Source organism: Protopterus annectens, chromosome 10.part0, assembly GCF_019279795.1.
Source record: "Protopterus annectens isolate FY-2018-M chromosome 10.part0, PAN1.0, whole genome shotgun sequence".
NCBI lineage: Eukaryota > Metazoa > Chordata > Ceratodontiformes > Protopteridae > Protopterus > Protopterus annectens.
The window spans coordinates 1,194,564,156-1,194,852,513 of NC_056744.1; the positions used below are offsets into that span (position 1 = coordinate 1,194,564,156).

General features: G+C 39.0%; 1 protein-coding gene across 2 annotated transcripts; it reads left to right on the top strand.

The window, feature by feature from the left end:
• Nucleotides 1–15,460: 15,460 nt before the first annotated feature.
• Nucleotides 15,461–182,623, top strand: TSPAN1 (tetraspanin 1). Of its 2 annotated transcripts, none has more exons than XM_044085944.1 (8): nt 15,461–15,603; nt 16,165–16,234; nt 73,942–74,148; nt 78,039–78,113; nt 98,196–98,294; nt 113,096–113,239; nt 165,239–165,322; nt 181,934–182,623. In XM_044085944.1, the coding sequence occupies exons 2-8, from the start codon at nt 16,178–16,180 to the stop codon at nt 181,985–181,987; spliced, it is 720 nt and encodes a 239-aa protein (XP_043941879.1). In that variant the 5' UTR covers nt 15,461–15,603; nt 16,165–16,177; the 3' UTR covers nt 181,988–182,623. The 2 variants fall into 2 exon arrangements, with proteins under 2 accessions (XP_043941879.1, XP_043941880.1); XM_044085945.1 differs by having other exon boundaries at nt 15,471–15,603; nt 16,169–16,234.
• Nucleotides 182,624–288,358: the final 105,735 nt, after the last annotated feature.

The window sequence follows — 288,358 nt, forward strand, 5'->3', positions numbered from 1 at the left end:
TACCTTTTTGGCTGGGCTTGTATAGGCCCTAGGGCTGATAGCCTAGTACCTACCTATGAACCTATGAACACTCTGTTGTACTAGTGTGAGCTGCCTCTTTCAGGGTTGGTATATTCTTCCACTAAAGCACATTTGTCAGACATTTCTGCCTGCCTTCCTTTTTATCCACTACAGTCTTCACGTTTTGCAACAGAATATTTTTTTAAAAGACATCCTTCACTTAAGACCCTCTGAAAAGTCTCTCTTCCATGAATCAACAAACATCCAGCCTTCTTCCTTGGGAACTGAATTATGCCTAAGAAAATGTGCCCCCCCACGTTCTCAGCCTGGCTCCACTGTTTCTCTAAAGCTTTCTACCAGGAATTTAGCCCTGCTAATGACCCTTACTTCTGTCAGATATGATTCTGAATTGCAAACTCTCATGGCCTTTACTCCCTTTTTGGATTTCCATAAACAAAAGATTACATTAAAGACTAACCTTTCTTGTATGCCTAAGGTGGTCGATGAGCTGTCTTTGGGATAGACTATTAATCTCCCTACAGTTTTTCCCTCTACTCAAAACAAGAGAAAAAACATTCTGCACTCTTTAAATTGTCATTAACAACCAAGGTTTTACCATGACGAAACCAAGTCTATGAGGAAGTCAGACCAGCATTTCCTTTCCTTTCTGGTTACAAAGTCGGGTGTCCTTGTTTCTAAGCAAACTGCTTTCAAATTCTTCTGCCTTTTCCTTTTGTTACTCTTTTCATGATAATGAGCTTCTGGGTTTAGTCAAAGTGCATTCTACTAGAGCTGTTGCTTCTTCTGTTTCTTTTTCAATGACTTTAATCCTAGATCTATTTTAGAAGACCGTTCTTTGTTCTTTTTACATACCTTTACCAAGCATTATAAGACTGATGCCATTTTTAAGGCTAGAGCTGGATTTGCTTGGTCCATCTACCAAAGAATCTTAGGTTCCAGTTCTATTCCTTATTTCTCCTCCCCCTTGGACACTTAGAAAGCTTTGGGATTCTTCCCAATAGTAAATAATACTGCAACAGGCATCATAGGAAGGACATAGTATAGTCGTGTAAGAACTTACCATAACAGTAGATGTCCTACTGATAGATGCTGCAGTATCTTTCCACTATGTTGCTCTATTTTTCTGTTTTGGCTACCATGGTATCATGCCATTCTACCTTCTTTTGGTTGAAATGTTTTTTTTGGTGATCTCTTGTGTTTGCTGACTTCCTGGATTTCAGGTCTGGGCAAGAAAATCCTGAGGTACTTCACTCCCTTATGCCCCTTACATACCACATAACCTTGGCACGTACTGATCACGTCAGATATATGGCATGAGAAGATATCTAGGCTTTGGTATCCTGGCTAAACATGTGAATATCCCTGGTGGGATATCTCAGTGGTTAGTAATATTGCAGCAATGATTACTCAGACATATACTGCTATAAGTACTTAGCTGTATTTTATCACTTTTTATGACAGACAGAAAATAAACTGTTGTGCAAAACTGCAAGAATTTTCAGCAAACAAGACTTTGATGATAAAACAAGATGAAAAAGGAAAACAATTATTCCACTGATGCAGTTATCCTGGCAAAAAAACTGAAGATCTATTTGGTATGCCCTACCTTTTGTTCAAGGTGTTACTCCCACAGAGTGTTAAGCAATTTGGAAGCCTATAGAAGTGCTTAAGGCATAGGAGGAGTGGTCAGATTTATAGCAGAGCATGGGAATGGCACCACACAGACTTCTTTCAACTAACCAAGATGGCACCCAAGAAAGCAAAGTCTTGAGCCCTTCACCCTTTTGTAAAGGCAACTGAAATAGAAAATATGGTGCTTAAGAATGTGGAAAAGTAACACAGCTGAAGACTTTTTTGAATTGGTAAAGACTCATTTTACTGGGGTGGTGATGTGAAGGTACATTGTTATGTTTGTTTAAACTGGCCAGACTCCTTAATATGAAGGGAGATTACCTTTTGGGAAGCTGGCACAAAGACACTAGAACATAGATGTGATGAAATACCTTTTATTGAACCAACATAGGTTTTCAAAATACTTGAACTTTTGAGCTGGCATGAGCTCCTTATCAGGAGTTATTATGTTACAGATGTTACATACATTGCTTAAATATTCACTTGTGCATAGAAATGGAAGTACATGATTTATTTCCAATTAGCTAAGTAAAGAAAACTTGAAAAATGCTACTGTGGAAAAAAATGTGCAGTTTGAACTACACCTCAGAGATAGACACACACAGAGACAGACAGATGGACAAAATTGTAGAGCACTGGGTCATGTCCTAGTATAAAAATCAAGGTTTTCCATTTTATATTACAATTGGTATTCATTTGTCATATAAGGTAACACTCAGAGAGACTGCCCTGACATTAATTTGACAATAAATCACAGTACAATAGATGTGTAGGGAAATTAGATAAATTCAGAAAAGGAAAATAGGCGATAATTTGTAAGTTGATAGTCTGTGTAAACAAGCAATCTTTGTGTGACAGATATTTTGGTTAATATAAAATATGAATTAGCAATAAAGTCCAGTTCACAATGAGAAATATTAATGAAAACAAACCATATTGGCATATTTTCAGTTGCAAACACTATAATAGTCATTGTCAGTCAAACATCATATACCTCATTCAACTCCTACCTTCTTTTAAACTTCATAAATGCTATTCTACATGTATTGTTACACAATTTATGGATAAACTAGCTGAGAGAGAAAAAGTGAGGAAAAAATAAGAAAGTAGAAGAGAAGATGACATTTGGAACCTAGAACTGAAAGTTTAACTGAGGTCTGGCTATTACCGTGTTTTTTCTGGAAGGCTTGAGAGATGGGATCAATCCTTTTAGTAATCAGCTCTGCTAATACCTGCTAATATATAATAATTTTTTTTCACTGCCAATTAGAGCTGGGACTATTCTGCATTACACTCATCTCAGACTTTGAAAGTGGGTAATCAGTGGCTGAAATTTATGAAGAAATGTTATTATTTTGTGGTTGTACAGTGGTTGTTCCACATGTGTTTATGTAGAGGGGATCTGTTGAAGTAAAATGTTTAAGATTTGTTGAAGTGTGCTATTTTTAGTTATTTTTTTTTAATTATTATATTATTGAGTAAAGATTTATGGACTAGATTTAAAAGGGCTGAACAGGTTCATAAGATTAAAATGTAGAATATTGTGACTTTTGATACATTTGACAGCAAGTCAAATGTCCTCAAAATACTTAGACCTTTTACTGATGGTAATTTAATTTTTCATGGGGCTCTACCAAACTTGTTTGATACATTTGAGAATAAACTTAACTTTGTTTTACGATGCTGAAATGTTTGAGGTGGGATGTTAATAGATCAGTTAAACCTATAAAAGGGGAGTGAGTGTTTTCTTTTATCAGAAAACATATACAATAACAAGTAGATATCCAGGAAACTCATACTTCTATACTTCTAAGGTGAAAATATGTGAATTATGGAAATGTGGGTAATAAATGGGGTGACCCCTGTGAAGGGAAGAGGAGGAGGAGGGCAATCATGCTTGTTTCTGAGGCCTTGTGATTAATGATACAGACCTGTTGAAACTGATGATGGGTAGCATTTAGTAGTAAAAGGCCTTGACAAGAGTTTACTAATGATTTTGTCTGCATATGTTCCTCTAGGAACATGTTGGATAGATTTAAAGCAAATTTTTCTAGAGATGTTGCCCTTCCAGGATGGTATAACTTTATTAATGGGGGACTGGAATTTAAGGACAGATGTGAGGGAAATTCAAAGGGCGTTGAAAGACTTATAAAGTCCCTCTTTTAAGAATTCATCTTAACACTTTCTGTTTGACTGTGGGTTGTTACAATTGAGGGGATGTTGGTTCTCATGTTATTTTCCAGTGTACAGCACAAAGCCCCTGAAGAACAAAATTCCTGATGTAAAAATACCCTTTAAAACAACTTCAAGATTATTCTGTTAAATGCTAGGAGCCTAAACCAGAAACTGCACTCACTGGAAGCAGTCCTCAACTTGGAAAATTATGACACTTGTGCAGTCACTGAGACCTGGTTTGAGGCTGCGGAGAGCACCCCAGTTATACTAGGTTACATTTCCTTCCACATGTTCAGACCACAAACTGAAGGCATGAGAGCTAAAGGAGGTGGTGTATCAATATTCATTAAAGATACATATACCTGTTGATTGGTTAAACACTATGATTCCCTCGAATTACTTCAGGTACAAATGACTGCAGGTAAGACCCCTCTTCAGGTCTTTGCCAGCTATAGGACTCCTTCCATGAATCAGGACATCTACTCAGCCTACTTGGATCTACTTGAGTCAATCAAGATGCAACCAAACACCCTGGTTGTGGGTGACTTTAATTACCCATCCATGAACTGAGTAAATTATATGTGTTCTAACTCATTTCCACAAAGGTTCCTGGACTTTTTTAACTCCTATGCCCTGGACCAGCTGGTTGACACACCCATAAGGGGCTCAAACATCTTGGATCTGGTACTTACCAACATGGGGGACCGCTGCACCACCCCCAGTGTGTGGCCATCCCTGGTGAGATCTGACCACAAATCAGTCTTGCTAGAAGTAACTATAGCACAAGCCCCCGCCTTAGCAACAGCTAGACTAAAATCTTCTCCAAGGCCAATAAAAACCTCTTATCTGGCCACATAAATAACTTCATATAGGTTCATAGGTTCAAAGGTAGGTACTAGGCTATTGGCCTTAGGGTTCTATATAAGCCTAGCCAAAAGGTACCCTGGCTTTCGCCACCCAAGAAATTTATTTTCCTGTGCCACTGTCGAGTAGAGCCACAGAAGTGATCCCCGGGGTGAATTTCCTATCTCCCATCCAATCATCAAGATTTTTCTTGAAGAGTGAAATTTAGAAGGAGCCATTACTGGGCACATTGTGGGTGCTGCAAAGAGCACTTTTGGCTGACATCAAAGATTGAAACATTACTAATTTCATGAACTTTAATCATACTTTGACTTAGGAATGGAGTCTATTCCCGTCATGGCATTAGAAACCTAAAATACTTGGAGAAATAAAAAAAAATAGAAAGACCTTATTAACAAAGATATAGGAAATCTCCAAATTTTCAACCCCACCCAGTTTGGATTTGTCAAGGGGAGATCATGCCTGTTACACTTAGTGGCCTTTTTCAAGACAGTCACCAAAACCCTAGATGAGGGCAAATCTGTGCATACAGCCTTAGCCTAAGCCTTTGACACAATCCCCCACTCAGCCATCATTGATAAACTCACCCAGCTGGGTATCATTCCATATAGTGTCAGGTGGGTTGCAAACTGGCTTACTGATAGAACTCATACAGGCAAAATAGGAGATTGCATCTCCTCCAGCAGACCCGTAACCAGTGGTGTTCCACAGGGACTGGTTCTGGGACCCCTAATGTTTGGTATCCACTTCTCCAAAGTATAGACTAAAACTAAAGGACTGTGGCTGCCAAAGTCTGTTGACGACTGCAAACTGGGAGCGACCATTGAAAACCCTAGCAATGTCAACATCCTGCAAGAAGGTTTACACAGACTAATGACTGGTGCCAATGTCATGGTCTTAACCTTAATGCAAAAAAATGCATTAGTATCCCCTTTGGCAAGGGTGATCTTCTTGCAAACTACCACATCAATAGCAATACCCTAAGCACACAGTCAGTGGTGAGAGATCTTCGCACACAGGTCGACAGCAACCTTAATTTCAATCACCATGTCTCCACAGTGGTAAGAAGAGAATTTTATATTGTTCATTTCAGTAAGAGCATTGTCGCCAGAAAAAAAGAGGTTATAACCCCCCTGTACTCTTCCCTCACAATAATAGAATACAATGCTGCCTTTGACATATTCCATTCCAAACACCTGCAGCAGTTGGGGAGACCACAAAGGTTCCTTACATAGAAAATTCAGCGTCTTCAAGATCTGAATTATGTGGACAGACTGAAATCATTGTCACTTAGTCTGTGTCATACAAACTGCTCAGAGGCAACCTGTGCCTTGTGTATAGAGCAATCTCTGACCCAGCTTTAATAGAAATGATGCACATTTACAAGTCAAAGTCCACATGGGTCACTCACTCAAAGGACCTTAACCTGATATGTGACATCAACAGAACTTGCTGAAGAGACAGATTTGCCTCACAGAGATTACCCCACGTTTTGAACAAGCTTCCTGTTCGTGTTAAACAAAGCCCCTCATTGGCCCTATTTAAGTTTAATTTGGACAACTGGATGGGTAACTGGAAATTCACCCCAGAGGTTCCAACTGTGTCCCTCTTGGACAGGAACAACACATGCTGATTTTAGTTTCAGCATTGAACCAGACACCATTGGGAACATGGGTTGTACTTGGCTAGGCTTGTAAGGGCCCTGGGGCCATTAGCCAAGTAAACTCCTATGATCCTATGAGATATTCAAGAATGGACAAAATGTTATTGACTCAAATGCATTAATGTATATGGCACATATGGTAGATGTAATATCCTATTACAATATCAGGTTATGCTGCTACTGTCTTAATGCTGAAAGTATAAGTCTAAAGCACTGGGAGTGTAACACTTTGTTCTGTATTTACTTTTGGAGATAGTTTAACTGCCAGTAACAAAAAAATGGGAAGAAGTTGTGTTCAGAAGAGCTGGGTATACTTTGAATTGTTGAGAAGTTTTTAAAGAGTAATTAAAGTGAGATTTGCAGAAATATTGAAACAAGACTTGTATGCTGAGGGTGATGAAGAGCCAATGGGGGAAACAGAACTGAGAAAAAAGAGCTTTTAAAAATAATTGAAGCAGAGTTAGATTATATATCTCATTTTGATTTTGAGGGGTTGATATGGGCAATGACTAGTCAGGTGGTTTAAAATCTGTTGGAAATTTTGAGTTCAGGGAATATTACCAATATTTATTCACCTCTAGCACTTTGACAAATGCCTTCAAGGAGTATACACAAGTTACAAAGTCAAAATCAGTATTCAATCCATTAGGGCTCAGAGTTGCACAAGGAAGCTTTAGTTATGCTAAAGTATGCTACTCTGAGTCCTAATGGATTAAATACTGATTTTAATTGGAAATATTTAATTAACTATTTTTTGTTAATTGTTTTATTGATGGGTGTGTGTGGGGTTGTGTGTATATATATATATATATATATATATATATATATATATATATATATATAGGATCACTACTAAATCCCAAATACCAAAGACTAGAATCCCAAGACCAGATACCCAAAACACGAGAAGACCGGAAGATCAGAAGCGCGAATTTCAAAACCGTGAAGTACGGAGATCTCAGGAGGTTAGGTAAGTATCTATGTTTGGTTGTATTGGTTAGGGGTTTTAGTGTCTGTGTTGTGACTGTGATGTGTGTGCGGGGAGTGTAGGTGTGTGGTGGTGTTTTCGTGTGTTTGTCTGTATAGTGTGGCCTTGGAGTTAGAATATTTAAGTGGGGGGGGGTGTGGGGTGCAGGGGGCTTGCCCCCTTCTTTTATGTAGTGTAGGTTTGTGTGTTTGTATTTTGGGTGAAGGTGTGTGTATGTGTGTGGTGTATGTTTAGGGTAGTGTTCGGTATTTTAAAGTTTGCGTTTCTGGTCTTCCGGTCTTCTCGTCTTTCGGTTATCTGGTCTCGGGATTCTGGTCTTCGGTATTGTAAGTATTCGGGATTTAGTAGTAGTGATATATATGTATATATATATATATATATATATATATATATATATATATATATATATATATATATGGTTTCACTTTATATTACTGAAATGCTGAAATATCAGATTTCAGCATAGCGAAAGTATAAAGCTGAAACCATTAAAACACTGATACCTCACAACCACAAAATCACAACATCAAATATATTGCATACAGCACACAACACACAAACCATAACACCCACACCACAAAACACTGAAATACAACACAACACCACACAGACACACACCTACACTACACATATGCAGGGGGCAAGTTCCCCTGTGCCCCCCACACCCCCTACTTATATATACTAACTCAGAGATCGCACAAACACTAAAAAAAAAAAATAATCACACACAACCAACACACACACTCATACCCCCACCTCCCTACCCTGACCCACTCATACAAGTTACAAAAACACTCACACACACTCACTCACCTTAAACTGCATACACCATCCCAGCTGAACACTTCCGTACAATAACAAAAATGCATAAACGCGAATTCAACATAGTCCTATTCACGATTCTGCACTTTTGTTATTTAGAGGTTTTGGCTTCATGGACAAGAATTGCTGAAATTCGATATTTCAGCAATACATGCTTATGAAGTGAAGCTGTATATATATATATATATATATATATATATATATATATATATATATATATATATATATATATGGGTCCACTTTGTAATTTCGAAATACTGAAATCTCAAATTTCAGTATTCTGAAATCACAAAGCCGAATACTCACATTTACGAAACCAGCAGAAGCACGAAATTCAAAATACCGAAGCTCGGTTATTTAGAATTTCTGCTTCCGGTGGTACGGAATGTGGATGTTTGGGCTTAATTTTGGTAAGGATGTGTGTGTAAGTAGGTTGGTTAGGGGTTTAGTGTGTGTTGTGACTGCTATGTGTACATTTGAGAGACTGTAAGATGTGTGTGTGAGTTTCGTTTGTGTTACTGTTGGTACGATCTCAGAATATTTAAGTGTGGGGATGTGGGGGTTTGTGTATGTTTATACATGTACTGTATGTGTAGCATGGGTACAGGATTTTGAATTTTGTGGTTGTGAGTTTTCAAGTCTGTGAGTTGTGGTTGGGTTTTCGGCTTTGTGATTTTGGAATACTGAAATTCGAGATTTCAGTATTTTGAAATTACAAAGTGGACCCATATATATATATATATATATATATATATATGTGTGTGTGTGTGTGTGTGTGTGTGTGTGTGTGTGTGTGTGTGTTTGTTTTGTAACTTGTATATACTCCTTGAAGGCATTTGCCGAGGCGCTAGAGGTGAATAAAATATCTTTTACTGTATCTGTAGCTGTTTTTGTGGTTCATCTTTTTGATGCTTCTTTTGCCTTATGGTTCTGCAATATTACCAATATTACCAAAGATTATATTTGGTTCAGGTGTTGACCAGGACCTTTTATGAAGACATATGTTACTTTTGGAGGGACTGGATCTTCTTCAGTTGGAGCCAGATGAGGTAAGGGGATTGTTGGCCTATATTTTGGAAAAAGGACCAGCAGCACCAGTGAGCATTTTTTTTTTTTTACAAAACAAAGTCACAATGGACAGATAAACTCTGGTCTGAATTATACCAGCTGGGGGAGAGCAGGTTCTTCTGAATAAAGTTTTAAATGGTGTCTTAGAGTGTTTTCTTAGAGATGAAAAAAGGTGCCTTATTCATGCCATAAGGAAATAATATATCTGACTTTGAAAGACAATAAAAATCCTACACTAGCAGCCATATGATTATACTGAAGTTAAATCAAGATTATTAGATTTTTGTGAGGGTTTTGGCATCAAGATTATCACAGTATATGCCTAGGTTAATTTATATGGTGCATTGTGATTTTATCCTGGTTCGTCAAACACATAATAACATTTTCAACACTGAAATGATTACAGAGGAGATTGTAAATCGTAAAAGGCTGTTGAAGGTAATTTCTGATGGTAATCAGTTTGGATGCAGAAAAAGCCTTTTGCAAAGTGAGTTAGAATTATCTATGGTTCTACTACAGGGACTCAAGTCTCAAGTGCTCAAAGACCACAGACTCGAGTTTCTTGTAGCTTATACAGGCTAATATTCATACTCCAACTTGAATATAAGCAGCTGCAGTACTTCATCTGAACACATTATTCAATGTCAGGCAAAGTATGCACAGCAGCCCCAGGGATGGAGTGGAAGAGGGCTGGGAGTGCAGATAAGAGTAGTGATCAGGGGGAGGGTTAGGTTTAGGGAACAAAAGGGAGTTTTATGGTTAGCGAATGGGAAGGGAATTTTAGAGTTAGGGATCAGAAGAAGAGCTTTAGAGTTAGGGAGCAGGAGGGGAATTTAGGGTTAGGGAGCAGGAAAAGAGTTTTAGGTTTAGGGAACTGGAAATGAATTTAGAGTTAAGGAGCCATTATGGAATTCTGGCTTAGGGAGGAGGTTAGAGTTTTAGGTTTGGGATTAATTGGCTACTTTATGGTTAGGGATGGGGAGTAGAGGTTTACGTTTAAGGGGTGATTGCAGATTTTTGGTTTGTGGTAGGGGAGTGAAACTTTAGGATTAAGAAATGAGAACTCTGATTAAGAACTGGGTGGGAGTTTTAGGGTTGGAGTTAAGGCTCTGGTAGGGTTAATACAGTTTAACAGGGTTGGGGGCTAAGTAGTTAAGTAAGATCAGGCTAGTGGGAGTTGAAATTCTCTTTTTGTGAAAGTGGTAATGAACAAGTGTATCAAGAACTGCTAGAACATAAACACAGGTAGCAGACCCTTATTTATGATGGACTTTGAAATGTTTTCAGAGGAGCTTCTTGATCTTATTTGAAATAATTAAGAAGCATCATTGGTTCAGGGGAATATGGCAGCTGCTGTAAGAGTGCTGGCATTGAATAAATTTCTTGGGGGAATAATGGAGGTTAAGTTAATGCATTTTATGGATGATTTTAGGTGCATTTAATATAAATAGAGAAGGGGATGGTTTCTTTATTTGATTTGTTGGGAAAGTTTGAAAATTTAGCTGGTTATGAAGTCAGTATAACTAAAACTCAAGCCTTAAGTTGGATTTTTCAGCCATTAGAAGGATTAAAGAGGAACTTCCCTTTTTTATGAAACTACACAGCTTCATTATTTGAGAGTATGACTCAGATGATGACAGCACAAGCTATAGTCTCATACACATATGGGTAAGCTTTGGCCAAGAGTCAGGAGTTTTTTTTTAATAAATGGGAAGTGTCAGTGGGGGAACAGGTAGCACATTCACATTTAGCGCAGAAGGCTAGGGATTGTATTCCAACAGCAGTTAGATTGAGTGCTCCCACTGCAGCACAGCATAAGAGGAAATCTACACCCCTGAGTGTGTCATCCTTTGGACAAGACTTTCTGCTTGAGCTGCTGGTAGCTCAGGTTAATGTAAAATATCCCAAAGCACTTATCTAAAACAGTACAGAAAATTCCCCAATGCCCGACCAAATTCCCAATCTCCCTTAGTAGTATAAATACTACTTTAGGTCTCCCCTGAAAAAAAATGGTTATTAGCATAGTGGGGCTAACCTGGTCAGCAAAGCATAAATAAAAATGGAAAGTTTTGCCTCAAGATTTTGGGGACAGAGTATCAGCCCAACATTTTACTGCTGGTGTTAAATGATTCCAGGTAATCATTGTTGTAGTAATTTAAGGAGAATGCCCCCCCCCCATTTTTTTCTGGAAGAAAATTTATGGAGGTTTGATATCCTTGTTTTTTTTTTTTTTTTTTTTTTTTTTGTCAAGCTGTATTGCTAACAATATTCAGCTTGTGTGTCTTCCCTTGATACATGTTTTCCTGGAAATAGTTAATATATTGCATTATCTTGACATAGAAGATTGATTGCTGACACTTTTTACTGATGTTTTAAATGGCCTGAATTGGTAAATGGATGGACTGGAAATGGGCCTTGAGTAACTTTTTAGACCTTACCAAATGATATTTGATATGAGTTTCAGAACATTATTATTTATTTTATTGGCACAAAGATAAATTTTGTCAGCATCTAGAACAAAGAGAAAAAGTTGCTTCACAACAACAAAACCAGGATTCCCTGGGATTTTCATGTCATCTCCTTATGAGTTATGGGGAGTAATGTGGATGGAAATTAAAGGTGATACCCACAAGGGTCTCAGCCCCTGAAATAGTTTAATATTTCCTAACAAGGTCATATAGTGAATACATAATTTTGTAGAATTGCCAGACCAGAAAGAGCTCTCCTGTATCAAACATGAGGGCAGAATGGACTATGATAAGATTCTTCCAAACTAAATCCAGTCCTGGAAGGTTGAGTATAAGTCCCCAAGTCATGCAGCAAGCCAAGATAATGTCATATTTTTGAGTGAATATATCCTCAGTGTAACATTTACACATCTAGGAAATTATTTGCAATATTTACAGGTGTCTCCTGGGAGTGCTGGAGATATTGGAATGTGGATATGGGGTCCTATGTACATATTCTTGGGTCCTGTTCTATTTAAAAGGGAATTGTGAGCGTTAATATTAGAATTCTGCCTTAAAATAGTCTGCATATTCATGAAGGTTTATTTCCTGGATATTTCTCCTCCCACAAAATAGAATAAATGTGCACTACTTGTCTAATCTTGTTACTTTTGAAAAAAAGGCTCATACTAAGCAGTGGAAAACACAGGCATCTCCAGCAATAAAAGAGTTGCATTAATTGTTATAAGAAGTGGCAAGAAAGGGAGCCATATAGCATTATTGAATCCCCCTGGATATGTTTCATGAGGAAATGTGTACTACAAGCACTTGAGTCTCAGGCAGTTAAATACCACTATATCGCAGCCAGAAACTAGGATGTGTTATAGCTCACAGCGTTGGCCACTCATGCTCAAACTTGACTACATGTTCAGGACAGGTGACCTGTGGCAACCCCAGGGAGAGAATAAAGCTGCCATGCCTAGCCCAAACACAATAGGTGAGTTCAGGCAAGATTAGTGCAGCAGCCTTCAGGAGGGACTGGGAGTGTAGGTTAGAGTTTTAGGGAGATACCAGGAGAGGAGTTTAGGTTTAGGAGGCACCTTTAGGTTTAGGGAGCGGGAAGGAAGTTTAGGGTTAGAGAGAGATCAGAAACTTTAGGTTTAAGGAGCAGGAGGGGAGTCGAGAGATAGGGAGTGGGATCAGAGTTTTAGGTTTAGGGAGAAATCAGGGACATTAGGCTTAGGGAGGGGAGTGCGATGATAAAGATTAGGGACAGCGTGGGAATTTTAGAGTTAAGGGTTAAGGTTCTGGGAGGGCTATGTAGCTGGGTAGGGTCAGATGATGGGAGGTCTCATACCTCACAATCTCTTAGCACAAGAAATTTGGACAACGCCTAAAATATTTTGGGGACAAAGGCCCAAAAATAGGGTGAAATTTTCAATATTGCTCTTAAACTTGGAAAGAATCTAGAATAACAGAAAGTGTGTTAAACATTTTCTGAAGGATTTGAAGTCTGAAACTCAGATGTGTGTCATTATTTACTGACTCCAATCCTCTGATTTGCCAGGAAACCACAAATTTTATGAAGAACAGACTAAAAATATGAGGCAAAAAATCTGGTCATTCTGCAAAAAAAAAAAAAATGGACAAGTGAGAGGTGTGACTAGTGGGAATTAGGACAATTGACATTAGAACAATTGGCCTCGATAAAGTGTGTTGCAAGCAGGTAAGCACGTATAGTAAATCGGTACCCATTTGCTAACTAACGACTTTCTGTTTGTGCACCCTTTCAAGTCACCATGTTCGGACTCACCAAACAATCGGAAAGAGAAAGAGTCACTAGAGGGCACTAGAGTCGCATTCTGTGTACTTTCTGTGCTCGGGTATCATCTGATGGAGTACTAGTATGTTCTTCTAGCAGAGTTCACTTTCAAGTACTAATCATGAACATACCTTTCTTATTTCTCAGCTGTACAGATCTTCGCAGACTATCCCTGATTTTGGATTTGATTTTAGTTTTGTACCTTTTAATCCGTCCTAAAATTGGTTTACTTTTGGAGAAAAAGTGGTGAATTATACAGTACTTAAAAATAATGGCAGTAATTACAGGTACAGACTTGTTTTATTTCAGAAAATGTATAGCAATTCACATTCTCTTATTCTGCCAATGTCTCGGGGTAATAGTACTAATGTTTTCAAAGTCTCTCCGATTGTCCTTAATTATTTCTGGATGTGCTCCTTATTCTGTTGAGAATTGTCCCTGATTTTTTCCTTTTCTTTTTTTAAGGACTCAGACAAACTTCTCAGCTGAGATTAATTTTACTGGTTCATCGTTTAGATTCTGAAAAATGCCCTTCTTCCGCTGTGATGAGGGTTTATCACATATTTGGTGTTAAGATCTGAACTGTTTCATTACCAACATCACTTATGTGTGTGTAAACAGCACATTTAACCATACTGTGAATTCCCTTGTTAATACAGATAATTTCTGTGGTGTATGTTCACCATTTTGAGTAGCACTGTTTCACAACTGAGACATGCATCAGAAGTGCTACCTCACAACATCTTCATCTGTTACGTATTACAAAGCGTACACCTCTGTTAAAGTTTGTGCTTTTAATGAGCGAATCCACGTTTGAAAATAAATGTCCAAGAATGTTTTACTAAATGCGGATGAACATTAAATATTAAAAGAAAAGAATAATACAAAACATTTTTTTCAACACGCGTCTATTTTTCTTTTCGCCTTCCTGGAATGCATTACATAACCTACCAGCACCTTCGTTCTGTTTCCTTATTAATGGAACATAGCCAGTTCTTAATGCACACCCTGATTCCTTTTCTGGATAATTTATTGCTGTATTTACATAAAGGAATAGCGTTGAGAAATACGTCTCAAGTATATATTGTCTTTTAACTTCATCTTTTGTCTAACATTGTACCAGGCACCATTTTTTTTTTCATTTTGTTTTCAGAATAGCATGGAAATTAAATTAAACAACTTTTTTTCAAATGCTAATCTTGACGTCCCAGTTATCTTTGCATAAATTTAGTTCTGTTCTTAAAAAATAAGAGTTATTTATTTATATATAAAGTTTAAACAGACCACCATCGTGTGTGTGTGTGTGTGTGTGTCACACACATACACACCACCTGTTGCTCCTGTTTGTCAGATATAGTATTTTATATACAGAATAACGGTAACCCTAGTCAGATACAGTCCCTCTTTGGGAGGTTGTGTCCAACTCCTGCGAAAAAAATGGCAAATATTTTAGGACAAGTATATTTCCTGCGTTTTCTTTAATAGTTGCATAAGACAGTTATTTAACACCTTTTATTTCGCAAAAGTGCACGTTCTGTTTATATGAAATCTAGCACATAGTACTGTCCAAAAAAAGAACGCTAGTCTGAGGATACTTTTCTACACTACTGATCGTTTCTAACGAGTATGCTGTGAGTCTTAATGATGACAGGTTGGAGTATGTTTCTTTCTCCACACCTTCTCCAACTTGCTAAACATCCACAGCCACACTTGACCTGAGTTTAACATTCCCGATCCTACAGACGTGGTGATGTCAGCAACTCATAATCCCGTCCAAAGTGTACATATTATTATTATTATTCACCTGCTTTTTTTAAACCTTTCTAAAAATTCTAGTTACCACACCCATATATACCCGGAGTACCTAAGGACTCCTGAATGGCTGGAGAGATCACGCTGGCTTTTCATTGGCTGCAGGATGGGTTGGCGTCTAGGTTGGCGGAACTGATTTCCTATTAGAGATACTTCAATAAACTTTTGAGTTTAGCATCCAGAGGGCAGCTAGCTAAGCAGAGCAACGACAGTACTTTTCAAAAAGGATTTATTAATTTCCTTACACACTGTGTACCTTAACGCAACTTTTTTACTTAGATAGTTAACGGTAAGTGATTGTATTATGATCTTTCCGATCATCTCTCCGTTGCTTGTTTATTTTTGTATTACATTGTATTGCTTGGCAGCGCAGACAGAATGCAGTCTAGAGAATGCATATATCCAGCTTTGATAATGTTTCTTATTTGTGTTATATGACTGTTCTTCTGTGTATTCCTCAATAAAAAAAGTTTGCTTACTAGGTGCAAGGGAAGAACTATAGAACACTGTGATTCTCTCAGCTGTGTCACTGCTGCAAACATGAACTTTTCCCGACATTTTTAATGTTTAATTTAGAAACTTGCTAGTAAAAAAGAAGCTAAAAGCACAAATGACACTGTAATAGTTTAACTAGTCACCCTGTTACTAGGGAGGTAGACTAGGAGAAAATGACACCCTGTCTGCTTACATCATGTTTGCTTTTTCAGAAAATATACCCTTCCTCTAGTGAAGTAATGAAACTAAATACCGACACTAATCACACAGCTTGTATCCTTTCTGAATCTTATACAGCTGAAAAGTTGGGCTAACATTTGAAAACATTTTGATCTCATGATTTTGTTTTTTTCAGGTAGACACAGAAAATGGGGTGCTTCACGTTTATTAAAGTGCTTATGATTTTATTCAACGCCATCATCTTTGTAAGTATCAGTTTTTCATTGAATACCACCTTCCTATACTACCTGACAACTGCCATTAATTTTTATAGAAAACCGCATTTCCTTATAAGTTTTACCTGTCACCTTTTTCAAGATGCAACCAAACAATGGCAACTGTACCTTTGCTACATTGTCGGACATTATGCTATAAATTGTATTTTTCTATAGAAAAAAAGTCTAGCTTATTTATTAAAGAATATCTGATGCCGTTTCTTAATTCAGTAATATAATTGTTTAAAACGTTTCCTGGTAATGTTTTGGATTGAGCTATGATGACCGATGCCAGAGGTATACGGGTATGAGCCCCATCTATTTCTCTATTTATACGCGTGTTTGTATTAAAAACTGGCATTAATAAAGAGGAGCTGCACTTTTGCCAGAATTTAGGCGCAAACTGTGCATGCTCTTTGGTTGTGAAATATGTTTTGTTGTGCTTTGTAATCATCAAATCCTACTGTACCCAAGACCTTTGTTTGATAAAGGAATGAATGTGCCCTGCAACTTTTCACAATCATTACTGTCCAAACCAGCCGAACCTTCATTAGCTCTTCTTGGTTTACTTTTATTACGGTAAGCGTTTGGTCGTTGTTTAACGGTAAAATCCCAAATAAACCGCTGTTATGTATAGCAACGTCAGGAGTGCGTACATCAGTGTATTTCGCTTATTACAAATACTGTGAGAAATGTAGTGTTTCCTTTACTTAGCTTTTCTATGTACTAAGGGCAGGAAATGCGCACTTCATAAAACCATAATAACAATAGTGTAATTGTGTGTTTCCTCATAATAAACCTTCTGTGAAACTTCACGTATGGTATAGGATTCTAACTATGTACAAATATACACAGCCCATCTATAGGATTCTTGACACTTGTTTGAGATTGACTGTCATTCTTGCTTTGCTATAACTTAAAAAAATATAAAATTAGACAACTTAAAGAATTATTTAAAATGCCTATCCAAATTAAGAATTATGTGTTAAAATCATTTGCTTTTCAGTTTTGATTCAAACCTAGGTGTGTCTTGTATTAGTTTATACTTATTCAGGGACACAGTAAGGGCACCGTTTAAATCCAGGCTGAAAATAGTTTAGCTTATGTACGGTAAATAGGTATAACAGGCAAAGCTGCTTTAGCTGGAATCAGCCATGCTTGTTTTCTGGTGGCAGTCCAACTCAGAATAAGATTAAGCAGTCAGTCAGTGAAGAGTGCTTTTAGCACCTACGATGTGGTGTCTTAGAAAGGTAACATTCATCCTTTCCCAGGCCTGCTTTATATTTGAACAAGCATAAACATTTCATTGCCTTAATTACATTGTGCCTAGCAATTTCTTAATGCTCTCACTGTTGTTCTAATCATCACATATTTGTAACAACAGTCTCCAGGCTGGGAACTACAAATTGACCCACTGAAGCAGCATCAATACTTGGCACTTCACTTTTTTAAGTGTGGGTCCCTTATTTTCCTCATTTTCTTAGAGGACTAGCAGCTCACACACTGCAGAAGCAATACAATTGTTGCCAGGTATATAATTTTTCACATTGAATCCCACTTGATTTGTCCACTGCACTGCCCTGATGCAGACTGTTGCTGTGTCTGTCATTCAAGATGTTATGCACCACAAGGTCTTTCCCTAAGATCCCTCCCCCCCAAAAATAAGCATGCTGATATTGACTGCTGACACCGTCTCCACAGAAGTCTCTTCTAGCGACTTGAACTGCAATCAAACCTTGTTCATGTGGGGTCCAGCTTGAGTGTTATCCTTGTCTGTGCTAGATATCTAAAAGTAGACAATCTCTGTGTATGATTCAGTGATAGAGAGCTAACACAGATATATCCCAGAAGGCTAGTCAAGGTGTATCCCAGAAATTTTACCATGGATGAAATGAAGAAGCAGGCAGTGTGTGTGTGTGTGTGTGTGTGTGTGTGTGTGTGTGTGTGTGTGTGTGTGTGTGTGTGTGTGTGTGAGTGAGCCTATTCAAGTGGGTGGATGTGTTTAAGATTATGGAAGGACTATAACATATTTATAAAAATGTATTCTTAAAAGATAAATTAATATTGTTGGTCAAGTACATGAATAACAGGAAAAGGAACTGCAGTATATTTTTATTCAATTAGTTGCACAATGTATTCCATTATGTCACATCCTCTTTGCAAGATAGTCATGCTGTAGATGTAGGTTGGAATTATTGCTGCACTGTTCTTTGTAGGCTGTCCCTTAGTTATTACATTTAATTTGCTGTTTAAGATCCTCAGAACAGAGTAGTTTATATGGCTGATCCAGGGAACAGGTTACTTAATAAATATGCCCGGATAATTATAAGATGGGCAAAGCATAAGAATAACATTTTCTGAAAGTCATCCAATCAGAATTACAAGTAACAGTATAAAAGCATCATAATGAAAAAATAAGGAGGTTAATAATTTAAAGAGGCAACTTTTTTTTCTGTCATTGTTGAATACTACTGTTAGATTAAATCCTCTCATCATCTATGTGTACCCCAACAGATGGAACAGTGACCAAACATCTGCTGGTTGATGGCAGGAGACGAGGATGTGGGTAGCATTCTCAAACGTGTTTCCTGTATCAGCAGTCATTACACACAAAAAGGAGAGGATTATAGAGTGCAATGGAATATAATGACTGGACATGATAATGAACAAAGGATAGAGGCTTAGAAGTGGAAGGTTGAATAGAGGAGCCAGAGCAACAGCTATCTGCAAAGGACATGCTCCTTCTTATCCTGGAAGGGGCAGCTGTGCCTAGTGGTGGACTAGAAAGGTACCTCTCAACGACTGTACTTTTAAACAAAGCTGAAGGGAGAAAAGGAAGGATAACAGAAGCAGAACAGAAGGGTGGCTATTTATGCAGTACACAGGAGGTAGTAAAGATGTAAGACATAGCGGAAGAACAAACACAGGTGACTTAGAGCATGGCTTACTAGTCCAACTGTGAAGTGTAGGGAATATAGGCTGGACGATGGGGGAAATGCAAGCAGTAATGCAGGAGAGGAGCATGGGCATTGTTGGGATCACTAAAATATAGGTAAGTTATATGAGGGGGTGGGACATTTCAGGTTTGTAGGTATAGGATAACCAGACATGATAGTCTAGGGACATGATGGAGGAAAAGTAGGCATCTGCATAAAGGAGGAGATCAGATATGAGGACAGGGAGAAAGAAGAAGAATACCAAAGAGGGAATGTGGCAAGGGTACATCCAGGGTTAAAAGCTAGCTTAAGTACCCTGACAGTTAGTATAGAGACTGGGGAAGAGCTGGTAGAAAATATAGCATATAATCTACCAGACAGGACAATATAGGAGAATGGTACACTGGGAAAAAGAATAAAAGAACATGGTAGGATGTCCTGGAGGATTTGAATCTGCCAGGAACAGACTGGAAAAGTCAGGATAGAGAGACTCTGTGATTTGACTATGATCTTTGACAATGCATGGTTCAACCAGCTGGTGCAGGATTGTAAAAAAGGATAGAATTCTGGACATTGTCCTTACCAGTCCAAATAATATTATTCGTGTTCATGTTAAGGCACTATTAGCCAACAACAATCACACTATTGTGTGGTTTAGAATAGGGGGGAGGGCAAATTAGAGAGTGAAAAGAAGGGGTGGAGAGGTAGAGGAGGCATGACACAAGGAGGCTAGCAAAAATGCAATAAAAATGGGAAAGACAACAAAGGCTACAGCTAAAAGAAAGTATGAAAAAGGCAATAAGGAAAAAGAGACTTTTGAATACATAGCAGAAAGAAGAAAAGGAGCGACAGTACTGGCCAAGTTGAGCAAAGATAGAGATTTATTAGGCCCATATCTGATGCACCAGTGTAAACTACAGTCTGGCAAAATCTAGAAACTGAACTCTGTTTAGTGTCCTCTTTACTTTAAGAAGCATCTTCCCTTTTGTCAAATATGTCAGAATGTATGCTATTGCCGAAAGATGGCGTACAGATTTTCAGTAATACCAGCTAACCAGCTAACTACAAGAATCCTTTCAACTGCTTCTTTTTTCTGAGAATAAGCCAATTTCTCAATTCTTCTAATATTTCATTCAGGATCCTAATAATTCCCCTACTTTCTGGGTCCTAACAGTTCCGTAACTTGTTACATACCCTGCCTTGTTTAACTTGCTTCTGGAGGCATTAACAGTTAACCTGTTATCTCAAGGAGTCAAGTGCCTCATGTACCCTAGCTGGATGCATGTCTAAGTCCTCAGAATGTATTATGGCAACATCTAGGTTAGCAGCAGCATATATGACATGGGGGTTTAAGACTCTATCCATTAATCTTTCAAAGTTACAGAGCACCATGTAGGTCAAAAGGAAGGGCAGTATACTGGAATAGGCCCTATGATGTAGAAAAGGCTGTTTTTTCATAGTTTCACATATTAGGGGAATTTGCCAGTATCTATTTGTCTGACTGAAGGTGGTCAATAATTTTTCCTTACCCGGCCTTTTTTTTTGCATTTACTTTTCCTAGGCAAAGGGTAGCTATCACATTTGGAAATATGTATTTGAAATACTGTTCAGCTTCCTCATATAAATTCTGAAGCTGATTATTTCATTGGTATTAGAAATAACACAGTAGGGCTGTTCCATTCACTTTTTGACTCCTGTATAAATCCCATCTTAAGCATTTTTTACTTCTCCTTTCATATTCTTTATGTCTGACTCTGGTATTCTGTAAGGTTTTAAGTTATCCTGTTCTTTTTAAATGGTCTCAATATGGTGTTGAGTCAGCTTTTATCTACCAGGTAGCTATAAAAACATTTCCTTGTTTCTTAACAGAAACTCCATTATCTCATATCTGTTGCATACATAGTGTGCCATCTACTAACACTGCAAGGCCCAGAGTTCAATTTGCTTTCTTCAATATAATTATCAGTTTTCTGTTATTACATTAACTACAGAGACCTACATCCCTTTCTGTGGTTTTGGAATGTTGTTATGGTATATCTGTTCCTGCCTTTTCTTACCAGTCTGTCTAACAATAGTTTGCAACATTTACTTTTTCTAATATTTTAGGTGGACTCTATCACTTAACTAAATAATTGTTTTCTATTGAGATGGCCAAAACTAATAACAGGTCTCCAGCTTTGAATTCCCTGGTCCATGCAGTTCTTTTTTTTTGCCCAGTGTTGGGTGGTCTGGACTCTTTTCCATGTGTGCCTATCTGATGGGCAGCCATCATCACTTTCAGCTTATTCTTAATCAGTATAGTGCTCTATGGTATTTTTAAATAGTGTTTTCTCTTCTTCTCAAGTTTTCCTGGCAATATCTATTAGTCAGTGAGGGTGACTGCTATATAAAAACTCAAAAGGGCTGAAACCTGTTGAGGCTTGAGTTACTTCTCTAATGGCAAACTGGAGGCGTAGCATTAACTGGTGCTAGTTTTGACCATCTTTCTCAATTACATTTCCAGCGTGGATTTTAATGCTCAATTAAAATGTTCCACTAATCCAACTGTATGTGGATGGTACACTGATTTTTTTTGCTTGATCTTAAAGCAATGACACAGTTGGTGCATTTTTCTGCTAAAAATGGGTCCTCTTGTAGGTGAGTATTTCCTTTGTATCTCTATTCTGTAAAATAATAAGTCTAGCTTATTTTAGCTATAACATTAACATTAACCTAACATTGAGGATTAGCCTCAGGTTACTTAGTTGAATAGTAGAACCAAAAAATGAACCAGCACAAGGGGAAAAGTGCTAAAACATATTTTATTCATGGCAAAGTTTATTCCATATAATCCTTGTGTTGCAAACCGGTTTCTGCTATCTTTTAGCCTTCTTCAGTGCAAAAAGAGAAAATAGTGATTTAACAGTACATCCTGGTCAATCCTTATATACCAAATCATTTAAAGGTGTATATACACCAAAAACTTATCACATTTGTTGGGAATAAGTCATAGATCTCTGAGCTTGTTTTGCTCTTCAAAAATGTTACCATCAATCTTGACTTAAATATAATTATAATACTATTATAATAATGTAATATAAACATGTATTGCAAAAGATGCATGAAACAATAAGCTGACAAAGATTACTCCATTTCATTTAGACCAGGTTTAAACTAAGCCCCTAACATGGTAATCCATGAGGATTCCATATAATTTAATTTGTCATGCCAGCCTGCTTTAGGGTTTCTATGCAAACCAATTTTGTCAACAATCACAAATTTAAATTGCGCCGTTTGGTGAGTTAGGGTATGTTTGTATAGGGCATTGGAAATTTTTCCATTTCTAATGGCACTGAGATGTTCATTTATCCTGTGTCCCAGTGGTCTTGATGTTTGACCCACATAGAAGAAGAACATGTACAAGTGGCCAGATAGACCACCCAGTCAGTACTGCAGTTGCCAAAAATTCTGATCTGGTATATCTTAGGGGTATTACTACTAGAAAATTCTTTGGTCTTAGAAATGTGTCTGCATGCGCTGCAGTGATTGCAGGGAAAACATCCTACCAGAGGATCACCAAATAAAGTAGTTTGAATGGATGTAGATGGTTTGTATCTTTTGTAGAAATAAGATTGGATGGTTCTGCCCCTACGATATGAAAAAGCACATTTGTCAGGTAGTATTTCATTTAAGTGTTCATGGGCCTTCAAAATGTCCCAGTGATTGTTAATGATGACTCTGAAAGAAGGTGTATTGCTGCCAAATGTGGTAACAAATCTGATGGGCTGAGATCCAATAGATTGGTTGTCATCTTGTGAATGTTTGTATTGTAATAGTGTAGATCTGGGTACATCTTTGATCTGGTTAATGGTTTGATTAATATGGTGTGTCTTATATCCTCGACTTATGAGACTGCTGGACAAATCCCTTACACATTCAGAGTTGTTTTCTTCAGAGGAACAAATCCGTTTCATCCGTAAGAACTGGGATTTAGGAATGTTGTTGATGATGTGGCGGGGGTGATAGCTGGATGCATGTAAAAGTGTATTGTATTGGGGAAAATTTTCTGTGTACCTTAGTTGCCAAAGTGTGATCAGCTTGGTGAGAAATTGTCACATCCAAGAATACAATTTCTTCATGTTGTTGATTTAAAGTAAACTGAATGTCCCATGGATTGTTATTCAGATATTTAACAAAATCCTGTACCTGTATATTATCACCCCGCCACACCATCCATCAATCATCCAAGTACCGTCTCCAAATGTCTAAGTGTTCCATGTAGTGATTGTTACAAGAGTCATATATAAAATGCTGTTCAAAGAATCCCATAAATAAGTCTGCATATATGGGAGCAAAGGATGCTCCCATAGCAGTACCCCTGACTTGCCAATAAACCTGTCCCTCAAAATAGAAAATGTTCTTGGTTAACACATATTCTGTTAGTTTGATGAGGAAATTATTAAAACCAGTGGTGTACAATTGAGATCTGTCTAACCAATAGGAAATGGCTGATATGCCTGCATCATGTGGGATGCTAGTGTAGAGTGAAGAGACATCCAATGTGCATAGCCACCAGTCTGATTCCAGTTGTGTATCCTGAATTATGTTTAAAAATTCTGTGGTATCTTGTAATCTTGATCTTATCATGGGTAATAGAGGTTTAAGATAATATGTAAGGAATGCCGATAGTGGTTCAGTGAGTGACCCTCTCCCAGAAACAATCGGCCTGCCAGGGGGATTAGTAGGATATTTGTGAATTTTGGGAATTAAGTATAGATATTGAGGAATTGGTTCAGCAACTTTTAGTTGTTTGCATGTTTGTTTATCAATGATCCCCTCCTCAGTAGCTAGATCCAGAAAAGAATCAATATGTGTTTTGAAATTAGATGTTGGATCAAGGACCATATTGATGTAAAATCGGGCATCAGACAGTTGTTTGTGGGCTTCAGCTTGGTACATGGAGTAATCCGTAATAACAATGCCCCCTCCCTTATCTGCTGGTGTAATCACTATATCATGATTGGAACGAAGTTCCTGTAGTGCTTGTTGTTCCTCCAAGGTTAAATTATGTTTGGCAGGTTGGTAGCCTAGACTGAAATGTAGATCTTTGATGACACATTGTTTAAATATGGCTACATGTTTGTCCATTGGTGGTTGGAAATCAGATTTACCAAATTTAAACCCAGTGGATCTTTGAGAGTTGTCACCATCTGAAAAAAATATTTTAAGGTTAATCAACCTGCAAAAATCATTAATATCATTAAGCAATGTATGTTCAGGAACAAAGGAAATCTGTACAAAGTTTAGACCCTTGTTTAACAATTTATTGTGAACAGATGACAATCCAAAAGATGATATATTGTACACATTATTTGTTAGCTCACAATTTTATGTAGTAGCATTTGTAAACTCTGTGTACCTGTGTTTGTGTTTTCTACCACCTCTATGTGTCCTGGGTCTAAAGGGTCTGATGGTCTTCTCTTAATAGGTTCATACTAAGCTAACTGCCCTTGCGAGCCATTTTAAGCCTAGCCAATTATCCCTTGTGAGACTCAAACCCTGCACCTTGTGTTTATAAGGCAAACACCTTAACCATTAGGCCACCCTCCCTTAGCCATTGGGGATGCCTGGTTAGAAGGGCCATCATAATCTGTGGCTGAAGATGTGTCATCTTCAGAAGTGCCACTTGTAGTATGGTTATTCTTTCTTAGAATAGACCTAGGTCTTTTTCTCCTACTACTAGTTTTATTGTTGGGGTCAAAAAACCTAACATTTTTCTGTGTGACAAATGGTTTTCCCTTTTCGTAATCAGTAATATCACGCTGGAATTTATATGTTTTCTTTTTGATTAATTGTTGTTCAAGTGTTGCTAGATCTTTAGCCAAGTTTGTTAGATAACCTTTGTAAAACTCTTCTGACTCAAAGATATTAGCTTCAAGGCAGTTGCTGTGGATCTCACCAATCTGTGATTCAATTGTACGCTCAAAATAAGAAATCAAAGCATCAACAAATAGCATTGAAGCTTGGTGTTGGGCATCTGCCCAATCTTTGGATAGTTAGGAATCAATCAGACTCACTAGGGGTTGGATACAAATCCTTAGTCCCCGGGGTGTGATATTTTTTAATTTATATGCCTTAAATAGCTTTAAATGCCAGATGTTGGCTCTTAGTGTTTTCATATTTCTGGTTATCTTTTGAAAAAGTATACCACAGCAATGTTTAGCATCTCCATTGTTTATATGAGAATCACTAGGACCAACTAAATTGAGGTCAAAAGCTTCCAAATTGTCTTTATCTGCTGATAAACCTTGTAAGATGCCTTTTAAATCAACAACACTGTTCATTTCTGCAAGTAAGTATGGCACAAAATGGACAAAAATGTATGTATATATGTATAACAGATGTTATTGTATATGTGGCTTGCCACCTATTAAAAAGTCAACTGTCATGAAAGACCAAGCCACATATGTTAACAGGTTGTAACCTGTACTTCCTATTCAATTTATGAAGTATAACAAAAAAGGTCCACCTATCTGTGATTATGCTCAGAACCAGGATTGAAAAAACAAAATGGTACATTTTTATTTTAACAATGTTGTATTATAAGTAGTCGACCTTCATCTCAACTACTATACTTTAGATTTATTTCTATATATATCATTAGATGTCCCTTATATAATGCTATTTGTCAGACCTTCGTCTCAACCAACCTTTGTGAAAAGATACCTGGCCAACATACGTTTCAACCAGTATCTTATAACTTAAAAAATATATGTCTGATTAAAACTTGTTTAGTTTTGTTATTTTTCAATTGTATCAATCCTGATAGTATTTAAATCAGATGACTTTTTGTGACTAAAACCAAGAATCTTTTTTTATAAGCAATAAGTGGGCCCTGTTGTACACATTGTGGTCAAATTACAGATCTTATAAACCAAGATATAGAATCTAGAAAAAGTTTTACATATGTGATTTGGTCAAGAATAGTTGAGTAATTTGTTAAATTAAAATATATGCATACAAAAATATCTAGATTGTGCTGGAAGTCCTGCCCAAAATGAACACACTGATTGTTTGTATGGTTCAAATTAAAGCATATAGCAACTATATGTATGACTGGTCCAAGTGTCCCTTTAAGAAAAATACAAGGATGCTAAAATATTGAAGCCTTGATTAAATCTAATATGTTGTTTTATACCCTAGATCAAACTCTCTTTTGATAAAGAAACAATCCACAATTCAATGGCAAAACCAAACCTGTGTGGTTAGTGTGAGCTTATGTTACATATATTTTTTTTTGAGTTCCAAAACATATATAATATAACATATAACATATATAACTCATTATTTTTCCACCATAACTCATAACTGCATTATTATATCAAAATGTCATGTTAAATATTATGAAAAAACAGTTAAGCAACAGTCCCAAGAAGTCATATATCCACACCATCGAGATAGCAATATTTCCACCAGGGTGAACCATAAGCCAGAACGAAAAGTTCTTAGTTCAGTTCAATCTTGTAATGGCGCCCCAAAGCTGTATTTCTTGTTTAACCAAAACGAAAGTTCTTAGTTTGGTTTAACTTTCTAAATGGTGCCCAAAATGGTAGACCAAATGCGACTGCTTCCCAAATAGTTAAATGTTGAAGAAAAAAGTATGTTTTGAGGATCCCCAAAGCGGCGTTATTATAACAAGCACCATTATATGTTGATCATCACAGTTAGTGTATCCTAACCATAATATTACTCAGTTGAATACTTAGTTGAATAGCCCAAAACCAAGATATATTGAAACCCATCACTGGATTTTACCAGTGACCCAGTGTCCCAGCAATGTCCTTAGCAATATTTCAAAAGGTAATTCTATGACAGGCAATAACATCAAATGATGTTTGTAGCCTGAGTTAGGTGCTGTCATCTCACATTCAGGGAATCTAAACAAGATGTTCTCAGCTTCTTTTTTATTCTTGGCCAGTAAAGTCTTGCTGGGGTCCATATTTTAGTCTTATCCATTTCTTGCATCCTACTAAATGACTATGTGATAAGCTCATCACTAGGTTTATGAAAGGCCTGGGCACTAATAGTAGACATTATATGCCATTTCTGATTTTACCTACTATGTACAATAAATTATTCAGTAACTCAAATTATGTATAAGAAGTAGAAACATTTTATTCAGCTTATTTTCCTACAAAACTTGTATTTTCCTTAGTCTGCTCAAAGTGCATTCTACCCTTTGTGCCTTTTTAAGCTTTGTTTGGCACACCTAAAGGTCAACCTGGTCTGGAGCTTTCTCAGGGTCTGTCAATCAGGAGGAAGAAGGCACTGCCTTACAGGCACTGGAGTCTAAATGTCTAACTCCCCACGTAAGAAATGCAGTCATACCAATATTCTTTAGTGTTAGTTACTATTTCAAACTAGTCCATTTTTTTCTCTTTTTCCTTTTCTTTATGAACCTTGGCTAAAGAAAAATATTATTAGAGCTCTGTTTAAACTTTATCTTGCTTCCCAGTATACACTATTCCAGTCTTTTCATATTCATATTCCTTTATGTTGTTCTCTTCTGTCTCATTGTGAGTGAACACTACTTTTTTCAGTTTATTTTTATTTCCTAGGTTGCTCTGCCTTTGTAAAGATTGTATGTTCAGTTGTACCTCTTTATCACGCTTAAAGATACTGGTTGCTTAGATTTTTCCCTTACCTGCATTTTCTGACTTACACTGACATACAATAAATCATTCAGTAACTCAAATTATGTACATGTCTTCTAATTAATTATACTAGTGAAGTTTTTTTTATTGTTAAGCATTTCCTTCTCAACACTCACCTGCTTTTTAGAGTCCTCATTCTTTAAGTCTTTCTGTTTTAGCTTGACAAAACGTTTAGAATTCTGCACAGGATTTGCATTTTCATTATTCTTAACTTCATACCCTGTGAATTCACTCTTTTGGTAAGTGATCCCTTCCTTTCAGTTCTGATAGTCATTTTTAATTCCTGTTCAACTGCACTTTCAGACAATTTTTTTACTGTGCAGCTCCTTTCCTTTCCTTCTACTGTTTGTGTTCCCACAGGCTGTTCTGACGTAAGTATGCTGACATCTCTTTAAATGGATTTTGGGAATATGCAGGTTCTTCTTCCCTTTGTATCCTTTTATATCATTAACATAGTGTTTGATCTTTCTTGTACTCATATCATGAGTGCTTTATCTCCCATTTTCATGCAGGGCAGAAGTGTATCATGTCATGTTAAACTAGGAACCACAAAAACAGGATTTTCTACTTTATAATCAGTTTGTCTTATTAGTAAGGTAATGAAATACTGTTTCCTGTTTTAATGATTACATACTACCTCAACTACTTTTAAAGAAGGGTCTTTGAGTCACACACATACTGTGCTTTACAGGTTCATATGTGAATAGATTCATAGGTGAATACTAGGCTAACTGCCCTGAATGACCATTTTAAGCCAAGTCAGTAACCCTAAATCAGAATCAAACCTTGTATCTTGTGCCTGTGAAGTGAAGACCTTAACCATTATGCCAAACCCTTTCCTTTATAAGTATGAAGATACTATCTGAAACTAGTAGTCGATACTGCTTGCTCCCTTCCATCAAAGACTCATTTTACTTAATTAACATTGACATAGCACAATAGCAGAAGTCTGTCTCATCTAATCTTACTGATAATTTATTATTGTACATGCATTCATTTTCATTACTAAAATGTTTTTGCAGTTTTCACAGGTATATCAGTGTTATCTTCACTACTACAACATCTAGCCCTTTTCCCATACTTGAAATAGTGTGTCTACAGTTAATAGTTTCAGTTAACAAACGTTGGCACATGCTTTGCTACAGACCTAGATTGTTCTGTTTTAAACACATCTTCACTGCATAACCATATATCTACCAACAGAACAGAATTTTCAGCATCCTTAGATTCAATTTTCAGCACACACTTTCATAAAGAATCAGTCAGAGCTCTCTTAAATTTATAAATGGCTAAAATTTTTATCATTTACTTTTATCATATAGTCCCTTATACTCTAGTCATAATTGGTGTTCACATTTTAAATCACATAACTAAGATCCTCTCATTTTGTTAAGAGAATAAGTCAAGCTATGAAACCTGTAAACTTTGAATGATGTATCTCTTTGACCCTAAAGATTAAGTACCTTACTTTCTGACTTGTATTCAAACCATAAACTTTCAGCATAAAACTCAGACGTCTCTTGTTAGTTGATTAATAGTATTCATTTATAAAACAAACTGTAAGTCAAGAATGTTAGCAAGTAATTTTTAATATGATGGATATAATGTAGATATGTGCATAAACAAAGCCATCTGTGAACTAAAATTATCAGGCATGCTGAATAAATGTGTTCCTGTCTGTATTGTTCTATATGAAAATGAAATCTGAAACTTCTTATAGTCTACTGCATAGCTTGCATGAAGCACATGTTTCAAAAGCTTAAACAAATACACACTAACATAAAAGTTTGTTTTGGATCATTATTATTTTTGAACCAATACCAGTTTCTTTATTTTCATTTTTTATGGAAAATAAGCAAGAAGCTAATTATTTTATGGGGTAATAGGGATTGGTTGGTGCCTGTTTATTTGGAGCAACTCGTATCAAAAACATCTAGCAACATCTGTGCCATGAGGATTGTGTTCACTTTTATGGTGTTCTGTGAGAACATCTTAAACATTGTCAGAAAGAGCACTTTCATTCATAGCTAGTGAGCTTTCTGAAATAATTCTGTGTGTTGTGAAACACGGATGAAAAATACAAAATTAGACTAGTCCAAATCCTTTAAGGTAACTACTGAAAAATGTTAAAAAAACATGCCAATTCCTTTTCGCTGAGTCCAGCATGTCCCTGTATTCAGCTGGTTGATGCTTAGAGGTGGCTATTCTAAACTGGAATTATGAGAAGCTAGAAAGGTATATGTCATGGCTTGTTGGAAACCATACATATTGTTTCCTTGGAAGCTGTGGTCACTTCCCTTCATTCATGTCGGTGTGCTTCCACGGTCTCCTTCTTCTTGTTGAGCAAGGGTTATAAGCTGAGAAAAAGGTTGTGGTTGATTTTCTTAAGTTGCAACATGCTCTTGATGGAGCAGCATGGATTAAGTCCTGGTTTCATGGAGGCATTTATGTGAATTTGCCATTCAAGCTCTCTTTTGTTTCTAACAATACATCTTTATTATCATCAAGTTCAGTTTTGTCTGTGTTGGATAAAACATGAAAATTAAGGTTGTTGTGGACTGGATTATCTTGATTATATTTTGCAAGAGGAGTCCTAGTGACATTGTGATGAATATCAGACAACTGCTGGGAAATTCTTATCTTAATCTTATTGATAATCTTACCCACATAGAAGGCTTGGCATTTCAAACATTTTGAGTAGTACACAACTATTTCTGAATTGCAGTCATATCTCTTTTTACTTTGAAATTTCTTCCTTGTGCAAGAACAAGTAATGTGATCTGTTCCACTCGAATATCTGCAAAAGCAGCAGTTTTGGGATCCACAGTAAAAAGTATCAGTCTGCAATAGAGCCATTCTATCTATGTTTGTCTCAAGAGATGCTCTAATGCTCTTGCTTATTTGAAAATGAATGTTGGGCCAGGTTCCAGCATCTTACTGTTCTGCTTATTGCTTTCAGTGATAATCCAATTTGATTATGTGATTTTCCTGATGGCTATGTGGTTCTGAGCAAATGTGATAGCCATACCATGTTTGCAGTTTTCGTTGTTTGGGTCAGTGTGTAGCCCTCTGAAATTAAGGTCTAGTGCGTTCAATGATTTCATACAAACCCCTTTTTCCCATTTTTGCACATGGGGTTAGATTGTCACTTCACCAGTGACAATCATCTAGAGCCAAGGTTTACACTGCCAAGTGCTAGCCCTGCCACTGTAGTTGTTCCACAACACACACACTCACATGCAGAGTCACACCTTTGGCCAATTTAGAGTGTCTAATCCACCTACTGCATGTCTTTGGAATGTGTAAAGAAACAGGAGCACCCAGTGGAGGATATGCCGACTCTGCACAGAAGGCACCCCAGCTGAGAATCGAACCAGGGAACCTCTTCCAGGATAAAATATATGCATACATGCACACATATGTATACACATACATATAGATATTTTTATAGATAAATACAGCATGTATGCACATTATGTGTATATATAGCTAAGTAGTTAGAGGTACACATATACACCTACATTATTTTTCCAAGTAAATGGCTGAGGCTTTTGACAGTGTTGCACATACATATGATGAGGAACCAGCGTTCAACTGATTATACCTCTTTGTCTTAAACCAACAATGGGATATTAATCTAAACCAGTTTGTCATACCCCTTCTACTGCACTGGCTATTAATGAATCACATTCAGCTCTTGCTCATCATGTATCTAGGCCAATAGCACTTAGTATTTTGAAGTAATGTAGTAACTGCCTTGTGATTACCAAAAACCCTTTATTGCTACCCTGTTATGATTCAGTATATGAGAGATGCAAGCATTTATTGAACTTGAATGGTACTCTCTCATCTCAAAACACCCACACACATGTACACAAGCACTTCCACACTGTCTTTTAAGTTGCACTTGCCATTATACAACTGACTATTTAGTGAAACTTTCTCTATCAAATGCTTCCATTTTCTCTTTACTGTATTATTATAACAAATCAGGATTTATCATGCAGAGTCGCAAATAATAAGCTAAACATATCAGCACAGACAGGAAAACTTAGAAGATGCACAGATAAATATAAAAAAGTACAAAATAAGCAATTTATTGATGACCCAAAAAGTTTTATAGAGAATTGGGAAACAATGTAAAAGGAATTGAAAGATCACAAAAAAAGAAGAAATAGATACATTTTGGAGAAGTAATTATGAAGATCATGTGGAACATAACAAAGATGCTAACTGGATAAAAGAACTAAAAGAAAGACTAAGAAGTTCAAAGGTGCAGGATATGAAATGGGATGAAGTAACAGCCAGAGAGATTGAAACAAAGTTAAGAAAAGCCTCTGACTGGAAAACCCCAGGCCCAGATGAAGATTTCTGGCCAAAAGTATTAACATCTTTGCATGAAAATTTAGCCATGAGTAAGAACTATTTATATGCACACCCTGAAATGATACCAACCTGGCTAATAACAGGAAAAAAATGCTCTTACTTAAGAGTGAACCTGCAAGCTACCCAATAAATTATAGACCAATAACTTGCCTTCCAACAACATATAAACTATACACTGGAATTGATGCTGACAGAGTTTATAGTCATTTAGAAGAAAACACAATTATGGCAATAGAATAAAAGAGCAATAAAAAAGTCATATGTAACAAATGATCATTTGTTGTTAAATAAAGTCATAGTGGAGAACTGCAAAAAGGGGAAGAATCTAAGTATGGCATGGATTTACTACAAAAAGCATTTGACAGTATCCCATGTTCATGAATAAAAGTGTACTTAAGATACATCCTACACTGATAAAGTACATCACAGCAACCATGAAAGAACGGCAAACCACTTTGTAGTTAAGCCATGATAAATGGCAAATTATTACTCCAGGAATAAAAATCCAAAGGGGTATATTCAAGGATGACTCTGTCACTGTTGTTCTTTTGTCTTGCCCTTAACCCATTAAGCTGTCTGCTTAACAGATTAGGTTACGGCTATAATTTGTCTCCCAGAAAGCAACAAAGTGTAAATACTTCTCATCTTCTCTTTCTTGTTGATTTAAAACTGTATAGCTCATCAGATGAGAAACTGAAAGCACAACTGCAAGTAGTCAGAACTTTTCAGATGATATAAGAATGTAATTTGGTCTTGATAAATGTGCAAAAGCAACCTTTAAAGCAGGAAAGCTACAGCACCAAGAAAACATCAGTTTGGGACAAGAATGTGATATAAAGGAACTTGAGCAAGAGGGAGTGTACTGCGGTGGTGGTGCTGCGGTAGCGTTGTCACCTCATAGCAAGACGTCCCATTCGATTCTCAGCTAGAGCGTCTTCTGTGTGGAGGCACATGTGAATGGGGCATGCCTTCGTTGAAGGTTGTACGTCAGGGCTGGTAACCCGGTACGTAAAAATTCACTACCATTCATTAGCGGACCGGAATTCCACTGTGGCAACCCCTAACCGGGAAAAGTCGAAAGACACAAACAAGCAAGAGGGAGTGTATAAATATTTGGGAATTGATAAAGGATCAACAATAAAACATGGATAAATGCAAATAAAACTTAGTAAAGAATATTTTAGAAGACTTAAATTAATCCTGAAAGCAATGTTGACATCTAGGAACAAAATTCAAGCTATAAACCAATTTGCTCTTCCTGTCCTAACTTACAGTTTTGGAGTGATTGATTGGCCCCAAAAGGTGTTGGATAGATTAGATAGGAAAACAAGAATGATGCTTCATGCTAATCAAATCATTTATAAAAATCAGTGCATGCCAAGATTATATATTCCCTGTTCTGAAGGAGGTGTGGGCCTCCCTGAAACTGATTACATGTGTAGATCTGCAATCATGGGACTGCATACATATCTGCTGACCTTACAAGTCCCAAACATAGTGAAGGTTTTGAAACATGAGGAGGATAAATCTAAGATGACTTCACTTCTTAGTCTAGCAGAAGTATATCGGCATCAAGCGGGAATGGAAATCAAACCAGAAGTAGATAAAATCAGGCAGAAACTGAATGTGCCAGAAAAACAAATGAAGAAATATAAGGAGAAGGACCAGATGAGAAGGCAAGAAATGTGGACAATGAATATAGTTGCAAGTATGGAAAACTCCTGGAAGAATGTCATGTTGATCAGGATCAAATGCAGGAATAGTTAAGGAGAGGCAAATTCAAACCAAAAGATGAAAGGTTAATATTGGAGGCCCAAGACAGTGGGCTATGTACACATTGGTTTACAAAGTGCATTGAACATGTGGGAGAAACAGACAAATGTAGGTTTTGTAAAACAGAATAGGAAACAGTTGCACACCTTGTTGCTGTATGTGACATACTAATGGCAGAAGGACTGTATATTGAAAAGCATAATAATGTGGCAAGACTGTTGCACTGGGGATTGTGCAAACATTATAATATTGAAGTAGCTGAAAAACACTGGAAACATGAGCCACAAAGCATCATAGAAAATGATGGTCTACATCATGTGGGATCATCCATTGCCAACAGTTCAAAAGACAGATGGAAGAAAACCAGATATAGTGGTCCATGAAAAGAAGATAAAAGTAGCATTGATCATTGAAATTGCTACACCCAGTAACTTCAGTGTCTTGCTTACAGAGAGACACAAAATCATAAAATATCAGGATTTGCAGGCAGAAACAAGAGTGGAAGAGCAATGTGGAAGAAAGATACCCAGACAGCTCCAAAAGTAGTGAGAGCAACGACTCATAAAAAAAGAATCTACAATCTTATTTAGATACATTACCAATACATGTAACTCCATACGAACTACAGAAGGAGTCATTACTGGGCACAGAGCAGTTAGTCTAGTAATAATCTATGAATTGCTTTACAACTCTATGAACTATGCTTCAAAGAGCACTTCTGGCTGACATCAAAGATTGAAACAATACTATTTTCATGAACTTTAATCATACTTTGACTAAGGAATGGGGTCCGTGCCTGTCATGGTATTAGAAACCCAAAAGATTTGGAGAAATTATAAAAAAGATTCTATAGGAATAAGAAGTGTACCAATTGTTTCTCTGAGAAAGCAGCTGATGCATGGACTAGACTACCAAATTACATTAAAGCAAGCTCTAGTTTAGATATTTTAAGAACAACCTGGACACTTATGTGAACAACTGTTTTGGTATATTTCCAGGCTAGAAGGGGATTAATGCCTGGGCTTGAAATATTTATATGTATGTATGTCTGTATTTGTCCTGCTTCTGATTCTGGATTTTCCCAGTTAGGGCTCGCCACAGTGGATCACCTGTCCGCTCATGATTGGCAGTGGAGTTTTATGGTGTCAAGTTGCCAGCCCAGCGCCCAACTTTCCACAGAAGGCACACACATGCACACACTCACACCTAGGGCCAATTTAGAGTGTCCAATCCACCTACATGTCTTTGGGATGTGGGAGGAAACCAAAGCGCCCAGAGGAAACCTACGCGACCACAGGGAGGACATGCAGACTCCACATAGAAGGCACCCCAGCCGAGGATTGAACCAGAGAACCTCTTGCTGTGAGGTGGCAATGCTAACCGCTGCACCACCGTGGCCGCCCTCTGTATTTGTCCTGCTAATATGCAGTAAATCCATCGGTATTGAGTCAGAGCATGCCTAGTATACCTGACACAAGTCACTTCTTTGCAGTCTGTAGGATACCACTATATTTTCATTCTCATCATGATGTATGTATGCCTGTCCTTTTATTTCACTTTTCATAGTATGACACTGCTTTTTTTTCTGTTCACCCGTCTAGTCCATTTGCCTCCTAACAGGTTTTACCTTCTACGGCTTCATTGCAATTCCCTGAGTTTTCTCAGGAAGCCTGCAGCATATTACATTGCATGTTAACTTAATTTGTTAAATAAAACTCTGGGTTGTGTTTTGTAAGACGTGGCCTCTAAATCTGGTGAAGTATCCTAGGTAGGCAATAACAGGAACTGGTGTACACGTATTAGTTCCTAAAAAGGCAAAGTACTACTGTACAGTCTGTAACCCTCAGTCTTTTGGAAATCATAACATCTGATGCAGCTAGACTTTGAAGCACACTATACTCTTCCACTGTATGCTTTTCTGCTCATTTTAAGAGCTCTGATGTCATACATCCATTGTCATTTTGATGAACATTTTTTTTGCCTTTCCCTTTTCAGCTTGGAAGCTAAATTATTAGTTTTAAGATTATTCTCTGGCTTTCACAACATCCATGTATGCTTTCAAAGTTTTGTCTGGAGTATGCACATTGCTGCATATCTGAAATCGTTTAAATAATAGCACACCATTTCTTTATTTTCCTCTCTATGTCTCCCATACGCTGAATAAGACTGGTCTATTCCTAAACCACACACAATTTCTACAAACTTTAAATGCCATTTTACTTCTTTTGTTGATTTATTGTATTCACCATAGTTTTACTCTGATGTAACCAGCACTAGACGAATATATCATTTTGGCCAGAAATGGCATTTACCTCCTGTCTAAGGACTGCCTTCTATTTTGAAAGAATCCTTTTCTGGACAAAACTACCCCACACACATCCTCATCTCTGTACCTCTCCCAAACATCCAGTGCCTTGATTGGCAAGTCTATTTTTTACAGCCTTGAGCTGGGCTGGCTTTTTTTTTCACTTATTCTGTGTTGTAGAGGCCATGGAAAAAGCAGATATGTGGTACATATGTGAGCACTGGAGTGAGTGGCACCAGTACCTTTTGCATGTCCATGGTCATTTTTCTGGAGTAAGGTTCTCTTTAGATTTGATGCATCAGAATTTTTAAATCTAAATCATAGCATCTCAATAAATTGCATTTTGTATTTGTGTATACTGTATATGTATGAAAAAAAGATAGTGAAATATATTTCATTGAATATAATTTAACTTTTAAAAATCTAAAAATAACTAAATTTTTAGAAGTTACAGGAGCCGTCTGTCACTTACCTGTCAGCTGTTGTAGTTAGTGGTTTTGTTACCTTTGAATTAGTAACAAGACTTCAGAGGGAACAAAAATTGCATTTCTTCCACATCAAAAGGGGAGCTTTACTTAATGAAAACAGTTCTTAAAATGGCAAAAAGATTATTGTTACCTAAGTTATTTTTATTTTCTTAAATCTACTGATTACATTTCATAAAAATGATGTCAAATGCTGCGTGGCTGGTATTTTATTATATTTTATTTTATTTATTGACCAGTGTGTAGAATGCTGACTGACATGTCAACCTTTTTATGGTTCAGTGTTGAATTACAAAGTGAAAAAAACAATTAATAAGCAAATAGTCATGATGGCTTTACAAAGATAGCCAAAGTAATGTGCAGTGTTATTTATACTGGATGCTAACAATATGGCAGGAAGGCTAGAAAACATACAGGTGAATTTGCTGTTTACATTATGTACAATTAATTAGTGAACTATGTAATAGTTTGGTACGAAGTGAGAAAGAAATAAGTAGATAAGCCCGTGGGTAATGTTGTTGTGCCTTTTGGCTTTTCCCGGGTAGGGGTCACCACAGTGGAACTCCGGTCCGCTAATGATTGGTAGTTGATGTTTACGTGCCGAATTACCAACCCTGATGCACAACCTTCAACGAAGGTACGCCCATTCACACATGTCTCCATGCAGAAGACGCTGTAGCTGAAAATCGAACCGGACAGCATCTTACTGTGAGGCCACAACGCTACCGCAGCACCACCACCATGCATATAAGCCCATGGGTAATGGAGAAGAGAAATGGTATGACAGGGAGTGAGAGAAAGAATAGAGGAAAGGTGGATGAAATAAGGTTAGGGAGCAGGAAGACAAAAGAGAGAGAATAAAACCAGGAGTTTGAAATGGAAAAGGAGGTGTTGAGTCCTGATGCACAATTTATTTAGGGTCTAGGTGATTCCTCTGTGTTGGGAAGCTTGTACAGCAACTGCTTGAATGTAAACATTTTTAATTCTGAATGCAACTTCTTTCATTGGACACTTTTTTTCATTAGAAATGCACCTGTGGTCTTATCACATTGTGTAACAACAGTACCTATACAAATGCCCCTCATCACCATGGACAACACACACACACACACACACACACACACACACACACACACACACACACACACACACACACACACACACACACACACACACACACCACCCATTGCACACTTCATTAGAGTATGAGTTGTAAAATGTAAAGCACTGGAGAATGAGCTGGCCGTAACTAAATCATTTAGATAGCTTGAACCATGTTCTACCAGCTAATTTCTCAGTTCAGAACATGCCTCATATCTGACAGTTGCTCAATGTTACATAACTAAGTAACATCATCAAGGAAGCAATGAAAGCAACCAGGAGGAAATGCACTTTAGTGAGGTAGCAAATGTTACCACATAAACAAACCTCTGGGGTGAAGTTTAACTTGCTAACACAATTACAGACTCACAAACTCACACATACCATATCCCCCCAAATGCTTCTGCCAGTAGAAGTAGCTGAAACAGCAGATCCCTTTGTGATATATTCATGCAGATGGCACATGGCACTCACGAATGGCCAAAGAATCTGACATGTTTATGAATCACTGTTGGCCAGCTATACTCACCATCAAGGTCTATGGCAGCTCTTCTACAGTGGAGTGTCACTACTCCCCTTTGTATGTGTATCTAACAGGCAAACTAGTTCTGCTTTGTAATTCATGCAGTAAAGCAGGGTTTACAAAACTAGCACACAAATGGAGCTCTGTAACCCTTTTAGTAATAATAACTCATCTACGCCATCCCTCTTGGTTAATGTAGCACATCAATTTCAGTAGCATGCTGACCACACTGTTTGCTGTGCCCATCACAAAAGAGCTGGGAATCTCTGTGACAGAACAGCACATCTCAACATAAAGGTCTGTAAGGTGATTTGTCTGGGGGACCACTAGACATATCATAATCCTTGGCTGTGGGGATGGGATATAGAGTAACCAAGGATGGGATACAGATTAATTAGCTGAGCTGTAGGCAGTCAGTTATTTATGCATACATTATGTGCACATAATATACCACTATGTACAGTGTGTCTACCTGTGCTCAACTTAGATATTATTTATATTTCTCTGGTTGCCACTTGTCATTACCATGATCCATGTTAACCAGTCATAGTAATTGCAGGTTAGCATAATAAACAGCATGCATTATTCATTTAGAAATGTGTATCTGTTTATGAATCTGGAAGACCCTTCAGTTTTATAATATTATGACCTATTCTGCTTCATTTCTTAATTTACTTTTGAAATTAATTTATGCCTTAATTTTTGATTATTGTGCTATGCAGACTCTCTTTTACTGACTTTATTAAGTACTTGTTTTATCAGCATTTCCTTTACACTGCTATGATTATTGTTTTTATTGAATTAAACTTTATTGAATACACAGTAGTGCAACCATTGACACTGCCACCTCATAGTACTTTGTTCTCTTGTTTGTTTTTTGGCCGAGATTGCTATTGCACAGAGTCTGCATGTTCTCCCTTTTTCTGTATGGGTTTCTGCCAGGTAACAGATGAGCCCTTTAAATTGGCTGTAAGTGGTGTGTGTGTGTGTGTGTGTGTGTGTGTGTGTGTGTGTGTGTGTGTGTGTGTGTGTGTGTGTGTGTGTGTGTGTGTGTGTGTGTGTGTGTGTGTGTGTGTGTGTGTGTGTGTGTGTGTGTTTGTGAGTTGGGGGGGTGATGGAATGCAATCCCATCTAGAAGTCATTCTGTGCCATTTACCAACTTCATGTTTGGAGAGAGTCTAATTCTCCATGACGTTGTAAAGTCTAAAGTAGGTTATCAGAAAATTAATAAATCAGTGAATCATATATAATTGATTGTATGTTTCAGGCATAAACATCAATGAAAGAGAAAAAAAAGCTACATTTGCTACTATTTATTTTAAACATAGGCATGCATTTTAAGGAAACCAGTTCATGGGACTGTATAGAATGTCAGTGAGTTCCTATATATTATCAGATGTATTACTGCCCACAGTAGTAGATACAGTGTATATTACCCAGACTCTGGTACAGCACAAGGTGTCAAATGTTTCTTGTTCTGTGGTACAGATGGATAGAACCCATACTGCAACCCAGATGATCAGGGCTCAAATAGCCACCCCCACACTGGAAGAGCCCGACAAGTAGGTGGAAGAGTGAAGAGGTATGACTAGAGAGGGTCAGGTGAATCCAAGGACACACTGGGTAGTACAGTCTCCCTGGTGGAGACCAGAGATACCACCAGTCATGTTGTCAGGGGAGAGGCTGGGCTGATTGGAGGAAACACTGTTTACAGAAGTGAGGGACACCCTTTTGGTGGTCCAGTGTACTCCTACCTCCTGTATCTAACTGAGTGCGCTTAGGGAAAGAAAATACAAACTGCTTCTGATGGTTACCTAAATGGCATCCCCCCCTTGGTTTCTTGGTTGTCCCTCACCCCAGTGAAAGAAAATGAATAGGCTGATTGACCAGGAGGGGGCTGATAGCCAGCAGAGGATAAAGAACAGAAAAAAGCTATCAAACATTTAACATTTTATGTAGATAATATTAACATTTTCTCTGTGAATATAACATAGCAGTAGGATCTGAGATATTTATGAGACTCCTGTCACAGATTATCCCTGAAAATTGCTATTAAGCAGTTCTTTGAGATAAATATGAAAAATTAAACTCTGTGGAGTAAATTGCACATAGGTGTTTGTTACACTGGAAACAGCTTGTTTTCTTTGTTATAGCTAAGCGTTAAACATGTCATTGCTTCTAAGTTACAGCAATATCAGAGTTATGCATGTGAATTCAGAGGGGGCACAGCTCCTGCATGCTGTATATGGATAGGGCTACATAAAGTAGTGTGGCATTTTTTAATCTTTAACATGGAGAATATTCTTTCACTTTAGTGGGTTTGCTAAGACATGATTTGATACTACATGACTAAACAAACTTATCCTATGTGCTCTAGTAGTAACAGCCTATCCGAAAATGGATTCACTTTTTTCAGACCCAGGTGAAACTATTGACTCCTAGTTGCACAAACATTTTTTACTTTTGTGGCATTGTCAGGGTCCTTTCAGATTTTTTTCAGTTGTGTTTTGGTTAGTGTTATGTTTCTGACCTAAGTTTCTCTGTTTTTGTTGTCTGCTTCCTAAATAGCAATAGTGTTATGTTTCTGAACATTGTTCCTTCCTCTGTTTTGATGTACTTCGTCAAAGGCAATTTGTACAGCAGCTTAAATTACTATTCAAACTGAAGAGTGTATAATGTACAGCCTTTGTCCTATATCCAGGACATGCCCACTATGAGATTATATTAAATAACTTTGTTTGTTTTAATAATATGCTTATCATTTAGAGATAGCATTTCATGGCATTAGTTTACTAAGCATTATTGTTTGGTGTAGATCACATTTGTCACATCTGAGTTTTAAATATGCAAACAGTTTCTCATTTTTATTTTGCGGGCATATGCTACATATGTTGCTTTCAACAGTCCTAATACTCAGCAGTTAAATCCATATGGGTCTGCTCCTGCAGCAGAGATTTATTGTGCAATATCACAGTCAGAATTAGATTCACCTGCCTTTTTCTTTATAGTACTGCATTTTTACAACTTTTATACTGCACACCAGTTTTTCACAACCACGGTCTTGCAGTATTCCAGGCCAGTGCAGAAAGCATACTGATTTTTGAAGACTAGAATGAGTTTTTTAAAAGCACCTTTTACCAGAAAACTGAATAAAAGTCAATTTAAAATTACAGTCAAGCTTTTGTTTTTGTTTTATGCCTGCAAAGAAGATAATGTTTGGCCTGACTTGATCTAAAAGAAACCTTTAAAAATCTAAATGAATGAATAATTAGTCTTAATTTAGGAATATATTCCATTAAGAGGGAAATAGTGGATGTTAGTGGAAACTTCATAAATTATTTTACACCTGTTCATCTGTTAGTTTTATTTTACGTTTTTATGATTTTCTTTTTATGCATATCTGATAAGCTTTGTAAATATATTGTCACTGTTTTAAATTCCAAGTACTTTTTTCCATTCTTTTTTAAATATGTGTAAATAGACTGTCTGTTCTTATATGGTATCACACTAGGATTAATATCGGTGACTGTTTTGTCTGTTCATTTTTTTGTTAAAAGAAAATGTGGAGCTTTTCTCCCCAGGCCTCTGCTGAAAAGGGGTTTTGCTAAACCCAAACTTTCCTGGTAAACAAACGCAGATGAAGTAAATAAATAAATACGTTTTGTTCACCATGTTTATAGGTAAGAAGGCAGTAACACAGCCTTGTTGCAAGTTAAAGTAAAACAAAATGCACCAGAGTGGAGATTTTCAAGTCATGTATGGAAGTATGCAGTGCATTGAAAGCAATGATAAATATGTGGGTTGCATCACAATATACAAATAAGACTCTATGTTGATAAATAAAAACGTGTTCTATTCATGTATATTAGAAGTTGAGTGGTTTTCAGTTTGAATATGAAAAAAAACAGTATGTGTAGGTCTAGTTATGGTTCATGTGGCTACATGGATTATTGCACCATGATCATTTGCTTATGTGAAAAAGTATGTTTTGATGAAGAGGAGTTTGTGTTGCTTGTTACAACTGCATTAGGCCTAATTATGTATTTATGCTTTCAGTGCTGTCTTAAATTATTGCAAGTGTTTGTTTTGGATGATTATTTATGAGCTATGCATGGTTTAATACCTTGCCTTAGACTGGACCCAGTCATAATACAAATTGACAGCAGTACATCACAGGAATGTTTCCTAAATACAAGCTTACTCCCACTGCCAGATATTACTGCCTGAATATCAGGAATCAAAGTGGAATTTACCCCATAGTTTCCTCCTCAACTCAGTAATGCCTTTGCTACTGTAAATTTTAAGGGCTTTAACATATACGTGGTAGAAAAAAAAATAGAAGCATGTATAAAAGTATTCAAAGTTTTACTTCTAAAAAATCAAGCTAAGTATTCTAGGAAACCCTAATAGTTTATGGAGCAAGAGAAGTCAGTTAACAAGAAAGAAGAAAATAGACCAAGGAAAACAAGCCGTCTTCCACAATAGTTATAGCTGCATTGTTAATTATTTCTCTTACAGCTTCTGTCCAAAAACATTAAAACATATCAAGCACACAGGTACAGTGCTAATTACCTGAATGGTTTTACTCCCCATTTTTAGCCTGTTACTCATAAGGTAAACTATTGACCAAAATGTTTATGAAATGTTGATAGGGCAACCTGACATAGAGAATACTTTAATTTAGAAAGACCTACAGTATTTCACACTTTGTTTCTGCTAGACATAATTAATGCATCACAGGCTCTTAATGTATCTCTGATCTTTGTAAGGCAGCTTTAATCACTGCATTCCTTAAGACTGTCTCTATAAACAGGACTGATAGTCTGTCTACCTACTATGTAGTCACTAAAATTGTGGAGAGGGTTGCGCCCACAAAAAAAATGTCTACTTCTCAGATAATGGGCTTGTTTTATGATCAGCAACTTGGTTTTACAAAGGAACCAGTACAGCCACAGCTGTACTGTTGTCAACCAACAACATGTACAAAGATATAACTACAAGTAATATATTAGTCGTCTTTATTGATCTCACTATGGTCTGTGTCCTTTGATTCAGTGAACCATCATTGGCTTTTTAAACATCTGACAGTTTAGCTCTTAGAATTCTCAGCATCCAGATAATTCTGCAGGTAGATGAAAATTGTCCTTTTGTTATAACTTAAAACCCATGAGCCCTTCCTTTTCATATCCTGATTAGTTTCACAATGTTACAGAATTCTTCTCATTTTTAATTGCTGTCATCCAGGCATCTCTGCTGCTCTGCATTTAAATGATCTGAACAAGTGTCACTTGGACTATTTAAATGATCTTAAGATGTTGTGTCTTTCAGCTTTTCCCGGTTAGGGGTCGCCACAGCGGAACTCTGGTCCGCTAATGATTGGCAGTAGATTTTTGCGTGCCGAGTTGCCAGCCCTGACGCACAACCTTCAACAAAGGTATGCCCATTCACGCATGTCTCCATACAGAAGACACTCTAGCTGAGAATCAAACCGAATAGCGTCTTACTGTGAGGCGACAACGCTACTGCAGCACCACCACCGCAGTTCATTTAATGATCTTAAGATAATGGGTGTAATATCACTTCAATAAGATGCAACACTAATACAGCAAACTAGGCTCAGCTGAAAGCTTCAGAAGAAACAAACGCTGTCTTTTTGAAGGTACTAATATATTTCATATTGTATCTTCAGACTGGAAAAATAAATCCTGTACCATCCCAGGTACTCCTCTTTCAGATAGTTCACATACCAGGGTGTGTGGATGAACCGCACACTGTCATTTTCTGAAGACGTATAAAGGCTACTTTGTAAGGTACAATCACCATTTGGCTTCTGTCATACAGTATCCTGTTGCTCAACAAAGTGAGCAGACTTGCTCTTGTTAAAGGTGTGACTATCCCAAATCTGGAATTTTGCTGCCTGTGATAAGAAGCTACATTTGGTGTTACATAAGCTACCCCTTTCCTTTCCTTTTTTTTTCTTTCCTTTCCTTTTTCCCTTTCCTTTTTTTCCCTTTCCTTTACATTGTTTTACCTTCCTTGTCCATATCTCCAAAACGGAACATCATTGCTACTTGTAAAGGAATTGTGGCTGCCCATAAACTCAGCTGTTAAGCTAAACAGTTGCTAGGATTCCATAAAGCCTACACTAAGTGTACACTATATGTATTCAAGAACATTCTTTCACATTTTTGTGCTTTCTAGTCACTCAGAAAGATTAAACTAAGTGTACATGTAGTCTACACTTTGTGGTAACCTTTATGGATACCTGTCAATATTTAAAACTGCAAGAATATTGGCAGGGGAACTAAAATTAGGATGAGGAAGGTGTGAGCTATGTTTGTGTTGTTTGTTCACTCAGGACAGTGTACGCTTAGTGTACACTTAGTGTAGGCATTATTGAATCCTGGAGTTTATCTTTTTATAGGGTGCCTGCCCATCTCTAATATTTGACTATGATTCCCTTGGTCACATAACTGAATTCAGTTTCAGTAAATATTTTATTGTTTCTGAAAATGTATTGCTACTTAATGTCACTTAGGATCTGCTTAGCATTTTTAGCATTTCTTTTTAATTCAACTTATATTGAGGTAAGAACCTTTTTGTGTACTTTGGTTTGTTACTTATGACTCATGTGTATTACTGTAACTTGACTGTTGCTGAAATGAGGCCCCTGTGGTCCAGAATGCTTTAATGAAAATAAAAAATAAAAGTATGTATAAGGTGCAAGGTTCAATCCTGACTGCCGGTCAATGCCTGTTTGAAGTTTACATGTTCTCTCTGTGTCTCTGCAGTGTTCTTCCCACCTCTGAAAAACATGTTCAGTGTTTCCATCTCAAACTCACCTAAGAGTGAAGCTGTGGACAGCAGTGCAGACTCTAGATGGTGCCTTAAAGGGGTAAGAGTCAAATAGACCAACCACTTTGGGCATCTACTGTAGTGCACGATATACTAAAGATAGGAAAACATGGATCACAGACTGTGAGTTATAGCACAGCCAGCCACTCAATGGTGTAAACTATGGATCTAGATGATTCAGTCATGTTGACTAATATTGCCAAAATAAGCATTAGTATTTACCGGTGATAAGTGGGTTGAGGAGCCGGCTCATTCCGACATACATCAGAGACCCACTTAAGCGGTGTGAGGGGTGTATGTGTCCCTGTTGGCCAGTGTATGCCTGCCATAAAGCTACTGGACATCTGGTGTCAAGTTAGTCAGCTTAGGCTACCTTGGATAGCTCTCTTGAGCAAAAGCTGGATGTAAAACCAGTTAACTTGCCAAACGTGAACTAAGAATTGCTAAACTCAGTGTAGGTTCACTGACAGGATGAGGCTTGGAAGTTGATCACATGATGGTAAGGAGGAGTCTGGACATCCTATGTATCCAGGAGAGAAGATGGAAGTGCAGTACAGCAAAGACACTTGGCTTCAGATCCAAAGTCTACCACTCAGGAGAAGGACATGCTTGAAATGGTATGGGAACTGTGGTGAGGGAGAGTGTTCAAAAGGCAGTGAGGGATGTAATCAGAATTAGTGACAGACTCATGGCAATCAAACTCCAGTGTAATGATAGAGCAGTGATAGTAAGAAAAGAGTGCACTCAGACAACAGCTGCAGCACCTACTTGATAAAGCAGGACAACAGGAATCGGTGCTGATAATGCGTGACCTGAATGCACATACATCAGGGCAGACAGAGCAGGATATGAGGACTGCCTGGGATCTTATGGGTGGGGCAATGGGAATAAAGACAGAGAGGTCATTCTAGACTTCGTCTGGAAAATGGTTGATGGAAGCCAACACATGGTTCAGAAAGACACAGTCACAAGATCACATACAAAAGTGTCCAACGTGCAACGCAGGTAAACTTCCTCCTAGTAAGAGAAGGGCACTGGGTTAGAATTAGTCATTGCAAAGTCATCCGCAGTGAAGCAGTTGGCCCGCAGCATAAAGCACTGTTTGCCACAGTCACCTGCAAGCAGTGGTCAGGGAAGGCTGTAAGGTCAAAAGGCACCAGGCTGAAGACCTGGAAGCTGATTAGACAGAAAACACAGCCATTCCAGGGTATGTAGGGCTGTAGCACCCTAAGAAGTAGAGTAAATAGGTGGAGTTGAAGAAGAATGTCACCGGCTCAAAGTAACATGTATGAGCACTACAGAACAGATGCATGGTTAAGCCAGGTATGGAAATAAGGTATTTATGGAAAGCTGGTGGTGGAATGCAGACATCCAGGAAGTCATTAAAAGAAAGAAGGAGTGAAGGAAAAAGTGTAAGATAGAGAAGACAGCCCAGGCTAGGAAGGAATACTGGTTGGCTATCAAAGTGGTTAAGAGAGGAGTTACAGTAGCCAAGAACAAGTCATCAGAGGAGCTCTATCAACTTTGGGAAATTGATTCAGTAGATGGCATAAAGAAACTCTTTCAGGTTGCAAGGCAAAGACAGGAAGGTAGTCAGACACCCTTCATAAGGGATGCCAGCAACAACCTGCTCATGAGTCCACAGGACACCAAAGGCAAATGAAAGGAGTACTTTCAACAGCTTCTGAATGAAGAAAATCCCACAGAAACTGTAGTGCCCTAGACACCGCATGAGATGAGAGAAGAAGAGGAGGAGGAGCGCACCATAGAAGAAGTAAGAAAGCACTTAAGAAAATGAAGTCAGGAAAAGCAGCAAACTCAAATGAGGTCACAGCAGATATGATCAAGATGTTGGGTGAATTAGAGGAGAAACAGCTTTTGAGTGTACCAACAGCAGTATGGAGAGAAAGAGACATCTCAGATGACTGGAGAATAAGCATACTAGTGCCAGTGTTCAAGAACAAAGGGAACATTCACAACTGTAGGCAGTAGAGAGGCATCAAACTCCTGTCACACTGCAGGAAAGTTCTGGAGAGGGTGATTGATAAATAAATATGCAGAGCAGTAAAAAGTAAGACGGGAAGTGAGCAGTTCAGATCAGGATGCAGCACAACCACCCTGATGTTTGCAGTGAGACAGATATTTGAGAAAAATCTAGAAATGAGGAAATAGTCCAAATGGGCATTCCTATACTCAGAAAATGCATATGACAAGGTCCCAAGAAAGCTGATTTGGGAAGTCCTGTGCAGGTTCAAAGTCCCAGAAACATTGGTAGAATTAGTGAAGGCTATATACAAAGATCCAATGACTCATGTTTAAACAGTGTTCAGCCTCTTATAGGGGTTTGCAGTGGGAGTGGTTGTGCATCAGGGCTCAGCTCTGAACCCACTGCTGCTTATATTAGTGATGGACTACATTAACAAACAGGTCGAAGGGAACAGATAAACAAAGTTGCTGTATGCAGATGATGTGGCATTACAGGCAGACTCTGAGCAAGAACTTCAGAAAAAGTTAAAACAGAGTGCAAAACAAGGCAAATGGTATGAAACTGAGTACAGATAAGATGGTTGCAATGGTAGCAAACAGAGGAAATCTGAAGAATTGCGAGAGAGAAAATAGTGGAACAGGTTAACAACTTCAAGTATCTGTGAGGGATGGTTGAGGAGAAGAGAAGTCTGAATGGGGAGGTCAAAGCTAGAATCAGCTGGGCTGCAACCAGTTGGCATAGAGCATCAGGGGTAGTTGTATGCCAGAAGAATACCAAAGAAGCTTAAAAGTAAAGTGTACAAACAGTGGTACAGCCAGCACTACTGTATGCTACAGAAAAGGAGTAGTAAGGGCAGAGCACTTGAGGAAGCTAGAGGTGATAGAGATCAAGTTCCTGAAAGAGCTGCTACAATGCATGCTGTGAGACAGATGAAGAAATGACAACATAAGCACAGAAGCCAAAGCAGCTCCAATTGCAGAAAAGGTCAAAGAAAACAGATTACAGTGGTTCAGGAATGTGTCCAGGAAAGCAGAACACAATCTGGTGAAGAATATTTGGGACAGATAGGAAGAAGGCAAGAGGAAACAAGGGCATCCAACAAAGAGGTAGATGTGTGAGAGAAGACATGCAACAGTCAAGCATCATTTTCAAAGAAGGTAGGAGAGTGGCATTGAATGGAGAGAGAATAGGGAGAGATGGCAACAAGTGACATGACACTCTGACCCATGCAAAAAATGAGAAAAAAAGGAGGTTAATGATGGTGTGTGTGTGTGTGTGTGTGTGTGTGTGTGTGTGTGTGTGTGTGTGTGTGTGTGTGTGTGTGTGTGTGTGTGTGTGTGTGTGTTTGTGTGTGTGTGTGTGTGTGTGTGTGTGTGTGTGTGTGTGTGTGTGTGTGAGAGAGTGTGTGTGTTTGTGTGTGTGTATAAATATATATGGTGTAGGACACTGTATTGAACATACATTGCCCAAACACCCTGCAGATTAACGTCTGAACATCAAACACACCATTGTCAGCATGTTATGCGCATAATCTGGGGATTACCCTTGAGTGGAGTAAATCAATGGTAGCTGTTTTTGAAGGGAGACAAGGCCCCCTCTTGCAACTCCCCACCTCCTGCTAATCATATATATATATATTAACTCTGAGCTTGCACAATCCCTGGAAAGGAAATATCCCCCTACTTAAGGATTGTCGAACTCACACATCTGTTGACACCCTGTTTGTGTTGTCCATATGGTATCAACCTACTATGTGTCAAGACACTCTACATTCGAGATAGTGTCCTAGACCCTAGACATGAATACATATATATATATATATATATATATATATATATATATATATATTTATACATACACATGTGTGTGTGTGTGTCTGTATTGGTTTAATGTATTATTTTAATTAGGTATGTGGTCTCTTTACAGGACAGAGGCAAAGTGGTATTTATACAAGATGGGGAAGTCTGGTCATAACATCAGAGAAAATGCCACTGTCCTTCTCACTGCCTGCCATGAGATCTTTAACATCCACCTCAGCTACCATGAGTTCAGGTAGATGATACCTCAGATTAGCATCTCTTTCAAGAAGTCCACCTCAGGAATGCAGCCCTGGAACATATACCTAAATATCTGCTGTGGAGTTAGAATTCTTGACCTTTAAATCTTTCCACATTTAGGGTGAGTGTACAACCTTCTGAACCACTGGAACTGTTATGTAAATGACACTTATAGTGATAACTATAACATGCAGTTACAGTTGTTAAAACTATAAAATAATTTTACATGTATTTTAAAAAACAAAATCTTTTGGCAACAGTAGTCTACAAGACCCACACGGATGGGCTTAGTTGTATATTTATAAGATGAATAATAGTTTAGGAAAATCCTATATTCTGGGTAAAAAGTACAGTCTTATTATCCTTTATATGCTTCAAATGGACTGAAGGATATGATAGTTCAGTTAATTAATGTATTTCCCATGACAGCTTAGAGCAGTTACATTAACTTCTTAAGACGATTGGAGGCAATAGATGTATACAGATAAGTAAAATTAATATCTCTCTATTTTATCCACTGTATTTTATAAGCTTAATTGACAACAGCATGCAACAGACATTAGGAAAACTTATAGTTTAGGTGGTTCTGTCTTTGGTCTGTCCCCCCTCTTTTTTCTCACTCAATAATAACTAGCTAAATTTGCATTTTTGTCTAAAAATAGGATTACTGTCTCATTACTTCTTAACTCTCTTCTTCCCAAACTGTCCTCTATTACATATTTCAGATTTATTCTTGTACATTTCATTTATAATATCACTAGATCATATTTTAAATTATTTTTCTGATTCAATAAGGACTTGACCTGAATGATTCCTTACTCAGAATATAGGATTTTCCTGAACTATTATTCACCTTATAAATATACAGCTAAGCCCATCAGTATGAATCTTGTAGATTATTGTTGCCAAAATATACAGTGTGTGCAGTAAGACATTACTTTTCAGTGCAGTTGCAACCTTTTCAGATGTCCAAAGTGGAAAACAAAAGGTGTGGCCAAATCATGATGTCACAGTAGGTGTGGCCATGAGTATTGCCTCTTGATGGCTCCATTTCAGAAATGTGAGACTCTTGAGTCCCGGAATTTGGAAAATAAAATTAAAAAAAATAAATAAATATATATATATATATATATATATATATATATATATATATATATAATTCCAGTAGAAAGATTATATTGAATTCTGAAACTCACTTTTACACCATTAAAGCATGTTCAGGGGGTTCATGGGGCTACACCATGAACATGGAAGCTGTAGCCTTCTATGCACCATGCTGTTAACTCCAAGATGTGCTTTGAAGTAGGGAAATTCTCCAAGATACAGTAGTCACAGAATTACTATGTGTTCACCCACATTCACACTTGCAGTTCTATATTTCTGAGGACTGCAGTCACAGTCCTTGGAATTTCAGTGGGTACTCCATTTTCACGTGGATAGGCAAATATGTCCATGGGGGAAGAGAGACAAGAGAATAACATCAGAATACTCTTGTAGCTTTAACTTTTCTCATCAAGCCTACAACATTCAAATTAATCCAACAAGGTGATTTTTTGGCCCGTCCCCCTTTGGTTCTCAAAATTATTTTGCTGAAAAAGAAGTAATATATTTGATCACTACAAGAACTGAGTGGCTTATATTACTGTAAAATCTAGGAACAGAGATGACAAATGCTTGACTGAAAACTCATACAGCCTGTATCACTTGCTTGTAGCATAGCATATCTGTTAGAATGTAAAGGAAGATTTATGAATATGTCCCATATTGTAAAAGTTCTTTTGGAAAAAAGCAGCAGATTACTAACAATACTGAAGTTGTGTCATGCACAAATGGTGTATGTATTTGTGTGTGTTCGTACACATTGGGGGGGGGGGTTACCCTATATTATCATAATGTACTACCAAAAATTTGATAAAGCCAACTCTAGAAATGGCAAAGTGCAGCACCCTAGAATGGGTTATGACTTGGGAATTTAGCCCATTTCTCTATAAGCTGAAAGTCAACTGGCATTCCTGCAAGTAGTTTGACTGTATTGGACTAGTATCTCATTACACTTAATATGGTGTGCTAACCATTCCAATCATAACTGCAGTTAAAACTGCTTCTAAAGCCATGTCAGTATTAGCAAGTCTATCAGCTTCACTTTGTATGATCTTGAAAATGGGATATTTTGCATCCTTTGATTAAGAGATACAGGGCAAGGCATACGATTTTTAAAAGCATGGCTGTCCCATGGGAAACAGGGAGGGTAACAACTGCATTTTCTGCATTCTTGGTGTCAAGGTATCATAGTTTTGCCATAGTTAGGAATCATCTGTGGGTTTTTATAAACATTATTTTTTCAATTGTGCTTTTGACAATAAACTTTGTGTTGGGTTAATGTGAACTATGTGATATGATATCTGGAATTCCTAACACCGTGTGGCAGTATTTACAATTTATTATCTTATGCTTATTAATTAAGCCCTTTGTGCAAGATTTACATTGTCAAAGCATTTTACCAAAACCTCACTTCACCTGAATAGTTTTCAAGATGCTTATTATGATGTTAAGTAATGCGTGTATATAATTTCGGTTACACTTCAGAATCTGAAATTACTGAAATCCTGAATTTCAGTAATTCAAGACCATGAAGCCGAAAACCAGAATGCCAAAAGTGCATAAGGGTGAATTCAAATATCTCAAATTCGTGCTTATGCATTTCCGGTGCATCACGTGTAGTGTTATGGTGCCTGAAATTGCAGATGAATGAGTGTTTGTGTGTGTTTTTGTATGTTGTATGTGTGGGTAAGGGTAGGGAGGTGCAAGTGTGAGTGTCGGATTTGTGAATTCAAATATCTCAAATCCGCGCTTATACATTTCCGGTGCATCACGTGTAGTGTTATGGTGCCTGAAATTGCAGATGAATGAGTGTTTGTGTGTGTTTTTGTATGTTGTATGTGTGGGTAAGGGTAGGGAGGTGCAAGTGTGAGTGTGAGTGTTGGATTTGTTGGTATGTGTGATGTGTATTTGTGTGTGAGCGAGTGGAGGATGGCATGGTGTAAGTTTTTTTTTTATGTTATGTGCAACCTCGGAGTTGGCATATATAAGTAGGGGGGTGCAGGGGGGCTTGCCCCCTGGTTATCTGTAGTGTAGGGTTGTGTGGTTTGTGTACTTTGGGTAGAATATGTGTGTTATGTGGTGTATGGTGTATGTATGTTCGTAATTATGTGATTCGGGATTGTGGGTTTCTGTTTTGTGAATGGTTCGACTTTATAGGCTCGGGTTACTGAAATTTAGGATTTGTTATTGTTAATATATTACCAATTCCAGACAGAAAAAAAACAGTTATCTTCTTCTTCCTTGGTGCATTTTAACTGATTCAGTGCTTGAGATATCTCCAGATATTATGCAGGATCTGCCAAGAGAAGCCTGTACATGTCCAGTGTTACCCACCCATATTTATATCCAGAATTCCTAAACATTGTTATGTACAAGACACTTGAACTTATCAATTTTAGACTTATTTGATGGGCAGCATAATTTCTGGACAAGAAAGTGGTCCTCTATGTGTTACAGCTAAATGAGTGTTGAATACCTTATAATGCAAAGTGCGGTCATTTTTCTTTTATTTTATTTTTTTGTAAATGTGTCAACATCAAGAAACATGTCAAGAATTGCCTGGACATATGTGAAATCTCATAGAAGAATTAATAAAAATCTACATTCATTTCTTATTTAAAGTATTTTTACTTTATATATAGACTATCCCCATTCTAACTATCCCTTATGAGACCAAATGAACATAAGAATTCTTATACTTTACTTGACAATCTAGTGACTTCTTGTGTATATATTGTATATATCTATATGTATAATTTTCTCAGAATGAGATTGTTGTCTTTTTTCTTTAGATAGGTATTTGTATTGTTTATTTGTGTTTTTGAGTTACCGTATTGTTGTTATTATTTGAAAAAAGAAAATTGAAATAAAGAGATTTTGGGGGAAAAAAATTAATAAAAATATTTTTTTTTCCAGTGTGTCTTCACTTTTCACAATTTGGAATGTAAATTGTACAAAAAGCCTAAAAAATCAAATTTAATGAGATAATTGTCATTTAAAAATCCAGTTTAATAACTGGAATCTATCAACTACTGCTTTGGTAAGGTGCATTTCTGCTGAACATTTGTGCAGATATGAATGCCTCATAATGCTCAGAATATAACTATTGTCCCTCTACACAAACATATGGAACAACTAGCCAAAGCTTCAGTGCAGGCAAAGATATGGCTAGGGGAAAGTACAATCACATACTCACTTCCTTTGCTACTTAATTCTGATTATAGTAGAATTATTTTGAGAAAGTGGATGAAAATAGTGTTAAAAGGTTCTTTTCATATTTGCTCAAGCTAATCCCTTCAAATTTTTTTCATTATTGTATTGAATCTCAGTGTAGACAAGGCTTTGGATTCCCTAAAAAGAGCCTTTTCATACCTTTAGTTTTCATTTGCAATTAAGTCATTTGTATGTCATTATTTAGTGACTTCAAACCATAGTGATTTGCCAGTAAACCACAGATTTTATGAGGAACAGACCAAAAATTTGAGGCAAAAATGTGGACTTTCTGTGAAAATCTGTGCAGTTGAGTGCTATGCAGGTAAACTAGTAAACATTTTCCATAGGTGAATAGTAATCCTATAGCATTAGACAGTTAATAAAATGTTTGCTCCCCAAATAACTGCACAGCATTCTGAACATTCACTGTATATCACTCACATTTTAATGAAAATGTGATACAACGTATATAAGAACCTTCAAAAATAACAACATAAATTAAAAATAAAACCTTGTTTCTACTAAGGGTAAAATGCGATTAGATGTGGATAGGACCGAATACGCATGTTCTATATATCACAGAAGTAATCAGAGCAAAGCTGTCCAGTGGGCTATGATTAATAACTTATATTAACTTATATTGCATTATCTGTATATATATATATATATATATATATATATATATATATATATATATATATATATTATAACTTAATTAACTTGCTTACATATGTAATCTCTGTAAATAGTCTGTTTGTAATATGTAATGCTGGTATTATGTAATGCTGTATCTGCTTACCCTTGGAGCTTTTCTCCCCAGGCCTCCGCTGAAAATGGACATGCATCCAGTAGGACTATCCAGGTCAACAAATGTAAAATAAATAAAATAATAAATACTTCCAACATTTCTTGGATATCAGATATTCTGACCTCTAACATAGTCACATACTAATGCAAAATCTGTATTAAAGGATACTGGTCCTTGAATCAACTAAGAAATAAAAATCAGTAAAACAGGTTATTGTGAAATGGTGTTATTATGGCATTTGGGTTATTTTAATTGTCAGGTAATACATTATATTACTTGTTAACCTATAAATGGTCATTATGCAGAAAGTGAAAGTTGATCTGATTTTAAATAGTAATAAGTGGTTTGGTTTGGTCTATGTGACTATATTAATGGCCATTTTAGTAACCAGAAGTCCTGAGACTTTTTTTATCAGTACCTTGAAACAGAATTTACAAATTAATATCTATGGAAAGAGAAGAAAGCTTCATCAGTTATATCACAGATTGCGAGAAAGCATATTTCAATTTTTGAAGAATAATTCCTTAATAGAAATGTTTATATGACATATAATGGTAAGGTTAGAAAACAAATACATGCTACAAGTTTAAATGATGCAAAAATGTTGGCATTAAGAGGATGAAAAGTATGTTTACCTGACGCTTTCTTTTTGTTTTGTTAAAACAGTTTTCTTTACATAACGATCCATTTCCATTATTTGCATCAAATCAGCATTGAGAAAGTCATCTGGGTATAACTTACTACAGAAAGGAAAGAAATCATTAAATTTACTACTGCTGTGTTGTCAGAATCTTTAGCTCAGTCATAAACTGCATCAGGTTTGTCTTATAGCTTCTTCTTCCAATTACACCATCTTAGTTGTTGTCCTGGAAGTTGTCCTCTAGCAGACCATTGAACCTTTCACTAAGAATTTTCTCCATGATTTTTCCTACCACTGCTTTTAAGCTAGCAGGTCTACTGTTGCCTAGATTTTTGTTACTGACACTTACAGCTCCATTTCTACAAGGACAGTGTATTTAAGCAATAACCGATGATGTGGTGTGGTATATTGAAGATTTACCCATGGTTGGTGTGGTTTAATCACGAGGGCGAAGCCCGAGTGATTAAATAAAGCCAACCGTGGGTAAATTTCAACATACCACAACCACAGAGTCAGTTATTGCTATTATGCAATGACATTATTTAAGAAAAAAAATACTTATTTTTCTTAAATAATGTCTTTGTATAATGGCGCGCTACTGTTCTTCCGCTGGTTGTGGTATACTGCTTTTCTGTTTTGATGTACTGAGCATGTGTCGGAAGCAACGGAGAAAAGAAAGTCTCTGTTGCTCCGTTTTTTTCTTTTTTATTTGTTAAAAAATATTTTTAGCACTTTATACCAATGGAAAAAAGTCTGGGTGACCGGACCTTTTTCCATTGGTATATTGTGGGATTTACAATGGGCACACTGGCCAATCAGCATGTACCTTTGGAAATATTAATGGAGGGTCATTGCTGTCATCTAATCATCATCCGTAACTTCCACAGCATCAGGTTATCTGATGAAAACTCTTATCATGGGAATTTACTAGCACACTGGTCAGACTAGATGATCCCAGTGCTTTATCTTCTCAAAGGAAAGCCACTTCTCTCTCAGCCTCCTTTTTCACTATCCAGGTGACTGTCTACTTCTCTTACTGTACTAAAACTCCCTCTCAGCATGGCATCCTTCCCTTAATTTCATTTGTAAAGAGTCACGCAATGTGTTAAGTCAGCACCTTTGCTTTTTTTTTTCAGTCTTCCATGATACTGCCTTTTTTGCTCAGCCTGTCCAAGTTTCTCCTTCTATTCCATCTTTCTGCCATACATCAAAAGAAGCCTGTGTGCTCCCCTTTCTGCTAGTCTGGCTTTGAGTTTGTGACTTTGTTGCCCCTGCCTTCTTTGCTGCCCTTCCTTCTCCTGCCTATTCCTTTCATTCAGTCTCTTGTATAACTTGTCTTTTGCCATAATCACAAGCCTTGCTTCCCATGTAGCCACGCTGGACCCTGCCAGAGCATCTGTAATAACAGTGCTTCTACAAAAACTAAAGTATAAGCATTATCTGTCAGTAAATGTTTGAAAAAATCCACCTTATTTATTTGTAGTATTAAGGCTGGTCAGTTGTTTTAGCTTTTTAAATATAACATACAACAAATAGTATATTATTTGCCAGTAAAATCTTCCATTGCTTAATTAGGGACTTCTGTATGCCACTAATGATCAAATGAGTGATTAAATCAGGTGTACCATTGTCAGCTACTGGTGTCACTAATATCATCACTGCAGGCATAGCTGTGATATGTTAGCCTAATCACATAATTTAAATGTATTAATAAGTATTTTCTTAGCTGTATCGATATTGTATGTTTCAACAATAAGGCTCTATATTCCTTCATGCTGCCTGTCTAAATAATTATTCTTGATACATGTTCAGTGGCACCTGGCATAGTGAAAACATTTGTTTTGATCTGAGGATTTAACATGTAACTCAGATTAACATTTTCCATGTTCTTTGTTCAATTTTCTTAAATAAAGTCTTTATAATCTATGTTATCATAACTAAATTTATGTTCATATGTAATGTAAACACTCATTGAATTCAGTTATGTAATAAATTCCTATTTTCTACTGTCTCCACCCTTCTAATTGATTATGGCATCTTCGATTAAACATTTATATAATAACAAATTAGATAAATGTGGTTTGACTAAAGAAAGACAAGTAATTTGCCCTCTAAATAAGTAATGAATAACCACATAAAACAAGGGACCATATTGAGGCCCCATAACTGTGGTACACACCAAATAATGTAATTTCTTGTAAGATAATAATGCATTCCTCGTTAAAACAAATTTGATAAGATCACAAACCATTATCACTGTATCCCTTTCTATGACTAATATGCCTAGATAATATAAATGTAAGATGTTTCAATCAAATCAAGTTGGTGTGAAATGGATAAACATAGTTGTGAAACATCCAAAGCCAAAAAACTATCATTGTCATTATATGCTAGTTATATTGATTAATATATCCCAAGATGGTAAATGTAAGATGAGTCACTGAAAGTAGAGATTCATTGGCAGATTAAATAAAATGCCTATAATGACAAAATGTTACATATGGCATTTAGTACAAAGCCATTTTATTGGCTAGAAAAAATAATTTCTGTCTGGTGTATTTGCGGAGTTGGCTAATGATAAGCAGTGGCAGCACTTTTCATTTATTTAAAGCCTGAGTGTCTCAGTATGTTGAATTATAGAACTGATGAAGGCATTGTCTGAAATGTTTCCTTTTTGCTTTTTAAAAAATTATAAAAATACAACTACATTTTTTTAAGACTAAAGAATATAACTGTACTATAAACCTATGATATATTAATGTAGATCTCACTGCACTACATTAACAATGCCACAAACTAACTCAAAATATTTAAACAAAATCACTGCAGAGGTGCATATAGTTGGAAGGCCGTCCAGAATGCAAACTATCCATAAAATGCTGGAGCATCATTTCTCCGTCATACAAACATGATACGGGCACACACTCCCACGTGCATGCATGAATGAGGAAAAAAGAAATGCACCAACACACATCCCTGCTCTGATCTCATTAATCTGTTTGAGGGTACAACTAATAGTGCTGCTAGAAAATAGAAATTTTTGGAATTATGATAAGGAGTTGCAGGCAGGGATCATCTGGTTAACCTACTAGTCAATTAGTTCTGAACAATGAAGGCTGAACTCGTTAGTCTAAATTCAGTAATAGTCTAATCCCAGTCAATATTCTCCATAGAAAATCTCTATGAATACAATTTCTATTTGAGCACATGCAATGATAGTACTGTGTTTATGGTATTTTCTAACCTTCCCATATTTGCACAACTATGAAGTTTGTTAATTTAAGTTTGGGGAGATGGGGGGTCAGGGGACCTTCCTACCCACCTGCAAAACATATACTTTTAACAGTTTTCATCACATTGATTTCCCAAATAGATAAAATCAGTGAGTCTTGCCCTCTTAGAGTTATATCTTAACAAAACATACTTTTCTTCAAATAAAAGCTGCAGAGCAGCAAGAACAGTTTCTTTTTGAGACTGCAATAATAGCATAAAAGGATAAAGCCCTCACTACAGCCCAGGCAAACCCATTTCAAGTTAGTGGCTCTGCTGCTTGACAACACAAACAGGGAGAATGGACATTCCTGTCCTGGAGGGAGAAGCATGCTGGACCTCCCTCTAGATGAGCCCTGGCAGAGGCCACTGGGGAGACAGAGCAGATGTTGGGTCTGGGACAGAGGCACATGCTCAGGTAACCTCCATCACTCATTCAGCCTGACAATGATGTCAGTACATAGGGTGGGACTTATGGTTATGGAAAAATACTGTAAGCTACAGTGTGAAAGTCCTTCTTCTTCTTCTTCTTCTTCTTTCCGTCTTGGTTCAATTCACCCAGCCTGCTACCTCACATCCCTTAGAACCTGCAAAAAGGTATTGGAGAACCTATGTGCAAGATGACCATAGATTTTCCAATGCAACTTTGTCCTTCCTTTTACAGTGATGTACCACTCTATGCTCTGTCTTGACCCAAAGTTGCCCACTAGTAGGACACCCCTTTTTCAAAACCTGCAACCTATGTCAAAACTGTCCAAGATATACTTAATAATTACTCTTCTTCTTGTAAATATCAATGTTCAAAAACTTCTCCTGAACAACAAAGACATTTTTCAGCCGGATTATTTCAAAGAGAAAAAAACAGCAGCTTTTTGAGAATCACCAGAGCAAATGTAATCGTTACAAGCCATGGTTACTTTTGTACATAAAAAGTCCTTGAATCAGCAGTTTACTGTCAATTTAGGGTATGGCCATTCTTAAACTGTTTGCAAATACTTATCTAACTTTTTGTCTATTTTTCCATTATGACCAATTAACATTCCATTCATCTGTAAGGTTCAAACAACCATTTCTTTCAGATGCAATAAAGTTTCATTCTCCATCTCACAGAAACTGCCCCTTATAATCTCATGCCCAGTAAAATTATATTCCTCATCTAGATGACAACTACTTCTCTATTAATAGACTGTTACATCATCAGTAAACTTTCTTCCTCCATGGTTCAAAGACTATTCTGGGAATTTTCTACAAACTTTCTAAATTGAGCTACATAGCCACATTACTTACATTACCTGTTTATCCTATCAAACTTGCTGAATAAACAGAAATGAGCTATGCTATCTTATTTATACTTATGTATACATATATTTTACAGCCCTTCTATTTATTCATTTTAATAATAATAATATCATTATCCTGACAATGACTCATTCATATTGCAGCCCAATGATGTTGTCTCTAACAAAAACCCTTTTCAGATGAAAGCCTAACAATATTATTTCTGTCAAAGCCCAATTTATCTAACAATGCTGTATCCATTTTGCAGACTAACAGTACAATTACACTTTCCTATTCTAATTACATATACAGGAAGCATTAACATACTGTTGAAAACAATTCTGTCCAAAAAAATCCATCCTAATGAAGTCTTCCTAACAGCTTTCTCTCTCTGTTGCTTGCATGAAGTGTATCTCATTACTGATTACATTGTTAGTGCTACCCGTTAAGTAAAACCCTGCAAAATAAGTTCTCAGTGTGCTCATGCCCCCCCCCACACACACACACACATCTATGTTGCTGAGGTGTAGTAATTGTTTAACACTGTGTGACATTTCTTGTTTCTGTGCATTGACATACATGGCTTTTCTTCAAACTTTAAATGAAAAGACTCCTGTATGTTATTTGTTAGCGTTATAGTTTGTTTGAGGAGTGCGCTCACTGTAAGTACAACCTTACATTGTACCAGTTTTTGGAGTTTGACAACATTTGCATGATTTGGAGCTGTAAGTGGATTAGAAATTCATGTTCATTCATTGAAAGAGTCATGGCAGTGTGGATCTTCTCAGGCAAACATGCTTGGAATTATTCTGTGGCGAATGCAGAAGTACGTATGACCGAAGGCTTCTGCTGTGAGGTGACCAGCTAATATAACCTACCCCAGATCAAGGTAAACTACTACAAGCAATGACTGCACTTCCAAAATATACAGTACTTGTATAAGTGTAATTTGTGAGTCTGTTTTCTGTGATTCCCAATTCACTGAACAGGATTATTGTCATTTCATAGGGATAGGCTAACCGTACTTATTTTCATAAAAGCTTATGAAATTCAAGTGCTGAGTATGGTAGATTTCAAATTCAGTAAAACATGCTGCATTAATCTGTTTCATCAAATTGACCATTTGTTGCAAATTATACCTATTTATATATATATATATATATATATATATATATATATATATATATATATAGATATGTATATATATATATATATATATATGTGTGTATATATATATATATATATATGTATTATCTTCCACACTGTAGTGCGATGTCGGAGTTGGTATATTCAAATTTCAGAGTGTGTGGGGGGTATAGCCTCCCACAGGTGGTGCAGGTGGGCTTCCCCTCTGCTAGCAATGTGAAGGTTAGTGTTTTTTTGTTTTTTTTTTAACATGATCGAAATTTAAAAAGTCGATCATTTGGTCTCAGCCATATGGAATTCGGCTTTGTGAGATTTCAATCATGTATAGTAGACCCATATATATATATATATATATATATATATATATATATATATATATATATATATATATATATATATATATACATATGTCACTTCCACTATGAACAAACAAAAACAAATAACAATTGCACAGAAGTTCAGAATCCCTGAATTGTTTCACCAAACAACAACAATAAAAAATTTGCTAGGAAACAGTTTTTAAAGTGCCCCCCCACTCTTCCCAAGCGTATATATACCAACTCCATAGCTGCACCAACTTGAGAAAGGGGGAATTCCCCCCAAAGAGGAATAATTTCCAGCACAACTCACTGACAGTGATTTCCTATTGAGGAACTCTGTTGGTTGATGGGTTGAACCTCAGGCAATTTAAGCTGGAGTGTTCAGTCTTCATCCATCAGTCTGTTAACTATTTACACATCTGTATATATGTGGATGTGTTATAAGATCAATGTACCAGATCAGTGAATATGGTAAGAGAACATAAAAAAATCACATACCACAAATACCAACTTTTTAAAATGCCAAAAAGGTATAAAAAGCTGTGTAATATGGATGTATGTCAATCTAACAGAATACTGAAAAAGATAAGCTTGATCTCAGAATGTCAACAATGTAAAATATTGCATATCACAGAAACTGACTTTTAAAGTATTGAAATGGTATAAAAAGCTGTGTAATATGCACAGTACCTTACCATTATAGCAGAAGTCACCAGTGGGAACAATGCTAATGGTTGCATAGGTTCCATATACAGCACTGTTCAGTCTCAATGGGGAAGAGAAGTGCTTTTACTTTATGGTTACATGTATAACATGGAGTTTGTAAGTGCGAGCTTACTGACAAGTACACAGGATCTGCTGTAACAGCTGCTGGCAAAGAATTAGTTGCATGCAGAGCATTTTTATGTGCCTGACCACTTAAAAGTACTTGTGTGTGCTGATCTGCACCAACATGCCTCTCCAACAAGAGATACCATTTGCTTAGTTATTGACATTGTTTTCACCAACACATTTTTGCAACCACTCCTTGCTAACCCACACAAAAGCTATGCTGCAGCAAGCTAACAGGGTCTAAAGAAATAATTTTGTGGTAACTGTTGGTCATGATATATCTATTGTAGATATAGATATGAACAATTTTCCTTTAGAAAAATAAGCACATTGCTAGAAGGGAAATGTCAGATATGATCTCTGCTATTCTAGTGGTGGTGCTCTGAACAGATCAGAATTTAAAAGATGTAAGTGTAGCTTCAGTATGATTGATGGGAGGCACTTTCTTAACTAAGGGGTAAGTACATTGGGAATTGTACAGCATACATGAATGTGTTAGTACTGTGGTACAATAAAAACAATTCCACTAGTGTCCTGTTTAATGTCTGAAAAGTCACTTAAAGGGTACAATTTAAGTGGCAATGCATCTTTGAATTACTGTTATTTGCACATCTATCAGATATGTTTTGAGTGACGTTGAGATTGCTGCAATTACAAGCATTTAGTGGAAAATTAGTGGTGCACCTAATGAGGGCTGTCTGTTTCACTACGGCCAAAATATTTGGCATAAGGTAGAGAACATAGGATTTTCCAAAGTATAACAATTTTTCGGTTACAAGTGAAGAAAGTAGTAGCTTTGGCATTTTTCCATGAAGATAAAGTTTATGGATACACTTAAGCAGTTAACTGAAGAGATCATAGATTACATGAATTATAATGTCTTAAAACACAGTATTTTACATAGTAGCAATTATTTAATTTTACAGTTTGTGGATGCTAAGACACTGATATTGCAAGCATATGAAAATAGAGTGATCTGTTCAGCTTGTGAATACTTGTTATGGGACTCTTTTGGGTTTCACATTTCTTGCATTTTTAGTTAACTCCAATTTTAACATGAGGCAGATTCCTTTGCAAACCTAATCCACTGCTGAAATACTAGTTGAGTCTGGTCAAAGTGCCATGTCCTGTTATTGCTGTTATAACATATCCCAGTTCTTTTCATATAAATAATCTAATGATACACCTGTTTTCATAAAAGTAGTGCCCTTGTAGTATCGTACAAGTCAAAATTAAGTGTGAGCGCAGCAGAAACTCTTAAATTTTATCCATCTGGAATCTATTGTGTTTGGGAAACAGTTTAAGAACTTTACTGTCTTGTATTTTTCTTTACCTTTAAATCTTTATTGTAATGTCGGTGGTATCTGTTGTATGATGGATGGACAGATAACACAAAGCACACACAAGATGAGCTGCAGTGGAACAGAATGTGGTTTATTTGCTATGTACACAAAGTATATGATCGTAAAATTGTTTAGCAGCCAGTGTTGTGCTAACATTATTTATGTAGTCATGCCCTATGACACTTGGTGGGTCGCAGATCAGAGAAGTGCTGCTTTGAAACTGGTGCCATTCCTACAGCTTCATTGCTGTCAGCTTTTTGTCTGTGTAGAGCTATTCTGATTCTGATTTTCTTAATAGAAATGTAGTTTTAAATCTGTTTGTGGTTGAAGAAAGAGTTGTGTTTTAAGAAAAACACTGCCTTTGTGCATGATATTTTCTCTGAAGAATTTAGAAGTGAATGCCTTATGCTAAGTTTCTAAAAAGTAATAAACACTAAACTGCTCATTTGTAGGACTGCATTATTGCTTCATATTACAATGCATGATTATGGATCTGGATACCCATAAGATGTTCATCATTTGATCACTGCTGCAGTGACCTTAGTCATATGGATTATAACCTGTCTAGGATGTAATAGCTGGACAAGTTCCAAAGCATGGGGATACCTCCACTGTGCCCAGACCATTGACAGAGGAAGTTAGAACCAAACAGAGTTAGAGAAAATCAGTAGTTTTGATGCAACACCCCTTAGAGTATTCCTTCCCTCTTTAAAGCCTCCTCTTGTGAGTTTCCGAGGACTGAAAGCTGGCTAGCATTTCTTTGGGGGGAAAAAACTTAATTTTAAGGCTGAAGCAGTACTTTTCTAAACTGAAACTATTTTTTTATGCTAGGATTTAACTATTTTTGGACCATCACTTCTATTTTCTGTCACTTGAAAAACAATATGTTTTATTATATTTAGTGTAAACTTTGTTTTTTTCTAGCATTTACTCTGTCTTTTACTAACAAACCTTTTATAAATTGTCTTTAGGGGCTGGTACAAGTCAATGTTGTCCTTGTCATTATGTTTTTTTAAGGTTAAAACACTATTTGTTCATAGTTACCATTTACCTACTGCTGCTGTCATTTTTACCTGGATTTGGGGTTTCCTTCTTAGCTTTACCATGCAACAAATTGCTGGTTCCTCAGTTCTTCCTTCCTCTGGTCACAGAAAAAAGAACATTTCCAGAGAGCCTTTGCCCTTCAGCAGGCTGTTATTTTGTTTCCTCTTTAGATGCCTGACTCTGCATGGACTGAGGGTTAGACACATCTTATGTGTCTGTTGCAGTGTCCTTGGTGGCCATGGGAGAACCACTTATGTTGTTCTTGGAAGAAGGAGTGGCGAATGTTTCTCTGTCTAGCTGGAGAGGGACATCATATCCCTGGAATGATGTTCCTGAGAGAAGTTAGTTTGCTTCCATGGAAATCCCTGTCAAAAGAAGCAGAAGGTTAAACATTTATCTTTTCTTTTAGTGTTACTTTAGACTGGGATGACTTATTGGGATTATTTCAGTACTTAGTTCAGGCTCTTAACCCTTCTCATGTTGTATTTACTAGTAAGAGAAAAAGGAATTCTTAATTTTCTGAAGATTCCTTGTGTGATGAGCAGGATAACTGTGAAGGGACAACTTTTTTTTTCTCATTGGGAAAGTTATTCTTCTTCTAATAAGAGTATTCTGATTGTCCCTTGGAAAAATTTTCTTTTTCAGAAAACTTTCCTAGGCTGAACCATTTGATTCAGTGGAAATATAAAGGCATTCCAGTTTATTTAAAAAAATATTAAGATTTATTATATCTGAAATTTCTTCAACTCATTCCTGTTCTTTCAGTCTTGGAGGATGGCTTTATTACAGCTTGCAATATGCTTTCACAGCCAGCCTGCAGCCTGTAAGAAGGCAGGAGGATTGCATGAAGTTCCTCAGTATTAAAGGTTCTTCTTTTCTAATCTCATATCTGACCATGCAGTGATTTCCTTGACAAATGCTTCTGCAGCCAGGCATTTAATAAATGCTAATCCTTCTCCCTCTGACAAGGATGGGAAAGCTTTCAGTTGTTTTGGTAAAATAGTAAATTCTCTTGCCACTCATTTTTATGATTCTTCATCATCAAGAAGTTAGTGTTTGTTTGTTTTTTTAAGAATATGAGGACTATTGTTGCCACTCAAGGACAAATCTTCTCTAAATACTCTTACTGCTTCTGTGTGTTATGCAACCAGATGTTCTTTAAAGTGTACATATAACTCAGCTGATGCATCTTCCAAAGCAGGAGCTATGTGGTCTGGCATGAGAAAGTTTGCATGGTTACATTCTCAAAATGTATTGAATGATGTTAAAGCTGACATTTTGCATTCTGCCTTGATAAGGGAGGGTGTATTTAGACCATCTGTTACTGAGGTGTTGAAAACTGTGATGGGAGAAAAATCTGTGTTACCCCTAGAATCAGTTTCTTTCAGCCTTCCCTCTCCAAGTTTGTTAAGGAGTTTGTCCCTATCTCAGGATCCCTTTACCTTTATTAAAAAAAAGCAGACTCAGCAAACTTCTGTCAAACAGATGTTCAAAATAAAATGGCAGGGAGGCTCCCAGAAAAAGGAGAGGGGGAACTTCCCAATAACCTGGACAGTCCAACAACTCTGAATGCCTTTCTACAAATTCTAATCCCCCTCCCACCCAAGCAATCCTTTAAGTCTTCTCCAAAATCTGACTCTTGACTTCACTCTTTGGTATCAGATAATCTCAGACAAATGAGTTCTGAGAGTGATCAATCAGCGGTACAGATGGCAGTAGGAGTCCTTTCCTGCTTTCCAGGGATTTTTCCTCATCCTTCAGATCAAACTTCTTTTTTCCCCTCCTACCATTCAGCATCTTCTAATTCAGGGGATAATAGAAATTGTCCCTTTTTCCTTGACAGTGAAAGTTTTTTTTTTTTTTTATTAAGAATATTTCTAGTACCAAAGAAAGAAGCCTCATGGAGAGCAGTCTTAAATTTTTCCTTCCTCAATCAGTTTGGCAAACTTCCAAAGCTCAAAATGCTAAACTTTCATAATCTGTTGCCTCTTACTCCATATTTTATTTATTTATTTTATTTTATTTATTTATTTAGTTAGTTAGTTAGTTAGTTAGTTAGTTAGTTATGTATTTATTTTGATAACACTACACTTAAAAGAGGTTTATTATCATATTCCTATAGCCTAATTTCTTCAAATATTTTTAGGGTTGTCTGTGACTGGATTACACTTTCAGTTTTCTGCATTACCCTTTAGGTTAGTCACTGCTCAAAGGCTATTCATAAAATGTTTATCACCAGTAACAGCCTATTGCAAACTGCCAAGTATTTACATTTTCTTTGTTTTAGATAACTATCTTTGCAGTCAGGTGTGAGGAATTTCTCTCTTGGTAAAGAGATCTTTGCAAAGTGGGTTTTCAAAAGAGAATTCAAAAGTCTTGTTTGATTTTGTCATACAGTTTGGTATTCCTGGGGTGATAATTTAGTTGAAAGATCTTTTCTTACTCAGCAAAAGGTAGAGCTATATCTAGATCTATTCCGGAGTTTTTTCCACTCAGTTCAGGACTTCAGCAAAGTAAAGGTGCATGGTCTTTGGAGCAAAAGGAAAGACCAAAACACATAAGATTAAAAGAGATGTTAGAAGTTAGAAATATACTCATCTCTCTCAATCATTTGTGGACCCCAGGACATGTACCAGTAATTACAGACAACTCCACAATGATGTGATACATAAAACAAAGGGTCTATGTTATATAAACAAAGCATTAAAATGTCGACTCACCTTTGATCAACTCCTATTTATCGAAACTGCACAACATCGAACCCTCAAATCACTGATTTCTTTCCAAGGGAAAGAAATCGGTAGCCCAAACACACACACACTGCATTATAACAAAGACTATTAAAGTAGGGGGCTTCGCCCCTCACCCCTGCAATGTGGGGGCTGTGCCCCCCACACCACCCTAACTAAATATACTAACTCCGAGATCGCACTACAGTCGGGAAAAGGGCAGATTTAAAAGAAATTCACCCCGGGGATCACCTCTGTGGCTCTGCTCGACAGTGGCACAGGAAAATTATTTTCTTGGGTGGCAAAAGCCAGGGTACCTTTTTGTCTGGGCTTGTATAGGCCCCAGGGCCGATAGCCTAGTACCTACCTATGAATGCCCAACCGATTTCTTTCCCTTGGAAAGAAATCGATGATTTGGCTATTCAATTTTGTGCAGCTTTGGAAAATAGGGGCCGATCAAAGGTGAGTCAACATTTTAATGCTTCGTTTATATATTATAGACCCAAAACAAATGTTGAGGGGGGGGTTATAGCTCTTACACAGCACAATCTCATTCTCCAAGTATCTTACATTCCATCATAGCAAAGCTTTATGACAGATAGGATAAGCAGGACCATCAGGATGTCTTCCTGGATATGATCATCTGTGGGAAACTTTAGGTCTATAGCATTTAATCAAAATCTTTATTCATTGAATACATATTCATCAAATACTAAACAGGAAAAATCATTTCAGTGAATCTCAGACTTTTTTCCAGGGTTAGGAACCACCCACCCACTAACACTCTGGAACACACACTGCACAAGATCAAACCCACTCAAGTGGGGGCTGCACCCCCCACCTCCCAACTATATATGCCAACTCCGAGATCGCACTACAGTGGGGAAAAGGCCAAAGTTGTGGTGATGGCCAAGTACGCCTTAACCCTGGGAAAAAGTCTGAGGTTTGCTGCAGTGTTTTTTGCTGTTTAGTGTTCAATGAATATGTATTTTGATTAAATGATATAGACCCAAAAACATCTTGGGTAGATCTATTTACCTCTAGTCAAAACAAACAACTGCCAAATCTGCTCCAGGGCTCCTTTCCAGCAGGCCTGGAAAACAGATGCATTCTGTTTACCATGGACAAGAATGTTCCTGTATGTCTAGTTACCCTTTCCAGTGAAATCCAGGGTCATTCAAAAGATTCAGAAGGACTCTCCACAGATCATTTGGTGACTCCCCTCTGGCCCAAGCAACAGTGGTTCTCCCTTCTTTTCGAAGTGGCCAAGGGTAATTACTACAAATTTCTTCACAGACTATGAGGGGTTGTTTGATACACCCTAACTTGAAAAACTTAAACCAACTACCTGGGTGACAGTGTTAATACTTTTAAGTACCCATTTTCTGATAATGTGCAGCAAGTATTAAAGGAGGCAAAGAAACCAGCTAGCAGGAAATCATACATTATCAAATGGAAATGATTTTCTAGTTGGTGATAGATAAAAAAAACACCCGTTTTATTTCTCTGGTTCCACAATATTTGTGTGGATTATTATCCTCTGCCTTTCTTACACCTCAGTCATGCTTCATTTATTGAGAATTCAGCATATCTGCTCATGTATTTCCTCTTTCAATGCATGAGCATATCTGCTCATGTATCTCCTCTTTCAATGCATGCCCATGTCAAGATGTTTTTGAAAGGCTTTTTGTATACTCATCCACCTAGTAAACCTGTGGCTGCTTTTTCGGATCTTAATTTTGTTTTGGGATAATTAGCTGTTGCTCCATTTGAACCAACTTTTCAGGCTGATCTAAAGTACTTAACAAGGAAAACAGTGTTACTGATTGCTCTAACTTCTGCAAAAAGAGTACTTTAAGTTGCAAGCTCTTATTGTCTATTGTATCTCATTTTCCACAAAGACAGAGTTTGTTTGAGAACTAATCCTTCATTTATGCATTAAGTGGCATCCAAGTTTACTTTCAGCCAAATTATCCATCTCCCTGTCTTCTTTCCAGAATGCATGAATGAGGAAGAAAGGATTCTTCATACCAAGGATGTCCACAGACAACTCAGATACTGTCCTGACAGAACTAAAATTTTCACAATTGCAGTTATTCATTTGTCATGAAGTTAAGAAAAAAGAACAACTTGTGTCAAAGCAGTACATTTCCAAATAATTGTCCCATGCTACTTCCTTTTGTTAGTGCCACCATAACAGGTCATTTTAGGCAAGTTCAAGGCACATTCCACTAGGGCCTTGGCTTCTTCAGTGGCCTTTTGGAAGGGGGTGGATTTTTCAAGTATTCCTTAACTTGGTCATCTGTGCATACTTTTACAAAGCACTGCAAACTAGACTCCTTTTCTAAGACTGAACTTTACTCAGACCATTCCACAGGGCTCCATGACCCTCATTCTCCGTCCTCCCAAACTTTTTAGTATTCTTCCTTTATAGCTCCAGCTACTGCAGCAGTCATCTAATTATGAACACACTGCAGTTGTGTAAGTAAACATACCATAACTGTAGATGTTCAAATGATCAGTGCTGTAGCCACTGCTTCATTCCTCTCTCTCTCTCTCTCTCTATTTTCCTTGCCTTTGTGCATTTTTTATTTGTTGTTGTCAAGGTGTCAGCATTGTTTTTTATTTATCTACCATTGACCTCTTTCAGGGCTCTAACTTCACTCTTTCAGTTGGCATGAAATCTCTGAAGGGCTTTGTGCCCAAACTGCTGTTATGTCTATAGTTTGGGCTTGTGAAATATGTCTATAAGCTGTTATAGCCAAGGTAGGATAAAACACATATAACTAAGGCTACTGAAGCAGTGATCGTTTGAACATCTATTGTTACGATATGTTTGCTTATATAACTGTACTTGCCTCACACCTCACTTCACCTAGATGCTGTCTAATAAAATCCATTGCTTCAGTGTTTGTATTCTTTCTTTCTGGAATATTATGGATAATTTGAAAGAAGCTGAGAAAATGTGATTCAGAGACAACTGTGGCTACAGTGAGAAAGACCTCAATATTGGCTCATTAACATGTCTTTGAATCGCAATCTAGGACTGTCAGACCTGACTGCACTATTGTTTTCTCTCATGGTCCATCACGCACACTGGCAGACACATACAAACATACACACACACACACACACACACACACACACACACACACACACACACACACACACACACACATACACACACACATTTGTTAAACTAAAATGGAAGAGAGGTAGGAGTATCACAGATGCAGAAGGGATGGTTGTTTAGGCAACAGAGAGAAGGAAAAAACAGAAGTAAAACATAGCAGTAGAACAAACAAGGGTGACTCAGGCCATCACTAAGAAGTATTAGTTATCAGCACTAGACATTAGAGTAAGAGAGTGTGGAAGCATCAGCAGTGATGAAGGAGTCATGGATGTCTATTTGTGGTATCACAGAAACATGGAAGAGTGACTTCAAGGGAGACATGAATGTGCTTTTGTAAAAGGTATTTAAAAACGGCAGGGAATAGAGAGGTGGGGGAAGACAAAATAAAATGTAAGGTCTGAGGGAAGGAGCAACAGCACCACATGAAAAGGCAAATGAGCAGGCAGAGTAAGAACATTGGGTAAGTATTCTGGCACTTAAAGCAAAATAAGAGGAGGTCTGGTAAATAAGTACACTCTATCATCCGCCGGATATGTCAAGGAAGGGTGATATAAGACTGCAGCAGACACACACACTCACACCAATACACATGCACTACACAAAAGTTATACCCTTACCTAACCCTAACTTTAAACCTAACCCACAAACACTTGCACTAACACCAACCGATACACCTGTGTCTACATAATGAATTGCTGACATTCTAAACTGTTGGCAAAATGAACTATTGATATTTTGATACTACAGTTCCCACTTCGAACTGCAACCATAGATATCTATGTGGATAAATATCTATCTATCTTATCTTTCACTCGATTTACCAAAGTGTGTGTGTGTGTGTGTGTGTGTGTGTGTGTGTGTGTGTGTGTGTGTGTGTGTGTGTGTGTGTGTGTGTGTGTGTGTGGTGTATGTGTGTGTGTGCGTGTGTGTGAGCACGCCTGCATGTGTGTGGTGTATGTGTGCATTTGTGTGTATATATTTACATACATATATATATATATATATATATATATATATATATATATATATACATATGTGTATATATTTTTAAATGTATATGTATATATATTAGTCAAATCACATTACATCTAAAACTTCATATACATCCAATACTTCTCCAGAACTTCTTTCTTACAGGGTATAAGCCCCATCCTGCTCCCCCAAACCCCCTTAGTTAAATATACTAACTCCACAGTCACATAGTCACAGAGAAAACAGAAAACCCCTCACACAGTGAATCACTGCTGGCACACAAACTTCTAGAGAAAGAGATACTGCATAACAGAGGGCATTAGCAAAGTACAAATACTTACCGACACTAAATTGTGTTGTAATTCCTTTAATCCAAAAAGCACACCAGCAATGATTTTCTAAAGCGTTACACACTTTTCTATCAACTGTGATTCTGTCATTTATGTTATCAATGAAATCTATTTTAGATCAATTGTGACACTTTTTTATAGATGAACTGTAGCTCAGATGTGACATATGTAGATATATGTATACACACAGACACACACACACACACACACACACACACACACACTTGCATTTAGTAACATATGAAGATATTACATCATCATGGGAACTTTCATGTACACATCTGAACTGACAGCAGATTAATTCGGCCTGCATAACCACAGTATTGATAACGGCATCCAACGTATGAACAGACTGACAATTTTGTAGTACAATGTTAGCAAATTACACTAACAACAGACAGCGTGTGATGAATACTCCCATTAGTAATAAGAGATATGCAGGATAAATGCTAGGATATAGTAACATTCAGGGGACTGAAAGAAGGATGGACTGAAGTTAGAATTAATTGGTGGATGGTTTTGGATGAATGGTGGTTTTAGTGAATGCAACTACAGAGAAGAAAATATAGCAAAGTGCCAGATTAACAAACTGCAACAATAGTGATCCTGTTTTGTTAATGAAGCTGCTATTCTTGGTGTCTGTGAAGTGCAACGAGTTGAATTATTTTAGGTACTGTAATGTAGTAACACACTTTACAATTCTATGGAAAAATGTTCAAAAACAGCACGATTCATGGAGTTGCATGCTACCTTGCGGTTATACAGTCACGGAATTAATATGTTTAATAAGGGAGTAGTGGTGGGATTAAGCCCTCCACATGATAGGAAACAGGGATATTTACCTCAAGACTAACACAGTTTATCAACAATGACATTAGGAGCAGACTTTGCAAGTTTTGTAATCAGTCACTGTTACCATAGTGCAAATGTCTTCAACAGCTATGTATATAAAGTTGGACATGTTTATAATTTAAGTGCAGAAAAATCATGGAGGTAATTATGGTGATGCATGGAGACTTAATGCTGTGTTAAAATGTAAGAGATATTGTTTTGAATATGAATGGGTGAGTGGGCAAGTAAAGTATTTGTTTATTTTTTGAATGAAGTACCTACATAAGGAACAGAATACTTTGTATGTCAGTTGTTGCTTATAATAAGAAAACGTGAAGTACTTCTCGGTATTTTTAAGGTGTATTTGATGAGCAAATATATTTATGTTATGGTTATTGGACTAAAAGAGCAGTGTGTACTGCAATTTTATTGGGTTTGCTTTGCTTGTGCTGCTTTTCTCTAAATATGTTTATTTGCTGGTCACTAATGACCATTGATATAGTAACGCTACCCCTTAATTTGTGGGGATGTGCAAGAATGCGCACACAGGGAACTGTTGCACAATAATAGGGCAGGGATGTGTGACAAGTTAAGTGACACATACTCACCTAGATCAGTTGCTGTCCTTTAAGAATTTATCCTGACTTCTTGTTTTAAAAACTTGTTTGTGAATGATAAACAAGCAGAGGACAAAGATGAACATATACCCTATTGTTATTTAGCTGCCTGTGGCAGATAGGAAAGGAGCTACATTTGTGTATGTGTGTGTGTGTGTGTGTGTGTGTGTGTGTGTGTGTGTGTGTGTGTGTGTGTGTGTGTGTGTGTGTGTGTGTGTGCGTGTGTGTGTGTGTGTGTGTGTGTGTGTGTGTGTGTGTGTGTGTGTGTGTGTTTGTCCAGGCATACTTTGTGTGGGTGTGCATATTTATGTTCACTTTTTCAGATTCTAATCTTTTTCTTGGCACCCAAACTGTCACCCAAGTCATTTCCAAACCCAGGGCTTAGTAACAACTACCTTTCCATTGTCATTTTAGATACAGAAAAGAGAATATAGTCTAATCTGAGGCTATGAAGCTCATTACATCAGCACAAAGCTATGAATACCTGCCATCGGGTTGTTGCTTTAGGCTTTCCATCGACTTTCCCTTGGGTAATGTGTTAGGCAAAAGCATCTAGGTACATGCTGCATAATGCCATCTGCTGTTCTCTTATGTTAGTGATGTACTCCAAACTTCTAGCTAAACCTACCTTTTCCAAGAGGAAAACCCAGAAAGTGTTGAGTGTCGCCCCCACCAAACTCTTTCATTAAAGATGAGATAATTGTGAGACCTGGCTTTCTCTGATGCCTGGGCAAGACTTAACTGACCTGAGTGGTCTGCATTCTAGAAGCTGGTGTAAAATTCTGGCTATGCCCCTGAATGTTCTCATTTGTTGTTTTCATTCATCTGCATTGTTTGTAAATGTTAAATGGCCTCATTTCTTCTTTTTGTTCATCTGCAGTAAATGTAAATATTAAATGCCCTCATTTGTTCTTTTCATATGTGTTTGTTAAATATTAATGTAAAATGTCTTATTTTTTCCCTTTGTCCAGCTTGCAGGTGGAGTATTACTAGGCGTAGGAATATGGGTCTCTGTGGATGGTGGTTCCTTTACAAAAGTCATTGGACCGATCTCATCAGTAGCCGTACAGTTTGTGAATGTTGGTTACTTCTGTATTGCCATTGGCGCAATCCTTGTGATACTTGGCTTTCTGGGGTGCTGTGGAGCTCAGAGAGAAAGCAAGTGTCTGCTTTTATTGGTAAGCAAAGCATTTTAAATATATACTGAAACTGCTCTGAAGTAGGTATAAGTGACATGGTCTTTTCTGTTTGTATTCTTTTTAAGATAGAGTCACAGGGATTGTATAGGTTACTGATGTCACCTTCTCTCAAGCATAATAATTGTAGTATATACAGAACAATAAATGTGACAAGCACATTCAATTAGAGAATGATTCTTAACAACAAGAAGTATGGTTATTTTCATAACTGTATGTTTTATTTTCTGTGTAAGTGTTTAAAAAACTAAAATATATTCATCATTTTAGTAAACAGCTAAAACATCTGTAGGGCTAAAAGGCTATCAAAACTGCAACGGTCACTTAAGGAATGATCTAATTGATTTGATAGACTGTTACACTTTTCAACAGTATGTTTGCTTTCACTCCATCCATCATTTACCTACCTGCATTACATAAGTTGTTATTTTAAACTCATAACCTGAATATTATGCTGATGTGATTTTATTCTGGTTCATGCTATGTGTTGTTTAAACTAATTTCTGAAATGTCTGGTTACCTAGTTATAATTATAATAATTCCAGCATGTCCTGGGTCTACCCAAAGCCTCTTCATTGTGCGCTGTGCTTGGGACAGTTCTTGCAGGAGGAGTGAACAGGGTATTTACACTAAGTCCCCAAACAACGTATCTGACTTCTCTTAACCCAGAGAAACAATGGCTGTGCTAACAGATCCTTATGGAATCCCTGCAATCCTTCTTCTGTCATGGATGCTGAGCATAACCTGCAAAAGAACTTCATTCCAGCCACTTGTGTTTTCAGCCTTAACCTTTAAGTCACTACCAAAAGCGTGTGTCCATGTAAGAAGATGAGGAAAAGGTTCATTCTGTGGCTCTGCTCTGGATGTACAGCTACAATTCAGTACAACACCTGCAGTACTGCCTCTCAATGTACCCATCTGCTTGTCAGTATCCCACTTCATGCTGATTTTATAATGCGAAGGACAGAGAGATCGTCCCCATTCAAGGTAGTAGGTTCTCCCTCATATGCAGAGAGCAAGCTGCCCTTTCTGAAACAGAACCATGACCTATGATCTGTAAATGCATTTTTTTCATACCAAGTAATGCCACACACTATCGCAAACTGCATCAGTACATCCTAGAGGTCAAAGTCACTTGGCATTAAGAAGACATCATGACCAGCAAACAACAAAGACACAGTCTTTAACTACAGTCTGGATGTTGTTCAGACCTTGACCACAACTAAATATTCTATCCACAAAAATCATGAGCAGGAGGGGAGGCAAGAGGCAACTTTTGTCGCAGTCAGCAGTCCCTGGACTCCATATTGTTGCAGTACCTTCCATAAACCATTTTGGGGTACATGAGCATATGTATTCTCCAGGCTCACAAATCATATGTAGACACTATGGTCAATCTCCTCAACCTTAACAGTATCTCTACAAGGACAAGTGTTAATCTACTGTTCCATGGCTAGGAGGGAATCTGTATCATTCCTCATGACCCAGTTCCACCAGAAGTCTCTGGCACTGCATCATTGGGGGATGTGTCAACGTAGTTCAAGATACCTTCTGTCTATGCCCTCAGTTAACATCAGTGCTTCTCCAATTCTTGCTGGGACTAACCTAGACAATGTATCCCCTTCTGACTAGTCAGATGGTTTGCCACATACTTACTGAGGCAGAGTGTAAGTCATTCTCTGTGGCTTCACGATGCTCCTTCCAGATTCCAGACCTAGACCTTTATTTCAGAACTAACTGGCAGTACTGCACATCACTGTTTCTTCCCATGTAGAATAAAAAGTTCCTACAGAGGTAACAGATGAACTCCTCCCACATGGAAGGATCAGCTAGACGTTCCCTGGACCCCTTCACTATAGATTTAGGTCTCATGGGCCTGTTTAACTGATCCACCTTACTACCATGCAGTGATGAATTAATCATTCAATACCTTTCCTGTCTTAAATGTATAGAATTTATGGACTCTGGTCTAATGAAAGGACAATAAGATTTATCATCAGCCTTCAGCACAAAAGTGTTGTGGTACTTAATAGAGTAAGCAGCTTACTTGTGTATGAACACAATGCTCATTTTAAACATCTATGAGGAGCATAAAAGTTCAATAACAATTCTCGACTTTGGTTCAGATCAGAAAAGACATTTCTCCCAGGCACGTTTCACCATGTACCTCTGACATTCCCTGTGACAGTATTAAAGTCCTAGTAAAACTATAGTTAGTAAGTGGTCCTTTACCATGCACCATACCCATGGTCTACAAGAAGGCCAAATCTTAGTTTGGTTTATATGTCTATAGAGCAGTTGTGCCTTGTCCTTCTGCATTTCATAGTCATACTAAGGCCTTATAATTAATGTACTCTACAATTGTTTAAGTATCATTTAGCACTTATGTCTTCATTCAAGAGATGCTGCTCAGAAAATAATAGTTTTGATTACCTCTTTGTAACCTACCAATCCATATTTATGGTAAAGGTCCATCATTCAGAGATGACATGACTGGCTTAGGAAAGTAAGCACAACTAAGTGTCTTGTAAAGAGACACCAACCATGCCCATGTAGGTGGTTGCTGAAATCAATCCTAGGTCTGTGCAGTGGAGTTTCCACATTCGTAACCGATTACTTTATATGTTGATATTAAGGCATTTTCCTCACAAAATATCACTAGAAAGATGATTCCATCAAATAAAGTAGGGAAAGACTAGCATCATCAAAAACAGAAATGAGTCCTTTCATGCCAAGGTCACTGCAAACTTTGTTTTGCTAATGTAAGATGAGGAATTCTCTGAATGACTTTCAATGAATGCAGTATTAGGAGTGCAGGGGATCTATAGCACTTTGTCAACTTGCTATTCAGTGAATACTCATTCATCGAACCTCTGTTTATCGAAGCTGCTAATCATCGAATGGCTTTTTATGTAAAATTTTAATTAGGGCAAGCCAATGGTAGGCCAACCATGCCACTGTAAAAAAAAATACATAAAAGTTAAAACCTACCAAGGTGGGGGGGTTGTGCCCCCCACACTGCCCCAAATAAATATACAAACTTCAAGATCACAGTACAGTGGGGAAAAGGGCAAATTCCAGGTAGTGGCCAAATGCTGGTTTGCCCTAGGAAAACTTTGCTGGTCGATAAATAGCAGCTTCAATAAAAACAGGTTCAGTGAATGGCTATTCGCTGAATAGCAATTCGACAAAGTGATATAGACCCAAGTGCAGGATTACATGGGAGGTGGTCAGATGATTTACTCCACTGCTTGTGGATTGTGTATAAAAATACCTTCTTCTATCACTTCTAGTTTTCTGAAAGTTTTGTCTGATAAAATGCAGTCAAGTAAACTGTCCTGTATTGTAACTGCATTTCTGCACTACCAGTCCACATATCATTTCTGTTTTACAAATGACTTCTTCCTGAAGCTTATGCCTCATGTCAGTCTTTCTTCATGCTTTCATGTATATTTAGTAATCATAATCCTGCTTAGTAAAATCAGTTGTTTGTGATAATGAATTCCTAAAGTGACATTACAACAAAGGTATTACTCCCTAAATATATTGAACCACAAATAAAAAGAGACATCGACATATATCTGTAATCTGTGTTTATGTATAACTGCATTACCTATCATAAGCTCTTTTCCTCATTTCTAACCCTAATAATGCATTGGATTTACAGGAATGCTTCCAGTGCAGTTTTCATCACTGTGTTTCAAATTTTATGCAGACAAAATAAGTGGAATGCATATCTGTGCAGTTCATATTTTTTCACTTACTACATAAACATAAGGATGTTTATTATAGTTCAATATGTAATTATTGTAAATGAGGATGAAAGTGTTTCTTGCTATGCCACCCTGACATTTGTTTCATTTCGTTTTCAGTTCTTTTCCATTATTTTGGTTATTTTCATTGCTGAAGTTGCAGCTGCTGTCGTTGCTCTGGTCTACACTTCACTTGTAAGTCAGATGTTTCCATTTTTAAAATGCTATCATATAATAAGTGAAAATATACATTCAAATATTTCAGAGGTTTCAGATGTCAATATTACAATATTACAAAGTCATGGTCCTATAAGAATACACCTCAAAGAATTAGGCTTTCACACAATTTTTCAAACCTGCATTTTCTTCATATAAACATCTACTTTAAATTGCACAATGTAGACATTTCTTTCACTTCTACTTGCTGCCTTTTCCAAAAAAATGGTTCTGACTTGGAACTATTCACTTTTTAAAGCAAAATATACTGCATCAGTTTGGAGCAATACACTTTTATTTATATTATTTTCATCATGAATAATGATATTTAATTAAGGCAGCAATTCACTGTATCACAGCACATTGCCCTAAGTGCTTGTTTAAGGTCCCATTTCACAACCCTGCAAATCACAAAATGTTCAAGTAAGACTTTTATGATACAGCAGTGAATCTACTGAAGACTCTCTCCAAGTCAATGTATACTGGAGCTTCCTGTGTTTCTTTATAATGTCAGTGAAATGCAAACAAAGGATCGATCCATATTCAATATCTAGATGTATAGGAGCAATGTATAATAGTGTAGTAACACCTCAGGACCTCTTGAGGAAACTACAATCATGATCTGAAAGGTCAGGCCCATTGTTTTAGTATAAATGTTCAGTGCATGAACTCCAAAAGACAAATCACTAGTTTCTCTGATCCCCAGATCTTTGTACTGGTTTGCTGTTTCAAACATTTTATGATCTTCTAAAACATAGAGATAGACCATATTAGAACATAGCTGTTGTGGTATATTATAGTATATGACACATATTAATATTAAAGGTCAAGTCATTGTCTTGTATCAACAGTGCCAATTTGTCTAGACTATACTGGAGTTTTATTTTTAGTTTTCCACATTCACTATTGGTGGAACATTTTTTTGTGTCAGCTACAAATTTGCTGCAGAGTGCGGGACATGACATTGGCGCATAAGGCCAATAAATAAAGGCACATTGCTTTTCATTAACTATCTTCCATACTTCATAATGTGAAACTTACCATGAGCAGCACGGAAGTCATTAAAGGGTCATGTGATTCCTTGACTCGTATGAATGCCATATCATAGGGAATTATGTAAAATTTCACTGCATTCAGTAGCCCTCTTTAATTTTAGTTCAGTTTTCTGAATTACATGATTCATTAATATCTGTGCTTCACCTTTCAACCACTTTACAATATATGCCTGACTGCACTTGCCTAACCTTTCTATAAGATTTTAAATTTGTGATGCATTTTATTGAGTCACACACAATCTGTCTATGGTTCAACTTTCCACCACTTTTCAAACCATTGATCAGAGATTATGCCTGACTGCACTTGTCTTTCTATAAGATTTTAACTTTTGATGCATTTTATTATGAGTCACACAATGTGTATATGGCTGAATGTGCAATTTCTCTGTGTACAAAGGTGCCTCTTCATACAAAATGCATCACAATTTCACATATGGTGGCTTTTTTGATATAAGTACAGTATGAGCTGTAGGATGCCTATTAGTTATTTAATTAAAAATGTTTTACTTATGTGTATTTTTACAATGTCTGGGTTGGCAGAATCCATTTACAGAGAAGGCCTGGGAGAAACCCCCCAGAAACACACCGAGGATAAACAAGTCAGTGTCATCATATATAGAAGATATTCCTAGGCAGAACTTTAGTTAAGAATAAGAAGGAAAAAAAAATCGTATTTTAAATCCTTTACCATGCACAAAAGAATAAGTGGGTGTTTGTACATGCATAATTGTATAATGTTTTACATTATCCATGAACAAATGTAGTTAAATATTACGTAAGAGGACTACAAATGCAGGCAATAGCACTCTGTAAAGGGTAAAAAAAACAAGGATTTCACAGAAACAGTACATTTATGTCCACTGAATATCATTTTACAGGTGAGCTAATACCGCAACGTCACATACAAATACAAAGTAAGGTGAGGAAGGGAGGAGACAGTAAAGGAATGAGAAATGAGATATATGTGTGTTCCAAAAGAGCGAAGCAAGAATCTGGGGGCATTGAGAATGTCTTCGGAAAGATAAAATAAGTTTGTAAACCTGTCTGTCAGGTGGGAGGTAGGTCATCTAATCATACACGTGCATGAACAGCTGTAGGATAGGGTCAGGTTTATGTCTTCCGTAAATAATAGCATGGAAGCACTCTGATGACTAATAACTGTGAGCTTATTCACAACTGTTCCTGCAATGCATCAAATGAGGAATCCTTACATCTGTTGGTAGAGGATTTCACTTGTGCAAGTGAAACATTTGTGAAGTTGATATTTTGGGGGGTACATACTAAGTAACACATTGTTTTTTCTTTTTTTTTCAGAGAACTATGCACCAGTTGCTATAGTTTTGGAAAAAGAGGATAAAACGTTTTAACCAAATGACAGTACAGTTTTACCTAAGTTTGATTCAAGTTATGCAAAGAAGTAGGCTAGAGAGTTATGAATACACGTAAGGTATAATGGAAGGCAGATAGCAGGCAAATCTAAGTAGCCTATACTAAAGTGTAGCTAATAAAGGTTTTAATCTTATACATCATGCCTAGTTTTTCATGATTTTCGATAATTGCTTCTTTGAAGTAGATCTGAAATGTAAGCTTTTTGTAATTAATAAATCCAAGCAGCTTGGAATTTAAACCAGTTGTTCAATTTTTCAGTAGAAGAATTATTAGGGGGCTTGATTAAATTAATTGGAAGTGATATAGAGAAAGATGAATCTAGGCAAGATATATGACTTTTTTGTAAAACATAAGCACAGGCCAGAAAGATATTCTCTGTCAGGCTTGAATGCAGATGAAATTTTTCTGGAAATCTGCCTACTTAAAAAAAAAGCAGAGGGAACCCGACATACTAGGCAAAAATAACATAGTGCATTAAATTGGCATCAAAAATACATTTAAAAATGATAAGCAAATGGCACCTTCCCCATGGTAAGCCATGATATGCAATGCCTGTCTGATTATTTGTGATTCATAAAAAAGTAACAGATGCAGTATAACAGCTGACATTCCCAGCTATCAGGATTGATCATGCATGCATGTGCAACCAGTTCTCAGGATGGATGATGTATGCACATGCACCCAGCTCTCAGGATGCATAATGTATGCACATGCACCCAGCTCTCAGGATGGATGATGTATGCTTGTGCACCTAGCTCTCATAATGGATGATATATACATGTGCAACCAGCTCTCAGGATGGATAATGTATGCACATGCACCTAGCTTTCAGGATTGATGACATATACATGTTTACCCAGCTCTCAGGATGGATGATGTATGCACATGCACCCAGATCTCAGGATGGATGATGCATGCACATGCACCCAGCTCTCAGAATGGATGATGTGTGCACATGCACCCAGTTTTCAGGATGGATGATGTATACACGTGCATCCAGCTTTCAGGATGGATGATATATACATGTGCACCCAAATCTCAGGATGGATGATGTATGCATGTGCACCCAGTTTTCATGATGGATGATGTATACACATGCACCCAGTTTTCAGGATGGATGATGTGTGCACGTGCACCCAGTTTTCAGGATGGATGATATATACACGTGCACCTAGATCTCAGGATGGATGATGTATGAACATGCAACCAGCTCTCAAACTGGATGATCTATGCACATGCACCCATCTCTCAAGCTGGATGATGTATGCGCATGCACCCAGCTCTCAGGAAGGATGATATATACATGTGCACCCAGCTCTCAGTATGAATGATGTGTGCACGTGCACCCAGATCTCAGGATGGATGATGTGTGCGCATGCACCCAGCTCTCAGCATGGATGATGTGTGCACATGCACACAGCTGTCAGGATGGATGATGTGTACACGTGCACCCAGCTCTCAGGATGGATGAAATATAAATGTGCACCCAGCTCTCAGGATGGATGATGCGTGCACGTGCACCCAGATCTCAGGATGGATAATGTGTGCACATGCACCCAGCTCTCAGAATGGATGATGTATACACAGGCACCCAGCTCTCAGGATGGATGATATATACACGTGCCCCCAACTCTCAGGATGGATGATGTGTGCACGTGCACCCAGATCTCAGGATGGATGATGTGTGCACATGCACCCAGCTCTCAGGATGGATGATGTGTGCACATGCACCCAGCTCTCAGAATGGATGATTTATACACGTGCACCCAGCTCTCAGAATGGATGATGTGTGCACATGCACCCAGCTCTCAGAATTGATGATGTATACACGTGCACCCAGCTCTCAGAATGGATGATGTGTGCACATGCACCCAGCTCTCAGGATGGATAATGTGTGCTCATGCAGTGTGGGGATATAAATGAGTGGCTTCCAGTGCCAGCACACTCTGGTTGGAATCATTGCAATACAATTAATGAAAATCAGAATGCCTACCTGTTTATATTAGTAGGTGTTTCAACATTCTGTCTTTGCAAGTACTTTGACAACATTTCCAATTAAATTTAAAGTAAATTGCTGCTGCCCTTAGCATCAGAAATGTAGGTATCAGCTTCATTTCTGTAACTGTGTGGTTATTTAGGTACTACAAATTGCAGGGTGCTACATTCCAACTTGACAAAGTCTACAATAACGTATTTGGACATTTTCTTTTAATACTCAAATAAGCATGGGAAGGAAAAAAAACTGCTAAAATCATTTTCAGCTATGCATTAATGGGGAAGAGCTTGCAAGAATACAAAACAAGTGACAAGTGTCAACACATTCACACCATCAAAACACACGGGATGATTGTGCACAGCCTAGAAGCATACTGATGTGCCTCCAGGAGATACCATAGAAGAAAATGCAAGCCTAAGTTATTTTGCTACCAAAAAGAAGCAGGAAACTAAAATGGGAAGCATCAAGTTTGTAACTGGAATGCCACTGGAGGTGGAAGCATGAAAACTTATAACAGCATTCAAAGAGTGACTGTTTGCATTTGATTTTTAATTTACAAAGATGATGGACGAAAGTGAGCCAAGCACACAGCCCTGTTATTCACATTTATGGGATTGGGGTGATATAATTTTCTTTCCTGTTCATATTTATTTATTTATATATTTATTTACATTTGTTTACTGGGAAAGTCCAACTGGGCCAGAAGCCCATTTTCAGTGGAGGCCCGCAGAGTAAAGCTCCACAAAAAATATGAGCAATATACAATAATTAGTAAAATAGTATACATACAGTAAGATGCAGAATGCGCATCATCTAGTTAGTCTATACAAAGTAGTATTCAATACAGTTTGTTATTCGAGTTTTCTAGGAAAAGAAGCATCACAGGCAGATGGTGGCTTCAAAGCAAGATGAGGCAGCAGGGAGCAAGTTAATGGATGGAGCTAATTAGAATGGGATGGGGCTACATGACAGTATAGTTAATGTTGAGCTACATTTTAAATAACCAACAGGTCATCATATAGAACACAGAACTTGCCTATATTCTTCATAGTGACCACTTATGCACTGGTTATATGGGGTTATATCCTGCCAAGGATATAACAGCCGACTAGCTTCCAAAGCTACAGGGCAGATTCCATGTGCCTAAATTGTCAAGCAACTCAAACTAGGCTGACTAAAAGACAAGTCTGCCACTGAAGTGCACCATCCTCTGAGGCTTTTGAGGTTCTACGGTTGGGTTGCCCTTTCCTTGGCTGGGCAAATAAGTTCTCTTTGAGGTAAAAAATTTCCATTTTCTTATTTTTTACTGATGTTTTATTACTTTCCTCTTCAGGAAAGTTATTTTAAGTTAGGACTGTTGTGTTTAATGGATTGTTTTGTGACTGTAATGTTCTTTTAAAGAGAGCACTCATTTCTGTCAGTTTAAAAGTAGTGTTATCTAACTGATGAAATATCCTCTGTGGAGAAATTGTTTTTATTTTAACATTGTCAGGATGCCATAATGTTTGAAAGTACTTTTACTGTATTTTTTTCTGTCATAAAATTAACTTTTATAGACTGGTGGTGTTTACTAGCAATTGCTGCTTCTCTTCCCCAAAAAAGAGGCACCATTTTTGTCTTGACCATGGAACAGACCGGTCCTTCTTCCAGACACAAAAAAAAAAAAGAAAAGGTTAAGCAAATAGCCTTTGCCACCACAGCAGGCTAGCAATTTGCCTGAGCTACAGGTGAGTGACTGCTGTGGCCATTTGTTGCACCTCAGACCACTCATCTTTTACCCCAGATCTCTCTTGTGTAGTACCTACAGCCGCTATGAACCAGGGGTTAGCCACATCCTCTGTGACTGTTGAGGTCCCCTCAGTAAGCAAAGGAGAGCCACTCTTGTCAGTCCTGGGAGAGAGAACAGGGAAGATTTCCCTATTGGAAGCAGCAGCTGCCATTAGCAACACAGATGGCCCCATTATTCCTGCCAAATAGAAACAGAAAGCCAAGTGTGTATCTGCTCCTCATCAAATTTCTTTGGATAGGAGTAGTTTACTGGGACTGGCTCAGGGTTTGATTCAGGCTATTGATCCTTCTTGTTGAGTAGTTTCTGGTAAAAGAAAGAGGAATGCCCATTTTCCTGAAGAGATTCAAGATTTTAAATCTGAACAGGGAGATGCAGGGACATATTTTGGGTTTTGTCCTCAGATTTCAGGTTCAGACTCAGAGGAGATCTCACTTTCTGATTCTCCCTGTGAGGGGGGGGTTGTCTTTGTCCGAGACTATTGCTAGAATGTTCCAGGGTTTTCACTGAGCGACATTGAGGGTTTTAGGCCCTCAAAATATACTGTGAGTTGTTACAGAAAGATCTTCCAGAACCTATAACCATTCCTCCTGTCCTGTCGGCTTTAGAAGATGTGAGTCTTACTGCTTGCAGTTTTCCTGATAGCCAGCTCAGCTAGCTATCCTTAACTAAGCAAATAGGATGTATAAAGTTCCTCAGTATTTTAAATTTTTATAGTACATTCCCAAACCTGACCCAGCAGCTATAGCCTTACTTGACTCCTCTACTGTTAAGCATTTAGTTAATTCCCATCTTACTCTTTCTAATAAGGATGTGAAAATTATTCATAGGTATGGGAAAAAAGTGTTTACTTCTGCAACTTTGAATTTCAGAATTTTAAATTGTCAGGCTGGTATGTTAGAATGTGAAAAAGCTCAAAGCAAATGCTTAAATTAAGTAGCAAAAAAACACAAAGAGCACTTGCTGGAACTACTCCATGCTGGTCAACAGTTGTAAAAAGTTTAATAATTCTAGCTTAAAAGCTGATCAAGCATTACTCACTGCCCTAGCAAATGCATTCCAGGCACTCACCTTTCACATGGAATTGTAATAATCCCCCAACAGGCAATCCATATGTTGTTTGTGCAGTAAGAATAAAAAGATGTTGCACTCCATGTTACACCGGGAGGGGAGCCCTGCCAGAGACTGCTCCTGCTAATACCTTATCCTCACATCAGGTAAAGTTCAGAAGCTAAAATGGTAGCCAGGGTGCATGGCTTCACATCCGTGACATCATGCAATGCACATTACTGTGCAGTATAGCAGTACAGTAGTATGATCCTTATTAGTAGGAGCGTGTTGCACATGATCAATAGTTTGAGGAAGGCTGACATTAGCACGGCCAGGCTCCTCAAGAGTGCATGACCTATATGACTTCAAAGTCCATGCACAGGCACAATAGCCAGCTAGGTATCACACTAATCATGGTCATTAGCAGAATATAAACTGTAATTAGCAGGACTACTCCACATAATACAGAATGCTGGCATTAATGCATTCCGTTACTTGTAGAATTCACAGTCAAACACTAAATCACTTCATTAGCTTAAGAACTAAAGCATACTTTTGCATCCCTATTTTACCTTGAAAAATGTGGTCAGCATATTGCAGGGAATTGCATTACTGTAAGCAGTACAGACAAAGGAAACACAAGTGGAGAGCAGAGTGTACTGCCATATATGGAAACTGTCAGAAGGCAAGGCAATCTGGTAATGGACCTTAGGATTGTAATCAACACTCAAGGCTGCACAGGCCATGATAGGGGACTGACAGGCTGGCCAGATGCTCAACCTTCTAGGCCACAGGTGTCAGGCATGACATGTTGCATTCTTTTAGGGAAAGTAGAGCCCAATAAGGAGAAGGAAAATGGTAGGATAGGCTGCAGTCCCATGTGGAGTCATCCAAACAGGGGTCATTCTGTCAGGGGGTACATTGAGTCGGGCACAAGGGACACTGGCAGGGTCTGCCATAATCTCACCGTGTAGGTGTCTACACACTGTACCACATGCTCACAGATGCATGACAAGCTACGGGAGATAGTGGTCCTCCAGTACACCAGACACTGACTGTGGCATTGGCACTGACTTGAGGCGCAACATATATGGCTTTCATGACCACGTGCCACAATAATGCATGGTGTAGTAACCATCACCATTTGGCATTTCACAGTGCTGTGGCCACCTTTTGAGTGCTGGGGAAAGTTTGGAGGTAAGTGTTGGCTGGCATGGACTGTCATGCATACCCACACTGATCCAAATGTGTAACCCCCAGGAGTACATTTTCTACCATGAGACCAAAAGAATAACAATGACTACAGAAGTGCATTACAGCAGAGACAGAAGTACTATTACAAGGCCTATGTACAGATACAGAACTATCCTTGATAAGGATAAGGCAGACAAGACCTTCCATGACTACATGTGGCAGAGAATTGTACAGGACATCAGTGCAATGGGTGGCCATAATAGAATGATGCAACAGGTGCATTGCAGGATCAGTGATATCTTCCTGCATGAGAAGGTCAACATATGGAAAACTGCCAGAGACATATTGACCACTAGAGGTGAACCACCAACACAGGGGCATCAAACAGATAGAGAAAGATTCCTAGTATCACTAGTGGGGAAAGTGGATTGGGTGTGGAAGCTGAATTGGCGATGATGGTCAGGATGCCTGAAGTTAGTAGTCACGTGCTATTCCTGTGGGACATTGACTTGCAGCTCTGCATGGTTTATTTAGACAACTATATCTGCATTTATACCAGCTAGGGACATCAACACCTCAACAGCGACAGCCAGTACCACGAGGTACATATGTGCCCATAAACTATGTGTAGTATTGGTATATAGCAGTCTGCATGCTGCATGGTAGTGGGACTCACAAATAAGTGCCATTGTCATAGATATGCTATATGTATGCATTAAAAGGTTCCACTTGTAGGGGATCTAGCATAGCAGCTTGGAACATGACTGATGTCAGCAGGTCTGTGGAAGCAGCTGCTGCTGCTGCTGATGATACAATGCAGAATGCACAGTCGGATGACAGAGTGGTACTGTAAACAGTGCTAACATTGGGGAACATGCTCACATCACCCACAGCTAAAGGACTTCAGAAGACTTGGATGAGCCTTTAACATTTTCCTGTGGTTAAAGGTTGTCCTTTGTCATCACCCCAGTCGACAGTCACCGCCACCACAGATAGCATCAGAAGTTGCACTTCCTCTGAAGTATGTGCATTTGACACTGAGTAGGTATGTATGTATGTGGATATTTAGATGACCATCACCACCATGACTTCACAACATTTCCTGACCTGAGTATTACTCTTGACATCAATCAGCAGATATTTGGGTCAGAGATCCAGACAGAGCTAGCTACTAATCAGATCACGTCATAAATGCAAAGTGTCCTGTGTGGCTTGCACAAATGCCTGCAAACATTAAAGAGACTGAGGGACAGACTGTAATGCATGCAGTATGATACAGTATTCAGGAGCACAGAGCAGACACACCTTGTGAGAGTAGTGGCCTCACTGGTACATTCATGCAGCTCTGAAAACCAGCCACCATATTAATGCTGTGGGATTGGTGAACACTGTAGGAATGCACACCAGTCTGACAGATGAAATACACTGTTCCAGAGATGGCAACGCTATCCATTCTGTTCACTGGTAAACACTGTAGGAATGCACAGCAGTCTGACAGATGAAATACACTGTTCCAGAGATGACTGCGCTATCCATTCTGTTCATAACTTATTCCATCCTGGCCATAGATGCTGTCATGGTCACAATGTTCTGGCTTTACCAGGGTAACCCACCCCCCTCCAACTAGCAATCCACTCAGAATCCAGTAGTTCAATGCTGCCCTGCTCCCCTGCAGCCTCACCTCAAGTAACTTTTACCCATATCTGGTCATGGAATCTTGGATGCCATCATTCTGCCAAAACACCACAAAGGGGCCATGGTGGCATTCCCACCTATGTAATTAATGTGCCACATTATGCCATGGACAAGCTATTTCCAGTTCTGACACTACAGGGCCATTCCACATATGGAAGCTTCACCCCATCACTGGAGGAAGAGATTCCTGACATCCCCCAGTCTCCTAGTCATGTGAGTGGTTACCACAAACACAGTTTCACATCCCCTCAACTGATTCTAGTGTTACTGTTCTCTTGGTATGCCCCAACTCACCTGTGCAGATGATGACTCTGCCCAGATCACCCCTTTGGCTTATGAGTATATGACAATGTCTGATGCATAGTGAGACCAGTCAATGCACCGTAATGCATAATGCATTTGTAGTAATGCATGCATCAGGTTTGTTCTATGTTTATCTTGACATAGCCCATAGTTGTGGACCAGATTTTATCTCTTTGCCATTGCATATTGTGCATGCCTTTGGCTTAGATAAGGACCTTCTGCAGCCACTTTCTCTGACCTTGCCTGACTACTTCCATGTTGCTGCCACATGTATATAGGTAGTGCTATAGTCTCCCTTTGTAGTGGTTTTCATAACATCATGTTATGTAGCATGGCACACACCACAGATATCTTGCTGCAGGTCTCCAGACTGTGCTGCAGTGTGTCACCTCATGTAAGAGGGCCTTCAACAGTCCAAACACTAGATGGATGATGCCATGTGTCTACAACAGTATGGTATTGTATGTCATCTCTCCTACTCTCTGAGAGATGTGAGTAAGTATCATCAGCCATGGCACCACAGCATATCCAACACCATCTGCAGTACACAGCATCAGATAGTATTATTACCAGTCTGATACTCATGGACGGCAATGTGTCTACATACCAACTACATGATCCTGTGTAAAGTCATCTTGTATGAAGTGCTGGTAGAGGTTGCACATGTGCCAGATGAAGGGATCCTGAAAACTGCCAGGATGTTTCATAGACTCATTGTATTTACCTTGTGCACAGCACATCAGTTAACATCTGGAGTAGATGTCCTTCTCTTTGACATATTTTATCCCACTAGAATCAGATGGATTTTGACAGCAATATGAGTGCAGTCAGTGGTCCCCAGAACCTCAGAAGACTGAGTTATGTGATAGAATACCCAAGTGGTGGTCTCTGCCACTCACTATTTCTCTTTCCTTGTCTCCTTTGCTATCTGTGGAATGACATGTGCTCATCTACATTCTGCAACACTACAGCAAGGAACTAGCGTTGGACCCCAAAGGCTGATACCTGTAAAGCTCCTAAATTGTCCCATGGTGGACAGTGAAAGGTTTCCTTTAGCAAGGATGGTTGATACTACACAAGCCTTTGTGCCATTGGGCTAGGTAGTCTATGTATTCCCTTGATTCAGTGTAAGGGTGATGCATGTCTACTAACTCCCATAGGTTATCTCTGCCCACTGAGTAGAATTCAGCTATATCCAAATCATAGAGCTGATGGTATGTCAGCCACTGATGGACTCTTCTATGATGCTGAAGATGGGAATGAACAACTTTGTGGACACTGGCATCTAAGATGGCCACTGACACATGCTGGCCAGTTAAAACAAATTCTACTACTGGTATCTTAGTGCAAGCCATACACCTCTTTATCTTAAAATGAGGTTCAGATGAGGTGACTGTTGCAGCTTATTATGATAATTATATATGTTTTTGAATTATATTCAATGAACAGTGTTATGGAATAACAAATCAAGAACCCGTATAGTGGTTATCTAAAAGTTTACCTGCAGATAATTCACTTGCAAGGACATTATCATCAAACCACAAATCCACAGCTTTTAAAAAAATGTTTCATATTTCGAAAGTCTTAGTTTCAAGTGGTTAGGAATTCCCCACCCTGCATACCCTTTGATTTAAAATGTTACCCCATCCATTTGTCCTTATCTATGGCAGAGTAACCCAGTGACTATTCCTGGTAGTAAAATATTAATTTAAGAATCTAATACCCAATGTAGCACTCAGTAATTCAGTGGACCACCACTTAAATAACAATATTAGGTCTCCTTGAATTAAATTGTATCCCACAAAATACAATGATACTATTCTTAGTCTGTCTGTATAAATACACTGTTTTATCTCTATAATAGCTCTAGTAAATTACTTTTTAATATGTTCTAGTCAGTTTAACAGATAAATATTTTAGCTGGAACAGGAACCACAATATTCTAAAACAGGTCTAGCTGCAATCTTATATAAAGTAGTCAAGACACTAGCTTCACAACTCACAAACCAGCATCTGATTTTGCTCAACATTCAGTAACACTTCCTTATTACAATAGTAATATGGTCATTGATGTTTAGGTCAGAGTCCGGAGTAATATCCAAGTCTTTCACAGACTTAGCTTTAACAAGCAGCTGGAAATATGATTCATAAGAATATTCCAAACTGTTTATCACATAATGAAGGATGCTGCATTCAGTTGCATTCCAACATTAGTAGACCAATTGAACAGTGTATCCAAATATGTCTGAAATAACTTTTGGTCCTGGACATTGCTTACAATACCTTATCATATGTTATCACTACTGGAAATCAAGTCATAAAAATTCCAAGCAAGACCAGTCCTAAAACCAACACCTGCAGGACCCCTTTGGAAACAGTTTCAGTTTCAGAAATGACTTGTTTAGCCCTGACCACAATTTTTTGTCCTGACAACCAATTTGCCACATGATTAATGTAATTATTAATATTGGTATCAAGCATATACAATCTAGAATTACAGTAAGCAGAACAGATTAAAATGCCTTTGTGAAGAGACACAGTGTTAAACAAAAGACCCATATCCAATGAATTGAAAATATTCTGTAGAACTCAACATATCAGTCAAACACAATCAACCAGAGACAAAACCATGCTTGTAAATAGGTTTAAAGTGAGGCGTTAATCTTGAATTATGTTACATATGGTTTTCTCAAAACATTTAGACAAGATACAGGTTAAGCTTATAGGCCTAAAATCTTCCACCTGAGACCTACCTACTGACATGGAGATATAGGTGCAACAGTAGCCTCCCTCCATATAGCTGGTGCATACCCATATGCTAAAAAATCTTAAAACAAATCCACGAAACAATCTGCTCATCTGGTCCTGCTACAGTGTTTTGCTTAACAGCCTTTCAAGATGCACTAATGGAATCAAAACTAATAAACAGGCCAATTTCCAATATAAATACTAATATAAGAAGTTAAGAGTATAAGTCTACTGTACTGTACTGACACCACCCAAAAATATGAGTAAGTACTATAGCCTACTCCTTTGATTCAAAAATTATTTTCTCCTTGCTCCATATACACTAGTTGGACCCGTAATCTTTCCCATAACTTCTAAAATGTTTAAACAAAATTTTAATGTTGTAGATTTAATCAACCATTTTCTGTTCAAAAGTTCTTCTTCTTCTTTCCCAAACTACCTTTCTGAAAGTTTTATTGACTCTCTGCCAGTAGTGTTTTATTCACATCTTTGCTTTTGAAACTTTACTACATTACCAAACCTGAACAGTATTTATTTCACTTGACATTCTACCATGTTGCATATATTTTTCTATTAACATAAATATAAACTTACAAAATACAAACAATTTACTCTCGATTTTTTTATTACAATCCACGATGTTTTTTTTCTACTTCCTGAATTTTATTTCTTTGAATAGTCAACACTACAATATTGCCTTGTTATCACAATTTCAGTATTCAGTTTAGCATTCTGACATTTAAAAATGCACTCATCTTTATAAGGATCTGAATTCCCAAGCTCCTGTACAATGCTGCAGATGGTATTCATTCTTTTTTCAGTAAACCGTATCGCATCCAAAAGATTTTTTTTCCTAGTGACCCCATTTAAAAAATTTGCATATAGTTAAAGAGCAAACTGTCCTCCACAATTTTGTCTGCTGACAGAGCTGTTATTTGGCACATTCCGATTTATGCCTGGATCATTTATATCCCCTGCAATTACATCATACCTGTTGCAGAAACAGGTGTTAATAACCTTCCCAAAATTCAAATCTTTAGGTAGAGGATTAGTGGGTGGATGGGAAAACAATGCTACATCCCAATAAGTCAGTCCTAATGTAATTATAACAACCAACAATTTACAGCTATTGTCATGTTTGTTTGTTTTCATTGGCATACACAGTAGCTCTCATTAGCATACTACCTATCATTTGAATGTCATTATCATATAATTTGCATATGCTGGATGCTGCACTATTTTCTTGCTAGCACAGTCACACTACATATTCCTCTGAATAGTCTCCCTCCCAGTTTGCAATTCACTGTGCTGTTTTACTTAACACAAAATAGTAATACCACTATGTTTTTTTCCTGTAAAACATTGTAGTGTATATACTTCAGCAAAGTAATAATGAATGAAAATTGCTTACTTAAAAATCCTACTTGTCTCATGGCTAAATGAGACCCACAAGTTGTCAGTAGTGAGCCATGGTATAGTTTTAGATTTGAAACGTATCTTCCTAAAGGAGCTAGACTATTAAAGATAGTGAGGAATATTTCATTGAAATACTGAACAGCTAGGTCCAGGGGAGGTGTTTTAGTGGGATCAGTCACATTTTTGTAGGAGAGTAGTAAAGAACTCAGGGGAGGAATTTCTTTTGTTGTGGATATCTGTGTAAAGAATGTTTTGAGGGGGACATGTGTGGCATCTTAGTAGGTAGGTGGGCAGGTGATCACTTTGATTGGTGACAGATGGAAATTATATTTGTTAGGGTCCAGTCTAAGATTGATTGCTTGTCGCTGTGCTTGTCATACCTGGTAGGACTTTGTATTAATTGACCGTAACCATAGATGTTTATAAAGTTTGAGTGATTATCTGAGGACCATGTGGACCAATCTATATTGAAGTCTCCTATTAAAATGGTTTCCTAACTAAAAGTTGATGAGCACCAGCAAAGGAAGTCTTCAGTGATAGGTTGTTGCCTGGGGGGATGTGTTTATTAGGGTTTATTTAAAGGTGAGTGATAAGAATCTCTGAAATTGTTAGGTCAGGGGCAGGTATCAAGTCATTCAAGTATGAGATTATCTTGGTATAATATTGCAATGCCACCACCACCATGTTTGAGTCCTATCTTGTCTGTGGATATTACAACCATGGGTTAGAATTTCATTATCTTGAATGTGAGGTTTTAGCAAAGTTTCTGTTAGGATTGATATATCTTGTGAGTATTGATCGATGATTGCATGAAAGTCAAGAATTTTGCTAAGCAGGCTTCTTAGATTCATGTTTAAAATTAGTAGATCAGATTTACTGTATTGGAGATTTTTTATGTTATGAGAAAGTGGTGTGTTTGGTGAGCTAAGTGTGCATTTTGGGGATTAAGGGCTTGGGTTGGGGTGTATGTCACTGCTTAATTTTATCTGTGTTGTATTGGTTGGAAATGGGTTTGAGAGTTTGATAAGTGGTTTAGTATATTTTTCAGAAGGGCTTGGACTACCTTTTAAGTGTACATGTTTAAATGTGAACAGTTCAGTGATGGAGTTGTTAAATAGTTGAGGTGATATGATAATATTACTTGCTTGGTGTTTACTGGGTTAATATTACTTAAAGGGGTATAGTGCTGGGTGTTGACTGGGTTGGTAGGAGAGTGGATAACTAATATGTTGATTTTGGGTATGCTGTAGAAAGGTAAATATTAATAAGTAAGTTAATTAATGTGGTGAGTTGAAGTAGCATAGTGTTGATATTTAAACCAATGCTATAGAGGTAGAACTGAGGTGATATCTTAGAAATGAGTGAATAGTTAGTGGGAGGGGTTGGAGTCATTGTTGGAGCATTTTGATTAATAAAGTATATGATTAAGTAACCACTGTTGGATTGAGATGATGCCATTGGTTGTGGTTTGAAGTGGGCATGTAAACTGGCTATAATTAAGTCTACAGATAGTAGGGGTGGTTGGGAATTGGGGGTAGGGTAGAGGAGCAGAATGAGCCTGAGCATAGCAAGGGTGAACAGAGTAGGTTGAGTCAGTCAGAGCCAAGCACAGTGCCAGAAATAATCAGTAACATTACATTTTTGATGTAATGTATAGTTATGTATAGCCTTTTTATGGTTTCTTTTTTTATCAAGTAGAAAATCGGGGTTAGACTTGTAAAAAAGATGCCATGTATAGTTATACAGTAGAGACTTTGGGAGTTTATTTGGGAGATTGTTAGCTCCATAAAGTTGCTGTGATGCTGTATGTGGATATTAATGTGCTGGTCTTTAAAGTGGGTGGGGACACTTTCCTTGCTGCTGACCCAGGTGGAGTGTGCAATACCACAAAAAAACCCAAGAGGGTTTATCTTAGTTTAAAAAGTAAAACAGTATGACCTACGCAATAGCTCTTAATAAAGGTTTATACTAGATACTAGTTTGAAGTTTTCCTGGCTTTACTGGGTATGGACAATCATTGATGGCAAATAGGTTTGCAGGATTCCCTTACCCTTACTTAGTTTCAAAGTAGATTAGAGGAAGAGTGATGCATGGCTAACAAGAAGAAACAATGAAACAGTGGGAGAAAAGCAAGACACAAAACACAGTTGTTAACTTTTAAAGTACAAACCTAGACACACTAATCAAAGCAGTAGACACAAATTTAACTCTTGTTCCTTAAGTAGAATACCATCAATAAATCAACATTTTCAGTACATTTCTACAGATCTTATCTACAGCAATTATAAAACAAATGCTATATTGGTTTGCTAGTCAACAAGCAGCAAAAGAAGTTTCTGGGTTTGTGTAAAGAGGCTCAAAAAGTTTCATATGGTTAATAATATTTGCTCAAATGTAGGAACATATGAAGGGTTAAGTATGACCTGTAACTTGCGCAGTTATGCATGTTTAGTTCTGATACTATATTGTAGTTCTAGAAACAGATTAAAAACCAGCTTGCGATAACAGATTGTAAATGAAACACAGTCTCCTATGAAAAACAATAACAGTTTAAAAAAAATCATCCAAGGCAACCATACTTTCAAATCCTTAGATAACATTTGCAGTTAAAACAAAATCATCTTGAGTGATCATACAGAGATTGAGCATTTGCAGAGGATCACAGCAGAAAAAGATGTATTACAAAAATTTATGAACTTACAACTGAGCACTTGGCAGCAAGGTAGGGATCGGAAAAATGGCACCCATTGTTCAGGTGGAATATATCACCTCGCATCGGATGATCAGTAGGAGGGTTTAAAATGAGGTATGTGAAATGTAATTTGAGTGACGTGTGGAGCCAGTCGGAGCCAAGCACAATGCCAGAAGAAAATCAGTAAGATTATCTTTTTGATGTAATTTATACTTTTACAGTCTTTTCATATTTTCTTTTCTTGTCAAATAGAAAATCAGTGTTAGACTTGTAAATAAAGATGCCTTGTATAGTTATACAGTAGAAACTTTGGGAGTTTAATAACTCCACAAAGTTGCCCTGATGCTCTCTGTGGGTAGAGCTGTACAAATTACTGTGCTAGCCTTTAAATTTGTGTGGGGGGACAATTTCCTTGCTGCTGACTAGGCAGAGTGTGCAGTAGGACAAAATAGACTTGAGAGGAGTTATCTTAGTTTAAAAAGTAAAATAATCAGTATGACCTACACAAAGTTCTTGCTAAGGATTTGTACCAGATGCTAGTTTGAAGTTTTCTTGGCTTTACAGAGTGTGGATGATGATTGGCAGTAAATGGGTTTGCAGGATTCCATTACCCTTACTTAGCTGCAGGGTAGATTAGAGGAAGAGTGATGTATGGATAATGGTTCTTGCTAAAGGTTTGTACCAGATTCTAGTTTGAAGTTTTCTTGGCTTTGCAGAGTGCAGACAATCATTGGTGGTAAATCAGTTTGCAGGATTCATTTGTCCTTACTTAGTTTCAGGGTAGATTAGTGGAAGAGTGATGTACAGAACTGAGTTCTGGACACCATGGGTTGAGGCAGCAATGTAGGGATTTGAAAAGTTAGTAAATACCAAAAATAAATGTCCCAGCTCCAAGCCTAGAGGAACAATGTTGCTCATTTTCATAGTTTCTAATGAATCATCTGCAGCTCCCACTGTGGTGGTTCTGTCTTTCACCTAGTTTGCTAGCGAACATACCACATATAGTTCAAATTTTAAAGAATTCAAGTTTTAATGACCATCATAGGAATGGTGCAGAAGACCTTGGCCAGATGCAGCTGCATCATGTATACTGCATGGCTACCACCTAGGTCCTCTATAACCCTTTCAAAGAAATTTACTAAGTTCAGTAGAGATGATCTACCCTTCACAAAGCCAAACTGTTTGGGGTCAAGTCTAATAAGATTCTTGATATTGTAGTTTATGAGGTTAATTATAATGTATAATGTGATCTATGGCTTTGCTGAGGAGGCTTGTAAGGCTGATAGGTCTTCAATTACCCAGATCATTTATAAGGCAACTTATATGGAGGGCCATCACCACTGCAGTGTGCCACTCATCAGGGACAAAACCAGTAGGTAAACTGAGGTTAAACTGTTTAAAGCCCATCTCTGCAAGGGTATTTTTAATACTATTAATTAAGCAACCAGTTACATTGTCAAGTCCCATTGAGGAAGTATTCTTTGATCTTGGTTTGTACATTCAGTAAATAATCTTTAGAGACAATTGGGGATGTATGGGATTCAGAACTTTTGTGGCTTTGGATAGGAGTCTTGGGTGAGAAACTGGCACTAAAGTTGTTTGTAAGGACATTAGCAATATGTATTGGGTCAGAACAGAAGGCATCATTATTAATAAGTTCAGAACAATGTAGGGTGTTCTTTCTTGGTTTTTAACGTAGATAAAGAAAGATGTATAATTATTATTGGTGGCTTTAGAGACCAGCCTAATTTCATGGGCTCCATTAGGGACCAGATAGTTTTATTTATTTATTTTTTTTATATTTTTGATGCTATCCCAGAGAAGAGGGGCTTTGGGTCATTTGCTGTATAATACTTATGCAGTGAACCATAATGGTGGTTTGGTTTTGAATTTCCCATGAAACATGCTTCTGGTGGGAACAACTAGCCCTATTCCTTTTTCTAAATGAATGAAAAAATCTTTAGTGAAGTTTGATGCTGTAGCAGGGTGAGGGGTGGTGCAATCACAAATGAATTTTAATATTTTGTCATAGTGTAAGTAAAGATTGGCACGTTTGCAGTACTTAAATTCAATAGAGTTTGTTGCTGGGAGTTTTTGGTAGTTTAGAAGAAAAAGTTAACGGTCTGTTATCAGACTTCACTATGGAAGGACATATCAGAGTAGGCAGCCATACTTGTGTGAATCAGGTCAAGAATGCTGTGTCCTTTAGTAGGTTTATTACCAACTGCTCAAGGGAATTATTTTTTTTTAATTTTTAGGCATATCCTACATTTATTAGAGGTGTATGTGTCCCAGTTTGGTGAAGGGTTCTTAAAATCACCCAAAATAAGAAAGAATTTGTTTATAGGGAGATCATTTAGAATCTAGAAAACTCTTACATCACCAACAAGGGACACATCTGTTGTCCTATAACAAACTATTAGTTGATCATTACTCCTATCTAGAGTCATCTCTAATTAAAAAAAAAATCAGTTAGCGAGCCTATAGGGATCACCATGATGATAATATGTTCCTTGACAAATGACTCCACCACAGTTGCTATTGGGTCTAAATTATGACCGAGGTTCAGTTAGCTGGGCCCAGCACTAGAAGAGCCCACTAGGGAGGACAGGACTGAAGTGTATGGTCTCACTCACCCATCTCTCTGTGAGGAGGGCTAGAGATTGCATGTCTGGTATTGGTGGAGCTGCTATGTTAGCAGAAAGTTAATTTTCTTTTTTTCTTTTTTCTAATCTAGGCTGAAAGTGTATTGAGAGCATGGGTAACTCCTACACTGAAGACAGATTATGGAAAACAAAAGGATATTACTACAATCTGGAACACAACCATGCTTGAGGTATGGAGTTTGGGCATTTTTTTAGATGTGATTTTCTGCAAGTAGAGCACTATTATGCTGTCTTTAAAAAAGGGAGCAAGTGTTATTTAAAAAAATGTTGCTGAAATATATCTAGATTATAGATGGAGTTGATTAGATAGATAAATAGATAGATAAGTATTGTATACTAAAGTTTTTGCACAGTTGAAAATATATGTATATTATGGAATCTGTGGGATTCTGGAGTGTGATACAGGAAACAACGAGCTTTACTGCTAGGAAATTAGTTTTATGCTGAGTGATAAAGCTGCAAGCCATGAATCAAGTTTCCATATTTTACACTAGAAGACATTTTGTGTATCATATGACCTAGACTCCTCCTTATTCCATTTATCTGTTTTTTCCTCCTCTTTTAGTCTGAATTACTGCCTTCCATTCATTTCAGTGGGGGTGATATAACTACTTTAAGTAAGTTGCATATGAAGAAGAGGGCTTTAAAAGTTTTTTTAGGTTTTTATGAATAAGCTATCTCCTGGGTAGTTTTGTACTTTATTTCTGATTTTTGTTTAAGGAGATGAGTAAGCTCTTTATATTTTGATAATGTGATAAGGGCAACTTTACAAGATACTAGCATTATAGTTTAGTTATGTTTTAGATCGCTTAATCTTATTTAGTTTAGCTATTTAGTACTTGGTATCTGGCAGTGTAAACCTTGGCTCTAGATGATTGTTACTTTTGATGTGACACCCCAACCCCATGTGCCAAAAATGGGAAGGGGGGTTGAGGATAGATGGATGGATTTAGAACTTGGTCTGTTTTAGCATAATGTAGTTTTCCCATTGGCTGGTTGCTGTTCTATTTTTAGTTTATTTTCATTTATGTGTTTGTTTATTTGTCAATCCACCCATCCAGCTATCTGTCTGTCTATCATCTCTCTCTCTCTCTCTCTATATATATATATATATATATATATATATATATATATACAGCTAAGGTCAGAATTGTGTTTTGGTGTTTTGATTCATGTGGAAATGATTATTTTGAGTTAGATTTCCAGTGCATGCAGTATGTGTAGCTTCATCATTTATTTCAGCATAACTGTGTTTGAGCTAGGATTTTAGATCATTCATTTGGACAGGTTAGGAAAAACATGAAATGACTATAGATAAATCGGTCTACTTGAAAACACCGACACGCCAAAACACCGATGACAAGAACACCGAGACTGGAAGATTGACAACTGAGATGACCGACAGTTTAAAGCATGAAACTTCACATGGCTGACAAACCACAATCCCCACAATCAACAAAACAAAGCAAATACCTTTTCCAAAAAACACACACACAACACAAGCACACCAAAAACCTTACAAACCTACACTAATCCTTACATACACAACTATCTATGCACTAACCTTAACCCAAACCCTAAACCTAATGTCTGTTACTACTTCACCCACCCCTAACCCTAAAGTCTGTCACTATCACACACTTACCTTGCCTGAACCCTAACCCTAACTCACTTAACCCACCCCTAACCCTAAAGTCTGTCACTATCGCACACTTACCTTAACATGTCGGTGTTCTCAGCCTCGTGCTTTTAAACTGTCGGTCATCTCAGTTGTTGATCTTCCGGTCTCGGTGTTGTCATCATCGGTGTTTTGGCGTGTCGGTGTTTTCAAGTAGACCCACATAAATATGTAGGTGGTGCAGGAAATACACAGGACACTGTTGCTTAATAAATGAAGTATTTTGTACTGTCAGTTAAGGTGGTGTAGATTGCTCATAAATGTGAAATACAGGGGAGGGGCCTCTGTTGCACATAATCTAGATTAAGGTAAAATATTTAAATGTTTTCAGATAAGTAGCAATGCTGTGCATCATGAAATGAAGTATTTAATTATAAAGTGCCTCCTTTTTGCTTTTTTTAATTGTCCCTCTTGTTGATTTCAGTAGGATGCTGTGTAAACTGAAATTCTCTACTTAAGGCCTAAAATACTTTCTATTTTTTTAATGGTATTTTTTTGTCTTATTTAGTTCTATAGTTTAGTCTTTAGTTAATCTTGGTCTAGATATTCTGAATCAGGACACTTTTACCCGAATTGCCTTTTCCACTTAGTTAGCTGTGATATATTCGTTTTCTTTTATAATGAATTTTGCATTCTAGGGTACTGATTTAAGTAAACATTGCTGTTTTGTGGTTGAGCTTTTGTGTATTCATTGTGAATGTGTTTGTCTTCTTGTGCATTTGTGTGTGTGTGTGTGTGTGTGTGTGTGTGTGTGTGTGTGTGTGTGTGTGTGTGTGTGTGTGTATGTGTGTGCACAGTTTGGACAAAGTTTCTTTAACTGAAAAATAGGTTAGAATAGACACAAATTCTTGACAATGAAAAGTAGGATAGTGATAAGTCATTGATGTTCATAGGATAGTAATAAATATATATTCATCCTTCAGTACCATGGAGCCTAGGAAACTGAAAGTTGTGTTTGGAATGCTTTTGTTTTTGATGATAACGGTATCAGCATTGTCAGCATCAGCATTTTGCTGTTCTGAAACCTGGGCTGCTGCCTTCCAGGTTGGTATGTAATATCTGATGTGGCAGTAATGAATCTGTGCACAATGACTCAACCAATAAACATCCAGAAGATTGGGATGTTATCTGAGTTACTTGATCCTTTCCATTTTGTTTGCCGTGCCTCCTGAAGACATTGCTCTGTCTTAGATGTGTTGTAATGTACTGAATCAGTAGACAGCTCAAGAGTGGGCTTATAGATGACATATAGGCCTACTGGGGTTGTAATCTTATTAAGATGATGGCTGAGGATGTTAACATGATCATTTGTGGGTAATCCTACTGTAGTATCTGAAATGAGGGTCAAAGTGTTACACTTAGACATGCAGCCTCTAATTTACTCCAGGAGCTGACTTGATTTAAGTTACTACTTCTGTATCTTCGTTGCAGTTGAACTTGGTAGTTCATCTATAAATGCCACTGTGTCCTGTCTCCGTGATATAGTCATTTTCATTGGATTCTAAGTTTTTCCATGACTTTTCCTTGATTTTATGTATTTATTTATATTTTCCTTTTGCATTAAGGTGCCTTGAGATTTCAACAGTGTGTACAGGCACTATAACAATACCAGCCTACAGTCCAATTGTATATAAAGTTCAGAGTTGTTAACTATATGTTTATAATAAATTAAATAATTGTATATGTTGTACATGATTTGTATTTAAAAAGCGATTTGAATGAATGAAGTGTTTGTTATTCTGATGAAGCCACAAGAATGGTTGAGATGAAAGTGCTTTTGCTTCATTAAACAAGAAATAATGCCCGACAGGGTGCGTGTTATTGTGGAAATAATGGACACCCGGGGGTGCTCTAAGGCCCAACACTCCAAGATGAGGGCCTCTATACCCTTGGAAGGGTATTATTCCCATAATAACAGTCACTCTGGAGGACACTATTACACCTAGAGAATGGACTATCTGCAAAATTGTTTTATATTTTTTTCAAAGCTATATATATATTTTATATATTTGATATGTAAAATAATTCCTTCACCTAATGAACCAAACTTGCTCTGGTATATAAAAGGAAGTATTTTACATCAAAAACTAAATACATATATATATATATATATATATATATATATAAGTATTTAATGTTTGAACACATGCACACAGAAACACACACACACACACACACACACACACGCACACACACACACATTCAAAAACACAGTCATGCATACATATACATAGATGTAAACACACACAGCAATTAAAAGCCACTTTATATCACTCTTAGCTCCCCCTGTCCATTATTTCTTCTGCAAATGTTTTTTTTTTTGTTAAGGACAGTCAGTAAGAACTGCCTAACACTTAATGTTTAATTAACTCCCTCTGATAGACTGTCTGTTTCAGTCTACATTGTCTGTTGGTCTCCATCAGTGTCACTCACTCACACTTATGCTGTCATGCACGCACACACAGAAGTACAGTTGCAAATGTATTCACATATACATCAACACAAATGCATAAACAGACTTTCTTTTCTTTTTTTTAATTAATTTCTGTTTTAATTGTATATTCACTAAACAGCAAACTCCTATTTACTGAGCATAAAAAATGGTAGCCATTTAGATTTTAATTGCCTAAGCTTCATGGCAGCTTAATATGCAACCATGAAGTGTCAGACTTGCTTTTCAACTGGCATTACCTGTACATTAGTATTCTGCTTGAGAGCTTTCATTCTCCAATCAGGGTTTGATGTACAGTTCCTCCGTTCTCTAAATTGTTTTGTATGATAGCAGTTGCATTTTTTTCTTTGACTATCAGTTTTTTTGTTAAGACATACCTGGTACCAATTTTTTTTCATCATGTTTTTGGTGGGCTTATACACAGTCAGATGTCATCTAATGAGTAGAATTCAAACTCCATGTTACAGTATCTGGAATACCAGAAAATTTAACTAAGTTGCTGTTAGAGTTATTGCAGTAGGGTAATGTTAATAGAGGAATTACTATATCAGGTTCCAGGCATGTATTAATATCTCATTACATCTGAGTGATGCCTCCAGGTGCATCTGCAGTTAACTCCTAATGCCACTTCTAGGCATCAAATATTGCTTGTTCATATTTGCATCAATAATTCTAAAACCATGCTACATACAAGGTTTTAAAATATTTCATCTTAAAGCTTGCACAATGGCAAATACTCTGTCTAGTGCAGGTAAAAAGATATTAACTGTTGTTTTATGGTATTAATTTATATAGATATCATTTTCATATTTTTTCTAAATATCTCAACAACCAAGTAACGCAGACAGAACTCCTTCACCTCTTATGAAAGCTCTCGGCTAGTTGAATAACATGTTGCTGACAGTATGTTTGCAACTCGAATGGTTGCATTGATATTTTAAGTTATTTACAAAATATAACAAACGTAATAGTTGCAGTGTTTACCATGACTTATAAAATTCATTTTAAGACCTAGAACCTAAAGAATGATACCACTATAAAAATAGTTTATGCTGAAGGGATTGACATTTATACTTCTTTCATACCCCCTATGGTTCCAGAGATATGGTCATTTGTTTGAAATGTGAGGACATCATTTGATTTTGTCAAAAGGCTTAGGGTCCACCCATTAGAAGTTACATTGCAAACTTCATGACCTGCATTGGAGTGAATGAGTTAAATTACAGTGAGGACACCCATGGTGAAACTGGTTTAAATATTAACTCAAGTCCTAGTAATTGTCCTGATAAGTTGGGAGCAGATATTGTTCAAGACAGTGAGAAGAAAAGAGACTTCTGTGGCTTGCATGCACAGTTCAATCAAGTAGTGATATTTGAGACAGGACGTGGTATGAAAGCTATAGTGAATCACTCCAACTTGGCACTTAGTGAACAGTTGGCATTTGAAAAGTTAATGAAGCATTGATCTTTGCAAATGAACAATGCTGTTTTTCTGTGAATGCCTTTGAAATGAAAGGGTACCAAAGAGTTGAGAATTTGGAAGCTCCCTAACAATTTGGATTCCGTTTCCATTTTTCATCAGGATTTGCTGGATTTGTTTGCTCATACAGGGTTGGAGGTGATGGAGATTTTGATAAGGGTGAATAACAGAGCTATGAATGTCTTCATGAAAGAGAACAATAAGTTAAATCAATCTGTTATCATAGATCTTATTTTCCCTTCTAGTGAGGAGACTATCAAAAATGTTTTAACAATATTAATAAACTGTTTTGCTGAAGGCTAGGAAAAGAAGTTGGTTTGTGACTGACAAGATTATGAAGAGAAGCATGCCTTCCCCTACCAGTAAGAATGGAGTGAATTTATGTTGAAAATTGACAACTGATGTACACTAAGTGGCTTAGAGGAGAATTAATTTAATGGGGAGATGGAGCATTGTTTGGCCTTTTCACAGTTACAGAGATCAAAAAGACTGGCAGAATGCCTATGCAATGAGGAAAGAAGTTATTAGTGTTCAGGAATCAGTGTCCCTCAGCAGTTCAAAAGCAGAAAACAGGGAAGAGGTCATATGAATGTCAGGAACAGCTAATTCATTGTTCTAAATTATGTGATGTTGTAAAGAGAAACTGTTATAAGGTAATGAATTATAGTTTTATGAAGTGACCACATTCAGTTCATATAGTATTTTAACCCTCCCCCAGTCCTGTTTTAGTGATTTTTTGTTGAGATTTTGTGAAAAGGACTCAAGTCACAGAAGCAGTAGATTATCAGGACTATATAAGCAAATTGTGGAATATGTATTGAATGATGAAACCTATGAATTGGTCTCTAAGCATGTTGTTAATATTTCATACAACAAAACTAAGATGTGGTTAATGGACTATTTGTTTGAAGGTATTATGGGTAAACAATTATGTAAATCTTTGGCAGCAGAGTCACCTATTATCCCAGCATTATTTAGGATTCTGAAAGTGCATATCGGTATAAATAATTTGCAATACAGACCTACAGTAGTCTTGCGTGGATAAAAATAGAAGGGCTTGCATTGTTTATTGACATTCAGTTGAAACAGTTTTTTTAATAATAACCCTTGCATGCTACATGTTTATTGGCATTTTTTACAACATTTACCCAAGTTGATTAAATAGAGAAAGTATGTTTGTGACAGCTGATGTGAAAGATTTTTTTGTCTTGTGTACCAAATCAACACAGAGTCTTAAATGGTTCAGTGCAGCTATGTCCAAGGATGAACATCATATAAAATTGGATATTAATTTATTTTTATTATTATGTAGTTTAATGGAAATAGCTTTAGAAATAATATTATATTTTTAAAGGCACGTTTTATAATTAAAAGTGATCAGTAGCTATGGAGGCAAGATGTGGTCCAGTATAAGCAAACACTATTACGTGGTACAGGGAGACAAATTTTATTTTGGAACGCCCCTTTAAAATGTTTTTCATAGTTATACTTGCACTACCTGGATTGTATTTTATTATTTGGGAAGGAGACGAAAAACAGCTTAATCAGTTTATGGAGTTTATGAATGAAACAACAGACTTTTTGATATTTACATGTCATTCTAATAGAAATAATACACATTTTTTTAGATATTATATTTTCAGGAGCCTACCTTTATTAATAGCTATTTGCATTTGCTAGTTACCGCTCATTATGGCAGAAGAGAAGCCTAATTAAAGGACATTTAATAAGACTTTTCCAGACAAATCTCTAAGGACACTTTGAGAAGGAACCTGAGGTAGTTTGTGAAATGTTTAAGGAAAGGGATTAACTGGTAGATTTGGTACACAGTGTTTTGGTTGAAATAAAGACATGTACATTTGTAGGTATTCCCTTAATTTTATTGCAGCCACATTCTGTGGAGTTGAATAAGGGAGATAAGGCTGACCGTACTTCGACTCATGCTAAGATTTTACCATATGACAATAAACAGGATCTGATGAGATGTATTATAAAGAAAAACTGGGATTTGACCATATCAAAGAATATACTAAATAAAAGTATAGGTGAGGAGCCGTTATTTGTTAATTAAAAAAGACCTAATCTTAAGGAAAAAATGGAGAATGGGTGGAATACGGAAAGCAGTCTGAATAATGGCAATACATGTATGGTTAAGTGTGACAGTTGTAGACAATGCAAGTTTATTAATGACATTTCTAATATTATGGTTGCTATTTATTCTAGGACTATAGATTGTAGGGGACTATGCAAATGTGGGACAAAATGAGTAGTGTACATAGTGTGAATTTCCTTACTTTGGGAAGGTAGATCATCAGTTAAGGCAGACAATTTATGAGCATGATTACAGCATAAGCAAACATTTGAAGGAGTGCAAAATTTTAAAAGGGTTTTATTTTAGATTTTGGAAAAAAATGTGTCTAACTTTAGGAGGATGGGATTGGGAAAATGCAACTGAATATAAAGAAATGTTGTGGAAGTTATAATCAGATGCCACATTAAAATCAGATTTAAATGAAAATGTTTCCATTAACTCTGGACTGAAGATGTGTCCTGCTAAACTATAACAATATGAGCTAACTTATAATTCTATATAAGACTCTGAGTTTTTAACCATATGTTTGTTTTAAATTAAGTAAGTTTATATGTTTAGGTTATATGATTTGTATCACATCATATGATTTGTATTTAAAAAGTGGTTTAATTGCATGAAGTATTATTCTAATGGGTGGAGTTGAAAGCACTTAAGTTTTATTTAGTTGTTTGGATGTCAACAGTTAGATTTTTTCTTTGATTATAATATTTAAAGTGCCGTATGATGTTGACCTTGCATGTATCATATAGACTGAGTATACAGATATGAAGTTCATCTGTAATAAGCCCACTATGACTTCTACAGGAAAACACTTATAAAGCCAATAGGCCCAAATACCAAAATTCTAAAAGTGGAAAACTTGAAAACATTCTAGCCCTCAGCATCCCCATATCAGAAGCGCTGCACCCCCAAACTCCCTCATAATTACATACACCATCTCCGAGATCACACTATAGTGCAGAAAGGTTAGTTTCACCTGGCCCTGCTGTACCATCATTTTATCAAATTTTCTGTGTTGGCATTTTCTATTTGGCATAATGCCATTTGGTGTTATAAATCTCTCTTTCTACCATGGTGCACTATGTTGACCTTGTAGATCTGTTTGGTTTATATCCTTTGGCCTCCATGTTGTGGTTGTCATACATACCACTGTTTCTCTATAATATGGTGCCTTAGATAGACTGAGACTGGAGAGAAGTTTGGCTTTGTTATTTTAGATTTACTCTCAGACTGAACTCATGGTAGGAACACTGTCCACATTACAACAACACGGCATTACTGTTTTATTGGATTTACACTTTAATTTTACTTATGCTGACTAACCCAATGTGAGAGTATGATTTTTGGGTATGCACATTTCAAACTGTAGGCTAGACTCTTGCCCCACAGTTTGATCAGTTCTTACCTGGATATCTTGGGTCCATGTAATCTCACAATTGACATGTCCTCACGAAAAATTTTTATTTTTATTTTTTTTTTTGAAAGATGCATTAATTGCTGTCTTTCTTATGAAGCCTTATTTGGACCTACGTAGTCTTTTGGCTTATGCCCTCATCTCCCACATTGTCTTTTTAGTACTCATTTTATAATGCAGATGAGCATATAATAAAAAATACAGAAAGCCGCATCTCACTTTCTTTAAACTGGCTGCAGAACAAATAGCTAAACCACTTACTCATATTTTTAACCTCTCCCTAAAATCAGCCACTGTCTCACAACTATTCAGACAAAGGTCAATATTCCACTCTTTAAAGTCATTTCACCCAAAGATCTAAAAGACTACATTCCTATTGTCAATGTATGTCCTATAACAAAACTAGTCAAAAAATTAAAATTACTATACAAACAACTCTACATCACAGCAATACCTATGGCCTTCTTACATGATACACAGCATGGCTTTCATAAGGGCTTTAGTACATTTACTGCTATGGTAACAGCCATATATTCAATCTACTGTAGCCTGAATGATGCCAGAACTATGGCAGGACTCTTTGTAGGATGAATAGAGCCTTTGAAGATGTTAACTATAACTTGCTGGTCAGTAAGCTTCTAGACTTACCTCTGATGATAACATAGTTCACTGGCTGCAGAAATATCCAAAGGATAGAACCTTCCAGAAATACAGTAATACTCCCTTTATTATGAGTGCACTTAAGACAGGAGTACTAGAAGGATCTATATTTGGTCCACTTGTTTTTTTTCTCTTTGCCAGTGGCCTTCCCCTAGCACTTTCAAGTATTGCATTAGTAATGTAGGCAGATAATATCCTTATATTACAAACCAGTGCAAACCATGCACATCTGCAAAAAAAAAAATAAATAAATATATATATATATATATATATATATATATATATATATGCAGGATAACTTTAGTCAGCTATATACTCAGTCTTTTAACAGACTGCTAATAAACCCAAAGAAAACTAATACAATGATTTTTCTTCACAGCCAAGAAAGTGGCCACTAAATGTCCAGATTTTAGCAGAATGTCCAGATTTTTGCCTTCTACTTTTGGTTTAGCTCCTCATAAAATTTGTGATTTTCTGGCAAATCACTGGGATGGTTTGAGCATTAAAGTCATAAATAAAGACATATATTTGAGTTTCAGACTTCAAATCCTGTACAAAATGTATGTTAACACAATCCCTGTTATTCTAATAATTTTCTAAGTTTGTAACAGCAATATTTAAAATCTGTCCCTATTTTTGGGCCTTTGTCCAGATTTCTAGCACTAAGAGGTTGAGAGGTATGTTATTTTCGACAGCCAACTAATTAATAATAAAGGGAATAATATCCCAAATGTCACTGAATATAGGTATTGGGATCTTACTCTTGCATTCAGATAATATCACAAATAAAGTCCTCACATAGAAATTAAAACTCTGTTGCAAAATCAATTAGCTGTTCTCTTCTTTAGGCAAATTAGCAATTGTGAAAAACTGGGGTATGTTCTCCTATTTCTCACCCCAGATTACGCATTGCAAAAACTAAAATCTGCAGATTTGACTTCTTAGCAGACCCCTTTATGCACAACTGCCAATTGATGAAAAATCAAAATGGCAACATTCCTACTGAGGATACCGATCATCAAGGTACTAAAATAAAATTATGGCCCACCTCTGAGTACACTGATCATCAATGTACTAAAATAAAGTTATTGCCCAACTCTTAAAATGAAACTTCTCATACAAGATTACAGTTGTAGACACAGAATCACCCAAGGCGTCTGTCCCATTCTGGCATGGCCACCTTATAAAAGCACTCCTGGAGAAAGAGACTTCTCCAACCTGGAAACAGCATCCCAGAACCATTTTCTGATATTAAAAATCAAGAAACATTAAACCTCTTCAAAGATGCTCTAAAATAACATCTCAAAGCCTAATCCAAATGCAGTTGCTTCTATGACTCTCATATGATAAGGCAAGCTACATTCTAGACCGTAACCAAGAAACTCTCAATTTAATATATTGTTACTATCAGATGTATGGCATTATTACATCATGTATGTATTTCTACTGGCATGAGCTATGTAGAATTGTAACTGTTGATAGTAATATCTACCTCACTGATTTTGTATACAGATATAATCACATTAATTGTATATTTCTGCCATTTTGCTGCTTCTTTGCTTGATGAGCACAGGTGGTGGATGAAAAGGGTCAGCAACCCAGATCACCTACCCAGTTCCCAAGTAGTAACTAAATAAATGTAGTGTTAAAAACAGGGCTGATAGGCATTTCAATTAACCTGCTTCACAACTGTGATAAAACTAGGCAAGTATACACCATTTTGAGTTAGCAGACAACACAAACATAACTACCACCTTCTTCCTCCTTATTTTAGTTTTCCTATTTCTTGTAACCTTAAATATCGAGGGGAATTCATAAAGGCTACTACAATGTGTAGACTATGTCTACACTTAGTGCAATCTTTCCAAGTGAATAGACATCACAAGAAATATGGTAGGGATGTTCTTAAATACGGATCATGAACATTTAGTGTACACTTAGTGTAGGCATTCATGAATCCGGCCCCCTATGTATTTCAGCATAACTATCAATACAATAATTAGCATTTCACCGTTGTTCAGGACAAGCTATATAACACCATCCTCATACTTATTTATGCATAATTAGTTTGTTGAAAACTGTCTGCATCAGGGCTTTTGTGGTTTGACTATGATAAAGTAATCTTTTCATCTGATGTTGCTGAAACTTTTTGTAGAATTGAATACGCAACCTTGTAATTTGTGAAAACAAGACAGTATTACAGCTACTACCTTACCAGAGTATGAACACAGCAAACATCTAACACAGCACTCTTTATTCTATGGGCAGGTCTAAAGACATTGTTGGTCATAGATAAGTTATGAATGTGCGCATTTCTTAAGCATTTCTGGCAAATGATAAAATAGGAATAAGTGCTATAATAATGGAGAATGGTTGTACTTACTACAGACTGAAAAGAAAATGTGGATTATACAAAAAGACTGAGACATTAGCTGTGGCATTTAGCAGTACTCTGAGACAGTAGCTCACAGGAATGAACAGTGTAACTTTATAGAGGATATAGATGTTAGTGAGGAAATTGCTTCTGTTCATGAAAGAGTTAACCACAGAAAAACACAGAAAACAAGAGACATGCATATCACCGTCACAAAAAAGGGACTAGTGTAGCATGATATAATGATAAAAACTTTAACTGCAGATGATATATGTCTGCAAGATAGCAGACATTTAACTGTGCAGTAATATCTTTAATTTGAGGGTTTTTTGGGGGGGCAAAAATGATATGGTTCTGTGGCACAGACACATGTTCTAGTATCACTGTCTTCTGTGGTCATTCTAGTCTACAAATTGTAGGAGTTAAGAGTAGGGAAAATTACACATTGACTTTAGATATACAATAATGGGCAGGGTGTTCAGCCTGATAACTTTGTAAACTTTTACTAATATAAACAAGATAGCAGACTTATCTGAGTAAGTTGAACAGTATGTTAGAGAAATATGGACATCATTACTGTGGAAGATTTCATTTGTAATGTTAGTGTTAAAAATTTACCACAACACGTTAAAATATAAAGAACTTCCAAAATATAACAATTTACTGGATGAATTAGATGCAAACTGTTTCATCAAGTATGATTTATTGATTGTTTCATAAACTGAAACAAGATTCCTTCTCTATATCTGGTAGTTCCCACCAGAATTTTTAAAAATCTGCAATTTAAAATCAGTATTTGTTGTTCATTCAGTGAAAGAAGGAATTGTTCCTTCAGTCTGAAAAAAAAAAGATCTCACTTTATCATTATACAAAGATGATTTCTCAGCAGACTATTGTCCTCTTGTCTAGTTTATCATTTCCCAAAAATGCTTAAGAAATGTGCAGATTCACAGCTTATCTTGATCCACAATATCTTCAGACCTGTCCATAGAACAGAGAGTACTGTGTTAGATGTTTGCTGCATTCATACTTTGGTAAGGTAGTAGAGCATTGGATGCTATTTGCCATTATATACTTAACATTCTTGTAAAACACATCCTGCCACTTACTGCCTATAAATAGCTCACTAGTTACTTAGACAACAGCCACCAAACTGTCAAATATATGCCTTGTCTCATTCCCTGGTACTGACATTTATCATGTCTTAGCGTTCAGTATTACAAGTTATTTTCTTGACTCTTTTTATGAAATATGTGGCTAACCCGTTGGGGTGTCAAGTGTGCATAGTCACAGATGATGCAGTTATACATACTACTTTCTGAAAATTCCGTATTTTCATTGGGTATGTTGGTTTACATCTTAATAGTGTAAAAGAAAGGCGTGTTCTTTACCATGCAAAATTATATACGTGCAGTGATACATCAATATACTTCTGCAGCTGTTGGACGTAGCATTATATAATTTGACATTCATGCAGTCGTTCATCTCAGTCAAGTTACTTGGTGAAATAACGTTTTGTTTCAAACAAAACTAATCAAAAAAGTTGTTCATATCAATAGAATAAAGTTGTTTCTACTACTCAGTTCCAGATTGTCCATTGCAACTATAAACGTGCTGTCTGTACTTTTATTTTGCACATTTATCTCCTGATCTACAGTGACCCCTACTCAAAAAACTTGAGCAAGAATATATTGAAATATATCATTCATCGCACATGCCTGTATAGGCCAAATGGCTTGAGATGAGCCTACACTTATCTTCAGTCAAGGCAAAATTCATCCATTAAGTGACCTTATCTTCTCTAATGCCTGTCCTTAAGCAGTGACCTTAAGAAGGATAAATTTCATTGTGAACTTTGACCCTGATCTAGATCTTTGTTCACATTCATACAAAAGATATGGTGGCACATGCTGCTATAATTAAGGTGTATTTCAGACAAGCAGCATTTCAAACTGACTGCAAAGGAATGTTTCTGTACATGTGGTATAATCTTGTAATCTAGTAAAATTATAGGATTTCACAGTTTATGTCATCAGTGTGTTATCTCAGTATTGTAGGACGTATACAATGTTTAATCCTGTTTATAGCATTTCTTCTTAAGGATTTTGTTTTTATGCAAGTCATCTTTAGCTTTTCCTGCTGTATCACTTTATATGTAGTCAACTTACATGAGTTAGATAATTAGATGATTGTATGTATTTAACGTGTACAGATTTTCAGTTATCACATATGAACATTTTTTATGTTAGTTGGAGCTATCCATGTAGTTAGTTTTCTGTATATTATGAATCACTGCTTTGTTTTATCCATATTGTCTTTTTGTAGCTTCTCTTCCTGGGACACCAGTGACAATGGTATTTTTCCTTGTTAACATTTCCACTGAACAAATATAATCAATAACCTATCAATGAATAAGTAACAGCAAAATGGTTTACAACATCAGTAGGATATAAGCAGTCAATTGTACACATAAATATATTAAAAAAATATGTTATAATTTATTGATTAGATAATAAATGATATGACATTTGGCTCTATGTCAGATTGATTGTTGTATATTCCCACAATCCTAGAGCCATCTGCAGAACTCTTCCTTTGCTCAATACATGGCAGTAAAAGTATGGATTTAGCAATGCAGCTGGACAACTGGCAAAGTGAGGTATACTTTCAGACATCATAACTAAATGTTTGGCATCCTGCTTCACAGTTTGACTTGTAGGCCCACTTCTACAATGTCTCTTGTGATGCATTCAGTATTTAGCTCAAAAAGACATGCAACTTATGTTTCTTTTACTGACATGTTTGCTTTTTTCTCTTTTCAGCTTAAATGCTGTGGCTTTACAAACTACACTGATTTCACGGATTCATACTATACTCAACATAATAATGGTAACTACCCACCCTTCTGTTGCAATACCACTTCAAGTACATGCACTGGGAATGACGCTGCAGAGAGCAAAGTGCAGGTAAGGTAGAGAGTCTATGGTTTAGTGTGTTATGTTCTAGTTACACAGATGTATTCTTTCTGCATACATACCTGTGAAAATTAAAAGCTGCTGATCAGAATGAAATGTCCATTATTTGGTCCAGAAAAAAAAAAAAAAGAAAAGAAAAGAAGAAGCAAAATATTATAGGCATGCTTTTCTGTTTCATTTTAAAATGTCTTCAGAGGACACAGAGTCTACACTAAAGAAACAAGTGACTTTATTTTGGGGCAGCACTATTAAATATTCATGTATGATAGTGATATAACACTATCACAGGGCTGGCTGCAGCTTTTCAGCAAAGTCAGCAGTCACAAAAAGTTGGGGGACTCAACATTTGTTATAGAGTTGGAGCTATATTTTGATAAATAGTGGACTTTTTATATGCTGAAAAAAGCTTTACCACTCACTGAAGTATACGTATTTTACTGTAAACAAAATGATCTAACAAATACATTGACCATTCTAACGAGCTACTTCCATGATGTTTATGATTTTCTTTTGACAAGAATTATTTAGTCTTGTCTGATGTAAGATGCTTGGGACAATGATAGAATGACATTAGTTTTGTAGTAGTGATTATATATAGTGGACTGTAACATGGAAATATGGATGGGCATCTGATGACCTTCTGAGCTTTGAACTTTGAGTCTGTTTGCTTATTTTATGTTTAGTAACAATGTTGGCATACTAACTTAGGCAAAACATTTTCACACACAATCCAGCTATGAAGCAAAGCAGAGCCATAGCTACACTATGTCTGTCACCTGGTACAGTTTACCAGTCTGATGCCCCATCAGCTTTTAGTTGAAGGGCAATAAATAAATAAATGATGCCCTAGCTATGTTTCTGCAGGAAAAAAAAAACATTGTATATTTGCATCATAATTTAGTTAAACATAAATAATGCTATAACTTGAGATTCATAAACATTAACCCCGGCATTCATGAAGCTCAGCACAAGGCCGGCGTTAGGCTTGCGCTGACCATGCGGCGTGAGGATGGTGCAGTAGCACCAAATGCATAGTAATGAAGGTGCACTGCCGACACAGCCACGTGCACAGGAAAGGAGCGCAAGTGCATAGGGTGTGTCGAAGTGCCGCATGGAGGCATGGAAACGGCAGCTGTCGATGTGCAACTTAAAATGCTTACATATAACAGATTGCAAGATAGTAACCACATCAGTGTCCCTGGAGACTGAAATGTATGCAAAGCATGCAAGAAAGTACCTGTGAACACAAAGTGACGAAGCAAACAGAAATGCATGGTAGGGAATAACGGGCCCCTATCCCGCGAACAAATGACATGGAAGACCGTGCGGCTGTAGTCCAACGCAGTGTAGATAGCCATACCAAGTGGAAGTGAAATGCATCATATGTTAGCAATCCACCAGTAGGTACATCCAGCCCAATGGTGAGGGTCACCAGCTGACCCATAATGTGAGGGAGGGTACACAGCTGGGCAGATGTGTCCATAACAAAATACACGAGAAATGTAGATATCTAGAGACCGTACGTCCGAATTATATCCCACAAGGCATATAATAGTCACATACAAAAGGTATGTCCATATTTCACATATCAAATGTAATAGGAAATAGAATAAGCATGTAAATGAAACAGAAGGAGCATGCAAACAGCCACAACAATAAGGACACATGTAGGCTGAAAGGAACAGTATCATCCGTACCGTCGATTAGGATTACCACCTGTCCCACTTTGCAAGTGACAGTCCCTCCTTGGGCAGTTGTATCCGGACAAAAACCTGTAACAATGGCAAATGTCCTGAGATTATAGGACAAAATTATTCCCTATACGTTATGTAATAGTTGCATTAAACAGGTTCTCTGTATCTAAATTACATAAATGTTATAAGAAACAGAAAAAGCAACTGAACTGCTACAAGAATAAGCTTTGATATAGGCAAGAAGTCTAAGTTCTATCCTGTATGCTGCCATGGGTATGTGTCGGCCTGTAAAATGTGATGTGTGTACCAAAAATGTCCCACTTTGGCCAATTGAAAAGGTGGCAACCCTACCGTCGACTGTGGGGAGGTGTTGTCCACTACAGTCGGATATGTGTACGGAATATATCCCATACTGGACATAGGAAAAGGTGGCATCCTACCAATGAGTACAACAGGCCGCCAAAATCCAGAAGTCAGCGGTACAAGCCAAACTTGTCAGTATGTGTCACAGTCGAATGGGTAGTACCCGGGTATACCAAACATGTAATGAAAGAGAAGTATGGGCGTGTACCTATGTGCATGAGGTATAGCATGTGGAAAGCAAACATGGCAGGGTAGTCCACACAACCATACAGGTACCAGACACATGTAGGGTATTCAATATGTCACTCTGGCCGTGTCATGGGCCAACAACCAAAGCACAGATGTATGGGGTGTGAGGAATCTGTGTGTGTGGGGTGGATGGGTAATGGTACAATCCTCCAAGGCAATACTGTGTCATATGCAGAATAGGTGAACCGGAGGTGTATGAGGGAGCAGCAGGTGAAGCTGAAAGAAACACAAACACATGTATAAACAGCTGCAATACAACCAGACAGGCCATACTGTAGAACACAATCCCACAAACAGATGAATATTGAAATGTGTGATACAAATGTATAGATATGTCACTGGCACATACCCACAGATTGGTCCTGATGGAACTGGCCATAACAAATGCAACACACCTGGATTTAACTGGCCATAACAAATGCAACACACCTGGATGCATAATGGACTACGCAGCATCCCCTCCACATCACACAACCTGCTCCCGTCCCTGAGCGTCCACCAAATCCAACTATACTAGGCCCACTGATGTGGTGCAGCCACAGCTACACATAGTGACCATTACGCATATGTAGTAGCTAGTGTCACCCTAGGCGGTTGCAGGATTGCACACGACCTCAGCACATGTTCGTAACTCCAAAATGATGTTCGGTATACCTCTTGTTGTGGACCGGTACAATTCTTGGATATCCTTCATGGGATACGTAACTTGTGTAAACATTAGTATGGAAGACACAAAGTCCAGTCCTGTAGATATCTGGATAGAAGTTGGAATGTGCATTAGAGGTGTACGACACTGTCCAGCCTTAAGTGGTCATGCATAACCTACTACCCATTATCAAACACTTGCCCGTGACGCACATGTCCCGACACGAATAAGCAGAAATATATTGTACACATTCACATAGTGGCAAATGGTATAAGGGTGATGAAGGCACTGACGTAAACAGGATAACCCTGATCTACTGTGTGAGGGACACTTAATGTGTGTGTAGGTGTGACAGACCATACCTGTCAACCTCTGACAGCAAGATATCTGGACAAAGCCATGAATAAAAGTATACCTGTCAGCCTCTGAGAGCAAGATATCTGGACAAAGCCATGAATATAAGTGGGACAAAGGCCCAAAAGTATGGACAATTTGTAAAGAAACTGAGAAAGTTGATAGAATAACATTCTGCACATTGGCATTAATTTCCTGAAGTGTATAAAGTCTGAAACTCAAGTGTCTGTTATTATGTTCTGACTTCAGTCTTTAATGACTAGCTACTGATTTGCCAGAAAATAACAGTGTATTACAGAGGTGCGTACATATTTACAGTAACAAACCTTCACATTTGTTTACTGTACCACTGCATACCTGTAGTTAATTCATGTCCAAAATAATAATCCTCGTATGAATGCATACAGGAAATAGTCAAATGTGAATAGGAACACCCCTCACCGTGGATTATGTATTGTAACCACCCCCACCCATATTTTGTATTGCCAACATAAAAAACTGCTGACAGGTGCCGAAAGACCTGTGTCTGTAAACACAGGTAAACCTCTATAAAATGGACAAATGCTGTCCATGTGCTTCGTCTGACATTTGAACTTGGTCAGGGCAGTTTCGTTCACCAGGAGGACAATCCTAAACCCAGATCACCAGGGGAACACCCTGACAATCAAAGACTTATATGTGCCAGGACTATAAGCCTTGGTGTTCTGCATATCCTTGGAGTGATTAAATATGCAGCTTGGGTCCAGAGCAGTAGGGAATAGGGAATGTGTAATATGTAGTACCGCGGTTTTCCCAGCAGGAGAATGGATGCCTGTGTTGTAAGTGAAGCGGTGAGGCATATGTTAATGTAGCTATGTACTATGGGTATGCATATAAATGAGTCAGAACACCAATAGTATAGTGGTGACAGCATCCGGCCAACGTGAATGCAGTCCCGGGTCAACTACGACTTCAGCACATATGAGTTAATGAATGCGTGTGTGCTGTAAAGACATTTAAATATGTAAAGGTGAACATGTGTTTCACATATGTCCGTTAACCGGATTACAGATATTGTACTGGTACCATCACAATTAAGAAAGCCCACGTAAGCACAAAGACTTAGTAAACATATGTAACCCACAATAAGGATATGCAAGTGCACTTGCGCGTGTGTAATCCGCTCACAGCGTAGAAAATAAACGCTGTTTTCTACACGTTTATTTATATATCTATATATGGATATATATATTTGTGTATAGATATATATCCACAGACTTAAACTAAATAAATATATGAAATAAAGAATGTACAGACATATATATATATATATATATATATATATATATATATATATACACACACACACACACACACACACACACACACACACACACACACACACACACACACACACACACACACACACACACACACACACACACACACAATTACATTAATTGATATATACATAACAAACACAGAAACATTTGTCCTTGTAGATATAACACATGTACATAAAAAGGCTACACGTCATAGCTATTATGGATAGACATACAGACATGCAAGAAAGGTAAATACACTGCTGCTTTCCAAACCATTGCCCAGAAAGTACCAGTGTGGCAAATCTGCAAGTTCTACTATTTAAACATGGATATAGGTGTCCTTTGCAGGACTCCAAAAAGTGTTGTCTAGCAGCAATGGCCACTAATTATCGACGCTAAGGAAGTCACATCGGCAGCTACAATATAGCTGTACATGCAACAGTAGCTTGTGCAAGGGTAATAACACATGGATTGACAGAATGTATGACACATGTCCTGATACGCGGAGAGTGGATAGTGCTTAGAAGTATCTTCATACTTTATTATCGCTCACATTAAATATGTCTTATGACTACTGTGGAGGGGTGTCAGGTATGGGAATCATGGGTATGCAAGAATGTGCCTAGGTTCACAGGTGTTGGTTGGCACAAATTTATTAGGTCCGCCCTATAGGAGTGATTAATATTCCTATGTGGGTATAGCACACGCCTATACCTTCCAAACATGAAGAACCCATCTACTGGATATTGTGTAAACCATTGTGGGAAGACGTAGGGACTTATGTCAGTGTCATGTAAGCGATTATCATGGACGTACATGAGTACAAATAAGATGGTAACCATACCTCTGAACCTTTCAGAATAAGACAGCTGGACAAAGGCATATTTAAATAAGTACAAATAGGGGCTATGTTAAATATTCCTCTGACAAAGTTAGAGCATTGATAAAATAATGGATAATTCATTAGTATAAATGTTTTGAGGGTTATTAGTTATAAACTACTAATGTCTGTCATTATTATCTAACCTCGCAGTCCTTAATGACCTGCCACTAATCTACCAGAAAGGCACAATAACAACAAAGAAGGAACAACATTATAAGTCTAAGTTCGGGACATTTACCCAACATGTATACAGTTGAGAGGTATGAAGGTAACCCTGTCCTAAATAAATGTACAGAACTAGTGATATCAGGTGGACAGGTGTGAAGAAAGACAGGATGACAAATGACAAAATATGTACAAGTCAAAAGCATGTACCTCGATAAATGTGAATAAATACTTATGCCCTGTGATAGTCAATGTGGAAGGTTAATAGTGTCCCTCAGGGTGTTATGCAGTGTCCCTGATACAGTGTCCAATCTCCCACACTCGCATGTGAGTTCTGCCACTGACGGACATCGCAAATACCGGCGAACACATAAGGTAGATGATAGCATAATATGTTTTGATTAGCACCTGTTGGCTTTTGTGAGAAACACAACACTCTTGGTGGGTGTGTCCTGCAAAAGGAATGTAATGGCATCTGGCCTGTGATTTCTTCTTGTGTGTAGTGGTGTAATGCAATGATATATCTTGTATCAGAAACAGATACATGTGATAGGAAACAGTATTATCGACTATACTACTACAAGAAAACTCTGGAGGTATGAAAAGCACTGAAGTAGTCAGTTCAGTATTAACCGCAGGTATGTTTTGACATGTCATATGTCACAGCTGGATATATAGTACCTATAGGGCTGTCACCGTTACAAATGATGAAGGTGGGAGCTGCTTTGTAGAAATGTCAGACATAGCAGGTCAAACCATACCTACAGCCATGCATACTCCACAAATAGACATATTAGCACACAGCAAAGCTTAGGCCAGGGGTCATGGAGCCTTGGCCGGCGTGTACGAGTAGAGGAAGTGTAGAACAAGGCAAGATGTCTGCCGAGCTATTCAGCAATATCCTGTAGGGGCGTGTAAGACAGCCCCTAAACCGAACGTTGCACGGACAATGTTAGGATATGCAAATTACCCCATTTGTAGGTGAAAGCTATGCAAATGATGTAAATCTGCAATACATGTAACAGTAAGCTGTCTGTGCAAGAGTAGAGTTATGTGCAGAAATGTACTCGGATGTTAACCGAGTTACGTTCTGCAAGTAGCTAAACGGAGCAATGTCAGCTGCAAATAAAGGATGAATACAGTTGAGGAAGCATGCCAATGGCCAAATATAAGACCAGTGGCATATTTCTCCATTGTAAATATAAAACTCTATTTGTCCTCCCACAATCTCCAGTGTGTAAGTGTAGCACAGCAGCGCGAAAACGCGCTGCACTTTTAAAACAAGAGAAATATTTAAAATACACATAGACGTTGTAATTATCGTTAACAGTTAGTTTGCCATGCAGGTGAATGTCAAGCTGAAGACAAGATGGCTACTGAGTACTGGTTGCTATGTGTGGAAGCGCTCTGTCAGAGATGAAACCAAGCATTAGTAAGCAATCAGATGCAATTGAGGCTGAGCATAGTGAATCACAATTTGTCATGCCATATGGGCCAAGCCAATACAGTGGAAGCGTAGGCTAAGGGAACTATCAGAGTAGAAGATAGGTGACATCATGAGTGTGTATGTATAATCATGAGTGTGTATATATAAAACACTGTAATCCTATCGCAGCAATGTGTCACATGTTTGCTGTCAGTTACTCATCAGTGGAAGGGGCGTGTTATGATCTATCCTAGGTACAGTCAGGAAACTGACGGTGTACACCATGGATATCACTGAAGTTTCATGCAAACCTGCTGTCAGTGTGTTCACACCTGTGTGCGCCTGTAAGCCCGAGTAAGCATGTGTGCACACGTGTCAGCCCGTGTGCACACGTTGAAGAGCAAGTAAGCTAGTGTAAGCATGTTGAAGCTCGTGTAATGTCGTGTAAGCCAGTGTGTGCATTTGTAAGCATGTATAAATCTGTACTACACACATCACACATGTACTGCACACTCTGAAACACATGCTGCCAGTAATACACACGTCAGTCAAATGGCACATGGATGGATAATAAATCATCAGAATCAACAGTGCTGTAAACTATACTACATTGATGGTCATAATTGCAATGCATCACGCCTGCTTACATACACCTAGAAGGATATCACACTTTGTGTTAACTACATTTTAACATTAATACAGTGCTATAAAGCCACCCTGAGCATCAGCACCATGTTAGTCTGTTCCTGCATCTATGTTACACATTACAGATGGTGGCACAGGTGTCATCATATGCACAGGGTATGGTGTTTCCTTTCCAGAGCCTGTCATTGAGCCATCCAAGCAACATGTAAGTATGTGTGTGTGTGAGGGATAACAGTGTTTGCATGGCCCAATGTTGATGCAATGTGTGTGTGTATGTGTTAGCCCTAGCTGTTTGTTTCATGTGTGTGTCTGCATGCACACAGTTTCAGCATGTGTCATGCATATACAGGAGGTTGTGGGACAGTCACAGACCATACCTGCCAGGCTGTACAGATCGCCATTACTGGCCATGGACACTCCTGCATGCATTCAACAATATTCCAGTCCTGCACCTGTCAATGTATACACATACATTCTTGGGATCTGTATTACAACCTGTGGATAAACGGGAGTCAGTAATGTTAACCTGATTTGCATAGTAGTAGTCAGGTAATACATAGTCATATGAGCCATACTCATCCTCCAAAGTAACAACCACTGCTGACTGTTGCTGAGATGTGCACACGACCGTTTAAAGGTGCTGTACTATCATTGTTGTCAATGTCCGTTGTAATACCCAGCAATAGAATAACTAGAATAACTGGTCACTACACAACTATAATCCAGGATCACTACAGCACACAGTATGTGCACTATCACAGAGCCATGATTTACATACATCAAAGGTGTTCACATACAGATAATGCAGCACAATCAATAGTGCTAATATCCACATACATATCAATATCTATCTACATTACATATATAGAAATAGAAATACACACAGACACACACTTGGCAGGGTTGTGATCAGAACACAGACCTAACTACCTTATCACACTACAGCATTACGCATGTACAGAACGCGCTACCATGATTACTAGATCACAGCATTCACACAAGCATATGTCCAGCTTGCTGGCATCAGCATCAAAGACAAAGACACCGTGAGGATTCTACTGAGAGTGAATAGTGTAAAAGCAATGTACTGTTGTCATGCAGCGGGAAACTCTCACACACACATACACGTGGCAGGATTGGGATTAGAACACAGACTTAACTACCTTATCACACTACAGCACTACGCATTTACAGAACGCGCTACCAAGAGTACTGAACACAGCACTCCCAGAGGCATACTTCTAGGTGGGTGACATCATCCTTAAAGGCAAAGATGCCAATAGGGAATATATGTGGTGTGAGGCATCTAAAAGCATTACCGTGTCCCCAGGCAGCTGGTAACACACACACATACACACACATGCACACACACACATACATACACACACACACACACACACACACACACACACACACACACACACTTGGCAGAGCTGGGAGTCGAACATACACCTAACTACCTTATCACACTACAGCAGTACGCATTTACAGAACGCGCTACCAAGATTACTGAACACAGCACTCCTGGAGGCATACTTCTAGGTGGGTGACATCATCCTTAAAGGCAAAGACGCCGATAGGGAATGTATGTGGTGTGAGGTGTCTAAAAGCATTACTGTGTCTCCAGGCAGATGGTAACACACACACACACACACACACACACACACACACACACACACACACACACACACACACACACTTGGCAGAGCTGGGAGTCGAACATACACCTAACTACCTTATCACACTACAGCAATACGCATTTACAGAACGTGCTACCGAGATTACTGAACACAGCACTCCCAGAGGCATACTTCTAGGTGGGCGACATCATCCTTAAAGGCAAAGATGCCGATAGGGAATGTATTTGGTGTGAGGCATCTAAAAGTATTACCGTGTCCCCAGGCAGCTGGTAACACACACACACGCTTGGCAGAGCTGGGAGTTGAACATACACCTAACTACCTTATCACACTACAGCAATACGGATTTACAGAACGCGCTACCAAGATTACTGAATACAGCACTCCCAGGGGCATACTTCTAGATGGGTAACATCTTCCGCAAAGGCAAGGACGCCGATAGGGAATGTATAGAGAGTGAGCAGTCTGAAAGCATATTACTGTCCCAAGGTAGACATCGACAAACACATGGCAGTGTCGTGATGGGGTAACTAAATATCTACGAAGCCCCACAACAACACTACATAGATACGGGACGTGCCACAGACAGTACACCCTGCAAGATGGTCAGCCAGTGTGTTCAATGTAGACATCCATCGTGACGTTATAAATGGACATCTGTTGCTTGGATGTCCACCATCGCTATACAGGATGTCAATGGCCATGCCCATACACAGAGGCACAAGGTGCCACTGGCCATGCCCACATGCTTAGCAGTTGCAAAGGGCCATCATGCATGCACACGGATTCTAAACACGTAAGGGCGCAGTTTGGAATGTACTGTGTGTCCAACTACACAACAGCATACTGGGCATGCTCACACAGCAGTTGCAAAGGGCCGTCTTGCATGCACACGAATACTAAACATGGAAGGGCACAGTATGGTATTACTGTCCCCACGTACATGACGGCCACTCACATGTATTGACCAGTACACACTCAGGAGCCATCACAGATGTCTCAGGTGCAGATCACAGAGGTACACACCGCAGTCTACAATGTAGCCCTCAGACACCACCATGTCATTGGACCAGCAATGCATCAACACAACACCGTGTGACACATGACCAGTGGACTGCACATAGGTGTACAGCAACCATGCAGACTACACATGTACCGACAGGGTTCCATCATGTGTTATGCATTGCAATGATACCACTGTACATAACCAGGTTGGCTCTACACATAACAGGGGCCCTGGGTCTTACACAGCTGTGACAGATGACTGTCGCTGTACACCAATGAACACACATGTTCAGATATGCCATACATGTAATTGCAGTGGATATGTGCATGGGCCACACACATAACACATATGTACATAGCATAGCTTTTGCTGTCCTCCGTGCAGACAAGTGGCTACAGCAATCATACGCATGCAAATGGGAGGTGGGTCCATGGCTGTTGAATGCCAACAGTACATGAGGTAGCAATGTTGACCGAGTACACATTCCCTCTGTACTAGTTACCCATGACACCCTTCATATCATACAACAGTCCATGTGTTATGTATGTCAACACACATGTCCTCCAATTGCAATGCATACAAACATGGCTACATGACAGGCATGTAGGACCAACACACATGTACAAACTGTAGTGTGCATACAGCTGCCATGCATGTGCAGTAGCTGATGTGTGTAACTCATCTGTGGCCGAACTATAACATGCAGTTGCAATGCAGCCCTATCATTGACACCTGTATATGATGACATACTGACAGTATGGTAGGATGTACATTAGGTATGGATGGATGTGTGTACGTAAAGTGGTGATCCACCTGTGTAGATGGATGTTCACCGGGTATGGCTCACAGGTGTGTTACATGCCATCATACCATTACATGTGCAAACAGTATGCTATGTTACTGTTACCTGACGGTGAGGACATAATACCTACACAGCGGTCAGGTGTTACTCACTGTACGTCACTCGACACTTGTAACACTTACATCCTCCCTTGTGCATATAGCAGCACAATTGCCGGACATAGCGTTGGTACACATAATGCGACCAATACTGCTGCATGTCTGTCAGATGTACCATCACATAGCAGGTGTATCATTCACAGTACTGCCATGTGTGTTTGCATGTGTGACCATATATGCCACATATGGTGGGGAATACATCCCAATTGTGACACACCCCTGTACACTGTTGTAGACATCTGTACATACTGCAGTGTGGAAAGCATGATGTAGGCAGGTGTGGTGTGTGTATCACACACATCAGCTATCCGTATGTGTATGACAGTTGTGGTCTCCACAGTGTGTGTGTGTGTGTGTGTGTGTGTGTGTGTGTGTGTGTGTGTGTGTGTGTGTGTGTGTATGTATGGCTGTCTGGTGCATGGAGTGTGGGTGCATGCTACTATACGGAACACACAGGATTCCAACCCCTCATGGTGATGCAGTCAACTACCCTGTTGATGCCATCGGTCTCAGCCGTACTGGCTACCTGTACATGTCCCTTCTCTGTGTCGTGTTGTGTGGGTGCACAGTACTGTGAGGGGATGACCACACAGGCAAGTGCCCTCACCTCAACACTATGGGGTGTGCGTTATAGTGTTGTCAACCCCGTGAGTGTGGGCATGTTCCTGTACTGTGACAGGGTATTACTGCTACACACTGAGGCCTCATGCTATCAAGTGGCCTCTAACGTTATCATTGTCCAGACTGCTATGTACAACCTCTGCACCATGTCAACATACCTGTGATGTGACCTGGTATGGATGTCACGTCGCTAGCCACTGTAGCCTATTACACTGCACACAGGCTGCTTGATCAGTATATGTGTGGACATCCGTGATATGTTAGACTTTCCAGCGTTCCGGTTGAGGCTATGTATAGCATGCTGAGATTGCCATACGTGCCTGTGAGTACTCCACAGTTACACATGGGAGACTGCAAACACTGCTACCTGTAGACACATGCAAGTAGACCATAAGGAGGTAACCTGGGTATCATTACCAACATGCTGTTACTGTTGTTACTGAGATACATACTGTGAACATATAACAATGCATGCTACACCTGTACTACATGGTTGTGCACATATAACAATGCATGCTACACCTATACTTCATGGTATGTCTGGTGCATGTCAACAGTACACAACCAATGTAAAATACACATCTCTTACCATTCTTACACAACTATCGTAATATACACTTCCCTCACTAGTCGTACACAACTAATGTAATATACACATCTCACTATTCTGTTCACCCTTTGCATCAGACCATTTGAGCATGACCCTGCACCAATGGTGTGGATGACAGGGATGCAGCACAGGCTTCATCATATGCACAGGGTGATATTGTGTGCCAGGGGCATAGGCTGCACCAATGGGTGACATCATGTGTGTGGGTAAGGGCCGGTGATATGAATGGACATGTCTGTTTAGTATGCATGTGGGTGTTGTGGCACCCTACAGATGTGTTTGCTGTGTGCGTGTATGTGTGCACACAGTTCTGCCTTTTGTGAGGCCTACACAGGGGTATTATTGACAGCTCCAGATTGTACAGACCAGGTTGCATAGCTCACTGTGTCAGGCCACGGCCATGTGACCTGTGCCTGCCAGGGGTTGCACGGGCACTACCAGGCGGAGGTACAGATTGGCCACTGTCTGACGACACATGTCCACTGGAACCGTGTCCCCACTGGGAACGTCCAGGGCCATGTCCACATGGCCTGCTGTGTCCTGGTGTGGACAGCTCAACACCAGCTGCACTGCTACTGCTACTGGCACTATGGGAGCGGGCATGTGAGGTGGTACGCTCACGTTGACCTGCACCAGGTGGTGTAGCTGGCCTATGTCCACGTGGCCTATGCCTCACTCCTACCAGATGTTCCAGCACAGACAGTTCACGCTCGGGGATTGCCATGCCACGGTCAAGGATTCCAACCATGTCACCCAATTGCCTGTCCAGAACATCAGCAATCTGCTGTTGAGCATTTGCCAATGCCTGGATGTTGTCATTTAGGGTACGGATAGCAGCCCTCTGCAGCCTCTGCCCTTCTCTGTTCTGCCATTCAGCACGAGCCTGTGCTGCCATTACAGTCTGGAACATGCATCTGGTGATACCAGCTGCTGCGCTCTGTCCTGCAGGTGCATGTCTGCCAGAGGTCCTCCTATGAGCAGCACCGGCCACATGCCTGTGTGGCACATCTGCAGACATTACACAGATAGCAGCCCTCTGCAGCCTCTGCCCTTCTCTGTTCTGCCATTCAGCACGAGCCTGTGCTGCCATTACAGTCTGGAACATGCATCTGGTGATACCAGCTGCTGCGCTCTGTCCTGCAGGTGCATGTCTGCCAGAGGTCCTCCTACGAGCAGCACCGGCCACATGCCTGTGTGGTACATATGCAGACATTACACTGACAACATGGTGTGGAGACACACCTTCTGTAGCCACCACACGTTCCTGTTCCACACTAACAGATGCTGACTGTCCTTCCTCTATGGCCACTGGTGATGCGGTATGTGTTGGCAGCAGAACTGTGTGTGGGGAAGAGGGGGACATAGCTGGGATGGCAACCATTGGCACAGATTCAGCCCCTGACAACCCTACCTGTACCTTATGCATATGTTCATCATTGCTAGTATCTGTGAGGACACTAACATCAGATGGACCGCAGGAGGGTAACGCACCTACATCACCTGTGAATGCAAAGAAAGACTCTAAATTACAATAGACACAGACACACACACACACACACACACACACACACACACACACACACACACACACACACACACACACACACACACACACACACACACACACACACACACACACAGACACACACCATGCATATGATTTGACAGACGGCATGCAGCAAGCCTGTGATACACCTGACGGCATGCAGCTCAGACATTAATAGTGTTAGTAAGCATACCCCCTGGGGTGCACAATACAGCAAGCAGGTGTCATATCAGTAGCCATACAGTTCACACAATCATGGTAGTATGCATGCATCCTCATGATACACCATGTGAACCAGAACAGGATAACAGTACACATGGCTTATGTGACCTTGACATGTAATCTGCTGACGTGTGCATTAACATGCATATATGTCTGACACAATGGTGTCCTGACATGTACAGCGTCGTAATGGCCATCACATTGTGGTGTTGTCTGTATGCCCTACAGATAGAATGCATGTTTAGAAAATGTGCATGTGCATGGAAGGGTAGTGTGAGCCGTTTACATTGCTCTACAGTGTGAAGTACAGACACTGTGCCATTGCATGGCATCATGAGGCATTTATATTGCTATACAGTGCATAATATGTACACATTGCATAGCCATAACTGCATGCATACCCATGACATAACTGTGGATTATGACCCATGATGCTGAGGTGTGTACACACCAAACCATGCTGTGTCATGTGACAGATCACTGGAGGATCTACAGATGACACCCCTGCACAACAACTACAGAGTCTTAGCTGACTGGCAACCATGTCCACACATAGCGGACTTGTCAATTCACCATGTCCAACATGATATTGCTGTACCACACACACGAGGGGCACAGCTAACGGTGATGTCCGACAGCAGCAAGGGAAATGTACAGTATCTGTGGCCTGATGTGGTGTCAATGTCTGTGGAAGCTGTAGAGGTGACTACTGTTATGCTATGACACAGGTGTGATGTTCAACACATCTTATATGGCAGACGTCAGTGACACCTCCACTGGCTGTGCACAGGCTGTTAGGATGTCCAGTGTACCAAATCAACTGTATAATCGGTCAACTAAGGCTATAATTGGACCATGTGTGGACAATGTGAAACAGGGTGTATACACATCACATCTACTGTGTGGCTACATATCTCTGGCCATCCCCCATGGCCATGTGAGCACATGTTGGACAAATGTGTGTGATGGCCATCTATCACACATGTCTGTGTTGTCCCATATGACATACACCCATAGATGTCAGATATGTCACCATCCACAGGGCTATGCAGACAACAGGTTGTATGTGGGGTATGGGTTATGGGATAGTATGACATTATTGCAGCCAATACACTACGTGTCTGGGACATGTCAGATGGCACATCACAATGTGTGCACCCATTGGAGGGGCATATAACACAATGGTGACTCCTTTGGGCTGCCCATATCAAAGCTCACTGTGTGGTACTGTTTGCATACCACACGTGTTGTTTCATTGTATAGTACATATGCCTCCATTGTAGAACACCTCCACTGTTGTATGCACAGCTGACCACACATGTTGCGATGACAAATACTCAGGTTTCATGTCGGTGTATCATTTCATTTGTATATATTACACATGGGTGGCCTGTGTGAATGATGGGTGATGCGACCTGTATATCGTGAATGGAACAAACATCAAGTGTACAAGTGTTAACTGGCCACATGGCGAATAGATCTTTGCTTTTACAGGACTGATACTGATGATAGTCTCACCTGTAACGGACTCATGTCTGTGCAGCACGTCAGAGGTACCTGTATAGGGGTGACACAGCAGTATGAACATTATCCATGACTGTATGACAGCCACAGGGTGCACTGTGCATGTTAACACATACGCCTGTACAACAGCATATAGTATGCACATGTGTGCATACACATGGTAGCATACTGTAGTATGCAGCATTTGTGTCCACATACCATGCATATGTTGTTACATTACATAATGTACAGTGACACATGCATGTAAATGGGATATAGTAGCCATATGTGCAGTACTGACTTACCAGGAAACTCCAGGCTCATTGGTTGGGAGACACCCACCTCCACAATGGCAGATAGTGTTTGTGCATGCTGTTCTGAGGGTGTCCCCAGACTGGCCAGTAACTCCTCAGTGTGTGTGAGTGGGGGCTGGGTTGGTGGCCCACCACCTGTTCCACCTTGTTCCCTGGCGATTGAAGTGGCACGCTGTTTTGCATGCCGTATCAGGTCTGTGCAGTGTCTGCGCACCTGCTGGTAGGTGCGGTTATGGCCACCCACATCATTCACTCTCCTGCGCAGATCCTGCCATAGGTCGTCCCACTGCTGGGCATGCTGTGGCACATGGCTGAACAACACCTCATAGTTCTCATGGAGGTACGGGCTGAGGACATCATCCTCCTGGCGGCTGTACGCTGGAAGGCATGTACGAGGCATTATCTGTAAGACATAATGATGTTGACAGGTCACAGTTTCAGAGATGTACAGAGATACAGCTGCACATACATTTCTATGACATCTAGTACAGCTGCACAGTTATCTTTGCAAATCACCATGACACTGACACGACTGACATGTTTGTATCACGCACATGTAACACCCGTTATGCATTGGATATCATCACCATATATGTGTGTCACCTCATTACAGTGTTCATACTCCATGTGAATGCTGTCTTGATGTTGGCATGTCTGTTTGCCTGCACTGGTGTTCTTACCTATCTGCACATGCCTGGATGTGTCCACAGTATTGCTGTTGACCTTGATGCTGTGTATATGCCACATATCAACACAGACACAGTCTTAATGGACTTGAGCAGTGACAATGCACACATACACATGGAAACCTGTACATGCATGTGTTTTGCCATATACATCTGCACAGCACTGTACAGCTGTTCAACATCCTGCCACGGATCGCCTGTGTTGCACATGTGATAGACATGGGACAATGGCTAGTCGGACGTCATTCGCAGGGATGGTTATCAACTATAGCATGTACGGGCAAGGTTTTCTAGCTGTAACTGACAGCCATTATGCCACCATGAGGTGCATCAGTTACACATTACTGATCCAGACAGTTGATACTACATCTACCATGCGGCCATCACACCATGTATGACTGGGATGACATGTGTAGCTTTGATGGACAGGGTTGCATGGTATAGCAGGAGTATGTCACATGTATGGCACAGGGATCTGTCCAGCATGTGGCGATCCTAGTATTAGTATGGTGGCTGTCATTGTCGTATGTCTTTCAGATCAGGTTATGGACATGTAGCATGTCCATCATCATGGTGCAGCAAATGTCTTTATGCAAGGTAGACAGCATGCTGCATAGTGGAGGTGAGGATTGTGAAAGCTGGTATCACCCATCCACGCACACATGGCCATTACCCCTTACAGGTGATATGTGATCCAATATTGGTCACCCCGGTGCTGTATATGCCTGTCCAATGATCTCTGTGCTCATGGATGGCACCCTGTCATGACATGGGTACCTCGTATGACTACCTACGGGGCCTGGAGATGTCACCAGGTCAGGGAGGTGTACTGCACAGCACCATCCCTTACACAGTGTCCATAATGTTGACCACAGCCTAGGTGGTAGTTAATGGGTACAGGGATGTTCACCTAGCGGTGAAAATGCTGATATCATCCATCAGACTGTGCACATATGTCACACACCTCACCCGCACAGCCCATTCTGTATGTTGTTCACAACACTGACACAGCTCTTGCTCATAGGTCATGGCCATTCACATCCTTACATACACAGATGCCTAACATTTGTCTGTGTGGTATGGGCTACAATGAGGGTGGACTACAACACATTAACCCTGTTCGACTGTAGCTGGCACTGGTGTGATATGCACATGTCACTCTGGCACCTTTTGTAGTTGTGAGTCTGTCAACAGGCCACTGGTGGAACACTCCTGTGACATACAAAGGTATTTGTAATCAAACATCCGTACTGTCTTGTACATCTGTACTGCTAACATCTACAGTGATAATGGTTCATGCGCACACCATACTCAGCAAGGTTATAGTGCATTGCCACCCATTATGGCTGTCGTCACCACTTGTGGGTTGATATTATCCAACACCCTATCTGTATTGTATGTTCATGCTAGGCACTTTTTCAGAAATTGTGATCATGTCATGAGCTACTGATTTCTATAGCACCCATTCCACACCATTTCCCACAGGTACACTGGCTGTCCTAAAACTTCCAGCTTGCTTATGGTACAACAGCTGTTGTACACACATAACTCACATATCCTGTGAGACATGGTTGTATATACAGGCATGTCCAGCTGTCCCATAGCAGTGCTATTGCCTGTCTATATGATGATATGTCGTACATGTGGCAATAGAGCATTTGTCTCATGTACACATTAAATGCTCGCCTCCCAACATACGACACTACAGCCTGTGGGGGTTGCATGTATGCAGCCCTGCTGGGAGTTATGCTGTCACCAACACTGACTGCACCTGACAGTCATGTTGGGATGTGTAACATTCGCAACACACCCCACACATCACACAGTCTCACATGATCTCCACCACAAGCCACACATATGGGGACAACTCGTGCAGTACCTCTCCATACTCTGTTTAGGCACCAGAGGCAGCCCCCATCACGGAACACAACATCACCAACTTATAGCACACAGCCTCATGTGCCCATCACATGCAGCCAATAGGGTGTTATAACATACACAACACACCAGTCATAGGTGACTCTGTAGGCAGTCACACTGCAGTTCCACACAGCAGGCTACACAAGGCGATAGTCATTTACATCTTGCTGTCGGGTAACTGGTTCTGCAACATAACATATGCACCCATGCCACACCTCACCAGGTACAATGTGACTGTCATTCTCCATGTTAGTGTGACTGCCCTGAGATGCCACTTCACAGACTACGTGTGCAGGGACATGCAATAGCTCACCAGTCTTGTAGCCCTGAAGGTGTGGGCCAAGCCCTGGGGAGCATTATGCATTCATCCGGACCTGATACCACTGTACAATGACTGACTGTGTCACTTCAACAGTTGCGTATGCTTCTGCTGTCATTCCACAGGCATCTGGTATCTGTCCGCTTTGACTGACCTGGTCAAACCCAATGCTTTGGCACAGATGACCTGCACCTGTCAGCCCTGGGAGTACAGATCACATGTGAGGCTCTTGCTGCTTCTATACTGCCTGTCTTGCAAAGTTTCCAATAACAGTCACCGGAGGAACGGGATCTGGCAAGCAAGACATGGGGTCATGTGACACAATGCTTGCATCTTCCTGTGTGATGCACGCAGGCAAGGCACACCTTATAATGCACCACTCCAATATCTCTGCAGTGACTGGGACCTGCCTCTAGGCTCTGCAGAGCACACCTGCAATGACAGGTTATAGACAGACCATACCTTTCAGGCACACACCTGTACCGGCACACCCACAGCTGAGGTGTTCCCATACCCCACTATGTTGTACACACATACTGGCTAGTTACTTAGCACAATGCATGAGAGGTGCTCCACAAGCAACTAACTGTGTCCGGAACTGCCATACACATTGTAACCAGCACATTGTAACCAGCTACAGATTCAACAACACACCCCACAATTACCAGACCTCATTTGTTGGTGTACTGGACAGTAGGGCTGAGACAGCTACTACTGATGTGTGACTGAAACTACCCCACACTTAACTGGGATAGCCACTCATGTCTGACACATCCGTGAGTCATAACCTCCACTCAGCTGGATCAACCCATACACACCACCTCCAAGACCAACATTATCCTTGACATGAACACTACCAACATGTGACTGGTGTTCCACACCTGGGGTTATCCCCTCATTGGTGGATTCCGAACATATGCTAATCACTCTTGTTAGCCACATCCCGGCACCACACCCTTCATGGCATACACAGTACATGAGTACTACAACACCTACTACAGATGTCTTATGACAGCGGTTGTTGATGTCATGACACCCGTGCAGATGGACAATGCATATACAAACGCTGAAACATACCCCAGTGCACTTCATTAGCACGTACACAACTGCATGGATCATGCTATTCCACACAGAGCCATGATGGTACACACCAGATAACAGACGCCACTCTGGTGGTTATGTTCCATGGACATAATGTACAACAACAGGTGGAGGCTGTTGCACAGTGGTGTACAATCCCATGGGTGAGGTAGCTCACTGGTCAGCCTCGGTAGGGCCACGGGATCCCTCATCACATATTCCATGACTAGCTACGTAAAAATTACTGCGACACATTCCGGGTGTACCACAAGGCATTATGGTGGTATGTCAGTAGTCAATGGCAATACCCACATCTGCTCTCACATACAACAGTCACTCAGGAACATTACAGACCCAGGTGATGTAGGCAACATGTTGGTGGATGGATTCAATGCTAACATTACACCCTTACACTCACTACAGGGCCACAATCCATGCAGGAACATTGTGGTGTCCCTGCGGTCACACCAACACAGTACTAACCTGCACTCTATATGTCCTGAGACACTGGCCCCATGTCACCTTCCAAAGTCCCAGGCTGTGATGTCCACAAACCTCTAAACGACATGTCTCCCCACTAGGCCACCATATTCAGTAATAGCCTTGTATCAGACATTGTGGCCCCTGAATGGCAAACAGCAACAGTTATCACACTCCACACAGGTGGTGCCACAATGCACGTGTGGGACTATAGTCCTACACACCTGACTGGACTGTTCTGCATGGCTATGGGGCACATCATCATGGACGCCATTCACAGAGACATTGTTGGGCTCTGGTCCTGTGATGCCACCCGGGTTGGACTTGTTAGGGCCAGAGCATGGCCCCTACACCTGGTGGACTCTTTTCATACAGTTACCAGGGTAGTTGATGATGGCACGGGGGTCCACACATCCTACATTGTCCTCTCATTGCCTTACAGCACCGTTCTCCATTCTGGTATTGACAACATATACATCCACCTGCACATCGTACCCTATGTCTCAGGATGTTATGCAACGTGGCTCATAGACAGGACACACACAATGAGGGTAGCATACCATAGTACCTACTGCATTTCAGTTACACTTGGCATACCACAGTCCTCATTCATAGGGCCCCTCATGTTCAGTATATGTTTCCCTGAGGTGCAGGTTAGCACAGAGGGACTTTCTCTGCCTAGCTTTACAACCCCCTACATACAAAGCACCATGATTGATCCACCAGCTGATACTGACTCTATCTGTATGGGTGTCACTGTGACAGATACCTGATATGAATATCATGGCCTCAAGCTGCATGAACATCACCTTTGCATTACACCATTCACCCACTGACTATCATATAGGTGGTAGTCCCTTACATACATGTCAGATTTGTACATGTTCGTAGTACACATGTATGTCGCACCCACTCCTGTGGTTACCATATTGCCACTGTGGCGTGGATATCCTTCTACATGGCCACATATATCTGTACTGGGTGTGTAGCTGGTACATAGGCACCCATTGTACCTCTGAACCCAAGACTTCTACATACATTCAAGGGTACACCAACCCGTTTAGGGTGTACCTTACACAACAGCTACAGCTTTACATACCACAACATTAGCACACCTTAACGTTTATTGAGCTCCGACAGTTGAAGTATGTGGCTGAACTACGGACACCACGTCTGTACACATTTGTACTACATACTCAGGGGTGACCTCTGCTGAACAGACAGGGCCCATGTCGACAACAGTATTAATGGATATACTCCACATACGCGACATAAGCAAAAGCCACTGTGAGCAACATGCCCATGGATATGTGCACACACGCAACGATAAGTGGGATGTGCTTGAGGGTTACATTCCCAAACCGGACACTCACCATGCTTTGGAACATGAGTCCTATGTACATCACGCAGGGGCACTCAGTAGCACTATTCATGTGATACCTCCCTTGGTGGTTGGGGGACACATGTACGCCAGGTATCACTGCAGTGGCTGTACTGTGCAGAGGTGCAGGTAACACATGGCTCTACTGTGCACAGGACACTACCCTAGAGAGATGCCACTGGTGTGAATACTGTAGTTGTGCTTACACATACACGTGCCAGACTGCATAGTACCCCACTATGAACCTGTGAAGCTATTACATGTCCTTTGTGCATGGTTACTTGGTAGCCCTTCCATTTAGATTAGCTATCATGCTATTACAATGTCCTATGCCTTCAAGCCATATGTATCCTGTTATTGTACATGCCAATAGACGATACCTTTGGTATGCATGATATGCCTGTTATGCTGTGTAGAATATCTGACATATCTACACACAATACTATACATTACACATATTTTACATAGTATCCCATAATGCAAAGCATACTTGCACAGCGGGACCACCTTACACATGTCATTGTCGTTATATGCCCATACATATGCCTACTGTGACAGTATATCAACATATACTGTCCCCTGCTATGCCACGTACTTGTTGGACATACCCTACCACTGACTGTGGGTTGTATGGAATTGTTCTGTTTAAAACACTCATGTAGCACCCCTTGTGGTGTCTGTGATGTGTACCTTGTGGCCCACTGCTGGACGCACAGTTTCTACGAGCGTAAGTATGCTCAGCAAGACATCACTACATAAATACCTTTTCCCACTTTATGCATTGCGGACACTTTTAATTAATGCAAACCAGACTATACATACAGTAAATAATTAATACAAAACATGCTATACATAAACCTACATACTGAGTGTTCTACATACCTTGTTATCATTCCAAACTTTCATCTCTATCTCTCTCACACTGCTTATCTCTCTCACACTGCTTAAACAGGTATATGGTATGAGCATACGGTTTGAATGTCTGGCAAGTCATCCTGATATACGTCGATACCTGTAACGTGGTTTCCTGCCACTAATTGGTGTTCCTGAGTGACTAATTACTTGCACATCAGCTGTGCAGCTACTCCATTCACCAATTACGTGGCAACAGTGGGGTATAATTGAATTCTCCACTTGGGCGTTGCCCATTTGCCCTACCTTCGGGGAGATGGCCTGTATTGTGTTTTGTTGTGTGTAATTGCAACTGCTATGTGTAGAGACAAGTATACTTTGGATTCATGCCCCCCGTGTATTGTGTGTGACAGCTAGAGTATGTGGTTCAACATGTGGGTCTACCTGTCATCCCAACCATTTTGATAACAGACTATTGCAAACAAAACCTGTAACATTGCCATTTGTCACATTATACAATGACTACAATTATGCATGGCACCTTTAATTGTGTCTCTCACAAGGTATGTTGACAGTTCTGCAGATGTAATTGACTGACTGGATGTCTGTGCTGTTATTACGGTCTGTATTGCTATAGTTTCTAGTGTGGGGGATGTCGGTGGGTGTACGTAGCATATACAGGTTTGTGGGGCTTGCATTTCTGCATATTCCATATATATGTGTGTGGGCTCCGTCCCTAATTAAAGAGCTATCAGTTAGTAGACTTATGTTACGGGATTTTACATTGGGCCGTTGTTAATTGGTTTCTATATAGTATGCAGGTGAGGTTGATAATTCCATACCTCCGGAATTGCAGCGATATGTAAAGGGATATGTCTAAATGACAGCTATCCCATGTATTTCTGTCCCAGATATTTGCAGTCATTGCTGTTGTGTTGGTAACAGAACCTCTTTGCCATGGGTTGCCACCTTTTCATATGAAAACGAAAACTTGGTTGAGAAAACCACTTTATAAATAACAAAGCTTTTGGGTAAAACCCTTCCTCAATACTAATACATAAAATACAAAATCAAATGGTTTAAATACAGGTCAATAATCACATGACTAGCAGCCCAACAGTCATGTGACAAGAATATAAAAATGCAAATACAAAAGTAAAAATACAAAATGTAAAAAACATAAAGAACATAAACATAAAATAACAAAGTTTAGCACAGCATCATAGTTTAGTATGTTGTAATCTAACCAGCGCAGGTTTAAGACTAACCATGTTATTTAAGCCTGGGGGATGGTCAGAAGCAAGTCTAAGTATCCACTCATACTCCTTAAGCTCCAATAGATTATTATTATCCCCACCCCTAAGCGTAGGGTGAATAGCATCAATGACTAAAAAGAAATTTATGTTCACTACCAAAATTAACCATATGTTTATATAATGCATTTTTATCACAAGCCCTCCTAATCTCTGATTTATGTTCAGTAATACGTTCTTTAAGCTTACGGGTGGTCTTACCTACATAGAAGGAGGAACAAATAACGCAAGTTGCCAAATAGACCACAGAAGATGTAGTACAAGTGGCAGATAGATTAAAACTATACATTTTACTACTAACAGGATGCTTGAAATCATGGCTATTCTTACTAATAATGTCAGGGCAACACACACAATTTAGACACTTGTATGTGCCAGGATTAATGGAAACAAATGGAGGCAAAGATCTACTAAAATCTTAAAACACAAAATATTCCTTAAGGTCTTCATGTTTCTATATGCAAAAAAGGGTCTGTCCCCTACAATACCCTTAGCTTCAACTGATGCCATAAGAATGGCCCAGTTTTTTTGAATAATCTGCTTAACATAACGTGTCTTAACATTATAAGAAGTGACGTACCTGACTACTGCATTTTGATGTTCAATAGTGGTCAGGCTACATTTACCTTCTGTAAAGATAGGTTTCATAGTTGTCTTTCTGTCAATCATGACCTTAGCCTTCAGAGTCGATAATAATTGCGAGTCATATCCACTACATAAAAAATCTTCAATCATCTCGTCAAGCTGCAAAATGAAGAGACCATCATTGGTGTTTAGTCTACTCACTCTACTGAAATGAGATGTCATGATACCTTTAAAGACATGTGGAGCGTGCATGCTATTATGATGGATATATCTACCAGACTATACATCCTTCCTATGTACACTAGTATGAATAACACCTTCAATTAGCTGTAACTTAACATCTAAGAATATAATTGTATTATCAGGGACTTCCATTTTAAAGTTTAAAAAATTTGTAGTTAAGTTCAAATAATTAATAAACTCATTAAGTTCATTCAAGCTACCCTTCCACATCATAAAACAATCATCAACGAAACGTTGATAAAAACATACATTACTAGCAAAAGGATTCTTGTCACTACAGATATTAACTTTCTCCCATTGATAGAGAACTAAATTGGCGTAGGTGTTAGCTATGGAAGTACCCATAGCTACACCAGTGAGCTGAAGATATAATAGCTCATTAAACAAGAAAATATTATTTTTCAACACTACATCTAAAAGAGAACAGATATTCTCAACATGTTTAACATTAGGGGTGGTTGTGAAATCAAAAATTCCCTAATTGATTCAACACCAAAATCATTTGGTATAACAGTAAATAGGGATGCAATATCAAGTGTTACAAAATAATAATCTCCCTGTTTTAAAATATCATTCAGATTGTTATACCAGAAACGTAATTACAAAGTAGATCTGAAGTGTCACGTAAAACAGTAGTACATTTATGTAAAAAAGGTTGCAACTGCTTCTGTAAATACACAGAAATCGGCTCGGTAATCCAACCACCACCCGAAACAATTGGTCTCATGGGGGGGTCTAACATAGATTTAAGAATTTTAGGGAGACCATAAATATGTGGGATAACTGGACAGGGCATGGTAAAATAATGAAACAAATCAAGACTGATGTCACCATTTAACTGTAAATCATAAATAACCATGTTAACATAACTAATGCATTTTCTAACATCCAAACTAGTAATGCATTTGAAAGCATTAGCGTCATCAAGCAAAACAGAAACTGAAGACATATACTTATCATGGTCCATCAGGACCACTACACCACCCTTATCCGCTTGTTTAATAACTATGTCCTTGTTTATTTGCAATCTCTTCAGCGCCTTATATTCATGAAAGGTTAAATTAAAAGACCTTATTTTCAAAGTGTCAGAATACAATTGCCTAAGCTCTAATTTACATAAGTTATGAAAAGCTGTCAACACAGGTACGCTGATAGGTATAAAAGTACTACGTTGTTTACATTGACTTTCAAAAGATCCAGAATCACCAAATAAAAGTTTCAAGTTAACGTTCCTGGTGAACTGCTTAAGGTCTGTGAGCGCAGTTACCAAATCATCACTGGAGGTAGGTATAAAATTAAGCCCCTTAAATAAAAGGGAATAGTGAGCATCATATAAGTTAAATCCAGAAAGATTTAAAGTACCTTTAATTATTTGTGGCTTACTTTGCCCAGTCCTAAAGGGCTTTCACTTTTCCGTTTAGTTGAAGCCACCGTTTGCCCTACAAATGGCCTCCTTTTGGGTGAGGACCGCTCTGCAACCGTCTCAGGTTTATCCAAATAAAAACGCTTCTGTGCAATGTTAAGGGTAAGCTGTTGGGATCTTTTAACAATACTCGAACATGTGCTGCCATCACCATCTTGTTTATCCTTCTCTTCGGGTTGCGAGCCAACGCTCGCCATGATAGGAAATGATGTCATATGACTAGGCGTGTTTTCAGACACAGGTAGGAGCGTAGAGCTAGTTGCCGGTTTCAGAACTGGTAATGGAGCCAGTAAAACCTCATGAAAATCATCAAGAGTATCCAAGGTACTTCCTTGGATATGAGGTTTATTACTGACATAAGTGCTATGGTCAGTTTTCGGCCAAGAAAAAATGTTACCCCTCTGGAAATCATTAATGTCACGTAGCAACTTATGTTTTTTCGTTGCTTCCATACGGTCATCCAACACCTGTAGTCTATCGAGCACATGCTGATAACTCCCTCCCATGGTAGAAGAGACAAGCATATCCATGATGTTATTCTCCAGTGCAATAATTTCATCTTTAATATCATTCTCGATAGTTAAAAAAAACTCGTTCATAAGGCTCATATAATCTAATAATAAAACTAGGCCATTCTTATGGCATCAGTTGAAGCTAAGGGTATTGCAGGGGACAGACCCTTTTTTGCATATAGGAACATGAAGACCTTAAGGAATATTTTGTGTTTTAAAGATTTTAGTAGATCCTAGTAGATCTTTGCCTCCATTTGTTTCCATTAATCCTGGCACATACAAGTGTCTAAATTGTGTGTGTTGCCCTGACATTATTAGTAAGAATAGCCATGAATTCAAGCATCCTGTTAGTAATAAAATTTATAGTTTTAATCTATCTGCCACTTATACTACATCTTCTGTGGTCTGTTTGGCAACTTGCGTTATTTGTTCCTCCTTCTATGTAGGTAAGACCACCCATAAGCTTAAAGAACATATTACTGAACATAAATCAGAGATTAGGAAGGCTTGTGATAAAAATGCATTCTATAAACATATGGTTAATTTTGGTAGTGAACATAAATTTCTTTTTAAGAGTCATTGATGCTATTCACCCTACGCTTAGGGGTGGGAATAATAATAATCTATTGGAGCTTAAGGAGTATGAGTGGATACTTAGACTCACTTCTGACCACCCCCCAGGCTTAAATAACATGGTTAGTCATAAACCTGTGCTGGTTAGATTACAACATACTAAACTATGATGTTGTGCTAAACTTTGTTATTTTATGTTTATGTTCTTTATGTTTTTTACATTTTGTATTTTTACTTTTGTATTTGCATTTTTATATTCTTGTCACATGACTGTTGGGCTGCTAGTCATGTGATTATTGACCTGTATTTAAACCATTTGATTTTGTATTTTATGTATTAGTATTGAGGAAGGGTTTTACCCGAAAGCTTTGCTATTTATAAAGTGGTTTTCTCAACCAAGTTTTCGTTTTCTTTGCCTCTTTTGCAGTTTGTTTTTTTGTTCACCTTTTCATATGGCCATTGTTGGACACTTGCGGGGCACACAGCGGTGTTTACAGGTCGACACATAGCCACGGTCAGTACACAGGATAGCACATACTTTTATCCTCAATACATACCTATTGTTGTGAGACTTTGGCTACTTACCATATTGCATGTAACATTTACGTTTCTTACATACAGGCATAACTATTTAATGCAACTATTACATAATATATGGGACATATTAATGTCCTACAATCTCGGACATTTGCCCTTTGTTATGTTTTATGTCAGGACACACCTGCCCATGGAGCGGCTGTCCTTCCTAATTTGGGATAGGTGGTAACTGTATGCCTACGGCTAGCTATACCCACACCTACCATAACGATCTACCTCTGAGTTGGCACTAACAGACACACGATGCAGACACACACACACACACACACACACACACACACACACACACACACACACACACAATACAGTCACATGGAGTCGCACACGGCACCCTCAACACACACATACACAGACTACGGCACTCTCAAACACAGTTGAACACAGTACCTACGTGGACCGCAACACCGGCAGCGGTAACTACATGTCCCTTCATATCGTCATACTATTACTCACGGTTGTACTGTTCCAGTACTGTGTTCTTTCAGTCTTTCAGCCTCATGGTTACGCGTGTCGGTATGTTGCACATTCCATAGTTGGCGGTATCCTATTTATTTGTACCTCCAAGGTGTTACGAATGTCATTGACCTATCTATATATATTTGCAGATATCGTTGAATCCGTATATATCAACATATATCACTCTATCGCCATTTCTATCTGTATTATATATATGTATATATGTGTACATATATATATATATATATATATATATATATATATATGTATATATATACATATATATAATGTGTATATATATATATATATATACATATAGATATAGATATATATATATATATATATATATATATATATATATATATAGAGAGAGAGAGATATATATATATATATATATATATATCTGACAGGGAATGTGACAGGCAAGCTACACCTTTCATTGTGTACTTGTCGGTGTATACTGTTTCCTGGACTCCGCACGTTTGTGTCTGCACCTGTCACATTACACACCTGCCATAGGTTAGGGTTACCAGCTGTCCCACTTTGCGAGGGACAGTCCCTCTTTGGGCAGTTGTGTCCTGCAAAATATTTGTAAACATGGCAAATGTGCTGAGATTGTAGGACATACTTATTTCCTATAGTTTATGTAATAGTTGCATAAAATAGTTATTCTGTATCTGAACCACCTATATGTTACAAACACAGAATAAGTCAGTAAACATTACAAGAATAAGCATTTATCTAGGCAAAACAGTGAAGTTCTAATTTTCGTACTGGCCGGGTGTATGTGTCGGCCTGCAGACATCTGACGTATGTCCCACATTGGTCATTTGCAGAGGTGGCAACCCTACCATAGGTACATCTTGGCTAGCAATAGTGTTAGGTGATTCTATACATGATTGCGTGTTCTACTTCTGGCAGTGGTCGTTTCACCCTTCAGAGCAGGTGCTATTAGTACAGGGGGTGGGTAATGCTGGTTTCACCTGTTCTGGACATCATTGACCTTGATCTGAGCGATATTTGGAGAAGCTTATCCCTGTTTCGTGCATATCCGTATAGTCATATTTAAACATCGCTTACCAGCAGTGGGCAACGCATATTCCCGCTAATGTGTGCTAAATATGATCTGATGACCTGCATCCGACATGCATTACCCATGCCTTCGGGATTACGTTACATCTCTTACAGGACGTGGGACCGGGAACATGCATGATGGTCACTGCATTTAACACATGGATATCTGGGATATGTACACGTGTTATGTCATTTTGTACGTGGAGTATACTACGGCTGTTACTCCATACTGCACTCACATGGGTAACTCAGTTTACATATTGATGAGTCCAGTTAATGGTGTGTCCATGTGATGTTTACTGGATGTGCTCCGGCATTGGGTGTGTATATCACAGTGAGCCACACACGATACTGTACTACACCTTCAAACGACCGTAGGTGGGGCATGCTGGTTTGACAAATACCTGTCATGGGTACAACCCATGCCTTGACACAACATCCATGATTTTATTGTGTGGAGCCCCTCATTAATGCAGTAGGGCCTCGTGATGACTGTGTGCAGAACAGTGCCTACACACATGTGCTCCCGCAATTGCCTCTGCTCCACTAAGTGACAATTGGTTATTCGATGTTGTGGCGACAGCGGACACTGTTTGCTCTGTTTGCTGTATGGCTTCTGACAATCGGCCGTATACCTACTGATGTACCTGTGAACCTATACACACAGCACCACCATATGCTGATAGGTGCATGCACTGTACAGGTGTTGACATTCCGTGTTCCATTAGCTGTTGTGTGTAAAATGTTTGAGGGCTGCCTATGTAGGATTCGCACAGTGGGCCACCTATACATTACAATTTACAGGTAGTCGTGTTTGTGTGCCATCCATTTTACTGTGTGTGCGGGTGGAGAGGTGTGTTAGTCCGTAGGGGCCTACACTGTCAGAGCATGTGCTATACGTTCCCTCTTTGCCAAGGCGTAGGCATATTGGGCACACCTCCGTCTGCCTACTGGGGCTGGCACAGTGTGTTCGTGGTCTGAATCCCTCTGTGCCTGTGATGGCTTTGGCAATTGTGGTGGGCTATGAGGGCCTTCACCATTTTGTCCCTGCTGCAGCTGTTTCCGTAGGATCATATTATGTAGCATGGCACATACTATGATGATGTGGGCACACATGCCTGGAGAGTACTGCAAGGCTCCATCATATGTGTCCAAGCATCGGAACTGTGATTTCAGCATCCCGAACACACGCTCTATGATGATTCTGGTTTGTGCATGTGCCTCATTATGGCATTCTTGCATGGATGTGTGTGCATTTCTGATGGGAGTCATCATCCACAGCTCCAGTGCATAGCCAGCATCCCCCACAAGGTGGCCATGTGTGATGTCCCCCCTGACAAATACCTGATACAGCTGTGAGGCATGCCAGATATGGGAGTCATGGTAGCTTCCAGGGCTGCCAGCACACACATCCATGATAATGCCCTGGGCATTGCACATGACCTGGCAGTTGAAGGAGTGGAATCCCTTGCAATTTATGTAGCGCCTACCATGCTCACCAGGTCGTGACTTGATTTGTATGTGCGTGCAGTCTATCACACCCAGTACCTCTGAGTAGTGTGCCACACGGTGGAAGTGACGCATATTGCTGGCCAACTCCTCCTGAATTCGGGGGAAGTATATATGCTCATTGGCATGTGGTAACATGGCATCCAGGAACTGATGTAGTACCCTGGATGCCGATGCCTGTGAGACCCTCATTATATCTCCAGTTGGCCTTTGAAAGGTACTTGTGGCTAGTATTTGCAAGCTTACACATATCTTCATGTCCACTGGGATGGGTTCCCCTCTGTTGTTTCTGGTTCTCAGGCGTGGCTGGCACAGCTCCACTATTTGCTGTAAGATGTCCCTGTCCACCCTGTAATGCTCTACTATCTCCACATCATGTAGCCCCTGGTAGGTTACCCTTGGTCTGAACACTCTTCTCCTCCTCCGGGGCCTGAGGTGGTTGTCATCCTCCACAACACCGTAAGTCTCTAACACATGCTGATGAATCACAGCTATGGCAGCTCCCAACATGTACATTTTAAAAGTTCCCCATGTGTTTACACCTATGGTGCAGTGTTTGGGAATACACAGGTGTGTGTAGGGTGCTTTCATACTTTATACTATTGTGCTGTGAACACCGATGATGTCATAGGGTGTGTATGTATGATTGTAGCTACAGGGTATCTTATGTGTTTTCCTACCGGAACTACTATTTACATTTGGCTGCCGTGGATTACCTCTTGACCTTCCCTTTACATTTCTACACGTTCCACCTACCATTTTCTGGCATGCATCCAGCAGCCTGCTTTCATTTGTACTTTCCTAGACCAGGCTTATCTTGCGTAATGTGTGCTATTGGCGGTCTACTGTCGGTTTGCTTTGCTCTGCTATGACAGATCTCCTATCTTTGCAATCCAAAGCTTCCCCTCCTTTCTTTGTATTCCAATGCCTCCCCTATCCTGTTTTGCAGGTTTCTGTGAGCAGACTTGTCAGCTGCTGTCGATTGGCCGCCGTGAGGTGATTGGTGTTAATTGCTCATTAGTACTCCAATTACCCTACTTCGGCATTTCCTTCTTTTCTTCCCCTGACCTTCATGTTTGTGCTATTGTTTGCAGAGCGTGCATCCGCTTACCAGGTTTCGGGCACGTTTTCATCCCCTTACACATGCGCTTTCGGCCACCATGTGTGCTCTCAGCTAAATGATTCTATACCTTCCTCCCCACCCCTGTCCTGCAGCTTTGCTTAGGGTCTATATTATATCATCAAACACTTAGAAAAGCAAACGCTGATTAATTGACCTAATTTAAGTGAAAGCTTACAATCTCGAACTGTCAGATCAGCGATTTTTTTCCCAGGGAAAAAAACGCTGATCCAAAACACATACACACAACACAAGCACACCAAACAAACAGAAATCCACACACATACACCTAAAATCTGATACCTAACCCTACACTAAACTATGCACACACCACTAACTACCCACTTACCTTAACCTTAATCCTAAGGTCCGTCACTATCGCACACTCACCTCACCTGCTCCCTAACCCTAACTCACTTAAATCTGCCCTAACCCTCATGTCCACTCAATCACACACACACACCTAACCCGAGCCCTAATCCTAACTCACCTAAATCACCTTAACACTCACATCCACACAATTGCACACTTACCTGAATCCAACCTGTAACTTTCCACCATAACACTGAAAATACCAAAGCAACAGAAACGGACAACCGAGTTCTTTCCCTAGGAAAAAATTTGAGTTTCTGCTGCTTCGATAATTTTCAGTTTTGTGAAAATAAGTTCGATCAATCAGCGTTCGCTTTGTTAAGTGTTCAAGGATATAATATAGACCCTTTGCTTAGCAACGGCCAGGCCAGATTTGCATTGCTCCAATGTGCTTACTGCTACGGTGGCACACTCCTCTGCTGATGTCATGTATCTCCTCTGAGCCACTCCTCGGTGTTATAGCGCTACGCTGTATGGTACAACCTTCATCTGGCGGGATGTTTGCGATTCAGTATTACCTGCCTCATTTGCATGGCATTGACTACTAATTCATAGTTACCACACTGAACACTGTCACAGGCCCTTAGCAACCCTTGCACCTTGGTTGTGGTGTTCCATGCCTAGCATTGCATATTATGGTGTAAACCTGATTTGTATTACATTGAGATTTTATGACATTTTATATCATTTCTTTATGTTCCTGTTTGGGCACACATGCCCTGTCATTGTACTGTGCGTTACTGTGGACATGACATTAAATGTTGTTTTGTAGCTGTTGTGCATCTTTTCTTATGCCATTGGCTGTGTATTTAGCCAGTGGCATATGTTAACTTTGTAATACATGAGTCTGGTCCGCTTCCATAGCTCCGATGTTCTGTTTGAGAAAATGTAAACTGTGTTTTTTGGTTTACATTTCCGTGGGCTTATGCTACACCTGCATCACTTCATGAATCGCTATCTGCCTTCATTTGCATGGTGCAACACTGCACATGGAGTGATTAGCATACCTATGCCGTGGGCTGCACAGTTCTAGCGTACGCCGGTAGTGCACATGGAATTAGATCGTACCTGAATCGCTCGACGGCCATATTTGGCATTATTCCGCCTACACTACGCCTGCGCCTGGCGCAAGCTTCATGAATCCTGGGGTAGGTCTCATTGTGCATAAAAAAGGTTGATTTAACACCTGCATGCTTTATTGCACAGTACTGTGACTCAGTAGAATATTTTTTTTTAATCCTTAAGGATCACAGCAACATCTGTACACAGCGTGGAGCAGTAAGGCATAGGTGACATTGTGCAGTATAATACAGTATTGCACAGCTAAAGAGCATTTTGGCATGCTATCCATTTGCATGTGAAAACTGTGGCAGACAGAGGCCATGCAGTACTGGGAAAAGCTGCACATAACAGTTTTATAGTATGCAGTGCAGATCCAAAACATCTGCAGCTAAATATAGGCTCTCCCCCAAGCCATACAAGAAAGAAGGTTGCAGCCATTTACAGTTTGATATGTTAAGGAATAAATGGTGAGAAAGGGGATACCTTGCACAGCAAGCAAATAATTTGGTTCCTTATAAGGTATGGAAGGCAGAAAGATGATTCTGCATTTTGCAATGGAGGTGACCTTGAGTAATGATATGGAACTCATTATTTTATAAGGGGCTGGGAAACAGGCATACAAAGTGGGAGAATAAAAACTTTAAAGGGGGTAAGGAATAAGAGGTGTGTAAGTTCTAGAGATGCATTGCTTCAAACAGCTGCCTCAATAAGCATTGCAGTTCAAGGAGCTGGCCAAAACAAGCACAAGAGGTTGGTGCTATGCCACAAGACGTTATTAATCACTGTGCTTGTTTGTTTGTTGGTGCTTGCTAATAACTCTTTATTTGTGAAGTTAAAATGACTTGCAATACCCAGCTGAGAACAAACTAAGATCATGTACTGAGAGTCATTGATATCTTATATTTTCATGAATCTCAATCATAGACAAGTGCATTAGTGATAGCAAAAAATTGTCAACTGCAATACATGTTTTAGTCAATAAGTATAGCACAGTACACTGAAATTTCAAATAAAAGTACAACAGGGAATAAAATATCATATTGGGGCAGACAAAATGTGTTATCTTTACACACATGATTTTATGTAAAAAATATCAAACACAGGCAACTCCCTAGTCCCCAACAGTAACATCAAAAACCAAAGAACCCAAGTGAGTAATCATAATGAGTGAGTTAAACAAATTGTTTTAGTCATAGAAACAAAATGTAAAGTTGCTCACAGAAAATATTATTGCTCATAAAAATCACAGCATTGCCCTTCTACATGTCAAAATAGTTAAGGAGACGAGTTTTACTGTAAATTATACAAGCATAATTCATGAAGAGTTACATCTACATTTACAAGTAGCTTTTTTTAGTAACAAAATGAGGGAAGGCAAACAATAAATTGTTTAAGACTGTCTGCAGTTTTAATAATTAGTAAGAGATAAAAACAGAGACCGAGTGCCTGAGCTAGATGGAGCGATTCCACAGAAGTCACTGCTACATTTTCTAATCTATGCATTGGTACAGGAAAAAGTAATAGCAATATTCTGAGTATAACACAAGCTAGAAGACTCCAAAGGATTCCTGTATTTTATTACAAAATGTAGCACTGATGTCAATCACAGCTAATACTTTAAATACATAAATACTTCAGGGAAGAAGACTGTATTTCATGAACACTTTAGCCATGGCAGAAGTTCATGCCAAGCTGACAGAAGGTACAGTGTGTTTTGGAACAACTTCATTCAGAGAATCCCTTACCTTTTCCTGTGTGTACTGTTGCCTTTCATACACTAATTGTATATATACTACCTTAAAATCCATGCAGCGAGTGGAGAGCTGCAGTTCTCAGACATCAGTACTCATAAAAGGAGATCAGGGAATATCATGCAGAGAGATGTACAATAATACTGATTTAAATAAACCACACTTTGACTGATGGAGATAACTGTTAAAGGAAACCATTTCCTTGACATACAGGGACCTCAGATTTAATTATATTGAGTAGGAATGTGGAGCGGGTGTTTTGATTAATTAAAAGCCTCTATATTCTCTCACATTTTGATTGTGATTTTTTTTCAGAATGTGTTGTTCAAAACAGCATTCAGACATTTAGTTTTTCAGTTACATGTCTTATAAGTGTGGAATAAGATCTAATAAGAACTGGTCCATCTTTGGTAGCCAGCAGGACTATGTGCTGCTAGCACAATTTCTACTAATGCAGCTAGATGTGAGCCAGGTTATACTTGAAACATCTGATGCCAAGACGCCTGATAGATGCAAAGTTATGTTTGTGTTAGCAACTACCCTAAGCATGTTTCATGTGAAATGCTGTTCTCCTTACATCTGCTATACAGGAGACTATGTCCCTATAACCCCTCATACAGAAGGTTATAGCTAGAATACCCCCCATAGCTATAGCTGTATGTACTACATACATTTCGACAGCAAAAAAATCTGAACAGACAATATTCAAAGAAAAAGATATTTAAGCACAAACTATTGACAAAATATAACCATATTTAAAACCAAATATGTCTGTACATGCCACCCCCCACACACCCACCACACTCCTTGCACATCCGAGGTCACACTATGATTGGGGAAAGGGTATAAGCCCTTCCCTGGTAGAATTTTGATTTTCTTTGTTAAATAATTTTTGCTGTCAGTGTTTTTGAGTTTATATATTTTTGGTCTCTGTATTATACTGTTTATAATATTTTAAGCACACACACACATTTTTTATATATATATATATATATATATATATATATATATATATATATATATATATATATACACACACACACACACACACACACAGACACACACACACACACACACACACACACACACACACACACACACACACACACACACACACACATATGCTACATGCTCTGACTAAGTTCTACATAGTAGCAGGGTTTCAGGCTGCCATCCACCCCTGTAGACTCCAGGATTTCAGATACTTCAATAACAGAGCTATCTTTTTTGGTGTCAACCCCCATGAGATCAGTATTGACAGGTGTAATACTGACATCATCGGGCCCTCCTTTTTTAACCTTGGTGTCTTCTGCATGTTCTTTGGTGCTGAAGTCAACTTTGTCAATGGAGGCTTCAATGGTAGCCTCAAAGTTGACTTTTCTGAAGCTCATGGTTACAGTATTGACTTGAGGTCTTTGGGTTTACTGCTGGGGTTGACATATCTGTGTTGGGGTCCACAGTATTCTTTTCCGTATTGATACCTGTGTTTGTATTCTTGGAGAGAAAGGCTTGGGGGGGTGGGCTCAGTTTCAATGCCAGATTTAGCTAATGAGCTGGCTCCTTCTTTTTGCTAGTTTGGATATCAATCTACCCAAATGAAAAGTGGGACCCCAAGGTCTTTATGTACTTCTGTCTAGCACTTCAAGCTATAATAGTTTTTTCCTTTCTGCTAAATCAGTCCCTCAAATGCATAAGAAAGGTCAGGTGCAATGGGAGACACCTTGCCTGGGGAGAAACAAGAAATCAGACAGCCAGTGTTTGATGGCCTGGACTCAGCGCAAGAGCTAAAACTGGCATTGAAATTGAAGATTCCTCCTTGGCTAATTTATACAGTAACAAGGAGAATACTGACTTCACACATCTTCCCAGGCACTTCCAGGTTTGGGGAGGTTCTGGAGATGACAAGGCAAGATGGCTTTTATTTATACCAAGCAGACTTCATGGATGGACCTTTCCATTTAAGATACTGCTCAGGTTGCTACAAAGTTTTCATGGGATGCATGGGATTTACAGGCCCTTATACTAAAAGAGGGCCAATAGAGTGGTGAATCCTGTTAGTGACTGAGGGTTCTAGTCAGAGAGACTCCTAAAACAGATATGCTGGTTGCTACACCACTCTCAGAAAGGTTGCCAGCATGCAGAGCACTAGTTCATCTGCTAGATAAAGAATCCAGAGCACATGACCATTTGAGGAAGTATAGTTTATTGTTTCTCAGCCATATGACTAAGGGTGGTATCAACCTATCAGACACTTGGCTATTTGTTAGATTTCTCCAGGGACATTTCAGATGAGTTAACCTCTTCCACAGAGCAATTTCCAGATGGACTCATTAAAAATAATGTTTTGTCACAGCCTGCCACAGGCTAACCACTAATAAGTGCATTTTTTTAATGCAGGAGAACTTTCATCCAGAGCAGTGGCTTCATGATGCCCTGTGCATTATCATGCCCTGCACCAGCGTACCAGTTTTGCTGAGGATGCAACAGCATCCTTTATGAACATCTCCTTTAACATTCCTGTGATTTTCAGCCTGAAATTCATATAAACTGCGTTACATTCCTAGGGCTACTGCTATAGAATGCACAGTGGCCATTTCCAGAGATTTTGAAAGGCTGAGTTCCTGCAGGGAAATAGCAGCAGCACTGAGGCCTTGCTATACAGCTCCTCTCAAAAGATAATTGGAAATAGCTTGTCACTCCACTGATAGCAGGGGAGACCATTATCATGTATAGGTGGTGTGTACTATCACATCCAGGGCTTACAGAATTTTCTTTCTTTCCAGTCCACTGTCCACTTTACTGTACAGTCATTGGCTGAAACTGATATCAAAGCTTCAAAAGGTAAGCATCCCAGCCTTGCAATGAAAAACGGTGGTGTGAGATATGCTCCATATCTTGGAAAAATTGTTCTGCAGGGGATCCTACCAGAGCAGAGAGGGTCTGGATGTTCTAAAGCCAAAAGATCAAGGTCCTCAGGTCCATTCTAGACACAAGTAACATAAATGCATTTTGTTACCAAACATTTTCTTCATGGTGTCAGTGCAAACGATCATTCCATGCCTAGTTGAAAGTGATTGGAAGTGCTCTTTAGTCATCCAGGTCACCTACACACATCTAAAAATTGACAAGTGGTTCAGGAGGTTGCTCCCTCTGATAAGTTGTAGCCAGTCTCTTTCAGTTACAGATGCTTCCACTTGGTCACACCACTGCCCTCAGGGTGTTCAGCAAGTGCATGTCTGTAGCTGATGCACATTTACTTCTGCAGAGATCCAAGGTGTTTCCCTATCATGTGAGTGGATTCTCACTGTATCTTTCATAATGCAATTTTGTACAGGGTGGGAGGGAGGGAGTTTCTTTTAGTCCCAGGAAGTAATCCTAAGTGTAACAAAGTACCAATTTCAGCTGTCCCAGTGCCTGAGTTTTATAGACTGTAATATAGATTAACTTTCTTGCAGGATGAGTGTCTCCTCAGACAGAGGTCTAGTTTAAACTCCAAAATGTCTCTTCTTAGTTCACAAGTCATCACAGAGCATCAGTCTCTAAAGATGCTTGTTCTCATGACAGCAACTATTTGTGTGATACCCCACAGTCAGGTTTCACACTGGGCCCTTTGGGTCCAGTCATTACAAAATACAGGCCCAATGGAGCACATTGACCACATTTCACATGTATGCCAATTACATCTGTTGTAGTAGATGGATATAAACAATATTTTATTGAGCAGTCCATTCCATTTTCCTCTCTCATCATTAAAAATCATCATCGTTGTACTGGTCTTAGGGTTGGGGGACATTTCTCATCGGCAGATGTTTCAGGGTCTATGGTTGTTGATGGAACTCTCAAGTCACATTTTCTTACTGCAAATTCAGTTTTGTAACTTCAGACACGTCAGAAAGCCTTAAGACAGAGTTGTCCTTACCAAAAGGACATACAACATGGTGTGGTATGGTATATCAGTAAACAAGGATAACTCAGTCTTATCCCTTCTGCTGCATATCTCTGAGAGTTTACAAATGGGCCATATCTTCCAGTAGCTCTTGGTTGCAGTCCATAGTCTGGGGAGTTGACTTCGCTTCACTGACAGAGAAATTGAGTGGATGCATGCTTATGCCTTGAAAGTGCTTCATCAACTTCTTGGGGAGGAATTTTTTTTTTTGTCCAAAGGAATGCTGGAGCCTGCAGGTGGATAACTTGAAACCTTTACATTTTTCCACCATTTTCTCTGATGATAAAGTTTACTCACAGTATGAATCTTGTGAAAGCAAAGTTCATCCTCTTATCTCCTTTCTGCACTGGCAGATCTGGTTCCCATTTTTACTGTCTCTTCTTTAGGAGAAGCTAGTTAAATAACTATCTCTCCCATCCACTGGGCAAGTCACACTGAGACAGTTATTCCATGTATCTGGCCATCTGGATTCTCCTGTTGTTCCACTAATTGCCAGAAATCCTTATTTTATCAAAGTTGTCCTTTTCTGTAGACTTCCCAGGAGACTAGTATGAGAAAAATCTACAGAAACGAACTGGAATGATGTTAAGGGGATAGATCTCTTTAATTTTCCAGTTACTATGGTTAATGTATTTTAGAGTAACCACTTTATTTATGTTGTGTACTATGATAGTTGTACTGTGCCTTTAATGGTTTATCTGTTTTTGCGCCTTTTTTGCCATATAAGGGAGTACAAGAGGGGAGGTTCTTTTAGTCTGAAGAAGCCTATACAGGTGAAAGCGCTTACCATGTCTCCTGTTTGTATCACAATAAATCCGAATTTTAAAGTTCATGAAACAGCAGTTTTTTCAACTTTGTTTCCTGCATTTTTGGTTAGTGCTGTGTTTACTGCCTGCATTGCTACTGTGCCTTTTATGTCACTTTTTTAATTGCTTACAGTATTTTAAATGCTGTTACTTATTTGATTTTATTCTGTTATTAATTTTTGTCATTGTTTCTTTTGTATGTACCATTATTGTTTTGAAACGCATGTAAAAATACAATTTAATTTCCTTTTGTATCGTGTCCGGTGAAGATAAGAAAGATGTCAATCCAGGTATCAAGGATGTTTTATCATTACGTGCAAGAAGCAGGGATGTATGGCCTTTGTTTTTGCTTGATTAATCTTGATCTTGTAGCATTATTGACTATCTTGTAGCATTATTGACTATTTCTAATTCATTAGCTAGGATAAGCATAATATTATGAGAGGCTCTGTCATTCATGCCACATCAACTGCATGTAATAGAACATGTGACAGGACATTTAGTCCTTCAACATTGCAAGGCATACTGCTGATTTAAAGTGAATATATAAAGGCCAGGCCAGATTTCGTGGAAGTGATGTGTCAAAAACCTTGGCAATTTCCGTTAAAGATATTGTATGAGGTATGCCAGCCTGTGATACATTTGGTCACACTTTCATCTGTCCTGACTGATTTATCCATAGTCAGTATAAAGGTGAAGGAAATGAATGCTTTTATGATGTAAGACGGAAGTCTAGTACTTTAGTTCTTAATTATCTTAACAAAAGTTGAAAATTGTATTGTGAAGGCCCGTCCTTAAAGTAAGTGAACAGCAAGCACTTTACCATTCTTTCCTTCCTATCTTTACACCTGAAAGCTGCATACTGCAGAAGCTATGTAATTAAGTCATTTTTCCCTCACCTGTCTTTTTAAATTTCTATTTATTACTAGCAGGTGCTATTGTACAATATGTCATGCAGGTGTAACTCAGTCTACATATAGATATATAGATATGTTAAGGGAGTTACACTTGCATGAGCAAAATGATAACACTTTGTAATATAGGGAGCAGGCACCATTACCCAGCGTGCAAGGGACATCACTCTTCCACTCTGCAGGGAGACAACCTCCCACAAATGTTATGCAGGAACCTTCACTCCCTCAACCATGTTATGCTGTATAACATCCTCTGAGACTGAACAGCTTCATGAATGTTAGGTATAGTTACGTAAATTGTTTAACCATGTTTTTCATATGGTACAATACAGAATTACTGGAGCATATGCTGTTATTTATAGTGTGGATGTAAAACTATAAAATAAAAGAGCAGTTTGGCAGAGATCACAAGAGCACAGAGTGGAGTAGAGAATGTACAAATGCATCCAGACTGTGCAGACAGCATAGCTAGGAGAAGCTAACTATAGTTTTCAGCACTACCTAATAGCACTTCTGAGAGTTCACAGATGGATTAGTTGCACTTAGACTAGTGCTGAGCACTGAAGCAGTCCAAGGGGAAATGACAGATAAGAGCAGGGTAGTACAGGATACTGTGGGATCACATCAAAGCAGAAAGAAAGTTGCAGTAAGCTATAGGAAACCTCAGGAAAGGTAAGCAAGACAACTAAACAGGATTATGGAGTTAAGAAGTGAATGAACGTGAGAGATAAGAAAGAGTAGCCTAAACAGTAGCCAAAACATACACAAACTAGAGTATGCTTAAAAGCAATAAAAAAGGATCCAGGAAGAGTAATAAACAATAAAGGAAAAAACATGCTGGAAAGGGTGGTAGAAAGCAGGAGAAGGAAGACAAGTGAAGATTTCAGGATGTGGGTCAGGAGTTTCACATTGTGGTCTTTGGAATGAACATAGGTGTGGAACTTTCTGGTTACTGGATGAATAGCTGGAAAATACTTCATTAGGGATGTCCGTTACTAACTAGTCTGGTAGGAGAGGCAGACAGAGACCAGTAGAATAAAAGACATAGGTGAACATCAGGGAAAACTAGGAGGGAGAGATAAGGTGAGTGCAGGCAAGGGATAGTAGGACATGGTTAGATATAGTCAGAGGAGAAAAGGCAAGTGGAGCAGTAGAGTAAAATCGCAGAAGCAGGCAAGGAAACATATAAAAGTCAGGAAGAAAGAAGTGTGGATGAAGCAGAATGTGGGAAAGGCAAATAATAAATAATTGTTGATGAGCAAGGAATGAAGATAAAAAAGCTAGAGCAGACAGAAAAGAGGAATGATAGATAAAATGCAGAGATAAGGTGACCAACCACAAGACAGCTCATGAGAAACATCAGCGAGATACCAGACAAGGACAGAAGAGGAGGCACACAGGCATAAAGGAAGCAAAACAGAAAACCAATGAGATCAATAAACTGGAAAAAAGAATGGAATGGGAAGTTAGGCAATATGCAGGCATAGCCTAGGAATGGCAGAGGTGTTGTTTGTAGGGGATCTGATCACCAAAAGCATTAGGTTGGGGTTAAGGAGGAAAGAGGAACTGTAAAGATTTGTATTTCCTGGGCCTCAGCCTTTCCAGGAAAGACCTAGTAGTAAACAAGTTATCCCCAAAAAGAGATGGAATTCCCAAATGCAGTGCTTCGTGTAAAAATTAATGACCTGATGGAAGGAATCAAAAATGAGGCAGTGAAAAGTGCCCAGCAAGCTATAGCAGATACAGGCACTTGCAGTACTACTCTCACAAGGAATATCTCTGCCATTGACCAGCAATATGATGCAAGAAAGGATTACGCAGTTCAAACACTCTGTGTAGAGAGTGTGGAAAGGCACAGCTGTTTGTGAGATTAGTAGAGAAGGAAGACTCTGTGAGGATGTGGTAATGTTTTGTAAGGATAGGAGCTGTACAGCTGAAAAGGGTTTGGAAATGAACATCAGGGCAACTGTCCTTTAAATGTGAGATATGCGGGATGTTATAGCTTTCTAAGAAAAACAAATATATATTAGAAAGAAGAAATTGACAGGACTAGCAAAAGAATTTATAATGCTAACAAAGTTGAAAGAAAAAAAGGTGAGGTTATTACCATGTGATGTCTGCCAGCTTCATCTGCTGCACAGTGCTACTGTAGATAAAATACTGTAGCTCCCAGGGTGACCCATATCATGCCTGTTCCACAGATACAACACAGTCATTTCATGGGAGTGCAGAGCTAGGCATATCTCAGCAGTTCAGGTGCAGTTTTTAAACTAAGTTCATTTTACAGTTGATTAGCATACATCTGGGCAAGTATGGTATTACTTCAACACTCTACTCCACAGGGACAAACAGCCCAAAGTCTCCAGGCTACCCAGCAGAGTATACTTATATCTTCTGATACTTGTCCTGAATATCCCACCACACAAGTCCCTAAGAAGAGAAAGAGCAAGAGGAGGAGACTCTCCTCAAGACTCAGTCACAGAAGATAATGATTTTGATGACGGGGAAGGGTCCCCAAGATCACTACCTGATGACATCTCCCTTGGAGACTTCGTGGAGGTCCTCAGGCAATGGGGGGGGGGGTTGGTCTACCAATAACCCTTCCCAAGGGGAATCAATATTCCTGGAAGCCTTTGGATCTGATCCACCTACCTCCTGGATGACTCCACACACCAGTGAGCTTATTTATTTGATCTCTAGGTGGGTGAAGAAGGAATCAGACACTGTTGAGGCAACCCTGGCATCACCAAAACAAAGAGAATTTTGGAGCAAAGGAGTCTCAGTAGATGTCATGGTGGTAGCAGCAGCCACAAAGAAGGAACTCGTGGTACAGAGTTCATCTATCCATCCCCCCCTAACAGGGAGTACAGGGCATTGGACAGGTTTGGTAAGTGTATATATGCTTCAGTGACCTTTGCACTCAAGTTTCTGAATTATTTGGCACACTTTACCAGACTTTGAAGGCACAGAGCTATATTGCCTCACAGCTTGGTACCCTACAATCCTTCTCAAATTCGTCCTTGAGGCTCATTTCACATGTAGCTAAAGGTACCTCAAGGGCATCAGGTTCAGGCATTTCCATTAGAAGATATGCCTGAATCCACCTGTGTCTTTTCACAGAGACCTTCCAGTCCTCCTTCATCACTTCTCTCTTTGACAGAAGTTCTTTGTTTGGCCCTAAAGTTGGACACACTATCCTGGTGTGAGCAAGATGTTAGGACCCTGTCTGCAGTGAGCATATGTTTTTCAACTACTCAAAGAACCTTTTCTAGGAATTAACAGGGAGGATGAAAAATATGGTTCAGAATGTCCCAGGGTCCTTTCCGTGATCCATGTGGAGATAGTTCCCCCAGGGGTAGTGGGGGAACTCTAACAGAAGACACACCCACATGGCAGAGAAGGCCCGCAGAACCAGGGGTACAGAGAAACTTTCTCTGACAGACCCTACCAGCGCTCCTGAAAGGAGGTCCAATTGTCCACCTCTGGAGACCATCAGGGGTCGTCTATCCCTGCAGCAGACAGCCTGAGTAGACATTACAAAAGATACATTGGTGCAGAGGATTATTTCCAGAGGTTATATAATACCCTTTTACCAACCCCTCCAACAGTAAACCAAATTCCTGATGTGCCACCCAGTCAGAGGAAAGCTGCAGCTCTAAAATAAAAAATAACTTCTAGGAAAAAAGAGTCATCCAAGAGGTCCCCAAAACTAGAAAGAGTCCGTAACTTACTCAAGATTCTTTTTAGTGCCAAAGAAAATGGGACTGAAGACCAATTTTGGATCTCAGCAATCGGAACAAATCAGTACAGTACATAGATCCAGATTATCATGGCTCAGTCCATTTTGCACAAGGCCAACTGGATGTGCTCAAAAGATCTTCAGGATATGTACTATCACATAAAAATAAGCAGATGATCCAGGAGACCTTACCACAGCACAGCCCCCAGGGTATTCACCAAATGCATGGCAGTAGTAACAGCTCACTTGAGACCGCAGGGATTCCAGGTGTTTCTGTACATGGACGACTGGCTCATAATCGCTCTGACAAAGCATCTTCTGATAAAATTACAAGTGATTATGTTATCCAGCTATGCTCTCATCTAGGAATTACCATCTGTCACAACAAATCTCAGCTATAACCATCTTAGACATTAGAGTTCATACAGGCCTTGTTCAATACAGCATCAGTGACAGCCCCCCTTCTCTTACCAAGGGTACAAACTATTTGGTTTCAAGTCAAAAAGATAATTCAAAATTCTTCTTTATCAGCTCAATTGATTCTACAAGCCTTGGGTCGATGTCTGCTGCAATAGTTATGGCTCCATTAGCAAGATACCATATGAGAATTCTTCAATGGACCCCAGCAACTCAGTAGTCCATTTTACCCCAACTTATGACCACCCAGATCAGAATAACTCAATCATGCATAAAGTACCTCTTGTTGTGGATTTGCTCAAATCAGGTATTACAAGGCTGTCCCTTCATTCTTTCTCAGCCCAAAGCCAGTGACCATAGATGCTTCCCAAATTGGGTGGGTTGGGGGCACTTTTTGGAAAAGACAGTTGGGCAGCATGTCCCCTGAAGAGGCCAAAATGCATATCAATGTCTTGGAAATTACATCAGTACTCCTAGTTTTGCAGACTTTTCAAGACTCTGTCCCTTCCAAGACTATTGTGATACAGGCAGATAATTTGTCAGTGGTATGGTACAGCAACAAACAAAGAGGAACCAGATCTTACTCCTTGTGTCGAAAAGCTCTCAGAGTGTAGCAATGGGTGCTCTCATCCAATTGATTTCTGATAGCAATGCACTTTTTGGGGAAATCCAACATGATAGCAGACAAGCTGAGCAGGTCCATTTTATTGTCTCATGAGTGGTCCCTCAGCATGAGAGTTGTGGAAAAGATATTCTGCCAATGGGGCCAAACTTGCTGCAAACTCTTTGCATCTCCCCTCAACAACATCTGCAGCAGGTTCTTTGCCCTGATCTCCCTCCCAGATGAATCACTGAGAGATGCTGTCCTTCATGATTTGCCCCCCCCCCAAGTCTCCTCTATGCTTACCCCCAACTCCTCTAATCCCTACATTTCTCCAGAAAGCAGCTCAATTAAAGAGCAAAGTTATCCACATTGCCACTTATTGGCCTCATCAGATTTGGTTCCCCTTTCTTTGGCCTCATCTAGTTCACCCTCCATGGATTCTGGATCCAATTCCTATCCTCCTGCCTCACCTGACAGACATGATTCACCCAGAAATTTTAGGCATGAAGCTGACCACATTATTTCTCCACATCCATTGATAGCTAGACAATCCAGGCTCTTTTCTCCTGTGTGTAACATTCTTTTATCTTCCCATAAATCTTCTACTAGGAAGATTTACAGAATTAAATGGAAAAAGATTTTTTGGGAGCACAACAGAAAGACATTTCCACTTTTTCTGCACCAGTACATAAAGTTTGCAAGTTTTGGCTACAATTTTTAATGAGGGGGCTAACTCCCTCAACTGTTAAAGTACAAATAGCTGCCATTTCTCTCATACAGGAATTAATTCCACCCTAGCTTCTTCAGAACTTTGTAAGGCCTTTGTTAGGGGTTCCTTTCTTCTGAGAGTCTTTTAAAGATCCAACTCCACCAGGGGATTTGAATTTTGTTTTAGAAGCCTTGACTCAATCTCCATTTGAACTATCAGCAAAGTGTGAACTAACATTTTTAACTTGGAAAGCTATCTTTTTGGTAGCTATAACCTCTGCTTGAACAGTCTCTGAACTAAAAGTCTTATTTTCTAAGCCTCTTTATTTAATTTTCCATAGAAACAGGGTAGCATTATGAACCAACCCATCTTTTCTTCCTAACTTGGTGTCAGAATCTGACATCAATTAATCTATTAATCTTCCAGTTTTCTTTCCAAATTTCATGAACAAAGGAGAATACATATTACATTTGTTGGATGTTCACAGACAGTTATGCTTCTGTTTGCATAGAAACAAAGAATTTCTGAAAAACAGATCAATTATTTGTTTCTTTTATGGAATCAAAATTGGGCAAGCCAGTTACAAAAGTAACTTTAGCCAAATGGTTAACTGATTGCATTTCCTTTGTCTATAACAAATTGGGTTTGTCTTTGTCAAAATAAGAGCCCATTCATCCAGGTCCATGGCAACTTCATCAGTATTTTTACCCAGGTCTTCCATGAATGATATACATGCAGTTGCAATTTGGGATAATCCTCATACTCTTATTACTCATTACAAATTTAATCTGGTCTCGAGGGAAAGAGCAGTCTTCAGTTCAACAGTGCTCAGGAATATCCTTCCTTAGAGTCCTCCTGGGATTCAGGTAGCTGAAAACACTTTCCCAATTGTTGAGTAATGACTGAAAATTGACAATATTCAATATGATGTTATGTTTTCACCATAATCTTCCAGCTGTGTTGTCCATTTTTATTCTTCATCATCTTCCCTCATTCCAACTCCCTACCTGTTAACTTGTACCTTCTGGAAGAATGAGAAGACATTGTGTAAACCAATGTTCCTGCCTTTGAGCTCCAGATATTGGTTTCTCATGCTAGTGTTGTTTTTAAATTTCTATGAAACTATAAGGCTAGCAAACAAGATCTGAGTATGGTAGGGGACTAGAGCGCTATAGGTAAGGGAGGAGCTCAGGAGTTTTCAGTATCCCTGAGCTGTAAACAGCAGCTGAGTGGATCCAAACCCAATTGTTAAGGAAGAATGAAAACGGACAACACAGATGGAATGTTCTGGTCAGTACATAACTTCTTTTTTATATATTTTCTTCTTGTTTGTGTTTTGAACTTTTGGGATTGATGATTTTATGTTTGATTTTTTATTAGATTTTGTGATAAATACCCATATATATTGCTGCATTATGACTGAAGCTGACAAAATACTGCATAGCAAAAATAAGCAGACAGAATGTTCCTTTCTGTAAGAATTCTTGTTTAAGTAAAGAGCTGTAATCCTTTATAGAACAATAATTTACATAATGCACGTTAACCCTTACAAAGTTATCATATATCCTCAGTTGCAGTTCATATAATCTGCTCTCAGAACATACCCACAAGAGCATTTTTCTTCTTACTCTAGGATATTCAGATTTTAGTAAAAATATCCTAAATTGAATATGAGCACTGTTAAGAAGTGTGCTTCACTTTTTATCCCTATCAGTAAGGAAAAAACGAGCAGGTACAAAAACAGGTTTTAGGATCACCCTGTACGGGTCTATGTCACATATTCAAACTTCCAAAATTTCGAACACCATATGTTCAAACTTGGAAGTTCGAAATGTGATAACATTGAAATCTCAGAACAGTGAATTTTTTCCCAGGGAAAAAATTTGCTGTTCCAAAAAAAACACAAACACAAGCACACCAAAAACCTAATAAACCTACACTAAATCTTACATTCATAACTATATATGCAATAACCTTAACCCAAACCTTAACCCTAAGGTCCGTCACTATCGCACACTTAACTTACCCGTACCCTAACCCTAAAGTCCGTCACTATCGTACACTTAATTTACCTGCACCCTAACCCTAAAGTCGTCACTATCGCACACTTAACTTACCTGCACCCTAACCCTAAAGTCCGTCACTATCGCATACTTACCTTACCCGCACCCTAACCCTAAAGTCTGTCACTATTGCACATTTACCTTACCCGCACCCTAACCCCAACGTCCGTCACACTCGCACACTTACCTTATCCCAGTCCGTAACTTTCGCATCACAGGGGAGAAAATGTCAAAGCCACAGAAACAGCCAAACAAATCCTTTCCCTGGGAAAGAATTCATATTTCCGCAGCTTCGACATTTTCAATTTTGAACTTCCCCGTTCGAACTTCTGGTATTCGAAAATCTGAATGGTCAATTAAATGACATAGACCTCCCTGTACAATGGAAGACTACATGTGTTTTATCGATGAAGAGAAAGATATCCATGAGAAAATCTTGTGTGTGACACACACAGTCACTAGGATTTGGCAGGTCAGTACTGCTGCTTATTTTTATCCAGGGTCACTGGATTGCAGTATTGATGCTGATGGTGGCCCAGAATGTGTCCTTGGGGCACTGTGCAGCCACACCTCACTCTCCAGCATAATCGTATGGAACTGACACCAGTCCAGGAGAAACTGTCACTGAGGTGCTTGGTGTCTGGATGGGAAGGATGTATTTTTATTGCTTTACATCACTTAACTGTAGCTGAACAGGGTAGCTACTGCAGTGTGACACAGTAGTATTTAGTGCACTAAGTACTCAAGTAATCTCTAAATATTAATAGACCTTGTGGCTATGAGTAAGACTTTCTGAATCATACCCATCAATAAGGATACTTTATGAAAAATAGTAGACAGCATGGTTAATATTTAGAGATTTTATGAGATCAAGACATTTTTGAGTACAAAGTTAGAAATGCAAATTTGTTCACTTTTGCCTGTCATTTCATTTTATTGTCAGGAGTCATTGTCATAAAATCATTTTACAGTTCTTTCAACATCATGCCTTCATGCTGTTGTAAAACAGAAATCATAATTGTACCACCTCTATCAAATCACATCAGTGGTGTAATAAGAATCTGCATAGAATATTGTCAACCAGGAATAGGATAGTGCCACCTGTATCATATTCAGGTATTGTTAAATTCTGAAGCCTCATGTTCTTCATATTTTACAGGCATTTTGTATACATTACCACATCCTTGACACAAGTAACCAAAATAAATCCACAAGTATCCAGGCTGCGAAACAATTCCAATAATAAAAATGATGAAGCCAGTCAGAAGGCGAAAACACAGTTTTAATCTAAAAATCTTGAAAGTAACAAATCCACTTGGTTAAGTGCTTTCGTCTACATTAAGACATCCTCAGAACCAAGACAAGTAAAAACTTTTAAATACAATACAAAGACACACCCATATGAAACATTCAATAGAACCAATCAACCAATTAAACATAATAGATGTGTCATATACTTTAAAATGTAAGTGAACGTTTTTTCAACTCACTTGAAATTGAAATGTTCATTTAACCCTGGTGGGTTTGTTGCATCTAACCTAATCTGCCACAACATTTCCCTGTGCAATAAAATGTTCTCCCAGTCTCCTGAAAATGGTATTGTTGTAATTTATTCAAGTATCAAAAAAACAAACTTCTTCTGCATTTCTGCATGCACCCCCCCCCCCCATTTGCTAACACAGTCATGTTATGGTGGGAACTGAACGTTTTGTTCAAATTCCCACTATATAGGTTTTGCCTGGTCTATTTTAGATTTTTGGATGATTTATTTTTCCTGTGGACAGGTACTAGAGAACAGTTAGAAATGTTTTTCAATTTTATGCAAAGTAGTTCTGACTTTTTGAACTTTTCATTTAAACAGGATGTGAAAGTGATGAATTATCTAGATATTTAGTTTTTTAACAAAGGTGATGCTACTCTTGCTACTAGAATTTTTAGGAAACCTACATTTTGTAACACATATTTGCATTACACGCGCTGCCACCCCATTTACCAGAAAAAGGGGGTAGTCAAGAGTCAGTTAATCCGAGCTTCACGTCTTACTTCTGATTCTTTTGATTGTTTAGAAAAATTTACAGTAATTAAAAAAATGTTTATTGATAGGGGATATCCCACAGATTTATTGGAGAAAATTATAGGTGAAGTTTGGGTTGGGAGACATGATAAATATGTACCCATTATAAAACATTGGGCAACAAGCACGATTAACACAATGGAAAACAAAATGACTAGGGTATTAACACCAAATACAAATATGGTGTTGCATTATACAACTGATATTAAGGCTATTGAAAAGATTATAAATAGAAACTGGATGTTGTTACAAGTTGATAGTAACATCTGTCATTTATTTAAATCTCCATTTTTCACATACAAAAACAGGCAGACTGTTAAGATGACGTTGGAAAGAAGTTGTACGAACAGGGGTGTACCTACGATGTCACCAATGTGCATATTGTTCCTATATTAATGTGTATAAGGACAATGGAGTTTTGAACATTATTAATCACTGGGACACAGTAAAATGTTTAAACTGTAGAGCAGAAAAAATTATTTATCTTGCTACTTGCTGCATGTGCAGCGCATTTTATATAGGCAAGACTAAGAATAGTTTGAAACAACGAATATATCAGCATGTATATAGCATAAGAAAGGGGGGCAATAGAAGTGCATTGGCAAGGCATGCTGCATGTTGTCAAAACTTCAAGAAGTTTGTTTTTTTGATACTTGAACAAATTACAACACCATTTTCAGGAAACTGGGAGAACATTTTATTGCACAGGGAAATGTTGTGGCAGATTAGGTTAGATGCAACAAACCCACCAGGGTTAAATTAACACATTTCAGTTTCAAGTGAGTTGAAAAAACGTTCACTTACATTTTAAAATATATGAAGCATCTATTATATTCAGTACTTTGGCTGTAACATCTAGTTACTGTTGCTTTATTTCTGTTTGTTATGTTTAAATGGTTGATTGGTTCTATTGAAGGTTTCAAATGGGTGTGTATTTAAAAATTTTTACTTCACTATTTGTCTTGGTTCTGAGGATGTCTTAATGTAAACGAAAGTGCTTAAACAAGTGGATTTGTTACTGTCAAGATTTTTAGATTAAAATTGTGTTTTAGCCTTCTGACTGGCTTTGTCATCTTTATTACATCTTTGACACAAAACGGGCTCAGGATACCAACACACAGTTGAAAGTAACCTAATGTGTTACATATCATGTTGAGCCGTTTTTGTTATGCATTGTTGACATATTTTGATTAAGCTTCATCATGCACTTACCTTTAACAGAGTAGTAATTATGCACATTTTGATCCATTTCCATTTAGGGCTGCTATGTTCAGCTTGTGGACATCATTCAAAAGAATGCAGCCATCGTTGGGGGTATTGCAGCAGGCATCTGTGCACTAGAGGTAAGAGTTTTCAAACATTAATGTAATCTCTGCTTTTAGGAGTCCTCAACACTTAGTGCCACATTGTATGTGGCTTTACTGGGTTAAGTAATCATTTCTCAAAGTTTTCTTCTATGATGAGCTCCAAATACTCACAGAGTTCATGTAGTTGGTGAAGGTGCATACAGATTTTCTTATTTTAGTCAGGTAGCAGGATGCAGTAGTACTAGTCTGTCACCAGGGGAGAGGACTGGTTCCATTAGACTTGAGACAGGCTGACCAATATCCTGCATAAAAATTCTACATAAACTCATGGAAAGAGAGTTGTAACCAGAATGACTCCTTTTAGATATCGAGCAATGTTTTTTTTTTTTTAACCAGGCAATCTTGCTTTTTTCAATCTTGTGGCATTCTTTGAAGAGCTAGCAGCTAGATTTGATAAATAGCTGACAGAGCATAGAGTTTGTTCTGACCTTGTTAAGGCATTAAACATTATTCCATGTAAGGAATAATTGGAAAACCCTAAGCTTTAAGTGAAAATCCATATGCACTTTAGTAGGTAAAACACTAGTTTAGGCAACAGGATATAGTAAGTCAGAGTGAAGAGGTTTACCATTTTACCTTAGTAGACGTTACCAGCGATGTCCAACAAGAAGGGCTTTGTACAAAGTTCATAGGTTGGTACTAGGCTATTGGCCCTAGGGCATATACAAGCCTAGCCATAACAATGCCCTGGATATTTCTTCCCACAATATTTACTTCCCTGGACCCCTGTCTAGCAGGGCAACTGACGTGATCCCTGGAGTGAATTTCCTATCTCCCATCCAGTCTTCAAGGTTCCCTTTGAAGGGGGCCAAGGAGGTGCTCTGCTTGTCATGTATGGGCAGTCTATTCCAGAGTATGGGGAGTCTCTGGGTCAAGAACCTATCCCTCCAGCATGTTTTGTTCATTGTGATGATATGGTTTAGATCCCTGGAGCGTGTGGCTCTGAAGGATTGGGATTTCTTTAAGTGGAGCATGTCCAACAGCTCAAGGTTTGTTTGGGCTGTTCTTCTCAGTTGTAAAAATGAATAATGGGATCTTGGTTACTGCCTATTCTGATGACCTCAAATTCAATAAAAGCTGCCAAAGTTGGGCTGCTAAATAAACATCCCTAGTGTAGTAATATTGACGTCATTTTTTAGTGTTAATAAATGTTGCAAAAGGGCAGAATATAATTACAAAATGAATGGTTAAATCATAAAAAACGAAGTACCTTTAAAGATCTCAGGAAAGTGGTAGACAACATTTTAAATGATGAGCACTATACACTTACTAGACTTAGAAAAGCCTGTCGTATAACCCATCTAGTTTTTGAGGACAAGGCTAGTCATGCCACCGTGATCACTGTACTAGTACCCGTCTCCCTGACATTCACATTATATTTGCATTAATGAATATGTCAGATCATTCTGTTATCTGCAAACAAGTAAACTGAAATAATTATTTATTTGATATTTGTTGACCAGGTTAGTCCGACTGAGCTGATTGCCCTTTTTCAGCGGAGGCCTGGAGAGAAAAGCTCCACAGTTAACATTTAATCAAAGTACAGTACAATAAATCAAAAGACTGATTGTGGTTAACAATTTAAAATGTTAAGGCACATTAAAAGTATACAGTCGTTATTGAGAACACAGTTATAAGGTTGTAGTTACATAGCACCATAATAAAGGAATGTCAGAAAACAGTACCAACCAATAGATATTTAAGCTAAAAACAAATAGTTTAGGCATAAATGAATTAGAAGTAAAATGTTTGAGTAGGTGGTATAAGCTACTTACAAGTCGTTTACTGCAGTTAAAGTTGTTGAAATAAGATGATAGGAGAGAAGAAGACAGCTGAGGTGGTAAGGGTAGAGCCATTAGGGAGGGTGTGTGCATTGGCAAATTGGGTTACTTTTTAGAAAGTGGTTGCAGCTTTGAATTGTTTTGTTTGCATAATACCACAGATTTCCAGGGGGAGTTTGTCCCAAGAGAGGGCAAGGGAGAAGCTATATAGATTTTCTCCTGTTTTGTTTTTTTGGTTTGCAAATTTGAAGTAGATTTTGATCTGTGCTTCAAAAAGTTCTGGGAGGGACGCATAGGGCAACAAGTGAGGAGATGTTAGGACAGAACGAAGGCAGATACAGAATGGAATTAATGATTTGAAGCTGAGAAAGAAGTAGTTGCTGAGGAAATTCTAGCCAGTTTAAGCATTTAAGTGCAAGACAGTGGTGAGATTTGTAGGTTTGATTTGCAGGGAATCTGGCAACTTTGTTATACATAGATTCTAATTTTATTAAGAAGGAGTTCTGAAGATTGGTGAGGATTTGTGAGTTCTAAAATAGGCTTAGGAGGAGGTAACCATGGGATAGGGTGATTTTTGGCTTCCTTAGACAGGAATTTTTTATGTCTATAAAGAAGACCAGAAGTTGTGGATGTTTTTTTCTTTTTGATGCAGTTGTGTATGTAGAGGTTGAATTTGAGTTGGTCATTAATCATGACCCCGAGAAGTTTAGTGTTTGATTCTACTGTGATCAGAGTGTTATTGAGAGATGAGATAGAGAAAGTAGATTTGAGGTGACATTGGATTTTTGGTAGAAACAGCGTGAGGTTAGTCTTCTTAGGATTTAGGATTAACTTATTCTTTGTAAGACAGTTTTCAACAGATATGAAGGATTTTTGGGTATTGGAGTTTAGTTCAGCAATGGTAATGACTGTGGAGTCATCTGCATATTGTACAACTGATAGTTGTGGACATGAAGTATGGAGTTGATTGGTACAGATATTGAAGAGTAAGGGGTCAAGGATAATTTGGAAGTGCGGGGAGAGTGAAGGGAGCCATTTTACAGATTGCTGTCAGTCAGTGAGGTAACTAGTGAACGAGGATATGGTAGAAGTGGAAAAATTAATGTCTGAGAGTTTGTCCAACAACAGGGGGTGGGATACTGTGTCAAATGCTTTAGAGAAATCGATGAATAGACAAGATACTAGTTTGTTTGAGTCCCTAGCCAGGGAAATGGTATTATAACCTCGAACAGGCAGTATGTCGAATACAAGTCCGTCGACACATAAATGCCGAACTACAAATTCAGTAAACCACCAAACCATCGAAAATGGAAACATCGAACGTATCACGAAATTAAAAGTGCCATTCAGGTAAGTGAAACCCAACAAAGTAAAACTACATTAACACACTTGTTGCAGGGGGTTAGCCCCCTTGCACCCCCCATGTGGGGAGCCGTGCCTCCTACACCCCTCCTACTTAAATATACCAACTCTGAGACCACACTACAGTGGGGAAAGGGATATATTTCCTTATCCCCGCAATCATGCTGTTGGACAACAAACATGTCTGATGTCACTTTCGATGGTTTGGTGGTTCACTGAACTTATAGTTCGGCGTTTATGTGTCGACATAGATGTATTCGACATACTGCCCATTCGAGGTAATAATATAGACTTGAGGAATGATATAAGGGCTGTGGATGTGCTATATTCTGGGAGAAATACATGCTGAGTGGGGGTGAGTAAGTTTTCTTGTGCATGCATTTTTCTAAAATTTTGGAGAGTAGTGATAATATTGCTATTGGTTTAAAGCTGGATAGTTCTGTGGAGCTGACACCTTTATGTATGGGTAAGGGAAATAATATTTTTCCAAATAGAGGGAATTTTAGATTCTGTGATAGAATGGTTGATGGGTATAGAGACAGGAAGGGCTATAGAGTTAGCTGCTATCTGAAGGAATTGTGGAGGTAAGTTATCTACTGAGGGGGAGCAGGGTTTCATTTTGAAAAGTAAAGATTTTATGTAGCTGGTTGGTACTGGTTTAAGAGAGAAGTAATTGGTGGATTTATAGGTTGTGGAAGGGTCCTCAGGGATGCTAGGTTTGTTGTTGGAATTTGTGAAATTAACCATATTCCTGATGGATTTGATAAAGTAGGTGTTAAAGAGAGATGCAGTTTCTTGGGGAGTATTTCTATGACAGAGGTTAATGGAAGAGGGCTTACCAGCATGCAATATTTGGTTAATGGAGTGCCGGAATTTCTTTGGGTTAGATATGTGTGAGGTTGGTGGGTTGTTGTAGAATTTCTTTTTGTCATTGATTATGTATTTTTTGGTAAGGTTATGGAGCTCTTTGTAGTTTTGTAGATGGGAAGGAAGCTTAGTTTTAGACAAAATTGTCCATGCCTTATCTCTAGTTTGCATAAGGGTATGGGTAGTATGAGAAAGCCACAGGGATATAATTGATTTAACCCTTACAGTGGGCAAGGGAGCAAGGGAGCTGAGAATGCTTAGGAACATTGAGCTGAATTTTAGTACTGCCTCATCCAATGGTAAGTGACTTAGGAAAGACCAGTTTATTGCAGAGAGGAGATTGTTGAAAGTAGCAGGATGAAAGTTAAAGTGTTTACAACATTCAATAAGTTTATGTGGTGTGGCATACTGTGAAGAGAATCTTAGAACTTTAATTGGGAAGTGGTCACTTACAGTGTCTGGCAGTGTTTCAGGATGGTGATATTTCAGTGGATCTGAGACTAGTATCCAGTCAGTAAGAGAACTGGAGTCGGATGGCTTGTTGGTATGTACAGTGGTGGAGATTAGCTTGGTGATGGGCCAATGATTTCCCATATAAAGGAGTAGTAAGTAGATGACACAGGATTGCCACCATTTCCTGCTCCTTCCCTTGCAGCAACTGAACTTTTGTAAGGGTTTCCTACTGAATAGTATTTTCATATGGCAACTGAACAGATGCTTCCCATTCTACCTGTTTCTCCTGAATTTGAGGATTCGTTGTTGTGTTATGATGTGACATTGCCAGAGATGGATTTTCTACACTAAATCCTTCACTTTGCAGGTAATCCATAACTTCAGTTTCTATTTCTTTAACTTTGGAATTACTAAGGCTCTTTTCTACTTGCCCATTTCTTTTCTTAACTTTTTTATTGTAAAATGTCCCATAAGCTGATGTCTTTGCCTGTATTTCTCTTCAGATATCTTTGGTGCTGCTTTTTCTTTTGATTGGTTTTGCTTTCTCCTTTGCATAAACATTGCTCCATATTAAATTTCTTTTTATTCCCCATGGCCATATTTCTTCTTCAGATGTCTCCCACTGCTTCTGTTTCTTCTCATTCCGGGGACTCATTTTTCCATCATGCTGTGATATAACCTGTGTTAGACTTTCTACACTAAATCCTCCACATTGCAGGTATTCCATAACTTCGGCTTTTGTTTGTTTAATTTCTGTTTTGCTAATCTTCTGTTCTACATTCCACCGTTGTGATCTTATTTTTTCGTATTATGAAATTTTCCATGTCTAGGTGCCATTGCCTATATTTCTTTTCATATATCTTTAGAGCTGCTTTTTTGTACTGATATATTTAGTTATTTATTTATTTAATTCTCTTTTTTGACCGTGAAATTCTGACTGGAAAGAGCCCATTTTCAGTAGATGCCCAGGGAGAAAAGCTCCACCTCAGTACATTTATATTAACAAGTGAATTTCAGACAGTTCTCAGAAGAACAACAGTTACACTTCTCATGAAAGAACAAACATAGATACAAGACAGGTATATACAGTAAAGTGTTTACATCAACAGCTATAAGTATATACCATTATTTCAGCTGTAAAATCTTGCAGAAATAAATTGATTGATAAAGCAGTAGGGAAAACATTATTGTAAAGAAGTTTAATGTTCTTACATTTCGGGAAAAAGGTTTGCAAGGAGTTCAAGATACATAATGAAGTGAGTTATACAATTATGTAGAAAGGGAGATTTTAGTATTGCATAGGTTTGTAAAGGGTTCAAGAGATATAATGAAGTAAGTTATAAAATGGTGTAGGAGAGCAGGGAAGATAGGAGTGTATAGGAGGTAATAGCATATGACAGAGAGCAGGTATAGGATTGCTGCCTATTCCAGACTGCCATATTAATTTTGCTTTCTCCTTTGCATAAATATTGTACCATATCAGATCTTTTTTTCTTTCCCATGTCCATGTTTCTTTTCCATACATTCTTTTTCCAAATGGCCCAAAGTTTCTTGGTCTATGTAATGTTTTTCACGAATCGGTTGTTTTAATAAAAAACACCAATTTGCATTTGAAGCTTTTGACAGTCTTTTCATGGGCAAGTATTTTTCTTTCCTCTAATTGAACTGTTAATCTTTTTGTATATCTTCTATATGGAGATTCTGGGCTTTTTGCATAATAGTAACAATACATCATTTCTTTCTTATCCTCAGTAGTCTACTCTTGTCATCTTTATGGCTCTTTTCTGGCCTGTCAGTTTTTGTGTTTTTTTTTAGATTACTACTTCTGTCTACAACAAAGGGGGGAGGGGGCATTCTCCTGGAAGGGCTTGGTAATGTGCAATAAAAACAATAAGTATTAGTAGCATCAGTGTTGGCATGTTACCTTTTAAAAGTTTAGTGTGATATCAGTGGAAGGTAATGATTACTGTACATGTTTGGCAACTGTCATCATTTTCAATATGAACATGAAATACTGAAGGGTAAGTTTCAAGTCTACTAAAACCAGCTTTTCAGTTTAAACCAGATGTCCAGAGAGAAAGGTCTGCTCTGTTGATCATTTATGTTCTCCCATTTAATAAAGTCATAACTTCAAACTGTGGCACTAACTGATTTTGGCAGTATGGTATTCAGCAATCTCTGTTAACTATCATGCAGATTTTTTAGTAGGATAAAGTAAAGAACCCATAATAAATTTGTTCATTCATTTTCAAATACCTGCTTTATATGATTTGGGGCTGACGGAGCAGAAGCCTATCATAGCATGCAATAGGCATATATCAGTCCTAGAAGTTTGTGTGCATAGTAACACATACATGCACCTTTACCTGCTTTAGAGGATCAACAGTTCACCTACTTGCATATCTTTAAATATTATAAAAACAAGAATCCTTAGCAAATATCCGGCATTGCCAGTGTATAACCTACTGTAGGAATTCTAAATACTGAACACATTCATTATGAAATAATGTACAATTTGGAATGAGAACTGTATATCTGTCCTACAGTATTGTCATTGTGAGTTTTAAAAAGGCATATGTTATCAGTTCTTGCACAAATGACATACTAAGTCTTATTATATACCCATCTTATTGATTATATCAAGTTTACCCATATATATATATATATATATATATATATATATATATATATATATATATAGTGTGCCTAGCTGGTGGTCAGTGGTGCCACATTCACTGAGTAGACATAGCAAATTTACTGGCTGACATATTTAGCGTAATCTTCACCTCCAACTCTCCCCTGTCTCCCACAATGAAATACCTGCTAGCCTAATCCCCTCATCTATTAACAAGTAGCCGGTCCCAATCGTACTTGTTAAGGCCAAAAACATAGCCTCAGTGACTCCCAACAATATACCAGATGCATCCTAAATAGCTTCAAATGTGACCCATCAGGATCACATGAGCCACTTTTCAATTACAGACTAAAAACAGACTTTGTACCACAAGAAAGGAGGACTGCTAAGGTTATCCCACTTCATAAGGGTAGGCCATCAAATGACCCCAGAAACTACAGATGTATTCGTCTGAGAAGTCTCCTATGCAAAGCCATGGAAATGATCACCAAGGGCCTAGGCACAGGTCAGGCATGTTTTTATCAACCAGAGGAGAAGTTGTGGATAGTAATTAATAACGAGTTGAAGGTTTTATCTGGGAATGGAAGAGGTCAACAGTCTAGTGGGGTAGGTTGGTCCTCCCAACAGAACAACATGGTTTAGTATTATCTGATTTGAAAGGATAATTTAGAGCTACAAAGTTAAAGCTCTTCTACATAACACAAGGAGAAAGCTATAATTCAAAGCAGAAAGGGATGATGGTGAAGCAGAGAGGAAGTTAAAGAAATAGAGAGAGAATGGGATTCTGAATGCATATCATACCTCTCAACCTCTTAGCACAAGAAATCTGGACAAAGCCTAAATGAAGAGACAAAGGCCCTAAAATAGGGATATATGTTAAATATTGCTTTTATAGACTTAGAAAGCTGCTAGAATAACAGCTTTTGTCTTAGCATGCATTTTCTGAAGGAAAAGAAGTTTAAAACCCAAATGTATGACATTATTTAGTTATTTTGATCCTCAGTGAAATGCCAGAAAACCACACATTTTATGAGGAGTAGGCCAAAAATATGATGCAACAATCTGGACATTCTGCGAAAATCTGGACAGTTGAGAGATACGATGCAGATCCTTAAAGAGAATAACAACAGCCATACAGAATGCTGTATTCACTAAGTAGCAGAAAGTTTTCTAAGAACTAATCTAACACAGAAATGGAGAAAGGAGGTTCTGTGCTAGGGATGACTGCAGTTAGGGGTATAGAGAATAGGAAAGAAGGAGCTGGAATTTACTGGAGGAAACTGGCAAAGGAACCAAGGTATCAGGAGCAAATACTCAGAGAGGGAAAGGTAATAGAATGGCAACAGACAAAGAAGACATTTGCACTGCAGCCTAGAGACTGCCTTCCTTAACAAGGATTGATATCAGAATATAGGCAAAGAGAAAGGGGTGGGGAATCCTTAGTGAAAGACCTGCATCAGCAGAGCTTCTAATAGAAGAGCAGAAGCTGCTGTTAAAAAAGGGTGAATTAGTAGGACTATAAAATATTGTATAACTATAGGAATCAATCAGAGAAGTTCAGAAAAAGATTGGAAAGAAAGAATGGCTAAGCAATTCACAAAGAAACAATGGGAGGACATATGTATGGCTCCCAAATATACAAAAAACTGTCGAATGCTTAAGATTTTTGCTTGGAAGTGTTTTCATAGATATTTTTAGGGTCTATATTATATCATCAGACTCTTAAAAAAGCGAATGCTGATTGATCGACCTAATTTAAGTGAAAGCTTACAATCTCGAACTGTCAGATCAGTGATTTTTTTCCCAGGGAAAATAATCACTGATCCAAAACACATACACACAACACAAGCACTCCAAACAAACAGAAATCCACACACATACACCTAAAATCTGATACCTAACCCTACACTGAACTATGCACACAGCATTAACTACCCACTTACCTTAACCCAAACCCTAACCCTAAGGTCCGTCACTATCGCACACTCACCTCACCTGCTCCCTAACCCTAACTCACTTAAATCCGCCCTAACACTCACATCCACACAATCGCACACTTACCTGAATCCGACTGGTAACTTTCCACCATAATACTGAAAATATGAAGCAACAGAAATGGACAACCGAATTCTTTCCCTAGGAAAAAATTTGTGTTTCTGCTGCTTCGATATTTTGCAGTTTCACGAAAATAAGTTTGATCAATCAGCGTTCGCTTTTTTAAGCGTTCAAGGATATAATATAGACCCTATTTTTATACCCAAGCAGTCTCCAAAGGCTTTTTCTCCAGGTAGATTTCAAATGTTGAAGGTGTGAGGGAAGAAAGAGATAAATGGGAACATACGTTTTGGGAGTGTAATGACTTGGCACACTTTAAAAATTCCCAGCAGAGTACTCTGTCAGAAATACTGGGTGAGCAAATGGGTGTAACTAAGGATATTATTTTTTGAGCTGGGATACAGGATCTGAATTGCCTAAGCATAGTAAGGCCTTGTTAATTTTCATTTTAATTCTGATGGCTGAAAAAAACAATTACTAAAAAATAGAAAACAAAGTCTAAACCTGCCATATTTGAAATAGTGAATACTGTCCCAGAGATAAAATAACTGGAAGTGAGATCTTTACAAAAGGGTAGGAGCAAATTACATAGAAAAAAATGGAAATTGTGGTAACAATACATACAGAAAACTCTTTTAGAGGAAGAATGAGATTTAAGGAAAGGCAGGAATTGACCAAATTATGTAATGTTAGACTGATTATATTGTACAGAAGAATATATGTGATCTAACCATGAACATGTTAATATGGTTTCTTTTATATAAATGTAAGTTTGCCTATGTCACAAGTGATAATTCAATAAAGGTACGTAAAAGGAAAGAAATAGGCAATCTTCAGCCACTGCCGACCAACCCAGTTTGGCTTTGTCAGTGCAAGGTCATTGCTAACAAATGTTTTTGAGAATGTCATCAAGGCAATGGATGAGGAGAAAATGGTGTATAATGCCTACCTGGACCTAGCAAATGTGTTCAGTGCAATACCCCACTCAGGTATAGTTGACAAACTCACTGAACTGAACATAAACCCCTACATAACTCACTGGATTGCCAGCTGGCTCACAGGCAAAACACAGGAAGTCAGGATTGGTGGTACCACCTCCACTAAGAAACCAGTCACCAGAGGGGTATCTTAGCTGTCTGTGCTGACACCTCTCTTATTGGCATCTGCTTCTTGGAGGTAAAGGCTAATGTCAAGAGCCTTTGGCTGACTAAGTTCACAGATGACTGCAAATAGTAGACAGTAATCTGGCCTTTGACCAAGATGTTGCCAAGGTGGTAAGAAAATCATTCTACGTCACCCAACTTATAAGTAATAGCATGTAATCTAGGCACAAAGAAGTCACAGTTTCACTTCATTCGACCCTTATCAGACCGATCATCAAGCATTATGCTTCCTTCTGCATGTACCTTTATGGATTACCTTAAACCCCTATCTCTATACTGTCTCTTCTACAAGTTACTGAGAGGGGATCTATGGCTGGAGTAAAAGCATCCTTACATACATCTCTGATTGAACTTTCTCACATCCACAAAATGAGCAACTTTAAAAACACTAGAGCCAAGTATTTACATTTTACTTCTGCTATAAATAAGGCATGTTGGTGAGACAGATATGTGTCTCAGAATATCTCCATGCTCTGGAACAGGATCCCCATCCATGTGAAGCAGAGTCCGTATGTAACTCTATTTAACTGTAACCTTATCCAATGAATAAGAAATCAGAAATTCTTTCTCCTGTGTCTTTAATACACAGAGGCAGACATTAATGCCCAAATTAACATACTCCACCACATAACTTCTAAAGACTTCCTAACTAGCATATCCCTCTTCTCATAAATGCCCATATATGTATATATAATGTGTGTGTGTATATAAATATATATATATATATATATATATATATATATATATATATTATATGAAATTATATAGGGACACAATTGGGTAGAGTTGCATGGCTAGGCTTATAAAGACCCTGGTGGCTGTTAGCCTAGTATATACCTATAAACTTATGAACCTACACACACATTATATAACTATAAATATATATATGTGTGTGTGTGTGTGTGTGTGTGTGTGTGTGTGTGTGTGTATGTGTGTGTACCCACACATATTATATGTGCATACATATGTATATATATATATATATATATATATATATATATATATATATAGATAGATATAGATATATATGTATGTATATAATATATATATATATATATATATATATATATATATATATATATATAGATCTAGGACTGTTGAACGAAAGTTCAACAGTCCGAATCCAAAATCACCGAACGCACTTTAACGAAAGCGCTTTTACCGAAAAAGCACTTTTGTTAAAGTGCGTCAAAAAAAAAAGAGGAAAAACAACAAAAAGGTGTTTATGCAGGGGGCTATGCCCCCTGCAACTGCCCATGTGGGGGGCTGTACCCCCCACACCCCCCTACTTTAATATTCTCACTCCGTGATTGCACTACAGTGGGGAAAAGGAAAAAAATTCCCTTAGCCGCACAGTAGTACGATCTCCACAATAGTCATTCCCCGACGACTCCCTCTGGCTGCAGGCATAAATACGCGAAAGTGCTTTTTCGTTAAAAGCACTTTCGCCTAAATATGCCCAGCCATTAAGCCTCCGGTGAAAAGCACCATCGAGCATCAGTCCTAGACCCATATACATATATATATCTATATATATATATATATATATATATATATATATATATATATATATATATATATATATATATATATATATATATATATATATATATATATATATATATATACACACACACACATTTACATCTAGGTATGTACTGTTATATTTCATTGAGAGGAAAAAAGCACTGACACAATTGATCAAAATCATGTGTTATTGAAAATACAAATTACAGTAACACATTTCACAAAAAATGTCATATATGGTAAATATACCGCCAAAAACTGCACCTCCCAAACCTTCTTTATTTAAATATACTAACTCCATAGTCATGCAACCATGGGGAAAATAGAAGTAGCAAGGCAAAATAGTGATTAACACTATTGCATGGCAATTCCTATGATCCAAAACCACACCAGTAGTGGTTTTCTAGAGCCTTACTCAGTTTTGTATCAAATGTGATTCAGTTTTTGATCAAATGTGTCAGCATTTTTTTTTTCTTTTATGATGAAATATAATTCAGTCAAATGATATGTAACATTATATATATTATATATATATATGGGTCCCCTTCAGAAGATCAAGTCAACAGAAAGTTGAGCATCATATGGTTGAGACCATATGATTGACTTTCCAAAATGTTAAATCTTTTTTATGGAGATTGCGGTACAGTGTGGATCAGTGAGTTTTCCCTTTTCCCCATGGTAGTGCTTTCTTGAAGTTAGTACATATAATATGCAGGGGATGCAGGGGGCAAGCTCCCTGCAAAAAACAGATTTTTGTTGTTTTGCAGTGTTCAACTTTTTGGAAAGTTGATCATAAGGTCTCATCCATATGGCATTCAAGTTTCTGTTGAGTTGATCTTTTGAAGCAGATATGGCTGAGATTTATTTGATCTAAAATCAGTGTATTTAAAAATTGCTGCTGGCATAAAATATCTAAAACTCAGTATATCAAAAACTGTAAATATTTCATGCTGTATGATCCTTTAGTTGTTATATATATATTGCAGGGGGTGCGAGGGTGTGGGAGGACTTGCCCTGCTGCATAAAAGAGGTTTTCTTTTATGATATTTTGAGTGTAGATATTCTGAGCTTCTATATTTTGACTGTTAGATATGCTGACATATACCTACATATCTGTTCTTTCCCTGTCTTTCTTTCTGTCTATAAGGTACTGATATACTGTGCTGAATGGTTTCAGAAATTTCTGCTTGCAAAAATTCAATATTTTCTGTGTATTACATGGCTCCTGTGTCTTTGCCATGTTTCTCAGACCTTCATGGAAATGCGATTCTGTAGAAAACTTTAATTTACTTGTTATAGTTTTATATTCTTTTCCAACATAAAATCTGTTTTCCCATTGTTAACCTGATGAAAACTCAAATTTAAGTCTGAAAATTATGCATAGCAGACTCAAAAATAATAACATGATTTTTGAACTTATAAACATGCTGCATAGAATTGCAAAGTAAACAGGCAAGGCAACAAATTCATAGAAAAATATGTAAAGATTGTGCAGAAATGTTAAAGCACACAAAGCATACATAACTGAAATAAGTATTGTGAAAAGGATAAGAATTCACATATTTATCCAGCTATACACATTGGGAAACTCCTAAGATGCTGTAATCAGGTATCAATCAAGTACTGAGTAAAGAAGAAAGCTGAAAGAGACAGGGAAAGAAGGAAGTGGTAAAAGGAATTGGGTGGAGGCAGTAAATGGGAGTTAAGGAGTTAAGGGAGAGTGCCACAACAGCACAATACCATAGATAAAGACGTAGAAGAATACATTTATTTTTCACTGCTGACATTTTTGAGAAAAATGTGTGCAGTTTAGTTTTTTAACCCCTGATGGCTAACTAAATGGCATATCAATATTCATTTGTGGAATTGAGCAGTTTTTCTTTGATTTTGTTTTGTTATGATTTGTCAAAACCACACTGACTTGCATGGAGTGAGCTGATGAAGCACTGAAGTACTTTATTTTCTTTCACGTCTCCCCACTGTAGTATCACCATGGGGTTGATATATATATATATATATATATATATATATATATATTTATATATATATATATATATATATATATATATATATATGGATCCCCTACTATTTACCGAAACGCCACAACGCCGAAACACAAATCACCGACACCAAAAGACCGACAACACAGATTACCGACAATACACACAACCATACATGCACTAACCTTAACCCAAACCCTAACCCTAAGTTCCGATACAACCGCACACTTACCCTACCTGCACCCTAACCCTAACTCACTTAATCCACCCTTAAACATGTATTCCGTCACTATCGCACACTTACCCTACCCGCACCCTAACCCTAACTCACTTAACCCACCCCTAAAACTACAGTCTCTCACTATCGCACACTTACCTGTCTGCTCCCTAACTCTATCGCACACTTACCGAGTCCGTCGGGTTCTCACCTTGTTGGTCATCTGTGTTGTCGGTCCTTTGGTGTCGGTGATTTGTGTTTCGGCGTTGTGGCGTTTTGGTAAATAGTAGGGGATCCATGTATATATATATATATATATATATATATATATATATATATATATATATATAAATATATATATATATATATATATATATATATATATATATATATATATATATATATATATATATATATATATATATATATATATATATGCATACATATATATATATGCATACATATATATATATATAAAAAAATCTCTCCACAAGTAGGCTATGGGAGGCATGCCCCCTGTAAAATAAAAAAAAATTCCTGTTTTTATGCCTTGTAATTTCTGTTTTTCAGTACTGAAAAACTGAATTAGTGAGACTCATTTGATAAGTAGGTTATCACAGGGGAAGTGTAATTAAACTTCTCAGAATGGTTTCGTGCTCCAGTTATATATGGCAGAATTTTGAAATCTACCTTAAGGAGAGAAATGGAAATTGTAGCAAAATTTGCATCCTGACTTTCTTTGAGAGAAGCTACCACACCACCTGCAGGCATTTTGCTCCTGTATCCCTTGATTAATATAATAATTTCTAAAATTGCTGCACATTAAGGAAAAGTAATTTTCTCTGTAGTGACTTAATTTAAAGAGCTCATTTTTAAACTTTAAAAGTGATTGCTATAACCAGCATGTAGTATCAGTCAATGTCTTTCTTTTTCTTTTTTCTTATTAGTCTTGAGAGATAAGATGAAAAATAGTGTCCAATAATTCAGAGCTGCAAGATGGCACTTCAGACAGAATGTTGAGTTTTTTGATTTTTTTCTGTTCATCTGAAGGCTATGAAGTTGGGGATTTAACTGTGCCCAAAGCTATTGCAAACTTCCTCAGTCATAGACACCTTGGCAGATATTATAATCTGAGAATAATAATCCTCAAAAATAGTTTGATGTGTACACTGAATTTTAAGTCAGCCCCTCTTTTTAAAAAATCGAATATTTAAGCAAAAAAGCACAACAGCATGTGTTGCTGGACAAAAATACCACTCCTGAGGGTGATAAAATCGGTATTTGTGTAGGCCCTGATGGTGGCATAGAGAGATAAAACCATGGCAACATCCCACATAACTCAAGTTCAATTAACAATTTGGGTGTTTGACAGCAAAGAAGGGTTACTGGGCGTGCCTATCCCAGGAGGGTGGGAGCATGATGGGTCTCTCATTTGTAGAGCCCTGGTAGAGTCTGGAACTCAGAGAGAGATGATCCCAGGCTGAAAGTGGACAGAGGGAAGGTTTGAACTGCATAACGGCCCAGGGCAGGGATATGCACTCAGATTCACTTCCCACTGCCTGTCCAGCCCAGTACTGACATCAGCATGCTGGTAGAGGGGATTTAGAGTTGATAAAAACCCTGAAAGCTGCAATATGATGGTTTTGTGCCTTTTACCCCTAAAGGATATGTGCATGAGATTGGGGGATGTCCTGTGTAAGGGCTCAACCATGAGGGATCCCCCCCCCCCCCAGCACTGGTTAGACTGGAGAGATGACAGGTTTCTGAGAATCTAAAGAAAGAACAGTAAGAGCAAGCTACAGAGAAAGCCTGAAGTCATTTCTGGTATAGAGAAAATAAAATCACACACACACACACACACACACACACACACACACACACACACACACACACACACACACACCTGGTAATTGCTTATCTGATAGTGTCATATCTCAGAGAATCATACTCTGTCAAGCCTGTTTAATTGATTGGAGTTGACCCTACATCTTTAATAGCTCAACCTAAGATTCTGTGACTTCACACTTCTTGCAGCAGTTAAGAAGGTGCAGGGAGAAAACTCACCTGCATGGTGGGTGGAGACAGGTTGCTTTCTGCACAAATGAGCCTTGTGTATTGGTCTGTTCCGTTGAATAGCCCCACTGACTCACATTCAATTGAAATGCAACCAGTTCAAATGTACAATAAGTATAACACCGCAAGGTGAAACCAAATGTTTTGGCCTCCCAGGAATATTGCCATTACACAATGACAACACATACTCATGTTGTGCTTTATTACCATTTTATATCAGTTTCAAAAATAGGGTGAATGCTTTTCCTGCTACTGAATTAAACAGTTTTATTACCATGTAGCATTACCATTGAGTCTAGAGATTATTAGCAAGTCAGAAAAACATTTATTTAGTCACTGTATAGCCTGCACAACTCAAGTTCAGAGATCCTCTTATACTTTATAAATTATGTTCCGTTTATTAAGTTTTCATAAACTTTAAAATAACTTACATCTATGTTCTTTTTTATTTCAGCTTGCAGCCATGGTTGTCTCAATGTACATTTACTGTAAACTTGACAAAAGCTGAATGGCATAAATGGAAGAATCCCCAGTAATCTGCTTCGGACATCTTGTTTTGAAAATTATGTAACTTTATTAAATCATTTGTTAATGGATAATGACAAAATCAATCAAATGGAAACTGAACATAAATGGAAGCAAAGTACCACAATCTGCTGTAATTCTACTTCATCCCTCGTTTAGAAATTGCCAATATCCCATCTCCAACACATAGAACTATTGCTCAGATATATGTTTTACTTTTGATGGCCTTTAAAGTGGTACTGTGAACTTTTAATAGCTATTTTGATCACTAGTATGACGATTACATACTAGAACATAACCATTCAGTGATAAATTATATACATTCTGTAGAACTATAAATACTGCATTTGTGTATTTTATATTTTATTATTTATATAAGGAAATGTGATTGAAGTTTTGCATTTGGCAAGTGTATATTTAATTCCTTATGCCTAATTGTTAGTACTGCATTGGACTTTTTGTTGTGCATAGCAAATGGTACTCAAATCCTGCAGAGAAATTCAACTCAGGAATAGACAGTGCTTCACTGAGACTGTGCGTTGCTACAAATTAATTATACCAGCAAAAAGGTTTACAAATTATACCAGCAAAAAAATAAATAAACATTGTTTTATCTCCAGAGAATAATACATTATTTTCATAAGACATAGTATAAAGCATTGAAAATGGCTACTCTTTTGATTATCCCTGGTAATTTTGTTATTGTGCCAGATGGTATAGTGACTTGAAAGTAATTAACTCTTGATGTTTTCTTAAACATTGGCCTGAACAACATGTCCTACATGGACTGACTCAAAGCTTTGTCATTATACTCAGTATCCTACAGACTGCTAAGGTGTGACCTGTGTCTAACATACAAGGCATCCTCCAACCCATTATCGATGGGTTTACTGCACATCTGCAAGTCAAATGGCAGGAGGAATCTAAACCTCTTCTGCAATGGTTTGGAGGGACAGGTATATCTCAAAGAGGATACCGCTGCACTGGAACAGACTCCCCAGCCACATAAAACAAAATTCATCCCTGTCTGTATTCAAGTGCAACTTGAATCTATAAATGAAAAACAAGAAAATTTACCCCAGTACTGCCCCCTGTATAACTAATGGACAGACGTAGCTCCTAAATGCTTTATCCCATGCATGGGTCCCCTCAAATGATATGGTATGATTATGTATATATAACTATATGTTACTATATAGTTATCGACCATAGGATGGGCAAGGCCAGTCTCTAATCAGGTAGGATAGGTTAATTTGAGCACAAAAAGAGAAACTGGCTAAGCTTAGAGTGACTCACAATGGCAGATAGCCTAGTACTTACCTATGAAGCAATAACTCTAGCAATTGCCATATGCTGTGTGAGCTACCTTGTTTCCCTTGAAGAATTACTTTGCACAATGCCTTAACAAGTACAATCTTGCTTAGTTAGCCTTTCTCAAGTATAATGTATCAAGCCACACAAGTGGAACTATTGAGATTCTTTAGTGAACTATAATATAAATAAATAGAATTTATATTTGATAAGGCCCCATAGTAGTCCAGTAAAAGGCAGAATACAAAGAATGTGGAATTAATGAAATTCTTCCTTTTTTTCCCACAATGTTTTGCATGAAAACAGCAGCCATGCAATATTCACCTACTTTGTATCAGTCTTTTGGTTCAGATAACTTAATTTAACAAACTCTTAAGATACTAAATTAACTACACTGAGTAGGAAGGACAAGGAATACATAAAGAGATGGGTTCTTCTAAATGTTTTGATTTTTTGGAGGTATCATTTCTGTTTTCATATTTTAATAGCAGGCTGCATAGTGTAAACCCATGTCTGTCACTGTGATGTAGGGGTGTGGCTATAACATGAAATTTTTAAAATACTACATGTTAGCAGTAAAAAGGTCTCTAAAAACCATGGTAAAGCCACTTCCTGTAACATCATAAATGTGCTCATAAAATATTCCCATAGTTCTTTGGGATGTACCTTTAAATATTCTTAAAATATCAAGGCAGGAATGAGCCAGACAAGGATTAATGATGCATGTGTTACGATGTGAGTAAGCCAGTTTTTGTAAACACAATTATCAAACTGTGGATTTAAAGCATGAAGTCTGTACAGTGATGATGTGTAGGTTAGTTATGCTGGTATCTTAGGGTCAGGTATGGGTTTTCTATCCTCTGACAACATTAAAATTAATTGTTCTTAATCTATGCTTTAAACTTATTAACACTGAATATTTGTCTAACACTGCAGTCTTGTTCCAGGGCTCTGAATAAAAACTACTCCACAAAAATAATAAAGAATTATCATTCTGAAGGAAATTACATTAATTTTATACTGTTGCTATTTGTAAACAAAGCAGCTGAAATGTCTATGCAGAGAGGTTATCATATTTTTGGTTTCTGGAAATAATAGGAAATGTTAAAGGAAAACTATCCTTTAACAACACAAGTGTGGATGTATAGAATCATTATCCAGAACTGAGAGAGTTAGTACAGTGTGGTTACACTAGAAAAAAACTTAAACTGGCTTGTACAAATGGGACGAAACTTGTTCTATTTCATCTAAAACATGGAGTATTTCTGCCCAGCATTCCATTTCATCATTCATTACTTGTTTACTGTCCTACTTCTGTTTTTTTTAATTTCTCTGTTTTAGGGTTGACATTATCCCAAATATAATGGTAAGTTAAGTATAAATATAGCCTGAAGAAGTTATGCCTTATAGTAGTACTGTAATAATCTTTAACTTATGAGGCAACTCATTGGATATTATGAAACGGTACGTGCTTTTGTTAGTTTTAAAACTGTAAATTTATTTTTAAAAGTAGATCATAGGATCTGATGCTGAGCTTGTTTCTGCTACAGTTTAGATGCAGAGATTTAAAGACAAATGAATCTTATAAAGACTAAACTCAGTCCCACCAAGGGTGAGAACGCTGACATGATTGTACTCAGCTTCTGTCACCTAATTCAGAAAACTCATATATTCTTTAAATGCAATACATTTGTGCACATATGGCTTTATCAGATATGAAAAAATTTCTCATTCCATTCCATAATTAATCTTATTATTAGACTTGCACAAAGAAATTATGATTGCCATAAAATATACTTCTAGTGTTAACCTGGGTCAGCATTAGTTTTCCAAATATTTATTTAAACCATATATATATATATATATATATATATATATATATATATATATATATGTCACTGCCAAAGCTGATAGCTCTTATATAATCTTATTTTCCATATAGTCTTGCCTTCCATTTTAACACTTGGGGCCGGATTCCAAAAGAGTTGTTGGTGCAAGTCTGCCCTGATCCCAAAAAGCTTGCTGTCAGTGTAAGTGACATACTTCAGTGTAAGGCCTATTGGTGAACAGGTTTACACTGGTGACCAGATTCTAAAACATTTGTTTTCAGCCTGTTCCCAGTGTAAGTGGTCACTCACACTGTGACAGCCAAGTCTTTTGGAATCTGGTCCTTGGTTTGTAGTCCTACATATCATCAGTTAATCTCATACTGAGCAGATCAATACACTCATTCAGACTGAAAATCAGGTTGCTGTGTTACCATAACCTGCTTAATTCTAAGAATTATTTGGGTGCAAAACTGAAACTGAGTACTGTAACATATAGGCAGCTTAACTAAAAAAAAAAAAAATAAATAAATATATATATATATATATATATATATATATATATATATATATATATAATATTTAATGAAATGCAAGACTAAAGGTACTGATATTAAACTGTTTTACTTGTAAGAGTCTGCAACAGCACTGAATGTTTTTTTTTGTTAAAAAAGACTCCCTTGACATTTCTGTAGCTAGCACTCTAGCTAATAAAACTGTTTCATCTTGAGTACTTACTCTAAAGTGCCTTTGTTTATTGTCAGAATGCAGCTAAAATAGCTTGCTGTATGACTCTTTTACAGTTGCCTGTGTATTAGAAACTCATACATGACACCTAGATTTTGTGCCAAGCAATAAAAGCTATAATATTGATCCAGCGGCCACACTTATTATGATTTTGGACTGTAAATCTGTCATTTGTTAATTTTTCTAATTGTTTTCCTTAAGAAAGGCTTCTGTGTTTTGCTTTGTTTTTCTCTTGTTTTCTTGAACTACAGATTCTGAAGAACCATCATAACCAATGGGCTTGTCCATGCTAAGTGCAACTGTAGAGTATGAATAGGTAATAAGTAAGACATATTTTACTAAAGCCATATTGTTCTAGATCCATTAATTCTGAAACATTGATATCCATCTTAATAAGGAGATAATTATTCTTTCCAGTCTTTTACAAGGAAAACAGGCTAGGCTTATTGACAAATAGTCTATATGGTATTATTTTGGTCCACATTTCTTGATAGTAACAGATATGGATTGTTTTCTCATATCAGCAATAGTTACACTTACGGTTCAATAATATTATTAACTCTGGCATTATTAATCTTTCTTAACCTTGCATAAAATAACTCATGCATCATATTCTGTCCACTGACCAAGTGTAGTAGAGTGCAGAGTAATAACTTCCTCATTGGTTATGAGCTCATCAATATCCTTAAGTTGATCCAGGTATTTCATCTGTTGATATTTGAAAAAGTAAACTGAATTGATTTAAAAGATTTCTACAACACTCCCCAAAAGCTATAAAGATCAGAGCACATATTAGAAAACCAGAGATTAATATGGTCTTACCCCTTCATCATACTTAATATGTGCAATCCACGTTGTAAATAATGTTTACAAACTCTGAAATGAACTTTGGAATCCCTTGATCAAATATATGAGACTGTAATTCAGATATTGGATGAGTATCTGGCATACCACAGTACAAACGCATTCACAGGTTTTTATTTATGTATCATTTTGATTATTTAGCGTACTCAGCTTTCAGAGAAATTTCCCTGATAAGATCCAATGTATTATAAACTAGAAAAATGTATAAATGGTAAAAAACGAAAAGAATGCATAAGTAAGACAGAATGCAAAAGTTGATAAGGCAATTAAAAAATATGTCCACCTTGATAAACAGGAATCTTTTATAAGAGTGTTAATCTTGGTACGTCCTGAGCTCTGGATTTCAAATGATTTGAATGAAATGCATGTGGTCTTGGCGCAGTAAAAATTCCCAAGCTGAACTTTAATAAGTGGAATCCATTACTGCTGGCACTGGCACACTTTATAAATTATTTACAGCCCTGATAGGAACTGCTTCTAAAGTCCTGACGATGCAGATTCCTGAGGTGAAAACTGATACAGTACAATTAAATGTGTGCTATATTAATGCACGTGATGTATTAGGAAAATAACAAAGAACAAAAATGTTGCATTGGCTATCAGCTCTAACTGGGAGCTAGTTAATACGTTAAAAGTATGCTTCTCTACTGTCAAACATACCTGACAACAAATATGCCTTTGGAAAATGTGCTATGCAGATGCTGAGCCTTGGTAGAATGGCCTGTTTCTTTTGTTAAAACAATGGTTAAATGTGAACAAATTCAAATAAAAGAGAAAAGCTGTAAGGGAGTATTCATGGTTGAATTACCATTAGTGGATATTATGCAAACTATAACACATACTGTCATACAACTGCTGAAGCATTCAGTAAAAACTGAAACCTGAGAGATGGTGTTCTCAACATATAGGTTCATAGGTCTATACTAGACTAAGGACTACCAGGGACCTTGTAAGCTTAGCGATACAACCCAAAATGTGGCCAGCCAGAAACAAAGTAGAATCTTTCTTCATACTAAAAGGAGAAAATGAAATAATGATTAAAAGTTATGAGCCAGTAAGTATTCTTACTTGTTTGAATAAGGTCCCTGCTCATGAAACTGTGCAATGTTTTCTAAATTCCATATAATGATGGTAACTTAACATTGTTTTGGGGTTGGGCCCAACAAAAGTGTGGCAGTTGTTAAACTAACTGCATTTCCTCATATTGAACTAATGTTACAGTATGACCAACACTTTTTCAAGATCCCTCTAAAACCCCTGATCTGCTTTCTTACAATATATTATAAATGTGTATTAAATATGTGCTCTTCAATAATTTAATATTAAGCTGATTTAACTGGTACCTATTTCACCATGCAGAAACATTTGCCTGCCAATATGCAATCTCTGGATATTCCAGTACTAACACAAGCTACCTCTGACTTCCCATTATTAATTAAATAATTACAAAAAATTGAAATCAGCACATATGAGACCCTAACCTCATAAACTGTGTTTATAACTCTAGCTCAAATAATGTAAGCCATTTAAGTAAGGACTTCAATGTATTAATAAAGTAGTTCAATTAAATCAAGCTATGTAGAAAAAAATATTAATTTTGTTAGCAAAACAAAAAATGCTATGTGATAAGAGTCTCATTTCTGTACAACAGATTTTTTCAAAACAACTTAAGAAGTTAGACACTTGGGGAAAAATGTTTATAATGAATGATCTCAGAGTGAGATTCAAGGATCAGGAAGTCATAAAAGTCAAAGATGCTAATAAAGACTAAGAGTTTTGTGTAGGAAAAAAAAACAAGTTACCTTATGTCTAAAACAAGATGTTCTCTTGCATCTTATGTCCTTATACTTCACTTGTTATAGGGACCATTGGTAATGGGAAACCACAGCAGACTCCATTAGGGAAACCAGACAAAGTGTAGTGTGGGAAATCAGGGTCAGCTTCAGCCATGTTATCTAACATACCACACTGTAAAGCACTAAGACAATAAGGATGGAAGAACTTAAACATTTTTATCCATGAGTATTCCATAGAAATCACACTAGGACCTGACAAAGTTCTTTAAATAGACTCAGCCTTCTGGGTATTTTATATGTGTGACACTCATCAAATGTGTTAAAAACTGACATCAAAGCTGGGCACAGGTCATCAGGCTACACATTTACTCTATGTTTTACCTTTGTAAGAGCACAGAAAGGTGAAATGAGCTTAAGAGAGTTGTAGCACAAAATGTATGAATTCAAAAGAGTGCCATATGTGCAAAATAATATAATCAGCCTTATAAGAGCCTTTTAAGAAACAGTTAAGAAACAGTTTTTGGTCTAACAGACTATTGTAGATGTTAAGAAGACTGGCCAAACCCTTACAACTTAATTACACATGAAACTGACTAGTTTTACTAGTATCACTGCTCACCCCCACATCTATACTTTTACTGACTAGTTTACTAGTATCACTGCTCACCCCCACATCTATCCTTCTGAGTAGTTTTAATAGTATCATTGCTCACCCCCACATCTATACTTCTAAGCTACAGCTTACGATATCCATATAGACAGTTGTCTCTGAACCTGCTTTACAATCCATGACTTAACTACAATATTAGAAAGTTCTGCTCTACCTAGCTCCTTCCCTCACCTCCATTTCTCTGAATTATTAAACAATAATCATGTGATCTATTATCTATCTGACAAATACACTTAATAAATCTCTTCAAATCCTCAATGTTCAACATCTGTTAATGCATAAGTATTGTTACATTATACAATAAAGGGTCGTTACTTTTAAAAATGAGCATGCTGATTGGAAATACCACCCACCATGCCATTTGTAAATTGAGCATATACCAATATAAAAAATTCCGGCTACTGAAGTACCATTGAGTGGCTAGACTTTCTATTTGCATATGCAGAGGGACATAGCAAAATATAAGGAAAATCAGGTACTTTCTGCAAAACTAATTTTCCTTATATGTTTGTGCTGTCCCTTGTAAATGTCTGTTTTGTAATTGTTAAAAAAAAAACAGCAAGAGAGATTCTCTTTTCTTCATCATTTCTGCTGCACTGATACTGTGCAACATAGAAATGTAAGTCTTATATGCATGCGCTGTACCTCAGTGCAGGGAAGTCCATGTGGAAGAAGACTGAAGTGCACTTATGCAAATACCTTATTTAAAAAGGTAAACACTTTCTTTTTTAAATAATGTAATGGTATAACAGCAATAATCCAATCATATTTGTGTGTATGTCAGGATTTATTCATGGCAGGCTTTGTTTAATCAGTCCGGCTTCACCTCATGATCAAACCACACCAACCATGGATAAATCCTAATATACCAATGCACAGTCATGGATCATTGCTTAAATAGTTAGTTACCTCTAATTTCATATGAATATAATCTAATTAGCAAATGTATGTGCAATTGTTATTGTATATTGTTTAATGCCTGTTCAAAAAATGTATGTAATGTGTTAGAGCTTTTCTCCCTGAGTCACCACTGAAAAGGTTTTTTGATGAAACCCAGTAAACAAAAACAAAATAAATAAATGCATAAATAAAGGTTAATTGTGCTGGTCCATACTTTTCTTTCTATCCCTGAATTATCCAAATAACATCTACAAAGATGCTACAGTCAAAATGTTTTCAGCTGCAAACTGACAGAAATAATGAATACCAAACATGAAAGCAAAACGTAGACAGCAGTAACTATTACAATAAATGGGATTCAAGAAATCCATGATGTGCTAAGGAGTCAACATTCCATATAAGCTGTGAAAACAGTGCCATTATACAGTGTGTGTGTGTGAAACTGACGTTATATTAGTTCTAATATGTTTGTGATCAGGGTTTTATGATGTTATATATTTCTTACTTTGTATGGATTTATAATAATTTCCTATCATTTTCTGCATTAATTTCTTACTGTGAACTTTTCTCCTTGGATCACCTCTGAATATGATCTCCACCCAGATGGGCTAATCTGCTTAAGAGAATTTTACAAATAAATATAAATAGAGTGACAATGACTTATTAGGCAGTGCCTTAAGCAGTAAAACTCGCACACTAAAGTAGACAATATTCTGTATTTTCTCACAAAAGTACTTTAGAACAACCAAAATGTAACACTTCAACATTTTTATTTGCAATATCTTGCAGGTCAGGTTGACGATAGTTCTATATTTTTATAGGCCAAGTTAAATAATTTGTGTCATTTATATTTTATTTTCAATAAAGTTTTATTGAAATTCCATAATCTGTAATTGCCAGTCATTTCTGTAGAAAGTATGGCCTGAGTTGTTTGAATAAACAGTTGTTAATATTTGTTTCAATTATGTCGAATTATCTATTTATTGTATTACTTCATGAAAAGTACAAGATGTTCATTGAAGTTTGTATATGAGAAGGTAGACCATCTTATTATAGACTCCTAGGACTTTTTGGGTAGAATAAAAAAAGACTTGTGGACTAGGGACATAATCTTTCTTACAACTGATGTAGTAGATTTGTTTTCTACAATTCCAAAAGAAAAAGGTCTAGATTTTTTTTTATAGAAGCATGGTAAGTTTATGCTTTTTTAGATATTGATTACAGTTCAGAAAAGATTAATTATTTAGATACAACTATTTATAATACAGGAGAAAGTTTCAAGCCTAAAATATACAAAAAGCCTACTTTTAGTAACTCTTACTTAGAATATTCTAGTAGTCACCCACTCTGTCAGAAAAAAAAGCATTGTTAAGGGCAAATTGATCAGAGCAGCAAGAATGACTTCTGAATTTGAGGATGTAAAGAAAGAATTAGAAACAATAGTTGACATGTTTTTATTGAAGGGTTACCTAAAAACTTTGGTGTGTGAAATAAAAGAATATGCATTGTCTCAATGGGGTATTAAATACAAACCTTTCTCAGTACTGGGTTGTCACACACCGTCATTCAGGAACCCACCTGTTTCGAAAAATCATTAATTTTAGAATATGGTCCCCAGGCCAAGGAGGTTAGGAACATCTTTTTAAATAAATGGAATATGCTCAAAAATAACTAACATCTACGAAACCTTAGGGTCTACTCCTCTTTTTGTTTGCAAGACATCACAAAATTTTAAGCAGTCTTTTGAAAATGGTTAACAGTGATAAAAATAATGAAAACTGCCAGGAGAACCAGGACTTACAAGTGTGGTTCCTGCAAACAGTGTTCCCATATTTTAGAAGTTACTTTCCTATGTCTCGAGAATGAAATAAGATCTAAAGTATCATTTATCAGAGGGATTCGTCAAATCAAAGGTGTGGTTAATTTAGTTAAGTGTTGTGACTGCCCGGCTTTTTACTTTAGCAAAATTGAAATTTCATTAAAATATAGGATTTATGAGCATTTTTATCAAATAAGTAAAAGAAATGTGAACAATGCTTTATTTAAACATCTTTCCAGTAGTCCTTCATAGTTTGGACTGCAATAACATGTAGAAGTTAATCACAGAGGTGGTGACTTTAAAACTTTTTTAGCAGTAACAGAAATGAAATGGCAAATCAAACTACATGCTAACCACCCCCCTTGGTATTAATGATTGTTTAAACTTATACCCTGTTTTAAAAATGAAGTTGAATAACTAAAAATAAAATGTTTTTAAGTCTCAATATTTCATATATAATGTATTTGTTTTAGCATTGTAAATGTTTTTATATTTTTAAGTATGTGCCATGTTACAGTGGATACCTTTATAGTTCAGAGAGATCAGTTTTATAATGTCAATTCACTGATTGGTTATAATTGATTTGATTGTATAACTGGTATTGCTGTATGAGTGTAGATTGGTTTTAACTTGTTTAATTCTGAAGAAGTCCAAGTAAATGGACAAAAGTGCTTAATCCTATTCATTAAAGTTTATTCTTTTAGAAGATGGTTCCATTTATTTGTAATAGAAGTCCATGGGTCCAGTGCGATTGTTTTTTTTTTTTTTTTTTCAAGATGCTCATTCCAGCATTTTCTCTTCAGAGTCCAGTAACTGTTAAGCAACATGCAGAGAATAAGGTATCAACCTGACTGTGAAGCCTAATGATGGTAAAACTTGAATCACACAAATATGCCAAAAATTCTGCAAGTTGTTTCACACTGCTGGGCAAAATTATTACATGTGCAAAGATAATAACATCTTTGCTAACATGCAGTACAGTTTGTTTTATAAATCTATGAAACATACATTGCCAAACAACCATGCCATTTGCTGCTGTCATGAAATGTACATCTGTATCACTAAAAGACCTGAGGATGCATTTCCAGAAGCTGAACAAGGGCTTTGGGTAACTAACCAACTCAGACATTGTGAAAACATCAGAAAGTGCCAGATTTGTTTCCCATAATGACTCTATCCCTTTTAAATCAGTAGCTGGTACTTCCTGCATTTATTTTTAGCGATTCTGTAATGTCTGCTGTAAAATTTATTGTTATTGTTTTTTTTTTTTCTTTACAACTTTCCTTGATCTTCTCATTAAGAAATGTTTGCAAGAATATAATTGTTAAATACTTTGTAACATTCAAAAAATATGTTTTATATTTGTAGAATAAAAGCCACTTGATCTAAGAAGGGTCAACATTTTTTATGTGACTAGAGAGAGATATCCTGAAATTATGATGAACGAGTTTCAGAAAGGTGGTGTGAATGGAAACCCGCAATGCTGATTAGTAGACTTAGTATTAAGACTTAAATTACACTTCAGAAAGTAATAGCAAATAGCATAAATTATGTCATTAGCCCTGAGATTCATGAAGATCATCACCACCAGTTTTAATACTCCATACTGCTCAATAGCACAACAATGATAATCTCAAATTCAGAGGCATGATGAAACTGCACTGAACAGCATCTCATTATCATCTTATTATCATGTCTCTGAATGAAATACTGTGTTATTAATCCTAACTGCTCTAGTACCCCCACACCTACTCACCAGCTCATACAGTGCAGTTGCACAGATGCCTGCCAATACACATACACATGTACACACACACACACACACACACACACACACACACACACACACACACACACACACACACACACACACACACACACACACACACACACACACACACACACACTCACACACACACACACTCACACTCACACACACACACACACTCACACTCACACACACACACACACACACACACACACACACACACACACACACATACACACACTCACCATACATATACACACACAAACAAGCCTTCCATTGATGTGAATATGTCTACATTTTCAATTCACATCCTAACAGCACAGTAGAGCTACTTGCTGAGGTATAGCAGTCTCTGAATTGATCAACCAGAACACATTGTGGAAATATTCAAATGTCAAGATTTTTCACAGTTCCTTATGCTTTCTAAATTCCAGGGTATGGTTTTAATGTTAGCCCTCTAGTTTGTGCCTCACCAGGAATACAAAACATATTATGATAATCATCACCCATTTTACACATCTGATAGACTTTAAGTTCTGCCTAGTGGGTGTTGGATCTTTAAATGCTTATCCCTATCCTGTTTTATTTTCTTTGTATTATCGTTTGCTAAATGATTATTTAGAAATATATTTATTTGCATTTTTGCTTTTCAAATTGAGATTTCCAGAACTGGTGAAATTGTACAGCATCAATAAAATTTCCAAACAGTAAATGACTGGGCTACAGCATTTTCCCTTCTGTAGCCACAGGGTCAGTACAGCATTGCTCTAGTATTACTACTGGCAATATCACAGCAATCGTGGAAAAGGCTGCTTGGGCAAACTTTCTTTTAATTTTGATCATTTCATTTTTAAGGGAAACAGTAATTGCCCATGACTTCTTGTTTCATGACTTCTTGTATATGCAAAGGAAGGCCCAGTTAAGTAGTATGCATTGGGACATAGTTATATTTATTTATTTATTTACTGATTGATTGACATTTGTTTACCGTGAAAGTCTGACTGGGCAATAATTTATTTTCAGCAGAAATCCAGGTAGAAAATCTCCAACATATTACATGAAAGCAAAACAGTAGAATATATCAAATATAAACTTTTGATATGGATTGGCATTTATACAAATACAATATAAAAAACAGAGTTATGAAGGTTGTCATTTTTGCAAGTATAATACAATATAATACAGAATAACCAAAGAAATAGTAAGATTGCCTAATGAGAGAACTAAGCTGAATTTATTTAACTTACAAGAGGTGATTAGAGACAGCTGGAGAAAGAGTTGATAAGCAGGGGAAATACATGAATGCAAAAGAGATAAATAAATACTGTGGTTAGTTGAGAAAAGGGTTTAAGTTGAGAAAGAGTGTCAGAGATGAGGCAGTAAGCAAGGACTGGTTAATAAAGACAAGAATATGTGTATACTAGAGAAAAGAAAGTATATGTAAAGTAAGATAGATATTTATAAATACAAATTAGTATTTGAAGTATATGGACTTTGGTCACATAAGAGAGTACAATTTTCAGTAGTGAGGCTGAGGATAGTTGTAGAGGAGGGGGATAGTAGGTGAGAAAAATTATTATAGATGGATGAAATGATGGGAGAGGATGGCTGCAAGAAAGTAGGATGAGATATAAAACTGTGGTTAGAAGATGAAGGTAGGGTAAAAGAGTAACAAGGGTCGTAGGATTACACTTGTCTGGTGTGGAGCAGGAGCAGAGCCAGGAATTAGTCAAGATTTTTCTTAATTTTGAAGATGTGGAGGTTGGGTGAGGACCTGATTGTTACAGGGAGTGAGATCAAGGTTTTTACTACATCATTAGAGTATAGCGAATGTTCTGCAAGTTTCTTTTGGTTGTATCTGATAAGGAGTTCGTTATCATTAGATCTTATAGGGCATTATGCTGTTTAATTTTGGAGAATTATACTAAAGGCTGAAGGATTGCTTATTATTTTTGTGCTGTGATTAATTGGGTGGATGTAAGATGGTGAGGTTCATAGGTTCATAGGTTGGTACTAGGCTATCGCTATCAGCCCTAGGGCCTATACAAGCCTAGCCATAACAATTCCCTGGCTATTTCTTCTCACACTATTTACTTCCCTGGACCCCTGTCTAGCAGGGCGACTGACGTGATCCCCGGGTGAATCTATTGTTCCAAACACATGTTTGTTTTCATTTCGAAAGGGTAAAAACTTAGCGGGATACTTTAATCATTACAAACACCATTTTGAATCCTCTTTATCCAATATATATCAAACAACCATTTTGGGTGATAAACTCATAGGTTGTTTTCCTTGTGGTCATTGTGTTAACTGTAAATAAACAAAAGAGTTCACCAGTAGAAACAGCAATAATGTGTTCGACATAAAATTTTTTGCCAATTGGAACACGGACTGGGCCATTTATATGGCACATTGTAACTGTCATTCATTTTATGTTGGGCAAACTTCGCGACCAGTTAAGCTACGGATATCAGAACATTTGAGCGACATTAGATGTAAAAAAAATCTAATGCACTATTCAAACACACACTGATACACAATAAAGCTCAATTTCGTTTCACAATAATTGATAAAATTATTGGTGATAGAAGTAACAAAGGGGGTTGGCACACTAAACTTGATCTAAAAGAAAAGAAGTGGATCACCAAACTTGGTGCTTTGTTAAATCCAGGATTAAATGAACACTTATAGAATACAATAACAAAAATAATAAACATGGATTTCACAATTTTTTACACATGATATGTTATTTTACTATTTTTGGTATTCACAGATATGTTTGTTGCATTTATTATTGAAATGCTAGACATATTATTATGTTTAATATTCATGAGCTTGATTGATTGATTTATACAACCAATCATTGTATTGTATGTTATATATAAACACCTTATTTTTTTGAATGGGTTCTGTTGGTATACACTGAAGAAGGCTGTTTATTAATACATCAATAAACTACTATCTACAGTCCATCCTTGTTGCTGGCGTTTTTTTCTGTGAATTTCCTTTCTCCCATCCAATCGTCAAGGTTCCTTTTGAAAAGGACCAAAGAGGCACTCTGCTTGACATGTATGGGCAATCTATTCCAGAGTCTCGGGGGTCTCTGGGTCAGGAACCTATCCCTCCAGCATGTTTTGTTTATTGTATTGACAAGGTTTAGATCCCTGGAGCATGTGGCTCTGAGGGATTGGGATTTGGGATTTCTTTAAGTGTAGCATGTCCAATAGCTCTGGGTTTGACATGGCCTTGTATGTTAAGCAAAGATCGCCTCTGAGTAGACGTTATGCGACAGAGTATAGCTGGAGTTTTTTAAGACGGACAGCGTAGGGCATCTGCTTTAGGCCTGTGATTCTTTTAGTGAGGTATTTCTGTGGCCTTTCCAGTTGTTGCAGATGTCTTGAGAGGTACATACCAAATGGGGCATTGTATTCTATAATGGGTCTAATGAGGGATGAGTACGGTGGGACACTGACCTCCTTTTTTCTGGATGAAAAGCCCTTAGTGATGAGGTAGTTATAACTGATTTAGTTCTTTTAGTGTGGTACAGTGGTGGCACTGATTGGGTAGTAATAAAGTGTGCAATCTTGTTATAACATTGTTCAAGGTTAGGTTTAGAGAGGTTTGAATTGGTGCTTCATATAGAAGTGATGGTAGTAGGTAAGTGTTAGCTAGGGTTTACTTTAGTATCAGTTACGTGGTTGCTTTTTGGTCTATGGAGTATTCCTTACTTTTGGTATGTTTTTTCAATAGCATTTTGAATATGTAGGTAAAATTTAGGTTGTCAGTCTGTGGTCATACCAAAACACTTATTATTAGATATTACTTCAGTATCAAGGTTGTTTCCGGATGTAATTTTGTTAAGGTTATGCAAGTTGGGAAAAAAACAGCAGTAGTTTTTGATTTTTTTTTTTTTTTTTTTTGTTAGGGCTGAGCAGTAATTCAATATATTGGAGCCAGCTTTCAACAGAGTTAAAGGTTTCTTGTCTTATTTGTTTTGGGTTGTCTTATTTGTTGAATATGGTTTTGACTATCAGAGGAGAAAATAACAGTAACGTTATCTGTGTATTATATGAGAGAGTCTTGCTGGGAAGAAGTATAGAGATTGTTGGTGAATATGCTAAACAGCAGAGGACCAAGAATAGAACCCAGGAGTACACCAGTGGTAACTGGCAGGAAAGGGGATACAGTGCAAAGCCACATGACGGACTGTTATCTGACAGACAAGTAGCTTCTGAACCAGGTAAGAGAAGAGTGTCATAGGCCAAAAGAAAATATTTCATATAGGGGTTTGCTGTGTAATACAATGTCAAAAGCCTTATACAGCTATAGGACTAAAGATAATATAAATTCACTATTGTCCCTAGCTTTGTAGTTGTCAAAAGTTGTCATTGAATGTTTTCAAATTCTGCAAGTTGTTTCATACTGCTGGGTAAAATAAATTTAATATGCAAAGATAATGTCTTTGCTAACATGCAGTACAGTTTGTTTTATAAAACAGCAGTGTGAAACAACTTGCAGAATTTGAAATCTTAAATAGGGTGGTGATGGATCTAAAGCTGGGTATTTCAGTTAAGGTCCCCACTTTATATAGTGGGGTTATATGTGATGATTTCCTGAGCAGAGGACCATAGGATTCTTTTATTGGTCTATTTACAAGGACTGACACTAAGTATGTTACAGCACAGGCTGCTATACTGAGAAATTCGAGTGGGATGTTATCAGCTGATGGTAAGGATGGTTTACAATTGTGAAGTATTTTTTATATAAGAAGTAGAGACAGATTTCAAGCTAAAAGGTATTATAGTACAGGGATGAGATTGGGGTGGGGCAGGGGTATTATGGATGTTATTTATTTATTCATTTATTTATTTATTTTGGTAAGGACACCTATGCTATCTATGAAGTAGGAATTAATTGGATAGCAATTTCAAGTGGGAAGAGGTTAGGTGAGGAATTTGGATTGTTTTTTTTTTTTCTGTCCCTGGATGGACTAAGTCTTTGATGGAAGACCAGAAGTTTTTGGGATTATATTTATGGCATTTTTGCAGATTACTGTAATATTGTTTTTCATCACTGTTTATCTGTTGTTTTAATGTTACATAGCTCTGTAAATGTTTTATTTTGTTCTTTTGCCATTTTTCCAAGGCCTTATCTGTCATGCATACGATTTCTAATATTGTTAGATAGCGAGGTGAATGTTTGGTTTTAAATCTTCTTCTAACAGGAGCTACATTATTTAGAATATTTAAGAATATTGTAAAGACAGTGAGGACAGTGAGGACTGCTTTACCCAAGGGTGGAATTTAAATTAGACCAGTTGGTGGATTCTAGTGCTGACGTGGAAGCATTCTTGGCTGATATACATGAGATCAGAGGTCCATTTTTAATTGTGATATTTATCATGATGGAAAGTAGGAAGATGGTCACTGTCGGGGTTCTTGAAACAGTGTATTTGTGAGGGTCAGAGACCATTATCCAGTCTAGGGTGGAATCTCTTGCCATTAGCTGTATTATATTTATTGAGTGAGGTGATTATCTGTGCATGGCCATATAGGTTAATAAAGGAACTTGGAAAGTCAGAGGTAATGTTTTGACAGTCAGTATTTACATTTCCCAGTATATTTTTTTCATTACTAATGGTACTGGGCACCCAGAGTAGGATGCCTTCCAGAGTGTTAATATTGTTTCCATGGAAATATAAAGAGCGATGTTACAAAGTTCTTTTTAATATTAATTTGAGGTATGAAGTGGGTGTTTTGACATTGTTGAATATAGGAATATGATTTTTGAATGAATTCATTTTCTATAAGTGGCAGGATAGGATTATTATACCCACATATTTTTAATGGTGCAGTCTGATCTTATGGTGTTATACCCAGGGAGAAGTTATTTCAATGTATTTTATGTTGGGTGTTTGCCAGATTGGCTGAGTCTTTGAACAGATATGGGGAAATTAAAGTTTGGAAATGGCAGCCTTATGTAATGCTATGGCCGTTAGTCGGTGAGCTAATTCTAGGTGTGACTGTCGTATGCTAGTCTGTAAGGTGACATAGTAGTGTGAGAAATGTAGCTATATAGATCTTGTTTGCAAAAGAGGCAAAAGAATAGAGTAGTACATAAAGAAAGAGTTGCTATAGAAAAATGAGTAAATGTCAAGGGGGGGGTTAGAATGTGCTATTGCAGCAATAATACTCCCAAGCAGCTAGAAAATAATTCCCAGTGCGCAACTTTAAATATTTCTTGTTGAGGTCTTTCAGCCATTAATAGTGAAAATAGGACTTCATCAGAACAAACCTGCAACCAGAACTAAAATTATTTAAATATCCTCTCAATAGAATATCAATTAATTCAACAAACTGTTGAAATAAGTAATGAAATGCTAAAAACTTTCTAATAAAATGTACCATTGCTTACAATATATGAAACAATGTATAACTTATTTATTTTAAGTCTAAGCACACTATTAATTGAAATAACATCATTTAAACATGGGGGGGGGTCTGCCTGGAGATATAATTGCCATTGTATCCCTCTTTCCTCAAAATATGGCATCCCATAAAATTTCCTTAGGGTTTCTGTCAATTGCCTCCAACATCAGAAATTTAAAGTTACATGTCAAAGCATTTCCGTTTAACTTATACATTGTTGATAAAACATTTTATTAGATCATACTGGTGTTTGTACACATGCTTACTTAGGCTTCTAAAAGATTTTCCAACATAAGATGTTGTGAAAAACTAAGCACACTGCAAAATATATAAGTCCTGTTGATCTGCAGTTAAATCATCTTTAGTAGACATTGCCAGACCATTAGGGAGTGTAACCCCTTCAGTATTATACACATACGTACAGTGCAGTGTCCACAACTAAGTGTACCATCTTTTTAGAGCATTTTGCATCAAGCAATCTTCTCTCAAATACATTTTCAAAGTATAAATCTAGGGCTGTCCCCTACAGAATTATTTGTTTCATCACATTTTAAAACATACTATTTTTTGTAACATATCTGTAATAGTTTTCATATCCAGGCTATATTATTATATTTCTTATCCTTGTTATTATAAGGACCATTCCAGAATATCCTAAAATCAAGAAGTACAGTCTATGTTTTTTTCTTTTTTGTACTCCTTTTTCATAAATTGTGCATTTAAAGGAATTCAGGTAGACCCTACATTTAAATAAGGTTACTAAATAATCCTCTTCAGTAATGAAAATATGGTAATCAGGAATCATCCACACGAAACAGACCATCTGACCCTCAATGAGACTTTTTTTTCTGAAATGTGGGACAAAAATTACTATAATGTAAATAAGAATTTACAAAAGTGCTCGTTCTGTAAATATTTTATGTAAAATGTATTTATCCATATCTTTATCATTATGTACAGACAGATAATTAATTCCCTGATACAAAGCTACATGAGTAAACTGTAAAAATTTGATCATTTTATTGATGTATATTATATCCACCCATAGGATAATAATATCATCAAAAAATGTAATTAAAAGATATATGAATTTTCTGATTTGGAACCAAAACAAAGCTAGATTCCCAAAAATACATTACAATATTTGAAAAAATTGGAGACTGTCCCCATTGTTACCCCAGTTCTTTGATGAAAATATTCTCCCTTCAAATAGATGCAATTAATATTCAACACCATTACCAAAAATAATGTAACAACTTAAATGTCAGGATCACTCAAAAAATTGCATTCTAGTAATGGCTCTCTATACCATGAGGTATAACTGAGAACTGTTCCTTAACATTGATTGTTACCAGTACAGCCTCCTCTCTATACACATTACTGTTAAAGCATGATAGAAAATGCCATGAATCAATCAGAAGATGTGACTATACATTCAGGTTTTAACATAATATAAACATATATTATTTAGGGTTGTGTTTTTGATGCCCCTTCCAAAAGAAATATCCACAAATGTTAGCAAATGTGGATCATGTATTTTTATGTATTTTTGGTGTACCAAATAGTGTGGGAACCTTGAGTTCTTTAACTCTTAAAATAAATACAATTCAGGGATAATCTGCCCTTTAGTCAACATGTTCATTTAATAACAGTCACTGTATTTATATAAGATGTTGACCTCATTTAAAGGCCTCAGTGAATACAATTTCATTGTTCCCTATTCCATTTAACCTATTAAAATAATGTTCAATATTCATGATGACAATTCCTCACCCCACTTTCCTGGCTTCACAATACGGATGAAATTGTCATTTCCTAATTCATGAAGTAAAAATCATTCATCATTAGTTAAGTTAAAAAAATCTAATAAATGTCCTACCTTTTAGAACTTGTTTTATATCAACTTCATACACTTGTTCAAAATAACATATGGTTTGGGGTATTACAGGAGTTTATGCACTATTCCTTGAAAAAATGTGTTTTGACTCATGTTACCCCCTACTCTCAAGTCCTTCATCCTGAAATTGATTTTAAAATTGTGCTTTTTCATATATAACTTAAGCTGATTTAAGGAAGTGCCAATAATGGCTCATCTACTAGAGATATATGTGAATTCACATTCAAAGAATCTAAAATAGGAATCATTAATATCCAAGTACTTATAACTGCATATTTAAAGCCATTTTTCATACAAACAGCAATACTTCTTTCTAGATCTTAATTTCCAAACTGTATTTTCAACCTTTGTATTAACCTGGTCAATTCAAATCACTGCTTGGAGCTGACTGATTGTCCATATTTTTTTCCCTTGGTCTGTTTGGGAACCTCCCCTTTGATCACTGATTTTGTACTCACACTGATTGACAAGGACCTGACTCTAAAATGATCCTCCTTCTTCACCAGAAATGAAAGTTTAATGAGTTGGAAATTTCTGAATAGGATGAAAGAAAATTCTGAATTGCATCAAGAACTTTTACAACTTTTTGATTATCAAGGTTGTGAACTAACGGGTATATTAATTAATCATAATGAACATGAGATGGAGGTTCTCTTTGAGAACATTAAAAAATGATTGTTCCATCAAACAGTATTTACTGATTCTCAAATGGCCAAATATAATATAATTTTTTATGAAGTGGATCAGATCTGTAAATTAAACAAGAAAAGGAAACAAGGGAAGTTGGAAAGGAACCAAAAGAAGTATGATGAACATACATATATATGTATGCACAAATATTTCAGGCATGGGCAATAATGCTTTTCTAGCCTGCCAGTATACCAAAACAGTTATTCCTGTGTCCAGGTTGTTCTTACAAATCTCCAGACTAATGCATGCTTTAATGTAATTTGCTAGTAATTCCATGCATCAGCTCAGAGAACCATTTAGTATACCTCTCATTCCTATATAATCTACACAAGTTGTCTGATGACTCTTTGCTGCTTTCTGATAATCCCAAACATTCCCAGAGGTAGTTGTCTCTAAATGTCCTACATACCTGAATAAGGTCTCCTCTGAAAATTTATGTTATAAGACACTTTACAAGTTCAGATATTTTAGTCATCCATAAGAACTTAAATTTTCACATCTATAAATGCATTTAGTATATTTCTGCTGTTCTGTTTCAAATTGACTCATGCTTGTTTTCTTATAAGGTTTCCATATCATTATTCCATGCTCAAGTTTGAGTCTGCTGTAGCTAGCAAACAATGATTCCATCATTTCTAAGTTCCAAGACTTTATAAATCTTTTCGTATAGCCTTTAGTTCTACAACTATTATTATACACAGGTCTTTAAGTGAATCTACAGTTTCAATCACTGTGTGCTCTATTAAATATTCACCTTTCAATCTATAGCTCTGAAATCTCATATGCTTAGTTTTTGATGTATTAATCAGCATATTATTGTCCTGTGCCCAAACGGTCAATTTAGTCAAGTTCTTTTGCAGACACGCCTATCTGAGATGCATGTAATGAGTTTACCCATTTCAAATAATCTGCATTCAGATTATAGGACATCTCAGATGGAAAAGATAAAGCTGAAAGATAAAACCTGAACTAGTATGGACCTAGAACAGAGCCCTGTGTGGCACCCTGACTATAACCTAGAACTTTACATGTCCAATTGCTGTATGATACTTGCCTTGTCCTATTTGTAAGCCATGCAACTATTCATCTTATCAAGAGTACATTGATAATTACTTGTTCTAATTTATTGATCAGTGCTTTGTATATGGTGCTATGAAATATTGAAATTAAGTCTATATAAATTACATCACAGCACAATTTCTTATTTATAGCTGTTTTATATTGTTATAGAATATCATGCTGCATGTGGATATAAATCTGGTTTCAACATATCCATGCTGATATATGGTTTCAAGTCACAACCTTTCCATTTCTGACAATACTTTATCCAAAATAAACATTTCCATATTTTTTTCACAACACAAAAGTAAGCTTATGGATCTGTATTTCTCTGAACGTGTCCTACTCCCCTTTCCCTTAATAATAGGTTTAACAAGTACATGTTTCCAGTCTTGAGGAATCTCTCCATATTTAAATGACCTAGTGAATAACCGATATAATGGTACTGTAAGTTCATGCCAAAGTGTTCTCTAGTCATTATTATTAATTCTGTTTCCTTCCTGTGCTTTGTTTGGGTCCAATTTGAGTAGTTCTTTCTCAATATAATCCAATTTGATTTCAGTATATGAGGTTACCTGGATGTTACTAGGACAATTTATCACTCCCTTTGTGGAGCCAAACTGCTTTGCATAAGATTTTGTAAATATGATAATAACCTTTTGCATCTGAGAATAAATTTTAGAATCTACACATAGTTATCAATGTATGTATCTATAAAAGGGCTTCCTGTTATGCTGAATATCTTCATATAACTTTTCTTCAAATTGTTCATGTGCTTGTCTCATGTTTTATTTGTCTGTCCAACCTATTTACTTATTTATTATTGTTTATTACAGTTTTCATAGTTATAGTTCTACCTGTTTTCCATTCCTTATAGTTTTTGTCTTACTTTAATCAAATGTCATGTTCTTATGAAAATATATCTTCCTGATTGGATAACACATGTGCCAAGATCCTGATTTAAAACATATTTATTTTACTTCTTTGCATTCAGTTTCTCTTTTAAAGCTTGCCACATTCCTTCTGCAGTTTTTCCACTGACCACATCACTCCATTTAATTTTATATTGTGATTGTTTTGCTTCCATATAATCTGTTATTAAGCTTCTGTGCATTGTTATAGATTTCAGTTTGGCAGATTTATCTAGCAACAATTTAACCTTTATAATCCTATGATCACTGCACACCAAATGGTAAAAACTGACATGAAGTAACAGTCATTTATTTAGGAACACACACAATCCCTGGGATTCATGAAGCATTATAATGCCAAATATGGCTGCCGAGCGATTCAGGTATGATCCAATTCCACGTGCACTACTGGCGTACGCCAGATCTGAGCAGCCCCCGGCATAGGTATGCAAATCACCTCATGTGCAGTGTTGCACCATGCAAATGAAGGCATATAGCGATTCATGAAGTGGTGCAGGCGTGAATGTAAACCAAAAAACACGGTTTACATTTTCCCAAACAGAACATCGGAGCTATGGAAGAGGGCCAGACCCAGGTATCACAACGTTAACATGTGCCAATGGCGAAATACACAGCCAATGGCATAAGAAAAGATGCACAACATGTAAATAACAACATTTAATGTCATGTCCACAGTAACGCACAGCAGTACCGCAGGGCATGTGTGCGGAAGCTGTAACATAAAGAAATAATATAAAAATGTCATAAAATCACAGCGTAATAGAAATCAGGTTTACAGCATAACACACAATGGTAAGCATGGAACACCACAATCAAGGTGCAAGGGTTGCTAAGGGCTTGCGATAGTGTTCGGTGTGGTAACTATGAATTAGTAGTCAATGCCATACAAATGAGGCAGATAATACTGAATCGCAAATGTCCCACCGGAGGAAGGTTGTACCATACGGCGCAGCGGTATAACACCGAGGAGTGGCTCAGAGGAGATACATGACATCAGCAGAGGGGTGTACCACTGTAGCACTAAGCACATTGGAGCATTGCAAATCTGGCCTGTCCGTTGCTAAGCAAAGCTGCAGGATAGGGGTGGGGAGGAATCGTTTAGCTGAGAGCACACATGGTGGCCAAAAGCACATGTGTACAAGGATGAAAATGTGCCCGAAACCCAGTAATCGGACGCACGTGCCGCAAACAATAGCAGAAACAGGAAGGTCAGGGGAAGAAAAGAAGGAAATGCGAAAGTAGGGTAATTGGAGTACTAATGAGCAATCAACACCAATCAACCCACGAAGGCCAATCGACGGCAGCTGACAAGTCCACTTGCAGAAACCTGCAAAACATGATAGGGGAGGCATGTGAATGTAAAGAAAGGAGGAGAGATATTGGATTGCAAAGATAGGAGACCTGACACAGCAGAGCAAAGCAAACCGACAGCAGACCGGTAGTAGCACACATAACGCAAGATACGCCAGGTCCAGGAAAGTACAAATGAAAGTAGGCTGCAGGATGCACGCCAGAAAATGGTAGGTGCAACGAGCAGAAATGTAAAGGGAAGGTCAAGAGGTAATCCATGGCAGGCAAATGTAATTCAACACCAAAGGCACCACAATAGTAGTTCCGGCAGTAAAACACATAACATAACATAACCTGTAGCTACGAACATACATACACACCCTATGACATCATCGGTGTTCACAGCACAAAAGTATAAAGTGTGAAAGCACCCAACAAACACCTGTGTATTCCCAAACACTGCACCATAGGTGTAAACACACGGGGAACTTTTAAAATGTACATGTTGGGAGCTGCCATAGCTGTGATTCATCAGCATGTGTTAGAGACTGACGGTGTTGTGGAGGATGATGCCGACAACCACCACAGGCCTCGGAGGAGAAGGAGAGTGTTCAGACCAAGGGTAACCTACCAGGGGCTACATGACCTGGAGATAGTAGAGCATTACAGGGTGGACAGGGGCATCTTACAGCAAATAGTGGAGCTGTGCCGGCCACGCCTGAGAACCAGAAACAACAGAGGGGAACCCATACCAGTGGACACGAAGGTATGTGTAAGCCTGTGAATACTGGCCACAGGTACCTTTCAAAGGCCAACTGGAGATATAATGGGTATCTCACAGGCATCAGCATCCAGGGTACTACACCAGTTCCTGGATGCCATGTTACCACATGCCAATGAGCAGATATACTTCCCCAGAACTCAGGAGGAGTTGGCCAGCAATATGCATCAATTCCACCGTGTGGCACGATACCCGGAGGTACTGGGTGCGATAGACTGCACGCACATACAGATCAAGTCACCACCCAGTGAGCAGGGTATGCGCTACATAAACCGCAAGGGATTCCACTCCATCAACTGCCAGGTCATGTGCAATGCCCAGGGCATTATCATGGATGTGTGTGCTGGCAGCCCTGGAAGCTACCATGACTCCCATATCTGGCATGCCTCACAGCTGTATCAGGTATTTGTCAGGGGACATCCCACATGGCCATCTCGTGGGGATGCTGGCTATGCACTGGAGCCGTGGATGATGACTCCCATCAGAAATGCACACACACCCATGCAAGAACGCCATAATGAGGCACACGCACAAACCAGAATCATCATAGAGCGTGTGTTTGGGATGCTGAAATCACGGTTCCGGTGCTTGGATACATCTGGTGGAGCCTTGCAGTACTCTCCAGGCACATGTGCCCACATCATCATAGTATGTGCCATGCTACATAATATGATCCTGCGGAAGCAGCTGCAGCAGGGACAAAATGGTGAAGGCCCTCATAGCCTACCGCAATTGCCAAGGCCAATACAGGCACAGAGGGATTCAGACCATGAACACACTGTGCCAGCCCCAGTAGGCAGACGGAGGTGTGCCCAATATGCCTACGCCTTGGCAAAGAGGGAACGTATAGCACATACTCTGACCGTGTAGGCCCCTATGGACTGGCACCTCTCCACCTGCACACACAGTAAAATGGATGGCACACAAACATGACCACCTGTAAATTGTAATGTATAGGTGGCCCAATGTGTGACACCTACATAGGCAGCCCTCAAACATTGTAAACACAACAGCCAGTGGAACATGGAATGCTAACACCTGAACAGTACATGAGTCTTACAGCATATGGTGATGCTGTGTGCCTGTCACGTTCACCGCCAGATATATATATATAGATGTATATATATATATATATATATATATATATATATATATATATATATAGATATATATATATGTACACATATGCATATATATAATACAGATAGAAAGGGCAATAGAGGGATATATGGTGATATAGATGGATTCAGCAATATCTGCAAATATAATAGATAGTTCAATGACATTCATAACATCTTGGAGGTACAAATAAATAGGATACCGCCAACCATGGAATGTGAAACATACCGACATGCGTAACCACAAGGCTGAAAGACAGATAGAACACAGTATCGGAACAGTACATCAGCGAGTAATAGTATGATGATATGAAGGGACGGTTAGTCACCGCTGATGGTGTCGCGGTCCACGTAGGTACTGTGTTCAACTGTGTCTGTGAGTGCCGTAGTCTGTGTAAGTGTACGTTGAGGGTGCTGTGTGCATTTCTGTGTGACTGTAATGTGTGTGTGTGTCCGCAACATGTGTATGTTGGTGCCAAGTCAGAGGCAGATCAGTATGGTAGGTGTGGGTATAGCTAGTAGGCATACAGTTACTACCTGTACCACAGTAGGAGGGACATCCCCACCCTGGGCAGGTGTGTCCTGACATAAAACAGTACAAAGGGCAAATGTCCGAGATGGTAGGACATAAATATGTCCCATATATAATGTAACAGTCGTATTTAATAGTTATGCCTGTATGTAAGATACTTAAATGTTACATGCAATATGATAAGTATCCACAGTCACACAGCAATAGGTATGTAGTGAGGATAAAAGTATGTGCTACCTGTGTACTGACCATGGCTATGTGTTGGCCTGTAAACACCGCTTTGTGTCCCGCAAGTGTCCAACAATGACCATATGATAAGGTGGCAACCCATGGCAAACAGGCTCTTTTAACAACACAACCACAATGACTGCAAATATCTGGGACAGAAATACAAGGGATAGCTGTCACCTACACATATCCCCTGATATATCGCTGCAATTACGGAGGTATACAAGTAGCAAGCTCACCTGCAGATGATATAGAAACCAATTAACAATGGCCCAACGTACAATCCCTTAACATAAGTCTACTAACTGTTAGCTCTCTAATTAGGGACGGAGCCCACACACATATATACGGATTATGTAGAAATGCAAGGCCCACAAACCGTATATGTTACGTACAACCACCAACATCACCCACACTAGAATCTAAAGCAATGCAAACTGCAATAGCAGCACAAACATCCAGTCAGTCAATTACATCTGCAGAACCCTCAACATACCGTGTGAGAGGCACAATTAGAGGCGACATGCAAACGTGCAGGCATTGTATAATGGAACAAACAGCCATGTTACAGGTTTTGATTGCAATACTCCGTTATCAGACGTCGGGATGACAGGTACACCCACATGTTGAACCAAATACTCTACCTGTCACACACAATCCACGGGGGACATGAATCCAAACTATACTTGTCTCCATGCATAGCAGTTGCAGTTACACATAGCAAAACACAATACAGACCATCTCCCCGAAGGTAGGGCAAATAGGCAACGCCCAAGTGGAGAATCCAATTATACTCCACTGTCGCCGCGTAATTGGCGAATGGAGTAGCTGCACAGCTGATATGCAAGTAATTAGTCACTCAGGAACACCAATTGGCGGGAAGAAGCCACATGTTTCAGGTATCGACGTATATAAGGATGACTTGCCAGACATTCAAACCGTATGCTCATACCGAATAACAGTTGAAACACTGTGAGAGAGATAGAAACGAAATGCCGTAATGACAACAAGGTATGTAGAACAAAGGTTATGTATAGCATGATCTGTATCAATTAGTTTTACTGTATGTATAGCCTGGTTTGCATTAATTAAACGTGTCCGCAATGCATAAAGTGGGGAAAGGTATTTATGTAGTGATGTCTTGCTGAGCATACTAACGCTTGTAGAATCTGTGCGTCCAGCAGTGGGACACAAGGTACACAGCACAGACACCACAAGGGATGCTACATGAGGCCATTAAGCAGAACAATGCCATACAACCCGCCGTCAGTGGTAGGGTATGTCCAACAAGTACATGCCATAGCAGGGGATAGTATATGTTGATATACTGTCACAGCACGCATGTGCATGGGCATATAACGTTAATGACATATGTAAGGTGGTCCCGCTGAGCAAGTATGATTTGCATTATGGGATACTATGTGAAATATGTGTAATGTGTAGTATTACAGGTAGATATGACAGATATTCTACACAACATAACAGGCATGTTATGCATACCACAGGTAACGTCTATTGGTATGTACAATAACAGGATACATATGGCCTGTAGGTATGGGACATAGTAATAGCATGATAGCTAATCTAAATGGAAGGGCTACCAAGTTACCATGCACAAAGGACATGTAATAGCTGCACAGGTGCATAGTGGTGTACTATGCAGTCTGGCAAGTCCATGTGTAAGCACAACTACAGTGTTCACACTAGTGGCACCTCTCCAGGGTAGTGTCCTGTGAAGAGCAGAGTCAGGTGTCACCTGCACCACTGCACAGTACAGCCACTGCAGTGATCCCAGGCCTACATGTGTCTCCCAACCACCAAGGGAGGTATCACATGAACAGTGCTTCTGAGTGTCCCTGCGTGATGTACATAAGACTTATGTTCCACAGCATGGTGAGTGTCTGGTTTGAATGTAACCCAAAAGCACATCCCACTCATTGTGGCGTGTGTGCACATATGAATGAGCATGTTGCTCACAGTGGCCTCTGCTTATGTTGCGTATGAGGAGTATATCCATCAATAATGTTGTGGACATGGGCCCTGTCTGATCAGCAGAGGTCACCCCTGAGTATGTAGTATGCAAATGTGTACAGATGTGGTGTCCGTAGTGCAGCTGCATATTTAAACTGTCGGAGCTCAGTAAACGTCATGGCGTGTTAATGTTGTGGCATGTAAAGCTGTAGCTGTTGTGTAAGGTACACCCTAAATGGGATGGTGTACCCTTGAATGTGTGTAGATGTCTTGAGTTCAGAGGTACAATGGGTGCCTATGTACCAGTTACACACCCAGTACAGATAGGTGTGGCCACGTAGGAGGATATCCACACCACAGTGGCAATACGGTAACCACAGGAGTGTGTGCGACATATGTGTGTACTGCAAACATGTACAATGTGATATGTATGTAGGGGACTACCGTCCATGTGATAGTCAGTGGGTGAATGGTGTAATGCAAAGGTGATGTGCATGCACCTTGTGTCATGCAGCTTGATGCCATGATAGTCATATTATGTATCTGTCACAGGGACACCCATATGGTTGGAGTCAGTATCAGCTGGTGGAGCAATCATGGTGCTTGGTATGTAGGGGTTCTAAAGCTAGGCAGGGAAAGTCCCCTGTGCCAGCCTGTTCCACAGGGAAGCATATACTGAACATGAGGGGCCCTATGATTGAGGACCGTGGTATGCCAAATTACCTGACATGTAGTAGGTACTATGGTATGCTGGCCTCACTGTGTGTCCTGTCCATGAGCCACATAGCATAACATCCTGAGACACAGGGTACAATGTGCAGGTGGATGTGTATGTTGTCAATACCAGAATGGGGAATGGTGCTGAAAGGCAATGAGAGGACAATGTAGGATGTGTGGACTCCCGTACCATCAGCAACTGACCTGGTAACTGTATGAAAGGAGTCCACCATGTGTAGGGGCCATGCTCTGGCCTTAACAAGCCCAACCCGGGTGGCAGCAAAGGACGGGAGACCAACAATGTCTCTGAGAATGACATCCTTGATGATGTGCCCCATAGCCATGCAGAACAGTCCAGTCAGGTGTGTAGGACTATAGTCCCACTCGTGCAATGCGGTGCCACCTGTGTGTAGTGTGATAAATGCTGCTGTGTGCCATTCAGGGTCTACAATGTCTGAAACAAGGCTATTACTGAATATGGTGGCCTAGTGGGGAGACATGTAATTCAGAGGTTGGTGGACATCACAGCCTGGGACATTGGAAGGTGACATGGGGCCAGTGTCCCAGGACATATAGAGTGTAAGACAGTACTGTGTAGGTGTGACCACAGGGACACCACAATGTTCATGTATGGATTGCGGCCCTGTGGTGAGTGAGAGGGTGTACTGTCAGCATTGAATCCATCTTCCAGCATGTTGCCAACAATACCTGGGTCTGCAATGTTCCTGAGTGACTGTTGTATGTGACAGCAGATGTGGGTGTTGCCATTGAATACTGACATACCACCATAATGCCTGGTGGTACACCCTGGAATGTGTGGCAGTCATATTTACATAGCTAGTCTTGGAGTATGTGATGAGGGACCCTGTGGCTCCACCACGGCTGACCAGTGAGCCACCCTACACATGGGAATGTACACCACTGTGCAACAGCCTACACCTGTTGTTGTACAATATATGTCCGTGGAACATGATGACCAGAGTGGCGTCTGTTATCTGGTGTGTACCATCATGGCACTGTGTGGAATAGCATGATCCATGCAGTTGTGTACATGCTAATTAAGTGCACTGGGGTATGTGTCAGCATTTGTATGCGCATTGTCCATCTGCACGGGTGTCATGATGTTAACAACCGCTGTCAGCAGATGTCTGTAGTAGGTGTTGTAGTACACATATACTGTGTATGCTGTGATGGGTGTGTTGCCGGGACGTGGCTAACAAGGTAGATTAGCATATGATCGGAATCCACCAATGAGGGGATAACCCCAGGTTGTAACACCAGTCACATGGTGGTAGTGTTCATGCCAAGGGTAATGTAGGTCTTGGAGGTGGTATGTGTTGATCCAGCAGAGCGGAAGGTATGACTCATGGATGTGTCGGTACATGAGTGGCTATCCCAGTGAAGTGTGGGGTAGTGTCAGTCACACATCAGTAGTAGCTGAGGCCCACTGTCCACTATACCACCATAGAAGGTATGTTACCCGTGGGGTATGATGTTGACTCTGTCACTTGTTACAATGTGTATAGCGGTCCCGGACACAGTTAGTTGCACATGGAGCACCTCTGATGCATTGTGCTAAGCAACTTGCCAGGATGTGTGCAAAACATAGTGGGATATGGGAACCCCTCAGCTGTGTGTGTGCTGGTCCAGGTATGTGCCTGAAAGGTATGGTCCGTCTATAACCTGTCATTGCAGGTGTGATCTGCAGAGCCTAGAGGCAGGTCCCAGTCACTGCAGAGATGTTGGAGTGGTGCATTATAAGGTGTGCCTTGCCTGCATGCATCACAGGGGAAGATGCAAGCAATGTGTCACATGACCCCATGTCGCACATGCCGGTTACCGTCCTGCCGGTGACAGTTATTGGAAACTGTGCAGGACATGCAGTATAGAAGGAGCAAGAGCCTTACATGTGAGCTGTACTCCCAGGGCCGACAGGTGCAAGTCATCTGTGCCACAGCATTGTGTTTGACCAGGACAGTCATAGCGGACAGATACCACATGCCTGTGGAATGACAATAGGAGCATAGGCAACTGTTGAAGTGACACAGTCGGTCATTGTATAGTGGTATCGTGTCCGGATGAATGCAAAATGCTCCCCAGGGCTAGGCCCACACCCTCAGGGCTATAAGACTGGTGACCTATTGCATGTCCCTGCACACGTAGTCTGTGAAGTGGCATCACAGGACAGTCACAATAACATGGCGAATGACAGACATATTGTACCTGGTGAGGTGTGGCATGGGTGCATAGGTAATGTTGCAGAAGCAGTTACCCGACAGCAAGATGTAAGCGACTAACGCCTTGTGTAGCCTGCTGTGTGGAACTGTAGTGTGACACCCTACAGAGTCAGCTATGACTGGTGTGTTGTGAATGTTATAACACACTATTGGCTGTATGTGGTGGGCACACATGAGTCTGTGGGCTATAAGCTGGTGATGTTGTCTTCCATGATGGGGGCTACCTCTGGTGCCTACAGTGAGTATGGAGACGTACTGCACAGGTTGTCCTCGTAGGTGTGGCCAGTGGTGTAGATCATGTGAGACTATGTGATGGGTGGGGTGTGTTGCGAATATTACACATCCCCAAATGACTGTCAGGTGCAGTCAGGGTTGGCGACAGCATTACCCCCAGCCATAGCTGTCAGCCTCCTGTCCCCAAAATGAGGAACATTAGCCCTCATACCGTGTGACAAATGGGTGAAACGTGGAACATTTACAACTGGCTTACTAACAGCGTCAACTAGGAAGGGCATATGATGGCTAAAATAGGCTGGTCTTACGTATAAAACAGATATTCCAATTAATTAATATGATTCTCATCTATTTAGCCATGGCTAGCAGGTAAACTATGTACAACAATGAATGTGTGACAGACCCTACCAATGTGGAATCTTGAGGAACATGCACCTTTTAGAACCCCAAATGAGGTACGTTCCCTGTAATGAGGTACACCTGAGAGCTATGGGCCCAGCACGGCTGCAGACGTGCATCCCCCACAGGCTGAAGTGCCGTATGTTGGGAGGTGAGCAGTGAATGTGTACATGAGACAATTGCTCTATTGCCACATGTATGACATATCCCTCATATAGACAGGCAGTAGCACTGGTACGTGACAGTTGGACATGCCTGTATATACAACCATGTCCCACAGGATATGTGCGTTATGTGTGTACAACAGCTGTTGTACCTTAAGCAAGCTGGGAAGTGTAGGACAGCCAGTGTACCTGTGGGAAATGGTGTGGAATGGGCGCTATAGTAATCAGTAGCTCATGACATGCTCACATGTTCTGAACAAGTGCCTAGCATGACCATACAATACAGATAGGGTGTTGGATAATATCAACCCACAAGTGGTGACGACAGTCATTTAGGGTGGCACCGCACTATAACCCTGCTGAGTATGGTGTGCATGTCCATGAACCATTAGCACTGTAGATGTTAACAGTGCAGATGTACAACATAGCATGGATATTTGATCACAAATACCTTTGCATGTCACAGGAGTGTTCCACCAGTGGCCTGTTGACAGACTCACAACTACAAAAGGTGCAAGAGTGACATGTGCACAGCACATCAGTGCCAGATACAGTAGAACAGGGTTAATGTGTTATATCCCACCCTCATTGTAGCCCATACCACACAGACAAATGTTAGGCATCTGTGTATGTAAGGCTGTGAATGGCCATGACCTATCAGTTTAGCTGTGTCAGTGTTGTGAACAACATACAGAATGGGCTGTGTGTGTGAGGTGTGTGACATCTGTGCACAGTCTGATGGATGATACCAGCAGTGTCACCGCTAGGTGAACATCCCTGTACCCATAAACTACTACCTAGGCTGTGGTCAACATTATGGACACTGTGTAAGGGATGGTGCTGTGCAGTGCACCCCCAACATGGTGACGTCTCCAGGCCCCTTGGCTAGTCATCTGAGGTACCCATGTCATGTCAGGGTGCCATCCATGAGCACGGAGATCACTGGCCAGGCATATACAGCACTGTGGTGACCAATATTGGATCACATACCACCTGTAAGGGGTAATGGATATGCATGGATGTGCGATACTAGCTTTCGCAATCCACACCTCTACTATGCAGCATGTTGTCTACCTTGCAGAAGGACATTTGCTACACCATGATGATGGACATGCTACATGTCCATACCCTGATCTGTATGACATATGTCATGGACAGCCACCATCCTAATACTAGGATAGCCACAGGCTGGACAGATCCCTGTGCTATATATGTGACATAATCCCGCCATACCATGCAACCCTGTCCATCAAAGCTGCAGATGTCATCCCAGTCATACATGGTGTGATGGCCACATGGTAGATGTACTATCAACTGACTGGATCAGTAATGTGGCACTGATGCAGCTTGCGGTGGCACAATGGCCATCTGTAACAGCGTGGAAACCGTGCCTGCACATGCTATGGTTGATGACCATCCCTGCGAATGTCGTCTGACTATCCATTGTCCCATGTCTATCACATGTGTAATACAGGCGATCCGTGTCAGGATGTTGAACAGTTGTACAGTGCTGTGTAGATGTATATGGCAAAACACATGCATGTACAGGTGTCCATGCGTATGTGTGCATTGTCACTGCTCAAGTCCGTTCCAGCTGTGTCTGTGTTGATATGTGACATATACACAGTGTCCAGGTCAACGGTAGTACCGTGGACACATCAAGGCATGTGCAGATAGGTAAGAACACAAGTGCAGGCAAATAGACATGCCCACAGCAAGACAGCATTTACATGGAGTATGAACACTGTAATGAGGTGACACACATATATGGTGATGATATCCAATGCATAATGGGTGTGACATGTGTAACACAAACACGTCAGTCATGTCAGTGTCATGATGCTTTGCAAAGATAACTGTGCAGATGCAGTAGATGTCATAGAAATGTATGTGCAGCAGTATCTCTGTACATCTCTGAAACTGTGACCTGTCACCATCATTATGTTGTACAGATAATGCCCCGTACATGCCTCCCAGCATACACCCGCCAGGAGGATGATGTCCTCATCCCACAGCTCCATGACAACTATGACTTGTTGTTCAGCCATGTGCCACAGCATGCCCAGCAGCGGGATGACCTGTGGCAGGATCTACGCAGGAGGGTGAACAATGTGGGTGGCCATAACCGCACCTACCAGCAGGTGCGCAGACACTGCACGGACCTGATACGACATGCAAAACAGCGTGTCACTGCAATCGCCAGGGAACAAGGTGGAACAGGTGGTGGGCCACCAACCCAGCCCCCACTCACACACACCGAGGAGCTACTGGCCAGTCTGGGGACACCCAGGGAACAATATCCAGAAACACTAGATGCCATCGTGGAGGTGGGTGTCTCCCAACCAATGAGCCTGGAGTTGCCTGGTAAGTCAGTAATGCACATATGGCTATTATATCCCATGTAGTTGCATGTGTCACTGTACATTATGTAAAGTAACAACATATGCCAGGTATGTGGACACACATGCTGCATACTACAGTATGCTATGTTGTGTATGCACACATGTGCATACTATATGCTATTACACAGGTGAATGTGTGCACATGCACAGTGCAACCTGTGGCTGTCATACAGTCATGAATAATGTTCATACTGGTGTGTCACCCCTATACAGGTACCTCTGGCGTGCCGCACAGACATAGGTCCGTTGCAGGTGAGACTGTCATCAGTATGAGGAATGTTACAGTGTAGATCTATTTGCCATGTGGCCAGTTAACACTTGCACACCTGATGTTTGTTCCAGTCACGATATGCAGGTCGCACCACCATGCATTCACACACGCCACCCATGTGCAATATATACAAACATAATGATACACAGACTTGAAACCACAGTACTTGTCATCGCAACATGTGCAGTCAGCTGTGCATACAACGGTGGAGATGTTCTACAATGGAGGCATATGTAGTATGCATTGGAACAACATGTGTGGTACGCACACAGTACCACACAGTGAGCTATGATATGGGCAGCCCAAAAGTGTCACCATTGTGTCATACGCCCCTGCATTGGGTGCACACATTGTGATGTGCCACCTGACATGTCCCAGACATGTAGTGTTCTGTCTGCAATATTGTCACACTATCGCATTACCTATACCCCACATACCAAACATACAACCTGTTGTCTGCATAGCCCTGTGGATTGTGACATATCTGACATGTATGGGTGTATGTCATATGGGACCACACAGACATGTGGAGAAGATGCCCATCACACACAATTGGCCAACACATATGCACACATGGCCATGGGGGATGGCCAGAGACATGTAGCCACACAGTACTTGGGATGTGTATACACCCTGTTGCACATTGTCCACACATGGTCCAATTATAGCCTTAGTTGACCGATTATACAATTGATGTGGTACACTGGACAATCTAAAAGCCTGTGCACAGCTACTGGAGGTGTCACTGAAGTCTACCATATACGATCTGTCGAACATCACGACTGTGTTGCAGTTATGGCTATGCCATGTGTACATATTATGCATTCTACAGCAACATACATGCCTCATGTTGCCATGCAATGGCACAGTGTCTGTACTTCACACTGTATAGCAATGTAGACAGCTCACACTACCCTCCCATGTTCATGCACATTTGCTAAACATGCATTCTATCTGTAGGGCATACACACAACACTGCAATGTGAAGCCCATTATGATGCTGTACATGTGTCAGGACACCATTGTGTCAAACATGTATGCATGTTAATGCACATGTCAGCAGATTACATGTCAAGGTCACGTCAGCCATGTGTACTGTTATCCTGTTCTGGGCCACATGGTATATCACAGGGATGCATGCATACAACCATGATTGTGTGAACTGCATGGCTACTGATATGACACCTGCTTGCTGTAGTGTGCACCCCAGGGAGGTATGCTTACTAACACTATTAATGTCTGAGCTTTTTGCCCTCTGCTGTATCGCAGGCATGCTGCATGCCATCTGACAAATCACATGCATGGTGTGTCTGTGTGTGTGTGTGTGTGTGTCTGTGTGTGTGTGTGTGTGTGTGTGTGTGTGTGTGTGTGTGTGTGTGTGTGTGTGTGTGTGTGTGTGTGTGTGTGTGTGTGTGTGTCTGTGTGTGTGTCTGTGTGTGTCTGTGTGTGTGTGTGTGTGTGTGTGTGTGTGTGTGTGTGTGTGTGTGTGTGTGTGTGTGTGTGTGTGTCTGTTTGTGTCTATTGTACTTTACAGTATTTCTTTGCATTCACAGGTGATGTAGGTGCGTTACCCTCCTGCGGTCCATCTGATGTTAGTGTCCCCACAGATACTAGCGTTGATGAACATATGCATGAGGTACAGGCAGGACTGTCAGGGGCTGAATCTGTGCCAATGGTTGCCATCCCAGCTATGTCCCCCTCTTCCCCGCACACAGTTCTGCTGCCAACACATACCGCATCACTGGTGGCCATAGAGGAAGGACAGTCAGTGTCTGTTGGCATGGAACAGGAATGTGTGGTGGCTACAGAAGGTGTGTCTACACACCATGGTGTCAGTGTAATGACTGCAGATGTGCCACACAGGCATGTGGCCGGTGCTGCTCGTAGGAGGACCTCTGGCAGACATGCACCTACAGGCAGAGCGCAGCAGCTGGTATCACCAGACGCATGTTCCAGACTGTAATAGCAGCACAGGCACGTGCTGAATGGCAGAACAGAGAAGGGCAGAGGCTGCAGAGGGCTGCTATCCATACCCTAAATGACAACATCCAGGCATTGGAAAATGCTCAACAGCAGATTGCTAATGTTCTGGATAGGCGATTAGGTGAAATGGTCGTAATCCTTGACCGAGGCATGGCAATCCACGAGCGGGCGCTGTCTGCGCTGGAACACCTGGTAGGAGTGAGGCGTAGGCCACGTGGACGTAGGCCAGCAACACCACCTAGTGTAGGTCGACGTGAGCGTGCCACTTCACATGCCCGCTCCTATAGTGCCGGTAGCAGTAGCAGTGCAGCTGGTGCTGCGCTGTCAACACCAGGACACAGCAGGCCATGTGGACGTGGCCCTGGATGGTCTCACCGGGGACACAGTTCCAGCGGACATGTGTCATTGGACAGTAGCCACTCTGTACCTCCACCTGGTAGTGCCCGTGCAACCCCAGGCAGGCACAGGTCACGTGGCCGTGGACGGACACAGTGAGCTGTACAACCTGCACTGTACAATCTGGGGCTGTCAATTATACCCCGTGTAGGCATCACAAATGGCAGAACTGTGTACACACATACACGCACACAGCAAACACAACTGTAGGGCTCCACAACATCCACATGCATTCTGCACAGACATGTCCAGTCAACTCACCGGCCCTTACACACACACATGATGTTATCCATTGGTGCAGCATATGCCCCTGGCAAACATATCACCCTGAACAGGCAAAAAGACTTAAAGACAATAAACTTGAGCAAATTGGCGAACAGGACACTATAAGAGAGTACTTGTAAAAAAGGCAGACGTTTTATTTAAACCAGATAACAAAGATGCTGCTAAATCGAATATTTAGCCGTCCTCAGACAAACAGCAGAATGTGAAAAAGGTATTCCTTACATACATACTTAAAACCAATCAGAATGAAATGCATTCCTTAATTACACGTAACCTTGACTACCTTAAAGCAAATTGATACGTTACATGTATAAATTTTTAAAAATTCAAATAAACATGTATTTTAAAGTGTAAATGAGGATAAAATACTTTATATACATTTTTATACAACAAGAGGCAAACATTACTCTGTCACAGGTCTTTGTTTGCAAAATCATTTGCCCTCATGCGTTCAGTGGTGAATATATATGATATTAACCATATTGCTATATGTTGCACCTTACTACTAAAAGGTATAAATATTCCAAGTTAATAAAATTAAAATAAAATAAAAATAAAAATACTACCATGAAGAACTCCTAAGAAATACATATAAATAATATATACAAAATAGTAAACTTGCCATTATTCAAGAAATATGTGTACATTGTTAGTAAAACATATGTAAATATTTTGTATATATTTATTATACATGTCGCCTGTGTCAAGCTGAATATAAAGAACCTTGACAGGATCTATATTAAATCTATAATCAGAAATCTAAAAGTAACATTATGTTACATCTGTACCTTACATATTGTGAACTAACTCATTAGTCCGAGTATGGAAAACCAGGACTGAAAAATATTATCTGTTATATGATAACCATTTTAAAACACATTTAATTGATAAGTTATCATTAATCCCTGGTGATAAATGTGCCCTTGTTCGTATCTGCCACATAAGTTCGTCTATCTCTAGCCTGATTTGCCGCGACCACTTGCGCCAGGTATTCTTTGTTGACTATGACAAAACTAAATGTGTGTCCACTATTTTCCATGATATGCTTGGCTAAAGCGTTGTTTTCATCTTTTTTGCCAATAGCATAAATATGTTCATATATCCTGGTCTTAATTCTACGTTCTGTCTTACCAATGTAAAATGCTTTACATTGGTTACAGAGAGCAGCGTATACCACGGATTTAGATTCACAATTATAAAAGTTGTTAATTTTGTATGTCTTGTCCATGATGGTAAAATGTGTACATACTTTCAGAATCTACATTGTGCACAAGCACCACACTTGTGCATTCCGTTTGGGCATTCGAAGTGGATTTTTTTGGTGCCCTTTCCAAAATGGCCTTTAAATTTTGACCCTTCCTATATGTTATTCTAGGTTTTTCACCTAGTAGTGTGGATAGTACTGTCATGATTAATGACGCCCCAATTCTTGTTTACAATTTCCTGATTTTTTAAAATCAAGTGAGAAAGTGTACAAGAAAGAGGCACTATAATTGATGTTGTTAGTTCCATCATTACTCAATCAATCATCCTTATTTGATACTATGTTTTCCTCAACAGAAACTCCGTTATTAAGGAGCGAGTAAATTGACCTGCGTCGTTTATTGGCTACTTCTGTAATTATGTTGTCAATTAACGTAAAAGGATAACCTCTTGTTATAAACATGTTCTTTAGCTTGCTGCATTCCAATTCAAAGTCTTGGTCAACAGTGACCATATCGCGGACGCCTGACTATCTGGCCTTTCACACGACCGATCTTTTCTGGTGGTAAGGGTGACTACTAGAAAAATGCAGCAAGCTGTTAGAATATGTGGGTTTTCTATATATATTACTTTTTAGCCTTTGGTTACTAACATCTTTTGTAAGGAGTATATCAAGATAGTTGATTTCACTTTCCTGTATGTTGTATGTAAACTGTAGGAAGTTTGTCATACTGGTTATTTGTTCTATGAAGCTTGGAATAATTTCCCTATTTCCCTTCCATAGGCAAAAAATATCATCCTGGTACCTCCTATACCAGGACACGTGTTGTTTAAACAAAGCGTCCTTAAATAAGAATTCTTTCTCCCAATATGCCAACACGCATTGGCAAATGAGCCCCACATGGGAACCCATCCACTCCTGAAGTTTGGCAAGTAAAGTTCTCAAAGACAAAAGTTGTTTACCAAAACTAACTCTAAAAGTGTTTCTGTTAGGTAGATTATCTTCATTCCACTACTTTTTGGTAAACATAAATTCTCTTATCCAATTGAGACCTATGTCTTGAGGTATAACCTGTACAGGTCTTTTATATCAATAGTGAGAAAGACAATATCTGTAGAATATTCAATTTCTCCTATGTCTTGCAAAAGACCAGGAATCCTTGCAAATATGTACCTCTTGTGCCAACAAGGGTTTGATATACTATCGACCATCCTAGCACATGCATAGGTGGCGAACCTCTTACGCCAACAATTGGTCTAAATGGCGTGAATTGAGTTGTTTATGTAATTTGGGTGCCAAAAAGGCTGAGATTTTTGGGGCTGGCATTTGCAAATATTTATATGTCTGGGTTAATAAACCCTTCAATAAGTAAATCATATAATGTGTTGTTGATCTTCCTATAAGCCCCATGTATTTCATTAAGAGATACCTCTTGATAAACAGATGTATCTAAATGCTTCCTCATATATTCTACATATTTAAAGTTATCCATAAATACCACACCTCCGCCCTTGTCAGGTTTCATGACATCTAATGTTGCAATCCCTAAGAAGTTGGAGAAAATCCACACCATATTATTGAGATCTCTTTGATTGTTGTACATAATTTGTTTTTATTGCCCAGAGATCTATTTCACATTTTCCTCAAAACTAGTAGGGTAGGATGGAGGGGTGGATTATAAATACTTGATACTCTAAGAGGATTCAACAATTCTGTGTTATTACCCAAAATATAATTCAAATTAAGTTTCTAAAACTTTCAAGTCAACCAGGGTTTTTGCTATGTCCATATGTTGCCCCGGAACAAAGGACAAATCCTTTGCAAAAAAGTCAACAATGTCCTGATGAATATCAATAAGTGTATAATTATACAACTTAAAGTCATTGTTTGAACTTCTCAAGATACGTGGTTCTTGGCCAAAAGAGGGGGTCTCAGTCATCTCCGCCTCCCCCCTCATCTGTTGTTCCTCGTTTTGTTCCCTGTTTGGGCTCTCATACGGTTCGTCAGTGCACCACCCTGGTGAAAAACACCATCCTGCTGATTAAAATCATCAATAAATTGGTCTGATGGTTGAATGTTTTCCTCTGTCCATGTGTTGGAATGTTAGGTTGGTTGAATTAGTTGCATTATTGTTATTCAACCTTGGGCTTCTACTACGACCCTGTCCTTATGGGAAAACCTTCCTGAATGTTACCATCATTGGTATTTTCTCCTATGCTGACATTGTTATTTTGCCCCATCTGGTTTGTAACTTCCCTTGGACAGCTTTTGGTTTGTTTGGGGCCTAAACTTTGTTGGCATAGTCTGTGAGATCTCTGTTTAGTTTTTCTTTTACTGGCCAATAATTTCTCCATGGGCTTCAATACTGGAGAAAATACGGCAATAGTCGTATTTATACCTCAGAAATTCATTATCTGTTGTTATGTTCTTCTCGAGCATCCAAATCTGTGGCTAAGCTTGCAATATCCTTTGTATAATAAACAATAAGGGCCTGCAAAATTCAATCCCCTGTTGGTCTAATAAAGCCAGCAACTCTTGGTGAAAAATAGAATTTTCCACCAACCCTGATGGATACGCCATTGTCTCAAACCTTTTGGGACAACCTTGTGCTTAACACATTCCGTAGGTATGCGACTTCAAGTTGTAATTTTATATTTATACAGCTTTGTTGTCAAATTCCTCAATTTTTCCCCAATGAGTTAAAGTTATCAGTTTGGTTAACATTAGGTTCAATCATACGCCAGTGAACCCTTGGCTGAAAAAGTTGTCATTCTTTAAAAAGTCAGCCATGGTTGGTATTCTTTGTTTATTTAAATTAACTTGATTGTTAGCATTATTGTTCAAATTAATGATATTATTGTTACTAAAGTTGGCGCCCCAAACGAAATAACTGCTGGTCGAGACTGTTCATTTGAAGCTGATGTACTGCTTTCCGTCGATGTTGAACCAGACGGTGATGTTATAATTACGAGAGGTTGTTGCCCGTTAGGAATGGAGAATCGGTGTCACTCTGCTGTGTTAAAGCCAAAACTGGAGATCTGTTTATTTGAGTAGAAGTCAACGCAGAAATTGCGTCGACTTTTTGAGTCAAAGCATCCACTCTGCCCAAAAGCAATTCCACAAGGGTAGTTAAATCACCATTGGAACCGTTAGAATTATCTTCGCATTTTTCCTCGAGTGTTTGTAACTTTTCAGACATATTCTGCTGCATACCAAGAGCCTTTGAAGTATCTCGGTTCCGCTCGCCATCCGTATCTGACAATGAACAGGCAAAAAGACTTAAAGACAATAAACTTGAGCAAATTGGCGAACAGGACACTATAAGAGAGTACTTGTAAAAAAGGCAGACGTTTTATTTAAACCAGATAAATGTTAGCCTTCCTCAGACAAACAGCAGAATGTGAAAAAGGTATTCCTTACATACATACTTAAAACCAATCAGAATGAAATGCATTCCTTAATTACACGTAACCTTGACTACCTTAAAGCAAATTGATACGTTACATGTATAAATTTTTAAAAATTCAAATAAACATGTATTTTAAAGTGTAAATGAGGATAAAATACTTTATATACATTTTTTATACAACAAGAGGCAAACATTACTCTGTCACCGAGGTCTTTGTTTGCAAAATCATTTGCCCCTGCGTTCAGTGGTGAATATATATGATATTAACCATATTGCTATATGTTGCACCTTACTACTAAAAGGTATAAATATTCCAAGTTAATAAAATTAAAAATAAAAATAAAAATACTACCATGAAGAACTCCTAAGAAATACATATAAATAATATATACAAAATAGTAAACTTGCCATTATTCAAGAAATATGTGTACATTGTTAGTAAAACATATGTAAATAGCCAATAAACGGTACGCAGGTCAATTTACTCCGCTCCTTAATAACGGAGTTTCTGTTGAGGAAAACATAGTATCAAATAAGGATGATTCATTGAGTAATGATGGAACTAACAACATCAATTATAGTGCCTCTTTCTTGTACACTTTCTCACTTGATTTTAAAAAAATCAGGGAAATTGTAAACAAGAATTGGGACGTCATTAATCATGACAGTACCCTATCCACACTACTAGGTGAAAAACCTAGAATAACATATAGGAAGGGTCAAAATTTAAAGGCCATTTTGAAAGGGCACCAAAAATCTACTTAGCCCAAACGGAATGCACAAGTGTGGTGCTTGTGCACAATGTAGATTCTTGAAAGTATGTACACATTTTACCATCATGGACAAGACATACAAAATTAACAACTTTTATAATTGTGAATCTAAATCCATTGGTATACGCTGCTCTCTGTAACCAATGTAAAGCATTTTACATTGGTAAGACAGAACGTAGAATTAAGACCAGGATATATGAACATATTTATGCTATTGGCAAAAAAGATGAAAACAACGCTTTAGCCAAGCATATCATGGAAAATAGTGGACACACATTTAGTTTTGTCATAGTCCAACAAAGAATACCTGACCTTAGAGGTGGTCCGTGGCAAATCAGGCTAGAGATAGACGAACTTATGTGGCAGATACGAACAAGGGCACATTTATCACCAGGGATTAATGATAACTTATCAATTAAATGTGTTTTAAAATGGTTATCATATAACAGATAATATTTTTCAGTCCTGGTTTTCCATACTCGGACTAATGAGTTAGTTCACAATATGTAAGGTACAGATGTAACATAATGTTACTTTTAGATTTCTGATTATAGATTTAATATAGATCCTGTCAAGGTTCTTTATATTCAGCTTGACACGCTTACATGTATAATAAAGATATACAAAAATATTTACATATGTTTTACTAACAATGTACACATATTTCTTGAATAATGGCAAGTTTACTATTTTGTATATATTATTTATATGTATTTCTTAGGAGTTCTTCATGGTAGTATTTTTATTTTTATTTTTAATTTTATTAACTTGGAATATTTATACCTTTTAGTAGTAAGGTGCAACTTATAGCAATATGGTTAATATCATATATATTCACCACTGAACGCAGGGGCAAATGATTTTGCAAACAAAGACCTCGGTGACAGAGTAATGTTTGCCTCTTGTTGTATAAAATATGTATATAAAGTATTTTATCCTCATTTACACTTTAAAATACATGTTTATTTGAATTTTTAAAAATTTATACATGTAACGTATCAATTTGCTTTAAGGTAGTCAAGGTTACGTGTAATTAAGGAATGCATTTCATTCTGATTGGTTTTAAGTATGTATGTAAGGAATACCTTTTTCACATTCTGCTGTTTGTCTGAGGAAGGCTAAATATTCGATTTAGCCGAAAGCGCTAACATTTATCTGGTTTAAATAAAACGTCTGCCTTTTTTACAAGTACTCTCTTATAGTGTCCTGTTCGCCAATTTGCTCAAGTTTATTGTCTTTAAGTCTTTTTGCCTGTTCATTGTCGTTACGGATGGCGAGCGGAACCGGAGATACTTCAAAGGCTCTTGGTATGCAGCAGAATATGTCTGAAAAAGTTACAAACACTCCGGAAAGGAGTACGAATGCTTCTAACGGTTCCAATGGTGATTTAACTACCCTTGTGGAATTGCTTTTGGGCAGAGTGGATGCTTTGACTCAAAAAGTCGACGCAATTTCTGCGTTGACTTCTACTCAAATAAACAGATCTCCAGTTTTGGCTTTAACACAGCAGAGTGACACGGATTTCTCCATTCCTAACGGGCAACAACCTCTCGTAATTATAACATCACCGTCTGGTTCAACATCGACGGAAAGCAGTACATCAGCTTCAAATGAACAGTCTCGACCAGCAGTTATTTCGTTTGGGGCGCCAACTTTAGGTAACAATAATATCATTAATTTGAACAATAATGCTAACAATCAAGTTAATTTAAATAAACAAAGAATACCAACCATGGCTGACTTTTTAAAGAATGACAACTTTTTCAGCCAAGGGTTCACTTTGCGTATTGAACCTAATGTTAACCAAACTGATAACTTTAACTCATTGGGGGAAAAAATTGAGGAATTTGACAACAAGCTGTATAAATATAAAAAATTACAACTTGAAGTCGCATACCTCACGGAATGTGTTAAGCACAAGGTTGTCCCAAAAGGTTTGAGACAATGGCGGTATCCATCAGGGTTGGTGGAAAATTCTATTTTTCACCAAGAGTTGCTGGCTTTATTCGACCAACAGGGGATTGAATTTTTGCAGGCCCTTATTGTTTATTATACAAAGGATATTGCAAGCTTAGCCACAGATTTGGATGCTCTCGAGAAGAACATAACAACAGATAATGAATTTCTGAGGTATAAATACGACTATTGCCGTATTTTCTCCAGTATTGAAGCCAGCATGGAGAAATTATTGGCCAGTAAAAAGAAAAAACTAAACAGAGATCTCACAGACTATGCCAACAAAGTTGCTTATCCTAGGCCCCAAAACAAAACACAAGCTGTCCAAGGGGAAGTTACAAACCAGATGGGGCAAAATAACAATGTCAGCATAGGAGAAAATACCAATGATGGTAACATTCAGGAAGGTTTTCCCATGCAAGGACAGGGTCGTAGAAGAAGCCCAAGGTTGAATAACAATAATGCAACTAATTCGAACCAACCTAACATTCCAACACATGGACAGAGGGAAAACATTCAACCATCAGACCAATTTATTGATGATTTTAATCAGCAGGATGGTCAGGTTTTTCACCAGGGTGGTCATGCCCCCACGACGAACCGTATGAGAGCCCAAACAGGGAACAAAACGAGGAACAACAGACGAGGGGGGAGGCGGAGATGACTGAGACCCCCTCTTTTGGCCAAGAACCACGTATCTTGAGAAGTTCAAACAATGACTTTAAGTTGTATAATTATACACTTATTGATATTCATCAGGACATTGTTGACTTTTTTGCAAAGGATTTGTCCTTTGTTCCGGGGCAACATATGGACATAGCAAAAACCCTGGTTGACTTGAAAGTTTTCGTCAGGAAACTTAATTTGAATTATATTTTGGGTAATAACACAGAATTGTTGAATCCTCTTAGAGTATCAAGTATTTATAATCCACCCCTCCATCCTACCCTACTAGTTTTTGAGAAAATGTGCGAAATAGATCTCTGGGCAATAAAAAAACAAATTATGTACAACAATCAAAGAGATCTCAATAATATGACCACATTGCAGTGGGATTTTCTCCAGCTTCTTAGGGATTGCAACATTCGTGTCATGAAACCTGACAAGGGCGGAGGGGTGGTATTTATGGATAACTTTAAATATGTAGAATATATGAGGAAGCATTTAGATACATCTGTTTATCAAGAGGTATCTCTTAATGAAATACATGGGGCTTATAGGAAGATCAACAACACATTATATGATTTACTTATTGAAGGGTTTATTAACCCAGAGACATATAAATATTTGCAAATGCCAGCCCCAAAAATCTCAGCCTTTTTTGGCACACCCAAATTACATAAACAACTCAATTCACCGCCATTTAGACCAATTGTTGACGTAAGGGGTTCGGCCACCTATGCATGTGCTAGGATGGTCGATAGTATTATCAAACCCTTGTTGGCACAAGAGGTACATATTTGCAAGGATTCCTGGTCTTTTTTGCAAGACATAGGAGAAATTGAATATTCTACAGATATTGTCTTTCTCACTATTGATATAAAAGACCTGTACACGGTTATACCTCAAGACATAGGTCTCAATTGGATAAGAGAATTTATGTTTACCAAAAAAGTGGAAGAGAAGATAATCTACCTAACAGAAACACTTTTAGAGTTAGTTTTGGTAAACAACTTTTTTGTCTTTGAGAACATCTTTTACTTACAAACTTCAGGAGTGGCTATGGGTTCCCCATGTGGGGGCTCATTTGCCAATGCCGTGTTGGCATATTGGGAGAAAGAATTCTTATTTAAGGACGCTTTGTTTAAACAACACGTGTCCTGGTATAGGAGGTACCAGGATGATATTTTTTGCCTATGGAAGGGAAATAGGGAAATTATTCCAAGCTTCATAGAACAAATAACCAGTATGACAAACTTCCTACAGTTTACATACAACATACAGGAAAGTGAAATCAACTATCTTGATATACTCCTTACAAAAGATGTTAGTAAACAAAAGGCTAAAAAGTAATATATATAGAAAACCCACATATTCTAACAGCTTGCTGCATTTTTCTAGTAGTCACCCTTACCACCAGAAAAGATCGGTCGTGAAAGGCCAGATAGTCAGGGCGTCACGTATGGTCACTGTTGACCAAGACTTTGAATTGGAATGCAGCAAGCAAAAGAACATGTTTATAACAAGAGGTTATCCTTTTACGTTAATTGACAACATAATTACAGAAGTAGCCAATAAACGGTACGCAGGTCAATTTACTCCGCTCCTTAATAATGGAGTTTCTGTTGAGGAAAACATAGTATCAAATAAGGATGATTCATTGAGTAATGATGGAACTAACAACATCAATTATAGTGCCTCTTTCTTGTACACTTTCTCACTTGATTTTAAAAAAATCAGGGAAATTGTAAACAAGAATTGGGACGTCATTAATCATGACAGTACCCTATCCACACTACTAGGTGAAAAACCTAGAATAACATATAGGAAGGGTCAAAATTTAAAGGCCATTTTGGAAAGGGCACCAAAAAAATCCACTTCGCAGCGTCCAAACGGAATGCACAAGTGTGGTGCTTGTGCACAATGTAGATTCTTGAAAGTATGTACACATTTTACCATCATGGACAAGACATACAAAATTAACAACTTTTATAATTGTGAATCTAAATCCGTGGTATACGCTGCTCTCTGTAACCAATGTAAAGCATTTTACATTGGTAAGACAGAACGTAGAATTAAGACCAGGATATATGAACATATTTATGCTATTGGCAAAAAAGATGAAAACAACGCTTTAGCCAAGCATATCATGGAAAATAGTGGACACACATTTAGTTTTGTCATAGTCCAACAAAGAATACCTGACGCAAGAGGTGGTCCGTGGCAAATCAGGCTAGAGATAGACGAACTTATGTGGCAGATACGAACAAGGGCACATTTATCACCAGGGATTAATGATAACTTATCAATTAAATGTGTTTTAAAATGGTTATCATATAACAGATAATATTTTTCAGTCCTGGTTTTCCATACTCGGACTAATGAGTTAGTTCACAATATGTAAGGTACAGATGTAACATAATGTTACTTTTAGATTTCTGATTATAGATTTAATATAGATCCTGTCAAGGTTCTTTATATTCAGCTTGACACAGGCGACATGTATAATAAATATATACAAAAATATTTACATATGTTTTACTAACAATGTACACATATTTCTTGAATAATGGCAAGTTTACTATTTTGTATATATTATTTATATGTATTTCTTAGGAGTTCTTCATGGTAGTATTTTTATTTTTATTTTTAATTTTATTAACTTGGAATATTTATACCTTTTAGTAGTAAGGTGCAACATATAGCAATATGGTTAATATCATATATATTCACCACTGAACGCAGGGGCAAATGATTTTGCAAACAAAGACCTCGGTGACAGAGTAATGTTTGCCTCTTGTTGTATAAAAAATGTATATAAAGTATTTTATCCTCATTTACACTTTAAAATACATGTTTATTTGAATTTTTAAAAATTTATACATGTAACGTATCAATTTGCTTTAAGGTAGTCAAGGTTACGTGTAATTAAGGAATGCATTTCATTCTGATTGGTTTTAAGTATGTATGTAAGGAATACCTTTTTCACATTCTGCTGTTTGTCTGAGGAAGGCTAAATATTCGATTTAGCCGAAAGCGCTAACATTTATCTGGTTTAAATAAAACGTCTGCCTTTTTTACAAGTACTCTCTTATAGTGTCCTGTTCGCCAATTTGCTCAAACATATCACCCTGTGCATATGATGAAGCCTGTGCCACATCCCTGTCATCCACACCATCAGTGCAGGGTTATGCACAAATATTCTGATGCACAGGGTGAACAGCATAGTGAGAGGTGTATGTAATACCTGTGTATGCATAGTGAGGGATGTGTACGTTGCAGTGGTTGTGTGTGAATACTGCATTGTGTATGTGACATAGGTTGTGTACTGTCGACATGCACCAGTCATACCATGTAGTGCAGGTGCAGCATGCATTGTGATGTGTTCACGGTATGTGTCATGGTTACATCTGTACCACCATGTTAGTTGTGATACCCTGGTTCCCTCCTATGGTGTACTTGCATGTGCCTACTGGTAGCAGTGTTTGCAGTCCCCCACGTGTAACTGTGGAGTACACACAGGCACGCCTGGCAATATCAGCATGCTACATGTACCCTCATCCTGACTGTTGGACACACCAACATGACACAGACGTCCGCACATATACTGCACCTGACGCATGTGGTCGGTGCCACAGGCTACACTGGACAGAGACGTGACATACATAGCAGGACACATTACAGGTATGGTGACATGGTGCAGGGGTTGTACACAGCGGCCTGACCAATGATGATGTGAGGTGTCACTTGGTAGCTGGAGGTCACACTGTGCAGCTGTAGGACCCTGTAACAGTACGTGAACATAGCCACATTCACGGGGTGTACACCACTATAATGCACACCCCATAGTGTGCAGCTGGGGACCCTTGCCTGTGTGGTCATCACTCTCACAGTACTATGCACCCACATGACATGTCACAGAGAAGGGACATGCACAGGTAGCCAGTATGGCTGGGACCTATGGCATCAACAGGGTTGTGCAATGCATCACCATTACGGGTTAGTCAACACGTGGGGCCAGTGATAATTTCCCACCGTATATTAGCATACACACTCACACCAAGCACCAGACATACATACAGACACACACACACTGTGGTGACCACACATGTGTATACGGACAGCCGATGTGTGTGATGCACCTCACTGGCGAACGTCATGCTTCCCACACTGACGTATGTACAGATCTCTACAATGGTGTACAGGGATGTGTAGCAACTGGAACATATTCCTCATGATATGTGGCATCCCTGGTCATACATTTGGACACACATGGCAGTGCTGGGAATGATGCACCTGCCATATGATGACACGATTGATGGGCATGCAGCGGTATTGATTGCATTATGTGTACCAACGCTATATCTGGCAAATGTGCTGCTATATGCACACGGGAGGTTGTAGTTGTTACAGGTGCCTATGACATATAGTTAACACCTGACCACTGCGTATGCATTATGTCAGCACTGTCACGTAACAGCGACATAGCGTACAGTTAGCACATGGCATGATAGGATGGTGTGTGACACAACTGTGAGCCACCCCCTTCACACATACATCTAGACAGGTGGTTCACCATGTTATGTACACACATCCCTCCATACGTGCTGTTTGTATGTCATTGTATACAGATGACAATGATGGGTCTGCATTGCGTCTGCATGTCGTAGGTAGGTGCAACTATTTTAGGGACATTGGCCACTGCACATGCATGTTTGCTGCATGCACAGTACAGATGTCACATGTGTCTCCTGTTGCCATGTTTGTATGCATTGCTATTGTTGGACATGTGTGTTGACATACATAACACATGGACTGCGGTATGATATCACGGGTGTCACAGGCGACCAGTACAAGGGTATGTGTCCCGGTCAACACTGCTACCCCCTGTAGTGTGAGCATTCAACAGACATGGGCCCACCTTTACTTTGCGTGTGTAGCATTGATTATGCCAGTGTTATGCACAAGGTACATCAAAGGCCATGTATGTATGTGTTGTGTGTGCAGTCCATGCACACATCCACACAATCACATGTATGACATTCCCAGACATGTGTTCATTGCTGTACAGCAACAGTCAGGTGTCACAGCTGTGTAAGGGCCATGGTATGTCTTGTGCCGACCTGTTCATGTATACTGGTATCATTGCAATGCATAACACCTGTTGGATCCCTGTTGGTATGTGTGTACTCTGCACAGCTGGTGTACACCACTGTACAGCCCAGTGGTCATGTGTCACATGGTGTTGTGGGACCGTAAGGCTGTGTGGTGCTGCCCCAATGACATGGTGCTGACTTGACAGCTACAGTGTATACTGCAGTGTGTACGTGTGTGACCTGCACCTGTGACAGCTGTGATGGCATCTGTGTGTGTACAGGTCACTGCATGTGTGACTGCCCTGTGCGTGAGGGCAGTTATACCTTACTGTGCCCTTCTGTGTGTACACTCCATCTGCATGCAAGATTGCCCTTTGCAACTGCTAAGTGTGTGAGCATGCCCAGTGTGCCGTTGTGTAGATGGACACACAGTACATTCCACACTGCGCCCTTCAGTGATTAGACTCCGTGTGCATGCAAGATGGCCCTTTGCAACTGCTAAGTGTGTGAGCATGCCCAGTATGCCGTTGTGTAGATGGACACAAAGTACATTCCACACTGCGCCCTTCCATGATTAGACTCCGTGTGCATGCAAGATGGCCCTTTGCAACTGCTAAGTGTGTGAGCATGCCCAGTACGCTGTTGTGTAGATGGACACACAGTACATTCCACACTGCGCCCTTCCGAGATTAGACTGACTCCGTGTGCATGCAAGATGGCCCTTTGCAACTGCTAAGTGTGTGAGCATGCCCAGTACGCCGTTGTGTAGATGGACACACAGTACATTCCACACTGCGCCCTAAAGTGATTAGACTCCGTGTGCATGCAAGATGGCCCTTTGCAACTGCTAAGTGTGTGAGCATGCCCAGTATGCCATTGTGTAGACGGACACACAGTACATTCCAAACAGATGTGTGATACTAAGCGTGTGGGCATGGCCATTAACATCCTGTATAGCCATGGTGGTCATCCAGGCACCAGATGTCCAATATTAATGTCAAGATGGATGCCTACATTGAACACACTTGTTGCTCTCTCGAAGGGTGTACTGTCTGTGGAGCATCCCGTATCTATTAAGTGTTGTTGTGCTCCGTAGATATTTAGTTGGCCCAATGACAGCACTGCCGTGTTTGTGTACGTCTACCTTGGGATGCTAATATGCTTTCAGACCGCTCACTCTCTAAACATTCCCTATCGGCATCTTTGCCTTTGCGGATGATGTCACCCACCTAGAAGTATGCCTCTGGGAGTGCTGTGTTCAGTAATCTCGGTAGCGCATTCTGTAAATGCGTAATGCTGTAGTGTGTTAGAGTAGGTAGGTGTATGTTCAATTCCCAGCCCTTCCAAGTGTGTGTGTGTGTGTGTGTGTGTGTGTGTGTGTGTGTGTGTGTGTGTGTGTGTGTGTGTGTGTGTGTGTGTGTGTGTTTCCAGCTGCCTGGGGACACAGTAGTGCTTTTAGATGCCTCACAACACATACATTCCCTATCAGCGTCTTTGCCTTTGCGGATGATGTCACCCACCTAGAAGTATGCCTCTGGGAGTGCTGTGTTCAGTAATCTCGGTAGCACATTCTGTAAATGCGTAATGCTGTAGTGTGTTAGAGTAGGTAGGTGTATGCTCAACTCCCGGCCCTTCCAAGTGTGTGTGTGTGTGTGTGTGTGTGTGTGTGTGTGTGTGTGTGTTTCCAGCTGCCTGGGGACACACTAATGCTTTTAGATGCCTCACAACACATACATTCCCTATCGGCGTCTTTGCCTTTGCGGATGATGTCACCCACCTAGAAGTATGCCTCTGGGAGTGCTGTGTTCAGTAATCTTGGTAGCGCTTTCTGTAAATGCGTAATGCTGTAGTGTGTTAGAGTAGGTAGGTGTATGTTCAACTCCCAGCCCTTCCAAGTGTGTGTGTGTGTGTGTGTGTGTGTGTGTGTGTGTATATATATATATATATATATATATATATATATATATGTATATATATATATATATATATATATATATATATATATATATATATATATATATATATATATCTTTGTAATATGTATGTGGATATTAGCACTATTGAATGTGCTGCATTGTCTGTACATGTTCACCTTGGATATATCTGAATGTGCTATGGCTCTGTGATAGTGCACATACTGTGTGCTGTAGTGATCCTGGGTTATAGTTGTGTAGTGACCAGTTATTTTGTTGCTGGGTATTACCAGGGACATTGAAAACAATGATAGTACAGCACCTTTAAATGGTCATGTGCACATCTCAGCAGCAGTCAGCAGTGGTTATTACGCTGGAGGATGACTATGGCTCATATACCTATGTATTACATGGCATTACTATGCAAATCAGGTTAACATTACTGACACCCATTTATCCACAGGTTGTGATACAGATCCCATATATGTATGTGTATACATTACCAGGTGCAGGACTGGACTATGGTTGAATGCATGGAGGGTGTCCATGGCCAGGAATGGCGTTCTGTACAGCCTGGCAGGTACAGTCTGTGACTGTCCCACAACCTCCAGTATATGGCTGACACATGCTGAAACAGTGTACATGCAGAGACACACATAAAACAAACAGCTAGGGATAGCACATAACACACACACACATTGCATCAACATTGGGCCATGCAAAACCTGTTGTCCCTCACACACACACAAATGCATACATGTTGATTGGCTGGTTCACTGACAGGCTCTGGAAATGAAACTACATACCCTGTGCATATGATGACACCTGTGCCACCTCTTGTCATGTTTAACATTGATGCAGGTACGGACTAACATGGTGCTGATGCACAGGGTGGCTTCATAGCACTGTAATAATGTTACAATGTTGTTAACACAAAGTGTGATTACCTTCTAGGTGTATGTAAGCAGGCATGATAAATTCCAGCTATGATCATCAATGTAGTATAGTGTACAGCACTGTTAATTCTGAAGATGTATTATCCATCCATGTGCCATTTAACTGATGTGTGTAGTATTGGCAGCATGTGTTACACAGTGTGCAGTATGTGTGAGATGTGTGTAGTACAGATTCACATGTATCTATATGTGAACATGGTGAGGGTGCACTGTCTGCATCTACATGTATAGTGGACACATTGGAATGGTGACATGCCCTGTATTTCACACTGTTAACACGTCATACTTTCTGTTGGTGGCCAGTATGCATTATACTACACATATTGTTGTACTTGTCTACACATGTGTGATTGCTATGGTTTTACACGGTGCTGTGGGTGATACTGTTACTATCTGTCATAGTTTTGCATTATGGTAGTTGACACGACCTCAACAGTCTGAATTACCAATTGTTATATTATATCTTCACAACAGTCCCACACATGTAGGACACACAGTAGCATGTGGATCCTACATGTACTATACACATTGCTGGGACCATTACTGTTTGACATGTAGCCATGTTAGTTACAAGCAAAGACAATAGGGATATTCCTGTCCACATCTGGGAATTCATACTGTGGCCTAGAATGCATTCTGCACATGACACAGTTAGTCTACACAAAGGTATCATACAGACAGATACGTGTTATCCAACCCATGCTGTACACCTATAAGGCTAAACAGAGTCAGTTATCCACATTTACTACACATACTTTACCAACAGTAACACATAGGTATTACACCCCAATATGTATAATGGGTAACAATGTGTACATATAGATATGTGCTATGTCATTTGTCATTTGATATTTGCATTTACAATGGTATTGTGAATTGCATCACTGTATCACATATGCAATGAGAGTTCTGCATGCATATCCTCCAAGGTGGTTGTACAACTATGATGAATGTCCATTATTGACATACTTTGCTGTGTTTGAACTGTTCTGCAGTATTACACATACATGAACAGTCACTCACACTATGTATATAACCTGTCATGTGTGTGTGTGTCACAGATGACCTAGGCCATAGACAGTTGTGATACATGTAGTTGACAAGTGCGGTAATGCTCCACCAGATGTGTCCAGGCACCAGAACTGTGACTTGGCGACACATACACATGCTAGAGTAAGGTTTCTGTATGTGTGTGTGCCTCATTATGGCATTCCTGTTCATGTGTGTGTGCATTTCTGATGTGTGTCATCAGCCACAGTTGAACTGCACATCCGGCATCCCCCACTAGGTGACCATGAGGGTTGTCCCCATTGTCAAATGTTTTGTACAGCTGCATCAGATGCCACATATCAGACGCATTGCAGCTTCCAGGGCATCCAGCACACACATTCATTATTACGGGCTGGCCATCACACACAAACTGCCACTTCATGGAGGGGAAGCCCTTGTGGATGATGTCGGCCCTGCCACATTCACTGGCTGGTGCTTTGATGCATATGTGCTTGAAGTGTATTGCACACAGTACTTAGGGTATTCCACTATTGTGTGGAAATGACACATATTGCTGCCCAATACCTTACGGGAATTGGGGATATATACATCATCACTGACATGTGCTGACATGGCATTCGTGACCTGGTGCAGTACCCTGGATGCTGATGTTTGTAAAATCCACGTCATATCACTAGTTGATCTCTGGAAGGTACCTGTTGCTGGTATCCTTAGGGCAACACATACCTTGGTTTCCACTGTGATAGGTTTCCCTCTGTTGGGTCTGTGTGTGAGACATGGCCTGCACAGATCCACAATCTTCTGCAGGAGGTCTCTGTCCACTCTATAGCGCTCTACTATCTCCAGCTCATGTAGCCCCTGGTAGTTTACCCTGTGCCTGCACACTCCTCTCCGTCTGCTCACTGTGTGATGCTGAGCAGCATTCACATTGGCACAACCCTCCACATGTTGCATATGTTGATGTATAATAGCAATGGCAGCCCCTAACATTATCTTGTCTCAGTTAAGCTTTTACAGTTTGCACTTCTCTTACTAAACTACAGTGTTGCAGGTGTCTGAGAATAACATGGTGGACTACTGTTTGTACAGTTGTATGTGCTGTGCTGTGCTGGCCTACTGTACTGGCTGTGTAATATACTCAGTCTGATTGTTTTCACCTGCTAGCTGTGGTAGTTCTCTTTGGTTAACTTACTGCTATTTGTTTACCTTCCTTTCCACTGTTTGTGTCCACAGTGATCGGCGCCGTGCATAGGAGCACAGTGAAGTGCATATCCGCTTCCACGTGTGCACACAGGCTTATACATGCGTACAAACACTTACACTGGCTTACACAACATTACACAGGCTTCAACAATCTTACAGTAGCTTACTCGTTCTTTAAGTCATGCACACAGGCTGACACACATGAACACATGCTTACTTAGGCTTACAGGCTTGCACGGGCGCAAACACACTTCACCAGGTTTGCAAGGAACTTCAGTGATATCCATGGCGTACACCATCAGTTTACTGACTTTACCTAGGATAAACCATAACATGCCTCTTCCACTGATGAGTCACTAACAGCAGACATGTGACACACTGCTCCAATAAGATTACAGTGTTTTATACATACACACTCATGATGTCACCTATCTTCTATGCTGATAGTCCCCTTCACCTACTCTTACACTGTAGGGGCTTGGCCCATATGGCATGACAAATCGTGCTTCACTATCCTCAGCCTCAATTGCATAGGATTGCCTACTAATGCTTGGTTACATCTCTGAGTGTGCACTTCCACACATAGCAACCACTACTCAGTAGCCATGTTGTCTTCAGCTTGCCATTCCCCTGCATGACGCAATAACTTTTAACTGACATTACAATTTGTATGTATATTTTACATATCTGTCTTGTTTTGTATGCACAGCGCGTACTCGGAGATCAGGGAGGACAACTAGAGTTTTATTAATTTCCAATAGGAATACATGCCACTGGCATTATATTTGGCCATTGGCATGCTTCTTCAACTAAACCATCCTTTATTTGCAGATGACATTGCTCCATTTAGCTACTTGCAGAACGTTACTCGGTTAACATCCGTATACATTTCTGCACATACTTCTACTCTTGCACGGACAGCTTACTGTTTCATGTATCGCATATTTTACATCATTTGCATAGCTTTCACCTACAAATGGGGTAATTTGCATATCCTAACATTGTCCGTGCAACGTTCGTTTGAGGGGCTGTGTTACACTCCCCTACAGGATATTGCTGAATAGCTCATGGACATCTTGCCTTGCTCTACTCTTACTCTACTGCAGACACCGACCAAAGCTTCCTGAATCCTGGCCTAAGCTTTGATGTGTGCTAATATGTCTATTTGTGGGGTAGGCATGGCTGTAGGTATGTTTTGACCTGCTACATCTGTCATTTATACAGAGCACCTCCCACTTTCATCATTTGTAGAGGTGACAGCCCTATAGAGACTATATGTACATTTGACAAGTCCACACATACTTGCGGTCAATACTAAACTACTTCAGCACTTTTCATACCTTCAGATTTGTCTTGTAGTGGTATAGTCGATGATACTGTTTCCTATAACATGTATCTATTTCTAATACAAGATATGTCATTTTATTACACCACTACACACAATATATGGAGAAATCACAGGCCAGATGCCATTACATTCCTTTTGTGGGACACACCCGCCCAGAGTGTTGTGTTCCTCACAAACGCCAACAGGTGCTGATCAAAACATTCTGCTATCATCTACCTTATGTGTTCACCGGTATTTGCACTTTCCATCAGTGGCAGGACTCACATGCGTGTGTGGGAGACTGGACACTATCTCAGGGACACTGCATAGCACCCTGAGGGGCACATTTATGTTGTTTCTATTAACCTTCCACATTGACTATCACAGGGCATTAGTATTCATCCAGATTTGTCGAGGTACATGCTTTTGACTTATACATGTTTTGTCATTTGTCATCACATCTTTCTTCACACCTGTCCACCTAATCGCACTAGTTATGTACATTTATTTAGGTCAGGGTTACCTTCATACCTCTCAACTGTACAATTTTGGGTAAATGTCCCTAACTTAGGTGTCTGATTTTGTTCCTTTTTTAATAATATTGTGCAATGCCTTTTTGGTAATTTAGTGGGAAGTCATTTGGGACTGTGGGGTTAGACAATAATGACAGACATTTGTTATTTATAATTAATAACCCTCGAAACATTCATACTATTGACTGCTCCATTATTCTATCCACTTTCTGACTTTGTAAGATGAATATTTGAGATATTCCCTATTTGTACTTATTTTAAAATGCCTTTGTCCAGATGTCTTATTCTGATTGAGAGGTATGGTTACCATCTTATTTGTACGCATGTACATCCATGATAATCGCTTACATGACACTAATATAACTCCCTACATCTTCCCCCAATAGTTTACACGATATCCGGTAGATGGGTTCTTCATTTTAGGAAGTTAGAGGTGTCTGATATACTCACATAGGTATATTAATCACTCCCATGGGGCGGACCTCATAAATCTGTGCCAACCAACACCTAGGCACCTAGGCCCATTATTGCATACCCATGGTTCCCAGACCTGACACCCCTCCACAGTAGTCATAACACATATTTAATGTGAGCGATAATAAATTATGATGACACTTCTAAGCACTATCCAAGCTCCGCATGTCGGTACATATGTCTTACATTCTGTCAACCCATGTGTTATTACACTTGCACAAGCTACTGTTGCATGTACAGCTATATTGTAGTTGCGGATGACACTTCTTTGCGGCAATCATTACAGGGCTGTGCATTTATAAATTCACTATTTTTGGAGTCCTGCAAAGGACACCTATATCCATGTTTAAAGAGTAGAACTTACAGATCTGGCACACTGATACTTTCCGGGCAGTAGTTTTGGAAGCAGCAGTGTATTTACCTTAATTGCATGTCTGTTATGTGTATCCATACTACCTATTTATGTACATGTGTTATATCTACGAGGACATTTGTTTATATGTTTGTTAGGTATATATCAATTGATGTTGTATGTGTTTGAGTGTATGTATGTATATATATATATATATATATATATATATATATATATATATATATATATATATATATATATATATATATATATATATGTATATATGTATATATATATTTATATATTTATATATATATATATATATATATATATGTATCTGTACATTCTTTATTTCATATATTTATTTAGTTTAAGTCTGTGGATATATATATCTATACACAAATGTATATATCCATATATAGACATTTCGTGTAGAAACCAGCATTCATTTTCTATGCTGTGAGTGGATTACACACGCACAGGTGCACTTGCATTACCTTATTGTGGGTTACGTGCAGGCGCACATGCATATCCTTATTGTGGGTTACATATGTTTACTAAGTCTTTGTGCTTACATGGGCTTTATTACTTGTGACTGTACCAGTAATATATCTCTAATCCGGTTAACAGACATATGCGAAACACACGTTCACCTTTACATATTTAAATGTCTGTACAGCACAGACGCATTCATTACACTTTAACATTATATGTGCTGTCATTGTAGTTGAACCTGGACTGCATTCACGTTGGCCGGATGCTGTAACCACTATACGTTTGGTGTTCTGACTCATTTATATGCATACCCAAAGTACATAGCTACATTAACATATGCCTCACCGCTTCACTTACATCACAGGCATCCATTCTCCTGCTGGGAAAAATGCGGTACTATATGTTACACATTCCCTATTCCCTACTGCTCTGGACCCAAGCTGCATATTTAATCACTGCAGGGGTATTCAGAACCCAAAGGCTTATAGTCCTGACACATGCAGGTCTTTAATTGTCATGGTGTTCATGTGGTGATCTGGGTTTAGGCTTGTCTGCCTGGTGAACGGAACTGCCCTGACCGTGTTCAAATGTCAGACAAAGCACATGGACAGGGTTTATCCATTTTAAACATTTTATCTGTGTTTACAGACACAGGTGTTTGGGCACCTGTCAGCAGCTTATTATGTTGGCAATACATAATATGGGTGGGGGTGGTTACAATACATAATCCATGGTGAGTGGTGTTCCCATTCACATTTGACTATTTCCTGTATTCATTCTTACAAGGGTTATTATTTTGCACATGACTTCACTATGAATTAACTACAGGTATGCAGTAGTACAGTCAACATATGTGACGCTTTGTTACAGTATAAATGTACGGACCTGTGTAATACTGGGGACTACCCCACATCCTTCACAACATTTCATGCTTATGTACATACTATTATTCAGTGAACTTTTGATGTTTGTGAGAGCAGTAATTACATCTGTCCCTATTTGTCCACCCATCCTTTTAGGCTTTGTCCAGGTTTTGTTGCTGTAATAGGTTGGGAGGTGGTGTCGGTATGTGATTGAGTTGAATATATACTGTCGATAATTCAGTGGGGAGTAGGCTTACCACTTGTTCCTCTTTGTGAGGGGAACTTTGGACAGTTGTGTCCTGCGACGACACCTAAGACATGGCAACTGTCCTGTGATTTTAAGACAATAATATATTTCTTATTTTCTTTACTAGTTGCATGATACAGGTATTTTGTATCTTGTACACATAACTATTATTTGGGATAGCAGTCCTTTGCACTGGCCGGGGGTATGTTTTATCCTGCAGATTCTCACATTTCTACAAGGGATGTCCCACCTTGGCCATCTGAACAGGTGGCAACCCTAGTGGGGTGACCTGCATGGTGGACATCTGTTCCATCCTGCGTAGTATGTTTTGCATGTCTGTGTGGAAACTGAACAGTACCGTGACTACACATACATGTTTTGTCCAGATGTGTACAGTAATGGACACCGTGGCATGTAAACAACTCTGAGGTTTCAACAGGTTACTTATCCCACGCGGGATGTACACACATTTTGCCGGAACATTAACGCGCGGGCATTTGGATTTACGTACCTGTGATGGGATGTTTACAAACGTGGGATACATATTTGCAATCCTGACACTGCCTAGGATGATACTTCCTACTACATATGGGGAATACTCGCTATGTGTAGGTGTATGGATGCGCAAGGCTGATAGCTGGATTTGGTGGACATTCGGAAATGGGTGCGGGTTATGTGCTATACAGGGGTTGTTGCATATTGCATTTGCATGCATGGGTTCTGCTTTTGGATATCCCGGTTCCGCATATGGCATCCTATGTGTATGTGATGGTTACGTTCATGTGTATAGCACATTTTATATATATGTTTGTGTGTGTTTGGTATACAATTTGGACTGTCAGGTTTCTTTACGGTTGTTATATAGCCACAACTGCCCAGCTGTGTACTATCGCTACCACTGTGGGACTGCTGGTGACCATGCCCATGGGGCTAGACGTGTGTATTGGCGGCACGCTGACATGATGCGCTTCACTTCCACTGGATATAACTTCTGACAGTGCAGTACATTACGGACACACGCTTTTAAATATCATTTGTTCCATAGACAGACACTCATATTGTGTTGCGTGCATTTCTGTTTGGTTCTCCATTTTGTGTGGCCAGGAACTGTCTTGCATGCTTTGCATACGTTTCGTTATCCACGGACACTGATAGGTGCGATTACTATTGCTGGCAGGCTATGATATTCAGCAGTTTAGGTTGCTCATAGCCAGCCGACATTGACACGCCTCCGGGCGCAGCTTAGTAACGCCCCATGCACTCGCGCACGTGTCCTATGCACGTGGATGTGGTAGTGGCGCACCTTCATTAATATGCATATGGCACTACTACACCATTTATACGTCGCACGGCCGGCGCAGGCCTTACACCGGCCTTGCGCCGAGCTTCATGAATCCGGGGGAATATGTTTTGTTCCCCAGTAGGCTTTTTACAATCTGAAGCAATTGGTATTTCTGAGCATACTTTTTAAATAATTTCCTTACTAATGTTGTTGAATCAATATTATTCTGGTCTGTCCCTGGTAAATTTAAGTTCCCAGCCACTATTATTATTCTTGCAAGAAGTATATGAATTCCTCTAGTGCGTCGGTACTTGACTTTGTTTGTTTATAAACTCCAACAACAGTTATATGTTCCAGGGTTGTATTTATTATCACAGTTACACAATCTACAGTATTGGTGTTATCAATGAACATTTAATAATGGCAGGTCTCATAACAATCTTTAATTCCTATCATAACACCTCCACTCGATTTTTAGTTAGTATATTTATACTCTGACAGATTCAGTTTCCAGTCATCGTTCCTTAACTATGTTTCACAAACATTAACAACATCAATCTTGCAAGACTGTAGCATTTTTTCAATTATAAAACTTTATTATTAATGCTTCTAGCATTAATAACTATGAGAGATCTATCAGATGTTGCTATGTGTAAGCACAGAGTATATCCTAAACCTATTAAGCAAAATGTGAAAAATATGATTCTGTTGATATGATGTCATTCAATGTATACATTTCTGTACAGTATGAGAAATATAGGTAATGGTGTGCACAGAAATGTCCCATATAAGTATTGGAGGTGTGCCCAGAATGCATACAGCAGACACTGTAGCGGTGGATAGGACAAATGGTAGATACAGTAAAGAGAAGGGTAAAGACCATCAAAAGTAAAGAGAAGTAAAGGCAAGGATGGAAATTAAATGATATAATAACAGAGCTGATCAGCAATAACAAAGCTGAGGGAGAGAAAAGCTTAAAAGCAGTACAGACAACACAACAACAGTGTCTCCACTGAAAACTGCTTTCCTAATTCAGCCCATTACATTTCCAAGTACAGATGACTGTTGAATGTTTGAGGACAGCAACTGGAGTCCACAGATTTAGGAAAATAAGTGCAAATAAGAGAATATGTCTCTATTACAAGATTATGGCATATTGGGCTACTTCCTTATTCCAAAATGTGATGATCTTAGAGTTATAAAGTGTAAGTAGGAAAAATAGGTATGTAACTGCCTCATTGTTGGATCCAGAGGGCATGGCTTCCTGTAAAAATGCTTAAGAAGTGTAACAGCAAGGTTCATTAGTCAAGTTTTTCCTTGTTGAAATGCATCTTATTTTTAAAGTTTTAGGGATAGTCAGCATTAGATCGCTGTTGTAGTAGTCTAAGCAATTTGGGTTCCCGCCTAAGATATGACAAACTGGACAACATTTCCCTCAAACCTTGGTGCCAACAGAACAAGAAGAGTCAAATAAAGACAACAGTTTGAGGCCCAAAAGCTTCATATCTTTCTGTCTGCCTCTGTGGACTTCGTAGAACTAACAGTTGGCTAGTGATCCTTCAAGACTGGGCAGATAGGTATTCTGCTGTGGAAAACATTCCATAAATTCATTTTTTCTGAAGAAAACTTTGTTTTATTGTAAATGTAATTATTTTATGCTAGTAAAATCAATTTTCCTACACTGTCATAACTTTTATGGGGATTTTTCTCAGTATATGCTTGTTTGAGAAAACTGTGTGAATCTGTTTTTTTTTTTTTTTACTTTTTTCTGAATATTTATGTAGAAGTGATGTGTCAGGGGTTAGATTGTGTGCTTTTGTGGACTATTTGGCTTTTTCCCTCAAAATCGATATTCTTGTATCAGGAGGTTACTAATTCTTACAGGCTCCATGCTTCCGTTTTAGCTAGACTATAGAGTAGATATTGTTTTCTCCAGTTCTCCCTTACCCATCTGCAAGAAGAAGAAACTTTCCAGGGAGTCTTTGGGTGTCAGGCTCGCTTCCTCACTGCCTCCAACTGATTCATTACTCTGCTATAGCTGGACTTTGTTCCTCATACCTCTGATTAATGTCTTGTAGTCTGTGTAGTGTGGGTGTTCAAGAAGCCACTAAGGACTGGGAGTTAAGACATGTCCTTTGCAACTGTAGGGATGTCCTTTCTAGGGAAGAGGGAACCACTCTTGCAAGTTTCTGGTGAAGGTACAGGTTAAGGAGACAAAACTATGTTACAATGCTTGATTCCCAGGAGTATGCCCTGCCATGAGTAAGTCTTCTTTGAGGGAATCTCCCAGGAAAGGAAAACAAAAAATTAAGAATGTTTATTCTTTTGTTTTTCTATTACTATCGACAATGAAGATTTTCAGAGATTTGCTCAGACATTCATTTCTGCTTTTAACATTTCAAATCCTGTTTGTTCACATACTTCAAATAGAAAAAGAAAAATATTTCCCCTCACATTCTAATACTGATTCTCAATCAAAAGAACAGGGAATGGAGGGGGTGTTTTTCCTCAGTGATTTCTCCTCAAGATGAAGACTCTGATTTTGAGGAAATTTCCCTCCAGAAGAGGCATCTTTTTTTTGAGATCTTAGGAAAATGAAAGAGGGTTTCATTGGGAACACAATGACATCTCTATCTCCCAGCAAAAGTCTTATTTTTTTGCATCTGGATATGACATGTCCTGTGAATGTATTTCCTTTCTTGTCAGGTCCTAAAAAATTTGGCATGTTATACAAAATATTTCAGACTCATAAGTGGCTATTTTCTAATCTTAAAACAAACCATGCAGTGATTTCCTTATCTGAAACTTCTTCTGCTAAACAGTTTTTAATGGTAGCCTTATTCCCTCTGGCAAAGATGACAATGACTTTTTCAATTTGGAAAGTTTATTTTTTTAATATTTTATCCTTCAAAATCTTGAACTGGCATGATCACACATTAAAATATCTACTTGCTTTTTTCAGAACGTGCAAAATGTAACTGGTAACCACCCATCTTCAAAGGTAAAAAAACAACATTAAATCATTAAATTGCTTAATTGTATCTGCTTTTCAGATATCTAAACACAATAATGTGCTGCTATGATTCTGCTAATGCTGAATCCAGAACTGCTACTACTATGGGGTCAGTTATGAGGTCTAGTTAGTTATGTTCTCAACATTTAAAAGAAGATCTTAAAACTGTTTTTGAATTCTCCCCTTGGCAGTGATGATATGTTTGGCCCTTCTGCTGTTGAGGCACTTAAAAAGATGAGAAAAGAGATAAATTGTTTTAAGGGGTGACCCACATTTTTCAACCCTCCTTTTCTAAGTTTAAAAAAACTTTCTTTCAAACTCAAGGAACGTTTTTCAAAAATCAAATTTAGTATCAGGGTGCTAACAAACAGGATTTTAAAATGTAATGGCAAGAAGGCTAAAAAAGAAAAGGAAATCCTCCAAGAGCCAAAGGCAGTCCAGAGAGTCAGAATGACTATATGACTCTCCAGCCACCCCTCCTGGGAATGTAGCCCTCATTCTAGGTCTGCATCTTCCCCAGTAGCATCAGATTTTCTCAGACAAATGGGTTCTGAAAATCACCCAACAGGGGGTACTGATGACATTGGAACACCCCCCCCCTTTCAGGCAATTCCTCCTCATCCTGTAAACTAAACATCCCTACTTTCTCAAGTTGTGGAGCAAATGCTGCCTCAAGGGGTCATAGAACTAGTGTCTTCAGATCAGATTTGAAAAGATTCTTATCCAAGGATTTTTTTATTGCCAAAAAAAGAGGGAACTTGGAGACCAGTTCTGGACCTCTTCTTTTGCAATCTCTGTGTCATGATCCCAAAGTTTAAAATGTTATCCCTTCAAACCCTATTACCTCTTATTCTCTTACTCGGTTTCATGGTAACATTAGATTTAGAAGATGCTTACTATCACATTCTTATTGCCAAAGATTTCAGATGTTTCATAAACTTTTCTGTAGCTGAATTATCAATTTTCTGAATACCCTTTGGTCAATCTACTGCACCAATGGTATTTGCAAAGTATCTGTCTCCAATAATTGCTTACTGTAGGCTTCAATAGCTGGATGAACATCTTACATTTGCAGTCTGTTTTTCCAGTTGTCAAGATTCTCTAACATATATGAAATGAAAACATGGCAAGAACAGATAGTACTGGTCCCAAATGCAAGTCCAAGCTTTAATATGGATACATAGGTTAAAAACTCAAAAAATCCACAATAAACTAGGCACTTTCGTTCACCATATGTATGGACATGAATACAATATGAAAAATCAGAATTTAAATAACGCTTTGGCAAAACATATTCAAGAATATACAGAACATTATTTTAAATATATGGTTATAGATAGCATTCAAGGGAAGAAAGGGGGTCAGCCAACTGCTTTACAGCTTGAGAAACAATAATTAATATGGCAGTTAACTTTAAGTGCTGACAGTTGGCTGGGTTTAAATGACCATTGTTCCATTGCCTGTTTACTGAAACTTAAAGCTTTAGAAAGGAATAATCTAGGATAGGTAAAGTATAATAATATTGAAGTTTTTAAAATTAATGAAAATAATATGGTAATTATTTATAAATGTGCCTTATGGGGAGGACTGATGTCCAGGAATTAATGAAATAATTTTATGTATGGTAAAAAAAGGGCAGGATATTTAAAGGTTTTTATCTGATGAAGTTCTATATTTCTGGAATGAAAGCACTTATTTTATTGTGGATTTTCTGAGTTTTTAACCTATGTATCCATAGTAAAGCTCGGACTTGTATTTGGGACCAGTACTCTTTGTTCTTGCCATTTTTTCATTTCCATGGTGTTTTCTTGTGTTTCATTTTGGATTGATTCTCTGACGTGTCAAGTGACTCAATCTAGGGTCTCAAGTGAACTTACAGAAATCATCTCATCCTTTCACACAGAATTTTTAGGGGGGGCATCTTTTGGATACTTTCTTAGGAAAAGCTGTTTCTCCATTGTACAAAGTAGAACTGTACAAAGAAATAATCCTGGGTTTTCCAACCAATCTTTGCAATCTGACATGGAATTTCTCAGGAGTTTTTGGTTCATGGCTTCTATAATTATCATTATACCCTTGGCTAGACTACACATGAGAAAAAATTCAGTGATACATCATATCATTCTACTCTCAGCATCAACACCCTTTATCTTTTCAGATTCCAGTGCTGGGGTATATGAAAAGAGATTGAAAGGTATTGTAGTGAGTGGACCAGGTCTCTTTCAATCCATGTTTTTCCTTCTCCCTTCCACCACCTCTTCAGTCTGCTACAGCAGATGCTTCAGACTTCACTTGGGGATGTATAAAAGGGGTGAAGGTACAAGGTCTGTGGAACAAGCAGGACAGACAAAAGCACATCATTGTCAAAGAGATACTGGCAGTAATCACTGCTTTGAAATTCCCAAATCATCTCTGGTCCCTAGAACTTCTTCACTTTATCAAACATCACAGCAATGTGGGAGTAGTAGAATATACACAAACAAGACAGAACCAGGTCTTATCCTCCTTGCAAACTTGCCATGATGACCTGAGAGGGGGTAATTCAGATTAATTAAACTTGACATTCTACATACATTCTGTCAAAGCAAAATATTGTAGCAAACAAGCTGAGCAGGGCCAGGACATACCATCACAAATGGAAATTAGACCTGGGGGTCCTACAGGGACTGATACAACTATGGAGAACACCTCAAGTAGATCTGTTTGCCTCTTTACCAAACAGCCAGTTAAAGGCATTCTGCTCCTGGGTTCTTTCCAAACATGCCTGGAAGACAGACACTTTCTCATTTTTATGGACAGGAATGCTCTTGTATGGTTTTCTTTTCCACTGATGCCAGGGGTTCTTCTAAAGATCCGGTAGGACTCACTGAAGATATGTGGTGGTAACTCCCTTTTTGGCCTAGTCAACATTAGTTCTCTCTTCTTTTAAAAGTAACCAACTGAAATTACCAACAAGCTTCCCCACAAGCTGGATTTACTCACACTAGATAGGGACTGATTGATATATCTCAACCCAAAAACACTTCAGTTGACTGCCTGGATGGTTGAATTTTGATATCCTATTGGCACCTTTTTTCTGAGGACAAGCAGCAAATACTAAAGGAGGCTAAAAACCTGCTACCAGAAAATCATATATGTGTAGGTGGAAGAGATTTCTTTGTTTGTGCCATGCTAATAACCACCCAATTTAACATAGGTTTCTTCTTCTACATTTTTACACCCACAAGCAGCATCTATTTTTATGGCTGTCTTACTGTGCATTAACCAGTTTTCTTAATAAGCACAGTTGGTTCATTCATTTTAATGAGTTAGTGTGGCTTTTATGGTCTTATAGGTCATTTGTAGTCCTATGATCAATTTAAATGTTGTAAAATGGTCTGCATTTGGATTGACTAAAGTTCTATAGAAGTCTCTGTCACTCAATGGAGACAAAATGCAATAAATGTAATTTTCAGTTTTTAGTAAAGTGTCCTGTCAAGTGGTTCCATTGCATGATTTGTTTTTCTCCACACTGCACCGAGTCAAGACTATGACTTTCTCCCAAAGATAAACATACCTTAATCAACCAATCTCTCCCATCCTCTGCTGCCTGGCTCCTCCCATGCCTGAACTAATAAATGGACTTAGCTCTTTTAAGCTGCAGTCGGGGCTTTATTCCTCTACATTATGGAGTCAGGCCCTTATTGTTGCATCTATTCCACCTGACGCTTCACTCCTGTATGCATTTTGGATTAATTTAAACCTAAAATGTGACTGGCCTGCATGTTAGAACTTATATTTTGCCTTGCACACTTCTGCCCCAGTTATTTATTGCACTATAAATGAATGGTGCACATGTACATCACATCATAATGATGTGCCTGCTAAACTGCATCAGCACAGAGTTGTGGAAAGAATGGAGTTAACTTTTTATAAAATAGCATTACTTTAAACAGTTAAACATTTTTTAAAACAATAATACTATCCCCCGGATTCACGAAACCTCCATGTAAGACTTAATATGTCTTACTCAGAGGCTGCAGTTGAACAGTATGACATCAGCGTACCATGAATATTCATGAGGGCATGCTGACTCAACCGTAACTCTTACACGGACTGAGTAGTTAAGCAGGGGGTGTGTCCGACTGCCGAGCAGCCTAAATGTCCATGCCCCTGCAAGGTTTTAAAAAGCATAATGTCAACACACAAGAGCGAGTTCGCTCAAATGTACAAGCACACAACACCACACTACCTGACACTGTAAACCCCCATCACACTTATATAAAGTAAATAATAAATTAAATCCACGATATAGCTGCCCGTATTTGCATGCATGTTTGCGGGTGTGCCCATTGCTTAGTTGTAGTTAGTAATTCCGGCATGGAAGAGCATAAGAAAGAATGTTTATGCACGTCACACCAAATTGCAATAATGTAATGGTAGAGCATATGCACAAAGAGGAGGCATTCACGGTTCGAGTCCCAGCACTCCCCTTTGTATTTATGTTGTAAATCAGTATATGAAATAATACCAGACATATACGATTAAAATGTTAGTAAAAGCAGTGAAATGGCCAATGTATCACTGAACAAAATATATATTTTTAAAGGATCCAGATATATAATAGCCTGCCGTTAAGCAGCGCTTTACCCAGCTAAACAGAGGATCCCAAAGTTTAAAAGCGCTTTACCCAGCGCAATACAGGTGCCCATAGCTTAATAGCGCTTTACCCAGTGCAATAGAGTTGGCCAAAGTTTAAATGCGCTTTACCCAGCGCAATGTGTTTGTACGGACGTGTGCACCGTGCCAACCAGGGCACTGTAGGGCACCGGGGAGCAACGTAGAGCTAAGTTGCTTAAACGCAGCCACACCCTCTAGCCTGTCTAGACAGTATTAAAATAAAAGAATGACAACGTTCAAACCCAGGACCTTGTGCATCATAATCAAAGTACAGAACCACTAAACCATGACAGCTTAGACAAAGCAGCTACTATTAGCATACATATACTTAGAAATGGTAGATTAACCATTACTAAGGATGCCTGCATTCAGCCTAGAATTCTCAAAAACGGCCAATCACAAAAAAGTGTGGGAAATGCGGCATATTTAAGCCCCATGGGTGGGAATACTTGCCATAACTGATTGTAGCTCACATTTGCAGTCAGAATGGCAGGTGCAGGAGAGGGTTCACACTTCCGAGCGCAGCGTTGGAGCATCGAGGAGTCGAAATACATGGTTTGGCTCCTTGTCCACCGTCATGAGTCCAGACTCCTGCAGGGCCAGTTCCAAGGGATAGAGTACAAGGCTGAGGCTTGGAACCGGTTAGCTCATGACCTCACCAGTGCCACAGGCAATCCTCGCACCGGTGAGCAGGTCCGTCACTACCATGCAGACCTGAAGAGATGGAAGGAGGACCGCCTGAACCAATGGATACAGGAGGCCTGTGGGATGCAGGATGCCCCACAACTGGGTAAGTAGCCATAGAATGCAGTATGTAAGAATTGATAATTGATTCTGTATAATGGATAGGTATGTCTCAATATCCCTTCATTTACTTCACAGCTGCAGGTGACCATGCTGTGAATCAGCAAGCCTATGCTGATAGGCTGCAAAGGCTGCGCCACCAGGCAGGTTAGTGAAAATTCTGCATGTTTTGTTATATAAAATAGGGGAGAGAGCATGAAATAAAGTGTTGTAGTACAATAATACAGCCATAAAATGGCCTGAATAAGTCCTCTGCATGTACTGTCATCCGAAATAGTCATAGTGCCAAATAAAGAGCGTAGTAACCCATTAAGAAAGGTAACATATGTCTGGAATAAAATCTCTGCAGGTACTGTCATATAATATATGTGAGTGAGCCTGCAAAAGTGTGCTCTAACCCATTAATAAAGGTATAATATGTCTTGAATATGTCTGCCATATGCACTGTTATAACAAATAAAGGAGTGAGCCTGTGGAAAAGTGTGTAATGTCAGTAATAAAGGTTTAAAACCCGGAGTGTGTGTGTCACTTAGTTTGAAATGTTGTTGTACTCTTGCATTATACAAATAGTACTGTGTTAGAAAGTGCTGGCAACCCAGAGTTCTGCAGTCCCATCTACAGTGGGTGATGGACGTGCTAGTAGCTGTGAAGCATATATACAGTCCTCAACAGTCAGTTACTGGCTGGCATGCATAAATAAATCTGGCACACGAGTAGCATGCTAATATGTTCCCCAGAAATGTGAGTGTGCTTCAATAAATGCAGGGTTCTGTACAAATTGAAGTGAAAATGTCATGTGAAAACATCCAGATATGTAGATAAAGAAATATAAATGCAACCATGAAATATGTAGCAGTAACATCTGCATCTTGGACAGTTAGTATGTCAGATATAGGTCAAGTATATATTGAACTAGCCAAACCCATTACACAACCTAATGCATGGTGGCATGTGTAATAATACATGAAGGGAATATACACTTGCAGTCACTAGGAATGTAGTGTAGAGTAAAAGTGATTATAAGATGTTAACTGAGGTTTTTTCTACACCCTACTGTTTGTGCATAAACCATGCAATTCCACACCTCAATGGGTATGTGTAATCTTAAATATTTGTTGGGACATATGTCCTATTGTTTTATAAATATTTGCATTCATGTTGATGCATGTGCCCTGTTCAAACACCACGTTCATGGTGGCCTGTTGCTACCAAACATCCCTGCATGCTGTTGTAATATCCACTGTTGTTCAATATATGCACGTGTTATGCTTTCTGTTCAACTGTTGGAACCTTGGTGTGCTGGGTTAATGGGAATATTACTGCATGCTGTTACAACTAATCTGGAATGCTGTTGTTTATGTTGTAATTAAACACACCTAATCACAGAACGTATGGGAAGGCCAGTCCCAGCAGACCCCCCTGTCCCTCCTCAGTTGGCGAGTGCACCTGGCACCAGCAGCTCCAGTGCCCAGCCCATGCTACCCTCCTCCGTTGGTCCTGTGCCACCTTCGGGTAGAAGCGCTGCAGAGGATGGGGCTCATCCCCCCCGGTGCAAGCATGGGTGAAGAAGGGCCACCTGTCACCCTTCGAAGGGTCCGGGCTGTGGTGCATATGGAGATCCAGCATTCAGTCGCTGATCCCCTATGCCAGCTTGAGGCGAGAGTGGCATGTCTCTCGGGTGAGCTTGCCCATCTTACTCAAACCCCAGCACAGCCACCCTTGGGGCTGTGAAGGTGCAGTGGTGACTGCCCATGGGTGGTGATCTCAGTTCCACTGTTACCATATGTAGGCTCATGGGCTTGCGATTTCCAATCAACCTTCCCCGTCAGTTGTGTTCACCCACCTCATGTGTCAAATTCCGCCCCTGTATGCGTCTTGTTTGTCTTGTCTGTTAACCTCCCCAACCTACCTCCCCAAATATATCTACACCCCCTACCTCACATTCCACTCTCACCTGAAAATAAAAATAAAAAAAAGGGCAATCTGTTCCCACAAAAAAATTATGCCCCATACATAGCTGCCCATTTCGCACACATGTCCGCTGGACATGTAAACTGATAATTATAATTGGCAGTACAACATACTCTGTTGTCCTCACCCCTTACTCAGGGTGGAAGGTTGCAAATTTCACACCAAATTACGAACATATGCACAGCTGTTGCTGGTAAAGAAATGGGCAGCTATGGGCCTTCCCTACACCCTTCCTGCACATCCCAGCTGGTTTTCCTACTGTCTTTCTCTCTTTGTGCCCCCTTTTTCACCACTTTAATATCTCCCCATTTTCTTTTCTTTCAAAGAAATTAGCACGGGGTTAGCGGGAATAAGTACTTTTAAGCAGCAGTTAGTGGGGGGTGCGTGAGTGTGAGCTTGTGTGCACTTAGCTAAGCATCGCTAAGCATCATGCAAACCCGAGCAAACCCGCTTATAACTGCTTAAAAGTGCCTTAGTCACTCTATATGACAGGGCCCTTGTATTGCTCAGCAGCAAAATAAAATACACCTGTCAGTCTCGAACCCCAGACCTTGGGCTCACCAGTCTTCATGAAGTACCACTACACCACAGCAGATATACAATAAGTTAGTGCTGAAATAAATATATCATGCATTACAATGAGTGAATGTAAAGGGAGAATAGGAATGGCATAACACAAATCATGTTCTGTGGCCCTTAACCAGCAAGTGTTGTGGAATTGCATGACATGACTGTGAAAAGAGAGCCAGCCATGCTAGTAGGGAATAATGTTACAGTAGCACCTTACAAATCCCACACAGTATCAGAGCAGGATAAACACTGGCATATTTGAATAGGTCAGAGGCCAGACTGCCCAACTGTGACTGGTTTACAGGGATGTCCCTGATTTGCAAACAAATGTTAGCTGTGCCCCTCAGACTCCCTGTGAAATGTAGTAACAGTAGGCAGAAAAGTGGAGAATCCCACTTAATGATAAATGTCAATAAGTGAGAGTAGACACTGCTTGCACGTCAGAAAAGGTGTAGTAATACATATGCTCAGAATCCCCCAAAGTCGTAACTGCAAAATATCTGAACTATATCACAGGTGTATCCCACTGATATGTACCTTTCCCTGAGGCTGTTCAAATATATACCTGAGAGTATCTGAGGCCTGGAAGAGTCAGAAACATACAGGCATATCAGCCTGTCTGCTGTTACACACTCTGCAAATAGCTGTAGAATGAATTCCACAAGCATGCCCTTATGTAAGAGTACAACACAGAAATATCAAAGGATGTAGCCATGTACTGCTAGCAACCACCTGTGACAATGCCATTGTTCAATTGCTGAAAAGACTGGTGTGGGCACAGTCAATGAATACTAGGCTAACCTCTGTCTACCATCTGGATATGTCCACAGGTGGGAGCTACTCAGACAGATTACTAGCCTTTATAGACTTACAGGTATACAGCAACTCTGCATGTTTAGCAAGGTAAACATCACACGATAATAAATAATGTACTCTGCAGTTCTGCACCCCTAGCCAAAGGTACTATATACCCATGTAGTCAGGCACAACCAAGGGTGTAGGTAGGCATACACAGTAGTGAAATATGTCCAGTTATCCTGAGCAGACTGTGCTAATGTCAACACAAACCATAAACTGTTCAGAAGTGAGTAACGTACTAATGACAGTATAGCAGTTCACAAACAGTGCATGTGCCTGACATTCATAATTGGTAGTACAACATACTTAGTTGTCCTCACCCCTCTCTCAGGGGTGGAAGGTTTCAAATATCCCTCCTAATGTATTGCATATGCACAGCTGTTGCTGGTAAAGAAATGGGCAGCTATGGACCTTCTCCACACCCATACTGTACATCTCGAGCTGGTTTCCCACATGTCTTCCCCTCTTTGTGCACCCTTTATCACCACATTCCTATCTCCCCATTTACTTTTCTGTCAAAGAAATGAGTGCAGGGGTTAGCGGGAGTGAGCACTTGTAAACAGTAGTAAGCAGGTTTGCACCAGTGTGCGCATGTGTGCGCTTAGCTTAGCATTGCTAAGATATCATAAGCTAAGCCAAGCTTAGCTTAGTATTGCTAAAGTAAAATAAGCTAAACTAAGCTTAGCTTAGCATCGCTAAGCATTGCGCAAACCCGTGCAAACCCGCTTACAACTGCTTAAAAGTGCCTTAGTCACTCTGTATGACAGGGCCCTTGTACTGCTCAGCAGCAAAATAAAATACCCTTGTCAATCTCAAACACCACACCCTGGACTCACCAGTCTGCATGACGTACCACTAAGCCACAGCAGATATACAATAACTTGGTGCTGAAAGAAATATAACATGCATTACAATGAGTGAATGTAAAGGGAAAATAGGAAAGCCATAGGAATACATTGCAATAACTACTGTTGTATGCCAGTTAATTCTCTAATTGGTAAAGAAAGTACATACTCCCAAGTATCCAGTGTTAGCATTCGGATGTGTGAGTAAACCTACACACTGAGAAGAGTGTACTGGAAGAAGCAACAGTCAGGTTTCAGTACAACATGCATTTCACTGGCTACAACCCAGCTTCAGATATGAGGCATATACCAACATTCTGACTGAGACAACAGTGTCCACTGCAAACAAGCATGGTCCCCACCTTGCAAAACTGAAAGGGCTATGCCTACCTAACCTATCATTTTATAGCAGTGCCCTGAAATCATGGTGAGAACTGCAATTACCACACAGCAGGCTGCATGCAATTACTAAATGGTGGGCACCAATTGGTGCAGAGGCCATCACATGCACATGTGCAGATACCTAGAAAAGCAGCCTGTAACTGCTGTCCACACATGCAATAATATCATTGCACCAACTGGGAGAGAGAGAGCGCAAGCGAGAGAGTCAGACAGAGACAGACAGATAGATGGATACAAACAGGCAGTAGGAGACAGACACTGAAAAGAAAGGCCAACACACAGAGGAAACCAAAACCAAAAAAAAATCAACACCTACAACAGACAAAGGTGAGGAATACAAAGGTAAGGTATGTAACAGATATGTATTTGCTGACATCCAAATGATGTGTCTGAAGGGTACTCTACATACTGTGAATCATCCATATGTGGCAGCAGTCTGTATTTATATGTACATGCACATTTGCATAGGGCAAGGGACGTACTGCAACTGTTAGTGAAGGCTGGACATATGTATGTTGTTGAAGGCTGCTATGTACACATATGTATGTAGGTTGTAGTGTGTGGTATTGCAGACAGCAAGCAGTGCCGGTATATGTTATGTGGTGATTAAAAGCTGTGGGACTGAGCTACAGGCAGTGAGGCCTGCTACAGCTATATGGCCCGAGGACAGCAGAATGCATTCTGCACAAAATTGTGCAATAGTATTACATAACCTTATGTCTCACAACTGTTGCATAATTGACATCCCCACCATGAAAGGTGGGCAGTATATGTGCCTATATGTGCAGCTATATGTACAGCAATGGATGTTTAGATGTATGTGTATATATATATATATATATATATATATATATATATATATAAATATATATATATATATATATATATATATATATATATATATATATATATATATATATATATGTATGTGTGTGTATATATATATATATATATATATATATATATATATATATAAATATATATATATAAAGATATATAGAATTATAGATATATAGATCTATATATATATATACATATATATATATATATATATATATATATATATATATATATATATATATACGTATACATATATAAATATATATATATAAAGATATATAGAATTATAGATATATAGATATATATAGCTATATACATATATACATATATACATATATAGATAGATATATATATATATATATATATATATAGATATATATATATGTGGATATATATAGATATATATATATATGGATATATATAGATATATATATATGGATATATATAGATATATATGGATATGTATGGATATGTATAGATATGTATAGATATGGATAGAAATGTATAGATATGTATATATGTGTATATATATATATATATATATATATATATATATATATATATATATATATATATGTATATATACATATATTTATATATATACATATAGAGAGAGGGGGAGACATGGGGTCATATGTACTGCAACAGGTGCCTGTTGTCCAAGGCATGGACTGAACACCAGTGTTGATACTGCAGTGCTATACTCCATTCCAAAACACCTTACGCAGTAACTACCACATAGGTGGTAGCCTGCCTAACATTGAAGGTGTCAGAAGGGAACATGGGACACAGGTGGACAGTAGGCTCCCCTTTGATAATCACAGTGCCACACTAGTCTTGTAATCTGTCTATGTGGTAAGTGTCATCACAAAAGGTGTGTCATCTAGGGAAATATAGGTCGGTGTTCCCCTCTACTCATCACAATGCCCCATGTAGTATGTACCTCACATGACAACTACAGCAAGTGGAAAGGCCACAGACATACCTAACAAAGAGTAATACTGCCCTCAAACACATGCCCTATGCAGACTGAATCACAAAACCACAGCTAGAGTACGTTGCATACCACCCACCCAGAGGTTACCACTGCCGGACATACAGAGGTATGTCACACCCATAGCAGTCGGCCAACCACCGTGACAACACCTCACAATCCCTCCGGGCTACATGACCTAGGGCCCTAATCCTTGTCACCTCACTAAACAGCACATGCTGGAAGTACAGGTTCCTATCCACAAATATTCCATACTCTGGACTAAACCACCCAGCATTAACAAACAAGGCTTCTCATTAGCAGATGTCATACATACCCCTGATGATTGTTTTGGAGATAGGTAATATGCCCTGGGAGTCACCTCTGTGTATCTGGTTGACAGGAGCAAGTGAAATCACATTACATGTGTGTCAAAGGGCAGGGTAGCATATGGCTAGGCTGCTCTAGGCCCTAGGGCCAATATCGTATTACCTACCTATGACACAATGCACACACACATGTACTTAGTGCAATACCTGCTATGTGAGGTGGAATGAGTGTGACAGTGACTGTGTGCAAGATTTGTAAAGGTGTGATAACTTAGTGTGAGGTTGTGTCTGTCATGGTAGTTTGTGTCCTAGGTGTGAGGCCATAGAAAGATGTGTCAGTTATTGCGATGCAGACATAGTAGGATATGTTGTGATGTTGTTCCTTGTGTACGACTGTGGTGTCCCATTGTAGGCTGAAGCAATACATGTATGCTCAGTAAGTGGTACTGCTGGTGAATCCAGCTCACATATGAACTGTTGTACTACCTGAAGCTGTAGGCCTAAACAGCACAGTATGGTGTAGTTTCACATTCCCTGGTAACACTGTCTTGTGTGTTTCCTGTAGACTACATAGATTACATACCTCAGGCATAGGTATCTGTAAGTAGGGGCACACAGTACTATAAGGTACACAGGTAATGCTCATCTGTGTCAGCATACATTTGTGTGTTGTATGTATGTCTGATGTGTGTGCAATGATGCCTGTACCATGCCTGCAATCACATGTGTGTTACAGGGTATGTGTGTGTACCTAGCAACATGTATACTCTGTTACAGCAGTATGCCAGCTATATTAACAACCATGCACATATGTTAGGTAGGGGTATGGCATCATAGACTAGGGTGGTTTACTGGTAATACTGTAAATGTACATTGCATTCATTGCATTGGATGACATATTTCTTCATGCATTAGCTTGATATATACCCCAGGGCAAGGTTGTGCATTGTATCCCAAACAATGTGCCGACTACTGGTGTATACTGGTTTGTTATATGGAGTGTAGCAGGCACTGTCAGCCAGTTGTGGGCTGAGCACTGATATGTGGTATTGAATGTGTGTATCCTCTGATAGACAGATAGATGCTATATATGGCAGTTAAGTGATATCTGTACTTCATAATGTTAAGTGTGCCACATGACTTGCTCACACATATTGTTTAATTGTCTTCCAGGGTTATGGCTCATCAACGCAATCCATCGTATACAGCTATGGAGGAGCAGGAAATACAGAACAGCCTAGTGCAGCACTATAACCTGCTTTTTCCCAGGGCCAGCCAGCACCAGCATGAGCGTACTGCACTGTGGCAAGATCTTGTTCGCCGGGTAAATGACATAGGCATGCATAACCGGACATATGATCAGGTACGCCATCACTGCAGTGATTTAATTAGACATGTCTAGTGGCGTGCGTCTGATATCCATAGGCAACAGCTTGCCACAGGTGGTGGGGTGGCCATACATCCCCCCTCACCAGAGTGGAGGAGCTGCTCCTAAGCATGGTGGCTCCTGGCCTACAGCAGCAACAGCAGCATACATGTGTCATCATGAAGGCCGGAGCCACCCAGCAGGATGACATGGAGTGTGCAGGTAATATGCCCTAGCTGTAGACTACCGTTACCTGTATTGTTAGAATATGCATATGAGAGATGTGTACTTTGTGTTTAGCAGTTGTGCCGCCTATCGTGTGCAATACTGATATTTGGAATAGTATCTGTACACCTGTGACTGTTGACTGTTGTTCCACTGTAGTTTAGCACACTCACAGTAGCAATGCCACAGTTGTGGCCACTAACAAACTGTGTCATATTCTTGTAGGTCCCTCTGGTGTGACAGCAGGGCAGACAATACATGCTGGTGAGTGTGTTAACACTTTAATATTGGTAATGAAATGTGCATGTCATAGGTGAGGTGTAGGCCATGTACACATAACACACCTATGCATAATGCATGCTGTGCATGTTTGCTGTGAGGCATCAATCATCTCAGTAAAGTCAGTAGCTGCCTCAATCACAAGCAATGCACAGTGCAGCAGACACAATTGTGGCAACACTGTACAGCACATTGGATATGCATAGTTGCTACAGCTGTACACAACAGGACATGTTTATCATACACAGTACATGAAAACATGCTACATTTGGCATTACCACACACCCTCTGTAAGGTCACACTTCAGTATCCCACATATCATGCACACACACACACACACACACACACACACACACACACACACACACACACACACTCACACACACGATGTACCTCAGGGGTAGAGGCCTATCATGGGGCTGTGCAACACTCTGCAACACATAACACAGTCATGTTAGGCAATGCTCCCTATTGGGCACCTCACACACCCATGTACAAGGTGGCTATGTAATTGTGAACGTAGCCACGGCACTGCAGTTCAGGTACAGCATGCTAGGCGGTGGTCTTGCACACATTACTAGCTGTGAGTGACCACAAGATGCATGTTGATGATGGCACAGGGTACTACACCCCATCCAGTTACAGTGACCACAGTACTACTCATAGCAGTCATTGCTTTGTACCTCAGTGTTGTGTGTGTGCAAACATATGCACCTATACACAATATGCACAGCATTCACCATCCAAAGAAAGTGTCACATATATGTCCTGGAATGCTACTGGGTGTATAGGTCACTTGACACACATTGGGTATATATGGTGTTCAGTGTTGCAGTCGTGTAGCATGCCATGCCATGTCTGGCACTGACATATCTGCAATATGTCCCCACTCACCATAACCACTGTACACTGACCATGTCAAGCATTGGGATTCCTTCACGTCAACATGCACCACACATCCCGTGTGTGTACATAGCATGCACGTGCTGCACCCGTGCCCACTATTATCTGCTATGGACACAGACACTGTACTCAAACATGGATATCTATGTGTCACACAGATGACGCATGCAGCCATGGCATGTATACTTGTGAGTGATGGTGCACAGGGCATTGCAGAGCTGATAATACCTGCTCAGCAATGTTGTGTCCATGTACACATTGTGTTCCAGGGTGTAGCCAATCACTGAACAACTACACAGTTGCATCAAAGCCATGTATACTGCCATTTAATAGGGGCGTCTACACTTGCACCGCATGGTCTTGTGCAACACATATTCTGCATGCTGACATGTGTGTGGTGACTGTTTACCTTGTGATACTGACACCCACCTTCACCCACTATAGAGTATGTGTTGAATTGCTGGTGTGTGTGTGTATGTGCTGTAGTGAGGAGTGTATTAGTGTTCATGTGTTCATGTGTGCATGTGTTCATGTGTGCATGTGTACATGTGTGCATGTGTTCATGTGTGCATGCGTTCATGTGTTCATGTGTGCATGCAATCATGTGTGCATGAGTTCATGTGTCATGTGTGCATGTGTGTATGTGTGCATGTGTTCATGTGTGCATGTGTGCATGTGTGCATGTGTGCATGCATCATGTGCAGACTGTAAAGTGTGTTTCCTGTCTTCCTCTCACAGGTGCTGAGTTAGGGGTGACCAAAAGCAGCAGGGAACCTGAAGCCACTGCCATGAATAATGGTGATGATGAGACATGTATTTTGGCACAGGAAGATTTGACAGGGTCTGTCATTGGTCCGCCAATCGACAGTACACAGTGTTCAACCCCATCTATGCACACACTCATACTGTCAATACATCCCTCACCACCAATGGCCATAGGCAAGGGACAGCATACAGTTGGCATTGACCAAGAGAATGTGGTACCCATGGCACTTGCATCCCCTCACAGCAGCCATAGCTGTATTCCTGGAATGGTACCACATAGGTGGAGGTCCAGGGGTTCTCAGGGAAGCACCGCTGGTTATATTGCCCCTGGCAGGCGTGCCCTCACGGGTCTTACGACATCCAGTATGTTCCGGGCTGTAATGCAGGCTCAGGCACGTATGGAATGGTATACCAGGCAGGGACTTAGGGCGCAGAGGGCACATTACACCACTATCAATGACAGCATCCATGACCTTGCCGGTGCCATCCGGACTTACACCGAGGTCATTGATAAACATTGGGGGAGTCATTGGATGCCCTCCACAATATGTCTTCCATGAGCCAGGGCTGTGCGGGACGGTTGCGATATCGATGCAGACGCATGCCAGCAACAGCTGGCAGTGGTCGCGGATGGCCCACAGTTCACAGCCGCTCCCATAGTGCTGGGGCTGGCCTGTCCACTGACCATCCCAGTAGACCATGTGCACATGACTCTGGCCAGTCCCAGCAGGGACATGGGTCCAGTCGTCATACCTCTGCCTCTGCTGACAGTACCCAGTCAGTGTTGGTACCTGATACTGTCCATAGTACCCCTGACAGGCACAGGTACTGTGTCCGTGGCCGGAGACAGTGATCTGTACAGCCTAGCAGGTACAGTCTGTGGCTGTCCCACAAACTACCCTATATGGCAGCCACATGGTGGAGCTGTGTGCATGCAGACACACACACATTAACCAAACAACTAGGGCTCACACATACACACACACATTACATCAACATTGGCCCATGCTGTACTGTTGTCCCTCACACACACACACACACACACACACACACACACACACACACACACACACACACACACACACACACACACACACACCACACAGACATGCCGATTGGATAGGTCAATGTCAGGCTCTGGCAAACAACAAAATGCCCTGTACATATGATGATACCTGTGTCGCCTCCTGTCATCTGTAACATTGACAGCGGAACAGGCTAACATGGTGCTGATGCACAGGGTGACACTATAGCAGTGTAGCAATATTAGCAAGTTGTCAACAGGAAAGTGTAATAACATCCTTGTAGGTATATCTGAGCAGACATTATGCATCAAAGCTCTGATTGTCAATGTAGCATTGTTTACACCACTGTTATGTCTGAGTATGTATTGTCCAACCATGTGCCACTTGGCTGAAGTGTAATATGTTGCCAGCATGTGTTAGTGAGTGGGCAGTACGTGTGTGATGTGTGCAGTACAGATTAGCAAGTGTACATCTGTGAACATGGTGGGTGCACACTGTCTGCATGTACATACATAGTGGACACATGGGACGTGTGGCATACCCTGTTGTACACATTAACATCTCATAGTATCTTTCAATGGTCAGTATGCATTCTACTACAGTTATGTACTAACATGGGTAGACATGTGTGTATGACATGGGTTGACACTATGCTGTGGGTGATACCGTTAATATCTGTCAATGATTTGTGGTCTGGTAGTATACACAACCTCAACAGCATGACTATAAGCAATCATTGGATGATGTCCTGACAAATGACACACAGTCATAGGGAACTCAGTAACAGTTGGATCCTTCTGGTGCTACACTATAACACTAACCAGTGGTAATGACCACCACCCTTTCCTGTGACCAGAACTGTTTGGCATATAGCCCTCTTAGGTACATGCAAACACACTAGGGATGTATCCATCCAAATCTGGAAATGCATGCATTGGCCTACAATATGCATTCCCTGGATGGGATGCATATCCTACACAAGGGTATCATACAGACAGATGCCTGTTGTCTGATACATGCTGTATAGCAGTAAGCCGACTATGGCATAGTCATCCACATGTACTATACATACTATCCCGTCAGTACCACATAGGTGGTAGCCCTCAACATATATGTTGGGTACCAATATGTACATACAGCCTCATATTATGTCATGTGTCCCTTGGTATCCACATATCCATAGGTATTGTGGAGTTCCAAGGTGTATCACATAAGACATTAGAGGCCTGAATGCATATCCACAAGGCAGTTGTACACCTAAAAAGACTGTCCATTATTGGCAGTCATTGTTGTGGATGAACATGTCTGACATATACTCCAGGCATATACCCTCACTCACACTACTCTTAAGTAACTGTCATGGGTGTGTGTGGCACAGATGACCTTGGCCACAGATCATGACAGTGGGCGGCCTTGTCACATACATACATATGTGACCTACAATCTGAGAAGCAGCGGCACAACCTGTCAATGGACACAAATGTATTCATGTAGTATGCAGGCTTCACACCTATGTACTGATTGAGGGGACATGTACACATATATATTTGCCACGCAGATACCTGATGTGTGCAATGCACTTACTGTTGTAATCATAATATGTCATACCATAGTAAAAGCAAAACCCACACTGCATTGACCAACAGTGACACACACACAGTCAGCATTTGCTGGATTCAAACCCCTACCTAGCTATGTTTTGATACTAGAGAGAGAGAGAGACGCATTAACACGGCGCACTATTTGCTTTACTTGGTGGTTTTTCTTCTCTGTCTGTATTTAGTGACATCATCAGTCTTTCCAAAGAGGAATGTACTTCTTTTAGTGTGTTTTCCCTGTCTCCAAAAAGGGCACTTCCTTCAAAGACAATTGCACATATACACCCCCCACACAGTTAGCATTTACAGGATTCAAACCCCTACCTAACTATGTTATGACATTTGAGAGAAATGCATTAACACGGCACACTACTTGCTTTATTGGGTGGTTTCTCTTCTCTGCCTGTATTTGTAGGATGGTGACATCATCAGTCTTTCTAAAAAGGAATGTACCTCTTTTAGTGTGTTTTCTCAGTCTCCAAAAAAAGGCAGTCTTTTCAAAGACATTTGCACACCACCCCCACACACAATCAGTGTTGGCAGGATTCAAACTCCTATCTAATTATGTTATAATACTACAGAAAGCTGCATTAACACGGCATGCTATTTGCTTTACTAGATGGCTTCACTTCTCTGTCTGTATTTGTAGGATGGTGACATCATCAGTCTTTCCAAAGAGGAATGTACCTATTTTAGTGTGTTTTCCCAGTCTCCAAAAAGGGAACTTCTTTCAAAGACAATTGCACATATACACCCCCCACACAGTTAGCATTTACAGGATTCAAACCCCTACCTAACTCTGTTATGACACTAGAGAAGGATGCATTAACACAACATGCTATTTTCTTTACTGGGTGGCTTCCCTTCTCCGTCTGTATTTGTAGGATGGTGATATCATCAGTCTTTCCAAAGCTGAATGTACCTCTTTTAGTGTGTTTTCCCAGTCTCCAAAAAGGGCATTTCTTTCAAAGACAATTGCACACATACACACAGTCAGTGTTTGCAGGATTCAAACCCCTACCTAACTATGTTATAATACAAGAGAAAGATGCATTAACATGGCGCGCTATTTGCTTTATTGTGTGGTCTTACTTCTCTGTCTGTATTTGTAGGATGGTGACATCATCAGTCTTTCCAAAGAGGAATGTACCTCTTTTAGTGTGTTTTCCCAGTCTCCAAAAAGGGAACTCCTTTCAAAAGCAATTGCACACATACACATACCCCCCCACACATACTCAGTGTTTGCAGGATTCAAACCCCTATCTAACTATGTTATGATACTAGAGAGAGATATACATTAACATGGCGCACTATTTGTTTTACTGGCTGAGTTCACTTCTCCTGCTGTATTTATAGGATGGTAACATCATCAGACTGGACATGGTAATGTGTGTACACTTTGTTTTATGCCATTCCAGGAATGGTCCATGTGGGTCATCGGGTGTCAACAGCTTGAACAGGAACTCATAATCCTTACCCTGTGTGATCTATCTGTGGACACATTGACATTCCTTCATATGTCAACACATATTTATGCACAGCTTGTTGGTTTTGTGGGTACTACATGTGTCTGGGATGCTGATAAAGGGCTATTCAAAGTCTATGTGAGACATGTGTAGCTGTGTTCAGTGATGTATGTCCTGAGTGGCTGCCTTGCAAACAGTCTAGCATGTTTGGGAACCATGATCCGCACATGAACATACCACAGTTAGTAGGGTTGTGTATATGTCAGCTTCCAATAGCTCTGTTTATGACTTCAACCATGATGGACTCCAGGGCCTTGCAGATCAGACATCACAGGCGTACTGAACTGTACTTCCCATGGTGTGTTGTGCACCAGCACTTGTGTGGAGTGCCATATATTGCTGTAACACACTCAATGGTTCCACATCCTGTGTAGGGGGGGAGGCTCAGCTGACTGTTCAGGTGCAGGATCTGTTTGTTCTGTAGTTTATGCATGACACATATTGGGAATCAATGTATTCCACTTGCTGCCATGCTTTTGGCATTGGAGGTAGCTGTTCATCCATTCTACATGTGATATCTCCTGGTATGATGATATGGACTATCGTCAGTGGGAGTTGGGTCTGTATATATGGACCTGTCTGTCAGGATGCTGGCATTGTCAGTCAGGTACAGTTGGCCCTGCCTCAGGACATATATGGGTGTACATTGCTATATATGACATAGCTGTTGGAGGTGTCATGATTCAGTCTGGACTCCTTCTCAGCTACTCTTTACAGAACACCAATGAACCTGAGCACTAATCCCTGTTATACTCTTTTACACACTTAACACCCTACTGATCCTTTGTGATCTGGCTACAGTGTATGTCATCATAATATCCTGGCATGTCCAGGGGTCAGTTTCGTGTGTACTCTCCAGTCCAGCTGGCGAATATTGTGATGTTGACACAATGTCACATCTGCCTCATATACACAGACAACCCTCTCCTCCTCCCGACAAACTCAGATATATGTGTGAGATGCACCTATAGAGACATACAGGGTGCTGAACTCTCTCGACCCATGACTGGCACAGTCCATCAGATAGTGAAGGTAACCACACACACCACATATCAGTCTCACATATCCTCTGGCGACAGCACTCAAACCACATTATCACAGATAGACATACTCGGATGCTGTGAATTAACTCTGCCTAAGCAGCAGAGACCTCCACAGCAGGCACACACACAACTGCTACCCCACTACAATACCCACATATCACATAGTTCACAATGTCAGTGTGCCACACAGTCACTGCCCTTTGGACTAAACAGCACACCTAATACACTTGTAATAGGTGGCACTTATTGTCAGACACACTGACGTACCACTCACCAGCCCAAACATGGGAATAGTCACTTTGGGCTGTCTGTCGGGTGCCAGGATCTGCCACATAACACATGCAGTCAGGTCACTCCAAAGCAAGTACAGGACTGGCACCATCATTGTCCATGCTGGTGCGTAAAGCCTCAGACATTACTCCCTGGACCACATGACATGGTACATGGAGGAACACTCTGATCATGTAGCCCAGGCCAGTATGACCCTGACCTTGTCCAGCGTCTTACACCCACCAATTATGGTGTCACAGTATACAGACAAACATATCACGTTTAACAGTTGGCTAACAAATTGGTGTCATTCATAGGGGATACAGTGTCTGTCAGCCTGTGGTGACAAGCTCGACATGCCACGTAGCTTCACTATGGACAGCTTGCACCTGTCACCCTTGGACCTTCGAATGCTGGCTATGGCTCTTGCTACCACCATAGTGCATTTGTTGAGCAGGGCTCAAAAGACAGACCCACCTCCATAGACATTACAGGTTAAATGACACTAAGGGTAATGCTGCTCAACACCAGATGTGTTACCCTCATATTGCGACCACTCAGGACTCTCCTCAGTATGGTGGATAGCGATATTTGTGCACTAACAGACGCCTAGTTCAGGCTCACATATGCACACCAGCACTACCAGGTTATGTTTCATACCATGCTTTCTGACCACAGGACTTGGAATGGACAACACAACTAGGGGGAGTATCTATATACATCTCAGATACACACACCTCCGAGTTAGTAGCACTGCACAAACATCACAGACCATACATATACAACTACCATTGTGCAAAACTGCCTTTCAGTTTGTTGCCTGCTACAAACCACCCTCCCATACTCAGGAACCACACTCGGCATTCCTGGGAACAGTGGAGAATATGAAGATCTCCACAAACACCATTATATTGGGTGACTTCAAATACACAAATATTGACTGGGGATACTACTCAAGCCCCAACACCCTCACCCTACAGTCGCTACAATTTGTAAATTCATATGCTATGGCACAACCAGTCACCACAGCCACAAGTGGGAATATATATTGGACCTGATCATCACCAACATGGGGACTCTGTGTTCCACACCAGCGATATACCCCTCATTGGTAAGGTCAGAACATACATATATCTGACTGGACATACATATTCCCTCCACACACCCATCCTGGGTAATCTTGGTGAACTTCTCATGAGCCAACGTCTCACTTCACCAAAGCAAGTTGGTATCCTTCAGAGACACTGAGACAGTGGCAAATATGGCTCCGACTGCTGAATCCTTTACATACACATTCTATGGACACCTAGTGGACTGCATGAATTGTGCTATCCCAAATAACAACAGGACTCACTCCTCCAATGGCAGGGGACCTGTCTGGTAGACCACAGCCATTAATAAGCTGTACAATGTCAGGAAGAAGCTACTACATGATAGAGCACAATCTCAGATGGGGAAAGCATCTGTGATCTGTACTAACAGACAGCTACAATCACTCATAAACTTATCTAAGGGCTGCTTCTCACGGACAGTTGCACCAGACAAGTAGGACCATCACAAAGCCTTTATCAGTTATGTCAGGAACCTGGGTGGACACCCACTGATATGCTGTGAGTTGCTGCATACTGACTAAACTTACCTTGAACCCACTGGTATTGCCAACATCCTGGCAAACAGGTTCAGTGCAGATGTCTCCCCCCATCTCCCCTAGGGAGCAACTGTCCATCCCAACAGAGTGTAACCTCCCTGACATCACACAGTAACAGGTGAGTGCTGCCCTCCCCAAAGCATACATCACAGCATCAATGGGACCAGATGGTGTCCTGGCATGCATCTGAACATGTTTGTATTCTTACATATCTCACATGATGGATTGCTACCTTTCAGTATATATTTGCATGACTGCAAACTGAGTGCCATAATCAACTCACCAGCTCAAACAGGGTCTCACAGAGATGGATGAATGCCATTAGTTGCCTTATCCCATATGGTTTCACATCTACCATCACCTGCAGCAACTGTACTGGCCACGATGCAGTAACTCCAGCTATACTCAGTCACTTACCACCTACTTGGATATGATGTGTGCCTGTTGTTTACAGAAATACCCAACCCAGAATTACTGGACATGCTCCACCTTAATATACCTCAGCACAGATGTTAGTAGGACATGCTGGACCTGATTGTGATCTCAGTTTCACATAGGCAGAGCCACCCACTGACCACCTACAGGGATATCTTGATGGCTGCATGCCCTAGGGTAGATAGTATTTATTGCTGATACTGTTTGCAGGTCTTTATGGTCTTTGCTTTCTATGAACAACTTAGGTATCTGCAGAACATATTTGATTATGACAGGGTTCCACTATATTATATATGTGTCTGTTGTCATGTAAACAGGGCAGATTGCTGGATAGTGAGAGGTTCCTAGATATGTGTGGCCCACTGCTGTACTCAGACATGGCCTAAGTGTGTGAGCATGCCCAGTTCAGACTTTCCATGTGTTGTTGCCTGACATTTGTCTCATTTATTCAAGTGTATGAGCATGCCCAGTGTGACCTTTCAGAATGTTGCGATCTGAGGTCCACTACATTTGTGGATGTGTGTGAACATGACCAATATTAACATTTATACTGTGTGTGTGTTGGAAGTCAAGTTCTGTTCTTACTGCAGGACTCACCTTTGTGTCATAACTCAACAGGGATTATGCTGTGCCTGCAGGGTTTCCATGAGATACCATTCCTTCATACTGGCTGCCCACTGCAATGCTGTCATGGTTTAGTGGTTCAGTACTTTAACTATAGTGTACAGTATCCTGGGTTCGAGGCCCCTCACAACTTTATATTCTCATACTGAGCAAATTTGAGCATGTTGGCTTTTGTTCAGCTATGCCCTACTTAGACCAGGCTTGTCCAACATTGCTGAATACTCACTAACTATTACTCAACATTGACCACAGTTGCACTAGTTGGTGTGTGCGATTCTGTTTGCATGTACTACATGGTGGTAAATGCTGTTTAGCACTGCTTTAAATTGCTTAACACGTGGCAATCATGCCTCAGGTGGTGCTGCAGGGCTGCCTATGTTGGATGCACATACTACACTCCCTGTACATTTGAAAGCAGGTAGTGTCAACTTAGGCATCCCTTTTACTATATGTGTGAGTCAGAGAGAGAGGTATCATTTCCAGAGTTCCTACTGAGCCAGTGTATGTGCTATGCATTGCCTCAGCATACTGGGCACACCTCCTTCTGCCTACTGGGGCAGGCTCAGGTTGTTCCTCCTCCGAGTCACGCTCTGCCTGTGATGACCTAGGAAATGGTGGGGGGCTGTTTGGCCCAGGCCTATGCTGGTCCTGCTGCAGCTGTTTTCACAGGATCATATTATGTAGCATAGCACATACCATGACAATTTGGGTACATGTAGTTGGTGAGTACTGCAAGGCTCCACCAGATGTGTCCAGGCACCAGAACCATGACTTGAGTAGCCCAAACACATGCTCGATGCATGTGCCTCATTATTTCTGTTCAGGTGTGTGTGCATTTCTGATGGGTGTCATCAGCCACGGCTCCAGTGCATAGCCAGCATCCCCCACTAGGTGACCATGTGGGATGTCCCCATTGGCAAATATCTGGTACAGCTGCATCAGATGCCGACCTAGCAGTTGATGGGTTAAAGTAGACCCTACACTGCTCGCTGGCTGGTGCTTTGATGCATATGTGCATGCAGTCTATTGCACCCACTACCTCAGGATATTCTGCTATTTGCTGAAAGAGATGCATATTGCTGGCCAATACCTCACAGGAATTGGGGAAATATACATGATCATTGACATGTGCTGACATGGCATCCAGGAACTGGTGCAGTACCCTGGATGCTGATGTCTGTGATATCCCCATCATATCACCAGTTGGTCTCTGGAATGTACCTGTTGCTAATATTCTTAGGCCAACACATACCTTGGTTTCCACTGGGATGGGTTCCCCTCTGTTGGTTCTGTGTGTGAGGCATGGCCTGCACAGCTCAACAATTTGCTGCAGGAGGTCTCTGTCCACTCTATAGCACTCCACTATCTCCAGCTCATGTAGCCCCTGGTAGGTTACCCTGGGCCTGTACACTCTTCTCCGTCTCCTCACTGTGGGTTGTCCAGCAGTATTTCCATTGTCACCACCCTCAGTATGTTGCATATGTCACCTTATAACAGCAATGGCAGCCCCTAACATTTCTTTGTCTCAGTAAAGCTTTTTCAGTTTTCACTTCTATTAGCTTACTGCAGTGTCTCTTGTGAGAAACATAATGGACTGTTGTTTGCAGAGTTTTAAGTGCTAGGCTGGGCTGGGCTGGGCTAGTGTACTGCCTGTGTAATTGCCTGATTCTGATTGTTATCACCTGCTAGCTCTGCTAGTACTCCCTGTTAGCTTCCTACTATTTGTTGTGCTTCCTATTTCCTTTCAGTTTCTTCAGGGGGCAGCACCACGCACACAAGTGCAAACACGCTCACAGCAGCTCACACATGCACACACAGGCTTACACGGACTACAACTTGCTTATCCGGGTTAAAACACGCGCACACCAGCGCAAACACGCATACAACACTTTAAACTGCCTTATACATGCTTACTCCGGCTTAAACGCCCGCACTCACGCTTACACATGTGCACACTTTCTTACTCGGGTTTACAGGCACGCACACGTGCACATACCCACTCAGCAAGAAACTTTGGTGTTATTCATGGCATACACCTTCCATTTCTTGCCTTTACCTAGCCTACCTGTTGACACACCTCTTTCAATGATGTGTAAATGACAGCTGACACATACCACTCTGCTCCAATGAGCTTCCTTTCTTTCATACATACCCCACTCGTGATGTTACCTATCTTCTACTCTGTTACTCCCCTTATCCTACTCCTACACTCCACTGACTGTGCTCATTTGCTATGTAAACCTGTGATTCACTATCCTAACCCTCCTTTGCATAGGATTGCCTACTAATGCTTGGTTACATCTCTTAGACTGTGCTTCCCCACTTAGCAACCTCTACTTGGTGGCCATTTTGTCTTCAGCCTGCCATTCCCTTGCATTGTAAATTAACAATTTAAATTAAATCCACATTTGTGAGTTTTAATTTTTATTTTTCTGTTTTTTAGAGCGCAGTCTGTTTGCGCGGCGCTGTGCTACACTTAAACATCGGAAATCAGAGAGAAAAAATAAATTATTTTTTTTTCATATTGCATCAGGAAACATTGCTATTGGCCATATATTTGGCCATTGGCATGCTTCTTGCACTGGATGCAACCTTTATTTGGAGCTGTCACGGCTCCATTTTGCTATTTGCAGAACGGTACTCAGTTGTCAACTGAGTACATTTCTGCAGATAACACTGCTCCTACTCAGACAGGTTCGGGTTTCCTGAATTGCAAATCTACCTCATTTGCATGCCTTTCACCTGCAATTGAGGTAATTTGCATAACTCAGCCCTGTCCGTGTAAGAGCCGTTTTAGGAGCTCTCTTACACGCCCCTGCAGGCTGTTCCTGGATCGCTCATCAGACATGATGGCTGCATGGAGTCTTACTCTACTCTTAGACTCCGTGCAAGCCATTGTGAATCTGGCCCTATGTAATATCAATATACCACCCAATAGTCATGGGTAGTTCATATACGTATCCATGGGAGACTTGATTTTGGTCATTTGGGCTCTTATTCCTCAAAAAATTATTCACTCCCTGCCATGGTGTATTGTTAAATAAAATACCACTGTACTGTAGTGTGATAAACTCCACATATCCAACCTCATGAAGTCACAGAATTCAGTGTGCTGGTCAGGATGGAGAAGGCTTAGAATAAATGGTGACCTCTGATATTCAATGCAAATTTAGCAGGATAAGTAAATCTGTGTAAAGTGGCAAAATAATAATGTCATCTTCATAATCATATTCATAATAGATTTCATGTTTAGGACCTACAATAAGACTGAAAGGGAGTAAAGAACTGTCTGGGAATAGTAGGCTAAAGCAAAATATGTGCAGCTTGTGTATAGCTCCAAAATGCTAAGATGGAAAGTACTTTATCAGCTATCATAGACATAGAGGTGATGCAAACACAAAGATATAACTAACTGATACAATTGCCTGACATTTGGCACATAGGATTAAGACTATTTGCTGTTAAGGAGTTGTTTCCTGTCATCCATTGTACAGAGTTTGATTCCTTCTACATCTCTTTGACTGCTATGTGACTCTGAGCAAGTTTCTTAAATGGGTGTCATCCTTGGAAAGAGATAATTATCTCCAGTGGATTTACCTGGTTAAAAAATTGCTTTTAAAAAAAGTAACTAATGGCCCATAACAGTTAAGTGCAATATGCTAGACAGCTAAATATTAAGATGTTGTTTACACTTTTTTTAATTTCTCCAAGTCTTTTGGGTTTCTAATACCATGACAGGAATGGACCCCATTCCTAAGTCAAAGTACAATTAAAGTTCATGAAATTAGTATTGTTTCACTCTTTGATGTCAGCCAGAAGTGCTGTTCGCAGCACCCACAATGTGCCCAGTAATGACTCCTGCAATTCGGATGGAGTTATATGTACTGGTAATACATCTAAATATGATTATAGATTTTTTTATAAGACCCTTTGCTCCTACTACTATTAGAAATATCTGGGTATCTTTCTTCCACATTGCTGTCATTTCTGCCTGCAAATCCTGATATTTTATGACTTTGTGTCTCTGTGTATGAAAGACACTGTAGTGACTGGGTGTGGCAATTTCAATGATCAAATGGTACTTTGGTCTTCTTTTCATGGACCACAATATCTGTTTTTCCTAGCATCTATCTTTTGAACTGTTGGTAATGGGTGATCCCATGTGATGTAGACCACCATTTTCTAGGATGCTTTGTGCCTCATGTTTCCAGTGTTCTTCAGCCTCTTCAGTAGTATAATGTTTGCACAATCCTCAGTGTAACAGTCTCGCCACATTATTATGCCTCACAGTATACAGTTCTTCTGCCATTAGTATGTCACAATCAGGAACAAGGTGTGCAACTGTTTCCAATTCTGTTTTATAAAACCTACATTTGTCTGTTTCTTCCACATGTTCAATGGACTTTCTAAACCAACATGTATGTAGTCCACTATCTTGGGCCGCCAATATTAACCTTTCATCTTTTGGTTTGAATTTGCCTCTCCTTAACCATTCCTGCATTTGATCCTGATCAACATGAGGTTCTTCCATAAGTTTTCTATAACTGCAGCTATATTTATGCATTTTGCACATTTCTTGCCTTCTCATCTGATCCTTCACCTTATATTCCTTCTTTTGTTTTTTGGCACATTCAGCTGCTGCCTGATTTTTATCTACTTCTGGTTTGATTCCCATTCCTGCTTAGTGATGATATGCTTCTGCAAGACTAAGCAGGGAAATCATCTTAGATTTATTCTCTCATGTTTCAGAACTTTCACTATGTCAATGCTGTTTTCAGGATTAATTTAAGTTTTCTGAAGTATTCTTTACTAAATTTTATTTGGATTTGTTCATGTTTTATTGTTGATCCTTCATCAATTCCCAAATATTTATACACCCCCTCTTGCTCAAGCTCTTTTATATCACATTCTTGTCCCAAACTGATGTTTTCTTGATATGCAGTTTCCCTGCTTGAGAGGTTGTTTTTTCACATTTATCCAGACAAATGACATTCTTATATCATCTGAAAAAGTTTTGACAACTTGCAGTTGTGCTTTCAGTTCCTTGTCTGATGAGCTATACAGTTGTAAATCATCATTAAAGAGAAAATGACATGTCTTTACACTTTGTTGTTTTCTAGGAGCCAAATTATAGTCATGGCCTAAGCTGTTAAGTAGACGGCTTAATGTTTTAAGGGCAAGACAAAATAGCAGCATGACAGAGAATCACCCTGGAATATCCGCCTTTGAATGTTTAGCCCTGGAATAATAATCTGTCCTTTATCATGGCTTAATTGCAAAATGGTCTGCCAGTGTTTCATGGTCACTGTAATGCAGTCGATCAGTGTACAGGGTATCTTATACATTTTTAAGCACACTTTTATCTATGAATGTGGGATATTATCAAATGCCTTTTATAGTCAATCTCCATGCCCTACATAGATTCTTACCCTTGTTACAGTTTTGCACTATGACTTTATTCAACAATAAATGATCCTTTGTTCCATATGACTTTCTTTTATTGCCCTTTTGTTCTATTGCCATGATTGAATTTTCTTCTAAGTGACTATAAACCCTGTCAGCATCAATCCCAGTGTATAGTTTATATGTTGTTGGAAGGCAAGTTATTGTTCTATAATCTTTAGACTAGCTTACAGCTTCACTCTTAAGTAGGAGCATTGTTTTTCCTGTTTTTAGTCAGGTTGGTGTCTGTTCAGGTTAAGCACATCAATAGTTCTTACTCATGGCTAAATCTTCATGCAAAGAGGTTAATACTTTTAACTATAAGTTAGGTGCATCTGGGCCTGGTGTTTTCAAATTAGAGGCTTTTATTAACTTTGTTTCAATCTCTCTGGCTGTTACTTCATCACATTTCATATCCTGCACCTTTAAAGTTCTTATTCTTTCGTTTACTTCTTCTATCCATTTAGCATCTTTATGTTCCACAGGATCTTCATAAATACTTCTCCAAAATGTTATCTATTTCTTTTTTTGGTGGTCTTTCAATTCCTTTTATCTTGTTTCCTAATTCTCTATAAATTTTTTTGGGTCATCAATAAATTGTTTATTTTGTACTTTTCCTTTATACTTATCTGCATATCTTCTATGTTTTTCCACCTGTGCTAAGAATTTTAGTTTATTTGTGATAGTGCATGATAGATCCTGATATGTTCTAATAATGTGCATTTCTTTTATCACATCTACCTTTCTGAGTATTTATGTTGATCTGTTCCCTCTTCTATAGTCTTCTAACAGTGACACTTCTTGTCTTAATTGCTTTATAGTTTTCTCTGTTCAGTACTTCCATGATGGTATTCGATTTCTCCCCTTCCTTTCCCTCATTACCCCGTGTTCTTGTGGTAGAACTTTAACAGGTATTAATTCAGCTGCACATTAAAATATCATGTTTACTTCTGTTATATCTCATGAGTCTCTATGGACAGTCAATTCCTGTGTTCATTTGTTTTTTAAAATTTCTGACTTTTTGGGGTTTTATTGACCTTCTGCAGTACATTTTTTTCATTGATCTTTATATTTCTATCTATTAAATCAAGCAATTCCTCTCTTAGCTCATTTTCTTCTAAACTGAGGATGCAGTTTTTGTTTTCCATTTACTGCAGGCATTCTATACAAAGTTATATAGCATATTCCTATGGCACATTCCCTTCAATTTCATCATGTGCCATCCGTTGCTCTGTCATATAGGACCACACTGGCCTATCACTCCTCAACATTGACTGCATCAGAGTTTCCACAGTTTCCTGTTCCTTCCCTTGCTGTCCAACTTCAAGTGAACATTTATACTTGTTTCCTGTGGAAGGCTTCAAAATATCTTCATATGGCACCTGACCAATTGTTTTCCATTCCACCGGCTTCCCCTTAATTTGGTGCCTATTGTTCTAGCCTGTTGTGGTGCTTTCTGAATTAGATTTTCAACACTGAATCCTTCACTTTGCAGGTAGTCCGGAACCTCAGTTTCTGTTTCTTGAATTTCTCCATTACTAATCTACTTTCCACTGTTCTTTCTCTTCTCATTTTTTGCATTGTAAAGTTTTCCATGTCCAGATTCCTTTGCCTGTATTTCTCTTCAAATATCTTTGGTGCTGCTCTTTTTGTATTGATTAGTTTTGCTTTCTCCTTTGCATACATATTATATCGGATCTACCTCATAACACCAACAAGTGAAAACACAGACAACGAGATCACAGACACCACAACACCGACAGTTGAAAAACACGAAAGTTCACATGCCCGACAAACCACAATCCCAACAGTCAACAAAACAAATCCGTTTCCGAAAAACACACACACAACACAAGCACACCAAAAACCTTACAAACATACACTAAACCTTATATACAAAACTATCTATGCACTAACCTTAACCCAAACTCTAACCCTAAGGTCCATCACTATCGCACACTTACCTTATCCGCACCCTAACCCTAAAGTCCATTACTATCATACACTTACCTTACCCGCACCCTACCCCTAAAGTCCGTCACTAATACACACTTACCTTACCTGCACCCTAACCTTAAAGTCCGTCACTAACGCACACTTACCTTACTCGCACCCTAACCCTAAAGTCCATCACTATTGCATACTTACACAGTTGTGCTCATTTCGCATGTCAGTGTTTTCAGCGTCAGGATTCCGGACTGTCGATTATTTACATTGTCGGTCTTCCGGTGTCGGTCTTCTCATTTTCAGCATTTTCAGCTTTCGTTCTTCTCAGGTAGACCCTTTATATCATATTAAATCTCTTTTTCTCTCCCATGTCCATATTTCTTCTTTAGAAGTCTACTGATCTTCCTGTTTCTCCTTACTTTCATGACTCATTTCATCATGCTGTGATGTAACCTGTGTTAGACCTTCTACACCAAATCCTTCACTTTGCAGGCACTCCATAACTTCAACTTCTATTTTTTTTAACTTCTACTTTACTAATCTTCTTTTTGACATTCCCTCCTTGTGATATTTTTATTGTGAAATTTTCCATATCTGGATGCCTTTGCTTGTATTTCACTTTGAATATCTTTGGGGCTGCCTTCTTTATATTGATTAATTTGGCTTTCATCTTTGAATAAATATTGCACCATATTAAATCTAGCTTTCTTTTCCATCTCCATATTTCTTTTTTATACTTTTTAAAAATCGCTAGGTTTTGTTGTTTATACTTTCACAATTCCTCAGATGCTTCTTTTTCCAAACAGATCAAAGTTTCCTGGTCTATATACTTTTTTCACAAATCTGTTTTATTAATGAACACAAATTTATGTTTGAAGCTTCTGACAGTTTTTCTTGTGGAAATGTTTTTTTTTCCTCTAATTTCTCTCTTAATCTTTTTGTATATCTTGTGTCTGGTAATTCTGGGCTTTTTGCATAATAGTAACAATACAATACATAATTTCTTTCTTATCCTCAATAGTCCACTATTTACTTTTTAATTTCTCCAAGTCTTTTGGGTTTCTAATACCGCATTTCTAAGTCAAGGTATGATTAAAGTTCACGAAATTAGTATTGTTTCAATCTTTGACCCGCAACATGCCCAGTAATGATTCCTTCTGCAATTCATACAGAGTTACATGGATTGGTAATATATCTAAATACGATTGTAGATTAGTTTTTATAAGACCCATTGCTCCTACTACTGTTGGAACTGTCTGAGTATCCTTCTTCCACATTGCTCTCATTTCTGACTGCAGATCCAGTTTCAATGATCAATGCTACTCTTGTCTTCTTTTCTTGAACCACTATATCTGGTTTTCTAACATCTATCTTTTGAGCTGTTGGTAATGGGTGGTCCCATGTGATATAAATGTCATCATTTTCTATGATGCTTTGTGGCTCATGTTTCCAGTGTTTTTCAACCACTTCAGTACCATAATGTTTGCACAATCCACAGTGCAACAATCTTGCCACATTATTATGTCTTTCAGTACACAGTCCTTCTGCCATTAGTATGTCGCAACCTGCAACAAGGTGTACAACTGTTTCCAATTTGGTTTTACAAAACCTACATTTGTTTGTTTCTACCACATGTTCAATGGACTTTGTAAACCAACATATACGTAGTGTACTATCTTGGGCTGCCAATATTAACCTTTCATCTCTTGGTTTGAATTTTCCTCTCCTTAACCATTCCTGCGTTTGTTCCTTATCAAAATGTTTTTTTCCAGAAGTTTTCTATGCTTGCAACTATATTTATGCTTTTTCCACATTTCTTGCCTTCTCATCTGATCCTTCACCTTATAGTCTTTCTTTTGTTTTTTGGCACATTCAGTTGCTACCTGATTTTTATCCACTTATGGTTTGATTTCTATTCCTGCTTGATGCCGATATGCTTCTGCTAAATTAAGCAGAGAAATCATCTTAGATTTATTCTCCTCCTATTTCAAAACTTTCACTACACTTGGGTCTTGTGAGGTCAGCAGATATGTGTGGAGTCCCACAATTGCAGATCTATATATATATAATCAATTTCAAAGAGGCCCATCCTGCCTTCAGAACAGGGAACATATAATATTGGTTTGCACTGATTTTTATAAATCATTTGGTGAGAAGGAAGCATCCTTCTTGTTTTCCTATCTATTATATCCAACATGTTTTGGGGCCAATCAATCACTCCAAAATTGTAAGTTAGGACAGGAAGTGGAAATTGGTTTATAGCTTGAATTTTGTTCCTAGATGTCAGTGCTGTTTTCAGGATTCATTTAAGTCTTCTGAAATATTCTTTACTAAGTTATGTTTGCATTTGTTCATGTTTTATTGTTGATCCTACATCATTTCCAAGTATTTATACACTCCTTCTTGCTCAAGTTCTTTTATATCACATTCTTGTCCGAAACTGATGTTTTCCTGACTTTGCAGTTTTCCTCCTTTAAAGGTTGCTTTTGCACATTTATCAAGACCAAATGACATTCTTATATCATCTGAAAAAGTTTTGGCGACTTGCAGTTTTCCTTTCAGTTCCTCATCTGATGAGCTGTACAGTTTTAAATCATCGACAAAGAGAAGATAAGTATTTACACTTTGTTGTTTTCTAGGAGCGAAATTGTAGCCATGGCTTAAGCTATTAGACAGCTTAATGGGTTAAGGGAAAGGCAGAAAAGTGGTGGTGACAGAGAGTCACTCTAGAATATCCCCATTTTAATTTTTATCCCTAGGATAATAATTTGTCCTTTATCATGGCTTAATTTTGATGAATGAATGAATGAATGACTGAATCAATGGGAGACCACTCATTCATTTTACAAGAGATAGAGGAAAAAAGAACTCAGTTTTGTGATAAAGTTATTCTTTGTCTTTTTCAGCAAGTGGGTCAGGAATAATTCCACAGTGGTTTTCCAGGTGTTGCCCGCAAACAAACCAAGTACTTTGGGTCAACAGCTGAAGGGACATGAAACTGTCCAAGAAGGTATGTCCCAGCACCACATGTGAGTAAGGATTATTTTTTCGTATTGGACTCTAAGCCTGAGACCTCCCCAATATCTCGACAAATTTGCAAAACCCCTTCTAGAACTGATAAAACCCTGAAGCTACATAAAAGGTAGTCATTAGCATTCCTGTTCCTTTTTAACTAGGAGTAAGAGTTGTTTTCTGTATGCCAATTTTTCCAAGACCAATAGAAACAGTCCAGGGGAGCAAGGACATCCATGCCTGGTGCCCCTGTAATTTCTCCCCTTCTCTGATAGTCTGCCATTGAACATCACCCTAAAGGATGTGTTAAAATAAAAGCCATTTACACATTCAATAAACTGAGCACCAAATCCTCTGTGCCTTAAAACCTGAAAAAGAAATTCACAGTTTACCATGTCAAGTGCCTTGGATAGGTTGAACAGCACAATGCCTGCAACTATGGTATTACCCTTTATTTGAACCAGGAAGGATGCTAACTCCCACAAGTTATCAGTAATTGATTTACCTCATACAAACCCATTTTGTCAGATCTAATCAAGGATTAGATTAATCCTGTCCAGTCTAGAGGCTAGAACTCTCATGAAACTTTTCATATTGAAATTATGTAAAGATATCTAGAGTCACTCGAACTAGAAACCAAATCCTTAAGCTTGGATATATGCATAGTTGTTGATTGATTATAGTGCAGAGACCTACACACTGTAAAATTATTTGAAATGAAGAGGTTGGTTAGGACTTGCTACAGCCTTGACCCCTTCACTTATAAAATTCTGCATTGTACCCATCTGGACTGGGTGCTGTGTGAGCTTAACTTAGCTACTGCTTGGCAGACCTCATCATAAGTGATTCCTAAATCCAGACCATTTTTCCACCTGACTCACTGGGGATGATGCATTTACTGCCTCAAATGTCCAGACAATGGGCTTATCTCTGCAATGTAATGTATATAGTGTGTTGTAGAAATTATGAAAGGCATCTCTCTTTTGAACATCATCTGAGAGCAGGGAACCCATCTGTTCCTGAATGAGTGATATAGCATGTCTCAGGGACTGTTGGTTAAAGAAACAAACAATACACATGGGTCCTCCTCCCTCTTTAACCACCAAAATTATCCCTTCCTTTCAAATTCAGCTTCTGGCTTTAATGTATCCTGGATTTTAATTTCAGTTCTGAGCCTCAATTCCTGATTTAATAATGTTGCATTTTCCCTGTCGGCAAGCAACAGCTTCTAGATTCTTTTGAGGTCTTTTGATTATCCAACACTATAACCAAAGCATACAATTTAAAACAATTTATCAACATGTACAACATATAAACTTTTTCATGAAGATATATATCTATACTAACTATGTATAATATGTAGATGCTCAGCAATCCATAAGCAGTCTCCAAAGATGCTTCATCAAATATCTTAATACAAAATTACTATTTTTAACCAAGAGTGCTTACCATAAAATTTGACAAAAAAGTTTTCACACACCTCGGATATTCTAGAACTGTAATACATGTCTTTGAAATAATAAAATGTATAACCCAGGTGTTTACTCGTGATATAGATGAAATTAGTGAATGATGAATCACCTTTAGAGTTCCATTTATTAATAATGCTTGCCAGTGTCCAACCCACTTTCGCCTGGGGGCTTGATCGAATGCAGAATCCTCTATACCAAAAAGTCCAAATTTCTAAGTTAGAGAAAAATTGACATCATATACCTTTTCCAGCAATGACTGTAAATAGTAGCCTGCACCCCCTGATCACAGGACAGTCCCAAAAGATATGTATATTGCCATTCTCAGGGGCTAGACATCTCTAGCAATTACTGTTAAACTTAGCATCCTGGTAAAACTGTTTAGCTAGTCTAGGATATCATCGCTACAAAATCCTCATTTTATGATTTTTATATCTTAACCATTTATTAAGTTTAGAGACAGTCTCACTGGGTTTAAATCATTCTTTCCTTGTGCAAAGGACCCTTCATATCCCTTCCATTTACTTTTTAAATGCTTCTTCACAGCATTTGCTTTGGCCTGCCATATGTCCTATAAATTGTACTTTCTTTACCCTTCTTTAATTACACCCATTAATCCCAAGAGATAACCCTTTTAGTGGGTCCTGCTACGCACACCTGGAAACACCACATATAACAGAGCTGCATGTATGAAAACCATTCCTGTTCTCAGAGTGAGTATTCCAAACAAATACCTACAAATTATCATTATGGATTTACCTGGTCTGTGAAAACCATTCCTGTTCTCAGAGTGAGTATTCCAAACAAATACCTACAAAATTATCATTATGGAATCACCTGGTCTGGTCATTACCTGTACCCACTCCTTTTTACCTTTGTCTAGCTGGTATTGCCTGGTAGCCCTTCCAGTATTAATCATCACTTGAAGATGATGCCATATCACTTTAGTAGGACACATGTCCCATAACATACTCCCCAACTGCAAGCTTTTTTTATAGAGCTCTAGTTTCCAAGTATGTGAATTAGTTGGCTGTCCTCTGGCATCCATTCATTATAACACAACCTTAAAAACTGAAACAACTTAAAGGTGACTGCATAACTGGGGATATGGGAGATGCACCATCCCTGCCAACACTTTCGGATGAATGCTACCTGAACTGATTTTATCCTGATAGATAAAACTACTAGGCACATGTTTAAAATTTCCCATAACTGACACATTGAAGAATCTTCTGCAGGAATGATTAGGTTCTTAAGTGCATAAAAGATGAGGCATTATCACAGTTTCTAAGGAACAGAATTTAAAAGAGATAGAGGAAAAATAACTCAGTTTTGTGATAAAGTTGTTCTTTGTCTTTTTCAGCAAGTAGATTAGGTATAATTCCACAGTGGTTTTCCAGGTGTTCCCCACAAACAAACCAAGTATTTTGGGTCAACAGCTGAAAGGACATGAAACTGTCCAGGAAGGTATGTCTCAGCACCACATGTGAGTAAGGATGGTTTTTGCATATTGCACTCTAAGTCTGAGACCTCCCCAAAATCTCTAAAAACTTGCAAAACCCCTTCTAGAACTGATAAAACCTTGGAGCTACATAGAAGGTAGCCGTTAGCATTCCTGTTCCTTTTTATTTTGGAGTAAGAGTTGTTCTCTGTATGCCAATTCTTCCATGACCAATAGAAATAGTCCAGGGGAGCAAGGACATCCATGCCTCATGCCCCTGTAATTTTTCCTCTTCTCTGATAGCCTGCCATTGACCATCAAAGGATGTGTAAAAGTAAAGGCCATTTACCCATTCAATAAACTGAGCACCAAATCCTCTGTGCCTTAAAACCTGAAAAAGAAATTCTTAGTTCATCACGTCAAGTGCCTTGGATATGTTGAACAGCACAATGCCTGCACCTAAGGTATTATCCTCTATTTGAGCCAGGAAGGATGCTAACTCCCACCAGTTATCAGTAATCGATCTACCGCATACAAACTTATTCTGTCCAATCTAACCAAGGATTAGATTAATCCTGTTCATTTTAGAGGCTAGAACTCTCATGAAACTTTTCATATTGAAATTATGTAAAGATATCTAGAGTCACTCGAACAAGAAACCAAATCCTTAAGTTTGGGAATATCCATAATTGTTGATTGATTATAGTGCAGGGACCTACACACTGTAAAATTCTTTGAAATGAAGGGGTTGATTAGGACTTGCTACAACCTTGACCTCTTCTCTTATAAAATTCTGCATCGTACCCATCTGGACTGGGTGCTGTGTGAGCTTAACTTAGCTACTGCTTGGCAGACCTCATCATAAGTGATTCCTAAATCCAGACCATTTTTCCACCTGACTCACTGGGGATGATGCATTTACTGCCTCAAATATCCAGATAATGGGCTGATCTATGCTATGTAATGTATATAGACTGATGTAGAAATTCTGAAAGGCCTCTCTCTTCTGAACATCATCTGAGAGTAGGGAACCCATCTGTTCCTGAATGAGTGATATAGCGTGTCTCAGGGACTGTTGGTTAAAGAAACAAACAATACACATGGGTCCTCCTCCCTCTTTAACCAGGTCTTTTGATTATCCAACAAGCTGATCCCTCTCAATTTCTTTTAAAAGCCTTGCACTTCTGTAATATCCCTATGATGGCCAGTTCACATCCTTCGTACCATAACCTTGTATTCTTCGTGGGCTCTGAGTCATTCCATTTAAGAATATCTGAAATTATGTTAACTTACTCCTCCTTTTCTCTAAGATTAGTTCAACACAATTGTGTCCATCACCAGTTTCTTAGCCCTTGATATCGACCAATTCACTGATTGACAGGGACATTGATTCGTTGTTAGACAGGGAGATTTCATGTATTGCCAAATGCTGCCATCTATCCCACAACTCAAATGGGATGAGCATAAAATAAATTCTGCTGCCCTAGACTGTGAGGTTTCTTAAAAAGGAAGGGATAATAACATTGTGATGGAACTCCTGACAAACGTCAGTGCCATGGCAGTCAATCAACTCCTTAAGAAAGGTTTGACTCTTACTGTGTATCCCATCCCTATTGTAAATTCTGTCAATTGAAACATCCAAAATTAATTTGAAATTGTCCATAATAATACTGGGGCTTGCTTGTTGAGTCGTCTCTTGTAATATTGAGGAAAGTGGCCAGAAAAGAGTTTATCATCTCTATTAGGGGCATAAGTATTCCATGCTTTCCACTGATGTTACATAACCAAACTAACTATCCTCGGTTACTGCTGCTCATAGTCTTACCGGTAGAGAGGTGCAGCAAGTGTTGAAACAAAATGGTTGCCCCTGACTTGTGGTCTGTGATAACTACATTGTACTCCTTCAGTATCAGTTTGACTTACCTTCAATTTGATCTCATGTAAGATAAATACATATGTATCTGCTTGCTTAATTTTCTGAAAAATTCTCTAGGACCAATGAGCTGAATTCCCTACTACATCTGAGCTTGGACTCCTCATCTTGTGTTGCTGAGCTAATTCCCCCAAATTGACATTCTCCAGCGAATTTCCTGGATTGAGGTAGAAGGAAAGTCCCTCCATGGGTGTGTGTTCTCCTACACCCAAGCAAAATTACCTTGGCAGCTGTTATGTAAATAAAGATGGACTCTCATTAACCCCCCCCCCCCCGGCAACAGGCTTGAAACAAGTAAATGAAAAGATGCAGTCATGTCCCACCTACCCTAACCACATAGGGCAAAATAAAAATTGCTTTACTTTACTAGATCGGTTATTAAACTTCTTACACTTACCCCCTCCATCCAGTGTAGCTGCAGGTATTTCTTACCCAAATACGTCCAGATTCAGAAAAGTCCTATGTTTTATACCATAAATTAGGCTTATTTGAAAAACAAAAAAAATCACCATGCTATAACACTGAAGATGTCTTCTAAAATGGGAAGGAAGAAGACAAGTTTTAGTTTACAATAAAATATCACACAGTTGTTTGACCACTCAAACATCTTTAGGGACTAAGACATCTTACTACTGCCTCACGGGCATATTTGAAAACAGGCAAGTACTAAAGCAAGCATTTAAAGTTAGACATTAGATATTTAGGCAGCACTGACAGCTAAAATATCGTGTCTTATTATTGTGGAAATATAGACTAAACAACAGATATGGTATAAGGAAGGCATCCTTAAAATTTATATAGTGAATCCAGCATCACATTTTCAAAAATAAAACCACAACAGTGCCAATGTATGAACCATAATGTCTCAATTGAAGCTATCATTTGTCCATAATAATGGCTACTGTTACTCAGCCATCAGCCATGCCTCTGTCCTGTTTGTTGAGGCCTCATGCAGCACAACAATGCTTGTCAGCAGAATCAGATGAGCTAGAAGATCTTAGATCATAACTTTTTACTAGAAGTAATGGATTTTTAGAGCAAGGTGACAAATTCCAAGGATTTCCTTTTTGGTCTGTGGCATTGCCAGCCCCATCAGGCACCATCTGTTAGATGTAGTGATCCTGAATGGCCCTCAGCTGTGAACAACTCTTTTCAGTGGTGGACAACGGTTACCAGTAGCCAGTTTTTCTGAAGCATTCAAGGGCATTGAATCCACTTGAGTATTCCTATTCCTATTCCTCTTCCTTTTCCTATTCCTGTTCCTATTTCTGTTCCTGTTGCTTTTTCTATTCCTATTCCTATTCCTATTCCTATTCCTATTCCTATTCATATTCCTCTTCCTTTTCCTATTCCTGTTCCTGTTGCTTTTCCTATTCATATTCCTATTCCTATTCCTCTTCCTTTTCCTATTCCTGTTTCTATTCCTGTTCCTGTTGCTTTTCCTATTCCTATTCCTATTCCTCTTCCTTTTCCTATTCCTGTTCCTGTTGCTTTTCCTATTCCTCTTGCTATTCCTATTCCTGTTCCTGTTGCTTTTCCTACTCCTATTCCTATTCCTATTCCTATTCCTATTCCTCTTCCTTTTCCTATTCCTATTCCTATTCCTATTCCTATTCGTCTTCCTTTTCCTATTCCTGAAAAAATATATTGAGCTCTCTCTCTGCTTACTGCTGCTTACTGCTTGCTCTTGCTGTGGGATTTGAAGTCTTCTTAAGACACTCAGTCTTGCTGGCTGGAATCAAAGTCTGGTTATAATTGCATTCACAGTCTGTTGCATACAGAAACTTGCAGAATATACACTGATGAGAGAATATACTTTGCAGCATCAACTTTAGAGAGCAGTAACCAATAACTTTTATAATAAACCAAACTGGGCAAATGTTGCAGCTTAAAAGTACTGTTCCAACTTTACTTCTCATATAGTACAGATGATGTGAGAGATATAACATTTACCTCAGGACTAATGAGTCCCTACCATACCCCTAATAACTAGATTTAATACAGACTTTTTATACATATTTTAGTTAAACACACACCCTCTAGGTTTTGGAAAGATATTGCCTTGATGACGCAAATGCTAACACATCTGTTCTTGTCCAAATGATGATAAGTAAACTGTCTTCAAGAAAATGCCTTGTGGATTCTGTAAATGCTGATAAGTAAACTGTCAAGAAAATGCCTTGTGGATTAACTTTCTCAGAAAAACATATTTTTAAACTTTCTTAGAAAAACATGTCCTGTTGTCCAGTGAAAGCAGATTACACTCTTGTCATTTCTGTAAGAAGTAAGTTTTCTTGATGTGTGTATAATACACTCATAAGAAAGTTCCTTATTTTTTTAAGCCACAGTCATTTATTTTAAACTTTCTTGATGTGTGTATTTTTTAAGCCACAATCATTTAGTACGGATGCTAATCACATATTACTAAACTTTCTTTCTACATTTGAGCAAGCTTTATCTTATTCCTTATTTATGTTTCATATTTGTAGCAAAGTTATTTTCAACCTTAGTATATTGTTGGGCACACTCTAACAATTCCTGTTCCTATTCCTGTTCCTGTTGCTTTTCCTATTCCTCTTGCTATTCCTATTAGCTGCTGGCACAGTATGACTCTCCTGATAATTCTGGAATTTCTGGGTTTGTTTTTAATTTCTGTGGTGATGAGGGTTG

What these genes read in the sequence shown, in the direction of transcription:
- TSPAN1 (XM_044085944.1), top strand. Translation starts at nt 16,178, where the DNA reads ATGGGGTGCTTCACGTTTATTAAAGTGCTTATGATTTTATTCAACGCC. An exon ending in GCAAGTGTCTGCTTTTATTG is followed by an intron (nt 74,149 to 78,038) that starts GTAAGCAAAGCA and finishes TTTCGTTTTCAG; the next exon opens with TTCTTTTCCATTATTTTGGT. An exon ending in CTCTGGTCTACACTTCACTT is followed by an intron (nt 78,114 to 98,195) that starts GTAAGTCAGATG and finishes TTTCTAATCTAG; the next exon opens with GCTGAAAGTGTATTGAGAGC.